The sequence below is a fragment of the Lithobates pipiens genome, unplaced genomic scaffold, assembly GCF_037356315.1.
Source record: "Lithobates pipiens isolate NorthernLeopardFrog02 unplaced genomic scaffold, aLitPip1_a1.2 Scaffold_25, whole genome shotgun sequence".
Taxonomy (NCBI): Eukaryota; Metazoa; Chordata; class Amphibia; order Anura; family Ranidae; genus Lithobates; species Lithobates pipiens.
This window is the reverse complement of record NW_027507787.1, coordinates 223,654,032-223,942,389: the sequence shown is the minus strand read 5'-3', so window position 1 is coordinate 223,942,389 and position 288,358 is coordinate 223,654,032. Positions and strand designations below refer to the sequence as shown.

Genomic DNA, 288,358 nt, shown 5'->3' with positions numbered 1-288,358 from the left:
TTGAAAGAAACCGCAGGAGATGGTTCCTTGTGATGTGACCAACGCGAAGGCAGAGGTAAAGTGAGCTGGAAGGCTTTAAGTATGCAGCTCAGGTGAGCATCATCGGGAAAAGCTGGTAACTGTGGAGAGAGAAGAGAGCTGGCAATTAGCCGACAGCTGAGCGGCCAGCCCAGAGAAGGAAGGGCTAAGCCAGCCCTGACACTGAGAGGGGATGGAGTCCATTTATCTACGGTGGAAATATATTTATGGTCCCAGGGGTTGCAGGACGGAATTCAAAGGGCATTGCAGGTGTGGAGGGGCATATAAGGGTAAGGTGTCACTCTTTTGAGTGGTGGCGGTGTTTGGTCTTTTCACGGTGTAAGAAAAGGCTTTATAGATGGAAGTGTGGGGGGCTCATCAGTGGTATTGGTGTTTTCCAGTTACATAGGTTAACTGTAATATGGTAATGGTTGCACTACGGGTAGTGATGGTTGTTTCCGAGCTAGTGTTAATGACTGGAAGCCTATTATGGTAAAAGGGCCCACCGTGCAGAAGTGTAATAGTATTGGATTTATGGGTGCCATCAAGAGACCAACAGGTGTGTCCATTTTCAGGTGTGGTCTCATTAATTGAAAATAATATTGAAGAGTAGGTTGAGTACTATGGTGGGGCAGACATAAGAAGGTTGGGAACATCTGATCTACACTGGTCATTTATTTTATTGGGATTTTAAGTAATAGACCAACACAAAGTGGCACATAATTGTGAAGTGGAAGGAAAATGATAAATGGTTTTCAAAATAAATATGTGAAAAGTGTTGCATGTATTTGTATTCAGCCCCCTTTTAGAACCATCTTTTGCTGCAATTACAGCTGTATGTCTTTTTGGGGGTGTCTCTACCAGCTTTGTACATCTAGAAAGTGACATTTTTACCAATTCTTCTTTGCAAAATATCTCAAGCTCCGTCAGATTTGATGGAGAACATCTGTGAACAGCAATTTTCAAGTGTCACTGTAGATTCTCAAGTTAGGTCTGGACTTTGACTGGGCCATTCTAACACATGAATATACTTTGATCTAAACCATTCCATTGTAGCTCTGGCTGTATGTTTAGGGTCGTTGTCCTGCTGGAAGGTGAACCTCCGCCCCAGTCTTTTGCAGACTCTAACAGGTTTTCTTATAAGATTGCCCTGTATTTGGCTCCATCCATCTTTCCATCAGCTCTGACCAGCTTCCCTATCCCTGCTGAAGAAAAGCATCCCCACAACATGATGGTGCCACCACCATGTTTCACGGTGGGGATGGTGTGTTCAGGGTGATCTGCAGTGTTCGTTTTCTGCCACAAGTAGAGTTTTACTTTTAGGCCACAAAGTTCAATTTTGGTCTCATCTGACCAGATCACCTTCTTCCACATGTTTGCTGTGTCCCCCACATGGCTTCTCGCAAACTGCAAATGGAACTTTTTATGGCTTTCTTTCAAAAGTGGCTTTCTACTTGCCACTCTTCCATAAATGCCAGATTTGTGGAGAGCACGACTAATAGTTGTCCTGAGGACAGATTCTCCCACCTGAGCTGTGGATCTCTGCAGCTCCTCCAGAGTTACCATGGGCCTCTTGGCTGCTTCTCTGATGAATGCTCTCCTTGCCCAGCCTGTCAGTTTAGGTGGACGGCCATGTCTTGATTGGTTTGCAGTTGTGCCATACTCTTTCCATTTCCGGATGATGGATTGAACAGTGCTCTGTGAGATGTTCAAAGCCTGGGATATTTTTATATAACGTAACCCTGCTTTAAACTTCTCCACAACTGTATCCCTGACCTGTCTGGTGTGTTCCTTGGCCTTCATGTTGCTGTGTGTTCACTATGGTTCTCTAACAAACCTCTGAAGGCTTCACAGAATAGCTGTATTTATGCTGAGATTAAATTACACACTAATAAGGGGACTTATGAAGGCAAATGATTCCACTAGATTTTATTTAGGGGTATCAGAGTAAAGGGGGCTGAATACAAATGCCCCCCACACTTTCCACATATTTATTTGTAAAAAATGCGAAAATCATTTATCATTTTCCTTCCACTTCTCAATTATGTGCAAATTTGTGTTGGTCTATTACATAAAATCCCAATAAAATACATTTACATCTTGCATACCGCCACTCTGTTCCCTTCTCTATGTGCCCTTCCAGCTTTACAAACCTACCCAAGAGGCAAAATCCCAGCCGGCATCCAGCATGAGAAGGAAAAGGAGGGCTGTAAACTCAGAGTGCCGCTCTGCATTACATTGCATTACACTGCTTTGCATGCCTCTTATGTCACTCATTCTGGTGACATGAGAGGCATGCAAAGTGGTGCTGTCTGTTTTGCCTGCATTCCAGTGCGGAGCTGTGAGGGAAACTGCAGACATGCTGCACAATCTCGCACAGCTCCACACCGGACATCGCAACTCCATTTTCTGGTGTGAAGAAGACACATAGGACACCATTGTGTGTCATTGTGGTGTCTGCAGATGGTGTGAAAGAGCCCTTTTTTGTAGCTCATTTGTGTAGCCACAGCCTGAGTAGGAAAGCCTGTCCCCTACTGTAGAACAGACCCCCTGTTCTCCGTGTGGAAGCAGTGGCTTCTCTGCAAAGATCTAGCATGCTCTCTGCTCAGTCAGACCTATAGTTCTGCAGTCAGCAAAGGCATTTCAAATCAGGCCGCGACTCGTTTCAAAAGAAATGACAAGAACAGTACAGTCCTGAGGAAATTTATACATGTTCCTCACTTTACCAGAAAAGACATTTCTATTGCCAGTTGTTTTTTTTTTTGGGGGGGGAACCCCATTCAATTTCTCTTTTGCCTGACACCTATTACTTGCTTATACTGGGCACTTGACTGACTGTACTCAAATTACATTTTTATCATTTTTTTCACACAAATAGAGCCTTCTTTTGGTGGTATTTAATCACAGCTGAGGTTTTTATTTTTTGCTAAACAAACAAAAAAGATGGAAAATTTACAAAAAAAACATTTTTGAAAACAAGTCATTTATCTCCTTCATTGATATGCGCTGATGAGGCGGCACTAGTGGGCACTGATAGGCTGCATTGGTGGGCACTGATAGGCTGCATTGGTGGGCACTGATAGGCACAGATAAGGTTGCACGGTTAGAGACAGATACGGCGGCACTGATGGTCACTAATAAGATGGTACTGATGGGCCTTGATAGGTGGCACTGATGGGTGTTACTGATAGGTACCATTGATAGATGGCACTGATAGGTGGCACTGATAGATGGCACTGGTAGGTGACACTGATGGGCAGCACTGATGAGGCACAGATTGGTGACACTGATAGGTGGCACTGTGGGCACTGGTAGGTCGCACTGGTGGGAACTGGTAGGTGGCACTTTTGTGCACTGGTAGGTTGCACTGGCAGGTGGCACATTTGGGCACAGATGACCTGGCAGGAGCTCTCCTTGATCAGGACCGATATCCCTCTGAGAGCTGCCGGTGGCCAGGAGAAAAAATAGCCGATTACCTCCTCTGTTTACATCACATGATCAGCTGTCAATACTGACAGCTGATCATAGACTTTCTGATCATAGAGTGTGCCAAGCACATAGGCCGTTTGAGCACGGGAGGACGTCTATTGATATACTCCCGGCAAAGGAGGTCCGCGCTGTAGCTGTCATTCGGCTATAGCGCGGATCTGAAGCAGTTAAATGAATAGGATGTGGACAAAGTTCCTACACATTCAGTATGGGATTATATTGAAGATGCAGCTAAGGAGCCTTAGAAAACATTATTTTTCAATTCATTGAAAAAGGACTCTGGCTACCATAAGTAACTATTTATTTATTCTCCAACTTTTGACTACTTTAGTAGTGTAACTTTATATTCTTGTTTGTTTTCTGTGTTGTTCAGAGACTCTGGCAGTGTTGACCTCCAGCGTAAGGCTCCAGACACCATCACAGACTGGAATGCCGGAGCCGTATGTTTGGGTCAGAGTGGCTTTGGCCTGTCTCCTCCTGTCTCTCTTCGGGTCTTCCAGCCATTCTTTGTGGATCTCACCCTCCCGTACTCCGTAGTGAGAGGAGAAACTTTTACTCTTAAAGCCACAGTGTTTAACTATCTCAAACAGTGCATCAAGGTTAGTCAGATTGAAATTATGTGAATGTTATAAATCTATTTATTCTCAGACTTGCATTCATTAGGTTGGGTTCACATATGAGCACGAAGCGGCTGACAGCAGGAATCCGGTGCATCCTGGTTCACCGTTTTAGGTCTGATCTCAGCCCAAATTTTTGGCTGAATTCGGACCTGAAATGGATCAAAAGATGCACAGGACACCAGAACCGCTGCATTGGTCGCAATTTAGCATACTAGCTCATTATGTATTACTTACTTTAGATCAAAGCCCCCATATCGGTCCTTGTTCATCAATCAGCAACATCGCTTCCTTAGTTACGTCCGGTATCGTGGGTTCCGGTGCTTTGATTGGCTGGAACCACGGTGATGTCACTTCCGTGCATGCGCGCGGAAGCCGCCGGTAACGGCACAGTCTAACTCATGGGTCTTCAAACTACGGCCCTCCAGTTGTTCAGGAACTACAATTCCCATCATGCCTAGTCATGCCTGTGAATGTCAGAGCTGCACAATGCCTCATGGGATGTGTAGTTTTGCAACAGCTGGAGGGCCGTAGTTTGAGGATCCCTGGTCTAACTGAAGCAATGGCAAATACGATGACATTGGCACATGCAAATAGAGGGCTATCTCCTAAGCCGTTCAGGTTTAGGAGATATCCAGGGTAGCTACAGGTAAGCCTCATTATAGGCTTACCTGTAGCAAAAAGTGTGTTGTAATGCCATGTACACACGGTCGGAATTCTCGTTGGAAAAGCCTTGGATGGTTTTTCCGAGGTAATTCCTATGGAATTCCGCTCAAGCTTGTGTTGCCTACACACGATCACACCAAATTCCGACCGTCAAGAACGCGGTGATGTACAACACTATGACAAGCCGTGAAAATGAAGTTCAATGCTTCCGGGCATGCGTCGAATTGTTTCCGAGCATGCGTAGGAATTTTGCGTGTCGGAATTGCTACAGACGTTTGGAATTTCCAATAGAAACGTTTTCCATTGTAAAAATTGAGAACATGCTCTCAAAATTTTGCTGGCGGAAATTCGGCCAGCAAAAGTCAGATGGAGCATACACATGGTCTAATTTTCAGATGAAAAGCTCTCATCAGTCTTTTGCTGGCCGAAATTTGGATCACGTGTACGCGGCATTAGGGTTTACTACCACTTTAACAGAGTCGCGCTACTGCGATTTGAATAAATACACCAAATGAAAAGTGATCCAATAAAGTCCTCAAAGTGGAGTTCCACACAAAAATTGAACTTCCGCTTTTAGGATTCCTCCTTTCGGGGGGGGGGGGGCAGATACCTGTCTAATCCAGGTATTTTCTCCCACTGCCGGCGAAAGATCGCTGCAGAATCTGCAGTAATCTACGCCATGTCCGGCCTCTCCTTATGCCGAGTATGCCTTATGCCCCTCCTTATGCCTAGTAAATTGATACCCAACATGTCACACTTCCAAATTGCGCCTGCTCGGGGAATGACGACAAACGTTTACCCTTAAAAATCTCCATAGGCGACGTTTTGAGTTACAGAGGAGGTCTAGGGCTAAAATTATTGCTCTCGCTCTACCGATTGCGGCCTTACCTCACATGTGTGGTTTGAACACCGTTTTCATATGTGGGCACTACTCACGTATGTGTTCACTTCTGTGCGTGAGCTCGGGGGGATGGGGCGCGTTTAAAAAAATATTATTATTATTATTATTTATTTTACCTTTTATTTTTACACTATTTAAAAAAAAAAATCACTTTTATTCCTATTACAAGGAATGTAAACATCCCTTGTAATAGAAAAAAAACATGGCAGCTCCTCTTAAATATGAGATCTAGGGTCAAAAAGTCCTCAGATCTCATATTTAGACTAAAATGCAATAAACAAAATTGTCATTTAGAAAAATTGTCCCTTTAAGAGCTGTGGGCGGAAGTGACGTTTTGACGTCGCTTCCGCCCTGCAATTGTATGGAGATGGGTGGGGGCCATCTTCCATACGTCTCCATACTGAGCCATCAAGAGGATGCGATCGCCTCCGCTGCTGCCGACAGCTCCGGTAAGCGGTGGAAGGCACTGGATCGTGGTAGGGCCCCCTCCCACCACCGATAAAAGTGATCTTGCAGGGACCACTTTTATCTTGCAGTGGACCGCCCGCTGAAGAAGGAGATACCGGGGTTATGTCTACTTACAGACTTTAATCACTTACGGACCACGGCGGGCGGTCCGTAAGTGGTTAAAGATCCATAGTCTGCTGGCAAATATGTACTTGCTTTGCTGTGGAATGTAAAGCACATTGCAACGCATGTCAAAATGCATGACAGGGCACAATCATCGCCATCATTTTATATTGTTATTTGAAGCATGTATAGATCTTTTGTTTGGTTTAATAAAGCCCCTGCATGTATTTTTTTTATTATAAACTGATTAAATCACCATAGTTTTATACGTTAAATGCCAGGTGTGCAATTCAACAAATGAAATACACATATGAAAGCCCATGATATTAATAAAGTGCCAGCTTCTTGGAAATAAATATCAAATGTGGAGCACTAGTGAAATCATCAATGTGTACACTTTAAAAAAATATAAGAATCTGCGCTGGAGCATGTATACTTAAATAAATGCTAAAGCAGCCACTTAAACAATCGTGACATCAACGGCAAAAAATAAAAATACAAAAAAGTAATGCTAAATCAAAAAGATTGTGATGCAGTGGTAAACCAATGCAAAAAATAAGTGAAAAACAGTGACAAAATTAAATTGATCCATAAAAACCCATCCAAAGAGGTTCTAACCACTTGAGCTATAGAAGGTTTACCCCCTTTATGACCAGGCATTTTTTATTTTTTAGCGATATGGCACTGCATTAATTTACTTGACAATTGCGCGGTCATGTGGCACTGTACCCAAATAAAAACAATGTCCTTTTTATTCCCTACAAATCGAGCTTTCGTTTGATGGTAATTGATCAGCCAAATTTGAAAGGAAATTCCAATACCTATCATTTTGTTAGTTATTAGTTAGTCTTTCAAATTTTCAGATTTTATTTTTTATTTTTGGACTTTCGAATTTTCAAACTTTCGAATTTACGAATTTACAAATTGTGAGTTGGCCTAAATGTTTTTACATTTCTTTATTGGATATGTTTTATAGTAGAAAGCAAAAAAATTTTGTTTTTTTTCTCCAGATTTTCAGTCTTTTTTTTTGTTTATAGCGCAAAAAATAAAAAATGCAAAAAATGTGTTAACTTTCGCTTTATTTGTTTTTGCACTATAAACAGGAAAAAGACTGAAAATTTTGAGAAAAAAAACAATATTTTTTTACTTTCTGCTACAAAACTTATCCAATAAAGAAATGTAAAAAATCAAATTTCTTTATCAGTTTAGGCCAATATGTATTCTGCTACATATTTTTGGTAAAAAAAATCTCAATAAGCGTATATTGATTGGTTTGCACAAAAGTTATAGAGATAAATTTATGGATTTTTTTTTCTTTTTTACTAGTAATGGCAGCAATCAGCAACTTATAGTGGGAGTGCAACATTGCAGCCTGCAAATAGGACACTAAGTGACACTTTTTTGGGGACCAGTGACACTCATACAGTGATCAGTGCTAAAAAATATGCACTGTCACGGTACTAATTATACAAATTTTTTATCTGAAAAAGTTTTGTTCAGAAGAGCAACAAAAGTTTGGATCCTTTTGCAAGCATTGTGCCGCTTGCTAGCACGTCTTTTCAATAAATCTTTTCTTTAATTACGCTATGGGCGCATATTTTTTTAGCTTCCACCATATCCTTTATACTGATGGAGTAATCCTGATTGGATATGTGCCTGGTGTCTGGAATCGTATTGATGAAAGGGATTTAACAACCATTTATTTAATGGTCCACTGGATCTGGTAAGAGGCTCATCTATATGGTGTCACTCGATGGTGCATGCACAGAAAATTGGGAGTGTGGGGACACCCATATGAGAAATGGAATGCGGATTTAAATTTTGAACCTTATTTTATACACACGTCTTTAGAACCTCTGCAGATTGGTTCTTCTGGACTAATTTAATATTGCCACTTTTTTTTTCACTTTATATTTATTGATTGTCACTTTGTTTTTCACTTATTTATTGCATTTGGTGTATCACTGCATCACTCTTTTTTTTTATTTAGCGTGTGTTCGCGATTGCAGGTGGCCGGCGGCCACCGCGACTGTCGACCACGTCAATCGTGTCCCCCTGCCGTGCATCGGGCGCGTGCCTCTGGCGGCACTCGCACGTCTGCTAAGGCTTTTAAAGGAGCCGACATACCTGTACGTTGGTTCGTGCAGGGCTGCCAACCTGCCGCAGTATATGTATGTGAACCGGGCAGGAAGTGGTTAATGTGTACACTTTATTTTATGATCTTTTTTTAACATCATTTTTTTGATGACAGATTAAAGTCACGCTGAGGCCCACTGAGGAGTTGGAGCAGACACCTTGTACAGACTGTACCTACAGCAGCTGCCTGTGTGCAGAGGAGAGCAAAACCTTCTACTGGAACCTGAGAGCCACCAAACTGGGTGAGAAGGGATTTTCCGACCCAAGATTAGACATTGTTTGTTTTACCAGTATTGCTAGGATAAGGAATGGGCAGCAAATTCTCTAGTGAACCATGAGCAAACATAAAGTTACTATTTTTCTTTCACAATAATCTACTGAGGCATTCTACCCATAAACAGGAAATGGTGGGACATATTTATGGGGAGGCAGTACATTTTTTTTAGAATAGGGTTTTGTGGAAATGTGAACAAGAACAAGCAGCATCAATCTAAGTGCAGCAATAAGTTAACATGTTTAATGTAAGGTAATGCACTTATTAAAAGCAGAATAAAAGCAGGCACATCTTAGTCCAAAAGTCAAATGGGAGACAGGATCCAAGATCAACCATCCAGACAGCATTGCAGGATCTATCTATATCTATGGTGCCGGTGGTTTCTGGGGTCCTGGGCTGGAGACTGCAGGGCGCAGGTATTCGGTTGGAAGGCTCCAGATGCCTGATGAAGGAGCATGCATGCTCCGAATGTGTGCACGTCACAGCATCACCACACCGTGACCTAGAACCTTCCAACTGAGGACTTCCTCCAGCACCCTGCAGTCTCCAGCCCAGGACACTGGAAACCACTGGCACCACCGAAATTGATCCTGCAATGCTGTCTGGATGGTTGATCTTGGATCCTGTTGCCCATTTGACTTTTGGACTAAGATGTACCTGCTTTTATTTTGCTTTTAGTAAGTGCATTACCTTACATTAAACATCTTAACTTATTGCTGCACTTAGACTGGCACTGCTTGTTCTTTTTATGTTTCTGCCAGAGGTCCTTCTACCCTTCAGCAAGCTGCCTTCCCAGTGCTAACTACACCCCCCTGTGGTAAACCACCCAGGCTACGGACCCCCATCAAAAACCTTTACACCTTTATCAGAAGTCTTTTTTATGCTTATTTTTATTGACTTTATGATATTTTATCTCTCTGGATTTTTGGACTATATGTTCAGATCTCAGACATTTTTACCCTTCCCCCAATCCCACAGATGACACAACCTATGGTAATACCACCTTAGCGCAACAATTTTTGTGTTTCTTTTTGTGGAAATGCTGGTTTCAGTGGGTTCCTGCAATTTAATAAAAGTGTTTCCAATACTAATTGCCATAAGATTAATGTTATTTTCAGAGACAGATTTATACTTTTTGCCCAACGATGCAAGTTTTGTGTCACCACACTACTATTATAGTTGACTGGCTAGTAGCTGTATCACATTAGCAAGATTAGATGTCATAGCCAGACAAGGTAAAAGATAGACATGTGCACTACCGAAAAATGTGTTTGTTTTCGTTAGATTTTTTATTTTTTTTTGGGTTCATTCGTTATGATCGCAATTCGTAAATTCAAATATATGTATATGTGAAAATTCGTAAATTCGTAAATTAAAAAATTTGAAAATAAGAAAGAAGATCCGAAAATTCAAAAGAACGAAAATCCAAAAATTCTAAATAATAACTGTAAAAGTATATATATATATGTTGTGCTTAAAATAAACCAATGGTGTCAGGATAATAATATAAAACCTGACTAGCGAACAAAATATACCCAAAATACATTGAGTAAGCAAGTACATTGATGGGGGGAGGGTGGAATCCAGATGAGAAGAAAGAGAACAAATCCTGTATTCATCCACCGTCACCAAAGAAGCGAGGAAGAGGAGGAAGAGGAGGTATATAGGAGTCCCCAATTGAATGGTGTTTCACTCTGTGAGTGGGTTCCCTTACCAGAACTGATGGACCCCCCTTAGTGGCAAGGTTATATGCGCATGCAGAGGCCAGTGGATCTCCTCAGTCACCAGGATCTTGATGCTAGATCCAGTCTCCACACCAGTCAGCAATAAGGTATAGGAGGAATTTCCCACTAAAAATATCACTTATAAGCCCTCAGGCCGTAAGTGTAAAAAAGGAGGGAAAGCTCAGATAGTGTAGTATATTCAATAATAAAAAGGCTTTTATTGTTAAAAAATAGAGCGCAACAAGCGGAGTCATCCACACAGTACATAAAACAGCCACCATGCTTAAAAAGTAACACAGAAAAAAAACGAGCGCTCGTGTACCGGAGTCACGTGGGGCGTGTTAGTGTAATGGCGTCAACGCGTCGTGGCACTGCCCTAACTTCAAATTAATTCGTATTCGTTATGTTCACTAACAGCCAAATTTGAAAGGAAATTCCAATACCTATAATGTAATAGTTAGTTATTATTTCAGATTTACAAATTTTAGAATTTACAAATTTTCGAATATTAAAATTTACGAATATTCAAAGAAATCCATTAAAACGGGTTTTGTTAACGCATTAAGGTGAAAAACCTGGAGACTTTATGAACCCTTTCAAGAGTTTCTACAGAACCAATTTTGTTATTTGAATTTTCGAAAATTCAAATTTACGAATATTCAAAAAAATCCATTAAACGGGTTTTGTTAACACATTAAGGTGAAAAACCTGGAGACTTTATGAACCATTTCAAGAGTTTCTACAGAACCAATTTTGTTATTTGTATCAAGGACAGAAGAATTATGGTTTACAATTGTGTTAAATTTGGCGAGGGCAACAAGATCAGAGTAGACACCACATCCCAATTTTTATGTTGAATGCATAGAAAGAGGAAAACTGCGTGACTTTAAAGGTGTCAAAAAAAGAAAATATAATTTTTTAATTATAAAAATATATTTTATTAAAAACAATAAAAATATTATCATAAAAGAATTCTGTGTTGCATTTCAAATTCAAATTCATTTCATATACAATCACTATCACTATACTATCACTCTATGGGTTTCGCTTCAAATAAGCTTCTTCAGAACAATATTTTTATTGTTATTGATAAAAAATATTTTTATAATTAAAAAATTATATTTTCTTTTTTTGACACCATTAAAGTCCCGCAGTTTTCCTCTTTCTATGCATTCTTTTTTTAATTTGTTGTTAATTTAAAATGAACCTTTACTAGCTATATGCTTATATGTGATGATGACTTCCTCTTCTCCCAGGAGAAGTAAACATTACAGTGAGAACTGAGGCTGTGAACTCTGAAGAGTTGTGTCAGAATGAGATACCGATTGTCCCCAAACAAGGGGCCATTGATACCATTGTGAAACCCTTACTTGTACAGGTAAGTGACTAGAAACTGAGCTACATTACAATTACTTAGCATTGTTTAGTTTAGGCTTATCTAAAATAATTGATTATTGATAGGGAGGAGGAGACTAGCCATAGATGGATGACTTTGATACACTGACCACTAGACATGTGCACTGCCGAAAAATTAGTTAATTTTCGTTTCATTCGTTTTTTTTTTTTTTTTTTTTTGTTTCTCGGGTCATTGGTTATGATCGAAACAAATTATTTCAAATAAATTCCTAACTTCAGAAACATTTTAATTTGTTATGTTCCATTCGTTTAGATGCGGTATTTGTAAATTAAAAAATTTGTAAATTTGTAAATTCCTAAATGCAAAAATTCACATATTCTGAAATTTGAAAATCTGAAAGTTCGAAAATCCAAAATAATAACTAACTATTAAATTAAAGTGAAGTAACCGATCAATTCAGTCTATTATTATTATTATCAGTTATGTATTCCTTTGTCTAGTCCCTATAGTTTAGCTATCAATCTATTATGCCAAGCACATGTTATTGTTAATATCACAATAATACCACCCTTGGCTATGAAATCAATACACGGTCTAAGATCAATCGAATCTCATTTATTTCCCAAGGAAATAATACAGCGTGCATAAGGTATCAATAGAAGTTACAATAATACATAGCATACAATCAAAGTACAATATAAGCCATACTTATCCGACCTTCGCAGCTACGCCTCATGATGGAAGTGAGAGGAGGCCGAACGCATGGTTGCAACCCTTTTTGTTAAACATACCTCAGCCATACCACACCCCATAGCCCATCCTACTTTTCCCGTAGACCAATCAGCGTCTCTGGGGCGTTTCCTCCCCCAGGCTAACAGTACTGCCATACTTGGCCTCTGGGGGGCAGTGTTTGCCCATGAATTGCAACTGCTCCGACTGGATTGCCATCTTGTGGCTCGATCTCGGACGCCCCACCAGCTGTCCTTTGTTCTTTCAGACAAGTCGGCACCATATTGTCTTTGAAGTTCAGTACATTCCAGGTGGGCTGAATAGAACTCATTCTGCTATTCAAATTGTGTCACATTCCTTGCTTTTAAACATGTGAGACTGCCTGGCATCAATATGGCTGAGTTCGGCTGTACAAACAGCTGTGTAGATGTATAATATTAATTCCTGTTTGATTCCAACATAAAGGTATTGTAATTTCCTTTCAGATTTGTCTGTTTATCAACGTAACGAATACAAATTTATCTGAAGTTACGATTTATCCGAAATAGTGAATGCCGCATCTAAATTAATGAAAAGTAATGAATTAATAATAATAAATAATAATATTAATACGTTTTTATTATTATTGTTATGTATTAACATTAATTCATTGCGTTCCATTTGTTTAGATGCAGCATTCGTTATTTTGGATAATTCGTAACTTCAGATGAGTTTGTATTCTTTACGTTCACTAACAGCAAAATTTGAAAAGAAATACCTATGATTTAATAGTTAGTAATAGTTTTTGGGATTTTTGTTCTTATCTTTGGATTTTCATTCTTTTGAATTTTTGGATTTTCATTGTTATTTTCGGATTTTCGTATTCGGAAATTCGCAAATACGAAAATCCGAAAATTCATAAATATGAAAATTCAGATGATGTGTACAAGGAATTTCGAAAAAACAGGATAGCCTGCTAGATTCATCTTCCAATTTAGAATGTGAAAACTGACATTTCTTGTACCTTTAGTATCCGAATAGCATCCTAACATTAATAGAAGTTACAGTGCAAAACCATCTGTATTTGTATTCTGTATCGGTTCAGTAGCAGCATGTCTTCTATTAGTCGTGTGTTCTAACATTGTGACATCTTTGTCTGACTTATTTCTTCTGACAGCCCGGAGGAGTCCTGGTGGAGAAATCACACAGCTCTCAGCTTTGCTTCAAGGAGGGAGAAGGTGAGGACACCATTATGGAGAATAAAGGTCAAGGGGTGAGGCTTAAGTTGCTCACAACAGTGTTTTTCAAAATCAGTCCTCAAGTACCCCCAACGGGCCATGGTTTCAAGTTTTCCTTTACTTTGCACAGCTGCTTCAAATCAATTTCAGTTTTATCTAAGGTACGTTCCCAAAACACGTCCTGTTGGGGGTACTTGAGGATTGAGGTTGAGAACCACTGGCTTACAAGATAGATTAAATGTCACCTGGACTTAGTCTAGGGATGAGACCGATGTTTTAATCAAACGTAAGTTCGACTCGAACATTGGTGTTTGCCTGTTTGGCGAAAAGCGAACAATTTGGAGTGTTTGCGGCAAAAATCAAAAGCTGCGGAACACCCTTTAAAAATCTATGGGAGAAATCAAAAGTGCTAATTTTAAAGGCTTATATGCATGGAATTGTCATAAAAAGTGTTTGGGGACCCGGATCCTGTCCCAGGGGACATGTATCAATGCAAAAAAAAAGTTTTAAAAAGGGCCATTTTTTCGGGAACAGTGAAAAAATAAAAGTGAAATATTCCTTTAAATTTCATACCTGGGGTGTGTCTATAGTATGCCTGTAAAGTGGCGCATGTTTCCCGTGTTTAGAATAGTCCAAGAGCAAAATTACATTTCTAAAGGGAAAAAAAAAAATTTAAAAGTACTTGCGGTTATAATGAATTGTTGGTCCCAGCAATACACATAAAAGCTCATTGATAAAAACGGCATGGGATTCCCCCACAGGGGAACCGCGAACCAAAATGAAAAAAAAAATGCATGCCCCCCCCCCCCCCAAAATCCATACCAGACCCTTATCCGAGCAAGCAACCTGACAGGCCGCAGGAAAAGAGGGAGGACAAGAGAGCACCCCCCCCCACTGAACCGTACCAGGCCACATACCCTCAACATGAGGAGGGTGCTTTGGGGTAGCTCTCCCACCCCCCCTCTTTTCCTGTGGCTTGCCTGTTTGCGTGCTCGGATAAGGGTCTGGTATGGAATTTTGGCGCAGGATTCCCCTTAATATCCATACCAGACCTGAAGGGCCTGGTATGGAATTTTAATTTTGGTTCGAGGTTCCCCTGTGTGGGAATCCCATGCTGTTTTTATCAATGTACTTGTATGTGTATTGTCAGACCAACAATTCATTATAGCCACGAGTACTTTTAAATTACTTTTTTCCTTTAGAAATGCAATTTTGCTCTCGGACTGTTCTAAACACGGGAAACATGCGCCACTTTACAGGCATACTATAGACTATACATTTTTTGCATTGATGCATGTCCCCTGGGGCAGGACCCAAGTCCCCAATCACTTTTTAACCACTTCCCAACCACTTCCCAACCGCCTCACTCCGATATACGTCGGCAGAAAGGCATGCACAAGCAGAATCCCGTACCTGTACATTGCCCCTTAAGAGGTGGTGGGGGCGCTCGCATGCTCGCGGGAAGCTCTGTGAGTCCGGTCGCGAGTCCCGTGGACTCGATCGCCCGGGGGGACACCCGCGATCACCTCACGGAGAGGAAGAATGGGGAGATGCTAAAGTAAACAAGCATCTCCCTGTTCTGCCTAGTGACACTGATCTCTGCTCCCTGTGATTGGAGTAGAGATCAGTGATCTGTAAAACACAGCCATGCCCCCCACAGTTAGCAACACGCCCCTAGGACACACTTAACCTCTACACTGCCACCTAGTGGTTAACCCCTTCACTGTCAGTGTCATTTACACAGGAATCAGTGCATTTGTATAACACTGATTGCTGTATAAATGACAATGGTCCCAAAAATATGTCAAAAATGTCCGATGTGTCTGCCATGTCGCAGTCACAATAAAAATTGCTGATCGCCGCCATTTAGAAAAAAAATAATTATAATAAAAATGCCATAAACGATTCCCAATTTTGCAAATGCTATAACTTTTGCGCAAATCAATCAGTAATCGCTTATTGCTGTTTTTTTACCAAAAATATGTAGAAGAATACGTATCGGCCTAAATTGAGGAAAAAATCGTTTTTTTATATATTTTTATATATTTTTGGGGGATATTTATTATAGCAAAAGGTAAAAAATAAAAATAATGCGTTTTTTCAAAATTGACACTCTTTTTTTGTTTATAGCGCAAAAAATAAAAACCGCAGGGGTGATCAAATATCACCAAAAGAAAGCTCTATTTGTGGTAAAAAAAAGGACATAAATTTTGTTTGGGAGCCACGTCGCACGACCGCGCAATTGTCAGTTAAAGCTTCCCGGGACTGAAGTGGTTAAGACAATACCATGCATATAAGCCTTTAAAATTAGCACTTTTGATTTTTCGTGTTCGTGTCCCATAGGCTTTAACGGTGTTCGTGTGTTCAAACAAATTTTTTTGCCTGTTCGCCTGTTCTGCTGCAAACCGAACCGGGGGGGGGGGGGGGGGGGTGTTTGGCTCATCCCTATTCTACTATCATGTAAAGTTACATGACACAGGTTCTATCCCATCACCACTGTAGACAAAGGTAGAAAAAAAAAGTACTGGCAGGAATTTCATTTATTTTTTTTGTTGTAATCATTTAAATGGTCTGATTTTTTTACATTTGCATTAAGTATGTGCATGTGATTTTTGTGGTCGATTTATCTCTTATGTCAATATTGCAGAAAACACTAAGACCGAGGAAATCTCTCTAAAGATTCCTAAGAACATTCTGAAGGACTCTGAAAGAGCTTATGTGACTGTGCTGGGTGAGATAAAGAGCTTTACTTATCACCAACAAATGTAGCAATTTAGAAGTATTGCACCTTAAGCCTAGTACACACAATCAGAATATGGTACAAAAAAATATCACTTTCGAAGTAATCGTACGATCGTTAGTACACAGCTTTCTTCTGAAATTTTCTAAAGGGACAAACACAAAAAATGTTTCTCATACGATACCGGATCCTACAATTTTCATTTAATCAGCACAGTTTTCGTCCGAAAATACAATACGAATAGACTACATCACTTCCGAATTTTTATTCTTTTGTATGACAATTTTTGTACTTTTGTAACCTCTTTGTTTTTGATATAGAGACTAGCATGCAAAAAAACAAAAAAAAAACGGATGATCATTCGTCCGATAATTTTATTGTGTGTGCTAGGCTTTAGGCTGAGACTTCTGACAGGCTAAATCTATTTCAATACTTTTTTTAACTGATCATCACAATTCCATTCCATAGATCAACTCTTTAGCCTAGTCATCAAGATGGTGCAGAACTTGTTTTTTGTTTTCCTAACGTTTATTGAACTTCTTGCCTATACTTTATCCTTACAGGAGATATAATGGGCACAGCATTGCAGAACCTGGACCGTCTTTTGGCCATGCCACATGGGTGTGGAGAGCAGAACATGGTCCTCTTTGCCCCCAACATCTTTATTCTGCAGTATTTGGAAAAGACTCATCAGCTGACTGATGAGATCAAGAGCAAAGCCATCAAGTTCCTGGAGAGCGGTGAGACTTTATTTGTAGTACGGTGACTTATTTATAAAAAATAGCAAAAATGTCCTATTTTTTCCAATATAAGTTTAAAATATGAGTGTGAACAGTGTGAACATTTGCAATGCTTGGCAGGTAATTAGACCATGAAGTAGATGTGGTTAAAGTGGTTTAATCTGTACTGAAGTGTAATTTTCAGATTTTTCATCTCCAAACCCCAACCCTCAATCACCATACAGAATGCATACCAATGGGAACATTTTAGCGACATATAAGTGCCTGGTCAAGAGGAATATTACAAATTAAAGTAGCATGTTTTTGTCTAGTAATACACTATAGTAGGGATCTCCAAACTTTCTAAACAAAGGGGCGGTTTATTGTCCTTTAGGCTTTAGGGGGGCTGCACTGGGGCCAACAGAAGTGGGAATTTTCCTGGCATCAGTGGAAGTAAATATCACCACATTTGGTATTAGTGGGAGGAATAGTGCCCCATTGTTGGCATCATTGCGAGGAATAGTGCTCCATCCTTGGCATCATTGGGAGGTATAGTGCCCCATTGTTGATGTCATTGGGAAAAGAGACCCCCATTGTTGATGTCACATGGCTGATGAAGGGGTCCCTCGTGACTCGGAAACATTGCACTATACTATTTTATAATGTGATCTTATTTGAATAAAAACAGTTCGGACGAAATTGATGCTCGTTGGTGCGCTGGTTATCTACTTTTCGCTAGACATGTGCAGAGTAAAATATTTCGTTTCGGAATTTCGTTTTCGTCCGAAAAATTTATTTATTTAGTTACTCCCAAAATTCGTTTTTATTTATTTAATTTTTCGTTCAAAAATTGCATTCGTCTGAAAATCCACATGAATTACGGTCGAATCTGTCTTTGAAGGCTTATGATGTCTGTCGAATGTATAAAGAAGATTCGACGGAGCTAGTATATAGCATACTTCGTGTGACTTTAGAACCCTATTAAAGTCTATGGGACTCCAACGTTCAAAATCTAAAGTGCTAATTTTAAAGGCTAATTTGCAAGTTACTGTCCTAAAAAGTGTTTGGGGACCCGGGTCCTGCCCCAGGAGACATGTATCAATGCAAAAAAAAGTTTTAAAAACTGCAGTTTTTTTCGGGAGCAGTGATTTTAATAATGATTAAAGTGAAACAATAAAAGTGTAATATTCCTTTAAATTTCGTAGGGGGGTGTCTATAGTATGCCTGTGAAGGGGCTCATGTTTCTGGTGCTTAGAACTGTCCCTGCACAAAGTGTCATTTATGCAGGAAAAAAAGTCCTTTAAAATCACAAATCTGATGTAACGGAAACCTGCCTGTGTTACATTAGAGGGGTGCTTGGTCACCCATATGTCACGGGGAACCCCCCGGTTTCCCCTTGCGTCAGAGGGGGGCGGGGTCAGGTGACTGGTGACCCCGCCCTCCGCATATAACAAACGTCAGGCCGCTGGAATCCCTGCAGTGTCTCCTCCATGGAGACAGAAGAAGGATGGATTCGCTGCGCTGATTCAGATGAGCCATCGCTGGACCCCGGAGAGATGATCGTCCGTCGCTGGATAGCAAGAGTGGATTACCACCGCTGGAATCTTTTTTTTTTTTTTTTTTTTTTTAATAAAGGAATTTTTCAAAAGTGTGTTTGTCCTATTAACAATTTTTTACACTTTCTTTGTGAAATGGTAGGGGTACTTTTGTACCCCCTTACCATTTCAAACAGGGGGTTCTGGGGGTCCCCTTGTTAAAGGGGGCTTCCAGATTCTGAAAAGCCCCCCGCCCGCAGACCCTCACAACCACCGGCCAGAACAAAACACAGACCCCCAAAGCATCCTCCCAATGTTGAGGGCATGTGGCCTGCTACGGTTCAGGAGGGAGGGGGGCCGCTCTCTCGTCCCCCCCTCTTTTCCTGTGGCCTCCCAGGTTGCGTGCTCGGATAAAGGGTCTGGTATGGATTTTTAGGGGGACACCCACTGCAATTTTTTTTTATTTGACGCGGGGTTCCCCTTAATATCCATACCAGACCTGAAGGTCTGAATGACTTTCAATGAGTGTTCTCTGTATTACGGAGCCGACAATTCATAATAGCTGCAAGTGATTTTATAGGACTTTTTTTCCTGCATAAATGACACTTTGTGCAGGGACAGTTCTAAGCACCACAAACATGCGCCCCTTCACAGGCATACTATAGACAACCCCCCTACGAAATTTAAAGGAATATTACACTTTTATTGTTTCACTTTAATCATTATTAAAATCACTGCTCCTGAAAAAAAGGGAAGTTTTTAATACTTTTTTTTGCATTGATACATGTCCCCTGGGGCAGGACCCGGGTCCCCAAACACTTTTTAGGACAGTAACTTGCAGAATCTTTTCTCTCTGTCAAATCTTTTCTCTCTGTCGAATATTTTCTCTATATAATCTTGGACTAATAGAGGTAAGGTTAGGCACATTCGACCACAGGTTCTATAGACACAGATTGTTGTCAGAGTCATGTTGAATCTCCTATTCTATATCGAACTGTTGTAACAATGAAAATGAAAATAAAGCATTTATTTATGTGGGATTTTTCGTTTTTCGGATTCTGTGCTTTCGTTATTGTTTGTCAAAACAAAAACGAAAATAGCTGAAATTCGGACGAAAATGCATTCGGACGAAAACGAATGCACATGTCTACTTATCGCACAGGTTCCAGTATCCAGGTGACAGTCGCTACAGCACCCAGTACCTTAAACCGGAGTTCCTGCCTGGGTGAAAAAAAATGAAAAGTCAGAAGCTACAAATACTGTAGCTGCTGACTTTTAATATAAGGACACTTACCTGTTCAGGCAGCCCATGATGTCAGCACCCTAAGGCAACCCGTCCATCGGCTCCGGGTGCAGGCATCGATATCCTTACTAAGGGAAACAGGAAGTGAAGCCTTGCGGCTTCACAGCCTACTTCCTACTGTGCATGTGCAAGTCGCGCTGCGCTTTATGAATGGTCCCGTCTTCTACTGGGACACAGACAGGTCCCAGAAGGTGACAGGGGAGGCGGGCCAAAAAAATGCAGAAGTGACGTTCGGTGCTGCGGCCCTGTGGGGCGGAAGTCCCAAAGAAAATACAAGAATTTTTTTTCCAAAAACAAGGGGAGTAGGGTGTGATTTTGGTTTCTAAAGGAGTTACATTTTTGTCTGGAACTCCACTTTAAAGAGCCCATTCCAGGAACGCGTGCAGTGGGAATATGCACTGTAGTTGGCAGAATAGTGTCTCATAATAGTGGGAAGAATAGTGACCCAAGGGGCGGATAAAGGCAAGTAAAGGGCATCCGGCTCTTGGGCTCTCGGGAGACTACTGCACTATGTTATAATACATTTATTCTTGATGCAGCCTTTAATGGAAGGAATAATACCATCTAAAACAATTTGGTAACACACCATTGTGTTGAGAACTTATTTTCTATGCAAAATGGTTATTTATAAACCTTGGCATGGTGGATAAAGTAATTTTTATAGTGTGCATTAAATAAAATATATCTTGCCTTATGTTTGTTTGCTATACAGACACTTCTACTTTACAGCATTCTTAACATAAACTAAAGTGTGTTATTAGCTGGCCTACAGTGTGGTAAATTATTTGGAATCTATAAGATGGTGGTATTTGGGAACGCTTGATGCTTACATACCTAATGCTTGTTTTATTACTAGTGTTACAGATTAAATACATTTATAATAAAACTTTATGAATAGACATTATACATTATGTGTGTATTTTGTTTAGGATATCAGCGACAGTTGATATACAAACGTGATGATGGATCATACAGTGCCTTTGGAAAAATTGACCCCCAGGGTAACACATGGTAAATGCCAAAACCTAGATCAATGATTTCCAGTTCAACAAAAACACACACATACACACACACAATGTTTTATATTATACAGTGTCTCACAAAAGTGAGTGCACCCCTCACATCTTTGTAAATATTTTATTCTATCTTTTCATGTGACAACACTGGAGAAATGACACTTTTCTACAATGTAAAGTAGTGAGTGTACAGCTTGTATAAATTTGCTGTCCCCTCAAAATAACTCAACTCTCCTGGTGCCTTACCACGTGATCATCTGTCATCCAATGACAGCTGATGACGTGATGTAAACAGAGGCTTGGTAATCGTTTTTTTTTCTTCTCACGTTGACAGCGTGAGAAGAAAAAAAGCAGATCGCCAGCTTCTGTTTGCAGGGACATCGCTCTCGAAGAGGAAGAACCTTTGTGCCCACCAGTACTGCCTGCCAATGCCAGCAATCAGTGCCACGAATCAGTGCCCACAGTACATCAGTGCCACCTATCAGTGCCCACAAGTGCCACCTATCAATGCCTACCAGTGGTGCCAATCAATGCCTCATCAGTGCCACCTAGCAGTGCTGCCTATCAGTGTCACCTTCCAGTGCCGATCAGTGCCCATCACTGTCACCCATCACTGTCCATCACTGCCATCCATCAATGAATAAGAAAAATTACCTGTTTGTAAAATTTATTAACAAAATGTATTAACAAATATTTTTTTTTAACAAAAATCGGTCTTTTTTTAATTTTTTTAACAAAGTTAAAAACGCAGAGGTGATCAAATACCATCAAAAGAAAGCTCTATTTGTGGGGAAAAAATGATAAAAATTTAATTTGGGTACAGTGTTGTATGACTGCGCAATTGTTGTTCAAAGTGTGACAAAAGAGTGCTAAAAGCTGAACATTGGTCTGGGCAGGAGGGGGGTTTAGGTGTCCAGTATGCAAGTGGTTAAGGTCTGGCAACAAAAGTACACCCCTAAGTGAAAATGTCCAAATTGGGCCCAAAAGTGTCAATATTTTGAGTGGCCACCATTATTTTCCAGCAATGCCTTAACCAGGGCTGGATTAACGTAGAGGCTATTGAAGCTGCAGCTCCAGGCCCCTACCTTAATATAGGCCCAGCCACCCAAAAAGAACACACTGCTCATGAAAAGCAATGGGCCAACAGAGTTCTCCCCTGACGGTCCCTGCATTCCGCATGCACCGCCTGGGCAGGGTGGTGGGACTGATAATGGGCGCCGCATGAGCAGTCCTAACGGAAGCCTGGTGCACGCCAATGCAGGGCTCTTGCAGAAATCTGGGGCTTCCATAGTGTTAGACCTGCTCGGCTGCACTCTTTCAGCTCAGAGAGCACGCCAATGCACGGCCCTTACGGCAACCTGGCAAATCAAATGCCAGGCCATGCAGTGTGCAGAGTATGGTCTGAGCACAGACAGGCTGACCCCTCCACCCCTTCAACTTCTGCAGCAATGCTGGCAGCACTCATGCGTCCATTTCCCTAAGACAAGCATTGAAGCACGTGCACTCAACCTCTTTGGTTGACCATGGCGAGGCCTGTTCTGAGTGGAACCTGTCCTGTTAAAACGATGTATGGTCTTGGCCATCGTGCTGCATCTCAGTTTCAGGGTCTTGGCAATCTTCTTGTAGCCTAGGCCTTCTTTATGTAGAGCAACAATTATTTTTTTCCAGATCCTCAGAGTTCTTTGGCATGAAGTGCCATGTTGAACTTCCAGTGACCAGTATGAGAAAAATTAGAAAAAGGAGCAGCGCCAAATAACAAAAAACAAATCAATAAACCAAAACTATAAGAAAAAAGTCCATGGAGAGTTTATGTTATTCAAGAAAGGAAAGCGATCGCACCACAGTGATTCCACACTTCCTTATCACTACTGCGTCCAGCCACCGACAAATAAGTGCGCTTACCAGACAGTAAAAGCACAAGGAGCGTTTATGATCCCAAGCCACTGGCAGTTCCTCGCCTTCACCAAACACTTTGTCATTCAGGAACGAACGATCCATATATTGAAGAATCACATGCCGCTCCGCATTTTCCTTAGTACCCAAAATGCACGTTCATAATATAGAAAGAAAAGAAGCCTCCCATAGTGTAAAAAACTTCAATGCTCTTTTAATTATAATAGAAATGCACTTACATAAAACCAGGAATATTCGCATATAAAAAACAAGCCGGCCGGCCAAAACGAGAGCCCGTCCTCCTCTCCTAACACGTGGTGACGTCACAGCATGCCCCTCCATACGCGTTTCGTCATACGTGACGTTTTCAATGGGGAACTTTGGACAGCAGCATTGTCAGTCTTGGGGGGGGGAGGCTTAGATGTACTATAAAATTTAAATATACAGTATGAGAGAGTGAGAGCAATAACACCAAATTTAACACACCTGCTCCTCATTCACACCTGAGTTATTTTAGGGGACAACAAATTTACACTGTTATACAAGCTGTACACTCACTACTTTACATTGTAGCAAAGTGTCATTTCTTCAGTGTTGTCACATGAAAAGATAGAATAAAATATTCACAGAAATGTGAGGGGTGTACTCACTTTTTTGAGATACTGTATATATATATATATATATATATATATATATATATACATATATACATACATACAGTATTTTTTTTGGTGTATTTAGCTGTTTGCCTGGAGTTCAGCTTTAAAATAATAATAGCATAATGATTCCCCTTAAAGCAGTATTAAACCCAAAAACTAAACATGTTGCAGCTTACAAATCCTAAGATGTGGTGGCTGCATTAGGATTCTTTAATTTAAATATACTAACAAATTGAAGCCCAACTCCAGCTAATACTTTAGAAGCAGTCACAGTACTGCCTCGTACACATGGTCGGAATTTCCAACAACAAATGGATGGTTGGATGTGAGCTTGTTGTCAGAAATTCCAACCGTGTGTAGGCTCCATCGGACTTTTGCTGTCGGAATTTCCGACAACAAAAATTTAAGAGTTGGATCTCAAATTTTCCGACAACAAAATTAGTTGTCATAAATTCCGATTGTGCGTACACAAATCCGACGCACAAAATTCCACACATGCTCGGAATCTAGCAGTAGAGCCGCACTGGCTAATGAACTTCATTTTTCTCGGCTCCGACATTTGTGTGACCGTGTGTATGCAAGACAAGTTTGAGCCAACATCTGTCGGAAATAAAACATGGATTTTGTTCTCAGAATGTGCATAAGTGGCATAACAGTTGTTTCCTTTTGTGATGAAGGTTTTTACAAAAATCTGTGGTAAGTGATTTGAGTCATCCTTGTAACCGCAGGACATCTTGGTCTGTTGAAAAACAACAGACCTACTGGCCAGATCACCAGGTGTAAATAAAATAAAGCCTAAAAATGAAAACAAATGTAGCTATCACATGTAAGGATTGGTAACCTGCAATTTAATACAGTAAAACCTTGGAATGCGAACATAATTTGTTCCAGAAACATGCTTGTAATCCAAAGCACTCGTATATCAAAGCAAGTTTCTCCTTTTCCTCGGTGCCTCTACACTGAGAACCGAGCGATCGAACATCACCTCGGTTCCCATAGCTCCCCGAGCAGAGAGCTGCTGACCATCAATCAGCATCTCTCCTGCTCTGCTCCTCCACGCTCATTGGAGTGCTGAGCTGTGGAGAGGCGGGAAGCTGCTGTCTCAGGTTCTCAGCGGCTAGCTGAGAGGCTGACACAGGCATCAGTCCAGGCACCTGGTGGATCCAGATTTCCGAAGTCGGGATGACGTGGTGCCTGGACTGATTTCTGTGACGTCAGTGGAGAGGGGACTTCAGACCGCTCTCTGCTGAAAACGGGTCACAGGAGTGCAAAACGAATTATACTCTTGTGACCAATAGGAGAAGCCCAGCCAAACGAGCTCAGGCTGGACTTCTCCTTTAACACCTCTTAATGATTTTTTTTTAAATTGAGGACACAAATTTAGGGCAGATTCACATTTTTTTTTCTACCAAAGCACACAATGCTATGATGAAAATGGGTAGATTTGGGGCTTTAAATGAAACACATAAGTGTATGTGCCTACACGCAGTCACACAAAAGTTCTTTGAACTTTCGACCGTCAAGAACGCGGTAACGTACAACACTACGACGAGCCGAGAAAAACAAAGTTCAATGCTTCCGAGCATGCGTCAAATTGTTTTTGAGCATGCATGATTTTTTGCGCGTCCGAATTACATACAGACGAACACATTTTCGGATAGGAACTTTTTCTGACCGAAAAATAGAGAACCTGCTCTCAATCTTTTGCTGGCTGGAGTTCTGCCAGCAAAAGTCAGATGGAGCATACACACGGTCGGAATTTCTGACCAAAAGCTCTCATCCGAGTTTTGCTGGCAGAATTTCTGATCGTGTGTACGGGGCATTAGTGTCTATTTGAAAGTAAACAATCTATGAAATATTTTATTTAATTAAATATTATTGTTAGCTTTGTTTTCTATTAATCACAGACTATTCTCCTGAATACACATATTGCATTTTTCAACAGGCTGTCGGCATTTGTAGTGAAGTCCTTTAGCAAAGCTCGGCCTTATATATTTATAGATGAGAATATCCTGAGACAATCCTTCACCTGGCTGAAAAATAATCGTAATAAGTCCGGCTGCTTCCGCAACGTGGGAATACTCTTCAATAACGCTATGAAGGTGACTTGGATAGCATTCCAGTTAATTCATATATGAACATCGTGATTGTATGTTTATCAAACAGACATGCACATACAGTGCTTGATTTTTGTGTTTGGACCATAAGTTTAAAGTGTTATTCACCACTTAAGGACCAAGCCTCTTTTTGAGATTTGGTGTTTACAATATATATATATATATATATATATATATATATATATATATATATATATATATATACAGTGCCTTGCCAAAGTATTCGGCCCCCTTGAACTTTTCAACCTTTTGCCACATTTCAGGCTTCAAACATAAAGATATAAAATTAGAATTTTTTGTGAAGAATCACCAACAAGTGGGACACAATTGTGAAGTGGAACAAAATCTATTGGATATTTTAAACTTTTTTAGCAAATAAAAAACTGAAAAGTGGTGCGTGCAAAATTATTCGGCCCCTTTACTTTCAGTGCAGCAAACTCACTCCAGAAGTTCAGCGAGGATCTCTGAATGATCCAATGTTGTCCTAAATGATTGATGGTGATAAATAGAATCCACCTGTGTGTAATCAAGTCTCTGTATAAATGCACCTGCTCTGTGATAGTCTCAGGGTTCTGTTAAAAGCGCAGAGAGCATCATGAAGATCAAGGAACACACCAGGCAGGTCCGTAATACTGTTGTGGAGAAGTTTAAAGCCGGATTTGGATACAAAAAGATTTCCCAAGCTTTAAACATCCCAAGGAGCACTGTGCAAGCGATCATTTTGAAATGGAAGGAGTATCAGACCACTGCAAATCTACCAAGACCTGGCCGTCCCTCTAAACTTTCAGCTCAGACAAGTAGAAGACTGATCAGAGATGCAGGCAAGAGGCCCATGATCACTCTGGATGAACTGCAGAGAACTACAGCTGAGGTGGAAGAGTCTGTCCATAGGACAACAATCAGTCGTACACTTCACAAATCTGGCCTTTATGGCAGAGTGGCAAGAAGAAAGCAATTTCTCAAAGATATCCATAAAAAGTCTCGTCTAAAGTTTGCCACAAGCCACCTGGGAGACACACCAAACATGTGGAAGAAGGTGCTCTGGTCAGATGAAACCAAAATCCAACTTTTTGCCCACAATGCAAAATGATATGTTTGGCGTAAAAGCAACACAGCTCATCACCCTCAACACACCATCCCCACTGTCAAACATGGTGGTGGCAGCATCATGGTTTGGGCCTGCTTTTCTTCAGCAGGGACAGGGAAGATGGTTAAAATTGAGGGGAAGATGGATGCAGCCAAATACAGGACCATTCTGGATGAAAACCTGTTGGAGTCTGCAAAAGACCTGAAACTGGGACGGAGATTTATCTTCCAACAAGACAATGATCCCAAACATACAGCAAAACTACAAAGGAATGGTTCACAAATAAACGTATCCAGGTGTTAGAATGGCCAAGTCAATGTCCAGACCTGAATCCAATCGAGAATCTGTGGAAAGAGCTGAAAACTGCTGTTCACAAACGCTCTCCATCCAACCTCACTGAGCTCGAGCTGTTTTGCAAGGAAGAATGGACAAGAATTTCAGTCTCTCGATGTGCAAAACTGATAGAGACATACCCCAAGCGACTTGCAGCTGTAATCGCAGCAAAAGGTGGCTCTACAAAGTATTAACGCAAGGGGGCCGGATAATTTTGCACGCCCCACTTTTCATTTTTTTATTAGTTAAAAAAGTTTCAAAAATCCAATAGATTTCGTTCCACTTCACAATTGTGTCCCACTTGTTGGTGATTCTTCACAAAAAATTAAAATTTTATATCTTTATGTTTGAAGCCTGAAATGTGGCAAAAGGTTGAAAAGTTCAAGGGGGCCGAATACTTTCGCAAGGCACTGTATATATATATATATATATATAATCATTTTTTTCCTCTTTAAGACCATTGGGCGGAAATTATATTTGACTTCGCTTCCACTATCCAATGATGTGGAGCCGATTGGGGGCCATCTTTCCCTCGCTCGGAATACAGCCTATGATGGAAGAGGCCCCCGATCGTCTCCGCTGATACCGACGGCTCCGGTAAGCAGCAGAGACGACTGTAGCGTGGGGAGCCCCTCTCTTGACCCCAATATAAGTGATCTTGTGGCGAATCTTCCTCTGAGACCACTTTTATGTGAAAGCCGACCGCCCGCTGTTGAATCTTTTGCTGGTGGTAATTCCGCCAGCAAAAGTCTGATGGAGCATACACACGGTCGCATTTTTGGACCAAAAGCTCTCATCTGACTTTTGCTGGCGGAATTTCCACTTGTGTATGGGGAATTAGACAGCCGTGTCTCTTGTGCAACATCGCTGGATCGAGATGGGGCTCAGTTTAGTGTTAGGGGGGCTGTTGCACACGGAAAGGTTTTTTAATCTTAATGTATAGAATTGCATTAAGATAAAAAAAACAAAAAACTTCCTGCCTTTAGAACCAGTTTAAGGCATATTCTTAAAAGACTCCCTAGAACTTTTTTATAACTCTATTTATGTATAGCTCTTGATACTGTTTCTCTTTATCACCAGTTTATTGAGATATCTCTCTTTATCACTAGTTTTTTAGAGTTGGGATCATCTCTGTAACTGATTGGGACCAACACTCTTTATCACCAGTTCCTTGAGGTCAACTCTACCACCAGTTTCTTGAAACTTCCTGTCTTTATCAAACAATTCTTATGAACTTTCCTCTGAGTCTGAGGAATCAAAAGCAATAAAGCAATAGACGGTTGTGACCAAATACTTAGTTGCAGGCACCTTGAAACACACCAAAACTGTACGTCTCCGCAAAGTGGGGTAATGATGGTATAAGGTACACATCAGGGTTTTAAAGCAGCTAGTGTGACATCCCCACCCCCCAAAAGTATAATTAAAGTAGGGTGACTACACTCAATAAAGTGACTTTGCAAACATGATTAAAGCTCTGTTGGGAAAAACCCATGATGGGAGGGTACCAACTATGAAACCAGAAACATGGTGTAAAAAGTTGTGTGCAAGAATGAGAACAGCAGAAAGACTAGGAACACGAAAGAAGGTGACGGTGTGAAGGGTTGGAGTTGCGCCAAGATGGGCTTCCATGTGCGGATTGAACCTCCAATTAGTTTGCTTCAGCAAGTTTAAATGACCATAATGATTCATTGAAGTTTCCCCCTAAAGCCTAGATAGTTATGCCGTGTACACACAACCCGACTTTTCGACGGACTAGGTCCTACAGTCTTCCCGACGGACTTTCGGTGACTTTCTGAATGAATGGACTTGGACACACACAATCACACCAGTCCGAAGGATTCAAACGTGATGACGTACGACCGAACTAGAATAAGCAAGTTCATAGCCAGTAGCCAATAGCTGTCCTAGCATCGTTTTTTGTCCGTCGGACTAGCATACACACAAACATATTTCTCAGTCCGGCGGAGTTCTGGCGGGAAAATTTAAAACATGTTCTATTTCTAAAGTCCACTGGATTTTTGGCAAGCAAAGGTCCAACGGAACAAGTCCGTCGGACCTTTACTATCAAAAAGTCCGGTCGTGTGTACGTGGCATTAGATATCCAAGGATTTTATTTTTTTTAATTTGTTTTATTTTATTATTTAGAATGTCAGCTAATGCTGCGTACACACGATCGGACTTTCAGACGGACTAGGTCCGATGGAATGAATCTGTCTGATATTACGATCGTGTATGGGCTCCAGCGGACTTTTTTTCCCCCAAAAGTCTGACGGACCTAGAAATAAAACATGTTTCAAATCTTTCCGACGGACTCGAGTCAGGTCAAAAAATCCATTCGTCTGTATGCTAGACGGATGAAAACCGACGCTAGGGCAGCTATTGACTACTGGCTATGAACTTCCTTATTCTAGTCCAGTCATACGTCATCACGTTCGAATCCACCGGACTTTGGTGTGCTTGTGTGTCGCCAAGTCCGTTCGTTCGAAAATTCCGTTGGAACTCCGCCGAAAGTCCGTCGGGAAGACCGTTGGACCTAGTCCATGGAAAAGTCTGGTCGTGTGTACACACAATAACTTCTCATTAAACAAGTTCCATCACAGTCGGAACACGGAGGGCCCTTTTCAGTCTGTGCTTGCATGTACTCCAGTGCTCAGCTTCTCTTACTACACTACCTCTTGTCTGCAGTTGCCCATTGGAAATTTGCGCCAGTGGTAATTATATGTGAAAGCATGGTCTTTTCAGATGTTTCCATGATAGTTACTATGATTTTCATTTGCCTAAAGTCAGCATTTTGTGTGACCTGATCAGATTTTGTAGTACAATTTCCCTAGTCTGTGCTGTCATGAATGTGAGTGCTTTGCTTCCAGCTGCCATTAGAGAAAGAAGCACCATATTGGGCTGGACCTTCCATGGGTCTCAGTGGGTCCATTGAACTCAGGCAGCACTTTGAGAGGGGCAGAAAAATGAACCACGGTCGCCTCTCCTCCCTCTTCTATTTACCCAGCAAATGCCACTCCGCCTGCCCCATACTGCTATAGCTTGCCCCTATACTAGCCCTTGTCCATATACTACCCAAGCCTGCCCCTATACTTCCCTAGCCTGTCCATATATTTTCATAGCTTGTCTATGAACTACCCTAGCCTGCCCCTATACTTCCATAGCCTGTTCATATACTACCCTAGCCTGTCCATATACTTCCCTAGTCTGTACATATACTACCCTAGCCTGTCCATATACTTCCCTAACCTGTCCATATACTTTCCTAGCCTGTCTATGAACTACCCTAGCCTGCCCCTATACTTCCCTAGCCTGTTCATATACTACCCTAGCCTGTACATATACTACCCTAGCCTGTCCATATACTTCCCTAGCCTGTCCATATACTACCCTAGCCTGCCCCTATACTTCCCTAGCCTGTTCATATACTACCCTAGCCTGTTCATATACTACCCTAGCCTGTACATATACTACCCTAGCCTGTCCATATACTACCCTAGCCTGCCCCTATACTTCCCTAGCCTGTTCGTATACTACCCTAGCCTGTACATATACTACCCTAGCCTAGCTATATACTGCCCTAGCCCACCCCTTGGAGTTGAACATAATGGTATGTCATATAATTTTACATATAGACAAGGTGCTGTTGCATGTAAATCTGACTTCCTGATAAATGTAATTTTAGTTTTAATTATCATGATATAAAATAATGGCTGTGGGGGCATTAGGTGGGCATGATTTTTTTGGGGGGGGGGGTAGCATTTAATTCTTGGACCCTGGCAGCGCAATGTTTTGGGTCAGCCCTGCGTCCAAAATTATCAGAGCCAATAATATCTATATCCTGAAGTTCACATGTGAATGCACAGCCCCTTTGGATGTCTTTGCCCAAACCAATATGAAAACAGTGGACATACATGTATTATCTGCTGTTTTTCTTGCATAACTGGCTCTGTGCATGATCGGTTTTGATATACCGCACAAGACAATCTAAGATAGTGAACTCTTGGGCCCCATTGCGCTGGGTGGGAAGCCCATTATTGTGGAACCTGGGAGGGGGGGCTGAGTCATAAGAGGGCCAATTAGAGCTGCAGATGTGCCTATGTGTGTCTGTGTAAATCCAGGAAGTGATCAGGCAGCAGCTTCAGCTGCCCACAGTTAAAATGTCTGCAGCCAGACTCAGTTGAGGGAGATTTCTGCAGCATATTTGGCAAGTACAGAATCACAGTATATATAAAATAATATGCAAAGTGGTTGGAGGGAAGCTTCAGAATGGCAAAGATGATTGTATTACAAATTATGTGAGCAGACTGCAGTTCCTCTTTAAACGGAAGCCATGGTCTCTTTTACAGGGAGGAGTGGAAGATGAAATTTCCCTTTCTGCTTATGTGACAATTGCTCTGATAGATGGCGGAGTAGCCCTGGAAGTAAGTGATCGTTATTATAGATAATTAATTTCTTCTAATATTGCAGTTTATTATAAAATTTCTAGCTAGAAAAAAAATATTTTGCTTTTTTTTAAAATCCTTTGGCAGATAAATAATTTCTGTTCCTGTTCAGTTGAGAGTTTTAGGTGCTCCCCCATCAGTTCCAGCCCCTCTTGTTACATTCTCCATTATATAAAATAAATAAGAAATTCAGCAAGAAGAGTGAGAGACCCTCATATTGGCCCAGAAAACTGATCACAGAGATTGTAGAGATCAACTTCAAAAGATTTAAGAAATCGTGAGTTTTGGGTGGACTGAAAATGTTTTGTAGATTTGCCAGATCACCCATTATATACTCATTAGGAATGTTCAGTATATGTTCATTTTTTTTTTTAACCACTTAAGGACCGGAAGGATTTGCCCCCTTAATGACCAGGCCATTTTTAGTGGGACTGTGGCGGACAGATGGGACACTTTTGACACTTTTTTTTTTTGGACCATTGACATACATACAGGGATCAGAGCTAAAAATAGGCACAGATTATTGTATAAATGTCACTGACAGGGAAGGGGTTAACACTAGGGGGCGATCAAGGGGTTAAGTGTTTCCCTTAGGAGGTGTTTATAACTGTGGGGGGGAGGGGACTTACAGGGAGTAGAGAGAGATCGCTGTTCCTGATCACTAGGAACAGCGATCTCTCTCTACTCCCCTGACAGAATGGCCATCTGTCTGTTTACATACACAGATCCCCATTCTGGCTCTCTGAGCAGCGTTCACAGGTCGCCGTCGGACATCACCAGCCACACGCATCGGCTCCGGCATCACGCCGTGGGCCCCCCTAGAGCTCCAAATGTGCCTGACTCACACCTACGGCGATTCGCACAGCCGTGCCAACCTGCGGCAGTATGACGTCAACGTTTTGTTGATAATAATCTGTGGGGAAGAACTCAAGAAACAGGCACTCAAGAAACAGGCGCATTTACAGTGAACAAAGTAAATATGGTGTTAATCACCATAAACACAACAATACATATAATGCATAAGGCTACATTTCGTTTTTCGTTTTTTTACCCTGGAAGGAAGGACATTTGTTTAAACATATATAACAGATGAAGTAATATTATTTCAATTGCCCTCTGGATTTGTATACATAAGAGTTGATTTACTAAAATTTTAACGTGTAAAATCTGGTACAGCTGTGCATAAAATCAGCTTTCAAGTTTTTTGTCAAAACCTAATTGAAAAAGCTGAAATTAGAAGCTGATTGGCAGCTGCATCTGATTTATCAATCTTCAATTTTAGTAAATCAACCCCTCAATGTTCCATGGGAATAAAAGAATAAACCAAATTGATTTAAGCCAGGGGATCTGGGTTAATCTGTCTTTTTAGAAGCTTCCATCCTGGTCACAAACAACAATTTTATGATGGTTTTAACTTCTAGAGGGGAAAGGGGAAGGTCATCTAGGTACCCTAAGTGATATGACAAAAGGTTTGGTTGGAGGGTAGTAAGAAATACCAAGGATAATTCCCCCATAACATCCTCCCAGTAGCGCTGAAGTGCTCAGCAGTGTTCAAACTCTAATCAAGAAGTGGAAAATTATGGGTTCTGTTGAAACGAAACCATGGTCAGATAGACCAACTAAAATTTCAGCCACAACTGCCAGGAAAATAGTTTGTGATGCAAAGAAAAACCCACAAATAACTTCAGGTGAAATACAGGACTCTCTTAAAACATGTGGTGCGGCTGTTTCAAGATGCCCAATAAGGAGGCAGAAAGATGGGCTGCATGGTCGAGTCAACCAGAAGAAAGCCATTACTATTCAAATGCCACAAACTATCCCACTTACAATCTATTATTATACACAATTTATATAGTCCCAACAGTTTATGCAGCGCTTTACAATGTATAGGGGGACAACACAATTACAGTACAGTTCAATACAAAAGGTACAGGAGGGCCCTGCTCGTAGAGCTTACATTCCAACAGGAGGGGGTGGTAAAAAAAGGTAATAGATGCAGAGAATGATTTGATGGGGTTGGCTCGGGACAGTTAGGTGGGTGTGGGATAGGCTTCCCTGAACAAATGAGTTGCAATACACCAAACAGCACAGAGACAAGCCCCAAACCTTCTGGCACAAAGTCATTTGGAGTGATGAGACCAAAATTGAGCTTTTTGGCCACAACCATAAATGCTACATTTGGAGAGGAGTCAACAAGGCCTATGATGAAAGGTACACCATTCCTACTGTGAAACACGGAGGTGGATCGCTGATGTTTTGGGGATGTGTGAGCTACAAAGTCACAGGAAATTTGGTCAAAATTGATGGCAAGATGAATGCAGTATGTTATCAAAAAATACTGGAGGAACATTTGCATTCATCAGCCAGGAAGCTGCTCATAGGACGTACTTGGACATTCCAACATGACAATGATGCAAAACACAAGGCCAAGTCGACCCGTCATTAGCTACAGCAGAATAGTGAAGCTTCTGAAGTGGCCATCTCAGTCTCCTGACCTCAATATCATTGAGCCACTCTGAGGAGATCTCAACTGTGCAGTTCATGCAAGACAGCCCAAGAATTTACAGGAACTGGAGGCTTTTTGCCAAGAGGAATGGGCAGCTTTACCATCTGAGAAGATAAAGAGCCTCATCCACAAATACCACAAAACACTTCAAGCTGTCATTGATGTCAACGGGGGCAATGCACGGTTTTACGAACTGGGGTATGTAAACTTTTGATCAGGGTCCTTTGAGTAGTTTCTGTTGCCATTATGATTTAAAAAAAGAATAAACACAATTGATTGATAATAAATGGCTTCAGCAAAGTTTTTGTGTTATCATTCATATGCTTGAAAAATGGCCAAGAAATCATAAATTATGCCAGGGTATGTAAACTTATGAGCACAACTGTATATGGATGTATTGGAATTCCCTTTCAAATTTGTCTGTTAGTGAACGTAACAAATATGAATTTATCCGAAGTTACGAATTATCTGAAATAATGAATGCCGCATCTAACCAAATGGAACGTAACAATCTAATAATAATAATAAAATCTTTTTATTATTATTATTTATTATTAATTATTTATTATTAATTTGTTCTGTTCCATTTGTTTACATGTGGCATTCGTTATTTCAGATAATTCGTAACTTCGGATAAATTCATACTCGTTAATTTAATAGTTAGTTATTAATTAAACTGATTTTCTTTCTTTTTTTTTCAGATTTTCTAATTTTTGGACTTTCAAATCTTTGAATTCCCGAATTTCCTACAATCTGAAAATTCGGAGTTACGAAAATCCGAAAATTTGGAATTCCAAAAATGCGACAATCCAAAATTCGGAAATTCGAAAATTCGTAAATCTGAAAATTCGGAAATTCTAAATTTCGGAATTTCGGAAATTCGGAAATCCAAAAATTGGAAATTCGGAAATTCGAAAATTTGGAAATTCGGAAATCCGAAAATTCGAAATTCGGAAATCCGAAAAATCGAAATGTGAAAATTCTCGAAAATTTCAGAGTTTCCAAATTTCGATTTTCCAAATTTCTGAAAAAAGCAAAAAAAACAAATGAAACGAAAATGAAATGAACTAATTTTGTGTCAGTGCACATGCCTATTTTCCAGAGTAAAAACAAGCTCTTCAAATTAGACAGTAACCATTAGACGTAATTCCTTGTTACGCTGATCCCCTGGTTAATGTCTAATTTGAAGCACTTGGTACGTTACTTTGCCCAGCCGTGCCATTCTGCCGACGTATATCTACAGGAGGTGGTCGGCAAACGGCTAAATTCAGTTTGAAATGGCTTTTAAGAGCTAAATTCTTTAAAGTTGGGATAATTTATTCCATTCGACTGCCAACTGGATTGCTCCTCTAAAGCAAAAGACTTTGCAAAAAAAAATTGGAAGTTTACTTGTATTCATTACATTAATGCAGATAATATCATATTTAGTAAATAGCTTTCTCATTTATCCTTTTTTTTCACCATCTAGGATCCTCTGGTCAGAGACGCAGTGTCCTGTCTGCAAAAGACAGCGGTGAATGTGACCAATGTATACACTCTGGCTCTGCTAGCTTACACTTATACACTCTCCGGAGAGATAGAGTTCAGAAAAACTGTATTGGAAAAACTGGAGGAAAAGGCTTTTCGAGGAGGTGAGAAGTTGATTAATACCTACATGATCCAAACCTAGTTAAATGTATACCTTGTTTTAAATAGCATGGAATTAATTACAAGAAGTCTTAATTAAAATGTCATTATTTTCTATACAACAGTTGAATTGCGAAAATAAAAGTATATCTACATCCAAACACCTGAAACAAAACTCCAGTTTTTACTTTCATAATGTAATTATCAAGGTTTCAGGATTACTGAAAATAAAAAAGAAACCTTTTGTTGCAATACTCACCTTCAATCCTAGTTCCTTTTCGCTGTTAGCCCTTGTACACGCGGTCGGAAATTCCGACGGAAAAGGTCCGATCGGATTATATTGTCGGAAAATCCCATCGCGTGTGGGTTCTATTGGACTTTTTCCGTCGGCAGTTCCGATGGAAAAAAATTGAGAGCAGGCTCTCAAATTTTCCAACAACAAAATCCGATCTGACTTTTTCCGATTGTTTGTAGAGAATTCGAATCGGGCAAAGTGCTGCGCATGTTCAGATCAAACTACGAGAGCAAAGCTATTGGCTACTGGGCTGAACGTAGTCCCGTCGGAACGAACGAACGTCATCACTTTCCGAACGATTGGATTTTCCGACAACTTTGTCCGACCGTGTGTATGCAACACCAATTTCGGACAAAATCCGTTGGGAAAAAATCCGACTGATTTTGTGGTCGGAATTTCCGACCGTGTGTACAAGGGCTAAGTCTTCCCTGTTATATGTAGGCAAGTCCCGAGCATCTCCAGGCCTAATGGTGACCTTGAGAGTTAGGGACATCTGACATCCTTCTGTGTAGAGTGGTTTACGAGACATGATGGGTGCAATGTAAGGTAGAATAATGGGCTCCAGACACTTCTTGAATGCAAAGAGATTTATTTTCTATTAAACAGAACTGTAGGAGAGAGGGTTAGGGCCAGTACACCCTTTAGTAGTTGCAATGTTAATTAGCAGACTACAAGACTTCTATAGGTAGACAGCCATGCAGGGAAAGGTACCCAACTGGACACCACGTCTGCATGTGTAGACACACTGTCTCCTATGTCAACCATCTTGAAGAAGGGGACATACCCCGAAAGCTTGTCCTGAAAAATTGTATGATAGTGCAAATAAAAAATGTATCACGGACAGTACTCAATTTTCTCTGTCAACAATCTTGAACAGTTTCTAACACAGGTTGTAATGAACTCTTTCACTTCCTCCACAATCTCCTTTTTAGATCTTCACTTAACTGAGCTCCCAGTCTATCACTTTAGACCTGCTGATCCACTGCCACTGGATCTCCTGAGCTCTTCCAACCTTCTACCGAGTATCTTCCTTAAGCGCCACCCCGCGTCCCTGCTGGGTCCCTAGCTTGGTACTCACAGATACTCCTCAAGCATCCCTCCACTGGCCTGCTCGGTCTCTGGCTTGGCACACAAGACTGCTCTGCAAGGGTTACCTCCGCTGGCTGGGTCCCTGGTTTGACACCTGCTGAAGCTTCCCAATTCTTCGTCCCTGGCTGGTGAGGATATTACTCTGGTATTTGCTTCAGCTACTCACCGTGGTCCCTGGTAACAAGGTGGATGGTCCCTCAGTGGCCACAGATTCCCCTCTACCTTCCGACCATGACAAGTTCTCCAGTCAGCAGAACCATCACTTTGGTTGGACTGTAAGCCACAGTCCCAATCATGTGCTGCTCTCTTGCTTCTGGATAGGCCCTCAGACAGCCTAGCAGCTAGATGGCTCTGGGATAGGCCTCAGGCTCTGGACTAGCAGCCTAGGCAGTATAACACATGTCCACCCAGACAGCCGTCCAGGTGGCACAGTTCACCAGACCTCACCCAAATAAATAGGCTCTCCCAGCAGGCCAAGGGACCCAAGAAGATCCCTGCCCATTGGCTGAGATACCCCATCTATTCCTAATCTGTCCTTATAATGCCCTTGTCTTGTCTAATGTCGCCAGATACCCAGCCATCTAGTGACAGAAGAGAGAAGTGCAGCAATTCTAGAATTAGGGTGGAATCAACTGATCTATCAATTAGCCAAGGCAACTATACCTGGCAGGTAAATTTACTAGCAACCATTCCTAAGCATCAGGGTTTTACATCTAAGATGGCCAGCATCATTGAACCCGCTTTCTATTAGAGTGCATTCACATGCTTCTTGCAACTAATCACAGGAATCCCTGCTGGGGTACATGGATGCAGTTGGACTGTAGTTGCATTTGCAAGTATGAATGCACCCTTAACCTAAGATACCATGGACTCATAGGGGCACATCATCAGCCTGGGAATACTACTACATTGAATGGCACATACTAATTGCTACGACCCTGGTATGTTTAATTATTTACTCTTGACCTAGTTGAACACATTCCAGCTACTGACAAACCAATAGTGAGGTCTTACGAACAATCTTTAGAGAAAGAAAAGACCTTAGTATAATTATGTGTGTGATTGTATCTACAGATGGACAGCTACACTGGAAACGTGATTTGGTGCCTCCCAAGCAAGATTCATACTGGTACCGAGCTCCATCTGCTGAGGTGGAGATGACTTCCTATGTCCTCCTGGCTCTACTCTCTGGTCCTGAACCTGACTTGGGCAAAGCTACTGAGATTGTGAACTGGCTAAGCAAACAGCAGAACCCCTATGGAGGCTTCTCATCTACACAGGTGAATGGTGGACTAAATACAGAGATGCAGAAAGCTGTATTCAGCAAGGTTCATCTGTTAAATGATAACCATGGGCGTCTGCAGCATAGGGCGGGGGGGGAGGTCAACTGATATATCGGAGAAGGGAGGAGGAACGTGGGTTTCCTCCTCCCTTCTCCACACGCTGTTGGCAGAGCAGCGCTGTGGTGTGTGAAACTGTATGGAGAGAGAGAAAGAGGAGCTGTCAAAATTGAGGTTGGATGACGGGCTGGGCAGGGCTCAGCTATCTGGGGTGGGTGCGACCTGGGGGTGGGCGGGACCCAACTATCCAACACCAGCCAATGGGATGGGATCTGGGCGGGCCGATATGTGTAATTGGCCCTGCCCCTTTCTTAAATAGCCCAATCATTGGCTGGATAGCTGCTCTGTCCTGCCCACCCTGGGCCCCACTCACCTCTGACATCATGCTGAATTTGTCAGCTCCCCTCTCTCTCCATACAGTTTCACACAGTTACACTATCGGCTGCGAAACCTGCCATTGCCATCCAGTGCCATCTGCCAGTGCCATCTGCCAATGCCAACCAGTGCCTGCCAGTGCCACCTACCAGTGCCAATCAGTGCCACCTGCCAGTGCCATCCAGTGCCACCTGCCAGTGCTAACCAGTGCCACCTGCCAGTGCCATCTGCCAGTGCCACCTGCCAACCAGTACCACCTGCCAGTGCCATCCAGTGCCACCTGCCAGTGCCAATCAGTGCCACCTGTCAGTGCCACCTTCCAGTGCCAATCGGTGCCATCCAGTGCCACCTGCTAGTGCTAATTAGTGACATCCAGTGCCATCCAGTGCCAATTAGTGCCACCTGCGAATCAGTGCCAACCAGTGCCACCTGTCCATGCCACCTGCCAGTGCCAATCAGTGCCACTTGCCAGTGTCACCTGTCAGTGCCACCTGCCAGTGCCATCTGATAGTGCCACCTGTCATTCCTCCCAACAACATATGGGGAAGATAAAAGTCTGCAGGCAGCAGAACTCGGGATGAGTGTTGGGGGCAAGAATGTCCATGCGTTTTGTCCATTTTTGGTTTACTTTGTACATGTGCACTACTCCCTTGGGAGCTGCTGGGTGTGTTCATACCTTTCTGTTAACAGCTTCCATTCTTCCACCCATGCACAAATTTTCGCAAAGAGCAGACAGTTCATTAAACTTTGAAAACTTTTATTGCTTGCTTGGTGAATGTTGCATTGCTGGTAGAGGATATGAGTTGCCTCTAAACTCTGGTTCCCATTTCTGTTGCCATGTCCTTTCCTGTAGTGAACTGACCAATGGCCCTCTGAAAGACATTGTGGTAAATGGATGCTGGAAGCCCCAGGCCTCACCTGCCTATCTTGACTCCTGCAATCCTCCCGGCGTCAGTTCAGGAAAAGGCTCTGACGGTTAAGCACTGCTGGGTTGCACTTCCTTTGACAGTCCATGATTGCCACTGAAAATCGATCCCAGTTTACTCCGTCTTCTTTGTAGCTACTTCCCGCTCCGCATGGTTGGATACATTCTAAGCTGGGATGCCCGGTCCACTCCTGCAGATTACATTGTGGATGTGGTTGTAATGACTATCCAGCGCTGAGGTCTCTGACCCCTCAGGCCTTCAAGCCTCTTCCTGCTATCCAGCACTGGAGTCTCTAAACCCCCAGGCCTTCAAGCATGTTCCTTGATGGTTATATTTCTGCTCCTTCTCTGCTCCAGACTCTTCCCATCCATCCCCCGGAGCATGTGACCTCCAGCTTATATGCGAGTCCTGCCCCTGCCAATACAATTTAATGATTGATCCAGGGCTCTCCATACAAACTGCCTGCACCCCAGTACCCAAGCTGCCTTCCTTTCAGAAATTTTCCAATAGAAGGTATGGGAGATCTTTCGGGGTCAGAATGCAGGTGGCCACACCCTCCCCTCTCTACTCTGTCACTCCCCTCTCCCAAAAAAATGACAACCAGGCCTTAAAGTGCAAGGCCCTGGTTAAATTTACCTAACACTTACCCAACCTAAACCTATTTAGCACCCACCTAAAGGTGGTGGGCGCTACATACATTATGTGCTCTATATAATAGCTTTTGTTTAGCAACATATGCAAAGGCCAGCACAACCTGAAATCCGAATTTACTCCAAGACTTTGGTTTAGTCACACCAATGAAATGTGAATTCTTTTTGTTGCATACTACATGTTGGAATTCCTCATAGCCACGTTAGATGAAAGTATTTATCTTTGTCCCTAGTGCACAACTTTGTATCTTTACTAACAATCCTCTTATTCCATGTAGGACACAGTTGTGGCTCTCCAAGCTCTGGCCAAGTATTCCGAGATCACATTTAGTGATAAGAGTGATGTGACTGTGACTGTTAGTTCTAGCTCAGGATTTCTGGAGAAGTTCCATGTAGACACAAACAATCGTCTCCTTCTACAGAAAGCATCACTACCGACTGTTACTAGAGATTACACTGTGACCGCCACAGGGAATGGCTGTGCATTTGTACAGGTAAGAGGATAGGCAACCCGGGGCCCTCCAGCTGTTGCAAAACTACAAGTCCCATCATGCCACTGGGAGTAATTGTAACTGCCAGCCTTGCAGTGCCTCATGGGCAGGGTCGGACTTACCATTGGGCTTGCCTCGGCTCAAGCCCATGGGCCCTGCCCAATAGGGGGCCCTGCGGGCCCCGCCTGTTTACGTTTTAATCACAAGGTGACCACGTTATAGCCAAAAGACAGCTGCAGCACAGACTCCAATGCTTGAGGACATCCCAGGACTGTTTATTTCCGGAATGCGCGCGGGCAAGCATCAGGGAATTTCTGTGTTGGCCATGTCCCTTGGACACAACCAATCACAGATCGTGCTAAATGCCCAATCAGAGCGCCATTTAGCACTCGATCACAGTGTCCAATGGGAGATGATCTCATATGTAAACATATGAGATCATCTCTCATCGCCGGCTCTCCCTCCTCACACAGAGACAGCGTGTGAGCAGGGAGAGCGAACAGCTGCAGCATCAAGGTAAAAAAAAGGTGGGGGAATAAAGTGCTCACAGTGCCATCTGTCAGTGCCACCTGTCCTCAGTGCCACCTGTCCCCAGTGCCACCTGCTAGTGTCATCTCTCCCCAGTGCCACCTGTCAGTGCCATGTATAATGCCATCTGTCATCAGTGCCACGTCTTAGTATCATCTGTCATCAGTGCCACGTATTAGTGCCACGTGTCATCAGTGCCACATATTAGTGCCATCTGTCATCAGTGCCACGTATCAGTGCCACATCAGTGTCACATGTCATTGTCCTGGTGCTCCAGGGCCTTCAAATGTGTAATAGTTAGTCAACAAGTTAGATGTGTAATTTATGCTCCAAGAACACCTGATAGCGTTCGCTGCATGTTGGGCCTCTCTAAGTGGCCAGGCTGTGAAAAAAGTCCCACACATGTGCTATCATAATACTCAGGAGGAGTAGCAGAATGTATTTTGGGGTGTTATTTGTGGTATACACATGCCATGTGAGAGAAATAACCTATTACAATGACAATTTTGTGGAAAAAAAAAATCTTAATTTTCAGATTAATTTAACATTTTTAATAGACTTCAGCAATTAACATAAATTATGTCATTTTGTATAGTTGTTTGTTCAGAATCATGATCTCTATTTTTATTTTCAGTTTATCCTGAATTGTTTATCTCTAATACATAGCTTGTGTATGTATCATTTTGTTCTATTTAAAGTAATGTATAGAAGGTAGGGCCCGAAAGTGACTCAAGCCCAGGGGCCCCCACCACCCTAAGTCCTGCCCTGCTCATGGGAAATGTAGTTCCACAACAGCTGGAGAGCTCCAGGTTGCCTACTCCTAAGTAAGAGGAAACAAACTCTCTGCCTTTTCTTATATCTGTCATAATCTTCTTCTAACTCACTTTTTTGTCTTCATTCTACAGACAGTCCTGAGATACAATGTTCCACCACCCAGAAGTGACACCAGCTTTTCATTAACGGTGACACCACGTTCAGACAGAGAGTGTCTGGGGGATCCAGTGACAAGTTTTGAGATTCTTATCAGTGCTACGTGAGTTTTATTACTGTTTTCAATTTTATAATTCATATTTTCAGGTTTTAAGCTCAGCCTGTACTTTGTAGAACATTAAAATGCTAAGTTTTCCCTGTATGCTATATCATTCTCCTAATAGTGACCTCTTATATCGGAAATGTCCGTTTTGAGTGGGCTAACTTCCTATTTTCCTGTTTCTTTGCTTAGAATAGCCGTGTTCTTTTGGAAATGATTAAAACCAAAGTCACATTAAAAATGCATATTATATGTCCCTATATGTTTCTTACCCTACTCTCGAGGATGCAAGCATCTTCATGCACAGTTAGAAAAACCCTATCCTAATGACATAATGGTAATTGTACTTGTTCATCTGATGGGTGGCTAAAGGAGTAATATGGGTTCTGCATTCTTATGCCGCGTACACACGAGTGGACTTTCCAGCAGACTTGGTCACCGGAATCTGTCGGAAAATTTGAACATGTGTGGGCTCCAGCAGACTTTTTCTTCCCAAAATTCAGACAGACCTAGAAATAAAACATGTTTCAAATCTGTCCGATGAACTCTGCTTTCTAACATGCAAACTGTTCATCTGTGTGCTAGTCTTAGGCCGCGTACACACGCGCGGACTGTTCGCCCAACTTTGTCCGTCCAACAGTTTCGGCAAACAGTCCGCTCAAACTTAGCATGGACGGACATGGCCACACACGACGGACGAACAGTTTGCTGAAACCGTGCGCGATGACGTGAACGGCACGTACGACGGGACGAAAAATACGACGTCCTATACACTGCATTATAGCTTTCGGCGTGAAAATCCTTTCTGAGCATGCGCGCAACTTTGTTTGACGAACAAGCCTACACACGAGCGGGCTGTTCGCTGAAACAAGGTTTCAGCGGACAGTTTTTCGGAAATTCCGAAAAACCTTGTCCGTCCAACTGTCCCCTGAAACTGTCCGCTGAAAGCCCACACACGAGCGGACTGTCCGCCCAAACACTGTTCAGCGGACAAAGTTGGGCGAACAGTCCGCCCGTGTGTACGCGGCCTTACAGACCAAAAACTACACATGCTCTGAAGCAAGTACAAGACGGAAGCACTCGGTCTGCTAAAACTAGCGTTCATATTGAAGCTAGCACATTCCTCATGCTGCTAATTCTGTGATCTTTTAATATAGTGCATTCTTTTCTTCTTTATAATGCTAGAAGAATTATGTTTTTTGCTGCTTATATTCACACACAGTCCTTCTAAACTTATTTCTTCATTATTTACCCTCATCTCATGTCTAATATTGTAGTTTTTAAAAGCCTTTTAAAAGATCTCATAAATAATGTTTACAATTCTTTTTTAGACTCATCTTTTATAATTTTAGATTTCAACAATATATACCGTATATACTCGAGTATAAGCCGAGATTTTCAGCCTCTTTTTTGAGGCTGAAAGTGCCCCCCTCGGCTTATACTCGAGTCATCGCTGTCTGCCCGCTCGATCAGCGTGTCGAGCAGACAGACAGCGGCCATTCTATAATTCAAAAGCCGCGCCTCCGGCTCCGCCTTCGCCTGTGATAGGCGGAACACTGAATTTCCCAGCAGCCTGTGTTCCGCCTATCATGGACATCGTCTCATCCTCGTACTACGGACGAGGATGATACGATGTCCGTGATAGGCGGAACACAGGCTGCTGGGAAATTCAGTGTTCCGCCTATCACAGGCGAAGGCGGAGGCGCGGCTTTTGAATTTTACAATGGCCGCCGAGGCGCCGACGAAGAGGGCACGGGACGGAGGCAAGGCAAGGCACGGCACGGGACGGGACGGGACGGAGGCAAGGCAAGGCACGACACGGGACGGAGGCAAGGCAAGGCACGACACGGGACGGAGGCAAGGCACGGCACGGGACGGAGGCAAGGAGGCAAGGCACGGGACGGAGGCTCGGGACAAAGGCTCGGGACACAGGTAGGCTGGACACACACACACACACACACACACACACACACACACACGGATGGATGGATGGAGACACACACACACACAGGGATGGATGGATACACACACACACAGGGATGGATGGATGGATGGAGACACACACACACACAGGGATGGATGGATGGAGACACACACACACAGGGATGGATGGATGGATGGATGGAGACACACACACACAGGGATGGATGGATGGATGGACACACACACACAGGGATGGATGGACGGACACACAGGGATGGACGGACACACAGGGATGGACGGACACACAGGGATGGACGGACACACACACAGGGATGGACAGGCATGTCTCACCCTCGGCTTATACACGAGTCAATAAGTTTGCCAGTTTTTTTGGGGGTAAATTGGGGGCCTCGGCTTATATTCGGGTCGGCCTATACTCGAGTATATACGGTATTTTACAATTTTTATAAAAAATATAAAAAATTCTAGTGATTTCCATTTAAAACATTTTTTAGGAGTTTCAAGTTAACACAATTTTAGCTTGCACATGATTGGATGATAAAATCAGCAGAGCTTCCCATCATTTCAGTTCTTCCCCTCAGATTTACAGTGACTGCACTTCCAAGTGCACTTGCAGCGCAATTTCAAGTGCACTTTGCACTTGCAGTTCAAAATGTATTTGCCTTTTGTAAATAATCCCCATAGTCTTTTTGATATGTACCTGCCTACTCACAAACAAACTGTCCTTTATGACTAAAAACACATAGTGCATTATTTTTTGAAAAAAAAAAAAAATAACCATTTATTCTGGTTAACAAAATAAAGAGGAAGGCAACACTGGAGACACTTTTGGAATTTGTGAAGCCTTTTGTCCCCCAGGCCACACATCAAGTCTGTGGAAAACAAAATTGAGATCTTGCGGAGTACATATAATAGGGAGCACAATCTGGTCCAGGACTCCCAGAGATCAGGAACAGCAGCAGATGACATCTATGTCCCCAGCCTGTGGTACTACAGCAACCTGCGTCTTCTGTCAGACCAGACTGAAGCCAGTCAATCACTTTTGACTCTTCCGTGCAGCCTTCCCTCCACGCTGCACTGCAGCCTTCCCTCCACGCTTCTCTGCAGCCTTCCTTGGAGGCTGTGCTTCTGGTGGCGGACTTGTGGCAGGAAGAGGAGAAAGATGAGGAGTAGGGTCTTCATTAGAAAAATTACTGGTTTCCGTAAGCTCCCCCTCACAGAGGAGGTGTTGGCCCTTCTCCAGTTCCACCAACCTGGTGGCCAAATACATACCATAGGCCTCTTCAGCATTGGGGGGGGGGGGGGTACTGAAGAACTGGCTGGCTTCCCGAATGAGAGCAAGTGATTCCTCCTCAGTTCTGGTCATCTTCCTGGGCCTTTTGGTGGGAAGGCAGAGGGGAAACACCTGGCATTCTGTGAGGCTCCTACTGGGCCCAGCCACCTCCTGCCTGCCACTGGTCATGGCCTCCTCCTCTCTACCACTGGGCAGGGCCTCCTCCTGGCTGAGCTCATCCTGTGTATAAAAAAGGGACATAGTTGTATTTTCTGCTTCATCAATCACACACAATTTCGAGCTTATGACTTGCAAATTGAATTTTAATCAAATATAAAAGGCTATCATTTTGACCCCAGCATTTTTCTAACTGTTCACCAATATTTTAACAACATTTTTGGTCACTACTGTCTAGTGATATGTATACACAATCATTTTTGTGAATAAATCATTGGTTTGTATGCAATTCAAACATTTTAGTTTACATCATTAATATTAGGACAATTAATATTTTCCAAAAAAAATTATACTTGGCTCCAGCTGGGCACATCCACTTCTTCAAGAATGGAAGAGCCTGGTTCTTCCTGGGAAGCTTCAGCTGGGGTGGAAGGAAGGATGGAGGTAAGGGTCGAAAGCGATTGCCTCGCTTCAGTCTGGTCATCGAGAAAATTGAGTTTGTTGAAGTACCACAGCTTGAGGCTTGGAGATCCTGGTGTGCTGGTGACATTACTTTCTTTTTTTTCCAATTTCTTTATTTATTTATTTTTTCCCTTTCCATAGGTAAGCAAAAACAGAGTTTTACATAAACAATCTAAGAGTCATATATCGAGTTTCCATATTCATACATAATAAACAGAAATAGCAAAGCAGTTCATTTCATTCCATTCGCTTCTTACTCCCCTTATAATGTAATATATAAAACCACAAAGAGAACACGCAAGGTTGGTGGCAATATATATAACATATCGGGACAGTAACATAGAAACTTCTCTCTCAGTCCCACATACCCCATGTCTGATCCTAGGTTGGTACTGTTCCCAATCAGATTAGAGTTGTATTGTTATCTCCCTTTTACTCATCTACCCCTCTTACTATTTTCCCCCCTATTCTTCAACCCCGTCTCCTTCCATCCCCCGAGGAGATATAGAGGTTCCATGGTGTCCATATTTCCAAATAAGTTTTCCTTCTTTTCCTAGCTGTCCATATTAGGTCTTCCATCCTGTTCACCTCCTCGACTTTCTTCAACCACATGCTCACACTGGGAGGTTGTATTTGTTTCCACCTAAGTGTTATACATGACTTGGCTGTATTTACCAAGTGACACATGATGGAGTTCCCACCTATATTCCCTGAGGTCTCTGACAAATTCAAGAGGAATACTGCTGGATCCTCCCGTATCTCTACTTCACTGAATTTTTGAACGATCTCTCGTACATCTTTCCAGTATTTCTTAATTTTTGGACATGACCAAAATATGTGTAAGAAATTTCCCACTTCTTTCTGGCACCTCCAACACTTAGTTGATATATGAGGGAAATATTTTTAAAGTTTTTCTGGTGTTCTGTACCACTGTGCAATAATTTTATAATTAGTTTCCTGTAATTTTGTGCAAGTTGCTGTTTTAAAAATTGATTGTATCATCTTTTTCTTCTGCTCCTCAGAGAAAATCCTTCCTAGATCTATTTCCCACTTCCGAAAGAAGGGTAACTGAAAATTTTCTACGGGTTTAATCAGTAACGCATACATTTTCGAGATTACATGCGTAATTGGTTCCTTTTCCGTACAGAGTTTCTCAAATGGCATATAGTCTCGGTCTAGTAACTCTGGCTCTATCTCTGTTCTTAAAAAGTGTCCTAATTGTGCCGCTTGCCAGAAATCTAATTGAAAGGGACCTTTCTTATCTGTCATCTCCTGCATTGTTGGCCATTTACCTTTTTTCACGAAATGCGAGGCTTGATATATTCTTTTTTAATCAGCTTATCAAAAGGTCCTTTCTGTATGCCTGGTATAAATCGGGGATTGCCCAATATAGGAACTAGAGGGGAGTTCTGTGTCGATATCTTATTCTTAGCTAGGAGATGGTAGCATATCTGTAATGTGGGTCCTATTGTAGGGTGAAGCTTCGTATCTAAGGTCAAATTTCTGTAGCACCAAGGTGCTCTATGTAGTAGCTCCCTACATTGTGATTGCTCTAATTTTACCCATATTTTCTGATCTCCATGTCGACACCAGTCTAGTAATCTACCTAGATGTATTGCCTGGTAATATTTATATATGTCTGGTGTTGCTAATCCCCCGTATTGCTTTGGTAATGTTAATAATGTCCTCCGTATCCTTGGTTGTTTGTCTGCCCAGATAAATTTCATAAATAATGTTTGTATAGTTCTGAAGAATTTTCTTGGTATTAACATTGGAATTGCCTGTAGGAGGTACAGGAGTTTTGGCAAAATATTCATCTTAATTATATTATTTCTTCCAAACCAGGAATATATTCCCCTGTGCCATCTCTCCAGGCATCCTCGTACCATCTTCAATGCTGGTGCAAAATTTAATTCATATATCTTATTGAGGTCTGTTGCGATCGTTATTCCCAAGTATTTCAAACCATAGTCCGTCCAATTCAATTTATAATCTAATTTTATTAATCTCATCATTTTCTCTGGGACTGCTATCATTAAGGCTTCTGACTTGGAGCAGTTTATTTTAAAGTAGGATAGTGTACTGTATGTCTCGATTTCCTTACATAGATTTAGGAGCGAGATTATCGGGTTCGTCACTGTAAAAAGCATATCATCTGCATATGCGGCAACTTTATTATGGGTATCTCCTATAATTATTCCTTGGATATCCCTGTTGAGCCTTACTCTGCATAAAAGTGGTTCGAGGGTCAACGCAAATAACAAAGGGGACAATGGACATCCCTGTCTGGTCCCATTTGTTATTGGGAAAGGTGTAGATACCACTCCATTTACTCTTACTTGAGCTGTAGGTTTTCCATACAAGCTTGTTATCCAGCCCATCATTTTCCCTCCTAGCTTTATATGTCGGAGTACCGAGAACATAAACCCCCACCCCACCCGATCAAAAGCTTTTTCTGCATCTGTTCCCAGAAATATACAGGGAGTCTCGGTAGAGTTAACTGTATGTATTAGGTTTAAGGCCTTAATAGTATTGTCCCTTGATTCTCTTGTTGGGACAAATCCCACTTGATCTTGATGAATCAAAGAGGGCAAATACTGTTGTATCCTCAAGGCTAGTAGTTTGCTAAATATTTTCAAATCTGCGTTCAGTAAGGATATTGGCCTATAGCTTCCACATTATTTCGGGTCTTTACCTTCCTTCTGTATCACTGTGATTGTAGCTTTAAGTGTATCTGAGTGGAAAGTCGATATGTCTCCTATTTCATTAAACAATTTAACCATATGTGGACCTAATTCCGGCATAAACGTCTTATAATATTGGGCTGTTAGTCCATCTGGACCAGGTGCTTTCCCACTTTTTATCTGTTTTATCGTGTTTTGTACTTCTTCTAGTGTGATTGGGGATTCCATCTCCTCCCGTGCAGTACCTGTCAGAGTCGGCATTTCACTTGAACTTATGTATTCATTTATCTTAGCTTGATCTGATGCCCTCAAGTTCAGGTTATACAATGAAGAGTAGAAATCGCCAAACACACCAGCGATCTGTTCTGGCATCCGTTCTTCCTCCCCATCTTTTTTTCTAATTATAGGTATATGTGTCTTGGTTTGTATTTCCCGTAATGCTCTCGCTAGTTGTTTTCCACATTTATTGCCGGATTCATAGCTACACTTACGTCCTATCTGAATTGCCATTTTAGCTCTGTACTGTAGTAAATCTGTAACTTGCCTACGTATACTTATTAATTCTTGTTCAACTTCTACGTTCTGGGCGTGTTTATGTTGTGCTTCTAGATGTTGCATTTTTACTAATAATTCTGTTAACTTAGTTTCTCTTTCCTTCTTAATCCTTGCTCCATGCTTAATTAATACTCCTCTGATTACTGCCTTGTGCGTTTCCCAGATTGTACCCGAGGAACTTTCTGGGCCTTCGTTCTCCTGAAAGAAGAATTTTATCTCCTTTCTAATATCCTCCAGGACTAAAGCCCCGTACACACGAGCGGACTTTTCAACATCCAAAGTCCGTCAGACCGAGTCCGTCAGACTATCCGATCGTGTGTGGGCTGCAACGGACTTTAGCTTCGCAAAAGTCTGACGGACTTTAGAAATGAAGCATGCTTCAAATTTTCCCGACGGAACTCCGCCGGACCCGGTCCCCTTCGAAAAATTCGCTCGTGTGTGTGCTACTCCGACGGACTAAAACCGACGCTAGGGCAGCTATTGGCTACTGGCTATGAACTTCCTACGTCGAATCCAGTCGTACGTCATCACGTTCGACTCCGTCGGAGTTTGGTGTGATGGTGTGTGGTCAAGTCCGTTTGGTCGAAAAGTCCGCCAGAACTCCGTCGGAACTCCGGCGGAACTCCTTTGGAGGTCTGTCAGACTTAATCCCTCTCGTGTGTACGGGGCATTAGGGATCCTGAAGGAGGCTCTCATTAAGTTTCCACATCCTAGAGGTTAAATGTTTTTTCCCCGTTAGGTTATATTTTAAAAAAATTGGAGCATGATCTGACCAAGTAATTAGGCCAATAGTGGCTTCCTTAACTGAGGGTAATTGTTTATGCGGAATAAAAAACATATCTATTCGTGAGTACACTCTATGCGGATTGGAGAAAAAAGAGTAATCTCTTTCCTTGGGGTGTAATAATCGCCATATATCTGCCAGTTTTGTTTCTGTTAATGCCTGAGCTATCCTCTTTCTTGTTTTAGGTGTCACTGACGATGTCCCTGATGAGGTGTCTTCACTGGGGATTAATGGGATATTAAGGTCTCCCCCCATAATCAACTGTCCTTCTTCAAATTCCATAAGTTTATCAAGTATCTCTTTAACAAAGAGGTCTTGTTGTATATTGGGGGCATAATATGTTGCTAATGTAACTCCTACCCCTCCCATCGTCCCCTTTACAAAGAGATACCTTCCCTTTGCATCTATCATGGAATCCTTATGATTCCATGCTACTGTTTTTGATATCATGATGGTGACTCCCTTAGTTTTGGAAATCGGGTTAAGTGCATGGTAAACCGTTGGATATCCCGTAGACCTCAGCAGAGAAAGATTGTTTTCTCTGAAATGTGTTTCTTGGATAAACGCTACATCTATTTTCAGTCTCTTTAAATCATGGAATAACATTCGTCTTTTTTCCGGGACGTTCAGTCCCTTTACATTCAGGGACATTATTTTTTAAGTCTCCATATCTCCTCGGGGAAATAGGCAGAGACAAACAAAGGTGCAAAAAAAATAAAAAAATAAAAAAGGGGGGGGGGGAGAGCCCCCTCTAGCCCCACCACCTCCCTCCCTCCCGTCTAGTCTACTACTCCCTCCCTCCCTCCCCCACTACCAATCCCTGGGTCGACCGTTTACCAACGGTCTCCCCACGAATTCTAAAGCTCTACTGCTTTTAACCACTCAATTTCCGGACCCTCCGGATTATGAGTGTTTACCTAATGGGGTTTTGTGGTTGTGCCTGGCTGCTCCTGGGAGAGCTTCCCCCGTGCCCTCCCCTACCAGTCTTTTATAATATCATGTTTTCTACTATCACCTGTTACTTCTCTACACAGATTGTGTCTACTCCAACATGGCTCTTTGAGAGAGGGGGGGTAAAAATAATAAAAAAAAAAAAAAAAAAAAAAGGGAAAGGGAAGGAGACAAAAGCCATAATATAGGCAAAGTTAATTATGTCTGTCCATTCCCATCTACGTATATACTTTTACATGTATATTCCTATACCCTTGCACATACATATATGGGCGCACACATCCACAGCTGCGCCTGTGTTTGCAGATTCAAACATGTTCCCCCCTCTATATTTATCCAAAGTTTAAGCCTCCCCTGCATATATAATTTATATCGATCTCTTCCCTTCCCATTTTCCACGTCTCCTCTCCGTTTCTTTCCTCTTTCCTCCAAGAGCCATATTGTGTATTGACATTGTTCCAAAAAGATACAATAATACAATAAAGCAACAATACAATATAATACCTTACATTCCTCATCCCAAAAAAAAAAAAAAAAAAAAAAAAAAAAAAGGGGGGGGGGGATGGAGCCGGGGGTCAAATCTTATAAAGTTATTTTATTCATCCTTAGGTTCAGGTAGGGGGGTCTGGACCCAATCCATAAGCCCTCTGTTTCCCCCAGGTCCCTAGCTCTGTGCTTTATTTTATTAGTGATAATATTAAAGGTTACTGATATTAGTGTTTAGTGATTCACCGTATTAATTAATTAATTAATTAACATGTATTAAACAAACATTTATGTATTATATTAAATCCCCCCCTCCTCCCTGCACATCTAGTGAAAAAAAAAGGAAAGACCACTGCAACCTCTATCATCCCATTCCCCCCTTCTTTATCTCTCTTTATCCCTAGTGAATTATAATACTCTCTTAAGTGACCACCTCTTCTAGGAACCTAGGTCCTAGGAACCTAGGTCATGTAAATCCCCCCCAGGGACCCGAACCCTCCCCCCTTTATAATAATTATCTAATCTTATTTGTATATTTTATCTTAGACTCTCCCCCCCCCACCCGCCACCCCCACCTCACCCCCCATTATCTCCATTCATCCCAATCCAAAAAAAAAGAAAAAAAAGGATTTTTTAAGAGCATATCTCTCTCCCCCCATTCTTCTCAGGAGTGTTTAACCACTTGCTTACTGGGCACTTAAACCCCCCTCAGTCCCAGACCAATTTTCAGCTTTCAGCGCTGATGCACTTTGAGTGACAATTACGCGGTCATACAACACTGTACCCAAATGAATTTTTTATCATTTTTTTCCCACAAATAGAGCTTTCTTTTGGTGGTATTTAGTTACAGCTCGGAGTTTTATTTTTTGCTAAACAAACAAAAAAAGATGCAAAAAAAAAAAAAAAAAAAATCATGTTTTAATAGTTTGTTATAAAATTTTGCAAACGGGTCATTTTTCTCCTTCATTGAAGTGCGCTGATTAGGCGGCACTGATAGGCTGCATTGGTGGGCACTGATGGGCTGCATTGGTGGGCACTGATGGGCTGCATTGGTGGGCACTGATAGGCTGCACTGGTGGGCACTGATAGGCATAGTTAAGGCGGCACTAATAGGCACAGATAAGGCGGCACCGATGGGCACAGATAAGGCGGCACTGATGGGCAAAGATGGGCACAGATAAGATGGCACGGATGGGTGGCACGGATAAGTGGCACGGATGGGTGGCACGGATGGGCACTGATAGGTACCACAGATAGATGGGACTGATGGGCACTGATAGGTGGCACTGATAGGTGGCTCTGATAGGTGGCACTGCTGGGCACTGATGGGCGGCACTGCTGGGCACTGATGGGCGGCACTGCTGGGCACTGATGGGCGGCACTGGGGTGCAGCACCTGAGGCAGATTTTGGGTGGCACTGTGGGTGGCACTGCTGGGTGGCACTGTGGGTGGCACTGTGGGCACTGCTGGGTGGCACTGTGGGCACTGCTGGGTGGCACTGTGGGCACTATGGGCACTGCTGGGTGGCACTGACAGGGGGGCACTTACTTTATTTCAGGATGGCACTGCGGGTGGCAGGTGGGCACTGGCAGGGGGCAGGTGTCCGTTTAAATTGCTGGCCGTGATCGGGACTGATGTCCCGAACACGGCCGCCGGCGATCGGCTTTTTTTTTTTCTCCTCGCGCTGTCAGCGCGAGGAGGAATACTAGCCGATTACCGGCTCCGTTTTATCACATGATCAGCTGTCATTGGCTGACAGCTGATCACGTGATAAGGGGTCGGGATCGACCCCTTACACGGATCGGTGATCAGGCGAGTCTCACGGACTCGCCGATCACAGAGCGCGCCGCGCGCGCCCCTCAGGGGGCGCGCAGGCCGCTCGTAACCGGGACTACGTCAATAGACGTAGTCCCGAAAATGTGGGTCCACGCTATTGCCGTCATTTTGCAATAGCGCGGATCCCAAGTGGTTAAACAAGTTGAAAACCCATGGGGTGAGGCTACGAGAAATAAAAAAAAAAAAAAAAAATTCAGATTCAGGGATATGAATTAATTTAGCACAAATTCTAACACAAGTCTCATTATACTGTAATATGTCTTTCTCATCTTTCTCACTCCCTCTCTTTCCCTCCTGTACTTTCTGGGTTTTTTCTCTGCAGCTGAGAGAGTGGGAGTCTCCAGTTCGGCACCATAAACGGCTCCACACCTATAAAGGCGAATAGCTTTGGAAGATCGCTGTATAGTCTCAGTGTGCATGTAGATGTTCCTTTTCTTATTACCACAGCAAGAGGGTATTTCCATCTGTATGTATGTCCCTCCCGCCGTACACAGTCCAAGACAGTGCGCAACTGTGCTCTGCGCTGTAATGTGGCCCGGGATAAGTCAGGTAGGAGCTTCACTACTGAACCCTCTATCTCAATATTACCAGCCATCCATGCCTTCCTCAGCAGAGTCTCCTTATGCACATATCTATGGAGGCGGCAAATTATATGCCTGGGCCTTTGCGGGTCTGCTGGTTTAGGCCCTAGCGCCCTGTGTACTCTGTCCAAGTCCATGTTGGGCGGGACATTCCCCTCTAAAATCATGTGAAAAATGCTCATTACCTTCTCCTGTAAGTCCTCCTGCTCAGCGACTTCTGAGACGCCTCGGAGCCTCAAGTTGCAGCGGCGACTACGGTCTTCAAGTTCCTCGATCTGGAGCTGCATCTCCACCAACATCTCACCTTGCTCTTTGCTCTCCCTTTCCACTCTCTCCATTTTCCCTTCAAATGAGGATACTCTTACCTCCCCCGCTATCAAGCGGTCGGAAATGACCTGGATCTCAGTGTGTACTTGCTGAATCTCAGCACGGTGTGTCTCCTCCACTCTCTTAATGAGAGCCTCTATATCGGCTTTCGTTGGTAGAGCCTGAATTAAGCTCTTCAGATCCTCCGCTTCCGATCGTATACTACGAGGGGTGACTCCTCCGCTTTCCTCTTTGCCGTTCCCGGCCTTGGTTAAGCTTTCCATCTCTCCCCTATTCATCCACGCACTCGCCTCCGCTTCCGATCGCTTAACACGAAGGGTAGCTCCTTCGTTTTCCTCTCGGCCGTTCACTACCTCGGTTGAGCTTTTCGTCTCCCCCTTATTCGCTCGCACGCTCACCTCCACTTCCGATCGTTTAGTGCGAGGGGTAGCTCCTTCGTTTTCCTCTCTGCCGCTCCCAGCCTCGGTTGAGCTTTTCGTCTCCCCCCTGTTTGTCCGAGCGCTCGCCACCTCGCGGGGTTTAGCTACGTCCGTAGTCTCCGCGATGTGCCCGGCAGCTGACATCCGCCTCAGGGAGAAATACTGCTGTATAGCGGGTTGTGGGGCACTGCACCCTGCAGCTCTGCGCGAGGTTTTCGTTTCTCTCTGTCTAGGAGTGCTCATTCCGGGATCCTCAGGTGCAAATCACCTATGACTGGCGGTTCAGGTAGGAGCACAGACTCTGCACGCCCTCACTCAGCCATGCTCAGACCACTCCCCCGCCAAAAGACATTACTTTCTTTGCTACACACGGTTTAAGCCATTGGTCAGTGTAGAATATTATTTATGTCTAATATTCTTGTATCTCAGAGGCGTTCGATAGTCAAACTGACTTAAAAGAAAGTGTGAGTTTATTTGTCACACAGTTGGCATAAATACAATGTAAAAAGTATAATAGTTCAGTTCAGTGTAGGTAAAAATATATGAAATAGAATAATTATAAAGCTGTAATAAGCTTATGAAAGCATGTGTGTTTCAAAGGTTGCTGCCTCGCTGTCTTGTGTGTCCTTCAAAAAGATACAGGAAATAACGTTCTTAGACTTCTGGCAGAATTCAGCTGTCCCAAGTCATCAGTCTCCGCGTGAATATGTCAGGGTGTGTGTGTGTCTGTGAGACTACGAGTGTACATGTGTGTGTCAATGAGTGTCCCCTTCAATCTTGAAACTTTGGTTTAAATATTACATGTGAACGTCATAACCTCACAAACTTAGAACCTTGTATGGCACACATTCATGTCTGCTAACTTCCGCAATGTGCGATCCAAAAGTAGATACTAACTCAGAGAGTCATATGGAGCTTGATTGACAAGCTCACACGTAACACTCCATATGTGACATAATGTGCTGTTCATATAATGTCATAACCATACATTTACATAATATGAACACATATTAGCAACTTTACATTAAGTAACTACCGTATATACTCGAGTATAAGCCGAGATTTTCAGCCTCTTTTTTGAGGCTGAAAGTGCCCCCCTCGGCTTATACTCGAGTCATCGCTGTCTGTCTGCCCGATCAGCGTGTCGAGCAGACAGACAGCGGCCATTCTAGGATTCAAAGGCCGCGCCTCCGTCTCCGCCTTCGCCTGTGATAGGCGGAACACTGAATTTCCCAGCAGTCTGTGTTCCGCCTATCACGGACGTCCTCTCATCCTCGTCCGTAGTATGAGGATGAGCGGACGTCCATGATAGGCGGACCACTGACTGCTGGGAAATTGAGTGTTCCGCCTATCACGGACATCCGATAGGCGGAACACTCAATTTCCCAGCAGTCAGTGGGAAATTGAGTGTTCCGCCTATCACCGACGGAGGCGCGGCTTTTGAATCCTAGAATGGCCACCGACGAAGAGCTGCGGGACGGGCCGGGACGCAGGCCGGGACGGGACGCAGGCCGGGACGCAGGCCGGGACGGGACGCAGGCCGGGACGGGACGCAGGCCGGGACGGGACGCAGGCCGGGACGGACACAGGCTGGACGGACACAGGCTGGACGGACACAGGCAGGCTGGACACAGGTAGGCTGCACGGACACACACACACACACACACACACACACACACACACACACACACACACACACACACGGATGCATGCACACACAGGGATGGATGGACACACACGGATGCATGGACACACACACACACACGGATGCATGCACACACACAGGGATGGATGGACACACACACACACGGATGCATGGACACACACACACACGGATGCATGGACACACACACACACACGGATGCATGGACACACACACACACGGATGCATGGACACACACAGGGATGGACGACACACAGGGATGGACAGGCATGTCTCACCCTCGGCTTATACACGAGTCAATAATTTTTTCCAGTTTTTTGGGGGTAAATTGGGGACCTCGGCTTATATTCGGGTCGGCCTATACTCGAGTATATACGGTATGTACTAATATGTATTAACATGACTGAGACTTCTCTAAACTTATTTTAACAAGATATAATCCACAATGTATCATTGCTTTAGCTACGTAGACACATGTCTATTTTTTGTCTTCTCATGACATTCTGTACCAAGATACCATATATGTCATACTCAAATTGGTTACATCAGAAACTTATTACTAACTCAGCTTTAGATGAGGATATGTTTCACTGAACACTTTATCAAGGTCATTCACACATACTTTTTATTATGATTAATCATAAAACCAAATATGTTTTGCAAGCTTGCCATAGATATATTATAACACCTATAAGTGCCGAATTATGAATTTTGAATAATATTCTAACAGTCAGCATCCACTTATAGATGTAGCCATCTCTACAGGAATGCATGCATTGGGAATATTGCATTGGGCTTTTTACCACTCATTCTCCTTCAAACTGGCTGTTCAAAACAACAAATGTAAGAATCTAGAGGATATATGAAAGCTTTAGCATTGTAGAATAATTTTGGTAGTTAAAGTGTTTGTAAACCCCACTCATATACCCAGTGAAGTGAAGAGCCTCAGATGATGCACAGAGATTAAACAAATCCCCCCTACACTCTATAAGTGTTACTTGTTTATCTGCAGTCTTCTCTCCTCTACATTAATTCAAAAGTGCAGACTTGTGATAAAATCATTCTGCATCTGTGAGGATCACAGAATGGAGGTGGGTGAAGAGCTGAAGTTACAGTGTGTGAGAGCTGACTGGAGGAAAGGGACACCCCCCCCCCCCCCCCAAACACAGCACAGGAACCAAGGAAGGATACAGAGCTGTGTCCATAATAGACAAGCTGTGTGTTAAGCTCCCTCCCCATCGCAAATTTATCTCATGTGTAGGGAAAACTCCTCAGAAGTGACACATGCTGATAACAGAGGAACGAAGCACCAGAGAGAAATTATACTTTGAGGATAGGCAAGTGAACACCCCCCCCCCCCCCCAAACACAGCACAGGAACCAAGGAAGGATACAGAGCTGTGTCCATAATAGACAAGCTGTGTGTTAAGCTCCCTCCCCATCGCAAATTTATCTCATGTGTAGGGAAAACTCCTCAGAAGTGACACATGCTGATAACAGAGGAACGAAGCACCAGAGAGAAATTATACTTTGAGGATAGGCAAGTGAACAGTACAGATATATGGGCTTAACTCAGATTGCATGACTGAGGTTTACAACCACTTTAAATAATAATAATAGCAAGGTATATCTCTAGAACAGTGGTATTCAAACTGCGGCCTATGGGCCGGATTTGGTTACCTGACCCTTGGGGCACTATTCCTCCTACTGACACAAACAATGAGGCACCATTCCTTCCACTGACACCAATGACGGGGGGCTATTTCTTCTACTGACAACAATAAGGCACTATTCCTGCCACTAATATCAATGGTGATGCACTATTCTCCTCCTTCTAACCACAGGCGCTATGTCATTTTTTTTTACTTACCATTGACATTGGGGTCTTTTTTCTTCTCCCATCAGCCACATTTTGGCCCCTCTAAGGTCTTAAAGAAAGTAAACTAGCCCTTTGTTAGAAATTTGGCAACCCCAGTACTAGAGCAAAAAAAAAAGAAAAAAAAAAGAGGCATAATTTAGGTGGAAAGAGGGACAAAGGGATTTTGTTTGAAATGAGGGATACCTGAGAGCTATGGATTAAATAGAAATACTAACACTGAATTATGTCTTAATGGATACTGTACATAGTAGCTTGAATGATGTTTTCTTACATATTCATCTTGGCTCTTATTTTAGGCTGCAAATCAAAGAATTTTTAATCAAGATCTATGTTTTTGTTTCCTACAGATACGTTGGAACCCGGGAGAGATCCAACATGGCTGTTATCGAGGTGAAGATGCTGTCTGGATACATCCCTGTTAAGAGTACAATAAAGAAGGTAAAGATCTGTATAACTAATCTGTAGACCAGTTAATGTCTAAAGCAGCCTTTCTCAACCAGGGTTCCTCCAGAGGTTTCTATGGGTTCTTTGAGAAATTAGAAATTTCTGCCACCCAGATAAGTTCCTATTGACACCAAAATCATTTTAGCCGTATGTAAGAAGGGGATTTATCCCAGTGACCACAAATGTAAGGAACATTGTTCCCACTGACCATTATTGCTTTTACAAAAGCCACTTAATGATTTATTTTGTGAATACAGAGATGCACTAGTTTTTTTTATAACTGTTGGATTTGAGATTTTTTTTTAAAGAAAGATCTATTTGCAAGGAGTTTTTATTTTCTCTGCATTTTTTAGGCTTCCTCTAAGGGGATTAGAAAATCTGTCAGATTTCGCTAGTAATCTGTGGGGAGATTTTAATCTTGAAAACAAAGTTTTTACCAGGATAGAAAATTATATGCAGTCTTCAATAGTGTAGCACCCTCTACTTAGGTAGGTGCTAGTAGTAGGATTTTTGTCGGTACAGGTAAATTTAATTAGACCTAGCCAGAAGCTAGACCTGTTGGTTTTTATCTGTGTTGGCTGGGAGTGGCACAGTGTAGGCTGGTAACTCACAGATAGCATCCTCTTTTGGTTACCTCCCTTCTGCTTCTAGAGGCTTCTAGAAGGAAGGAGGGGAAGAGAGGTGGGGCTGTCTGGGGTCTCAAGGGGCCCTAGCCAATCTACAACTAGGATTGGCAGGGGGCAGGCTCCAGTGGCAGCTGGTGAAGTTTTAGGATGGGGGGCAGACCCCGCCCTTCCTTTTTGACCCCTCCCACTTGGTGAAAACGGGTGTGGTTTCAGTGAAATAGCGGGCGTGGCTCTAAGGTGGTATGGTTAGTGTCTGAGATGAGCGAGGGACGAGGGATGGAAGGACAGCAGTCCCAGATCCTACACAACATTGGAAATATGTGTATTATAGAAAGTTTAACAATCAGCAGATAAAGATATTCCAAACACCTGGTTTCAGCACTTCAATCATCCCGGCACCATGGTTGTTATGGTGTCAGGATGATTGAAGCTCATTATTTCTATTATAACATTTTAATATAAAATGAAATCATTCAACTCACCATAATGCAGAGTCAGTGGGAGCCCTGAGTGTGTCACTAGCCATATCGCCTGCCACCAGATGCCATCAGGTGTCCCTAGTGGAGTCCGTCCTTACATCAGGTCCCTCTTTACATGCAGCCTGTGTCCCACCAAATGCAGCCTGTGTCCCACCAAATTGCAGCAGCCTGTGTCCCACCAAATTGCAGCAGCCTGTGTCCCACCAAATTGCAGCAGCCTGTGTTCCACCAAATTGCAGCAGCCTGTGTCACCATCAATTGCAGCAGCATGTGTCACCAACAAATTGCAGCAGCATGTGTCACCATCAATTGTAGCAGCATGTGTCACCACCAAATTGCAGCAGCATGTGTCACCATCAATTTGCAGCAGCATGTGTCACCATAAAATTGCAGCAGCATGTGTCACCATCAATTGTAGCAGCATGTGTCACCACCAAATTGCAGCAGCATGTGTCACCACCAAATTGCAGCAGCATGTGTCACCATCAATTGCAGCAGCATGTGTCACCACCAAATTGCAGCAGCATGTGTCACCATTAATTGCAGCAGCATGTGTCACCATCAATTGCAGCAGCATATGTCACCATCGATTGCAGCAGCATGTGTCCCACCAAATTGCAGCAGCCTCACATCAAATGCCCCTCCCCCTTACTTACCTGTGGAGAGGTCTGTCCTCTCATACTTCCTGTTTCCTCTCTCCTGGGCACAATTGGAGAGAGAAAACAGGAAGTGATATCAAACTCAGATGTCAATCAAACCGCCCGGCCGTATTAATATATACTACGAACGGGCAGAAGCTTCTCGGCGCTTCAGAAAGTGCCAGAAGGTTTGCTAAACGCCTGCAAATGAAGCACCACATCTGCAAAATTGGCCTTGGGCCTGGAGCTTAGGAGTGGAAGGAACCCTTGTACAACCCCCAGGAGTGGGTACTGCCGGGCAAGTCTCCAGGAGTGATCCACCTGTTCTCGGTGAGTGACACACAGCCAGGAAAGCTGTGAAAAGGCATGCTAGAGCAGATTGGGAGGATGCAATCTGAGATGGATGTACAGCCAGTGAGGACTGTGGTGTCATGGGCAGTGGAGACAGGCAGCTGCACCCAGGATGGTTGGCAGGGCTTGAAGAGGGCTGACAGGGACCAGTAGTCCACCTAGAACAGCTAGCACCAGAACCATTCTTTTTGCTACACCAAAGGGACCTACGGCCCTTTCCTGCAAAGGGCTGTTGCTAAGGCCTGGCTGAAGCCAGTGTCAGGCCTAACTACATGCTAGCTGTGCATGAAGAGTTGTGCTGGAGGAAGAGGAAGGAATAGTCTGCAGCAAGAGTTGTGCTGGAGGAAGAGGACAGTTTATAATTTGTCCCAAGCTATGCAAACATCTTTCTGGGCATCCCATGAATTCCTTAACCCCATCCAAGTTATAATCCCTCAATAAAAACACAAAACCAAGCTAATGGACTGTTCATTGTCTTGGAGGGCCTGGGAAGTGAATGCCAGGCTGGGCAGGGTGACAGGTGGACCAAAATTTTGTGGCTACAATAGGGATTGTTCTGCTTGCACAATCTAAGCACTGAAAGTGGGATCTCTTTAAATGATCCAGTTGTGGTGAGATAGCTTACAGTCTCAGACAGTGACTCAATCCAAATTACATCTTGTAGATCGTACAAATCTTTAATTCAAAAACTTGTGCAGATACTAACAGATGGACATCAGTTAGGTCAAAAAATCTTAGTTTGTCTAGCTCCAGCAGAATGCAGCACAGGTGAGGGATGGAGACTAAAGCAAGAAGAAGGATGGGACTATATAGTGTATCCCCTAGCTACAGAGTGAGGAAAGAACAAGATTATTAAAGGCAAACAAACATCAATGCATGTGTAACATGATAGACGCAGGAAGAAAGAAAAAGCTGATGGGGGTTCTAGGCTCCCTCTCCCATCTAAACAAAAATAATTGGCTTGATTCTTACTTTTCTTCAATTTTTTTTTTATTATTGAATATAAACAGACAAGAGAGGTGAAAAACGAATATCACAGGTTACATTGCAAGATAGTTAAATCTCAGAGATCTTCAATCGTGAAAGGATTAATAGTAGTAGTATAAAGTCCAGTGAACGTTAGAGAAATAAAAGTAAGTAATTTATCCATTTATGCATTTAACAAGAGAAGACACATGGGGAGTCACTGGCGTGACTATGTCAACTTCTATTAACATTGAGAAGGAACTCCTGGGGATTAAGGTAGTACCCCCACAATGTCTCCACCCATCATCCTATCTATCAATGAATCCATCTTTTAAAGATGAAGGAGTTGAATCCTAGTGATAGGTAACTGTCAAAAGGGAACATATGTAGGAAATACCACCAGGAGAAGTTAAGTCTGATCCTCATAAGGTAAATAAAAGTTACAATGCACATGAAGAAAATAAAAAGAATGTTTGTCATTACACTGAACCTACTCGTGGTAGACAGCTGCCTCTATTCGTTGGATGAGGTAATTGAAAATGATGCATATGGTCCTGGATTTCTCCCCAGCAATAGACCTGTGTAAATCTGGTAGAAGGAGGCTTACAGATGTGTCCCTCCAAGAACCTACTTACTCCCCAATTCCAGAGATCCTTAAGGTACCTGAATGATAAAAGGCTACAGCAAGTCAAGAAAGGTTAGAGAAACCCGAAAGAGAAGGAAAAAAAGTCCCAGAAGCCTAGAGGAAATCGCCCGATACCTATCTAACTCTTCATTACTACAGAGAAACATGTACATATTTGGCTCATGGTTCCCATAAAGCTTCACATTTCTGAACCATTCCAGGAAGAGTACTGACCAACTTTTCTTGAGCCATGATCCAGGAAATTTTTGGTTTAGCTTTCCCAAAGGGGACAGTTAATGTCTTCCAAGCCCCAGCTATAGTTATTTTTGCTCCTAGCAGTTAGATTTCCATTTTTAATGGCCTCTTTTCATACTGTTGCTCAACCACCTGAGGTTGAGTATTTGTATGACTTGTAAAGGCATATTGCAGCTAAGAACTAATGTCAGTGCTTCTATATACTTTGTAAAGTACTGCAAGATATGAAAATGCAATCAATAAGATCCAACCAGCAGCCTTAACAGAGTAATCTGATATCACTTGAGAGTCAGGTCTGTCAATTGTTTTTCGTGGCCTATTATGAGCTCCTGTAAGTTCAACCTTCATCAACCCTACTTGGCTACAACAGCAAAGTTTATTGCAGCACACCTACCTAATACACATGCATCGTTTTGCAGGAATTGACCATTTAATTTGAAACCCCAGACCCATTCAGGAAAAAAAAAATCCCTTACATTGACAATATACAGTATGTTATACAGCAAACTTTATTGAAGATGGCTACTTCTTGTACACTCCCCATGTCTTTTCTGAGGCTGACTGCTATGTGGGAGGTTCTGTCTTCATTAGTTATAATGAAATGAATGGTGCACTTATTTCCTAGTTTCTTTATATTGAGCAAAAAAAAAGTGGTGTTTAACCATAAATCTACTGCAGACAAAATAAAGCTATAATAATGACACAACAAAATTAAAGTCCATATGAATTTGCATAGGGATCCTGTGTTTGGAGCAGGTAAATAATCCACCCAAAAACACTGCTGCTCCAGTGTGTGCTATTAGTGACAAAATATACGTGAAGTGTGCACCTTCACCATCCACCTTAAGTGCAATGGCCGCTCACCTTCAGGGTATGACCAATAATGGTCAGACAGAGCCTTTATACAATGCCAATATCTTAGTGCCTCCAGGAATCCACCCGAAATGATCCTGATCTCCCGTGGTCCTCGTTCTGATCAGCAAACAATCCTTCACTTCTCCCAGTTTGCTCAAAGTATATAAGACTATATCATTGTGCGATATAGCTTAAAAATGCATTTCTGCTTTTTTTACAAATATTGCACACTCACATTTAAATTTCTTTATACGTTGCATATATTTAAAACCTTTAGACGGCTGCTCTCCTCCTCACCGTCCTTCCTGGTGTACAAGACCCTGGAAATTATGTCACCGGCCTACCCGACGTGTTGCGTCCCCTGTCTCATGACTTCTTCAAAGGGAAAAGCTTTTCACCACTTACACCACTTTTTTTTATTGGTCATTAGATAGAAACTAGGGAATAAGCGCACCAATAATTTGATTATATATCATTCGATATAGTGTGAGATCACTAAGGGAATGGTTGTTGTATTCATTTATTCATTACACTTTTCTCACTTATTGGTTACATAGTAGCACACAAGTATTTTTCATACACATCTGTCTTCATTATTACCACCTGATCAGTCTCAGTTTAGTAATAAGTAAGGAACAGCTGTGTATCGCTCAAGTTGAGTTGAACTTGGGACAAGTATTTTACTTCTGGACAATAACAAAAATAGTAAGTCAGAGTTCAGGGAATGGTATATATACACAACTTATAGGATCACTCTAAGTTGTCAAATTTTAAGAAGGTGATATTCATTTTTTGCAGTTTAAAAGAATCTATCCAGCTGCATACTGATATTAGATGGTATAAAAAATGAATTACATTTCAGTTATTTTAATTGCATGATATTTGTATTGAAAATGGGATTACTGCAATGCAAGGTAGTAATGCACCATGCAAATTAGAGCAGTGCAGTGTCATTCATTTTAAATGTCACCTCAATGCTGTTAGCCTAGAATATCTCCAGTGCAAATACCATGCGTTGTGGTGCACTGCATTGGAGAGTATGGCTCATGTCCAGTTTAGGGTGCATTGGCACCTCATCCATATGAATGGGCTGCATTAATTCAATGCTTTAATGCATATTTATGCACCCCAAAAAACCGGATAGCTCTGAATGGGCCCTTAATGCTTGAATTTTGCTGACTAAGCTTCATAGGTTTGGCAGTTTATGTGCAATTATTATTTTGTTTTACAGCTGACAAAGGACCGACTTATACAGAGAAGTGAAATCCAGATGGACGTGGTCACTTTATATCTGAATCAGGTTTGAATAACTTTCCTTAGAATACTGGAAAGCTGTAGATATTTTGTAGTGAATTGGTTGGTCTCCTTCTTGCTGATTTATCTTTTGCTACCTATTGACATCCCATATCAATCAGAAGATCCAGCCGCCACATGATTACCTTTTCCACTGATTGTAACCACTTGCTGACCGCCTAGCTGGGAAAATCCATCATTACTTTGACGTTTAATACTGGCGTTATGTCTGCAGCTAGATGCCATAACCCTTGGGTGTAGGTCTTTCTGATAAAAGTGGTCTGAGTGGCACATTCGCTGCTGGATCACTTTTAAAAGCAGCTGGAGGGGCCCCCCCCTCATCACCACCACCACTTTCCGGTGCTTCCCGGGGTTACCTGGGCGATCGGTAGCTTCAGGAACCGATATGGCACTGGCAGCAGCTGAGCAAAGAGGGAAGTGAAGGAAAGATGGCCTCTGCTCATCTCTATGGCCTTCGATGACTACAGCGATATCATGGCGTCACTTCCAGTTCTGACCCCATGTAAAACAAGCCTCCTTTTTTCTTTTTTCTTATTTTTAAAGGAAAGGGTCTTTTTTTTTTTGTATGATATATTTTGCTTTTAAGGGTAGAGGAGAGAAGTTAAACGGTAACCCCAGATCTCTCCATACAGAGGACCTGCCATGCTGTAATGTTATTGCAAGAGATGTTTACATGTGCTAGAAGGAGGAATTTTGAGGGAGAAGAGTTACAACCTTAGATCACTGAATTCTGCCTTACAGACTACATTTTAGGGCCTGTTCACACCAGGTGCAGTGAGGTAACGCATGTAATATCACACAAATTCCTGTACTGCACACACGGGTGCTACCTTTTTCGTCACACATGGGTCCCATTATTTTTTTAATGATACCCCACGCATCTAGAAAATGCGCATATATATATATATATATATATATATATGTATATATATATATATATATATATATATATATATATATGTGTGTGAACATGCATAAAAGTGCGTGCTTGGACGCACCTCCTGGTGTGAATGACCCCTTAGACTGATGTGCTCCAGGGTTGTGCACAGTTCTAAAGGGAAAAAAAAAATTCTATATTGTACAGAGGAGGAAAGAGGGACAAAGGGATTTTCCAAATCAGGGACTGTCCTTTGAAATCAGGGACAGTTGGGGCTATGGTCTCCTAGTAAGAAATGTGCTTTACTGTGGATTGCAAAAGGCAAATATCAGGTCGAATTCAGGTACCGTATATACTCGAGTATAAGCCGAGATTTTCAGCCTCTTTTTTGAGGCTGAAAGTGCCCCCCTCGGCTTATACTCGAGTCATCGCTGTCTGCCCGCTCGATCAGCGTGTCGAGCAGACAGACAGCGGCCATTCTATAATTCAAAAGCCGCGCCTCCGGCTCCGCCTTCGCCTGTGATAGGCGGAACACTGAATTTCCCAGCAGCCTGTGTTCCGCCTATCACGGACATCGTCTCATCCTCGTACTACGGACGAGGATGATACGATGTCCGTGATAGGCGGAACACAGGCTGCTGGGAAATTCAGTGTTCCGCCTATCACAGGCGAAGGCGGAGGCGCGGCTTTTGAATTTTACAATGGCCGCCGAGGCGCCGACGAAGAGGGCACGGGACGGAGGCAAGGCAAGGCACGGCACGGGACGGGACGGGACGGAGGCAAGGCAAGGCACGACACGGGACGGAGGCAAGGCAAGGCACGACACGGGACGGAGGCAAGGCACGGCACGGGACGGAGGCAAGGAGGCAAGGCACGGGACGGAGGCTCGGGACAAAGGCTCGGGACACAGGTAGGCTGGACACACACACACACACACACACACACACACACACACACACACACACACACACACACACACACACGGATGGATGGATGGAGACACACACACACACAGGGATGGATGGATACACACACACACAGGGATGGATGGATGGATGGAGACACACACACACACAGGGATGGATGGATGGAGACACACACACACAGGGATGGATGGATGGATGGATGGAGACACACACACACAGGGATGGATGGATGGATGGACACACACACACACAGGGATGGATGGACGGACACACAGGGATGGACGGACACACAGGGATGGACGGACACACAGGGATGGACGGACACACAGGGATGGACGGACACACACACAGGGATGGACAGGCATGTCTCACCCTCGGCTTTTGGGGGGTAAATTGGGGGCCTCGGCTTATATTCGGGTCGGCCTATACTCGAGTATATACGGTACTTACACTGCATAAAAATGCCTTTCAGTATGTATTTATGAATACAGAGCTTCATTAATTTGTGTATTTTATAACTACAGTTTATGGACCAAATGTTCCATAAACAGCCCACAGACAGGAACTAAATCTCCCTATAATGTGTCAAATTATCTTTGGTCAATTAATGTGGTTCTAAAGGTTTAAATATAAAAAAAAAAAACAGACATGTTATACTTACCCGCTCTATGCAATGGCTTCACACAGAGCTGCCGGTCCTCTTTTTTTGGGGATTCTCCGCCGGCAGTCCTGGCTTTCCTGGCTTTCCCCCCTGCCGAGCACTCCCAATAGCAAGCTGCTTGCCATGAGGGCTCTCAAGCAGGTTTGCTGCCAAGCCAGACACTTGTGAATGAACATTTTTCATTCACACACAAATCATAGCTTGGCCCGCCCCCTGCTCTCTCCTCGTTAGCTCATTGGCTGTGATTGGCAACAGTAGGAGCCAAATACTCCCACTGCTGTGTGAGCCAATGAGGATAGCGAGGCTCAGGAGAGCCGCTGCTCTCATTTAAAATTTACTAGATTGGGATCGGGCTCAGGCAGGTATAAGGGGGTGCTGCTGCACCCAGAAGGTTTTTTACTTTAACCTCCCTGGCGGTATGATTCATTCTGGTTTTAGGTGCTGAAAGTGGTACAATTATTTTGCATGGAAATTTTCCGTTTTATATTGTAGTCCTGTAATTCTTAGGAATAACTCTCTTAAATCTGTTCGAACCAGAGTCTAGAAGACATCTCGGGTATGATAAAGTTTATAATATAATAAAGAATAATAAAAATTATTCAATAATGTAATCAAATCCTAAAACACTGAAAAAGGGACACTTTTTGGTTGCTATGGACAATCTCCAAATTCCAGGTAGAAAAAACAGACCACTAGGGACAAAGGGGGTGTGTAACTTTTTAATACAGTACTGTAATCTTACAGATTACAGTACTGTGTGTGTTTGTGTCTTTTTACTTTTTGGAATTTGGCGCCGATCTCCGCTCCCCTGCTCCGTAACGTCACAGGGAACGGAGCTCGGCGGCATTTGGCACTGTGTGATCGAGCGGAGGACAGCTCGCTCACACAGCGCGGAGGACATCGCTGGATCCAGGGGACAAGGTAAGTAAATTCTTCCTGTGTTCTCCCTGCATCCAGCGATGCGATCCCGAGTCTGGCTCGGGGTTACCGCTCGTGGAACTAAAATCCCAACCCGAGCCAGACTCGGGATTACCGCTAGGGAGGTTAAAGGAGTTTTGAAGGCAGGAGTTTTTTTTATCTTAATGCATTTTTATGCATTAAAGCGGAGGTCAGCCCACCACTGCAAACATTAAAAGCCAACAGCTGCACATACTGCAGCTGCTGACTTTTAATAATCAGACACTTACCTGTCCTGGAGTCCAGCGATGTCGGCACCACAGCTGATGTTTCCATCAGCTGACGGGTGCATGCCACCTCCATTGTGAGTAAAGCCCCATACACACTATCAGATTATCTGCTGAGTTTTTCCTTCAGATTTACCAAAACCATGTAGTAGAAGGGCCTGCCTGATTGCATACACATTGAAACTCCTAAGGTTTGTCCTCATATTATATGGTTTTGGTAAATCTGAAGGAAAAACCTGGCAGTGAAGCTTCACAGCTTCACCCTGGGAACCCTACTGCGCATGCGCTCTGCTCCGCTCCTCTCTCCTAATGCTTGACAAAGGGGAGGGAGGAGGAGGGAGCCCAGGCAGTGATGTCAATACCCGCGGCTGAGGCTCCTGAAAGTGGAACAGGATACCGGTATTAGACAGGTATCTTGTCCCCCCCCCCCCAAAGGTACCAAATGTGGCACCGTAAGGGGGAAGGAGTACAACGAGTGGAAGTTCCACTTTTGAGTGGAACTCCGCTTTAAGATAAAAAACCTTTTATGTGTAACAGCCTCCCCAGCACCCCCTAATTACTTACCTCTCCAGCGATGTCCATGAATGTCGAGGCTCCATATCCGAATGGATACAAGGAGCTCTAACTCGGCTCGGGTGCCCCCATAGAAAGCTGCTGGCTGAGGGGGCACTCGGTAGAAGTGGGCCAGAAGTACCAAAGTGGGACCCGAGAAGAGGAGGATCCGGGCTGCTCTGCGTAAAACAAATTGCACAGAGGAGGGAAGTATGACGTTTTTTTATTTTTAACATTAAAGTAAAAAACCTTCTGCCTTTAGAAACACTTTAAAGCAGACCTTTTGTCCTTTTTTTTCAACTTTCCATCTATTAAATCTTCTGCCCTTGTTGTTTTAACTTTGGATAGTAAAACTTTTTTTTTTTCTGCCAGCAAATCCCTTATACAGCCCACTTCCTGTTTCTTGTCTGGTTATTAGCCTAGGCTTATGACATCATGCACAGCTCTCTCTCGCACTCTTGTGAGAATTTGCCAGGAAGGGAGGGGGGTAAGTTATAAGAGGGACAATGAGAGCTGCAGAGCTGAAGGTGTGCCTCCTGTGTAAATCCAGGAAGTGAACAGGCAGCGGCTTCAGCTGCCCACAGTTAAAATGGTTGCAGCCAGACTCAGTGGGGGGGGGGGGGGAGATTTCTGCAGCATATTTGGCAAGTACAGAATCCCATTATATATAAAATAATATGCAAAGTGGTTGGAGAGAAACTTCAGAATGGCAAAGATGTTTTTATTACAAATTATGTAAGCAGACTGCATTCCTCTTTAAGAGTAAACATAAGGTGCTCCAGTGTGTTCTCCCCAAAATGAATTTTAATCATAGACAGAAATTCTGAAAGGAGACAGCTTCTTCTATATTCTCTCTCCCGAAAATCCACAATGCTTAAGGACTTGTGTGACATAGATATATTAAATATATATTAAAAGTTTAATAAAAGTAATTCATTTGAACTAAAACCTCAATCATAGTTTATCTTTAGTGTTTTTACTCTGCATTTCATTTTGCCCGGTATCTTTTTATTTAATATTTCTTCTTTTAGTACTTTTGTTCATAGTTTATTTAGTCCTCCACTACCACTGTTGGAAGCCGACCTTTTAGCATAGTTTGCTTTATATTCTTTTTTACCTGTCACTTCAGCCTGCTTTTTTTGGTTCCGAAGCTCCTAGTTGCATTTGTTTCAATCACTGTAATCTTATTTTTCTCTTAGGTGGGACATTATTCTGTAAATCTGTCTTTTATGGTGGAGCAGGATGTTGATGTCAAGGACCTGAAATCAGCCACAGCAAAAATCTACGATTACTATGAGACAGGTAATAGTCTTCTCTTCTACTAGTCGGTACAATAATCACACCTATAGAGGGTCTAGACCAGGGGTCTCCAAACTGTGACCCTTTCCTTGCCTCAATCCGGCCCCTGGGGCACTATTCTATCCACTGACACCAGTAATGGGGCATCATTCTTGTTGCTGACACCAACGACGGGGCACTATTCCTCCAACTGACACCATCAAAAGGGCACAGTTCCTTCCATTGACACCAATGATGGAGCACAATATTACCATTGACACCAATGACGGGCACTAGTCCTCCTACTAATACCAAAGATATGGTATTTATTGTGTAAAGGGCAAGAGAAGGAGGAGGAAAGGGATTATAGCGGTGCCAAAAACTACGGGGACACTATATATGTATAAAAAATATTTAACAATATAATTTTATTTTAATGACAAAAATATAAAAACGCTGAACAAGTACAAAAAATATGACATAAACAAAAGTTGAGACAATGGGTACTAAGCAATTGATTATTTAGCTATTAAGCAACCAAAAAGAATCCCACAGGCACAGATCTTGTGTTAGCCTGTGATTTGAGATATCAGCTCCTACATGTTTCGCCAAACCATTGGCTTCCTCAGGGAATCCCAAAAAAAGTGTCAAACATGCTCGATCTGTCCGCCGCAATGTCGCAATCCTGATAAAAATCGCAGAATGCCGCCATTACTAGTAAAAAAAAAAATTATAAAAATTGCCATAAATCTATCCCCTATTTTGTAGACGCTATAACTTTTCTCAAACCAATCAATACATGCCTATTGTGATTTATATAGCTTCAGTCCGGTTTCCGATAATAGTGGTCTCTGTGGCGGATTCACCGCAAGATCATCTTTATCGGTGGTGTGAGAGGGGGTCCCTCCCGTCGCCCTCTGGTGCCCTCCACCGCTTACCAGAGCCATCGTTAGCAGCAGAGACGATCGGATGCTTATCCTTGTCCTGGGTATGGAGAGGAGTGAGGGGAAGATGGCATCTCCATACCATTACATAGCGGAAGCGACTTAAAAACATGACTTCCGCCCATAGCTCTTAAAGGGCCTTTTTTAATTAATTCATTATTTTTTTATGCATTTTAGTGTAAATATGAGATCTGAGGTCTTTTTGACCCCAGATCTCATATTGAAGAGGTCCTGTCATGCTTTTTTTCTATTACAAGGAATGTTTACATTCCTTGTAATAGGAATAAAAGTGAAAACGGTGTTCAAACCATATGAAAACGGTGTTCAAACCACACATGTGAGGTATCGCTACGATCGGTAGAGCGAGAGCAATAATTCTAAGCACTAGACCTCCTCTGTAACTCAAAACATGCAACCTGTAGAATTTTTTAAACGTCTACTATGGAGATTTTTAAGGGTAAAAGTTTGTCGCCATTCCACCAGCGGATGCAATTTTGAAGCATGACATGTTGGGTATCAATTTACTTGGTGTAACATTATTTTTCACAATAGCTGACTTTACTGATGCTTTATTTTTTAATTCTCAAAAAGTGTATTTTTTCCCAAAAAAGTGCGCTTGTAAGACCGCTGCACAAATACGGTGTGACAGAAAGTATTGCAACGACTACCATTTCATTCTCTAGGGCGTTAGAAAAAAATGTATAATGTTTGGGGGTTCTAAGTAATTTTCTAGCAAACAAAAACTGTTTTTTAACTTGTAAACAACACATCTCAGAAAGAGGCTTGGTCCTTAAGTGGTTAAACAAACCAGACCTTCACTCACATCCTCTGGAGCTCTTCTTCGGTGGGACAAGTTGACAAATGTTACAATTATACAATGGTTAACATTTTTCTTTGGCAACATCTGTATAAACTGCAACTAAATTTGAGCTATTCAGCTTTAGAGCCCATTCATACCATTGGGGTGCGGTATTGTGTGCTGTTCTGAATGGCACCACAATGCACCTTCTTGGGGTACTTGTGTTGCAGCACAGCACTAACCTTTGCACTGCTGAAATTGCCGTGTGCACAATTTTTTTGGTACATTGTGGTCAAAGGTGTGCGCAGCCTGTTGCAATAGGGTGTGCACCCCGAATCTCAAGCACACATGCGTGTGTCTACATATGTATGGCCACCGGCACATTGATCTCCCTGTCGACACAGCAAAAGAGAAGTGCGCAAGCACTTCTCTTTTGGCAGAGCTGGTAAGAGGGAAATCTTTCACATCTGCCACACAGAATGCTAATGCACACAGGGTGATTAGGGTGTGCCCAGCGCAGCCCTGTGTGCACGCCTATGAGTGTGGTGTGTTGAGCAACACAGTTAAATGCATTTAGTGCACCACAGAGAAAAGGCCTTAGGAATGAATAAAATTGAGTTTTTCATTGCCTTCGTATTTCTGTGAAAATCAGGAGTTTTCTACCATATTTCACTGCCTTGGATAATAGATTTGGGCTGATGGCCTCCCATGGCTTCTGCTACCATTTATATGCGGATGACACCAAAATCTATCTTTCTGGCGCTCAGCTCACCCCATCAGTCTCCTCACACATCACTGGTTTACTAACAGACGTATCAGCCTGGATGTCACACCACTTCCTCAAACAGAATCTAAATCCGAGATCTTAATATTTCCTCCACCACGTGCCTCTTCCCCTGTTCGGCCAACTTTGTCCGTCAAACAGTTTCGGCAAACAGTCCGCTCAAAATTAGCATGGACGGACATGGCCACACACGACGTACGAACAGTTTGCTGAAACCGTGCGCGATTACGTGAACGGCACGTACGACGGGACAAAAAATACGACGTCCTATACACTGCATTATATCTTTCGGCGTGTAAATCCTTTCTGAGCATGCGCGGAACTTAGTTTGTCGAACAAGCCTACACACGAGGGAACTGTTCGCTGAAACAAGGTTTCAGCGGACAGTTTTTCGGAAATTCCGAAAAACCTTGTTCAGCGGACTGTTCGCTGAAACTGTCCGCTGAACGCCCACACACGGGCGGACTGTCCGCCGAAACACTGTTCAGCGGACAAAGTTGGCCGAACAGTCCCCGCGTGTGTACGCGGCCTAACTTCTCTGTCAAGAGCAATGGCACATATATCAATCTGTCCCCACATGCCAAGGTGCTAGGGGGGTAATCCTAGACTCTGAACTGTCCTCTCAGGCCCACATCCAATCCCTGTTCTAATCATGCCGCCTTAACATCCACAACATCTCTCGCCTCGACTACTGCAACTCCCTCCTCATTGGATTACCTTTACATAGACTATCCCCCCTTCAGTCCATCATCAATGTCGCTGCCAGACTCATCAACCTTACCAACCATTCAATGTCCTCCACCCCTCTCTGTCAATCCCTCCACTGTTCCACTCACCCAATGAATACAATTCAAAGTATTAACAATAATTTACAAAGCCGTCCACAACTCTGCCCCCAGCTGCATCACTAACCTGGGCTCAAAATACCAACCAAGCCTCTCTCTTCAGTCCTCTCAAGACCTCCTGCTCTCTAACTCACCTTGTCCCCTCCTCCCATACCCGCCTCCAGAGCTTCCCCCACCCTTTGGAACTCCCTACCTCAATCTGTCTGACTGTCCCCTAATCTATTCATCTTTAGACGATCCCTGAAAACCCTTCTCTTTGAAGAAGCCTATCCTGCTTCTGACTAATACACTGTTTTACTTCCACCATCAGCTCATCCCCCACAGATATTACCTTTTGTATCAATTGACCCTCTCTATTAGATTGAAAGCCCTAATGAGCAGGACCCTCTGATTCCTCTTGTACCAAATTGTAAAAGAAATGTGTGTGAAAATCTCACGCTAATTATAAGTGTAGACTGCTGCATTTTCATCACTCCTTGGATACAAGGAGATAATGGAAATATTTGAAAATGTAAAAGGTTGCGCTGTCTCAAAAACAAATAAAAAACTCTTATCAAAAAATATAACAAACACAGTGTATAAACTAGTCGTGAATAAATACCACCAAAAGAAAGCTCTATTTGTGCGAACAAAATGATAAAAATTCCATTTGGGTACAGCATTGCATGACCGCGTAATTCTTATTGAAAGTGCAAGACCCCTGAAAGCTGAAAATTGGTCTGGGAAGGAAGGGGACAAAAGTGCCCTTTATTGAAGTGGTTAAGGTAAAATATGGATTTACAACACAGATAATATTAGGCAGTAGAGAGAGGATGATCCAGCATGGAGATCAGCAGCAAATCCGGAGGCTCATCATGTCACAGCTCCCGTCTCCTTCCAACATGTTTCCCCTTGACAGGCTACATCCAAGGATGGAGGATGGAGGAATGGATCCTCCATTCTCAGACGTAGCCTGTCAAGGAGAAACATGTCGGAAGGAGACGGGAGCTGTGACATGATGAGATCATTGGAAGTTGGGTAAGAGGCCAATTTAATTTTCCTTTGGATTGTTATACTTTATTATCACAGGGAACGGTGGATTAGCACATCCAGTTGGTGAAATACAAACCAACCTGTAAAGTAACTGTAATGTCTGCCTTCCTTTTGTTAATTGCGCAAACAGTTGGAGCTATATAAATCCTGTATAATAATAATAATAATAATAATACTAGAAGGAGGAGAAACTAAGTTGGGTTTAGGGTTTATGAAGATGCAGTGGGCTTTATTTGGCTCTTTAGGGATTGCTGAAGCTCCTTTCAACTATCCCGGATCTATTCTTGTGCCAAAACACAGTACTCTGATTAGCCTCATTAGTTTATGGGGTTTTTTTCACAGAATTAATATAGAAAATACAAAAATACAGATTTTAAACTGGTGGGACACACAAAAAATGCTCAAATACACTATATTATAGAATGTAAAGTGTTTATGTTTTACCTTTCAGATGAACAAGCAGTGGCAGAATACAACCATCCCTGCAACACTGGTAAATATTAAAACAAATTCAGTGAATGAAATGTGTCACTTTTCTATAAAAACTTGGTTGGATCTATGTCTGAAACTGACATTTGTTTGGCTGTTCTGTGATCCTTCAGCTTTTGCACTTTCTAGTTTCTGACCTGAAATAAGTGTGCACATCTACTAATCTGCATATTTGTTGTGGATTGATGACACAAAGTATTGAAATGTGGTATCATAGGATTGCCAGGTAACTAGCATTTTCAGAATAAATGGACAATACTCAATGTTTGTCCCCTATCAGATCTCTTTCATAGTTCATCTGTACTTCATTCTAAAAAAAAAAAAGTACAGTAAGTGGTTCTAAAGGCAGAAGTTTTTTTTTTTGCATTCTCTGCTTTAAGGTAGAAAACCTTCTGTGTAGACATGTGTACTACCGTTTGTTTCACAGTTTATTTTTTTCTGGGTAATTCGTTATGATTGCAATTCAAAAATTTGTTAAATAATAAATTCGTAAACTTGAAAAATTAGAAAATCTGAAAAGTAGAAAGAAAATCTGAAAATTTTAAAGAATAACTAACTAATAATAACTAACTATTAAATTATAAGTATTGTCATTTCCTTTCAAATTTGGCGGTTAGTGAACGTAACCAACACGAATTTATTCAAAGTTACGCATTATTTGATATATTCGATTCCATATCTAAACAAATGGAACAGAACTAATTCATAATAAATAATAACAATTTTATATTATTATTATTTATTACTATTAATTTGTTACGTTCCATTTGTTTAGATGCAGCATTCATTATTTCGGATAATTCGTAACTTTGGATAAATTTGTATTCGTTACGTTAACTAACAGCCAAATTTGAAAGGAAATTCCAATACCTATAATTCAATAGTTAGTTATTATTAGTTAGTTAGTGAGTTATTCTTTAAAATTTTTGGATTTTCTTTCTTATTTTCGGATTTATGGATTTTCAAATTTTCGAACTTTCAAATTTATGAATTTTTGAATTTACAAATGTTCTAATTGACAAATTTATGAATTGCGATCATAAAAAAATGATCCAAAAAACAAACAAAAAAAAAAAACGAATGAAAGAGAAAAACAACGAATTTTTCGGCAGTACACATGTCTACTATATACCAGAGTTTGTAGATGTTATAACTTTTGCGCAAACCATACGCTTATTGGGATATTTTATATATTTATTTATTTTTGTTACGAAAAATATGTAGCAGAATACATATTGACCTAAATTTATGAAGAAATTTGATTTTTTTAAAATGTTTATTGGATATGTTTTAAAGCAGAAAGTAAAAAAATATATTTAATTTTCCTAAATTGTCGACCTTTATTAGCTTATAGCGCAAAAAATAAAACACGCAGTGGTGATTAAAATACCACCAAAAGAAAGCTCTATTTGTGGTAAAAAAAAAAAAATATGATATAAATTTCATTTATATACAGCGTTGCATGACCGTGCAAATCGTTAGTTAAAGTACGCAGTGCTGTATCGCAAAAAATGGCCTTGTTATGAAAGGGGGTAAATCTTCTGGAGGTCAAGTGGTTAAATGTAACTTTTCCTTTTTTTTTTTTTTTCTTCTCTTGCTTTGTAGATGAGAACTCCAGCAATTCAAGTTAAGAACAAAATAACATTTTGCACCTATACCGAAAACTCGGAAATTAAACAATTTAATTAAACATTCTGTAAATGTATCAATAGATTGCATGGGGGAGAACACAGCTACTTTGCAGTCTGGTACTGAAATCTCCTATCTCACCTATTGTGTTCTTAAATTAAAAGGGAAATAAAGTCTGTTTTCCATGAGCATATAATCTGTGTGACTATTGTTGAGTGTGTCTGAAAGTTTTTTTTTTTTATATATTATATTTTTTATATGACATAATACTTGCTTGTACCAATTTTTACCATTTCTTTTTAACACGCATATAGGTGGATCCTTTTTCTATTAGTTATTCGTTTATCAGTCAGTGGAAATCACAACCCTGAGATGATACACTCAAAGACAGATGACACTGGAGTTTACTAAAGGCAAATTTACTGTTTGCTTTGCAAAGAAAACTGCACTTTGCAACAGGGATGTGCAGTCAGGGGAGCCTCACCTGCCATTAAAAATTGTATTTAAAAAAAAAATACAAAACAAAAAAACCCACGATCGAGCTTCGAGGGCCATAGCTTGCCAAATTAGGTAGCCAAAGTCCTGCCCCACCACTGGTCAAAATTTGAGGCTCCTGCCACCTTTAATTCTGGAGATACGGGGCTCCTTGCGTAGCCCATCAGAAGATACATACAGAACTGCCAGTTTAAATACAAGCTGGCACACTCTGTTTGTAGCAGACTGAGAGGATGAGATCACAGTGCCTCTCCTCACTTCTTGTCAGAGGCACTGAGCTCAATGGACAGCTTAGAGCCTTGGACCAATGGTAAAGCACCATTGGAACAAGCTTTCCAATAAAAATGCTGCAGTGGAGGCACGCCTCTCACTGCAGTGTCATAGAAGGGGGGGTGAGTCTAAAGGACACATGTTCCCTTCCAGCCTAGCCCTCTTAACTAGAAGGAAAAAACATGGGTTTATGGGTATAAGATTTACCCATAATCTTCTGCTGCTGAAGCTAAAGCTAAATCATATATTATGCTATATGTTATAACATAATCATTTATTATTTATCTACTTAGGCCACGTACACACGGGCGGACTGTTCGCTCAACTTTGTCCGCTGAACAGTGTTTCAGCGGACAGTCCGCTCGTGTGTGGGGCTTCAGCGGACAGTTTCAGCGGACAGTTTGACGAACAAAGTTTTTCGGAAATTCCGAAAAACTGTCCGCTGAAACTTGGTTTGAGCGGACAGTCCGCCCGTGTGTAGGCCACTTTCGAAATGAGCAAACTGTTCCCGCTCGGAGGAAAGTCTGCTCATTTCGAGCGCGTGTGCAGGTAGGCGGGGCCCGCGAAGGAGACGTCGCGGGCCCCGCCGCCTGGTATGGACTTAAAGGGGAACCCCAACGCCGAAAAAAATCGGCGTGGGGGTCCCCCCAAAGTCCACAACAGACCCTTGTCCGAGCACGCTACCCGGCCGGCCAGGAAAGGGGGGCGAGCGAGCGCGCCCCCCCTCCCGAGCCGTACCAGGCCGCGTGCCCTCAACATGGGGGGTGCCTTGGGGAAGGGGGGGCCGTGCGGCCCCCCCACCCCAAAGCACCTTGTCCCCATGTTGATGAGGACAAGGGCCTCTTCCCGACAACCCTGGCCGTTGGTTGTCGGGGTCTGCGGGCGGGGGGCTTATCGGAATCCGGGAGCCCCCTTTAATAAGGGGGCCCCCGGATACCGGCCCCCCACCCTATGTGAATGAGTATGGGGTACAATGTACCCCTACCCATTCACCTGTAAAATAAAAGTACCCAAAAAAAAAAACACAACACACGAGATAAAATATTTTATTGCACAGCTCCGGGGGTCTTCCGTCTTCGGGGGTCTTCTCGCCGGACTCCTCCGCTATCTTCTTGTAGCTCTTTTGCTAGCGGAGGAGTCCGGCTTTCTTCCTCCCCGCCGCCGGCCTCTTCTCCCGACTTCGGGGGTCTTGTCCCCCTCTTCGGTTCTTCTGCCGGGCCACCGCGCCTTCTTATAGCTCTTTTGCAGGCGGTGGCCCGGTCTTCTGTCGCCGCCGCCTTCCGTTCTTCTGCCGGGCCACCGCGCCTTCTTATAGCTCTTTTAGAGGCGGTGGCCCGGTCTTCTGTCGCCGCTGTCGCCTTCCGGTCGCCTTACGTTCTTCTTGTTCTTCTTCTTCTCCAGGAGATGTTGACACGTCGCTCTCTCCGGCCGGAATGCCAGAGCCGCGCTGTGCGGCCACTTATATAGTGACAATGGGGCGGTGTCACATGGGTTGGTCACATGGTGACCCCGCCCCCTTACGATGTCATAGCCCCCATGTGACATCAACCCATGTGACCAACCCATGTGACATATACCATGTGACACCGCCCCATTGTCACTATATAAGTGGCCGCACAGCGCGGCTCTGGCATTCCGGCCGGAGAGAGCGACGTGTCAACATCTCCTGGAGAAGAAGAAGAACAAGAAGAACGGAAGGCGACCGGAAGGCGACAGAAGACCGGGCCACCGCCTCTAAAAGAGCTATAAGAAGGCGCGGTGGCCCGGCAGAAGAACGGAAGGCGGCGGCGACAGAAGACCGGGCCACAGGTGGAAGTTCAAGCAAAAACCGCCAAAAAAACACTACAGACCTACCAAACTACCTTTTTCGCACCTGAAACGAAAGCTTTTGGTCAGATACATTATGGAGTTGCTCCAAAAGCAAGCAATCATAGAAGTTCCACAGGAGCAGAGAGGAGAGGGTTTTTACTCTCCCCTTTTCTTGGTGTTAAAGAAAACAGGAGACCTGAGGCCTGTGTTGGACTTAAAAAAGTTAAACCAAATGATTCTAGTCGAATCGTTCAGGGCATGCGTGGCATCAAAAAGATTTTTGTTGGTCTCCCGGAATGGTTGTCTTTGATTTTTGGACTCTCACAAAAGAGGGTTGTGTGCTTCGCCAATTCCGTTTGAATTCTTTCCTGGGTCTATAAGATCTTACGTCCCGGTACCTTTCTGGCAAGTGTCGTCTGAAGGGCGGATTTTTCTGTTGTTTGGATCTTCTGTCCGACGGTATTAGACCCGATTTTCCCCCCGTGACCTTTGATATTGCGGAATCTAATTTTGAACCAAAAAGGTTAGTGCCATCATAAGGGATCTTACACCAGCTGGATTTGGAAGTTGCGTCAGCAACCCAAGGTTTTAGCCAGAGAGCTCTTCTGGAAGTTACTGAGGCTAGCATCGCTCTTGCTGAGGACCTTATAACGTCCACCGCTGCCTCTGCTACAAAATCACCCGCAAGGCTGAGTTCCTGCAGTGCTGAAATAATCTTGTCTTGGTCTGCTGCTTCTACAATAAATTTTTCAACGCCAGACGTCCAGGAGGTGATGGCTCTACCGACTGCTGCTAGAGCAATTGCTGGCCTACAGGCCCCCCCCCCCCCCCGCTGCTGAATAGGCTTTCTTAAGGTCGAGGTCGATCTTGCGATCCATCACATCCTTAAAGGTTACGGCGTCTTCTATTGGTAGGGTTACATGGCGCGCTAAACGCATCAGTGAGGAGTCTACCACGGGAGCGGAGATAAGAGGGTTCACTGCTGGCTCTTTTAGGGATAGAGCTTTGCTAATCTGTTATTCAAGCCGGACTTCTTTTCTGGTTTTTGCCATTCATATTTTATGAGCTCCTCTAGCTCTTCAATAAAGGGGAAGACCTCAGGGTCTTTTTTTAGGTTAGGGAAATATTTCCGTAACTTAGGTGGGACGTCTCTCTCTTCTTCCCAACCGATCGCCTCCTTAACTGATTTCGCAAATGGGTTTATTAATGCAAAGTCGAAAACTGTAGGGGCCAGGGGTTCCTCATCCTCTGGGGAGTCATCTGGATCCTGAGGGGTGTGAGAAGTTGAGGCTGAGTTAGATGACCTGATTGGATTATATGCTGTCACCTGCAAGATTGTTTCTTTAACCGAGTCTCTTATAATATTGGAAGCTTCTCTAGCGTCAGCTTCTTTGTCTCGAGTTGCTTCTTCCAGACAGATTTGGCAAACAAGCTTACTAGGTAATGCTTGCGCTCCACAGACCCAGCAGGTATTAACCGCAGGACGTGTATGGTGCTCCTCTCGGTGTGAGGATGACACTTCTCTGCAATGACGGGAAGACCTTGACCGACTACGCCGAGAGTGAGAGTGTCTTGAGGGGGAACGTTCCTTTCTTTTAGAATGGGATGACCCCGATGACCTGCCAGAGCTACCAAAATGAAAGGTATTAATGGCAGTGCTCTCTTTTTCTCCTCTTCACTACTTACCAATCCATACGTCCCCTTACCTTGTAGTTCTGGGATGGTCTACTAAGGCAGCGGTCTCCATAGGGAAGAATAGAGTACACCAGAGATCAGGAGGACTTGTCTTGCAAGGCAGCAGGCTGTGTGCAGAGATCAGGATGGTAGATGGTGTAGAAAGCACAAGCAGCACTTCAAAACGAAAAAGTCAGTTTTTAAATAGCCCGCCGTTGCCGGAGGAGTGACGTCACCACCGCGCATGCGCACTGGCCGGCTGCGCCGCCCTGCGCCATCTTGGATGCTGGCAAATGCAGAGGGCAAGGGGAAAACGTCACTTCCTGAGCGCCGAGCATCCGAACGCAGCCGCCATGATGGAGAGGTCACAGCGCTGTGGAACTACAGGGCTCAGCATGCCCAGAGCGAAAGGAAAGGGAAAAAAAAGGAAGAAAAGAGAAAAACGAAAAACAAGCAGAAAGAGAGGCATGCCTGGGAAGTAAGTAGGAACCAAAACAGATAGGGGGGAGACCGCTGCAAACTATTAAAACCTTTTTAAGGTTTTGTCTTTTAAAGATTTGTTATGTTGATTTTGTTGTCTTGCCCCTGAGACCACCAGAGTGGGGCCCCCTGCGTTATAGCTCATTTAGAGACCGTACGGACAGGGGCTTCCAGGTAGGAGAGGCTGAACCTAGCTGGGGTAGTGCGGTAAGGGGCTCCATTGCTAACCGATCGCAAACGTGATGTCCCATTCTTGTGAGGAAAAAAAGGAGAATGCAACGGTGGACTCCTCTTCAAATCTTATAGCTAACCAGTCCTATCAGGTTGTGGAGGCGGAGTCACAACCCAGTGTGTGTGCTGCCATGATGCGTCAGGAAATGTTCTTTAACTCAGCGCTCATTTTCGTATTTACTATAGCGTCTTGTAAAAAAGACACTGGAGCTAAAATGAGAGCTATTTGCAGGTCTGAGCATGCTCAGTTGTGTTGGCACCTAGTTGTACAAAAATGGGGAATTTATCTCTTCTCAGACTTTTAAAGATATTTCAGTGTAGAAATCACTTGTTTACACACTTTCAAAGCAGATTATCTTTAAATAATATACTGCTCAGTGCTATTTAGGCAATTATATCTTGCTCTAAACAATATTTCCATGTGCAATTCTCCAGGTTTTAGCATAGTAAGGGTTTGGGCACTATTTGGTTTCAGGGAACTATAGTAAAGGGAGTATTTTCTCACCAGCGCTGTAGTAAATACCGTTTTAGCGCTAATTAGCATTAATTTGCGGCAATTGCCGATAATTAGCGCTGCGGGGCTATAGTAAATGACCCCCCAAATCTCAAAACGAGGCATGGGGCTGAAGTGGTTAATAAAACCACTGCCACCATTTTTAAGGTCTCTGCTTTATAAAGTTTTGGGGGTTTTAAGTAATCTTCCAGCCTAAAATATGTAAAAATTTGAGGAATATGAAAAAAAATTGCTCTGGCATCCAAAGAGGTTAAAGGGGAAGTATAAATGTTTCAAAGATTTTTGCATGTACTGTACATGTAAAGGAAATCAACTTGATATAAATATTCTCATCATTATTTTTTTTTTTTTTTTTAAAACAACAGTGTCTCGATCAGGGGTAGGCAACCTCAGCCCTCCAGCTGTGGTGAAACTACAAATCCTATCTTGCCTTTGCCTCTAGGAGTCATGCCTGTGATGGTCAGGGTCTTGAAATGTCGCATGGGACTTGTAGTTTCAAAACAGCTGGTGGTCTATATGATCCATTGCCAGTCCGTATCCCAGGGAGTGCAGAAGTGCCTGCCCTCTAGGGGTCATCTGTAAGGTGCCAGCCATTCAAAGAACTTTGATGTGGAGAACTGTGCTGAGGCAGGGGCGGACTGACCAGTCGGTCACTCGGGCGCCGCCCGAGGGCCCGAGGACATTAGGGGCCCGGACTTGGCCACATGAGAGGCCACTTGCAGCGGCTGAATTACATGCCGCGATGCCGAAAATAACACAGCTAACTGTGCGCTGCTCCCCGCCGGCCCCTCCTTCCCTCCCGTCCGTCCCAGGTGCTTGTACTATATGCGTCGTGACATCACCTGGGACGGACGAGAAGAGTGGAGCGGCTGGCGAGGAGCAGCACGCTGTTAGAAGTACTATTATCGGCATCCGGTGACTCGGTAAGTGAAGCAGATGACACCAGGGCCGCTACACGTGATGGGGGGGGACCCGGGGAGTGTACAGATGTAAGGGCCCCGGGTCCCCCCACCCCACAGTGTCCTCCTGGCTGTGTGTGTGTCCCCCTATTTGCATGTCCTCCTGTGCTGTGTGCGTGTCCCCCTGTGTGCGTGTCCCCCTGTGTGTGCGTTCTCCCTCCAGTGTCCCCCTGTGTGTGTGTTTTCCCTCCAGTGTCCCCCTGTGTGTATGCGTTTTCCCTCCAGTGTCCCCCTGTGTGTATGCGTTTTCCCTCCAGTGTCCCCCTGTGTGTATGCGTTTTCCCTCCAGTGTCCCCCTGTGTGTGCGTTTTCCATCCAGTGTCCCCCTGTGTGTGCGTTATTCCTCCAGTGTCCCCCTGTGTGTGTGTGTGTGTGCGTGTGTGTGTGTGTGCGCTCTCCCTCCAGTGTCCCCCTATGTGCGTTCTCCCTCCAGTGTCCCCCTGTGTGTGCGTTCTCCCTCCAGTGTCCCCCTGTGTGTGCGTTCTCCCTCCAGTGTCCCCCTGTGTGTGCGTTCTCCCTCCAGTGTCCCCCTGTGTGTGCGTTCTCTCTCCAGTGTCCCCCTGTGTGCGTTCTCCCTCCAGTGTCCCCCTGTGTGTGCGTTCTCCCTCCAGTGTCCCCCTGTGTGTGCGTTCTCCCTCCAGTGTCCCCCTGCGTGTGTGCGTTCTCCCTCCAGTGTACCCCTGCGTGTGTGCGTTCTCCCTCCAGTGTCCCCCTGTGTGTTGCGCGTTCTCCCTCCAGTGTCCCCATGTGTGTGCGTTTTCTCCCCCCAGTGTCCCCCTGTGTGTGCGTGCTCCCTCCAGGGTCCCCCTGTGTGTGTGTGTGCATTCTCCTTCCAGTGTTCCTGTGTGTGTGCATTCTCCCTCCAGTGTTCCTGTGTGTGTGCGTTCTCCCTCCAGTGTCCCCGTGTGTGTGCGTTCTCCCTCCAGTGTCCCCCTGTGTGTGCGTTCTCCCTCCAGTGTCCCCCTTGTGTGCGCGTTCTCCTTCCAGTGTCCCCCTGTGTGTCCGTTCTCCCCCCAGTGTCCCCCTGTGTGTGCGTTCTCCCCCCCAGTGTCCCCCTGTGTGTGCGTTCTCCCCCCCAGTGTCCCCCTGTGTGTGCGTTCTCCCCCCCAGTGTCCCCCTGTGTGTGCGTTCTCCCCCCCAGTGTCCCCCTGTGTGTGTGCGTTCTCCCTCCAGTGTACCCCTGTGCAGGTGTAGCTTCAATGTTGGGATCAAGGGGGCCCCATGATCTTCTATTGCCCGGGGGCCCCATGAGTTGTCAGTCCGCCCCTGTGCTGAGGTCACCATGTCAATGACACATTCTGCATTAACTGCTTGCCGACCATCTCATGCCAATATACATTGACAGAAGGGCAAGTACAGGCATATTAATGTACTTGTACGTTGCCCTTTAAGAAGCAGCTTGCGGGCGCATGCCCACCGCGGGCTCCTTGAGTGTGATCGCTTGTCCCGCAGACTCGGTGTCAGTGGGGATACCCACGATCATCTCACGGAGAGGAAGAACAGGGGAAATGCTGATGTAAACAAGCATTTCCCCATTCTGCCTAGTGACAGGACACTGATAACTGCTCCCTGTAATCGGGAGCTTTGATCAGTGTCATGTCACATAGCCCATCCTCACAGTTAGAATCACTCCCTAGGACACACTTAACCCCTGCAGCACCACCTAGTGGTTAACCTCTTCACTGACATTCACATTAACACAGTAATCAATGCATTTTTAATCGCACTGATCGCTGTATAAATGTGATTGGTCCCAAAAAAGGGCCAAAAGTGTCTGATCTGTCCACCATAATGTCGCAGTCACGATAAAAATGACCGCAGCCATTACTAGTAAAAAAAAAAGATGTTAATAAAAATGCCATAAAACAATGCCCTATTTTGTAGACACTATAACTTTTGTGCAAACCAATCAATAAGCGCTTATTGCGATTTTTTTTTTTTTTTTTTACAAAAAATATGTAGAAGAATACGTATCAGCCTGAACTGTGGGGAAAAAATGTTTTTTTATATATATTTTGGGGATATTTATTATAGCAAAAGTAAAAATAATGCATTTTTTTTTTCAAAATTGATGCTTTTTTTATTTATAGCGCAAACAATAAAAACCTCAGAGGTGACCAAATACCACCAAAGGAAAGCTCTGTTTGTGGGGGAAAAAAGGACGTCAATTTGGTTTGGGAGCCACATCGCACAATTGCGCAATTTTCAGTTAAAGCAACGCAGTGCCGAATGGTCTTTTGCCAGCCAAATGGTCTGGGGCTGAAGTGGTTAACAGACAGTAGACCATGTCTGAGAAAACACTGGGCAGTATGGTAGAAAATTAACTATTGACTTGGCTGTAATAATTATGAAGTAATGAAACAGAAATAATGCGACACTTGGTATCATAAGTTTATTTTTGCAGAACACAATCTCAACATAATGTATACTGCATTACTTCAGGCTTGTCGCCTTCTGGAGCAATTTCGGTTCAATTTGGTTTTCCTGCTTTATCTTACATTTCCTTTAGTATCTGGAAAGAAAAATAATGTAGGTGAGGAAGGTGGTTATGCCTTAAAACATTGACAAACGTGCACTTATTAATAGTTATTATAAGTCAGCCATACACTATATGGTTATAACGCCTCAAAAAGGCCCTGTCCCCATCCACATCACAGCATCACCAGCACATAGAGGCCAGAAAAGGAAACGGGACGTCTATAACATTGTATATAATTGTGCCAAAAACCATGAAAACACCAAAACGTATTAATCGATCATAGTGTGTATTAGTGACTGATGATTTCCTTACTTTGTAAAACTCTTCCGCCAAAATAAAATCCTTTACCCATCTGCTAAAATGATTATTATTATTTTTTTGTGCACAGTTGCTTGTGTCACATGCGCAGTGCACTGTACAGTCTCGGGCCACTCCTACTATCTGTAAGATGGGGAGAATGGATCTGGGGGCTGGGATGAGGTAACGCTAGTATGCTAACCCAGAGGTTACATCATCAGTAACCAGCCAATGGCAGAGAAAAGAGGACCCTGAGCTGGAAGAAATAAAAGAGGAGAGGGCAAAGATGGAGGATGAAGTGATGAAGAGAAGCATGGACCTTGAATTGCTTGCGGGAGGCTGAACTGTATGGCAATGTGCAAAAAAAAAAACGCAATAAAATTGCAATAATAAAGCATCTACAAAATGGGAGATAGATTTATGGCATTTTTATTATAACTTTTTTTTACTAGTAATGGCGGTGATCAATGATTTTTAGTGGGACTGTGACATTGTGGCGGACAGATCAGACACCTTTGACACTTTTTTGGCACCATTGAAAGCGATCAGAGCTATAAATAGCCACTGATTACTGTATAAATGTCACTGGCAGGGAAGGGGTTAACACTAGGGGGTGATCGAGGGGTTAATTGTTCCCTAGAGAGGTGTTTCTAACTGTGGGGGCAGTGTAGTGACTAGAGGAGGAGAGAGATCACTGTTCCTAATCACTAGGAACAGATGATCTGTCTATCCTCCCCTGACAGAACAGGGATTTGTCTGTTTACATAGACGGATCCTTATTCTATTTCTCTCAGGAGTGATCACAGGTGGCCAGCAGGCATTGTGGTCACCGGGCACGCCCATCGGCTCCAGCATCATGCTGCGGGAGTGCATGCATGCCCCCCTGTGGTCTTAAAGTGACTGACGTATCATGACGGCGATTCCCCCATGAGAGCCGACCTGCCGCAGTACAACTGCTGTGGCTGGTCTTTAAGTGGTTATAGTCTCCTGACACAAGGAGGAGAAACAGACATATTTTAGTTGTACAGATCAGTATCTTCATAAGAATGATCAATACCAAAGCCTCTATGTGGTGGCACACTACAGTGGGGAGATAAAAAGTGTTAAAGGGGTTGTGAATGTACCACATTTTTGTTACAGTAGTTGAAAACTAATTGGTAGTATGTCCCAGCAGTCCTGGAGAAATTTCTCTGGCTAGGTCAGTGGGGACTAATCTGAAATGCTTTAAAGGCATTGTACGCAAACGTTTTTGTTGCTTTAATTATGCATTAGTGTAGTTAAATCCCCTGTTTTGTTACTTTGTAACGATGGGCTCACATGTCGTGGTTGTAGTTTGTGATGTCATGGCTGATCGATTCCCCTTTGTCCATATATTTCTACAGCTAGCCTGTCCCTATTCCCAAAGGGACAAGACAACTTCCTGTTCCAGGTCACACAATATCCAATGCATGCCTTACCATTTGCTCTGTTGCATCACAAATATGGGAGTGCCAATGTAATAAAAAGAAATCTTCCAGTTGCATTGTGAGCTCTTGGTGTTTGTGAATGCTCTGACAAGATTCAGATGAACAGGAAATGCACTGTCTTTAGACCATTCAGGCTATGAATGTTATGGTGATAGAGTGAAGACAGTCATTGGTTACCTGTTTATATTCAGTTATTTTCTTTAACAGTCCTTTTCATCCTTGAGCACAGGCAAGGTAGTGCTTTAGGGACACTGAGCACAACCTTTGGACACTAGTATTGCACGGGATCACTGTAAATACTCCGAAGGAGATAATGCGGAGAAACCCCCTTTTTCAGACATCATGTACAAGCAAACAATTAGCTATGCAAGTTAGTAAATATTCTGATAGCCTTCTGAGCCTTAACTGTTCATCCTATCTATCTTCTTAAAGGGGATTTCCATATTCTGATAAGCCTCTTGCCGCAGACCCCCACAACCACCACCCAGGGTTGGGAGAAGGAGGCCCTTTTCCTCATCAATATATATGGGGACAAGGTTCTTTGGGGTGGGGGGCACAGAGCCTCACCTGCCCCAAAGCACCCACACACCCCCCCCCCCACGTTGAGGGCATGTGGCCTTGTATGGTCCAGCAGGGAGGGGCACTTGCTTACCTCCTCTTCCCTGACCTGATGGGCTGCATACTAGGATAAGGGTCTGGTATGCATTTTGGGGGGGGGGGGACCCACACCATTTTTTTTTTAGGCAAAATTCATACCAGACCGAAAGGTCTGGTATGGTCTGGGGGGGGGGGCATGCCACATTTTTTTTTCAATTTGGCATGAGGTTCCCTTTCAAGATCCATAGCAGACTTGAAGGGCCTGGAATGGATCTTGGGGAGACCATGCCATTTTTTTTTTCATTTTTGCTGTGGGATTCCCCCTCAAGATACTCAGAGCACAAGTCGCACCACAAGTCGGATCATCATTATCCAACTTGGATGCGTCTTTTATTTAAATCAAGGGGCTGAAATTCGGACCAGTTAAGACGGCTCTCATAAGGAACCATTGATTTTGAATAGAGGTGGAGAAACGCTGATCAAAGCAACTTTTTCCTGGCGTTGGTAGTGGCCGCGCAGCTTGTTTTTGCATGAGGCCTTACTCTTGGAAGCTGAATGACTGAGCGCTCTTCTGTAGTAATCCAAGTACATGAGGCTCTGTGCTGGTCGGAATATGAAAAACTGGATACAGAATAAATGCACTTACCAGAGCTACAAGGGAGAGTTGTATTCTGCAAAGGCTTCATGAACTAAAAAACAGAGACAGGTAGGACACTGTAAGTGTTTTCATTCAAATGTATAATAACTGAAACGGTAAATGTAGCAGCTGAGTGTTGTACTGTGTAAGTCATCAAATGAAACAGAATGTTTGGTCTTTACATCATCTCTTTTATTAGCTAATGTAAAGTTTATCTAACAATAAACTTCTCTCAATTGTTTCCTCTTGGTTTGTGAAATATACCATTTAAAGCCTTTTTTATGTGTCGTTAACAGCAAAACCACCAATTGATCCTGCCAGAAAACCAGCAAGCTTCTAACTGCAGTGAACTAACAATGCTACACTAAAATCTACAAAACACCTTCCCCTATTTTTCAAAGATGGGCAGGAATGTTCTGTAATCCTGTCTTAGGGCGACAACCAGGGGTCAAGTCCTAGGAAAAAAAGTCTAGGAACTCCCACCCAAGATACACTCCCCACCAAAAAAAATAAATGATACGCTCATATGCACAAACGCTTCAAAAGTGGTATTTTTCATCCAATTTTCGTATTGTGTGTATAAAGCTTAACTGTTAGTACATAAAACAAAAACGATCCTCAATAAACATAAATACGTTAATTCTCTGAATAATCATTATTCATCCAATTGTGCTTCCATGCAAATGTGAACATCATGTTCTGATCTTTATTGGGGAATGTTATTTTGTATATAGAGTGTTTATGTGGTGAGTTTACACTTTTCATTGAACAGAGTTTGGATAACACAGGGTTAAAAGGAAAGGTCATAAATGAACTGCACATTATCTGGACAGAATGCTTGGGGAGATAGTGATGTGTTCCTGCTTAGGGGCTCCAACACACACTCGCTGCTATTCCAACCCTTCACATATTTCCACATCAACTTCCATCCTGTCATTAAACTTTGCCAGGTATTGTGCTCAGCTTACCACCCCAAACTGATGTTCCTCCCTCAGCTCACCTCTCTCCCTGCATGTCCTGTGAGCAGAATAGCTGATCTACCCGTCAGCTAGACCTAGACCTGATCTACCTGCCAGCTAGCTGTGATTGACAGGTAGATCGAAGCGTAAGCTGTCATGGGGCCCCCTACTGGTAATGCCTGAATGGTCAGGTGTGCAGCACTTACTATTGTGAGCTGTGTCGGCGGCTGCTGGCGTAGTACCTGCCACACAGCTCACGTACTTCAAAGTCTTGCAGGACACGGCTGCTAATGGGAACTGAGTTTCTGTTGTGGAAAAAGTACAGGAACTCCGTTCCCATGCGTTCCCGCAGGATTTGAGCCCTGGCGACAACGTTGCTTCTCCATAGATATAGTACTATGAAGGCTGAAAAAAATAAAACAAATGCAGCCACCTCATCCAAGAACCGGTAAACTAAAATATAGATAGATACTTTTATAATGCAAACTTACATACGGTTACATAGTTAGTCAGGTTGAAAGAAACGACACAAGTCCATCTAGTTCAACCTACAGAAAGAAAGAATAGCAAACCTCCACATACATAAATCTATACCCACAGTTGATCCTGAGGAAGACAAATAAAAATTCCAATAAAGCATGATCCAATTCACTTCAGCAGGGGAAAAAAAAATTACTTTCCGATTCCCCAGAAGACATAGGGATATTCCCTGGATTAACAACCCCTGGTTTTATTACCTGAAAATGTTAGTATTCAGTTATATTTTGTGCATTTAGGAATGCATCCAGCTCTATTTTTATAACTATCTGCTAGTTTTTGAGGGAGCCTATTCCACATTTTCACAGCTCTTACTGTGAAAAATCCTTTCCACATGTAAAGGCTAAATCTCTTTTTTCCTCCAGATGTAAAGAGTGCCCCCGTGTCCTGTGTAATGACCTCAAAGTGTATAACTCAACATCAAGTTAACAATATTGGACAACTTATATATTTATACATGGTGAGTAGGGAGGAGCTCGATGTTGGAGTTGAACGTAACTTTAACTTGAACATCTGGTGTTCGCCGAACAGCGAATAATATTATGGGACGTTCTTGGCAAATTCAAGCGTGTGCATTGATGTGTGATGATTGGCCGAAGCATGCACCTAACCTGCATGCTTTGGCCAATCACGGCGCGCTCTGCTGCGAGAGCCATAATTGGCCAAAGGCAGGGTGCCTGACTAACTATGTAACTGTATGTAACTTTGCATTATAAAAGTATCTATCTATATTTCAGTTTACCAGTCCTTGGATGAGGTGGCTGCATTTGTTTTATTTTTTCAGCCTTCATTGTACTATATCTATGGAGAAGCAAAATTGTATGTTGTAAATAAGTATGTAAAAAAAAAAAATATCTTATAACAGGAAATGAAAAAATAAATATATATATATATTTATTTATTTATTATATATATATATTATATAATTTAAATAAATATATATATATTTATTTTTTCATTTCCTGTTACAAGATTTTTTTTTTTTTTTACCGACTTACTTACAACATGTTTCATTTCCTGTTCTAAGATATCTTTTTTTTTTTACATACTTATTTATACATAATGTTACTGTATGTGTATTATTATATGATCATAGACATCTTTTGTTTCAAACAATATTTTATTTTATTTTTTTAAATTATCATTGCAGTGGTCTAACCTGTACCTATCTGTAAACAGAAAACATCCACTTTGACTATTTTAACTATATTCTTTTGTAACCTATTTATTTTAATTTGTTCGATTGCGGAACTGAATTATATTATTTTATTCTACACTGTTTGCTTTACATCTTTTCCTGATAAAGAGCCAATCAACACCTTGATGGAGTGTTTTACTTGTTTTATGACCAATAAATACCTACCCGGTGTGAGGAACACACTTGGCAGTTTCTTTCTAACCTATGGGCACCTCTGCTTTTTGAATTTTGGGGTCTCACCCCTATATTATTACCTCACAATAACATCAAGCCATTTACAAAAGCTTTGTTTTTAGAACATTGGTTGAGTTTTCTAATCATTAATGAGGTGAAAACAATGTTTATTTTTGGTCCTAGTGACAAGAAAAATTTGAAGTAGCAAGATGGGAATTTTGCCTTAAATTAACTAATTTCTAACAACGTACAGTATGATTGATGGTGACGCCTTGTACCCGTGCCCGCAGGGATGTGTGTAAGCAGTATCGCTCTTCCCCTTTCTATATATAATATTTCACTTAATTGACATGTTGCATTAAACTTTGCTATTGTTTATGTTCTTGGTAGAGTTATAGGCCTCTTTCACACTGATGTCCCGTTCAGGCCCGCCTGTCAGTTTTTCAGGCGGACCTGAACGGGTGCTCCATAGAGGTCTATGGAGCGTCGGATGTCAGCGGTGACATGTCCGCTGACATCCGACCCGCTCCGATCCGAAAAAGTGTAACGGAGGAAAAAGCTATTTTTCCATCCGTCTGCGGATCGGATCGGATGACGACGGGCACTGCGGTCCGTCGTCATCCGATCTCCCATAGGGGAGAGCGGCGCTGTGACAGGTCCGTCCCTGCGCAGTGTGCAGAGACGGAGCTGTCATCTCCCTGCTCAGCGGGGATCGGCGGAGTGATCCCCGCTGAGCAAACGGATATCCACGGGGCGGATCAGAACTGATCCGCCCCGTGTGAAAGGACCCTTACTGTTCTTGATCTTCTGTTAATCAAATTACAGATACCCTCCTGATGAAGTGGCAATAGTCCACGAAACTAGTTGAGATGTTATCCGTGATCAACTATCCCATTGCGGTCTCCTCTGTTTGGGGATCATTGTCTTGGTGATATATATGGACTGTTATCATGTTTTTAACCTATAAATGATGATTATTTTTGTATTAATAAACTTTTGTAGTACTTTCATTTATCTGCCTACACCATTGAATGTATTTGCCTTACCTTGCCGAGACTGTCCAATTGCCCCTTTTCTCTTGGGAAGCTTGGTTGGGGACCAAGCTAACGATCTCTTTATTTTCAAATTCTGGATGATGGTACATATTATGACTTTTTACCTTCATTATTGACCACAGAGACTTCTACCCTTTTTTCAATGTACCGTATGTGGTTTTGAATGGGAAATTATGTTCGTTCCAAAGCTGAATGTCAAAATCACATACAATTTTGAAGTCTTTGTAGGCATTATTGAGTGTGATGACCAGACTTTTTTGTACAACTGTTTGTATGAAAATCTAAAACTGGAAATATTTAATGACGGAGTCTAATGCTAATATCACATCTCACCTGTCTCATAATAATCATACACTCTCACAATACCAGGCTTCTGGTCTGTAACCTCGATGTCCTGTTCTATCTGGATGTCGATATGTACAGGATCATGTCCTATCTAAGGAGACAAGAAGACCCAAATCAGGGCTGAATATATCCAAACAATAGAGGACAAAATAACGTCTAATAACATTTGCTGAAAATGAAGTCACTGTTTCTGTCCCTTTCACAACAAATAAGTGTGTTGGAGGACTTCAAATAAACAAAAAATGTATTTCTGCGCTGGTCTGATAATGAACTGCTGCAACCCAAATCCTGGGCAGGAATATAAACACTAAACAAAAAGCGAATGGTGCGCTGTTCCTTTAAATAATCTCAGCATGTGTGACCATGTATTGAGAAAAATAAGTGATACAATCTAATTGAATGATACTCCTAACTTGAATGTATTATATATAAACTGTGATGTAAACTAAAAATCCACCAAAAAAAAACAAATGTCCAAAAAGTTCTAAAATCATGAGGGTGTAACCAGGTGGCAACAAAAGTGAGTACACCCCTAAGTGAAAATGCCCAAATTGGCCCCAATTAGCCATTTTCCCTTCCCGGTGTCATGTGACTCATTAATGTTACAAGGTCTCAGATGTGAATGTTAAATTTGGTATTATCACTCTCAGTCTCTCATACTGGTCACTGGAAGTTCAACATGGCATTGGCAAGAATTGCTGCTCTACATAAAGATGGCCTAGGCTATAAGAAGATTCCCAAGACCCTGAAACTGAGCTGCAGCACGGTGGCCATACAGTGTTTTAACAGGGCAGGGTCCACTCAGAACAGGCCTCTCCATGGTCGACCAAAGAAGTTGAGTGCACGTGCTCAGTGTCATATCCTGAGGTTGTCTTCTTATATAAAGTCATATTTCCCAGAGGTTGGGAAATAGATGAATGCTGCCAGCATTGCTGTAGAGGTTGAAGGGATGGGGGTGGGGGGTCAGCCTGTCGGTTTTCGGACCATACGCCACACACTGCATCAAATTGTTCTGCATGGCTGTCGTCCCAAAAGATGATGCACAAGAAAGCCTGCAAACAGTTTACTGAAGACAAGCAGACTAAAGCCTTGTACACATGGTCGGACATTCCAATGGATTTTGTCCTAAACGTGTGTTGCATACACACGGTCGGACAAAGTTGTCGGAAAATCCGAACGTTCGGAACGTGATGGCGTTCGTGCGTTATGAAGGGACTACGTTGAGGCTATTAGCCAATAGCTTTGGTCTCGTAATTTGATCTGAGCATGCGTGGCACTTTGTCCGATTGGAATTCTCTACAAACAAGCGGAAAATTTGAGATCCTGCTCTCAATTTTTTTCTGTTGGAATTTCCGACGGAAAAAGTCCGATAGAGCCCACACATGATTGGATTTTCCGACAATATAATCCAATCGGACCTTTTCCGTCGGAATTTCCGACTGTGTACAAGACATAAGGACATGGATTACAGGAACCATGTCCTGTGGTCTGATGAGATCAAGATAAACTTATTTGGTTCAGATGTGTCAAGCATGTGTCGGGGCCGCAACCAGGTGAGGAGGACAAAGACAAGTGTGTCTTGCCTACAGTCAAGTATGGTGGTGGGAGTGTCATGGTCTGGGGCTGCATGAGTGCTGCCGGCACTGGGGATCTACAGTTCATTGAGGGAACCATGAATGCCAACATGTACTGTGACATACTGAAGCAGAGCGTAATCCCCTCCCTTCAGAGCCTGGGCCACAGGGCAGTATTTCAACATGATAACGACCCCAAACACACCTCGAAGATGACCACTGTCTTGCTAAAGAAGCTGAGGGTAAAGGTGATGGACTGGCTGAGCATGTCTCCAGACCTAAACCCTATTGAGCATCTGTGGGACATCCTCAAATAGAAGGTGGAGGAGCACAAGGTCTCTAACATCCACCAGTTCCGTGATGTCGTCATGGAGGAGTGTAAGCGGACTCCAGTGGCAACCTGTGAAGCTGTGGTGAACTCCATGCCCCAAAGGGTTAAGGCAGTGCTGGAAAATAATTGTAGCCAAACAAAATATTGACACTTTGGGCCCAATTTGGACATTTTCACTTAGGGGTGTACTCACTTTTGTTGCCAGTGGTTTAGACATTAATGGCTGTGTGTTGAGATATGTTGAGGGGACAGCAAATTTACACTGATATACACGCCGTATACTTACTACTTTACATTGCAGTAAAGTGTTATTTCTTCAGTGTTGTCACATAAAAAGTTAGAATAAAAGATTTACAAAAATGTGAGGGAGACAGAACAGCAGTCTGTCTATGTAAGCAAGGCAGATCGCCATTCTGTGTGTGTGTATATATATATATATATATATATATATATATATATATATATATATATATATATATATATATATATATATATATATATATATATATATATATATATATATATATATATATATATATATATATATATATATATATATATATATGTGTATATATATATATATATATATATATATATATATATGTGTATATATATATATATATATATATATATATATATATATATATATATATATACACACATAGAGAAGAGTTGGCCATCACAGAGGTGTGAGCATGCACATTTTTATATCTGTTTACATGTTAAAAGGTGTAGCAATTTTATGGTATGTGTTTTAATAGATTTTGTGCATTACATTTGAAATATCGTTAGCATATTATTTAGTGCTGCTATTTGTGGGTAGTACCTCTGAATGCCCTTCTGTATCTCATAGTGTTTGTTTCTACACCTGTTTTGCCTTTAGTTATACTTAAACATGTTAATGCATATAGACACAAAAAATCTAAATACAGTAAATCCAAACCTCATTCAGATAAAATGTCACCAAGTCATTGTTGACCTCACATCGTTGGATCCCATGTTTTTTCTCCATCTGTGAACAGAAAATACTGTATGTGTTAGAAAGTATTAGGACTCCACAGTACAATACACAGTACAATACACATGTGATTGTATTAAAGCGGTTGTATATCGCTGGACGTTTTTTTTTTTCCTGCAAGGTAAAGTCATAACGTGCTAGTATGTAACTTTCTTTGAAACCCTGCAGCCACTTCCATCTTCACCCTTCTTGCTTCCGGGTTCGCGGGCTCCAGCTCTATGACTGGGCTGAGCCGATATGACGTCACTTACGGGTGACCGCTTACTTATAGGTAAGAGTCAGTAGAGAAAGTTTACTTTTTAAGGTACCCAAAGACATTGCATAATTATCAGCTGATCCTTCTAAAATCAGAAAAGTCTGATGATTATGAAATGTCTATGGTAACCATTGCCACTACTAGGCTGGGCCATCCTAAAATACATTTATGAAACAAAGATCTGACTTTTAATCTCAAAATTCTAACTTTAAAACTGAGAAATGTGACTTTTAGTGTCAGAATTCTGATGTTGAAACTCAGAATTTTAATATTAATCATTACATATATTATTATACATAATTTGTGACTTTTTGTGACTTCTCAGAATTCTGACTTTAAAAGCCAGAATTGTGTTTCCTAAATGTCTTTTAGGATGGCCCTAGGGTTATTTTGTATATTTTATTTTATATTGTGTATATTCAGTATATTATATTATTATATTACCCCACACACAGAAGAACCAGTCTGGGTAGAAGCCAGTTATAGAGATTCTGTCACCAGACCATTCATTTCACCAACAATCTTCCAGTAAATTTATATGGTCATTTAATGTTTTTTATGCATGTTTCTTACCTGAAAATCTTCTTTTTGGTTGCCATCCAAAAGCTCAGCAGACTCAGAACTGACACTTAGCTAAGGTTCTATGGAACTTTATGGTTCCTCCAGAGGTTACTAGTTAGTCTGGTTGAAGAAAGACACAAGTCCGTCTAGTTCAACCAATAATTTGAGCTGTTACTGAGAGTAGTGTTGGATTTAAATGGGGGCAAAAAGGGGTCACTGCCCTGGCATCCACTGACAGAAGAGGCCTCCCTTTATACAAAAATTATATAAAACAATATAAAAATTATATAAAATATTACAAAATAAATATTAATAAAATAATATAACATGTATAATTACTTTGGCAGCTCAAGTGACATCGTGTTGTGCATTTTAAAAATGTGTGACTGTCATCGCAAATGTAAACCAACTCTATGTATAAGGGGCCCCGCAAACCTCAAGTGCCCTGCCCCCCCCCAGATCTAAATCTGGCCTAGCGGAGAAACCTCCCTGCATAGTTGTTGAGAAAGGAAATCACTTGGTAGAGCCAGCTGCATGACCTCAATGATATTTTGGTTGACTGTAAGTGTGGTATACTAATTACCCCTGTAAGGGGGCATTCTTCCCATTGGCCAATGACTGTCAATTAATTGGTTTTAGCAGGTTTTCCCCAAGACCTGAAAATAGTTTCAAAAGTTCTTCTGAGGAAAAAAAGCTTAAAGCCCCGTACACACGAGCGGACTTTTCAACATCCAAAGTCCGACGGACTGAGTCCGTCAGACTATTCGATCGTGTGTGGGCTGCAACGGACTTTTGACTCGCCAAAGTCCGAAGGACTTTAGAATATGGAACATGCTTCAAATTTTTCCGAAGGAACTCCGCCGGACCCGGTCCCTTCGAAAAATTTGCTCGTGTGTATGCTATTCCGACGGACTAAAACCGACGCTAGGGTAGCTATTGGCTACTGGCTATCAACTTCCTTATTCGAATCCAGTCGTACGTCATCACGTTCGAATCCGTCGGAGTTTAGTGTGATTGTGTGTGGCCAAGTCCACTCAGCCGAAAAGTCTGTCAGAACTCCGTCGGAATTTCCAGCAGAACTCCGACGGAACTCCTTCGGAAGTCTGTCGGACATAAGTCCTCTCGTGTGTACGGGGCTTAAGAAAGACTTCACTATAGAGTTCCCCTTTACTTCTTCCCCAGCAGACACATAAAAGGTCATGCGAGGAGTTGAAAGGAGTAGTTAGGCCAGCATAGCAAATAATGATATACCCCTAGAAGAGGGAACTGACGTCTCCAGAGGAAGTAATATTTTCGCACAAGCTTAAAGGCAACTGAATAACAAAAAAAATCACTCATGCTAGGAAAATGCTGCAAAATGCATTTAAAATACTTGAGTTCTCTGTGGTTTTGCATTTTTTTTTTTTAAGTTGGTGCCAAGGTCTCTTAGAACTAATAGTAGGCTGAATTATAGGGAATTAGCAAAAGGATTTCAGATTACTGCAAGACCTCTTTCAGCAAAGCTACCTGTTTTCACTGTCTAGACCAATGATTCTCAACCAGGGTTCCGTGGAACCCTAAGGTTCCTCCAAAGGTTGCTAGGGGTTCCTTCAGCATTGGGCAATTTCTGCCTCTCAGATAAGTTCCCACCGACACCATTGATCGTTTTAGCTATCTGTAAGGAGGTAATTCTTCCCAATGACCACAAGTGCAAGGACCATTCTTTCCACTGACCATCACACTAATGTATCATGAGTTGTAGATTTCTAATTTTAAGCAGGGGTTCCCCGAGTCCGGAGAACTATTTCAAGGGTTCCTCTGTGTTGAAAAAGTTGAGAAAGGCTGTTCTATATCCTGTAAAACAATCAACACCTAGATGTTGAAATCAGACCGAAATTGCCTAATGTTATATGACAATCTTTTCAGTATTTATTGTATTGAATTCTCTTGCCCCTAAATATAATAAAACCCCATAAAATCCAAACACAAAGGGAAATGGGAATGACTTACCTCTGTTAGTGAGCTCTGTACAGGAATATAGCCAGACAACATCTTCACCTCTATAATAGCCATGTTGGATGTCTTTCGAGCCCCTGTGTATCTGCAAATATTTTAAAAAAGTTGTAGCGTGATTTTATTGTTCAGCATGAGACCCCCAAAACATCCCAGAAATTACAGTTATGAAGTCATCATCATTTCTATTTTTCTTTTGTTTATTATCCTGCAGAGCTTTATAGCTGTATGTTCTGTCATCTTTCTCTTTTTTTGTAATCTTAGTGCAGCTACAGGATTTGGTTACTTTTATTGTCATCATGAGTGCCTCCTACCACTAGGAGAACTAGGCAGCTGCCTAGGGCGCATTGCCACCTAGAGCAAAGCCACGGCTGCTGGTTTCCCTACTGTCTGCAGCCTGCCTAACACTCCGCTGGCTTCCCCACACAGTCCACCGTAAGGCTGCATCCCGCTGCTCGCTGCTGTTGTGCACACCTCTGCGACTTGTGCTTGATTATTGTGTATGTGATTTGTTCCTATTAAGGCTGTACCTCAATAGGAGCAAATGACATACACAATACACAGTAATGAAAGTGCTGATTAGGGATGAGCTTTATGTTCGGGCCGAACATGAGTTCGACTTGAACATTGGCTGCTCGCCGAATAGCGGACAATTTGGGGTGTTTGCGGCAAATTCAAAAGCCGCGAAACACCCTTTAAAAGTCTATGGGAAAAATCAAAAGTGCTAATTTTAAAGGTTAACCTCCCTGGTGGTATGATTCAGTCTGGAATAAGGTGCTGAAAGCAGTACAATTATGTTGTATGGAAATCTGGCTTTTATTTTGTAGTCCTGTACTTCTTAGGAATAACGCTCTTAAATCTGTTCAAACCAGAGTCTAGCAGACATCCCGGGTATGATAAAGTTTATAATATAATAAAGAATAATAAAAATTATTCAATAATGTAATCAAATCCTAAAACACTGAAAAAGGGACACGTTTTGGTTGCTATGGACAATCTCCAAATTTCAGGCAGAAAAAAAACTGTATTTATAATATAAAAGTGCATGCAGGGCACTGCACAGACCACTAGGGACAAAGGGGGTGTGTATTTTTTAACCACTTGCCGTCCGCCCTATAGCAAATGGACGGCGGCAAAGTGGTTTCATAATCCTGACCGGACGTCATATGACGTGATCAGGATTATGAGCCGCTGCGCGCCCCCGGGGGCGCGCATCGCGGCGATTGTTGTTGCCGGGTGTCAGTCTAACACCCGGCAACTACGATCTCGGTAAAGAGTCTCCGACGGAGACTCTTTACCACGTGATCAGCCGTGTCCAATCACGGCTGATTACAGTGTAAATAGGAAAAGCCGGTGATCGGCTTTTCCTCACTCGCGTCTGTCAGACGCGAGTAGAGGAGAGCCGATCGGCTGCTCCTCTGACAGGGGGGGTCTGTGCTGATCGATTATCAGCACAGCCCCCCCGAGGATGCCCACACTGGACCACCAGGGACGCCACCAGACTACCAGGGATGCCAAGGTATGCCACCCTAGACCACCAGGGGTTCTAGTCAGTGCCACAATGGATGCCAATCAGTGCCCATAATGGATGCCAATCAGTTCCCACAATGGGCATCACTGATTGGCATGCATTATTGATTGGCACTGATTGGCATCCATTAGTGCAATATATTATAATACTATGCTGCCTATCAGTTCCCATCTGTGCCGCCTATCAGTGCCTACCCATGCCCACCTGTGCCGCCTACCCATGCCCACCTGTGCCGCCTACCCATGCCCACCTGTGCCGCCTAACCCATGCCCACCTGTGCCACTTATCCATGCCCATCCATGCCAATCCGTGCCAATTTGTGCCACCTATCAGTGCCCATCCGTGTCGCCCAACAGTGCCACCCATCAGTGCCGCCTATCAGTGCCACATATCGGTGTCCATCAATGCCACCTCATCAGTGCCACTTCATCGGTGCCCATCAGTGCCGCCTTATCATTGCCCATCAGTGTAACCCCATCAGTGCCCATCAGTGAAGGAGAAAACTTACTTATTTGCAAAGTTTTGAAACTGAAACAAAAAAAAACATTTTTTTTTCAAAATTTTCGGTATTTTTTTATTTGTTTAGCAAAAAATAAAAACCGTAGAGGTGATCAAATACCACCAAAAGAAAGCTCTATTTGTGGGAAAAAAATGATACAAATTTCATTTGGGTACAGTGTAGCATGACCGCGCAATTGTCATTCAAAGTGCGACAGCGCTGAAAGCTCAAAATTGGTCTGGGCAGGAAAGTGTTTAAGTGCCCAGTATTGAAGTGGTTAATACAGCACTGTAACCTGTAGGATTACAGTGCTGTGTGTGTTTTGTGTGTTTTTACCTTTTTGAATTTGCCGCCGTTCTGCGATCCCGTGCACCGTAACGTCTCAGGGAATAGAGCTCAGCGGCATTTGGCACGGTGAATCGAGCGGAGGACAGCTCGATCACACAGCGCGGAGGACATCGCTGGATCCAGGGGACAAGGTAAGTAAGTCTTACTGTGTCCTCCCCTGCATCCAGCGAAGCGATCCCGAGTCTGGCTCGGGGCTACCGCTTCTATCAGTAAATTCCCAACCCGAGCCAGACTCGGGATTACCGCTAGGGGGGTTAATATAGATGATATTGTGATAAAAAGTATTTGGGGACCTGGGTCCTGCCCCAGGGGACGTCAATGCAAAAAAAAGTTTTTCCATTTTTTCCGGGGTAGTGATTTTAATAATGCTTAAAAGTGAAACAATGCCCATGTTTAGAACAGTCTGCGATCAAAATGACATTTCTAAAGGAAAAAAAGTCATTTAAAAGTACTTGCAGCTATAATTAATTGTCAGGTCTTGGCAATACACATAAAAGTTCAATGATAAAAATGGCATGGGATTCCCCCACAGTCCAATACCAGGCACTTTGGGTCTGGTATGAATATTAAAGGGAACCCCGAACCAAAATGTAAGGAAAAAAAAAGGTGTGGGGTCCCACCAAAAACCCATACCAGACCCTTAACCGAGCACACAACCTGGCACGCTGCAGGAAAAGAGGGGGGACATGAGAGTGCCCTAACTCCTGAACCGTACCAGGCCACATGCTCCCCAGTCTGCCCCCTTTGATGCACGGGGACATTCCTATGGCCCTGCCCCCTCTGATGCTATGGGAAGGCATAGGGATGCCCCTGTGCACCAGAGGGGGTGGGGTCACCCGGCAACGTGATTGTGTGGCCCCATCCACAGTTATAAAAGAGCTGTCATCTGAGAGGTCGGTCATTACTGCGGGTGCCTCCCATGGAGGCAGATCGGTGGCAGCGTGCGGCTTCTTTTTTTTTTCGGTCAGTTGGAGCGAGAGAAGAAGATGAATGGACTTCGTGGGACAGTTGTATTTTAAAATTTTTTAATAAAGGACTTGTTTTGTCATTTTTAAAATTTTCATACTTTTTTTGTGAAATGGTATGGGTACCCTTTACCATTTCACACAGGGGGAGGCCAGGATCTGGAGGTCCCCTTGTTAAAGGGTTAAAGGGGGCTTCCAAATTCCGATAATCCCCCTGCCCGCAGACCCCTGGGCAAGGGTTGTGAGGATGAGGCCCTTGTCCCCATCAACATGGGGACAAGGTGCTTTGGGGGTGCTTTTCACACCATTTTTGGCATGGGGTTCCCCTTAATTCAGGTCTGGTATGGATTTTGAGGGGCCCTATGCCATTTTCTTTTACATTTTGTCTCAGGGTTCCATACCAGACCTGAAGGGCCATCATCCCATGCCAGGAATCCCATGCTGTTTTTTTTCAATGACTTTTATCTGTATTGCTAAGACCCGACAAACGAGTAGTTTTAAATGACTTTTTTTCATTTAGAAATGTCATTTTGCTCTAGGACTGTTCTAAAACATGGGAAACATGTGCCACCTTACAGGCATACTATAGACAGCCCCCCCTCCCCAAGAACAAAATTTAAAGGAATAATTCACTTTTATTGTTTCACTTTAAGCATTATTAAAATCACTGCTCCCGAAAAAAAACGACATTTTTTAAACTTTTTTTTGCATTGATACATGTCCCCTGGGGCAGGACCCGGGTCCCCAAACACTTTTTATAGCAATAACTTGCATATAAGCCTTCAAAATTAGCACTTTTGATTATTCATGTTTGTGTCCCATAGACTTTAGCGGTGTTCGCGTCAGCGTTCGCGTGTTCAAACACATTTTTTGCCTGTTCGCATGTTCTGCTGCGAACCGAACAGGAGGGTGTTTGGCTCATCCCTAATGTTGATAAAACATACAACAGAATCAAATAATTTTGAAGGGCAAACTAGATGCAGTATTTGGGGGTCCAGGTACTCTCTCCACTCCTCTGTACCCCGGACCTGTAATAATGTATGACTCCTCCCACCCACTCCACAATATGCTGGTCAGTCTGCGGAGTACCATCAGTGACTGATTTTTACATCCACAAGGCACCACAGGAAATCATTTTTGCCTGTGGCGATCAAGATATATAATTCTTTTCTGTGAGGGCTGAAGGTGAAGGTTTAATTCTGGTTGTTTTTGATCAGAATTTTTTTTTAAAGTATGTTGGTATTGTGTTGGTTATTATCTGGGGTGGTGATAGAGAAAGTGGTGTCTTATTTGTATTTGGTAGTTTGCCTGTTATTTTATTCTGTGTTATTTATTCTATGTTGTATTTTAATTGTATGGATGTTTTATTTGTAGGGTAGTTTTAATTTTGTTATTTGGTGTTAATTTGGTTGTTTTTGCATCTTGTTCAGTCTATTGTTGTGATCTTGTGTTGTCTTTGTTAAGCGTGTCTGTGTCGTAACAATTTCCCTTTGGGATTCATAAAGTATTCTGTGTTCTGTATTTTGGATGATGAAGATTATAGTTATAATCACCCATACAGGACTGTTGTAAGACTACTGAATTATTAGAAATAAATTATTAAAGTAGCAAATACCCGAGACAGCTGTAAATTTAATAAAAATAAAAATAAAATAAAATGAAAAAAAAAACTGTATCATTTCAATATTGTTCATAAAACAATAATTTACTAAATTGTAAGACACAGCAAAATGTCTCTAGGTATTGCTTTTCCCAGTAATCTACATTGTATTGTATGTATGGTATACTCTTACGCCCTGTACACACGATATGATTTTCTAACAACAAATGTTGGATGTGAGCTTGTTGTCGGAAAGTCCGACCGTGTGTATGCTCCATAGAACATTTGTTGTTGGAATTTCCACCAACAAATCTTTGAGATCTGGTTCTCAAATTTTTCGACAACAAAACTTGTTGTCGGAAATTCCGAGCGTGTGTACACAATTCCGATGCACAAAAGTCCACACATGCTCGGAATTAAGCAGAGGAGCTGCACTGGCTATTGAATTACATTTTTCTCGGCTCGTCGTACGTGTTGTACGTCACCGCGTTCTTGATGTTCGGAATTTCCGACAACATTTGTGTGACCGCGTGTATGCAAGGCAAGTTTTTGTTGTTGGAAAATCCTGTCTTGTGTACAGGGCATTAGGCTGGGTTCACATATGTGCGAATTGGATGCAGGTTTTCCCACATCCAATTCACATGACATGCAAGTGTGCTCAGCTCGCAATAAAGCCGGTTCACAAAGGTCGGGGGCAGCCACGTCTCTCATTCCAAAAGGGTCCTGTGCGTCTTTGGGTCTGGTTCAGCTGTGAATTCAGGCAAAAATTGGGACCTCATTCTCACTTGAACTGGTGAACAGGGACGCACCAGACCCCATGCTGGGAACCATAGCCGCATATATGTGAACCCGTCCCAAAAGAACCTGTGCTCAGAGGATACTTTTTGTAAAAATTTAGGTAATTAAGTTAATTATGAACTCTTATATGATGCTAACTATAAACACAGGTTGACTTACTGAGCAGTTATATGAAGTCCAAGGTCTTTCACTGGGTGTTTCACACTTTCTTTTGGTGTTACCTCAACACCGACTGCAAAGGTGGCCTCATTTCTTACCACTGGGGTGTTGAATCTAAGAACTGTCTACAAGGAAAGGATAGCAAAATTAGATGATTGCAGAATGGATGGAACAGAAGAAATATATGGGATTTCCCAGGTACCTGTACAGAGACACAACCTTCTCCTGTAGCAGTCACTGTGTACTCTCCGGGAATGGTTGGTAGTGTCCTTCTCTGGAGGAGAAGTCGGTTATTCTTGTCTACATGGAACTTCTCCAAAAATCCTGTCTTGGAAGTAACAGTCACTGTTATAGCTCCCTTGTCACTGTATGTAGCCTCTGCATACTTGGCCATAGCCTGGAGAGCCACGACTGTGTCCTATAAAGAGAAAATGCATAGACGTTATATACAAAGGATATCACAATAGAATTCAGTAGACTAAACAGTTCACCAATATAACTTAAAGGGGTTGTAAACCCTCGCCGTTTTTCACCTTAAACCTTATCTTTACTGCAGCAGTGCCCCCGAGCCCCCTTTATACTTACCTGAGCCACAACGGGAACGAGTGCACCAGCTTCGACCGGTGTCTTGTGTCCTGATTTGATAGATTGATTGCAGTGCAGCCATTGGCTCCCACTGCTGTCAATCAAATCCAATGATGCGGGCACCGGAGGGGGGGGCGAGTCCTGTGGTTTGTGTCAGCAGATGCAGCAGCAGGATATGGGAGCGCGCCTGCATGGGTGTCCTGTCGGAGATCTCTTCTCCTGCTGCTGCCTCCATGTCCTGCGAGGAGAGAGTGAAAGAAGAGCCCCGCTGCTCTTGGGCACAGTGCTGGATCAATAAATCGGGCTCAGGTAAGTATTTATCACATGGTGCATCAAGGTAAAAACCATTAGGCCTTTACAACCACTTTAAGCAAGAATAGATGTAGTTTTCATGCTACAAAAGGTTACATGCAACAAATGTTTTTGTACATCTCAGCACTATTAAAGAAGGGTACCGTAAATGTGTGTTATGGCTGTCAATATATTATGTTTCCATCAGTTTTTATTTGTTAAAGGGGTATCCCCTTTTGCGTACAAATTAAATTGAGTCATTGAGCCTGTAAGCTGGGTGAAAATAGTCAGTTTGGTGCTGTACCAGTTGGGAGGGTAGGAGTTAATGCTTTCCCAGTTCATTGGTCTTTTTGGCGGGTATTTCTGTGGGTTCAACCCAATGATCTTGTGTTATAAAATAGGGACAGAGGTCCAAAGCAGAGAGGTTGAGGTCTAGGCTGAAGTCCAGGGAGCCTGGGACCAAGAACCCCAGAGAGAAAGTTCCCCTTGCAGAAGAAAGATCTGGTGCCTGTAAAGGAGTGAGACAAAGATCAACATCTGCAAGGAGCAGAAGGATGTTGCTTGTTACTACTGGGATTTAAAGTCATCAGAACTTGTGGTTCGCTCTGTAGGCACCATCTGCTGGAGAATGCCTTTTTGGACTCTGTAATTACACTAATTTTGCAGGTATGCTGGGGCACTACACAAGTCTGAACTTGGGTTTGGGATGTAGGAAGAAATTATATCTCTCAATGTTGGACTTTGTAATGCCTTTTGCACTTTTTCAAGTAATGTTTTCTAACCTTGTTCCCATCTGGCCGGAAGTTACTAAAGGGATGTGATGTAAATAACTGGCACCATCCCATGGTTCAGATCACTAAGGTACTTGGGATATGAAGACATCAGTATGGAAGTAATATAGTGAGAAGACACCAGTGGGTACTTAGGGTAAAATATGTCTAACAAGCAGCCTGTTGGAAGCTTATGCCTTTTGCAGGTGAAATGGCCTCTAGCAGTGGGGCAGATGTTTTCGGTTCTCCAGCGCTCTGTCTCCCATAGCAACAGAAGTGGAAGTGCACTGTGGGGCTCACTCTGCAACTGGGGAACTGTAGTGGAAATGCTGGACAGGTGAAAATGAACTAGGCTCAACGTGTCCCTCCTAAATGCAAGTTACAGAGAGGGTGTACCCGTCACAGGAACCCCAGAGAACAGGACTGGAGAACAGCTATGGTGCAAGTTTACACGGTGTACGTTCATCTCTAAAAGTAGAGGCCCACCTTAAGGTCGAGTATCCCCCCCCACGGTAGCCTCAGCCTTATCCCAGGGCATTGATGAAAATGGCACAAGAGCAAAGGTACCTTATGTGCAGAGCAAAGTGAACTCATCACAGGTGCCTATTGTTGCCCAGAAGAACTCCTCTCGGGGTAGGCTTATCATGTGACTCTTGCTTGGTGCCCAATGAGGGGGGAAACATGGAGGATGTGACAATCACCCTACCCTGCCTAAAAGCCAAAACAATTGTGTGTTTTAGGCGGGAGGTTTTGATTAGTCCTGAGACTGTCTGGGGATTTTGGAGCCACTTGTCTCTTCTACATGAGGTAGCGCTACCCTCAGATGGCCATTGGTGTACCACATCGTGGGCACACTTTTTATCTGTTACCTGTGTAGATGAGAAGCCTCCATTGGGGTTCTGTTGTTTGCCCAGCCATTTGACAATCTTTGTAGCTTTGTCCAGATCAGGCTCAGGTTGAGACAGCACAGCCAGTAAGACATAGGCAGCCATCTCCACCTCTGCAGTTGCAGCTCTGTGCAAGTGTGGGGTATCAGAGGATGGAGTAGACTCACGTTCCCAGTGTATCTGTCCTTCTATAAAAGAGTAAAAAAAAAAAAGAAGCTTACACTAATATAAAAAATAATATATGCACATGAACAGTCTCCCAAATCAAATTATATTTGGCAAAATTGGACAACCATATAATTTCTATGTAGCAGTGTTGGACTCTCACACACAACTGTTCTGGAGAGAGAAAGTGATCAGGTGGGTTCCAAAACCTTCTGCTATTGTTTCCCTTTAAATAACTGTAAATGATGAGGATACCCCCAAAGAAGATTCACCTCTAGACTTGTAATCCACATTTATATATAATTAGCACAAATTTCTTAGCAAAAAAAAAACAACTTAATTAATGAAAATGTATGCTCTATTAATACTATTAAAATAAATATACTTAAGCACTGATGAATAAATATGGTGATAATAAAAGATAAATAAATGATTCCAGCTGCAACCATTAAAATAGTGTTCTGACACCACACACAAAGTGATAATTCAATAAAACAACAGTGCGCTAAAATCAGCCTCCTATTACTGTGGCACAATACTGATATTGCACATCCTAAAATTACAAATTCTATGCAGAAAAAAGTGTCTGATAAATTACTCCTGTGTAAACAATATTCAAATGCCACCTGAGTATGGATAGCCTGTTCACCTTCTAAGGCAATAGGTGTATTCCGTTTTTCATTAAAATCAGTCCATAAATCAATGTCCAGCTGATTTCTTTCTATTTCCTCTAAGGTTCTCAGTGTAGGATGGTTCTCAAATAAAAGTAGAAAAAACAAATCATTGTGCATTGCTTAAGATAGTGTGAATCTGACGCAACGCTTCTCCCGACGCGTTGCGTCACATGTCAGGTGACTTTTTTCAAGTGACATGTGACAACATGTCGGGACGAACCTAGTGACCACATCTACAGGGTTTCAACATACTAGATGTGGAGTCACTTGCTATGTGCAACTGATCGCTTTATATGCGCTGATTGGTTCAAACAAATGTGAGTGAAATAACCTCGTATTTCAGATTAACATTATCATAAGCGCTGCACAATGATTGTTTTTTTCTATTTTTATTTGAGAACCATCTTACACTGAGAACCTTAGAGGAAATAAAAAGAAATCAGCTGGACACTGATTTATGGACTGATTTTAATGAAAAACGGAATACACCTATTGCCCTAGGAGATGAACAGGCTATCCATACTCAGGTGGCGTTTGAATATTGTTTACACAGGAGTAATTTATCAGACACTTTTTTCTGCATAGAATTTGTAATTTTGGGATGTGCAATATCACTATTGTGCCACAGTAATAGGAGGTTGATTTTAGCGCACTGTTGTTTTATTGAATTATGCTTTATTAACCACATCAATACAGGGCACTTTTGCCACCCTTCCTCCCCAGACCAATTTTCAGCTTTCAGCGCTCTCGCACTTTCATTGACAATTGTTACCCTGTACTCAAATTAAATTTTTATCATTTTGTTCGCACAAATAGAGCTTTCTTTTGGTGGTATTTATTTGCAACTCCGTTTTTAATTTTTTGCAATATAAGCGAAAAAAGCGCAGAAAATTTTGAAAAAAAAAACAATATTTTCTTCTTTCTATTTTAAAACAAATCCAATAAAATCGAATTGTGTCATAAATTTAAGCCAAACTGTATTCTGCTACATGTCTTTAAAAAAAAAATTACATTCAGTGGATAATAATTAGTTTGTGTGATCGCGGACATATGTACGCATATGATCATGTACAGATCTGCGCAGATGATTACGGACATACGTGTGCAGGTAATCATTGGGACATGTGATTTTAGTGGGACATATGATTTTATAATTTGGGGACATGTGCTTTGGGGACATTGTGTGGGGACATGTGTGTTTTACATTGTGTGGGGACACTAGGTTGATGATCAGTGTGTAAAAATCTGTAAAATACTCACTGATCACCAGCCGGCTGCGGTGATCCGCTCTCCTCTCCTCACGGACAATTTCTGTGTGAGGAGAGGAGAGTGGATTGCCTAGCAACCGGCTCTGTGTTTACATCACATGACAACTGTGATTGGACACGGCCGTTATGTGATCAGGAGGGCCAATCATAGAGCCCTCTAGCCGATTGGAGATGCGCCGTGTCCGGGTGACACAAGAGCATTGGGACCGTGCCCGCATGTGCGTGATCCCCCTCCATCTGAGGGGTGTTCCTGAACGTCCACTCAGAAGGAGAGAGCACCCACCCAGCCGTTTATATACATTGGCCAGGTGGGAAGTGGTTAATGCCTCATCAAATCATTCTCCTACACAAATCATGACCTCCTACTCTCAAGCTCTCTCATCTCCTCCTCCCACACTCGTCTCCAGGATTTCTCCAGAGCCTCTCCAATCCTCTGGAACTCTCTACCTCCACTGGTCCGGCTATCCCCTACTCTTGCTACCTTCAGGCGATCCCTGAAAACTCATCTATTCAGGGAAGCTTATCACGTCTCAAACTAATCTCCTACCACTTCCATCAGGTCATTCACAACAGTTATAACCTTTTGTACCACCTGCCCCACCCTATTAGATTGTAAGCTCTTCTGAGCAGGGCCCTCTTAATCCTCTTGTATTTTATTGTATTTTAACTGTATTGTCTCCTTTTTATATTGTAAAGCGGTGCGTAAATTGCTGGCGCTATATAAATAATGAATAATAATAATAATAATTCTCTGCAGCTATTTCCTTTTGTACCACCACCCCCTCCCTTTAGAATGTAAGCTCTACGAGCCGGGCCCTCCTGTACCTTTTTTATTGTACTGTAATTGTGTTGTCCCCCCTATACATTGTAAAGCGCTGCGTAAACTGTTGGCGCTATATAAATCGATAATTGTAATAATAATAATAATAATACCAAACACTTAAGCAAAACCCAGAAAAGCCAGCAAGACATCTGGCTTGCCTCGAAATTCCAGCTTTATAGCGCTACAGCACACCTGAAGGGTTCTTAGTGCTGCTCTTCCTTCTCCTAGTGAAAGCTCTGCTGTACAGGGAATTATGGCAGGCTGATACTGAGTCAAATGCAAATACTTACACTAGTTGAACTTAAAAATATATTTATTGACATTATTGTAAACCTTCATTTATTGCAGTTTTTAATATGTTCCAGGAGATCACATTTATCAATTACTGGTTACTATGAACATTCCTTTTCTTATGCGCTTCTCCAAATGTATTTATTTTTTACATCAAATACAGGAGAAAGCAGCAGACAGAAGTTCCATGGTAGACATACTCCATCAGTACTTACCTCCTTTCAGAGCCTTTTCATCCAGTTTGTCGAATACTATTTTCCTGATCTCCGTTTCTTTGCACAAAGTAAAGGTGTAGGCAAGAAGAGCCAAGGTGTATACATTGGTCACATTCACAGCTTCCTTCTGCAGACAGGACGCTGCGTCCCTGATCAGAGGGTCCTGGATCAGAATACAATTTTAGTATGTTATTTTTTTATTTGAATAACCAGCTTGGTTTAGTTCATTTCCTGACATATTTTCTTAAGAATATTCGAATCATCCAAATTTTGGCTGCTGAAATTCCAATATATCTCTAATACATGGTCATGTGAGTCTTGCATTCTCCATCTCTTCCAAAATTGTAAACATTGTTGCTTGGTAGTGTGTTCTCTTATTTTGCTTCTATAACTCTAATGCACACGGTCGGCTTTTTTCGAAAATGTTCGATGGGAGCCTTTTGTCGGAAATTCCGACCGTGTGTAGCTCCACCGTCACATTAAAATTTGAGATCTGGTTCTCAAATTTTTCCGACAACAAAATCCGTTTGTGCAAATTCAGATCATGTGAATCAAGCAGAAGGGCAGCACTGGCGATTGAACTTCATTTTTCTTGGCTCGTTGTACGTTTTGTACGTCACCCCGTTCTTGACGTTCGGAATTTCCAACCAACTTTGTGTGACCGTGTGTGTGCAAGACAAGTTTGAGCCAACATCCGTTGGAAAAAAAACACGGTATGTTGTTGTAGGAATGTCTGATTGTGTGTCCGCGGCATAAGGGTGCTTTCACACTGCCCCAATGTGGTTTGGCTGCAGCATGGGTGCAGAGCAGTGTAACCATGGTTTTCAAGCAGGTTACCTCCAGCTTCCCATAGACTTCTATTATATCTTGCATTTTGGAGTATTTTTTTCAAAGCGAACCAAAAGATCTGCATGCTGCATCTTTGGTATGCTTTCAGAAAATGTCGCAAAAAGGCAGGATATAATAGAAGTCTATGGGAAAGCATAGGTACACTGCGCCACACCTGTGCTGTAGCCAAACTGCAGTGGGGCAGTGTGGATGCTCCTTAGGGCCTCAAGCATGTTATGGTAGATATGACTATAAGATGAGCCCCTATGTCCTCTCTATGTTTTAATATGAGATCAACCATAATATTTCCATGATGCAATCTCTTACCTCTACAGATACACCAGATTCCAGCAATGCGATTGTTACATAGGCTGATAGGGAAATGTCATCTTCCACTCCTCCCTGGAACATAGAGATTACAACATTGATATTTACAATATAAACAAATCTGAAAATTCATTAAGGGATCATGTACACTACAGCTTCTAAACTTAAATTTAGAAGCTTTTGGCATTTTGTGTCAAAGATCCTAAACTCAGCTCCATAAAAGCCTATGTGTCTATGCACACATACTATAGGCCTTTACAAGAGTTTAGAAGATGCTGCGGTTATCAAAGGTTCAACCTCTCTCTCCTGAACATGGAAGATTTGTGTTCAGTATAGGCCGCAAAACGCGTCAAAGTCGCAGTAAAATTGTGGCGCAATTTTCCTGGGTTTTGTGTTTTTCCGCATTTGGCGGTCAGTATAGTCTATGTGTACATGAGCCCTAAGGAAAGCAGGCTGGAGATGTAAATCACTGGTCAGTGGAGGGATTGATTAGAAAGTTTTTAAACCCTCCAGCATTTTACAAAAATTGCATATTTCAGTTTTTGGTTCATGCTGGGAAGCTAAACCACATTACAGTTTCTTATATCTCTGGGTAAACTGCTTGATGTGAACGCAGGCTTTAGTTCCAATACCTGTACACCAGTTATGGCTTTTACAAGGGAGTCTAATACTCTCTGTTGTATTATTTTGAAGATGCTTACAACAAGGGTTGTGGGAGCATCCTAAAATTTAAGACACCCAAGACAGTAAGACCCCTTTCACACCGGGACGGTTTTCAGGCGCTTTAGCGCCTAAAAACTGCCTCCCATTCATACCAGTGTGTCTTTTCACGGTGGAGTGCTTGCGGAACTTTCCTAAAAAGTCCTGCAAGCAGCATATTTGGGCAAGTTGGCAGTGCTGTATTTGGGGTAACACTTTTTTTGGGGTTAAAACCACCCCGCTAGTGGCTGAAACAGCACTAAAACAGCTCTAAAGCACTGCTTAAATCAGTGTGTGAAACTTTCGGGGTGAAACCAGCCAAAAGAAGCCCACCAGACTGCTTAAATAAGCTTCCCTTAGCCTTTTGCAGGTAACTACAGCTTCCTAAGGTGCAGTGGAGGTAGGTGCTCAATATTTTGATGGCAGGAGATAGACGGGAATGTGGCAATTTCCCCCCACGGAATGCATTGGACAACCCCCCATGAGGAAGATGGACAGGAATGCGGTGACCCCCCCTCCACATGGGAGATGGATGGGAATGCGGGCCCCCCCTGCATGGGAGATGGACGGGAATGCGGGCCCCCCCTGCATGGGAGATGGATGGGAATGTGGGCCCCCCTGCATGGGAGATGGACGGGAATGCAGCAGCAATCAGAGGCCACCTTACCTTAGGAAGGAGGCAGAGGAGGCAGACATGGGTAAGGGCTGCAGCTAATCACACCAGGGCCATTGCTAATCCTCCAGGCTGAACAAGAAGTGTGTCCAGACTTCTGACTGAGACCCCGATTGGCCAGGAGTTCTAAGACTCCCGGCCAATCGGTGTCTCAGTCAGGGGTTTGGGGTGTGGCTGTATTGCACTGTTCTATTGTGTCTGTCTGCCTTGGATATTATGGGATGTGTAAGTGTGCTTGCTGTGAGGAGGGAGGGGGATTTCTCCAACAGCTCTCCCTGCTGATTGGACAGCCTACCCTGCCCGGAATGCAAAGGGGGGGGGGGATTGTCCAGAGTATTATCTGTGTTTTCAATAAACAGTTCTTGGTGAGCAACCAAACGAGTATTGTCTTGTTTATGGTTGTCAGCGATTAGAATATCTGATACCTATATTCAGACTGGAAGGAAGCGGTGTATGATGAAAGCACTCAAGCAGAGTGTGGGACGTTTCGTTACAAAGACAATAGCGAATATTAATTTGCTATTGTCACACAAGTGGGTGGGCTCGGGGCACAGTGCTCTGCTCCCTGAGCTCACCCTTTTTTGAAGCCAATTAGAGCCTCGTGCTCTAATCATGTGCTTCAAAAAAAAAAAAAAAAACATTGGAATCCCATGTGCTTGGCTCCCCACATGTAGATTAGGGGGCCAGGCGCATGGATAGGAGGGGGCGGCGCCCGTGCACCCCCTGTGGACGGGCCGCTACTGCCTAGCAGGCGGATCTGGTTTGACAGTCTGTAAAAATCCCGGTACTTCCAGGTATGAGAAAGCAAGTGAGATGCCACCTGTCTCCTCTCAATATAGCCCATTGGGCCTGAGTGGGCAATCAGCGAGGAAAGTAAACAACTGATGGGATTCTATCACATACGACATGTAGTTATTTACTTCCATGTATTTCTAACAAACTTTACTGTACCTTCAATTCACTATGAAAGAGTTTTCCCACATTTCTGAAGCACCCACTTTCCTTACGGTGCCCTTGTAGCCAGTCGAACGATTCTTTCAAGTGTCTTTCATCTATGAAGATGTATGGGCGAGCATTGTTGAAAGATTTCACTACAAAAGCTGTCAGCCTGCAAAAAAGTTGAATAATAAATAATGAAATAGAGATAATGTTCTGAATTTTGTCCGTTGTTATAAAATGTGGCTATATAGGGATTTTGGATAAAGCATGTCTTATGATACAATACAATTTTAATGCATAAAGTATTTGGTAATCAGTTCTGCTGATAAAACTGATGAATAATTACAATCCAGCAAGGCTTTACATTGGGGTTGATTTATTGAAGTGGGAGAGTACAAATTCTAGTTCAGCAGTGCATTGTAGCCAATCAGCTTCCAAATTCAGCTTGTTCAATTAGGCTTTGACAAAAAAAAAACTGGAAGCTGATTGGTTTCTGTGACAGACCTAGCCGGGACAGAGGCTATTGGAGGGGACAGAATACGAGCCTCTTGCCTTTTGATTATGGGCCCTCGCATTTGGGGGAACGGTGCTCTTTGTGAGCTGTATGCCTGGGGACCCCTGAGGTGGTGTTACTTGGATTCAGATCCATGCCCCCCTGAAGACACGAAGACACACAGACTCTGGATATGTAAATGCCATGTTAGCAATAGACTGAATCACACTATTGGTACACAAACTCTTAGATGCTAATATCATCACCTCCAGCCACCTGTCTGTGTCTTGTATAATGTAAATGAGTCTAGTCTGGCTAGACACAGATTATAAAGAGTATTTCACCTATTGTTGTTTTGTTGTTTGTGCTAATTAACCTGCAATTGAATTGTTAGTGAGTTAGGAGCCGAAAAGTATTATCCCTCAGTCAACTAGTCTGAGTGTTGATTTAGTGGTTGGAGGGAAGCTTCAGTATCGCAAAGATGTTTTTATTACAAATTATGTGAGCCGACTGCAGTTCCTCTTTAAGTAGGGTATACATGTTCAGTTTTTTTTTTCTTCCAACCGAATAAAACATTTTTCAGATCCCCGCATCAACACAAACGATGTGTGATGTAGGGTTCTCCTTTGCTGCTCTATGTGTATTCTGACAAGGGAGATCCTCCCACCTGAATGCACAGATCATCACTCGCAGCCATTGGCTGCAAGAGCTGATCGAATGATGTTTTCCAGCATGACCATTTGACAGAAGCTGATCGTTAGACTGACTTCTGTTGAACAGACAGCAATACACAAGTACCGAAAGTAATTTTCAGTCCATGTGTACCCTGCGTTAATGCCAAAAAAAGGCCTTCATGGCTTTGAAGTTCATATATTTCCATACTTGTAGCTATTGCAAACAGTTTTCTTCCACCACTGACACTTACACTGCACGTTTGTTCGAGTAAAGCTTTTTTCGACTTTGTCATATTTTTGACATTGTTTGTTTGGAGTTTGCATTCAGAAATCCTTCATTGTTTGATGTAGACATGTGCACACTGAAATATTTTGTTTCGGAATTTCGTTTTCGTCCGAAAAATTTAGTTACTCCCGAAATTCGTGTTTATTTATTTTGTTTTGTTAAAAAATGCATTCATCTAAAAATCCGAAATAATTAAGGTCGCATCTGAAGGCTTATGGTGTCTGTCGCATGTTCTAAGAAGATTTGACGGAGCAGCGAAACTGTACGACGCTGTAGTCATACATTTCCGGTTGAATATTCCGCCTACAAGCTATAGTAGAATTCTAATGTATGACACTAGTAATAATTATATTTATTAATTATTATTACTAGTCAACCAACATTAGAATTCTTCTACAGCCTATGGGCGGAGCATTTGACCATAAATGTCCGCTCGCGGCGACTGCTTCGTCGAATCTTCATGTTGAATCTTTTCTCTCTATGTCGAATCATCTTGGACTAATAGAGTTAGGTTAGGCGCATTCAATCTTTTTTGCTATTGTCTCTATAATGTTGAATCTTTTCTCTCTATGTTGAATCTTTTCTCTCTATGTAGAATAATCTTGGACTAATAGAGCTATGGTTCGGCACATTTGTCCACAGGTTCGATAGACACAGATCGCTATTGTCAGCATCATGTCAAATCTCCTATCTATATCAAACTGTTGCAATGAAAATGAAAATAAAGCATTTGTTTATGTTGGATCTTTCGGTTTTCAGATTCTGTGTGTACATTATAGTTTGTTAAAACGATAACGAAAATACCCGAAATTCAGACAAAAATGAATGCACATGTCTAGTTTGATCCATAATACCACATATTATAAATAATGCATAATAAAGATAATAACTCACCATGTGTTACCCTCTTTATCACTCAATCCAAATGCACTATATGACCCGTCAAAATGTTTGAATATCAGCTCTCTCTGATATCCTATATAAAATAAAGTAATGACATTCAGTAAAGCTATTCACTATTTTAGTTTTCATTAGCTATTATGATAAAAGACAAAAAAATCAAAGCAAACAACACACAAACTTAACCATTCTCTGCTATATTTTTTTTATTGTTTGCGAGCCTCAATAGTCCATTTTATAGCCAACTGACTTGTTGGCTAGCTTTAAAGAGTGCTGGGGACCTTTTGTAATAACCAACTTTTATCAATACTCTGACACAAACAATGGTCCTCATTCCCCATTCATAAAGGGGGCTTGAATAAGAATGTCTGTAAAGCCCAAATCCATTGGTCAGGTTCTTCCTGCCGGTTGAAACAACTAATGTGTAGGTGGTGGCCTAGTATGAGTGAGGTATTGATATTCCTGGATCTGTCACAGAATTAAATCCTCCTTTTCTGGAGCCGATGTGAAGTGAATGTGCCGTACAGATAGACTTTGTTCTGGTCTTGGCTGCTACTTCTCTGGTGGTTCCACACAGAACACTCAATGGGTGGCAAAACACTAGCGTGGGTATTGAGGAGCACCCAGTACAAACATTCATGAAACAAAAATGGCAAACCAAAGTTTTTATTAAAGCAGAGGTTCACATAAAAATTGAAGCTCTGCTTTTCGGACCCCCCCCCCCCCCCCCCGCTCCAGTGTCACATTTGGCCCCTTTCAGGGGGGAGAGGTTGCAGATTCCTGTCTAAGACAGGTATTTGCACCCACTTCCGGACATAGACTCCCACGGGAGTCTATGTCTCTTCCCGTCCCACCACGCTGTCTGCTGGGACACACATGCGTAATAGGGAAGTGAAGCCGCAAGGCCTTATTTCTTGATTCCAATACAGAAGATGGCGGCGGCAGCATCCGGGGACAGAGGGACGGTTCAGTCTCGGGTGCCGACATCGATGGACCCGGTGTCCTTATTTTAAAAGTCAGCAGCTGCAATATTTGTAGCTGCTGACTTTTAAAAAAAACTATTTGTGAGTCTCCCGCTTTAAACAAAGGTATCAAATGAAGCCAATGTGTTTAGAGGTAAATGCCTACCCCTTCCTCAGGGCTGAAACTGTAGGTAAGAATGGACTCGAGTTTAGAGGGCTTAAAGCGGGAGTCCACCAGGACTCCGCGTTTTTTTTTTTTTTTAAAAGCCAGCAGCTACAAATACTGCAGCTGCTGACTTTTAAAATAGTGACACTTACCTGTCCAGCGCGCCCGCGATGTCGGCACCCGAAGCCGATCGCTAGGTCGTCTGTCGGGTCCTGCCGCCACCATCTTGGGTATGGGAATCAGGAAATGGAGCCTTTCGGCTTCATTTCCCGGTTCCCTACTGCGCATGCGCGAGGCGCACGGCGCAATCCGGACGTCCCCGCTGCCTCTGGGAACTGTGTGTTTCCCAGCAGGCAGCGGGGCACTTGCGCAAAGGGGCGGGCAGTTGCGGAAAGGGGCGTAATCTACGCCCCTTTCCGCAGACAGCTATCCCGGAAGTGGGTGCAGTTACCTGGATTATCCAGGTAACTGCACCCCCCTCCCCCCTGAAAGGTGCCAATTGTGGCGCCGGAGGGGGGGGGGATTCCGATGAGCGGAGGTCCATTTTAGGGTGGACCTCCGCTTTAATCCAAACTGTCAAACCTGGAAATGTTACAGACACCAATGAACACTTTGATTCAACCTTTTTGTTACCTTTCTTCATAACTAATATCCTCCAGATCCTTTATTAGCTTTGTTGTCCTTCTTCGTACACGCTCCATTTCCAGTACATCATTCTTGAGGACTGGTGCCCAGAACTGGACAGCATACTCCAGGTGTGACCAGACCAGAGTCTTGTAGGGTGGGAGAATTATTGTTTTATTGTTTGATCAGTCTCAGTTTAGTAATAAGTAAGGAACAGCTGTGTATCGCTCAAGTTGAGTTGAACTTGGGACAAGTATTTTACTTCTGGACAATAACAAAAATAGTAAGTCAGAGTTCAGGGAATGGTATATATACACAACTTATAGGATCACTCTAAGTTGTCAAATTTTAAGAAGGTGATATTCATTTTTTGCAGTTTAAAAGAATCTATCCAGCTGCATACTGATATTAGATGGTATAAAAAATGAATTACATTTCAGTTATTTTAATTGCATGATATTTGTATTGAAAATGGGATTACTGCAATGCAAGGTAGTAATGCACCATGCAAATTAGAGCAGTGCAGTGTCATTCATTTTAAATGTCACCTCAATGCTGTTAGCCTAGAATATCTCCAGTGCAAATACCATGCGTTGTGGTGCACTGCATTGGAGAGTATGGCTCATGTCCAGTTTAGGGTGCATTGGCACCTCATCCATATGAATGGGCTGCATTAATTCAATGCTTTAATGCATATTTATGCACCCCAAAAAACCGGATAGCTCTGAATGGGCCCTTAATGCTTGAATTTTGCTGACTAAGCTTCATAGGTTTGGCAGTTTATGTGCAATTATTATTTTGTTTTACAGCTGACAAAGGACCGACTTATACAGAGAAGTGAAATCCAGATGGACGTGGTCACTTTATATCTGAATCAGGTTTGAATAACTTTCCTTAGAATACTGGAAAGCTGTAGATATTTTGTAGTGAATTGGTTGGTCTCCTTCTTGCTGATTTATCTTTTGCTACCTATTGACATCCCATATCAATCAGAAGATCCAGCCGCCACATGATTACCTTTTCCACTGATTGTAACCACTTGCTGACCGCCTAGCTGGGAAAATCCATCATTACTTTGACGTTTAATACTGGCGTTATGTCTGCAGCTAGATGCCATAACCCTCGGGTGTAGGTCTTTCTGATAAAAGTGGTCTGAGTGGCACATTCGCTGCTGGATCACTTTTAAAAGCAGCTGGAGGGGCCCCCCCCTCATCACCACCACCACTTTCTGGTGCTTCCCGGGGTTACCTGGGCGATCGGTAGCTTCAGGAACCGATATGGCACTGGCAGCAGCTGAGCAAAGAGGGAAGTGAAGGAAAGATGGCCTCTGCTCATCTCTATGGCCTTCGATGACTACAGCGATATCATGGCGTCACTTCCAGTTCTGACCCCATGTAAAACAAGCCTCCTTTTTTCTTTTTTCTTATTTTTAAAGGAAAGGGTCTTTTTTTTTTGTATGATATATTTTGCTTTTAAGGGTAGAGGAGAGAAGTTAAACGGTAACCCCAGATCTCTCCATACAGAGGACCTGCCATGCTGTAATGTTATTGCAAGAGATGTTTACATGTGCTAGAAGGAGGAATTTTGAGGGAGAAGAGTTACAACCTTAGATCACTGAATTCTGCCTTACAGACTACATTTTAGGGCCTGTTCACACCAGGTGCAGTGAGGTAACGCATGTAATATCACACAAATTCCTGTACTGCACACACGGGTGCTACCTTTTTCGTCACACATGGGTCCCATTATTTTTTTAATGATACCCCACGCATCTAGAAAATGCGCATATATATATATATATATATATATATATATGTATATATATATATATATATATATATATATATATGTGTGTGAACATGCATAAAAGTGCGTGCTTGGACGCACCTCCTGGTGTGAATGACCCCTTAGACTGATGTGCTCCAGGGTTGTGCACAGTTCTAAAGGGAAAAAAAAAATTCTATATTGTACAGAGGAGGAAAGAGGGACAAAGGGATTTTCCAAATCAGGGACTGTCCTTTGAAATCAGGGACAGTTGGGGCTATGGTCTCCTAGTAAGAAATGTGCTTTACTGTGGATTGCAAAAGGCAAATATCAGGTCGAATTCAGGTACCGTATATACTCGAGTATAAGCCGAGATTTTCAGCCTCTTTTTTGAGGCTGAAAGTGCCCCCCTCGGCTTATACTCGAGTCATCGCTGTCTGCCCGCTCGATCAGCGTGTCGAGCAGACAGACAGCGGCCATTCTATAATTCAAAAGCCGCGCCTCCGGCTCCGCCTTCGCCTGTGATAGGCGGAACACTGAATTTCCCAGCAGCCTGTGTTCCGCCTATCACGGACATCGTCTCATCCTCGTACTACGGACGAGGATGATACGATGTCCGTGATAGGCGGAACACAGGCTGCTGGGAAATTCAGTGTTCCGCCTATCACAGGCGAAGGCGGAGGCGCGGCTTTTGAATTTTACAATGGCCGCCGAGGCGCCGACGAAGAGGGCACGGGACGGAGGCAAGGCAAGGCACGGCACGGGACGGGACGGGACGGAGGCAAGGCAAGGCACGACACGGGACGGAGGCAAGGCAAGGCACGACACGGGACGGAGGCAAGGCACGGGACGGAGGCAAGGAGGCAAGGCACGGGACGGAGGCTCGGGACAAAGGCTCGGGACACAGGTAGGCTGGACACACACACACACACACACACACACACACACACACACACACACACACACACACACACACACACACACACACACGGATGGATGGATGGAGACACACACACACACAGGGATGGATGGATACACACACACACAGGGATGGATGGATGGATGGAGACACACACACACACAGGGATGGATGGATGGAGACACACACACACAGGGATGGATGGATGGATGGATGGAGACACACACACACAGGGATGGATGGATGGATGGACACACACACACACAGGGATGGATGGACGGACACACAGGGATGGACGGACACACAGGGATGGACGGACACACAGGGATGGACGGACACACACACAGGGATGGACAGGCATGTCTCACCCTCGGCTTATAAGTTTGCCAGTTTTTTTGGGGGTAAATTGGGGGCCTCGGCTTATATTCGGGTCGGCCTATACTCGAGTATATACGGTACTTACACTGCATAAAAATGCCTTTCAGTATGTATTTATGAATACAGAGCTTCATTAATTTGTGTATTTTATAACTACAGTTTATGGACCAAATGTTCCATAAACAGCCCACAGACAGGAACTAAATCTCCCTATAATGTGTCAAATTATCTTTGGTCAATTAATGTGGTTCTAAAGGTTTAAATATAAAAAAAAAAAAACAGACATGTTATACTTACCCGCTCTATGCAATGGCTTCACACAGAGCTGCCGGTCCTCTTTTTTTGGGGATTCTCCGCCGGCAGTCCTGGCTTTCCTGGCTTTCCCCCCTGCCGAGCACTCCCAATAGCAAGCTGCTTGCCATGAGGGCTCTCAAGCAGGTTTGCTGCCAAGCCAGACACTTGTGAATGAACATTTTTCATTCACACACAAATCATAGCTTGGCCCGCCCCCTGCTCTCTCCTCGTTAGCTCATTGGCTGTGATTGGCAACAGTAGGAGCCAAATACTCCCACTGCTGTGTGAGCCAATGAGGATAGCGAGGCTCAGGAGAGCCGCTGCTCTCATTTAAAATTTACTAGATTGGGATCGGGCTCAGGCAGGTATAAGGGGGTGCTGCTGCACCCAGAAGGTTTTTTACTTTAACCTCCCTGGCGGTATGATTCATTCTGGTTTTAGGTGCTGAAAGTGGTACAATTATTTTGCATGGAAATTTTCCGTTTTATATTGTAGTCCTGTAATTCTTAGGAATAACTCTCTTAAATCTGTTCGAACCAGAGTCTAGAAGACATCTCGGGTATGATAAAGTTTATAATATAATAAAGAATAATAAAAATTATTCAATAATGTAATCAAATCCTAAAACACTGAAAAAGGGACACTTTTTGGTTGCTATGGACAATCTCCAAATTCCAGGTAGAAAAAACAGACCACTAGGGACAAAGGGGGTGTGTAACTTTTTAATACAGTACTGTAATCTTACAGATTACAGTACTGTGTGTGTTTGTGTCTTTTTACTTTTTGGAATTTGGCGCCGATCTCCGCTCCCCTGCTCCGTAACGTCACAGGGAACGGAGCTCGGCGGCATTTGGCACTGTGTGATCGAGCGGAGGACAGCTCGCTCACACAGCGCGGAGGACATCGCTGGATCCAGGGGACAAGGTAAGTAAATTCTTCCTGTGTTCTCCCTGCATCCAGCGATGCGATCCCGAGTCTGGCTCGGGGTTACCGCTCGTGGAACTAAAATCCCAACCCGAGCCAGACTCGGGATTACCGCTAGGGAGGTTAAAGGAGTTTTGAAGGCAGGAGTTTTTTTTTATCTTAATGCATTTTTATGCATTAAAGCGGAGGTCAGCCCACCACTGCAAACATTAAAAGCCAACAGCTGCACATACTGCAGCTGCTGACTTTTAATAATCAGACACTTACCTGTCCTGGAGTCCAGCGATGTCGGCACCACAGCTGATGTTTCCATCAGCTGACGGGTGCATGCCACCTCCATTGTGAGTAAAGCCCCATACACACTATCAGATTATCTGCTGAGTTTTTCCTTCAGATTTACCAAAACCATGTAGTAGAAGGGCCTGCCTGATTGCATACACATTGAAACTCCTAAGGTTTGTCCTCATATTATATGGTTTTGGTAAATCTGAAGGAAAAACCTGGCAGTGAAGCTTCACAGCTTCACCCTGGGAACCCTACTGCGCATGCGCTCTGCTCCGCTCCTCTCTCCTAATGCTTGACAAAGGGGAGGGAGGAGGAGGGAGCCCAGGCAGTGATGTCAATACCCGCGGCTGAGGCTCCTGAAAGTGGAACAGGATACCGGTATTAGACAGGTATCTTGTCCCCCCCCCCCCCAAAGGTACCAAATGTGGCACCGTAAGGGGGAAGGAGTACAACGAGTGGAAGTTCCACTTTTGAGTGGAACTCCGCTTTAAGATAAAAAACCTTTTATGTGTAACAGCCTCCCCAGCACCCCCTAATTACTTACCTCTCCAGCGATGTCCATGAATGTCGAGGCTCCATATCCGAATGGATACAAGGAGCTCTAACTCGGCTCGGGTGCCCCCATAGAAAGCTGCTGGCTGAGGGGGCACTCGGTAGAAGTGGGCCAGAAGTACCAAAGTGGGACCCGAGAAGAGGAGGATCCGGGCTGCTCTGCGTAAAACAAATTGCACAGAGGAGGGAAGTATGACGTTTTTTATTTTTAACATTAAAGTAAAAAACCTTCTGCCTTTAGAAACACTTTAAAGCAGACCTTTTGTCATTTTTTTTCAACTTTCCATCTATTAAATCTTCTGCCCTTGTTGTTTTAACTTTGGATAGTAAAACTTTTTTTTTTTCTGCCAGCAAATCCCTTATACAGCCCACTTCCTGTTTCTTGTCTGGTTATTAGCCTAGGCTTATGACATCATGCACAGCTCTCTCTCGCACTCTTGTGAGAATTTGCCAGGAAGGGAGGGGGGTAAGTTATAAGAGGGACAATGAGAGCTGCAGAGCTGAAGGTGTGCCTCCTGTGTAAATCCAGGAAGTGAACAGGCAGCGGCTTCAGCTGCCCACAGTTAAAATGGTTGCAGCCAGACTCAGTGGGGGGGGGGGGGGAGATTTCTGCAGCATATTTGGCAAGTACAGAATCCCATTATATATAAAATAATATGCAAAGTGGTTGGAGAGAAACTTCAGAATGGCAAAGATGTTTTTATTACAAATTATGTAAGCAGACTGCATTCCTCTTTAAGAGTAAACATAAGGTGCTCCAGTGTGTTCTCCCCAAAATGAATTTTAATCATAGACAGAAATTCTGAAAGGAGACAGCTTCTTCTATATTCTCTCTCCCGAAAATCCACAATGCTTAAGGACTTGTGTGACATAGATATATTAAATATATATTAAAAGTTTAATAAAAGTAATTCATTTGAACTAAAACCTCAATCATAGTTTATCTTTAGTGTTTTTACTCTGCATTTCATTTTGCCCGGTATCTTTTTATTTAATATTTCTTCTTTTAGTACTTTTGTTCATAGTTTATTTAGTCCTCCACTACCACTGTTGGAAGCCGACCTTTTAGCATAGTTTGCTTTATATTCTTTTTTACCTGTCACTTCAGCCTGCTTTTTTTGGTTCCGAAGCTCCTAGTTGCATTTGTTTCAATCACTGTAATCTTATTTTTCTCTTAGGTGGGACATTATTCTGTAAATCTGTCTTTTATGGTGGAGCAGGATGTTGATGTCAAGGACCTGAAATCAGCCACAGCAAAAATCTACGATTACTATGAGACAGGTAATAGTCTTCTCTTCTACTAGTCGGTACAATAATCACACCTATAGAGGGTCTAGACCAGGGGTCTCCAAACTGTGACCCTTTCCTTGCCTCAATCCGGCCCCTGGGGCACTATTCTATCCACTGACACCAGTAATGGGGCATCATTCTTGTTGCTGACACCAACGACGGGGCACTATTCCTCCAACTGACACCATCAAAAGGGCACAGTTCCTTCCATTGACACCAATGATGGAGCACAATATTACCATTGACACCAATGACGGGCACTAGTCCTCCTACTAATACCAAAGATATGGTATTTATTGTGTAAAGGGCAAGAGAAGGAGGAGGAAAGGGATTATAGCGGTGCCAAAAACTACGGGGACACTATATATGTATAAAAAATATTTAACAATATAATTTTATTTTAATGACAAAAATATAAAAACGCTGAACAAGTACAAAAAATATGACATAAACAAAAGTTGAGACAATGGGTACTAAGCAATTGATTATTTAGCTATTAAGCAACCAAAAAGAATCCCACAGGCATAGATCTTGTGTTAGCCTGTGATTTGAGATATCAGCTCCTACATGTTTCGCCAAACCATTGGCTTCCTCAGGGAATCCCAAAAAAAGTGTCAAACATGCTCGATCTGTCCGCCGCAATGTCGCAATCCTGATAAAAATCGCAGAATGCCGCCATTACTAGTAAAAAAAAAAATTATAAAAATTGCCATAAATCTATCCCCTATTTTGTAGACGCTATAACTTTTCTCAAACCAATCAATACATGCCTATTGTGATTTATATAGCTTCAGTCCGGTTTCCGATAATAGTGGTCTCTGTGGCGGATTCACCGCAAGATCATCTTTATCGGTGGTGTGAGAGGGGGTCCCTCCCGTCGCCCTCTGGTGCCCTCCACCGCTTACCAGAGCCATCGTTAGCAGCAGAGACGATCGGATGCTTATCCTTGTCCTGGGTATGGAGAGGAGTGAGGGGAAGATGGCATCTCCATACCATTACATAGCGGAAGCGACTTAAAAACATGACTTCCGCCCATAGCTCTTAAAGGGCCTTTTTTAATTAATTCATTATTTTTTTATGCATTTTAGTGTAAATATGAGATCTGAGGTCTTTTTGACCCCAGATCTCATATTGAAGAGGTCCTGTCATGCTTTTTTTCTATTACAAGGAATGTTTACATTCCTTGTAATAGGAATAAAAGTGAAAACGGTGTTCAAACCATATGAAAACGGTGTTCAAACCACACATGTGAGGTATCGCTACGATCGGTAGAGCGAGAGCAATAATTCTAAGCACTAGACCTCCTCTGTAACTCAAAACATGCAACCTGTAGAATTTTTTAAACGTCTACTATGGAGATTTTTAAGGGTAAAAGTTTGTCGCCATTCCACCAGCGGATGCAATTTTGAAGCATGACATGTTGGGTATCAATTTACTTGGTGTAACATTATTTTTCACAATAGCTGACTTTACTGATGCTTTATTTTTTAATTCTCAAAAAGTGTATTTTTTCCCAAAAAAGTGCGCTTGTAAGACCGCTGCACAAATACGGTGTGACAGAAAGTATTGCAACGACTACCATTTCATTCTCTAGGGCGTTAGAAAAAAATGTATAATGTTTGGGGGTTCTAAGCAATTTTCTAGCAAACAAAAACTGTTTTTTAACTTGTAAACAACACATCTCAGAAAGAGGCTTGGTCCTTAAGTGGTTAAACAAACCAGACCTTCACTCACATCCTCTGGAGCTCTTCTTCGGTGGGACAAGTTGACAAATGTTACAATTATACAATGGTTAACATTTTTCTTTGGCAACATCTGTATAAACTGCAACTAAATTTGAGCTATTCAGCTTTAGAGCCCATTCATACCATTGGGGTGCGGTATTGTGTGCTGTTCTGAATGGCACCACAATGCACCTTCTTGGGGTACTTGTGTTGCAGCACAGCACTAACCTTTGCACTGCTGAAATTGCCGTGTGCACAATTTTTTTGGTACATTGTGGTCAAAGGTGTGCGCAGCCTGTTGCAATAGGGTGTGCACCCCGAATCTCAAGCACACATGCGTGTGTCTACATATGTATGGCCACCGGCACATTGATCTCCCTGTCGACACAGCAAAAGAGAAGTGCGCAAGCACTTCTCTTTTGGCAGAGCTGGTAAGAGGGAAATCTTTCACATCTGCCACACAGAATGCTAATGCACACAGGGTGATTAGGGTGTGCCCAGCGCAGCCCTGTGTGCACGCCTATGAGTGTGGTGTGTTGAGCAACACAGTTAAATGCATTTAGTGCACCACAGAGAAAAGGCCTTAGGAATGAATAAAATTGAGTTTTTCATTGCCTTCGTATTTCTGTGAAAATCAGGAGTTTTCTACCATATTTCACTGCCTTGGATAATAGATTTGGGCTGATGGCCTCCCATGGCTTCTGCTACCATTTATATGCGGATGACACCAAAATCTATCTTTCTGGCGCTCAGCTCACCCCATCAGTCTCCTCACACATCACTGGTTTACTAACAGACGTATCAGCCTGGATGTCACACCACTTCCTCAAACAGAATCTAAATCCGAGATCTTAATATTTCCTCCACCACGTGCCTCTTCCCCTGTTCGGCCAACTTTGTCCGTCAAACAGTTTCGGCAAACAGTCCGCTCAAAATTAGCATGGACGGACATGGCCACACACGACGTACGAACAGTTTGCTGAAACCGTGCGCGATTACGTGAACGGCACGTACGACGGGACAAAAAATACGACGTCCTATACACTGCATTATATCTTTCGGCGTGTAAATCCTTTCTGAGCATGCGCGGAACTTAGTTTGTCGAACAAGCCTACACACGAGGGAACTGTTCGCTGAAACAAGGTTTCAGCGGACAGTTTTTCGGAAATTCCGAAAAACCTTGTTCAGCGGACTGTTCGCTGAAACTGTCCGCTGAACGCCCACACACGGGCGGACTGTCCGCCGAAACACTGTTCAGCGGACAAAGTTGGCCGAACAGTCCCCGCGTGTGTACGCGGCCTAACTTCCTGTCAAGAGCAATGGCACATATATCAATCTGTCCCCACATGCCAAGGTGCTAGGGGGGTAATCCTAGACTCTGAACTGTCCTCTCAGGCCCACATCCAATCCCTGTTCTAATCATGCCGCCTTAACATCCACAACATCTCTCGCCTCGACTACTGCAACTCCCTCCTCATTGGATTACCTTTACATAGACTATCCCCCCTTCAGTCCATCATCAATGTCGCTGCCAGACTCATCAACCTTACCAACCATTCAATGTCCTCCACCCCTCTCTGTCAATCCCTCCACTGTTCCACTCACCCAATGAATACAATTCAAAGTATTAACAATAATTTACAAAGCCGTCCACAACTCTGCCCCCAGCTGCATCACTAACCTGGGCTCAAAATACCAACCAAGCCTCTCTCTTCAGTCCTCTCAAGACCTCCTGCTCTCTAACTCACCTTGTCCCCTCCTCCCATACCCGCCTCCAGAGCTTCCCCCACCCTTTGGAACTCCCTACCTCAATCTGTCTGACTGTCCCCTAATCTATTCATCTTTAGACGATCCCTGAAAACCCTTCTCTTTGAAGAAGCCTATCCTGCTTCTGACTAATACACTGTTTTACTTCCACCATCAGCTCATCCCCCACAGATATTACCTTTTGTATCAATTGACCCTCTCTATTAGATTGAAAGCCCTAATGAGCAGGACCCTCTGATTCCTCTTGTACCAAATTGTAAAAGAAATGTGTGTGAAAATCTCACGCTAATTATAAGTGTAGACTGCTGCATTTTCATCACTCCTTGGATACAAGGAGATAATGGAAATATTTGAAAATGTAAAAGGTTGCGCTGTCTCAAAAACAAATAAAAAACTCTTATCAAAAAATATAACAAACACAGTGTATAAACTAGTCGTGAATAAATACCACCAAAAGAAAGCTCTATTTGTGCGAACAAAATGATAAAAATTCCATTTGGGTACAGCATTGCATGACCGTGTAATTCTTATTGAAAGTGCAAGACCCCTGAAAGCTGAAAATTGGTCTGGGAAGGAAGGGGACAAAAGTGCCCTTTATTGAAGTGGTTAAGGTAAAATATGGATTTACAACACAGATAATATTAGGCAGTAGAGAGAGGATGATCCAGCATGGAGATCAGCAGCAAATCCGGAGGCTCATCATGTCACAGCTCCCGTCTCCTTCCAACATGTTTCCCCTTGACAGGCTACATCCAAGGATGGAGGATGGAGGAATGGATCCTCCATTCTCAGACGTAGCCTGTCAAGGAGAAACATGTCGGAAGGAGACGGGAGCTGTGACATGATGAGATCATTGGAAGTTGGGTAAGAGGCCAATTTAATTTTCCTTTGGATTGTTATACTTTATTATCACAGGGAACGGTGGATTAGCACATCCAGTTGGTGAAATACAAACCAACCTGTAAAGTAACTGTAATGTCTGCCTTCCTTTTGTTAATTGCGCAAACAGTTGGAGCTATATAAATCCTGTATAATAATAATAATAATAATAATAATACTAGAAGGAGGAGAAACTAAGTTGGGTTTAGGGTTTATGAAGATGCAGTGGGCTTTATTTGGCTCTTTAGGGATTGCTGAAGCTCCTTTCAACTATCCCGGATCTATTCTTGTGCCAAAACACAGTACTCTGATTAGCCTCATTAGTTTATGGGGTTTTTTTCACAGAATTAATATAGAAAATACAAAAATACAGATTTTAAACTGGTGGGACACACAAAAAATGCTCAAATACACTATATTATAGAATGTAAAGTGTTTATGTTTTACCTTTCAGATGAACAAGCAGTGGCAGAATACAACCATCCCTGCAACACTGGTAAATATTAAAACAAATTCAGTGAATGAAATGTGTCACTTTTCTATAAAAACTTGGTTGGATCTATGTCTGAAACTGACATTTGTTTGGCTGTTCTGTGATCCTTCAGCTTTTGCACTTTCTAGTTTCTGACCTGAAATAAGTGTGCACATCTACTAATCTGCATATTTGTTGTGGATTGATGACACAAAGTATTGAAATGTGGTATCATAGGATTGCCAGGTAACTAGCATTTTCAGAATAAATGGACAATACTCAATGTTTGTCCCCTATCAGATCTCTTTCATAGTTCATCTGTACTTCATTCTAAAAAAAAAAAAGTACAGTAAGTGGTTCTAAAGGCAGAAGTTTTTTTTTTTGCATTCTCTGCTTTAAGGTAGAAAACCTTCTGTGTAGACATGTGTACTACCGTTTGTTTCACAGTTTATTTTTTTCTGGGTAATTCGTTATGATTGCAATTCAAAAATTTGTTAAATAATAAATTCGTAAACTTGAAAAATTAGAAAATCTGAAAAGTAGAAAGAAAATCTGAAAATTTTAAAGAATAACTAACTAATAATAACTAACTATTAAATTATAAGTATTGTCATTTCCTTTCAAATTTGGCGGTTAGTGAACGTAACCAACACGAATTTATTCAAAGTTACGCATTATTTGATATATTCGATTCCATATCTAAACAAATGGAACAGAACTAATTCATAATAAATAATAACAATTTTATATTATTATTATTTATTACTATTAATTTGTTACGTTCCATTTGTTTAGATGCAGCATTCATTATTTCGGATAATTCGTAACTTTGGATAAATTTGTATTCGTTACGTTCACTAACAGCCAAATTTGAAAGGAAATTCCAATACCTATAATTCAATAGTTAGTTATTATTAGTTAGTTAGTGAGTTATTCTTTAAAATTTTTGGATTTTCTTTCTTATTTTCGGATTTATGGATTTTCAAATTTTCGAACTTTCAAATTTATGAATTTTTGAATTTACAAATGTTCTAATTGACAAATTTATGAATTGCGATCATAAAAAAATGATCCAAAAAACAAACAAAAAAAAAAAACGAATGAAAGAGAAAAACAACGAATTTTTCGGCAGTACACATGTCTACTATATACCAGAGTTTGTAGATGTTATAACTTTTGCGCAAACCATACGCTTATTGGGATATTTTATATATTTATTTATTTTTGTTACGAAAAATATGTAGCAGAATACATATTGACCTAAATTTATGAAGAAATTTGATTTTTTTAAAATGTTTATTGGATATGTTTTAAAGCAGAAAGTAAAAAAATATATTTAATTTTCCTAAATTGTCGACCTTTATTAGCTTATAGCGCAAAAAATAAAACACGCAGTGGTGATTAAAATACCACCAAAAGAAAGCTCTATTTGTGGTAAAAAAAAAAAAATATGATATAAATTTCATTTATATACAGCGTTGCATGACCGTGCAAATCGTTAGTTAAAGTACGCAGTGCTGTATCGCAAAAAATGGCCTTGTTATGAAAGGGGGTAAATCTTCTGGAGGTCAAGTGGTTAAATGTAACTTTTCCTTTTTTTTTTTTTTTCTTCTCTTGCTTTGTAGATGAGAACTCCAGCAATTCAAGTTAAGAACAAAATAACATTTTGCACCTATACCGAAAACTCGGAAATTAAACAATTTAATTAAACATTCTGTAAATGTATCAATAGATTGCATGGGGGAGAACACAGCTACTTTGCAGTCTGGTACTGAAATCTCCTATCTCACCTATTGTGTTCTTAAATTAAAAGGGAAATAAAGTCTGTTTTCCATGAGCATATAATCTGTGTGACTATTGTTGAGTGTGTCTGAAAGTTTTTTTTTTTTATATATTATATTTTTTATATGACATAATACTTGCTTGTACCAATTTTTACCATTTCTTTTTAACACGCATATAGGTGGATCCTTTTTCTATTAGTTATTCGTTTATCAGTCAGTGGAAATCACAACCCTGAGACGATACACTCAAAGACAGATGACACTGGAGTTTACTAAAGGCAAATTTACTGTTTGCTTTGCAAAGAAAACTGCACTTTGCAACAGGGATGTGCAGTCAGGGGAGCCTCACCTGCCATTAAAAATTGTATTTAAAAAAAAAATACAAAACAAAAAAACCCACGATCGAGCTTCGAGGGCCATAGCTTGCCAAATTAGGTAGCCAAAGTCCTGCCCCACCACTGGTCAAAATTTGAGGCTCCTGCCACCTTTAATTCTGGAGATACGGGGCTCCTTGCGTAGCCCATCAGAAGATACATACAGAACTGCCAGTTTAAATACAAGCTGGCACACTCTGTTTGTAGCAGACTGAGAGGATGAGATCACAGTGCCTCTCCTCACTTCTTGTCAGAGGCACTGAGCTCAATGGACAGCTTAGAGCCTTGGACCAATGGTAAAGCACCATTGGAACAAGCTTTCCAATAAAAATGCTGCAGTGGAGGCACGCCTCTCACTGCAGTGTCATAGAAGGGGGGGTGAGTCTAAAGGACACATGTTCCCTTCCAGCCTAGCCCTCTTAACTAGAAGGAAAAAACATGGGTTTATGGGTATAAGATTTACCCATAATCTTCTGCTGCTGAAGCTAAAGCTAAATCATATATTATGCTATATGTTATAACATAATCATTTATTATTTATCTACTTAGGCCACGTACACACGGGCGGACTGTTCGCTCAACTTTGTCCGCTGAACAGTGTTTCAGCGGACAGTCCGTTCGTGTGTGGGGCTTCAGCGGACAGTTTCAGCGGACAGTTTGACGAACAAAGTTTTTCGGAAATTCCGAAAAACTGTCCGCTGAAACTTGGTTTGAGCGGACAGTCCGCCCGTGTGTAGGCCACTTTCGAAATGAGCAAACTGTTCCCGCTCGGAGGAAAGTCTGCTCATTTCGAGCGCGTGTGCAGGTAGGCGGGGCCCGCGAAGGAGACGTCGCGGGCCCCGCCGCCTGGTATGGACTTAAAGGGGAACCCCAACGCCGAAAAAAATCGGCGTGGGGGTCCCCCCAAAGTCCACAACAGACCCTTGTCCGAGCACGCTACCCGGCCGGCCAGGAAAGGGGGGCGAGCGAGCGCGCCCCCCCTCCCGAGCCGTACCAGGCCGCGTGCCCTCAACATGGGGGGTGCCTTGGGGAAGGGGGGGCCGTGCGGCCCCCCCACCCCAAAGCACCTTGTCCCCATGTTGATGAGGACAAGGGCCTCTTCCTGACAACCCTGGCCGTTGGTTGTCGGGGTCTGCGGGCGGGGGGCTTATCGGAATCCGGGAGCCCCCTTTAATAAGGGGGCCCCCGGATACCGGCCCCCCACCCTATGTGAATGAGTATGGGGTACAATGTACCCCTACCAATTCACCTGTAAAATAAAAGTACCCAAAAAAAAAACACAACACACGAGATAAAATATTTTATTGCACAGCTCCGGGGGTCTTCCGTCTTCGGGGGTCTTCTCGCCGGACTCCTCCGCTATCTTCTTGTAGCTCTTTTGCTAGCGGAGGAGTCCGGCTTTCTTCCTCCCCGCCGCCGGCCTCTTCTCCCGACTTCGGGGGTCTTGTCCCCCTCTTCGGTTCTTCTGCCGGGCCACCGCGCCTTCTTATAGCTCTTTTGCAGGCGGTGGCCCGGTCTTCTGTCGCCGCCGCCTTCCGTTCTTCTGCCGGGCCACCGCGCCTTCTTATAGCTCTTTTAGAGGCGGTGGCCCGGTCTTCTGTCGCCGCTGTCGCCTTCCGGTCGCCTTCCGTTCTTCTTGTTCTTCTTCTTCTCCAGGAGATGTTGACACGTCGCTCTCTCCGGCCGGAATGCCAGAGCCGCGCTGTGCGGCCACTTATATAGTGACAATGGGGCGGTGTCACATGGGTTGGTCACATGGTGACCCCGCCCCCTTACGATGTCATAGCCCCCATGTGACATCAACCCATGTGACCAACCCATGTGACATATACCATGTGACACCGCCCCATTGTCACTATATAAGTGGCCGCACAGCGCGGCTCTGGCATTCCGGCCGGAGAGAGCGACGTGTCAACATCTCCTGGAGAAGAAGAAGAACAAGAAGAACGGAAGGCGACCGGAAGGCGACAGAAGACCGGGCCACCGCCTCTAAAAGAGCTATAAGAAGGCGCGGTGGCCCGGCAGAAGAACGGAAGGCGGCGGCGACAGAAGACCGGGCCACAGGTGGAAGTTCAAGCAAAAACCGCCAAAAAAACACTACAGACCTACCAAACTACCTTTTTCGCGCCTGAAACGAAAGCTTTTGGTCAGATACATTATGGAGTTGCTCCAAAAGCAAGCAATCATAGAAGTTCCACAGGAGCAGAGAGGAGAGGGTTTTTACTCTCCCCTTTTCTTGGTGTTAAAGAAAACAGGAGACCTGAGGCCTGTGTTGGACTTAAAAAAGTTAAACCAAATGATTCTAGTCGAATCGTTCAGGGCATGCGTGGCATCAAAAAGATTTTTGTTGGTCTCCCGGAATGGTTGTCTTTGATTTTTGGACTCTCACAAAAGAGGGTTGTGTGCTTCGCCAATTCCGTTTGAATTCTTTCCTGGGTCTATAAGATCTTACGTCCCGGTACCTTTCTGGCAAGTGTCGTCTGAAGGGCGGATTTTTCTGTTGTTTGGATCTTCTGTCCGACGGTATTAGACCCGATTTTCCCCCCGTGACCTTTGATATTGCGGAATCTAATTTTGAACCAAAAAGGTTAGTGCCATCATAAGGGATCTTACACCAGCTGGATTTGGAAGTTGCGTCAGCAACCCAAGGTTTTAGCCAGAGAGCTCTTCTGGAAGTTACTGAGGCTAGCATCGCTCTTGCTGAGGACCTTATAACGTCCACCGCTGCCTCTGCTACAAAATCACCCGCAAGGCTGAGTTCCTGCAGTGCTGAAATAATCTTGTCTTGGTCTGCTGCTTCTACAATTAATTTTTCAACGCCAGACGTCCAGGAGGTGATGGCTCTACCGACTGCTGCTAGAGCAATTGCTGGCCTACAGGCCCCCCCCCCCCCCCCCGCTGCTGAATAGGCTTTCTTAAGGTCGAGGTCGATCTTGCGATCCATCACATCCTTAAAGGTTACGGCGTCTTCTATTGGTAGGGTTACATGGCGCGCTAAACGCATCAGTGAGGAGTCTACCACGGGAGCGGAGATAAGAGGGTTCACTGCTGGCTCTTTTAGGGATAGAGCTTTGCTAATCTGTTATTCAAGCCGGACTTCTTTTCTGGTTTTTGCCATTCATATTTTATGAGCTCCTCTAGCTCTTCAATAAAGGGGAAGACCTCAGGGTCTTTTTTTAGGTTAGGGAAATATTTCCGTAACTTAGGTGGGACGTCTCTCTCTTCTTCCCAACCGATCGCCTCCTTAACTGATTTCGCAAATGGGTTTATTAATGCAAAGTCGAAAACTGTAGGGGCCAGGGGTTCCTCATCCTCTGGGGAGTCATCTGGATCCTGAGGGGTGTGAGAAGTTGAGGCTGAGTTAGATGACCTGATTGGATTATATGCTGTCACCTGCAAGATTGTTTCTTTAACCGAGTCTCTTATAATATTGGAAGCTTCTCTAGCGTCAGCTTCTTTGTCTCGAGTTGCTTCTTCCAGACAGATTTGGCAAACAAGCTTACTAGGTAATGCTTGCGCTCCACAGACCCAGCAGGTATTAACCGCAGGACGTGTATGGTGCTCCTCTCGGTGTGAGGATGACACTTCTCTGCAATGACGGGAAGACCTTGACCGACTACGCCGAGAGTGAGAGTGTCTTGAGGGGGAACGTTCCTTTCTTTTAGAATGGGATGACCCCGATGACCTGCCAGAGCTACCAAAATGAAAGGTATTAATGGCAGTGCTCTCTTTTTCTCCTCTTCACTACTTACCAATCCATACGTCCCCTTACCTTGTAGTTCTGGGATGGTCTACTAAGGCAGCGGTCTCCATAGGGAAGAATAGAGTACACCAGAGATCAGGAGGACTTGTCTTGCAAGGCAGCAGGCTGTGTGCAGAGATCAGGATGGTAGATGGTGTAGAAAGCACAAGCAGCACTTCAAAACGAAAAAGTCAGTTTTTAAATAGCCCGCCGTTGCCGGAGGAGTGACGTCACCACCGCGCATGCGCACTGGCCGGCTGCGCCGCCCTGCGCCATCTTGGATGCTGGCAAATGCAGAGGGCAAGGGGAAAACGTCACTTCCTGAGCGCCGAGCATCCGAACGCAGCCGCCATGATGGAGAGGTCACAGCGCTGTGGAACTACAGGGCTCAGCATGCCCAGAGCGAAAGGAAAGGGAAAAAAAAGGAAGAAAAGAGAAAAACGAAAAACAAGCAGAAAGAGAGGCATGCCTGGGAAGTAAGTAGGAACCAAAACAGATAGGGGGGAGACCGCTGCAAACTATTAAAACCTTTTTAAGGTTTTGTCTTTTAAAGATTTGTTATGTTGATTTTGTTGTCTTGCCCCTGAGACCACCAGAGTGGGGCCCCCTGCGTTATAGCTCATTTAGAGACCGTACGGACAGGGGCTTCCAGGTAGGAGAGGCTGAACCTAGCTGGGGTAGTGCGGTAAGGGGCTCCATTGCTAACCGATCGCAAACGTGATGTCCCATTCTTGTGAGGAAAAAAAGGAGAATGCAACGGTGGACTCCTCTTCAAATCTTATAGCTAACCAGTCCTATCAGGTTGTGGAGGCGGAGTCACAACCCAGTGTGTGTGCTGCCATGATGCGTCAGGAAATGTTCTTTAACTCAGCGCTCATTTTCGTATTTACTATAGCGTCTTGTAAAAAAGACACTGGAGCTAAAATGAGAGCTATTTGCAGGTCTGAGCATGCTCAGTTGTGTTGGCACCTAGTTGTACAAAAATGGGGAATTTATCTCTTCTCAGACTTTTAAAGATATTTCAGTGTAGAAATCACTTGTTTACACACTTTCAAAGCAGATTATCTTTAAATAATATACTGCTCAGTGCTATTTAGGCAATTATATCTTGCTCTAAACAATATTTCCATGTGCAATTCTCCAGGTTTTAGCATAGTAAGGGTTTGGGCACTATTTGGTTTCAGGGAACTATAGTAAAGGGAGTATTTTCTCACCAGCGCTGTAGTAAATACCGTTTTAGCGCTAATTAGCATTAATTTGCGGCAATTGCCGATAATTAGCGCTGCGGGGCTATAGTAAATGACCCCCCAAATCTCAAAACGAGGCATGGGGCTGAAGTGGTTAATAAAACCACTGCCACCATTTTTAAGGTCTCTGCTTTATAAAGTTTTGGGGGTTTTAAGTAATCTTCCAGCCTAAAATATGTAAAAATTTGAGGAATATGAAAAAAAATTGCTCTGGCATCCAAAGAGGTTAAAGGGGAAGTATAAATGTTTCAAAGATTTTTGCATGTACTGTACATGTAAAGGAAATCAACTTGATATAAATATTCTCATCATTATTTTTTTTTTTTTTTTTAAAACAACAGTGTCTCGATCAGGGGTAGGCAACCTCAGCCCTCCAGCTGTGGTGAAACTACAAATCCTATCTTGCCTTTGCCTCTAGGAGTCATGCCTGTGATGGTCAGGGTCTTGAAATGTCGCATGGGACTTGTAGTTTCAAAACAGCTGGTGGTCTATATGATCCATTGCCAGTCCGTATCCCAGGGAGTGCAAAAGTGCCTGCCCTCTAGGGGTCATCTGTAAGGTGCCAGCCATTCAAAGAACTTTGATGTGGAGAACTGTGCTGAGGCAGGGGCGGACTGACCAGTCGGTCACTCGGGCGCCGCCCGAGGGCCCGAGGACATTAGGGGCCCGGACTTGGCCACATGAGAGGCCACTTGCAGCGGCTGAATTACATGCCGCGATGCCGAAAATAACACAGCTAACTGTGCGCTGCTCCCCGCCGGCCCCTCCTTCCCTCCCGTCCGTCCCAGGTGCTTGTACTATATGCGTCGTGACATCACCTGGGACGGACGAGAAGAGTGGAGCGGCTGGCGAGGAGCAGCACGCTGTTAGAAGTACTATTATCGGCATCCGGTGACTCGGTAAGTGAAGCAGATGACACCAGGGCCGCTACACGTGATGGGGGGGGACCCGGGGAGTGTACAGATGTAAGGGCCCCGGGTCCCCCCACCCCACAGTGTCCTCCAGGCTGTGTGTGTGTCCCCCTATTTGCATGTCCTCCTGTGCTGTGTGCGTGTCCCCCTGTGTGCGTGTCCCCCTGTGTGTGCGTTCTCCCTCCAGTGTCCCCCTGTGTGTGTGTTTTCCCTCCAGTGTCCCCCTGTGTGTATGCGTTTTCCCTCCAGTGTCCCCCTGTGTGTATGCGTTTTCCCTCCAGTGTCCCCCTGTGTGTATGCGTTTTCCCTCCAGTGTCCCCCTGTGTGTGCGTTTTCCATCCAGTGTCCCCCTGTGTGTGCGTTATTCCTCCAGTGTCCCCCTGTGTGTGTGTGTGTGTGCGTGTGTGTGTGTGTGCGCTCTCCCTCCAGTGTCCCCCTATGTGCGTTCTCCCTGCAGTGTCCCCCTGTGTGTGCGTTCTCCCTCCAGTGTCCCCCTGTGTGTGCGTTCTCCCTCCAGTGTCCCCCTGTGTGTGCGTTCTCCCTCCAGTGTCCCCCTGTGTGTGCGTTCTCTCTCCAGTGTCCCCCTGTGTGCGTTCTCCCTCCAGTGTCCCCCTGTGTGTGCGTTCTCCCTCCAGTGTCCCCCTGTGTGTGCGTTCTCCCTCCAGTGTCCCCCTGCGTGTGTGCGTTCTCCCTCCAGTGTACCCCTGCGTGTGTGCGTTCTCCCTCCAGTGTCCCCCTGTGTGTTGCGCGTTCTCCCTCCAGTGTCCCCATGTGTGTGCGTTTTCTCCCCCCAGTGTCCCCCTGTGTGTGCGTGCTCCCTCCAGGGTCCCCCTGTGTGTGTGTGTGCATTCTCCTTCCAGTGTTCCTGTGTGTGTGCATTCTCCCTCCAGTGTTCCTGTGTGTGTGCGTTCTCCCTCCAGTGTCCCCGTGTGTGTGCGTTCTCCCTCCAGTGTCCCCCTGTGTGTGCGTTCTCCCTCCAGTGTCCCCCTTGTGTGCGCGTTCTCCTTCCAGTGTCCCCCTGTGTGTCCGTTCTCCCCCCAGTGTCCCCCTGTGTGTGCGTTCTCCCCCCCAGTGTCCCCCTGTGTGTGCGTTCTCCCCCCCAGTGTCCCCCTGTGTGTGCGTTCTCCCCCCCAGTGTCCCCCTGTGTGTGCGTTCTCCCCCCCAGTGTCCCCCTGTGTGTGTGCGTTCTCCCTCCAGTGTACCCCTGTGCAGGTGTAGCTTCAATGTTGGGATCAAGGGGGCCCCATGATCTTCTATTGCCCGGGGGCCCCATGAGTTGTCAGTCCGCCCCTGTGCTGAGGTCACCATGTCAATGACACATTCTGCATTAACTGCTTGCCGACCATCTCATGCCAATATACATTGACAGAAGGGCAAGTACAGGCATATTAATGTACTTGTACGTTGCCCTTTAAGAAGCAGCTTGCGGGCGCATGCCCACCGCGGGCTCCTTGAGTGTGATCGCTTGTCCCGCAGACTTGGTGTCAGTGGGGATACCCACGATCATCTCACGGAGAGGAAGAACAGGGGAAATGCTGATGTAAACAAGCATTTCCCCATTCTGCCTAGTGACAGGACACTGATAACTGCTCCCTGTAATCGGGAGCTTTGATCAGTGTCATGTCACATAGCCCATCCTCACAGTTAGAATCACTCCCTAGGACACACTTAACCCCTGCAGCACCACCTAGTGGTTAACCTCTTCACTGACATTCACATTAACACAGTAATCAATGCATTTTTAATCGCACTGATCGCTGTATAAATGTGATTGGTCCCAAAAAAGGGCCAAAAGTGTCTGATCTGTCCACCATAATGTCGCAGTCACGATAAAAATGACCGCAGCCATTACTAGTAAAAAAAAAAGATGTTAATAAAAATGCCATAAAACAATGCCCTATTTTGTAGACACTATAACTTTTGTGCAAACCAATCAATAAGCGCTTATTGCGATTTTTTTTTTTTTTTTTACAAAAAATATGTAGAAGAATACGTATCAGCCTGAACTGTGGGGAAAAAATGTTTTTTTATATATATTTTGGGGATATTTATTATAGCAAAAGTAAAAATAATGCATTTTTTTTTTCAAAATTGATGCTTTTTTTGTTTATAGCGCAAACAATAAAAACCTCAGAGGTGACCAAATACCACCAAAGGAAAGCTCTGTTTGTGGGGGAAAAAAGGACGTCAATTTGGTTTGGGAGCCACATCGCACAATTGCGCAATTTTCAGTTAAAGCAACGCAGTGCCGAATGGTCTTTTGCCAGCCAAATGGTCTGGGGCTGAAGTGGTTAACAGACAGTAGACCATGTCTGAGAAAACACTGGGCAGTATGGTAGAAAATTAACTATTGACTTGGCTGTAATAATTATGAAGTAATGAAACAGAAATAATGCGACACTTGGTATCATAAGTTTATTTTTGCAGAACACAATCTCAACATAATGTATACTGCATTACTTCAGGCTTGTCGCCTTCTGGAGCATTTTCGGTTCAATTTGGTTTTCCTGCTTTATCTTACATTTCCTTTAGTATCTGGAAAGAAAAATAATGTAGGTGAGGAAGGTGGTTATGCCTTAAAACATTGACAAACGTGCACTTATTAATAGTTATTATAAGTCAGCCATACACTATATGGTTATAACGCCTCAAAAAGGCCCTGTCCCCATCCACATCACAGCATCACCAGCACATAGAGGCCAGAAAAGGAAACGGGACGTCTATAACATTGTATATAATTGTGCCAAAAACCATGAAAACACCAAAACGTATTAATCGATCATAGTGTGTATTAGTGACTGATGATTTCCTTACTTTGTAAAACTCTTCCGCCAAAATAAAATCCTTTACCCATCTGCTAAAATGATTATTATTATTTTTTTGTGCACAGTTGCTTGTGTCACATGCGCAGTGCACTGTACAGTCTCGGGCCACTCCTACTATCTGTAAGATGGGGAGAATGGATCTGGGGGCTGGGATGAGGTAACGCTAGTATGCTAACCCAGAGGTTACATCATCAGTAACCAGCCAATGGCAGAGAAAAGAGGACCCTGAGCTGGAAGAAATAAAAGAGGAGAGGGCAAAGATGGAGGATGAAGTGATGAAGAGAAGCATGGACCTTGAATTGCTTGCGGGAGGCTGAACTGTATGGCAATGTGCAAAAAAAAAAACGCAATAAAATTGCAATAATAAAGCATCTACAAAATGGGAGATAGATTTATGGCATTTTTATTATAACTTTTTTTTACTAGTAATGGCGGTGATCAATGATTTTTAGTGGGACTGTGACATTGTGGCGGACAGATCAGACACCTTTGACACTTTTTTGGCACCATTGAAAGCGATCAGAGCTATAAATAGCCACTGATTACTGTATAAATGTCACTGGCAGGGAAGGGGTTAACACTAGGGGGTGATCGAGGGGTTAATTGTTCCCTAGAGAGGTGTTTCTAACTGTGGGGGCAGTGTAGTGACTAGAGGAGGAGAGAGATCACTGTTCCTAATCACTAGGAACAGATGATCTGTCTATCCTCCCCTGACAGAACAGGGATTTGTCTGTTTACATAGACGGATCCTTATTCTATTTCTCTCAGGAGTGATCACAGGTGGCCAGCAGGCATTGTGGTCACCGGGCACGCCCATCGGCTCCAGCATCATGCTGCGGGAGTGCATGCATGCCCCCCTGTGGTCTTAAAGTGACTGACGTATCATGACGGCGATTCCCCCATGAGAGCCGACCTGCCGCAGTACAACTGCTGTGGCTGGTCTTTAAGTGGTTATAGTCTCCTGACACAAGGAGGAGAAACAGACATATTTTAGTTGTACAGATCAGTATCTTCATAAGAATGATCAATACCAAAGCCTCTATGTGGTGGCACACTACAGTGGGGAGATAAAAAGTGTTAAAGGGGTTGTGAATGTACCACATTTTTGTTACAGTAGTTGAAAACTAATTGGTAGTATGTCCCAGCAGTCCTGGAGAAATTTCTCTGGCTAGGTCAGTGGGGACTAATCTGAAATGCTTTAAAGGCATTGTACGCAAACGTTTTTGTTGCTTTAATTATGCATTAGTGTAGTTAAATCCCCTGTTTTGTTACTTTGTAACGATGGGCTCACATGTCGTGGTTGTAGTTTGTGATGTCATGGCTGATCGATTCCCCTTTGTCCATATATTTCTACAGCTAGCCTGTCCCTATTCCCAAAGGGACAAGACAACTTCCTGTTCCAGGTCACACAATATCCAATGCATGCCTTACCATTTGCTCTGTTGCATCACAAATATGGGAGTGCCAATGTAATAAAAAGAAATCTTCCAGTTGCATTGTGAGCTCTTGGTGTTTGTGAATGCTCTGACAAGATTCAGATGAACAGGAAATGCACTGTCTTTAGACCATTCAGGCTATGAATGTTATGGTGATAGAGTGAAGACAGTCATTGGTTACCTGTTTATATTCAGTTATTTTCTTTAACAGTCCTTTTCATCCTTGAGCACAGGCAAGGTAGTGCTTTAGGGACACTGAGCACAACCTTTGGACACTAGTATTGCACGGGATCACTGTAAATACTCCGAAGGAGATAATGCGGAGAAACCCCCTTTTTCAGACATCATGTACAAGCAAACAATTAGCTATGCAAGTTAGTAAATATTCTGATAGCCTTCTGAGCCTTAACTGTTCATCCTATCTATCTTCTTAAAGGGGATTTCCATATTCTGATAAGCCTCTTGCCGCAGACCCCCACAACCACCACCCAGGGTTGTGAGAAGGAGGCCCTTTTCCTCATCAATATATATGGGGACAAGGTTCTTTGGGGTGGGGGGCACAGAGCCTCACCTGCCCCAAAGCACCCACACACCCCCCCCCCCCCACGTTGAGGGCATGTGGCCTTGTATGGTCCAGCAGGGAGGGGCACTTGCTTACCTCCTCTTCCCTGACCTGATGGGCTGCATACTAGGATAAGGGTCTGGTATGCATTTTGGGGGGGGGGGGACCCACACCATTTTTTTTTTAGGCAAAATTCATACCAGACCGAAAGGTCTGGTATGGTCTGGGGGGGGGGCATGCCACATTTTTTTTTCAATTTGGCATGAGGTTCCCTTTCAAGATCCATAGCAGACTTGAAGGGCCTGGAATGGATCTTGGGGAGACCATGCCATTTTTTTTTTCATTTTTGCTGTGGGATTCCCCCTCAAGATACTCAGAGCACAAGTCGCACCACAAGTCGGATCATCATTATCCAACTTGGATGCGTCTTTTATTTAAATCAAGGGGCTGAAATTCGGACCAGTTAAGACGGCTCTCATAAGGAACCATTGATTTTGAATAGAGGTGGAGAAACGCTGATCAAAGCAACTTTTTCCTGGCGTTGGTAGTGGCCGCGCAGCTTGTTTTTGCATGAGGCCTTACTCTTGGAAGCTGAATGACTGAGCGCTCTTCTGTAGTAATCCAAGTACATGAGGCTCTGTGCTGGTCGGAATATGAAAAACTGGATACAGAATAAATGCACTTACCAGAGCTACAAGGGAGAGTTGTATTCTGCAAAGGCTTCATGAACTAAAAAACAGAGACAGGTAGGACACTGTAAGTGTTTTCATTCAAATGTATAATAACTGAAACGGTAAATGTAGCAGCTGAGTGTTGTACTGTGTAAGTCATCAAATGAAACAGAATGTTTGGTCTTTACATCATCTCTTTTATTAGCTAATGTAAAGTTTATCTAACAATAAACTTCTCTCAATTGTTTCCTCTTGGTTTGTGAAATATACCATTTAAAGCCTTTTTTATGTGTCGTTAACAGCAAAACCACCAATTGATCCTGCCAGAAAACCAGCAAGCTTCTAACTGCAGTGAACTAACAATGCTACACTAAAATCTACAAAACACCTTCCCCTATTTTTCAAAGATGGGCAGGAATGTTCTGTAATCCTGTCTTAGGGCGACAACCAGGGGTCAAGTCCTAGGAAAAAAAGTCTAGGAACTCCCACCCAAGATACACTCCCCACCAAAAAAAATAAATGATACGCTCATATGCACAAACGCTTCAAAAGTGGTATTTTTCATCCAATTTTCGTATTGCGTGTATAAAGCTTAACTGTTAGTACATAAAACAAAAACGATCCTCAATAAACATAAATACGTTAATTCTCTGAATAATCATTATTCATCCAATTGTGCTTCCATGCAAATGTGAACATCATGTTCTGATCTTTATTGGGGAATGTTATTTTGTATATAGAGTGTTTATGTGGTGAGTTTACACTTTTCATTGAACAGAGTTTGGATAACACAGGGTTAAAAGGAAAGGTCATAAATGAACTGCACATTATCTGGACAGAATGCTTGGGGAGATAGTGATGTGTTCCTGCTTAGGGGCTCCAACACACACTCGCTGCTATTCCAACCCTTCACATATTTCCACATCAACTTCCATCCTGTCATTAAACTTTGCCAGGTATTGTGCTCAGCTTACCACCCCAAACTGATGTTCCTCCCTCAGCTCACCTCTCTCCCTGCATGTCCTGTGAGCAGAATAGCTGATCTACCCGTCAGCTAGACCTAGACCTGATCTACCTGCCAGCTAGCTGTGATTGACAGGTAGATCGAAGCGTAAGCTGTCATGGGGCCCCCTACTGGTAATGCCTGAATGGTCAGGTGTGCAGCACTTACTATTGTGAGCTGTGTCGGCGGCTGCTGGCGTAGTACCTGCCACACAGCTCACGTACTTCAAAGTCTTGCAGGACACGGCTGCTAATGGGAACTGAGTTTCTGTTGTGGAAAAAGTACAGGAACTCCGTTCCCATGCGTTCCCGCAGGATTTGAGCCCTGGCGACAACGTTGCTTCTCCATAGATATAGTACTATGAAGGCTGAAAAAAATAAAACAAATGCAGCCACCTCATCCAAGAACCGGTAAACTAAAATATAGATAGATACTTTTATAATGCAAACTTACATACGGTTACATAGTTAGTCAGGTTGAAAGAAACGACACAAGTCCATCTAGTTCAACCTACAGAAAGAAAGAATAGCAAACCTCCACATACATAAATCTATACCCACAGTTGATCCTGAGGAAGACAAATAAAAATTCCAATAAAGCATGATCCAATTCACTTCAGCAGGGGAAAAAAAAATTACTTTCCGATTCCCCAGAAGACATAGGGATATTCCCTGGATTAACAACCCCTGGTTTTATTACCTGAAAATGTTAGTATTCAGTTATATTTTGTGCATTTAGGAATGCATCCAGCTCTATTTTTATAACTATCTGCTAGTTTTTGAGGGAGCCTATTCCACATTTTCACAGCTCTTACTGTGAAAAATCCTTTCCACATGTAAAGGCTAAATCTCTTTTTTCCTCCAGATGTAAAGAGTGCCCCCGTGTCCTGTGTAATGACCTCAAAGTGTATAACTCAACATCAAGTTAACAATATTGGACAACTTATATATTTATACATGGTGAGTAGGGAGGAGCTCGATGTTGGAGTTGAACGTAACTTTAACTTGAACATCTGGTGTTCGCCGAACAGCGAATAATATTATGGGACGTTCTTGGCAAATTCAAGCGTGTGCATTGATGTGTGATGATTGGCCGAAGCATGCACCTAACCTGCATGCTTTGGCCAATCACGGCGCGCTCTGCTGCGAGAGCCATAATTGGCCAAAGGCAGGGTGCCTGACTAACTATGTAACTGTATGTAACTTTGCATTATAAAAGTATCTATCTATATTTCAGTTTACCAGTCCTTGGATGAGGTGGCTGCATTTGTTTTATTTTTTCAGCCTTCATTGTACTATATCTATGGAGAAGCAAAATTGTATGTTGTAAATAAGTATGTAAAAAAAAAAAAATATCTTATAACAGGAAATGAAAAAATAAATATATATATATATTTATTTATTTATTATATATATATATTATATAATTTAAATAAATATATATATATTTATTTTTTCATTTCCTGTTACAAGATTTTTTTTTTTTTTACCGACTTACTTACAACATGTTTCATTTCCTGTTCTAAGATATCTTTTTTTTTTTACATACTTATTTATACATAATGTTACTGTATGTGTATTATTATATGATCATAGACATCTTTTGTTTCAAACAATATTTTATTTTATTTTTTTAAATTATCATTGCAGTGGTCTAACCTGTACCTATCTGTAAACAGAAAACATCCACTTTGACTATTTTAACTATATTCTTTTGTAACCTATTTATTTTAATTTGTTCGATTGCGGAACTGAATTATATTATTTTATTCTACACTGTTTGCTTTACATCTTTTCCTGATAAAGAGCCAATCAACACCTTGATGGAGTGTTTTACTTGTTTTATGACCAATAAATACCTACCCGGTGTGAGGAACACACTTGGCAGTTTCTTTCTAACCTATGGGCACCTCTGCTTTTTGAATTTTGGGGTCTCACCCCTATATTATTACCTCACAATAACATCAAGCCATTTACAAAAGCTTTGTTTTTAGAACATTGGTTGAGTTTTCTAATCATTAATGAGGTGAAAACAATGTTTATTTTTGGTCCTAGTGACAAGAAAAATTTGAAGTAGCAAGATGGGAATTTTGCCTTAAATTAACTAATTTCTAACAACGTACAGTATGATTGATGGTGACGCCTTGTACCCGTGCCCGCAGGGATGTGTGTAAGCAGTATCGCTCTTCCCCTTTCTATATATAATATTTCACTTAATTGACATGTTGCATTAAACTTTGCTATTGTTTATGTTCTTGGTAGAGTTATAGGCCTCTTTCACACTGATGTCCCGTTCAGGCCCGCCTGTCAGTTTTTCAGGCGGACCTGAACGGGTGCTCCATAGAGGTCTATGGAGCGTCGGATGTCAGCGGTGACATGTCCGCTGACATCCGACCCGCTCCGATCCGAAAAAGTGTAACGGAGGAAAAAGCTATTTTTCCATCCGTCTGCGGATCGGATCGGATGACGACGGGCACTGCGGTCCGTCGTCATCCGATCTCCCATAGGGGAGAGCGGCGCTGTGACAGGTCCGTCCCTGCGCAGTGTGCAGAGACGGAGCTGTCATCTCCCTGCTCAGCGGGGATCGGCGGAGTGATCCCCGCTGAGCAAACGGATATCCACGGGGCGGATCAGAACTGATCCGCCCCGTGTGAAAGGACCCTTACTGTTCTTGATCTTCTGTTAATCAAATTACAGATACCCTCCTGATGAAGTGGCAATAGTCCACGAAACTAGTTGAGATGTTATCCGTGATCAACTATCCCATTGCGGTCTCCTCTGTTTGGGGATCATTGTCTTGGTGATATATATGGACTGTTATCATGTTTTTAACCTATAAATGATGATTATTTTTGTATTAATAAACTTTTGTAGTACTTTCATTTATCTGCCTACACCATTGAATGTATTTGCCTTACCTTGCCGAGACTGTCCAATTGCCCCTTTTCTCTTGGGAAGCTTGGTTGGGGACCAAGCTAACGATCTCTTTATTTTCAAATTCTGGATGATGGTACATATTATGACTTTTTACCTTCATTATTGACCACAGAGACTTCTACCCTTTTTTCAATGTACCGTATGTGGTTTTGAATGGGAAATTATGTTCGTTCCAAAGCTGAATGTCAAAATCACATACAATTTTGAAGTCTTTGTAGGCATTATTGAGTGTGATGACCAGACTTTTTTGTACAACTGTTTGTATGAAAATCTAAAACTGGAAATATTTAATGACGGAGTCTAATGCTAATATCACATCTCACCTGTCTCATAATAATCATACACTCTCACAATACCAGGCTTCTGGTCTGTAACCTCGATGTCCTGTTCTATCTGGATGTCGATATGTACAGGATCATGTCCTATCTAAGGAGACAAGAAGACCCAAATCAGGGCTGAATATATCCAAACAATAGAGGACAAAATAACGTCTAATAACATTTGCTGAAAATGAAGTCACTGTTTCTGTCCCTTTCACAACAAATAAGTGTGTTGGAGGACTTCAAATAAACAAAAAATGTATTTCTGCGCTGGTCTGATAATGAACTGCTGCAACCCAAATCCTGGGCAGGAATATAAACACTAAACAAAAAGCGAATGGTGCGCTGTTCCTTTAAATAATCTCAGCATGTGTGACCATGTATTGAGAAAAATAAGTGATACAATCTAATTGAATGATACTCCTAACTTGAATGTATTATATATAAACTGTGATGTAAACTAAAAATCCACCAAAAAAAAACAAATGTCCAAAAAGTTCTAAAATCATGAGGGTGTAACCAGGTGGCAACAAAAGTGAGTACACCCCTAAGTGAAAATGCCCAAATTGGCCCCAATTAGCCATTTTCCCTTCCCGGTGTCATGTGACTCATTAATGTTACAAGGTCTCAGATGTGAATGTTAAATTTGGTATTATCACTCTCAGTCTCTCATACTGGTCACTGGAAGTTCAACATGGCATTGGCAAGAATTGCTGCTCTACATAAAGATGGCCTAGGCTATAAGAAGATTCCCAAGACCCTGAAACTGAGCTGCAGCACGGTGGCCATACAGTGTTTTAACAGGGCAGGGTCCACTCAGAACAGGCCTCTCCATGGTCGACCAAAGAAGTTGAGTGCACGTGCTCAGTGTCATATCCTGAGGTTGTCTTCTTATATAAAGTCATATTTCCCAGAGGTTGGGAAATAGATGAATGCTGCCAGCATTGCTGTAGAGGTTGAAGGGATGGGGGTGGGGGGTCAGCCTGTCGGTTTTCGGACCATACGCCACACACTGCATCAAATTGTTCTGCATGGCTGTCGTCCCAAAAGATGATGCACAAGAAAGCCTGCAAACAGTTTACTGAAGACAAGCAGACTAAAGCCTTGTACACATGGTCGGACATTCCAATGGATTTTGTCCTAAACGTGTGTTGCATACACACGGTCGGACAAAGTTGTCGGAAAATCCGAACGTTCGGAACGTGATGGCGTTCGTGCGTTATGAAGGGACTACGTTGAGGCTATTAGCCAATAGCTTTGGTCTCGTAATTTGATCTGAGCATGCGTGGCACTTTGTCCGATTGGAATTCTCTACAAACAAGCGGAAAATTTGAGATCCTGCTCTCAATTTTTTTCTGTTGGAATTTCCGACGGAAAAAGTCCGATAGAGCCCACACATGATTGGATTTTCCGACAATATAATCCAATCGGACCTTTTCCGTCGGAATTTCCGACTGTGTACAAGACATAAGGACATGGATTACAGGAACCATGTCCTGTGGTCTGATGAGATCAAGATAAACTTATTTGGTTCAGATGTGTCAAGCATGTGTCGGGGCCGCAACCAGGTGAGGAGGACAAAGACAAGTGTGTCTTGCCTACAGTCAAGTATGGTGGTGGGAGTGTCATGGTCTGGGGCTGCATGAGTGCTGCCGGCACTGGGGATCTACAGTTCATTGAGGGAACCATGAATGCCAACATGTACTGTGACATACTGAAGCAGAGCGTAATCCCCTCCCTTCAGAGCCTGGGCCACAGGGCAGTATTTCAACATGATAACGACCCCAAACACACCTCGAAGATGACCACTGTCTTGCTAAAGAAGCTGAGGGTAAAGGTGATGGACTGGCTGAGCATGTCTCCAGACCTAAACCCTATTGAGCATCTGTGGGACATCCTCAAATAGAAGGTGGAGGAGCACAAGGTCTCTAACATCCACCAGTTCCGTGATGTCGTCATGGAGGAGTGTAAGCGGACTCCAGTGGCAACCTGTGAAGCTGTGGTGAACTCCATGCCCCAAAGGGTTAAGGCAGTGCTGGAAAATAATTGTAGCCAAACAAAATATTGACACTTTGGGCCCAATTTGGACATTTTCACTTAGGGGTGTACTCACTTTTGTTGCCAGTGGTTTAGACATTAATGGCTGTGTGTTGAGATATGTTGAGGGGACAGCAAATTTACACTGATATACACGCCGTATACTTACTACTTTACATTGCAGTAAAGTGTTATTTCTTCAGTGTTGTCACATAAAAAGTTAGAATAAAAGATTTACAAAAATGTGAGGGAGACAGAACAGCAGTCTGTCTATGTAAGCAAGGCAGATCGCCATTCTGTGTGTGTGTATATATATATATATATATATATATATATATATATATATATATATATATATATATATATATGTATATATATATATATATATATATATATATATATATATATATATATATATATATATATATATATATATATATATATATATGTGTATATATATATATATATATATATATATGTGTATATATATATATATATATATATATATATATATATATATATATATATATATACACACATAGAGAAGAGTTGGCCATCACAGAGGTGTGAGCATGCACATTTTTATATCTGTTTACATGTTAAAAGGTGTAGCAATTTTATGGTATGTGTTTTAATAGATTTTGTGCATTACATTTGAAATATCGTTAGCATATTATTTAGTGCTGCTATTTGTGGGTAGTACCTCTGAATGCCCTTCTGTATCTCATAGTGTTTGTTTCTACACCTGTTTTGCCTTTAGTTATACTTAAACATGTTAATGCATATAGACACAAAAAATCTAAATACAGTAAATCCAAACCTCATTCAGATAAAATGTCACCAAGTCATTGTTGACCTCACATCGTTGGATCCCATGTTTTTTCTCCATCTGTGAACAGAAAATACTGTATGTGTTAGAAAGTATTAGGACTCCACAGTACAATACACAGTACAATACACATGTGATTGTATTAAAGCGGTTGTATATCGCTGGACGTTTTTTTTTTTCCTGCAAGGTAAAGTCATAACGTGCTAGTATGTAACTTTCTTTGAAACCCTGCAGCCACTTCCATCTTCACCCTTCTTGCTTCCGGGTTCGCGGGCTCCAGCTCTATGACTGGGCTGAGCCGATATGACGTCACTTACGGGTGACCGCTTACTTATAGGTAAGAGTCAGTAGAGAAAGTTTACTTTTTAAGGTACCCAAAGACATTGCATAATTATCAGCTGATCCTTCTAAAATCAGAAAAGTCTGATGATTATGAAATGTCTATGGTAACCATTGCCACTACTAGGCTGGGCCATCCTAAAATACATTTATGAAACAAAGATCTGACTTTTAATCTCAAAATTCTAACTTTAAAACTGAGAAATGTGACTTTTAGTGTCAGAATTCTGATGTTGAAACTCAGAATTTTAATATTAATCATTACATATATTATTATACATAATTTGTGACTTTTTGTGACTTCTCAGAATTCTGACTTTAAAAGCCAGAATTGTGTTTCCTAAATGTCTTTTAGGATGGCCCTAGGGTTATTTTGTATATTTTATTTTATATTGTGTATATTCAGTATATTATATTATTATATTACCCCACACACAGAAGAACCAGTCTGGGTAGAAGCCAGTTATAGAGATTCTGTCACCAGACCATTCATTTCACCAACAATCTTCCAGTAAATTTATATGGTCATTTAATGTTTTTTATGCATGTTTCTTACCTGAAAATCTTCTTTTTGGTTGCCATCCAAAAGCTCAGCAGACTCAGAACTGACACTTAGCTAAGGTTCTATGGAACTTTATGGTTCCTCCAGAGGTTACTAGTTAGTCTGGTTGAAGAAAGACACAAGTCCGTCTAGTTCAACCAATAATTTGAGCTGTTACTGAGAGTAGTGTTGGATTTAAATGGGGGCAAAAAGGGGTCACTGCCCTGGCATCCACTGACAGAAGAGGCCTCCCTTTATACAAAAATTATATAAAACAATATAAAAATTATATAAAATATTACAAAATAAATATTAATAAAATAATATAACATGTATAATTACTTTGGCAGCTCAAGTGACATCGTGTTGTGCATTTTAAAAATGTGTGACTGTCATCGCAAATGTAAACCAACTCTATGTATAAGGGGCCCCGCAAACCTCAAGTGCCCTGCCCCCCCCCAGATCTAAATCTGGCCTAGCGGAGAAACCTCCCTGCATAGTTGTTGAGAAAGGAAATCACTTGGTAGAGCCAGCTGCATGACCTCAATGATATTTTGGTTGACTGTAAGTGTGGTATACTAATTACCCCTGTAAGGGGGCATTCTTCCCATTGGCCAATGACTGTCAATTAATTGGTTTTAGCAGGTTTTCCCCAAGACCTGAAAATAGTTTCAAAAGTTCTTCTGAGGAAAAAAAGCTTAAAGCCCCGTACACACGAGCGGACTTTTCAACATCCAAAGTCCGACGGACTGAGTCCGTCAGACTATTCGATCGTGTGTGGGCTGCAACGGACTTTTGACTCGCCAAAGTCCGAAGGACTTTAGAATATGGAACATGCTTCAAATTTTTCCGAAGGAACTCCGCCGGACCCGGTCCCTTCGAAAAATTTGCTCGTGTGTATGCTATTCCGACGGACTAAAACCGACGCTAGGGTAGCTATTGGCTACTGGCTATCAACTTCCTTATTCGAATCCAGTCGTACGTCATCACGTTCGAATCCGTCGGAGTTTAGTGTGATTGTGTGTGGCCAAGTCCACTCAGCCGAAAAGTCTGTCAGAACTCCGTCGGAATTTCCAGCAGAACTCCGACGGAACTCCTTCGGAAGTCTGTCGGACATAAGTCCTCTCGTGTGTACGGGGCTTAAGAAAGACTTCACTATAGAGTTCCCCTTTACTTCTTCCCCAGCAGACACATAAAAGGTCATGCGAGGAGTTGAAAGGAGTAGTTAGGCCAGCATAGCAAATAATGATATACCCCTAGAAGAGGGAACTGACGTCTCCAGAGGAAGTAATATTTTCGCACAAGCTTAAAGGCAACTGAATAACAAAAAAAATCACTCATGCTAGGAAAATGCTGCAAAATGCATTTAAAATACTTGAGTTCTCTGTGGTTTTGCATTTTTTTTTTTTAAGTTGGTGCCAAGGTCTCTTAGAACTAATAGTAGGCTGAATTATAGGGAATTAGCAAAAGGATTTCAGATTACTGCAAGACCTCTTTCAGCAAAGCTACCTGTTTTCACTGTCTAGACCAATGATTCTCAACCAGGGTTCCGTGGAACCCTAAGGTTCCTCCAAAGGTTGCTAGGGGTTCCTTCAGCATTGGGCAATTTCTGCCTCTCAGATAAGTTCCCACCGACACCATTGATCGTTTTAGCTATCTGTAAGGAGGTAATTCTTCCCAATGACCACAAGTGCAAGGACCATTCTTTCCACTGACCATCACACTAATGTATCATGAGTTGTAGATTTCTAATTTTAAGCAGGGGTTCCCCGAGTCCGGAGAACTATTTCAAGGGTTCCTCTGTGTTGAAAAAGTTGAGAAAGGCTGTTCTATATCCTGTAAAACAATCAACACCTAGATGTTGAAATCAGACCGAAATTGCCTAATGTTATATGACAATCTTTTCAGTATTTATTGTATTGAATTCTCTTGCCCCTAAATATAATAAAACCCCATAAAATCCAAACACAAAGGGAAATGGGAATGACTTACCTCTGTTAGTGAGCTCTGTACAGGAATATAGCCAGACAACATCTTCACCTCTATAATAGCCATGTTGGATGTCTTTCGAGCCCCTGTGTATCTGCAAATATTTTAAAAAAGTTGTAGCGTGATTTTATTGTTCAGCATGAGACCCCCAAAACATCCCAGAAATTACAGTTATGAAGTCATCATCATTTCTATTTTTCTTTTGTTTATTATCCTGCAGAGCTTTATAGCTGTATGTTCTGTCATCTTTCTCTTTTTTTGTAATCTTAGTGCAGCTACAGGATTTGGTTACTTTTATTGTCATCATGAGTGCCTCCTACCACTAGGAGAACTAGGCAGCTGCCTAGGGCGCATTGCCACCTAGAGCAAAGCCACGGCTGCTGGTTTCCCTACTGTCTGCAGCCTGCCTAACACTCCGCTGGCTTCCCCACACAGTCCACCGTAAGGCTGCATCCCGCTGCTCGCTGCTGTTGTGCACACCTCTGCGACTTGTGCTTGATTATTGTGTATGTGATTTGTTCCTATTAAGGCTGTACCTCAATAGGAGCAAATGACATACACAATACACAGTAATGAAAGTGCTGATTAGGGATGAGCTTTATGTTCGGGCCGAACATGAGTTCGACTTGAACATTGGCTGCTCGCCGAATAGCGGACAATTTGGGGTGTTTGCGGCAAATTCAAAAGCCGCGAAACACCCTTTAAAAGTCTATGGGAAAAATCAAAAGTGCTAATTTTAAAGGTTAACCTCCCTGGTGGTATGATTCAGTCTGGAATAAGGTGCTGAAAGCAGTACAATTATGTTGTATGGAAATCTGGCTTTTATTTTGTAGTCCTGTACTTCTTAGGAATAACGCTCTTAAATCTGTTCAAACCAGAGTCTAGCAGACATCCCGGGTATGATAAAGTTTATAATATAATAAAGAATAATAAAAATTATTCAATAATGTAATCAAATCCTAAAACACTGAAAAAGGGACACGTTTTGGTTGCTATGGACAATCTCCAAATTTCAGGCAGAAAAAAAACTGTATTTATAATATAAAAGTGCATGCAGGGCACTGCACAGACCACTAGGGACAAAGGGGGTGTGTATTTTTTAACCACTTGCCGTCCGCCCTATAGCAAATGGACGGCGGCAAAGTGGTTTCATAATCCTGACCGGACGTCATATGACGTGATCAGGATTATGAGCCGCTGCGCGCCCCCGGGGGCGCGCATCGCGGCGATTGTTGTTGCCGGGTGTCAGTCTAACACCCGGCAACTACGATCTCGGTAAAGAGTCTCCGACGGAGACTCTTTACCACGTGATCAGCCGTGTCCAATCACGGCTGATTACAGTGTAAATAGGAAAAGCCGGTGATCGGCTTTTCCTCACTCGCGTCTGTCAGACGCGAGTAGAGGAGAGCCGATCGGCTGCTCCTCTGACAGGGGGGGTCTGTGCTGATCGATTATCAGCACAGCCCCCCCGAGGATGCCCACACTGGACCACCAGGGACGCCACCAGACCACCAGGGATGCCAAGGTATGCCACCCTAGACCACCAGGGGTTCTAGTCAGTGCCACAATGGATGCCAATCAGTGCCCATAATGGATGCCAATCAGTTCCCACAATGGGCATCACTGATTGGCATGCATTATTGATTGGCACTGATTGGCATCCATTAGTGCAATATATTATAATACTATGCTGCCTATCAGTTCCCATCTGTGCCGCCTATCAGTGCCTACCCATGCCCACCTGTGCCGCCTACCCATGCCCACCTGTGCCGCCTACCCATGCCCACCTGTGCCGCCTAACCCATGCCCACCTGTGCCACTTATCCATGCCCATCCATGCCAATCCGTGCCAATTTGTGCCACCTATCAGTGCCCATCCGTGTCGCCCAACAGTGCCACCCATCAGTGCCGCCTATCAGTGCCACATATCGGTGTCCATCAATGCCACCTCATCAGTGCCACTTCATCGGTGCCCATCAGTGCCGCCTTATCATTGCCCATCAGTGTAACCCCATCAGTGCCCATCAGTGAAGGAGAAAACTTACTTATTTGCAAAGTTTTGAAACTGAAACAAAAAAAAACATTTTTTTTTCAAAATTTTCGGTATTTTTTTATTTGTTTAGCAAAAAATAAAAACCGTAGAGGTGATCAAATACCACCAAAAGAAAGCTCTATTTGTGGGAAAAAAATGATACAAATTTCATTTGGGTACAGTGTAGCATGACCGCGCAATTGTCATTCAAAGTGCGACAGCGCTGAAAGCTCAAAATTGGTCTGGGCAGGAAAGTGTTTAAGTGCCCAGTATTGAAGTGGTTAATACAGCACTGTAACCTGTAGGATTACAGTGCTGTGTGTGTTTTGTGTGTTTTTACCTTTTTGAATTTGCCGCCGTTCTGCGATCCCGTGCACCGTAACGTCTCAGGGAATAGAGCTCAGCGGCATTTGGCACGGTGAATCGAGCGGAGGACAGCTCGATCACACAGCGCGGAGGACATCGCTGGATCCAGGGGACAAGGTAAGTAAGTCTTACTGTGTCCTCCCCTGCATCCAGCGAAGCGATCCCGAGTCTGGCTCGGGGCTACCGCTTCTATCAGTAAATTCCCAACCCGAGCCAGACTCGGGATTACCGCTAGGGGGGTTAATATAGATGATATTGTGATAAAAAGTATTTGGGGACCTGGGTCCTGCCCCAGGGGACGTCAATGCAAAAAAAAGTTTTTCCATTTTTTCCGGGGTAGTGATTTTAATAATGCTTAAAAGTGAAACAATGCCCATGTTTAGAACAGTCTGCGATCAAAATGACATTTCTAAAGGAAAAAAAGTCATTTAAAAGTACTTGCAGCTATAATTAATTGTCAGGTCTTGGCAATACACATAAAAGTTCAATGATAAAAATGGCATGGGATTCCCCCACAGTCCAATACCAGGCACTTTGGGTCTGGTATGAATATTAAAGGGAACCCCGAACCAAAATGTAAGGAAAAAAAAGGTGTGGGGTCCCACCAAAAACCCATACCAGACCCTTAACCGAGCACACAACCTGGCACGCTGCAGGAAAAGAGGGGGGACATGAGAGTGCCCTAACTCCTGAACCGTACCAGGCCACATGCTCCCCAGTCTGCCCCCTTTGATGCACGGGGACATTCCTATGGCCCTGCCCCCTCTGATGCTATGGGAAGGCATAGGGATGCCCCTGTGCACCAGAGGGGGTGGGGTCACCCGGCAACGTGATTGTGTGGCCCCATCCACAGTTATAAAAGAGCTGTCATCTGAGAGGTCGGTCATTACTGCGGGTGCCTCCCATGGAGGCAGATCGGTGGCAGCGTGCGGCTTCTTTTTTTTTTCGGTCAGTTGGAGCGAGAGAAGAAGATGAATGGACTTCGTGGGACAGTTGTATTTTAAAATTTTTTAATAAAGGACTTGTTTTGTCATTTTTAAAATTTTCATACTTTTTTTGTGAAATGGTATGGGTACCCTTTACCATTTCACACAGGGGGAGGCCAGGATCTGGAGGTCCCCTTGTTAAAGGGTTAAAGGGGGCTTCCAAATTCCGATAATCCCCCTGCCCGCAGACCCCTGGGCAAGGGTTGTGAGGATGAGGCCCTTGTCCCCATCAACATGGGGACAAGGTGCTTTGGGGGTGCTTTTCACACCATTTTTGGCATGGGGTTCCCCTTAATTCAGGTCTGGTATGGATTTTGAGGGGCCCTATGCCATTTTCTTTTACATTTTGTCTCAGGGTTCCATACCAGACCTGAAGGGCCATCATCCCATGCCAGGAATCCCATGCTGTTTTTTTTCAATGACTTTTATCTGTATTGCTAAGACCCGACAAACGAGTAGTTTTAAATGACTTTTTTTCATTTAGAAATGTCATTTTGCTCTAGGACTGTTCTAAAACATGGGAAACATGTGCCACCTTACAGGCATACTATAGACAGCCCCCCCTCCCCAAGAACAAAATTTAAAGGAATAATTCACTTTTATTGTTTCACTTTAAGCATTATTAAAATCACTGCTCCCGAAAAAAAACGACATTTTTTAAACTTTTTTTTGCATTGATACATGTCCCCTGGGGCAGGACCCGGGTCCCCAAACACTTTTTATAGCAATAACTTGCATATAAGCCTTCAAAATTAGCACTTTTGATTATTCATGTTTGTGTCCCATAGACTTTAGCGGTGTTCGCGTCAGCGTTCGCGTGTTCAAACACATTTTTTGCCTGTTCGCATGTTCTGCTGCGAACCGAACAGGAGGGTGTTTGGCTCATCCCTAATGTTGATAAAACATACAACAGAATCAAATAATTTTGAAGGGCAAACTAGATGCAGTATTTGGGGGTCCAGGTACTCTCTCCACTCCTCTGTACCCCGGACCTGTAATAATGTATGACTCCTCCCACCCACTCCACAATATGCTGGTCAGTCTGCGGAGTACCATCAGTGACTGATTTTTACATCCACAAGGCACCACAGGAAATCATTTTTGCCTGTGGCGATCAAGATATATAATTCTTTTCTGTGAGGGCTGAAGGTGAAGGTTTAATTCTGGTTGTTTTTGATCAGAATTTTTTTTTAAAGTATGTTGGTATTGTGTTGGTTATTATCTGGGGTGGTGATAGAGAAAGTGGTGTCTTATTTGTATTTGGTAGTTTGCCTGTTATTTTATTCTGTGTTATTTATTCTATGTTGTATTTTAATTGTATGGATGTTTTATTTGTAGGGTAGTTTTAATTTTGTTATTTGGTGTTAATTTGGTTGTTTTTGCATCTTGTTCAGTCTATTGTTGTGATCTTGTGTTGTCTTTGTTAAGCGTGTCTGTGTCGTAACAATTTCCCTTTGGGATTCATAAAGTATTCTGTGTTCTGTATTTTGGATGATGAAGATTATAGTTATAATCACCCATACAGGACTGTTGTAAGACTACTGAATTATTAGAAATAAATTATTAAAGTAGCAAATACCCGAGACAGCTGTAAATTTAATAAAAATAAAAATAAAATAAAATGAAAAAAAAAACTGTATCATTTCAATATTGTTCATAAAACAATAATTTACTAAATTGTAAGACACAGCAAAATGTCTCTAGGTATTGCTTTTCCCAGTAATCTACATTGTATTGTATGTATGGTATACTCTTACGCCCTGTACACACGATATGATTTTCTAACAACAAATGTTGGATGTGAGCTTGTTGTCGGAAAGTCCGACCGTGTGTATGCTCCATAGAACATTTGTTGTTGGAATTTCCACCAACAAATCTTTGAGATCTGGTTCTCAAATTTTTCGACAACAAAACTTGTTGTCGGAAATTCCGAGCGTGTGTACACAATTCCGATGCACAAAAGTCCACACATGCTCGGAATTAAGCAGAGGAGCTGCACTGGCTATTGAATTACATTTTTCTCGGCTCGTCGTACGTGTTGTACGTCACCGCGTTCTTGATGTTCGGAATTTCCGACAACATTTGTGTGACCGCGTGTATGCAAGGCAAGTTTTTGTTGTTGGAAAATCCTGTCTTGTGTACAGGGCATTAGGCTGGGTTCACATATGTGCGAATTGGATGCAGGTTTTCCCACATCCAATTCACATGACATGCAAGTGTGCTCAGCTCGCAATAAAGCCGGTTCACAAAGGTCGGGGGCAGCCACGTCTCTCATTCCAAAAGGGTCCTGTGCGTCTTTGGGTCTGGTTCAGCTGTGAATTCAGGCAAAAATTGGGACCTCATTCTCACTTGAACTGGTGAACAGGGACGCACCAGACCCCATGCTGGGAACCATAGCCGCATATATGTGAACCCGTCCCAAAAGAACCTGTGCTCAGAGGATACTTTTTGTAAAAATTTAGGTAATTAAGTTAATTATGAACTCTTATATGATGCTAACTATAAACACAGGTTGACTTACTGAGCAGTTATATGAAGTCCAAGGTCTTTCACTGGGTGTTTCACACTTTCTTTTGGTGTTACCTCAACACCGACTGCAAAGGTGGCCTCATTTCTTACCACTGGGGTGTTGAATCTAAGAACTGTCTACAAGGAAAGGATAGCAAAATTAGATGATTGCAGAATGGATGGAACAGAAGAAATATATGGGATTTCCCAGGTACCTGTACAGAGACACAACCTTCTCCTGTAGCAGTCACTGTGTACTCTCCGGGAATGGTTGGTAGTGTCCTTCTCTGGAGGAGAAGTCGGTTATTCTTGTCTACATGGAACTTCTCCAAAAATCCTGTCTTGGAAGTAACAGTCACTGTTATAGCTCCCTTGTCACTGTATGTAGCCTCTGCATACTTGGCCATAGCCTGGAGAGCCACGACTGTGTCCTATAAAGAGAAAATGCATAGACGTTATATACAAAGGATATCACAATAGAATTCAGTAGACTAAACAGTTCACCAATATAACTTAAAGGGGTTGTAAACCCTCGCCGTTTTTCACCTTAAACCTTATCTTTACTGCAGCAGTGCCCCCGAGCCCCCTTTATACTTACCTGAGCCACAACGGGAACGAGTGCACCAGCTTCGACCGGTGTCTTGTGTCCTGATTTGATAGATTGATTGCAGTGCAGCCATTGGCTCCCACTGCTGTCAATCAAATCCAATGATGCGGGCACCGGAGGGGGGGGCGAGTCCTGTGGTTTGTGTCAGCAGATGCAGCAGCAGGATATGGGAGCGCGCCTGCATGGGTGTCCTGTCGGAGATCTCTTCTCCTGCTGCTGCCTCCATGTCCTGCGAGGAGAGAGTGAAAGAAGAGCCCCGCTGCTCTTGGGCACAGTGCTGGATCAATAAATCGGGCTCAGGTAAGTATTTATCACATGGTGCATCAAGGTAAAAACCATTAGGCCTTTACAACCACTTTAAGCAAGAATAGATGTAGTTTTCATGCTACAAAAGGTTACATGCAACAAATGTTTTTGTACATCTCAGCACTATTAAAGAAGGGTACCGTAAATGTGTGTTATGGCTGTCAATATATTATGTTTCCATCAGTTTTTATTTGTTAAAGGGGTATCCCCTTTTGCGTACAAATTAAATTGAGTCATTGAGCCTGTAAGCTGGGTGAAAATAGTCAGTTTGGTGCTGTACCAGTTGGGAGGGTAGGAGTTAATGCTTTCCCAGTTCATTGGTCTTTTTGGCGGGTATTTCTGTGGGTTCAACCCAATGATCTTGTGTTATAAAATAGGGACAGAGGTCCAAAGCAGAGAGGTTGAGGTCTAGGCTGAAGTCCAGGGAGCCTGGGACCAAGAACCCCAGAGAGAAAGTTCCCCTTGCAGAAGAAAGATCTGGTGCCTGTAAAGGAGTGAGACAAAGATCAACATCTGCAAGGAGCAGAAGGATGTTGCTTGTTACTACTGGGATTTAAAGTCATCAGAACTTGTGGTTCGCTCTGTAGGCACCATCTGCTGGAGAATGCCTTTTTGGACTCTGTAATTACACTAATTTTGCAGGTATGCTGGGGCACTACACAAGTCTGAACTTGGGTTTGGGATGTAGGAAGAAATTATATCTCTCAATGTTGGACTTTGTAATGCCTTTTGCACTTTTTCAAGTAATGTTTTCTAACCTTGTTCCCATCTGGCCGGAAGTTACTAAAGGGATGTGATGTAAATAACTGGCACCATCCCATGGTTCAGATCACTAAGGTACTTGGGATATGAAGACATCAGTATGGAAGTAATATAGTGAGAAGACACCAGTGGGTACTTAGGGTAAAATATGTCTAACAAGCAGCCTGTTGGAAGCTTATGCCTTTTGCAGGTGAAATGGCCTCTAGCAGTGGGGCAGATGTTTTCGGTTCTCCAGCGCTCTGTCTCCCATAGCAACAGAAGTGGAAGTGCACTGTGGGGCTCACTCTGCAACTGGGGAACTGTAGTGGAAATGCTGGACAGGTGAAAATGAACTAGGCTCAACGTGTCCCTCCTAAATGCAAGTTACAGAGAGGGTGTACCCGTCACAGGAACCCCAGAGAACAGGACTGGAGAACAGCTATGGTGCAAGTTTACACGGTGTACGTTCATCTCTAAAAGTAGAGGCCCACCTTAAGGTCGAGTATCCCCCCCCACGGTAGCCTCAGCCTTATCCCAGGGCATTGATGAAAATGGCACAAGAGCAAAGGTACCTTATGTGCAGAGCAAAGTGAACTCATCACAGGTGCCTATTGTTGCCCAGAAGAACTCCTCTCGGGGTAGGCTTATCATGTGACTCTTGCTTGGTGCCCAATGAGGGGGGAAACATGGAGGATGTGACAATCACCCTACCCTGCCTAAAAGCCAAAACAATTGTGTGTTTTAGGCGGGAGGTTTTGATTAGTCCTGAGACTGTCTGGGGATTTTGGAGCCACTTGTCTCTTCTACATGAGGTAGCGCTACCCTCAGATGGCCATTGGTGTACCACATCGTGGGCACACTTTTTATCTGTTACCTGTGTAGATGAGAAGCCTCCATTGGGGTTCTGTTGTTTGCCCAGCCATTTGACAATCTTTGTAGCTTTGTCCAGATCAGGCTCAGGTTGAGACAGCACAGCCAGTAAGACATAGGCAGCCATCTCCACCTCTGCAGTTGCAGCTCTGTGCAAGTGTGGGGTATCAGAGGATGGAGTAGACTCACGTTCCCAGTGTATCTGTCCTTCTATAAAAGAGTAAAAAAAAAAAAGAAGCTTACACTAATATAAAAAATAATATATGCACATGAACAGTCTCCCAAATCAAATTATATTTGGCAAAATTGGACAACCATATAATTTCTATGTAGCAGTGTTGGACTCTCACACACAACTGTTCTGGAGAGAGAAAGTGATCAGGTGGGTTCCAAAACCTTCTGCTATTGTTTCCCTTTAAATAACTGTAAATGATGAGGATACCCCCAAAGAAGATTCACCTCTAGACTTGTAATCCACATTTATATATAATTAGCACAAATTTCTTAGCAAAAAAAAAACAACTTAATTAATGAAAATGTATGCTCTATTAATACTATTAAAATAAATATACTTAAGCACTGATGAATAAATATGGTGATAATAAAAGATAAATAAATGATTACAGCTGCAACCATTAAAATAGTGTTCTGACACCACACACAAAGTGATAATTCAATAAAACAACAGTGCGCTAAAATCAGCCTCCTATTACTGTGGCACAATACTGATATTGCACATCCTAAAATTACAAATTCTATGCAGAAAAAAGTGTCTGATAAATTACTCCTGTGTAAACAATATTCAAATGCCACCTGAGTATGGATAGCCTGTTCACCTTCTAAGGCAATAGGTGTATTCCATTTTTCATTAAAATCAGTCCATAAATCAATGTCCAGCTGATTTCTTTCTATTTCCTCTAAGGTTCTCAGTGTAGGATGGTTCTCAAATAAAAGTAGAAAAAACAAATCATTGTGCATTGCTTAAGATAGTGTGAATCTGACGCAACGCTTCTCCCGACGCGTTGCGTCACATGTCAGGTGACTTTTTTCAAGTGACATGTGACAACATGTCGGGACGAACCTAGTGACCACATCTACAGGGTTTCAACATACTAGATGTGGAGTCACTTGCTATGTGCAACTGATCGCTTTATATGCGCTGATTGGTTCAAACAAATGTGAGTGAAATAACCTCGTATTTCAGATTAACATTATCATAAGCGCTGCACAATGATTGTTTTTTTCTATTTTTATTTGAGAACCATCTTACACTGAGAACCTTAGAGGAAATAAAAAGAAATCAGCTGGACACTGATTTATGGACTGATTTTAATGAAAAACGGAATACACCTATTGCCCTAGGAGATGAACAGGCTATCCATACTCAGGTGGCGTTTGAATATTGTTTACACAGGAGTAATTTATCAGACACTTTTTTCTGCATAGAATTTGTAATTTTGGGATGTGCAATATCACTATTGTGCCACAGTAATAGGAGGTTGATTTTAGCGCACTGTTGTTTTATTGAATTATGCTTTATTAACCACATCAATACAGGGCACTTTTGCCACCCTTCCTCCCCAGACCAATTTTCAGCTTTCAGCGCTCTCGCACTTTCATTGACAATTGTTACCCTGTACTCAAATTAAATTTTTATCATTTTGTTCGCACAAATAGAGCTTTCTTTTGGTGGTATTTATTTGCAACTCCGTTTTTAATTTTTTGCAATATAAGCGAAAAAAGCGCAGAAAATTTTGAAAAAAAAAACAATATTTTCTTCTTTCTATTTTAAAACAAATCCAATAAAATCGAATTGTGTCATAAATTTAAGCCAAACTGTATTCTGCTACATGTCTTTAAAAAAAAAATTACATTCAGTGGATAATAATTAGTTTGTGTGATCGCGGACATATGTACGCATATGATCATGTACAGATCTGCGCAGATGATTACGGACATACGTGTGCAGGTAATCATTGGGACATGTGATTTTAGTGGGACATATGATTTTATAATTTGGGGACATGTGCTTTGGGGACATTGTGTGGGGACATGTGTGTTTTACATTGTGTGGGGACACTAGGTTGATGATCAGTGTGTAAAAATCTGTAAAATACTCACTGATCACCAGCCGGCTGCGGTGATCCGCTCTCCTCTCCTCACGGACAATTTCTGTGTGAGGAGAGGAGAGTGGATTGCCTAGCAACCGGCTCTGTGTTTACATCACATGACAACTGTGATTGGACACGGCCGTTATGTGATCAGGAGGGCCAATCATAGAGCCCTCTAGCCGATTGGAGATGCGCCGTGTCCGGGTGACACAAGAGCATTGGGACCGTGCCCGCATGTGCGTGATCCCCCTCCATCTGAGGGGTGTTCCTGAACGTCCACTCAGAAGGAGAGAGCACCCACCCAGCCGTTTATATACATTGGCCAGGTGGGAAGTGGTTAATGCCTCATCAAATCATTCTCCTACACAAATCATGACCTCCTACTCTCAAGCTCTCTCATCTCCTCCTCCCACACTCGTCTCCAGGATTTCTCCAGAGCCTCTCCAATCCTCTGGAACTCTCTACCTCCACTGGTCCGGCTATCCCCTACTCTTGCTACCTTCAGGCGATCCCTGAAAACTCATCTATTCAGGGAAGCTTATCACGTCTCAAACTAATCTCCTACCACTTCCATCAGGTCATTCACAACAGTTATAACCTTTTGTACCACCTGCCCCACCCTATTAGATTGTAAGCTCTTCTGAGCAGGGCCCTCTTAATCCTCTTGTATTTTATTGTATTTTAACTGTATTGTCTCCTTTTTATATTGTAAAGCGGTGCGTAAATTGCTGGCGCTATATAAATAATGAATAATAATAATAATAATTCTCTGCAGCTATTTCCTTTTGTACCACCACCCCCTCCCTTTAGAATGTAAGCTCTACGAGCCGGGCCCTCCTGTACCTTTTTTATTGTACTGTAATTGTGTTGTCCCCCCTATACATTGTAAAGCGCTGCGTAAACTGTTGGCGCTATATAAATCGATAATTGTAATAATAATAATAATAATACCAAACACTTAAGCAAAACCCAGAAAAGCCAGCAAGACATCTGGCTTGCCTCGAAATTCCAGCTTTATAGCGCTACAGCACACCTGAAGGGTTCTTAGTGCTGCTCTTCCTTCTCCTAGTGAAAGCTCTGCTGTACAGGGAATTATGGCAGGCTGATACTGAGTCAAATGCAAATACTTACACTAGTTGAACTTAAAAATATATTTATTGACATTATTGTAAACCTTCATTTATTGCAGTTTTTAATATGTTCCAGGAGATCACATTTATCAATTACTGGTTACTATGAACATTCCTTTTCTTATGCGCTTCTCCAAATGTATTTATTTTTTACATCAAATACAGGAGAAAGCAGCAGACAGAAGTTCCATGGTAGACATACTCCATCAGTACTTACCTCCTTTCAGAGCCTTTTCATCCAGTTTGTCGAATACTATTTTCCTGATCTCCGTTTCTTTGCACAAAGTAAAGGTGTAGGCAAGAAGAGCCAAGGTGTATACATTGGTCACATTCACAGCTTCCTTCTGCAGACAGGACGCTGCGTCCCTGATCAGAGGGTCCTGGATCAGAATACAATTTTAGTATGTTATTTTTTTATTTGAATAACCAGCTTGGTTTAGTTCATTTCCTGACATATTTTCTTAAGAATATTCGAATCATCCAAATTTTGGCTGCTGAAATTCCAATATATCTCTAATACATGGTCATGTGAGTCTTGCATTCTCCATCTCTTCCAAAATTGTAAACATTGTTGCTTGGTAGTGTGTTCTCTTATTTTGCTTCTATAACTCTAATGCACACGGTCGGCTTTTTTCGAAAATGTTCGATGGGAGCCTTTTGTCGGAAATTCCGACCGTGTGTAGCTCCACCGTCACATTAAAATTTGAGATCTGGTTCTCAAATTTTTCCGACAACAAAATCCGTTTGTGCAAATTCAGATCATGTGAATCAAGCAGAAGGGCAGCACTGGCGATTGAACTTCATTTTTCTTGGCTCGTTGTACGTTTTGTACGTCACCCCGTTCTTGACGTTCGGAATTTCCAACCAACTTTGTGTGACCGTGTGTGTGCAAGACAAGTTTGAGCCAACATCCGTTGGAAAAAAAACACGGTATGTTGTTGTAGGAATGTCTGATTGTGTGTCCGCGGCATAAGGGTGCTTTCACACTGCCCCAATGTGGTTTGGCTGCAGCATGGGTGCAGAGCAGTGTAACCATGGTTTTCAAGCAGGTTACCTCCAGCTTCCCATAGACTTCTATTATATCTTGCATTTTGGAGTATTTTTTTCAAAGCGAACCAAAAGATCTGCATGCTGCATCTTTGGTATGCTTTCAGAAAATGTCGCAAAAAGGCAGGATATAATAGAAGTCTATGGGAAAGCATAGGTACACTGCGCCACACCTGTGCTGTAGCCAAACTGCAGTGGGGCAGTGTGGATGCTCCTTAGGGCCTCAAGCATGTTATGGTAGATATGACTATAAGATGAGCCCCTATGTCCTCTCTATGTTTTAATATGAGATCAACCATAATATTTCCATGATGCAATCTCTTACCTCTACAGATACACCAGATTCCAGCAATGCGATTGTTACATAGGCTGATAGGGAAATGTCATCTTCCACTCCTCCCTGGAACATAGAGATTACAACATTGATATTTACAATATAAACAAATCTGAAAATTCATTAAGGGATCATGTACACTACAGCTTCTAAACTTAAATTTAGAAGCTTTTGGCATTTTGTGTCAAAGATCCTAAACTCAGCTCCATAAAAGCCTATGTGTCTATGCACACATACTATAGGCCTTTACAAGAGTTTAGAAGATGCTGCGGTTATCAAAGGTTCAACCTCTCTCTCCTGAACATGGAAGATTTGTGTTCAGTATAGGCCGCAAAACGCGTCAAAGTCGCAGTAAAATTGTGGCGCAATTTTCCTGGGTTTTGTGTTTTTCCGCATTTGGCGGTCAGTATAGTCTATGTGTACATGAGCCCTAAGGAAAGCAGGCTGGAGATGTAAATCACTGGTCAGTGGAGGGATTGATTAGAAAGTTTTTAAACCCTCCAGCATTTTACAAAAATTGCATATTTCAGTTTTTGGTTCATGCTGGGAAGCTAAACCACATTACAGTTTCTTATATCTCTGGGTAAACTGCTTGATGTGAACGCAGGCTTTAGTTCCAATACCTGTACACCAGTTATGGCTTTTACAAGGGAGTCTAATACTCTCTGTTGTATTATTTTGAAGATGCTTACAACAAGGGTTGTGGGAGCATCCTAAAATTTAAGACACCCAAGACAGTAAGACCCCTTTCACACCGGGACGGTTTTCAGGCGCTTTAGCGCCTAAAAACTGCCTCCCATTCATACCAGTGTGTCTTTTCACGGTGGAGTGCTTGCGGAACTTTCCTAAAAAGTCCTGCAAGCAGCATATTTGGGCAAGTTGGCAGTGCTGTATTTGGGGTAACACTTTTTTTGGGGTTAAAACCACCCCGCTAGTGGCTGAAACAGCACTAAAACAGCTCTAAAGCACTGCTTAAATCAGTGTGTGAAACTTTCGGGGTGAAACCAGCCAAAAGAAGCCCACCAGACTGCTTAAATAAGCTTCCCTTAGCCTTTTGCAGGTAACTACAGCTTCCTAAGGTGCAGTGGAGGTAGGTGCTCAATATTTTGATGGCAGGAGATAGACGGGAATGTGGCAATTTCCCCCCACGGAATGCATTGGACAACCCCCCATGAGGAAGATGGACAGGAATGCGGTGACCCCCCCTCCACATGGGAGATGGATGGGAATGCGGGCCCCCCCTGCATGGGAGATGGACGGGAATGCGGGCCCCCCCTGCATGGGAGATGGATGGGAATGTGGGCCCCCCTGCATGGGAGATGGACGGGAATGCAGCAGCAATCAGAGGCCACCTTACCTTAGGAAGGAGGCAGAGGAGGCAGACATGGGTAAGGGCTGCAGCTAATCACACCAGGGCCATTGCTAATCCTCCAGGCTGAACAAGAAGTGTGTCCAGACTTCTGACTGAGACCCCGATTGGCCAGGAGTTCTAAGACTCCCGGCCAATCGGTGTCTCAGTCAGGGGTTTGGGGTGTGGCTGTATTGCACTGTTCTATTGTGTCTGTCTGCCTTGGATATTATGGGATGTGTAAGTGTGCTTGCTGTGAGGAGGGAGGGGGATTTCTCCAACAGCTCTCCCTGCTGATTGGACAGCCTACCCTGCCCGGAATGCAAAGGGGGGGGGGATTGTCCAGAGTATTATCTGTGTTTTCAATAAACAGTTCTTGGTGAGCAACCAAACGAGTATTGTCTTGTTTATGGTTGTCAGCGATTAGAATATCTGATACCTATATTCAGACTGGAAGGAAGCGGTGTATGATGAAAGCACTCAAGCAGAGTGTGGGACGTTTCGTTACAAAGACAATAGCGAATATTAATTTGCTATTGTCACACAAGTGGGTGGGCTCGGGGCACAGTGCTCTGCTCCCTGAGCTCACCCTTTTTTGAAGCCAATTAGAGCCTCGTGCTCTAATCATGTGCTTCAAAAAAAAAAAAAAAAACATTGGAATCCCATGTGCTTGGCTCCCCACATGTAGATTAGGGGGCCAGGCGCATGGATAGGAGGGGGCGGCGCCCGTGCACCCCCTGTGGATGGGCCGCTACTGCCTAGCAGGCGGATCTGGTTTGACAGTCTGTAAAAATCCCGGTACTTCCAGGTATGAGAAAGCAAGTGAGATGCCACCTGTCTCCTCTCAATATAGCCCATTGGGCCTGAGTGGGCAATCAGCGAGGAAAGTAAACAACTGATGGGATTCTATCACATACGACATGTAGTTATTTACTTCCATGTATTTCTAACAAACTTTACTGTACCTTCAATTCACTATGAAAGAGTTTTCCCACATTTCTGAAGCACCCACTTTCCTTACGGTGCCCTTGTAGCCAGTCGAACGATTCTTTCAAGTGTCTTTCATCTATGAAGATGTATGGGCGAGCATTGTTGAAAGATTTCACTACAAAAGCTGTCAGCCTGCAAAAAAGTTGAATAATAAATAATGAAATAGAGATAATGTTCTGAATTTTGTCCGTTGTTATAAAATGTGGCTATATAGGGATTTTGGATAAAGCATGTCTTATGATACAATACAATTTTAATGCATAAAGTATTTGGTAATCAGTTCTGCTGATAAAACTGATGAATAATTACAATCCAGCAAGGCTTTACATTGGGGTTGATTTATTGAAGTGGGAGAGTACAAATTCTAGTTCAGCAGTGCATTGTAGCCAATCAGCTTCCAAATTCAGCTTGTTCAATTAGGCTTTGACAAAAAAAAAACTGGAAGCTGATTGGTTTCTGTGACAGACCTAGCCGGGACAGAGGCTATTGGAGGGGACAGAATACGAGCCTCTTGCCTTTTGATTATGGGCCCTCGCATTTGGGGGAACGGTGCTCTTTGTGAGCTGTATGCCTGGGGACCCCTGAGGTGGTGTTACTTGGATTCAGATCCATGCCCCCCTGAAGACACGAAGACACACAGACTCTGGATATGTAAATGCCATGTTAGCAATAGACTGAATCACACTATTGGTACACAAACTCTTAGATGCTAATATCATCACCTCCAGCCACCTGTCTGTGTCTTGTATAATGTAAATGAGTCTAGTCTGGCTAGACACAGATTATAAAGAGTATTTCACCTATTGTTGTTTTGTTGTTTGTGCTAATTAACCTGCAATTGAATTGTTAGTGAGTTAGGAGCCGAAAAGTATTATCCCTGAGTCAACTAGTCTGAGTGTTGATTTAGTGGTTGGAGGGAAGCTTCAGTATCGCAAAGATGTTTTTATTACAAATTATGTGAGCCGACTGCAGTTCCTCTTTAAGTAGGGTATACATGTTCAGTTTTTTTTTTCTTCCAACCGAATAAAACATTTTTCAGATCCCCGCATCAACACAAACGATGTGTGATGTAGGGTTCTCCTTTGCTGCTCTATGTGTATTCTGACAAGGGAGATCCTCCCACCTGAATGCACAGATCATCACTCGCAGCCATTGGCTGCAAGAGCTGATCGAATGATGTTTTCCAGCATGACCATTTGACAGAAGCTGATCGTTAGACTGACTTCTGTTGAACAGACAGCAATACACAAGTACCGAAAGTAATTTTCAGTCCATGTGTACCCTGCGTTAATGCCAAAAAAAGGCCTTCATGGCTTTGAAGTTCATATATTTCCATACTTGTAGCTATTGCAAACAGTTTTCTTCCACCACTGACACTTACACTGCACGTTTGTTCGAGTAAAGCTTTTTTCGACTTTGTCATATTTTTGACATTGTTTGTTTGGAGTTTGCATTCAGAAATCCTTCATTGTTTGATGTAGACATGTGCACACTGAAATATTTTGTTTCGGAATTTCGTTTTCGTCCGAAAAATTTAGTTACTCCCGAAATTCGTGTTTATTTATTTTGTTTTGTTAAAAAATGCATTCATCTAAAAATCCGAAATAATTAAGGTCGCATCTGAAGGCTTATGGTGTCTGTCGCATGTTCTAAGAAGATTTGACGGAGCAGCGAAACTGTACGACGCTGCAGTCATACATTTCCGGTTGAATATTCCGCCTACAAGCTATAGTAGAATTCTAATGTATGACACTAGTAATAATTATATTTATTAATTATTATTACTAGTCAACCAACATTAGAATTCTTCTACAGCCTATGGGCGGAGCATTTGACCATAAATGTCCGCTCGCGGCGACTGCTTCGTCGAATCTTCATGTTGAATCTTTTCTCTCTATGTCGAATCATCTTGGACTAATAGAGTTAGGTTAGGCGCATTCAATCTTTTTTGCTATTGTCTCTATAATGTTGAATCTTTTCTCTCTATGTTGAATCTTTTCTCTCTATGTAGAATAATCTTGGACTAATAGAGCTATGGTTCGGCACATTTGTCCACAGGTTCGATAGACACAGATCGCTATTGTCAGCATCATGTCAAATCTCCTATCTATATCAAACTGTTGCAATGAAAATGAAAATAAAGCATTTGTTTATGTTGGATCTTTCGGTTTTCAGATTCTGTGTGTACATTATAGTTTGTTAAAACGATAACGAAAATACCCGAAATTCAGACAAAAATGAATGCACATGTCTAGTTTGATCCATAATACCACATATTATAAATAATGCATAATAAAGATAATAACTCACCATGTGTTACCCTCTTTATCACTCAATCCAAATGCACTATATGACCCGTCAAAATGTTTGAATATCAGCTCTCTCTGATATCCTATATAAAATAAAGTAATGACATTCAGTAAAGCTATTCACTATTTTAGTTTTCATTAGCTATTATGATAAAAGACAAAACAATCAAAGCAAACAACACACAAACTTAACCATTCTCTGCTATATTTTTTTTATTGTTTGCGAGCCTCAATAGTCCATTTTATAGCCAACTGACTTGTTGGCTAGCTTTAAAGAGTGCTGGGGACCTTTTGTAATAACCAACTTTTATCAATACTCTGACACAAACAATGGTCCTCATTCCCCATTCATAAAGGGGGCTTGAATAAGAATGTCTGTAAAGCCCAAATCCATTGGTCAGGTTCTTCCTGCCGGTTGAAACAACTAATGTGTAGGTGGTGGCCTAGTATGAGTGAGGTATTGATATTCCTGGATCTGTCACAGAATTAAATCCTCCTTTTCTGGAGCCGATGTGAAGTGAATGTGCCGTACAGATAGACTTTGTTCTGGTCTTGGCTGCTACTTCTCTGGTGGTTCCACACAGAACACTCAATGGGTGGCAAAACACTAGCGTGGGTATTGAGGAGCACCCAGTACAAACATTCATGAAACAAAAATGGCAAACCAAAGTTTTTATTAAAGCAGAGGTTCACATAAAAATTGAAGCTCTGCTTTTCGGACCCCCCCCCCCCCCCCGCTCCAGTGTCACATTTGGCCCCTTTCAGGGGGGAGAGGTTGCAGATTCCTGTCTAAGACAGGTATTTGCACCCACTTCCGGACATAGACTCCCACGGGAGTCTATGTCTCTTCCCGTCCCACCACGCTGTCTGCTGGGACACACATGCGTAATAGGGAAGTGAAGCCGCAAGGCCTTATTTCTTGATTCCAATACAGAAGATGGCGGCGGCAGCATCCGGGGACAGAGGGACGGTTCAGTCTCGGGTGCCGACATCGATGGACCCGGTGTCCTTATTTTAAAAGTCAGCAGCTGCAATATTTGTAGCTGCTGACTTTTAAAAAAAACTATTTGTGAGTCTCCCGCTTTAAACAAAGGTATCAAATGAAGCCAATGTGTTTAGAGGTAAATGCCTACCCCTTCCTCAGGGCTGAAACTGTAGGTAAGAATGGACTCGAGTTTAGAGGGCTTAAAGCGGGAGTCCACCAGGACTCCGCGTTTTTTTTTTTTTTTTAAAAGCCAGCAGCTACAAATACTGCAGCTGCTGACTTTTAAAATAGTGACACTTACCTGTCCAGCGCGCCCGCGATGTCGGCACCCGAAGCCGATCGCTAGGTCGTCTGTCGGGTCCTGCCGCCACCATCTTGGGTATGGGAATCAGGAAATGGAGCCTTTCGGCTTCATTTCCCGGTTCCCTACTGCGCATGCGCGAGGCGCACGGCGCAATCCGGACGTCCCCGCTGCCTCTGGGAACTGTGTGTTTCCCAGCAGGCAGCGGGGCACTTGCGCAAAGGGGCGGGCAGTTGCGGAAAGGGGCGTAATCTACGCCCCTTTCCGCAGACAGCTATCCCGGAAGTGGGTGCAGTTACCTGGATTATCCAGGTAACTGCACCCCCCTCCCCCCTGAAAGGTGCCAATTGTGGCGCCGGAGGGGGGGGGGATTCCGATGAGCGGAGGTCCATTTTAGGGTGGACCTCCGCTTTAATCCAAACTGTCAAACCTGGAAATGTTACAGACACCAATGAACACTTTGATTCAACCTTTTTGTTACCTTTCTTCATAACTAATATCCTCCAGATCCTTTATTAGCTTTGTTGTCCTTCTTCGTACACGCTCCATTTCCAGTACATCATTCTTGAGGACTGGTGCCCAGAACTGGACAGCATACTCCAGGTGTGACCAGACCAGAGTCTTGTAGGGTGGGAGAATTATTGTTTTATCTCTGGAGGTAATCCCTTTTTTTTAATGCCAATATTCTGTTTGCTTTGTTAGCAGCAGCTTGGCATTGCATGCCATTGCTGAGCCTATCATCTACTAGGACCCCCAGGTCCCTTTTCCATCCTAGATTCCCTCAAATGTTCTCCCCCCAGTGTATAGATTGCATTCATATTTTTGCCACCCAAATGTATTATTTTACATTTTTGAACATTAAACCTCATTTGCCATGTAGTTGCCCACCCCATTAATTTGTTTAGATATTTTTGCAAGGTTTCCCTATCCTGCGGAGAAGTTATTGCACTGCTTAGCTTAGTATCGTCCTCAAATACAGAGATTGAACTGTTTACCCCATCGTCCAGGTCATTTATGAACTAATTAAATAGAATTGGTCCCAGCACAGAACCCTGTGGGACCCCAAAACCCACCCCTGACCATTCCGAGTATTCCCCATTTATCACCACCCTCTGAACTCGCCCTTGTAGCCAGTTTTCAATCCATGTACTCACCCTATGGTTCATGCCAACAGACCTTATTTTGTACAGTAAACATTTATGGGGAACTGTGTCAAACACTTTTGCAAAATCCAGATAGACCACGTCTACAGGCCTTCCTTTATCTAGATGGCAACTCCATGCTGATTACTGCTCATGATAACATTTTTATTACTAAATCGTGTATTTAGTCCCTTATCATCCCCTCCAAGAGCTTGCATACTATTAGGCTAACTGGTCTGTAATTCCCAGGGATGTATTTTGGCCCTTTTAAATATTGGTGCTATATTGGCTTTTCTCCAATCCGCTGTTACCATTCCAGTTAGTACAATGTCAATAAAAATGAGGAACAATGGTCTGGAAATTACTTGACTGAGTTCTCTAAGTACCCTCAGGTGCAAGCCACCTGGCCCCGGTGATTAATTCATGTTAAGTTTCCCAAGTCTAATTTTATTTCTGTCCTCTGTTAGCCATGAGGGTGGTTCCTGTAAAGTGTCATGAGGACAATATTGCAGTTTGGGTTACTGAAGCCCCCCCGATTCACTCATGAAGACTGATAAAAATAAAAGTAATTACGCCTATTTAATATGCCCTTAAAGCGAACCCATCTCTCCTCCGTGTTCTTTGTTCCTAAGATTTTATCCCAATTTATGTCTTCTAGTTTAGGGCAGTTGGCTCTTTTGAAATGCAGTGTCTTTGTGTTCCCCTTATGTTTCCTATGTGCAATTTATACTGAAGTCAATTGACCTGTGATCGCTGTTCCCTAAATTGCCCCTTATTTCCACATCCGTGATCAGGTCTGTATTGTTGGTAATCAGTAGATCTAGTAACGCTTTATTTCTAGTTGGTGTGTCTACCATCTGACCCATGAAATTGTCCTGCAAGACATTTATCTAGCCTTAGACTAGTTTGTGGTTCCCTCCGCCCAATGTATGTCTGGATAATTAAAATCCCCTATTATGATAACACTTCCAATCCTTGCTGCTAATCCAAATTGTGATAAGAGGTCCGTCTCCCCCTCCTCCCTCAGGTTAGGAGGCTATAGCATACTTCCAGTAATATTTTTCCCTTAGCTTCATCCCTTTGGAACTCTACCCATAAGGATTCCACTTCCTCCCTAGCTCCCTTAGTGATGTCATCTCTCACATTCACTTGCACATTATTCATGATATATAGGCATACCACTCTCCCTTTTTTACCCTCTCTATCCCTGCGATAAAGGGTATACCCATGAATGGTTGCCAGCCAATCATGACAGCGTTTGAACCAGGTCTCTGAAATCCCCGCACAATCCAGATCCTCCTCATACAACAGTATCTCTAGTTCACTCATCTTGTCCGCCAGGCACCTGACATTGTTGAACATGCCACGTAGTTTAGACTGGTGACATACCATCCTCTTATTGGGTGTTCTGAGATTGCAACTAGGACTTGTTACTATACTTACCTTGGGTTTATGTGCTTTAGTTAACCTACCACTAATGCCCCCAATACTACCCTCTGGAAAGTGTTCCGTACTGACTATCTCTACCTCTGGACCCTCCTTCCTGTCACCTAGGTTTAATTAAGCTGAGGGGTTATACATCTCTTCGATAAAAAAGTTGGTTGTCATAATCAAACCTTGGTTATGATTTACCAAGATGACAATTATCAAACCATTGTGGTTTAATCTCATATGTTCACTAGCAATAGATTACACCTATTTTCTTGTCAAAATGGTTTATTGATTTTAATATAAGACATATGTAGAAACAGGCATCAAGTACATGTGTATACAAGAGGGTAATTGGGCAATCAGTCTTAACAATATAAGAGTTACAAGCAACAAACAAAGACGTTTGCTGGTAAGTAAAGTCAGCTGGCTTGTACTATAAAGTTGGCACCTTTAACATACACTGGAGAAGATTACGTAGGTGATTGCACCCAAATATAGTAAAATTCTGTGTAAATGATCACACCTATTTTCATCATAGTGGGTGATGAAGCCATCTGTTCAGTTTTTGCACAGCTAAACTTTAGCAAACCTTCAAAGCAAGTTTCTCTGTGAGCTCCAGTTTGCTGCCAGCAAGTTCAGCATGGAGAATGGAAGATTGCAGTTCTCCTATCCCCTCACTTTACACTGAACCTGGAAGTGCTCAGCTCTCAGTCCAAGCTGTCAGACTCCTGGCTTGGTTTCCTGGTAAGTTTTAGTTTGGGGTTCTATGTCAGTTGTTTAAAGTGTAAAAGAGGATAAAGAAGGAGAAAGAGTTTATAATCTATTTGGATATATAAGGGAGGATATTGGAGGCATAACTTACAGGTCATCAGGGAATCAAGTAGTAATATTGAAGATGATCTGTGTATATGCCACAATTCCAAGACACCCCATGAAAAGCTCCTAAGGCATGTATGTCCGTTAAAAAAGCATATATGCCTATGTAGAGATGTAAAGGTTTAACAGCTCCCCTCTCTGATTGCCTCAATCTCTATGATTAAGCCCAGGATTGAATTAAACACACTAGAGAAGTGGTCTCGGGTGTGAGGTTTTGCATTAAGTGTTATGTATTCTTTCTGCATCCTCATTAAACCTACTGGACCTTTTAAATGTTAAATTGTGGGATCTGATACTTTCAGTAATATTTGAAGTGGTTCTAAAGGCTCAATGTTTTTTACTCTCATGAATTCTATGCATGAAGGTACTGTAAAAACCTTCTCTGTGCATAAGCCCCCCTAATACTTACCTGAGCCCCATCGCAATGCAGGGATGTGCACGAGAGCCTCGACTCTCCAGGGGCTATCCCACCTCATTGGTTGAGACAGCAACGGAAGTCATTCCTACGAATCACAGCCAGTGGACCATTGAGGAGAGAGGGGGGGTGGACATGCAGAGCAGTGGCTCGAGAGCGAGCCTGCTTGGGTGCCCCCTCAGCAAGCTGTTTGCTCTGGGGGCACTCGGCACGAGGAAGGGCCCAGGAGCACCAGCAGCGGATCTGAGAAGAGGAGGATCAGGGCTGCTCTGACTGCACAGAACAGATGAGTGTGACGTGTTTGTTATTTAAAAAAAAAATTGCCTTTAATATCACTTGAGGTGAAAAGATTTGATATACTTTTCTTATATTGTAATATGTGAACAAGGTAAATATATGGATGGTGCCTATTACTGGGACCCTGTTTGGTCTTAATCCAGTGCATTGGTTTATACATTAAAGGTATCAGCTTACTGTAGATCCTAATTCATGAGGATATAATTCTGGAACAAAGGGCAGTCATCAGGACTAGCGGACGTCAGCAGATAGTCTAAACATTATTGTTAATCTCAATGCAAAGGTTAAAATAACAATTTTGGATATATAGGTAATCATTTGTAATGAGTAGCTCACCACTTTGGAGAAATTTGATAGCTTTGCTCTTGATGTCATCGGTCAGCTGATGAGTCTTCTGCAGATACTGCAGAATGAAGATGTTGGGGGCAAAGCGGACCATGTTCTGCTCTCCACACCCAGTTGGCAAGGCCAGGAGATGGTCCAGGTTTTCCAGAGCTGTGCCCATCAGATCTCCTATTAAAGAGACAAATCATAGAATTATAGAAAAGTGATGGCAGAAAAAGACAGAGTAGTCCATCAAGTCTTTCCATTATTTGTTTGTTTGTTTGTTTTATTTCTTTATTTATCTTTGTTTTTTCGTTAACTTTTTTCTAAGCTTATTTCAAGGATCAACTACTCTTTCAGTAAAATAATACTTTCTAAGATTAGTTTTGAACTTTCCTCTAGTTAGTTCAAGATCATGTCTCCACATTCTGTTTTGGTTTCATATCGAAAAAAACTGCCCTTCTGAACCCTATTCACCACCTTGATGTACTAGGTTTAAATCGTGTTTCCCCTTTCCCTTTTTTCCTCCAGACTGTGCATATTAAGTTCCTGAGGTCATTTCCCCAAACCTTTCACCATTTTTGTTACCCGTCTCTGGACTCGTTCTATTTTATCAATCAAGGAGGATCTTTGAAATATCAAGAAATGTCAGAGCCTTGTGTATTTAATGGTTTCCAGGAAGCATATTATTATTGCTTTACACATAGCAGGACCCAGAGAGGACGAGCTAAGCTGCCTAAGTTACCACCAAATAAATTTCATATTTTACTGTTCTAGGAGATTATGGAGATACTCCTCTTCCAAGACTCTTCTGGATGTGACTGATTACTTTGTTGAAAAGCTGCAATACAATCTACTGAACCGTTTTAATGATAGTAGTTAAAATGTTCTGTATGGAATACTGGTGTGCCAAGTACAAGAAGAACTGAAGGACAAATCTTATTTTCAAAAATGTCTAAGTATAGGAAGATCTAAAAGCCTCACTACTGTTGACAACATCATTAGTGTACTATCAATGTATAAAAAGATCTAAAGCCCACAACGTATTATCTATTATTAGGATGAACTAAAGGCAACATCTTAATGCTAATGTAGTATCTATGTAAAGAAAGATCTGATGGCCACTTGCAATTACTAGTGTACTATCAATGAATAGAACAATCTGAAACCGTCAGAAACTTTGGAAAAAAGCCAAAGTCTTCTTTTGTATTTAGTGGTGGAAGAACTATGTACCTATGAATAGGAAAAACTAAAGGCCACATTCTAATACTAGAGTATTAGTGTGCTAACATTTTATCACTGAAATCACAAGGTTTAGGGTTTACATTTACTTTAAGTGATTACATACAACTTACCCAGAACAGTTACATAGGCTCTTTCGGAATCTTTTAGAATATTCTCTGGAATTTGCAATAAGACGTTCTCTGTCTTTGATTCTCCTGATGTAAACACACTGGTGTTAGATTCACATAAAGGCAAAACAAGCAAAATACAACAATGATATAGATCAGTGATTCTCAACCTTATTGAGTCCAGGTCTCGGTAAATTATTTTATAACCATTCATGCTCCAACAGTAAAAAAAAAAAAAAGTTTATACTTACACAATACAAGTATGGAAAAGCCAAATATTTATTAATATACCAAGAGGCTCTGAATGGGGTTGGGTGTCAGGGTGGGGATGAGGGTTCTGGTGGGGGGGGGGGATAAAAGTACTCTGCATCAGACTTGATGGCCTTGTAGAGGATGAGGTTCTGGAGGGGGCTGATGTCTGTCAGGGTCACTGGGGGCTTTGCAGGAAACCGTAGAAGGTTAGAAGACCCTGTGGAATGCTAAGGGCTTTGTGAGGGCTGACAGCTCTCAGGGGGCCAATGGCACAGTGGGGGAGGTTTAGGGGCACTACTGGCAAATAGGGAGCTATATGGGAATAGGGCGGTATTGTGTAAAGTATTGTGTAAGGTTAGGCAGTCTGTAGATGGCTGAAAATCCTGGAGGAGGGAGGCTGTGGCCTGTAAGTTGGCCATTATCTAGTGGTTGAGAACCACTGATATAGGCCATATATGTTATTCGAGCTCTGATTAAAACATAATTTGGGTGCATGTGTGTATGTGTATATACCATAACACATGTAACATATATCAAAGTTTACAAATCCAGACTGATTAAATTAGATAGCTCTCAACGTCACTTTAAGGGGAGTTTGCAGAAATATGAGCTATCTATTGTATGATTAGATGTTATACATGCACAGAGCTTCATCAAGGCAAATTATATCTGTAGCCAAAAACTTTTTTTACTTTTTGGTAGAGAATAGATTAGACAGGATTGTATTGCTGTCTGTGTCCCCACTTGGAAGATTCACACTCTCTACTTGTAGTGGTGACCACTGTTACCTAGAAAGAAGGTGAGGGAAAATCCAAACTGGTTGTCCCCAGAAAAAGAGGTAAGGGTACACGGGGACACCTTTTCCAATTGTACAATTCTCAAAGCACATGGCTGTACAGCATGCAGAGCCCACATAATGACGTTCCTATTACCCTCGGCTGCCATTTTTTTTTGGGGGGGGTATCTATTTTGGATAGTTTTAGTTCATTTAATTCAGAATTCTATATTTTTTAAATGTATGTATTTGTGTACTGTCACGTTAACTTTTTAATTTTACTTCTTTCCATCAGTTTTTTTTTATCTCTGTAAAAATATCAAGGCTTTGGAGGAGCCATTTCTGACACAAGAACACGTCTATGGTAAAAGAGTAAAGAGCTTTTTTAACCTAGAGAGCCTTTTAAAGCCTATTACAATGAAAAAGCTACCAAAAGCCTTTGTAATTTCCTATTCTCCTAAACACTTTGCCAAAATGAAATTTCACACTTTTTTTCAGGGAAATGACAATGCTCAATTTTCTGTATCCATTGAGAGGCCATGCTATGCAAGTTTAAAATGTTCCCTTCAATAGGTCTAAGTTATGCATCTGTCTATCACCCTGCATTTTATGTCCCATTGCATGATGTGGCTTATTGTGGCAGTAGAGATCTGTGTGATTGAAGGGTAGCCAGTTTTATGACTTTGATGGGTCACATAACTGGGCTGTTCTTTTATTTTATTTTCTTACAGGATTGTCACTTATTCTTATTGTGCTTCTTGAAGTTGGCAAAGCACATTTGTAAAATGTATCACTGGATTTATATGAAGGAAAATCACAAATGTGATTTTGAGAAATATGGAATCAGAGATTACAACGTCAAGCAAAATATTGCAATTCCTCTTTAGCTTAGAGATTTTAAGTTTGTTTTGGATAGAGTGGAAATGGGTTAGACCAGCTTTGATGCCCTCTGTGTCCCAGTTCAAGAGGTTCACTTTTTTTATTAGTCCTGTGACCATGATAACCAAAAGGGAAAGAAAAGCCCAATATATGAGCATTCCTCAGAACAGGAATAGAGGGGGTATCTTCTGGGTAGATAAACTAGGTTTGGTGACTACCAGGATTTCCCTCACTTTGTAGGGATTTCCTCTCACTTCCTGATATGGATTTGGAGCAGGGCTAAAATCTTCCCAATGGGAATGGGATGACAAACAAAACAACCTTACAGGGGTTATAACTTGCCCTTACCTTATCCAAAATGAAAAAGAAACAATCTTTTGCCTTCACTAGTTTTCTTGCTGGTCTATTGTTTTAAAAATACTTTTTTGGTATTCTGGCACCTGGCCTTTATTTAGCTTTCAAGATTTTGGTACATGTTCTGGGCATTTGTAGGCAGAAGTATTTTGTTCCCCCTGCATAGGTGGTGCTGCTCTGCAGCCACCATGCATAGAGAGTGGAGGGTAGAATGAACCTATGAGGCCTCCATAGGTGTCAGCAGGAGAACAATTGGGTACTGCTACCCCAGATGACCACTGCAGTCATCTTTGATGGGGGAATGCTTATTAAAAAGTACTGACTTACTGCAGTTGGCATGCATTCTGCATGTGGTTATGTTAGGGACAGGAAGCCACTGGCTAAGCAGAGTGTACATAGCGTCGGAAGAGGTTCCAGTGGAGGAGGGACAGAGTAGAGATTGTCGCCTATTCTACAGATAGGAGCCTCCCCTCTTCAGTTGCACGCCCGCCTTCCAGCTGCCCCCTCTGCCAGGTGCTTTCAGCAGTAGTGTATCACTCCAGGCTATTGTTACACAGTTCTCTGTAGATGTTGCTGACTGGAGTGTTGCCATCACATAGGCTTTGTTACTCTTTTGTTGTGACTTCCACCTTAACACACTTCCTTGAAAATTCGGGTCTCTGTGTGTGTCTTTGCTCCCCTCTGGGTATCCAGTTCTTGGACCCTGCTTACACACTCGTAGTCAGTTTACCTAAATTGGCACTGGAAAGGCACTTACATGGGAAATTTTCTATGGTGGGCTATGGTTATTAGGTCCAGAAACAGACAAATGCATTACATATTTGTTTTTCTATATTCGCCAGTTATAGAATTCACAATAATTCCTTACCATCTTGGTTACAAAGCCGTGAACTGTATGATTTTTCTTGTAGGACTCCTCCAGGCTGCAAGTCCAAAAAACAAAGTTTAGCTAAAAGAACAAAGGGGACCAAGAGCAAAGACAAAGATGAGATTGATGATTGGGATTGATTTACTAAAGGCAAATAGGCTGTGCACTTTGTAAAATGCAGTTGCATTCTGCAAGTGCAGTTGCTCCAGAGCTTAGTAGATGAGATAAAGCTTCACTTTGCAAAGAATACCCAATCACGTGCTAGGAAAATTCATGCATTGGAAGTCCCCTCCTTCTTCACCTCCTGCTCTCTGCACTACATTCGGTGCCTCCCTCCAAGTTCACAGGAGTCGGAACTAGACATGTGCATTGCCGAAAAAAATTGTTCGTTTTCATTTCATTAGTTTTTTGTTTTTGTTTTTTTCTTTTTCGGGTCATTCGTTATGATCAAAATTTGTAAATTCATAAATTTGAAAATTCGTAAATTTGAAAATTCACAAATTGTAAATTCATAAAATTAGTAAATTCATAAATTTAAAAATTTGGAAATTCGGAAATAAGAAAGAAAATCTGAAAATACTAAAGAACAAAAATACAAAAATTCTAAATAATAACTAATTAATAATAACTAACTATTAAATTATAGGTTTTGGAATTTCTTTTCAAATTTGGCTGTTAAATGAATACGAATTTATCCAAAGTTACAAATTATCCAAAATAACGAATGCCGCACCTAAACAAATAGAACAGATCAAATTAATAATAAATAATGATGATAAAAAGTTTTATTATTATTGTTATTTATTATTAATAATTTTTCACGTTCCATTCATTTAGATATGGCATTCGCCATTTCAGATCATTTGTAACTTCGGATAAATTTGTATGCGTTACATTCACTATCAGCCAAATTTGAAAGGAAATTCCAATACCTAGAACTTTATAGTTAGTTATTTAAGACTTTCAGGTTTTCGGATTTTCGAATTTCTGAATTTTTATACATTTTCTAATTTTTGGTTTTCCAAATTTTCAAAAAAAAATGTTAAACGGGTTTTCGTTAATTTGTGCGTTTCCAAATTAATTAATTTGTTGAAATTTGTTTAACCCCCCTGACGGTATTCCCGAGTCTGACTCGGGGTGGATTTTTCATACCAAAAGCGGTATCCCCGAGTCAGACTCGGGACAGCGTCGCTGGATCCAGGAGGAGGTTTACTTACCTTCTCCTTCGGATCCAGCGTTGTCTCCCCGCTGTACGAGCGAGCCGTATCTCGCTCGATGCATCACACCGCCGATCTCCGTGCCCTGCGAGCGTTGCGACGCACGGGCACGGAGATCGGCGCCAAATTCAAAAAGTGAAACAAACAGTTTACATACAGTATAATGTAATCTTACAGATTACATTGCTGTATGTAAATATTTCACATCCCTGTTGTCCCTAGTGGTCTGCCCCGTGTCCTGCATGCAGTTTTATATAATAAAAACTGTTCTTTATGCCTGGAAACTGGAGATTGCCCATAGCAACCAAAACTGTCACTGTACATCAAAAATGATTTTAGACCAGCTAGAAAACAGCGATAATAAATTAGAATCACTCGCAGAATTGAGTGATAGCGATTTGTGGGGAGATCCGTCATCAAATACTGAAAAGTAATGACAGTGACAATTCTGCAACTGAGCAAATTTCAGTGTTTTTGATTTGATTACATTATTGAATAATTTTTATTATTGTTATATTATTATTTGGTACAATTATTTATAATTATTTATTATATTATAATTTATGATTTAATTTTTCAAACTTTATCATACCCGGGATGTCTGCTAGACTCTGGTTTGGACAGATTTAAGAGAGTTATTCCTAAGAATTGCAGGACTACAATATAAAACGCCAAATTTTCATGCAAAATAATGGTACCGCTTTTAGCACCTAAAATCCGAAATAATCGTACCGCCAGGGAGGTTAAAAAACATATTTAGAACTAAACTAATTGCACATGTCTAACCGGAACTACAGAGGCAGCAACAGGTATCAATGCGTGCTAACAGTATTGAGAACAACAAAGGAAACATTGGGCGGTATACATCCAGCACATTGTTAATTTGCGACAGAACCCCTGGAGACCACCAAAATGTTCTCATGGACCATCAGTGGTTCATGTACCACTAGTTGGCTACCATTGGTCTACAGCATTTTGCACAACTGCATTTTACTATAGGACTGCTAGAGTGCCTTCCTAATTCCGTATAAGCAAATAATATGGAATCAAGGGTCTTGTTTTCAGCCAGTTTCTTGCATATATTTTAAGTCTAATAAAGATCCAGATTTTACTGCAACCAATAAAGTGAGTACATAGCATAAGGTAACAACTGTAAAACCAGAATTGCAAATGTATTCTACCCTTTATATCACCTGAATAAAAGAAAAATAACTATGAGAATGAATTATCGTGATACTAACCTGTACAAGAAGTGGCTTAATAATTGTATCAGAGCTGCCTTGTGTAGGGACAATAGGTATTTCATTCTGACACAGTTCCAATGAGTTAACAGCTTCTGCCCTCACTGCGACATTTACTTTTCCTGGAAAGAAAGAAATATGCTTAAGTAATGAAATGGTAGCTATTAAGATCGCTTAGCTAGATGTACCTAAATCCTAAGTTTAGGTTAAATAAAAAGTAAAATAAAAAATTTGCACAAGGAATGGTAATTATGTTTTTCTTGTGCTGGTGCCAGCTATCATAGTTGAAATCCAAAGTCCTATGCACCCCCCCCCAATACCCCACAGTCATAATATTCCAGTGTTACAGGGGTTAATACAAGCTGGGGGACCTGTCATAGGTGCTCGCCTAGAGTCCTTACTATGTCTGTCCTTTCTTCCCTCCTTCCTCCATTTATATAAGCTGTACTGATGCTTTCATAAATGAAATGCAATCTATGAATGGAGAATAGGCAGATAAGCAATCCATAGAAGGTTTTTCATTCATGGAAGAAAAAGTACAGATTCTATGGATGGAAGAGGGAGGCAGAGAGATTGTGCATAGTCAGCATTCTTGATGAGTGCCTGTGACAGGTCCAGCCCTCATTTTAACTCCCCGCAGCACCAGAAGAGTACAGCTGCAGGGTATGGTGGGAGCCGAGGACTTCAGATTTCAACTATGACAGCCAGAACCAGCACAAGCGACGTTTTGCATTAAATGTAAGCATGGTACCTTGTGCTGACCCAAACTTAGACTTTAACTGGGGCCTCAAGCAACAGAACCTGTAGAGTTCAGACCACTCTAACCAAAAGACAGGGCTATAGCCAAATATAGAGAATAAAGAGTAGTTGAAGTTTGACATTTGGAAGATGTCATTGCTGAATTGTTTAAGTACAGGCTCCCAGGTTGTTTATTTATTATGTTCTAGGTCACTGACCTGGAACAAGCTTGTGGGACGAGGAGTTAAGACTATTGAGACTTCATTCCATACTTCTTTCAAGTCAGTAACTCACCAGGAAGTGAAACCAAGGGCAGCATGTCAACCTTGGAGTCTGATCCTATTAATTCTTCTTTCCCCTCTCTTGATATTGTGCAAATGGAAAATGGTATAGGCAGTTCCAGGACCTACTGCAATCGGTTTGCCCCTTGGATGGTACACTACATAATATCCAAACTAACCACAATCTGAGACTGATATCCTAAATCGATAGACCCTGTGTACCCTGAATTGACCTTCTGGTTGTTTGGTTCCATACAACTGTATTTGATATGTTATTTGTTATACATTGTTGATGTAATAACCTGGACATACCTTTTATGGTTTAAAGAAAATAACAAAAAACAAAAAAAAATCAGCAGTATCATTTATTTTAAATCCTTCTGAAAGCAGTTGGGTAATGCATTGAGTATTTCTCACTGGACACACGACTCACCCAGCTTAGATGCTTTCAGTTTCCAGTGGAACGTTTTGCTTTCATCGGCACTTATACAGCTGCTGTACTGACAGTCAGCACATGGTTCCCCTTCCAATTCTAAGGAAGGTAACAGGTTGGTTTGTACCTGTCCACAGGGAAATAAATCTTTATACTTAGTTGTGAAGTTAGGAGAGCATTAAAATTGCACTATACAAATACAGAGCATATAACAAAGCATAAATTGGGCTTTGTGGTGCGGTAATTGTGATTTATGAATACATTTAAACAATTTAGTTCAGTGATTAATTGTAATTGGTTTCAATCATATATTACACTTTATTCATTGCCCCTTTTCTTACTGAATAATCTCACCAATGCAAACAGGGTTAGTAGCCCCAACAGTGCTCTGGACAGGACCTAAAACCAGCAAATCACCGAAACTGGAGTCATTGGCATCATCACGTGTGTTTTTACATCCACTAACCAAACACCATTACTGACCATCAATGCGTCCAGAAGAAAATGTTATAAATGTTCTTACCTTCATACTTTGCTTCTGGTAGTTAAACACTGTGGCTTTGAGAGTGAAAGATTCTCCTCTCACTACTGAGTATGGGAGGGAGACATCCACAAAGAACGGCTGGAAGACCCGAAGAGAGGCAGGAGAAGACAGGCCAAATCCACTCTGACCCAAACATACGGCCCCGGCATTCCAGTCTGTGATGGTGTCTGGAGCCTTGTGGTGGAATTCAGCTCTGCCAGAATCCCTGAATAGAAAATGAATAAAAAAAAATGAAATGATGCGGTTTAAATTGAAGAACCAGCACAAAAAACAACTTTTAAATGCTGGTGGGCATCCTTCTGTGCAGACATCTGTGATAAACTTCTTTCCTATTCTACCAAACATTGGGGGTTATTTATTAAAACTGAATGGTGCAAAACCTGGTGCAGCTCTGCATAGAAACCAATCAGCTTCCAGGTTTTAGAAAGCAAAGGGGTTTTGGGACTTTAAATGAGGTGCATGATAACATGCACCTCCATCCCTAAATCAGAAATACAAAAGGGGTTTTTGGGACTTCGAGTAGGCCACAAGACACATGGTAGGAGAAATTGTAAAATTGTTTAATTGGCATATAAACAAAGCAAACCTCATAAACACATGATACATGGTTAAACATGAGTATTTTTGTCTATATACAAGACGATGGCATGCAAGAAAGAGGAATTCATATATATACATGCACACATCTTAAATCGCATACTATCCCATGGAAGTAACTAGTATAAAAAGCCAAACGCTTATTGAGTTGAGTAATTGATACAAATGGGTTATAGGATACAAATGAACCACAGATGAGGTCAAGCTATGTGTTGGGAACATGATGACATTGATAGGCTCGACGCGTTTCGTGGCCAGTTGCCACTCATCAGGAGAAAACGCATAGCATATGGATAAATTGTTCTAAATAAGTAGTGTTGCAAGTCAGGATCTGCAAGACAAGTCTATCCCGGGAGCTGAGGGAATGAACCCAAGGAAGAAGTGAGCTCACTATATACCCAAGGAACACCCTCCAAACGTAATAGGCAAGGGTGAAAAAATGTAAATATGTCTGGTGATATTACACAGAGTCATGTTCGGAGACATGATGTGAATGTGTGAGGAGAAAAGTCTGATTGTGATTCATTTGTATCCTATAACCCATTTGTATTCATTACTCAATAAGCATTTGGCTTTTTATGCTAGTTACTTCCGTGGGATACTATGTGATTTCAGAAGTGTGCATGTGTATATATGATCTCCTCTTTTTTGTATGCCATTGCCTTGTATATAGACAAAGGTACTCATGTATATGTATCACATGTTTATAAGGTATGCATTGTTTATATGCCAATTCAAATATTTTACAATTTCTCCTACCACGTGTCTTGTATCTCACTCAAAGTTCCAAAAACCCCTTTCTTATTTTAGCTTCCTGGTTTTATTGTCAGAACTTAATTGAACAAGCTGAAGTTAGAAGCTGATTGGCTACCATGTACAGCTGGACCAGATTCTGTGTGCACCAGTTTTAGTAAATCCCCCCATTCATCCTCTTATTCTACTGAACATCCCACCAAAATGCAATCCCTGAAACACCCTATGTCATTGGTGCTCAACCTGTGGCCCTTCAGCTGTTGCGGAACTACATGTCCCATGAGGCACTGCAAGCCATTGACAATTATTAGCATGACTCCTAAAGGCAGAGTCATGATGGGACTTGTAGTTCCATAAAAGCTGGAGGGCCACAGGTTGAGCACCCATGCTCTATGTAATATTAAGAAGAATTATATCTGATTGTGAGAGAGGGACTTCATAATAACCATAGAAACTCTAATTTTGAGCTATAAGACAAATAGGCTGCTGTTGTACCTACAACTTTCCTGCGGGTTTGCTGCATTTAGCCATAGACTTCTATTATATCCTGCTGTTTTACCACCCCCAACTTTACTTGTGAACGAGCCCTAAGGTGCCACTGCTGAATGCAACTAAGGGCTCATTCAAGTGCCACTCCTCTGAAAAGTGATCCGAGTGTGTGTTGATAGGTAGTAAGGAGGCAATATGTTGCCTTTTCACCACCTGATTTAAACTCACGCTTGCCATGCAATGCACACATTTGCGACATGGTAGCACGGCAATTAGAGGTTTAAATCAGGTGTGACGAGGCGACACTGTGCCAAGTAATCTTTGACTTCTCCCATGTTGTTCAGGTAGATCTCCACCACTTTAACCACTTGCAGACCACCGCACGCACAATGACAGTGGTGGGCAAATGGGCGTACCTGTACATCCCTTTTAATTGGCGGGGCTAGCAGGCACTCACGTGCCTGCCGCATACAGCATGACCTGGCCTGCGGGACCCACAGACTCGATGTCCACCAGTGTCCCGTCGATCATGTCATGGAGCCGCAGAACGGGGAGATGCCTATGTAAACAAGGCATTTCCTTGTTCTGCCTTGTGACATGTCAGAGATCACTGCTCCCTGTCATTGGGAGCAGTGATCACTGTTATGACCTAGGTAGCCCATCCCTATCCACAGTTAGAATAACTCCCTAGGACACACTTAACCCCTTGATCGCCCCCTGGTGTTTAACCCCTTCCCTGCCAGTGTCATTTATACAGTAAGCAGTGCATTTTTATAGCACCGATCGCTGTCTAAATGACAAAAGTGTCCAATGTGTCCGCCATAATGTTGCAGTCATGATAAAAATCATAGTTCCCCGCTATTACTAATAAAAAAAATGAATAATAAAAATTCCATAAAACTATCTCCTTTTTTGTAAACGCTATAACTTTCACGCAAACCAATCAATATACGCTTATTGCGATTTTTTTTTTACCAAAAATATGTAGAAGAATACACATGGGCCTAAACTGAGGAAAAAATTGTCTTTTTATATATTTTTGTGGGATATTTATTAAAGCAAAAAGTGAAAAATAATGCATTTTTTTTCAAAATTGTAGCTCTTTTATTGTTTATAGTGCAAAAAATAAAAAACACAGGGTTGATCAAATGCTACCAAAAGAAAGCTCTATTTGTGGTAAAAAAAAAAGGACATCAATTTTGTTTGGGTGCAACGTCACACAACCGCACAATTGTCAGTTAAAGCCACGCAGTGGTGAATTGCAAAACGTGCTCTGGTCAGGAAGGGGGTAAAATCTTCCTGGGGTGAAGTGGTTAAGATTGCCTACCCCTGCTCTATAATATCTAAAAGATTTCCTCAAAGAAAATGAATCAATCTTTTTTTGCAGAAATCATGTGCAACCTCTTTTTCATTTTCTCTCTAGTAAGGTGAACAACATTTTATAGCAATGGCAAACAATATCCGAGGCATTTTTATAGAGGTGTGTAGAGTGTATCTTACCGCTTTCTTGGCCCTTTTATTAGGCCTGTCACTAACAAATTGTGCCTATAAAGAATGTCATTGCTCCTCATGAAATTATTTGCCATGGTATATAAAATATGGGATATTTTAGCATTTAGTACACACTAACTTAGGTGGCAGTTAACACATATTTCATGCCAGATAGGCCAAAATGGAGGACAGCCAACTCTTGTAACCTCTGTTGGTACACCACCTCCAATACATACAGTACCATAAATGGTCCCGGTACAAAAGTAGCTTTTCTTGCAGCAAATTGGACATCAGCTCTTGCATAAGCAAAGTAAATACAAAAGTGAATAGGGTCACAACCATCCACCAGTCCACTCAAGTCCATTCAGGTGGAATAATCCCTTAAATATGTAATAGACCTGGCAGCATATTTATATTCTGAATTAACACTCTGTATAGCATGATATTTGCAAAGTTTGACTCACCCAGTAGTTACCAACTGCCATATCCATGTCTCTGGAAAGTAGATCCGTGGCTTCTTCTTCTTTTCTACTGGTCTACTGGGACTCTCAATTTCATTGGAAATCCTTTGCACTCTTTTAAAATCTAAAAGTTAAAACATACGATAGGGATATAAGATTAGTAACATGTGAATCTATCACAATTTGATTCACTGTTGAAGTTGCACAAACTGCATTGAAGTCTATGAGGAATGGAGAGGGAGGGGTGCTGGGGGCAAATCTGTCCTATTTGTAAGGTTAATAGGTAAGTTATTGTCAAAAAAAGAAGCCAGGCACTACCATGGTTGCTAAGGTTAAACATTTTACACTATGAGACTTCTCCCTTTTCATATATGATTAGGGTTGAGCGGACACCTGGATGTTCGGGTTCGATGGGTTCGGCCAAACTTGGCAAAAACGTTCGAGTTCGGGACCCGAACTTGACCCCGAACCCCATTGAAGTCAATGGGGACCTGGTCTTTTGAGGACTAAAATGGCTCTAAAAAAGTAATGGAAAGGGCTAGAGGGCTGCAAATGGCAGCAAAATGTTTTTAAGAGCATGGCAAGTGCTCTGCAAACAAATGTGGATAGAGAAATAACTTAAAATAACATAAACAATAAAAAATAATATGCTGGAGGCCCCTTTCTCAAAAGAAGAGGTACAGGAAGTCATTAAGAACCTCAAATCAGGTTCTGCTCCAGGCTCCGATGGTCTCCCTTACCCCTATTACAAGACATTTACCACCACCCTGACTCCACATCTGACACAATTTTTTAACGCAAAGACACCGGGAACCCCACTTGATCCTCACCTAATCACAGCCTACATTGCATTAATACCGAAACCGGATAAAAACCTGGAAGAAGTCAGTAATTATAGACCCATCTCCCTCATCAATAGCGACTTAAAAATCCTTACCAAACTCCTTGCAAATCGTCTAGCTTCCTTCATTAACCAATATGTTCATAAGGATCAAGTGGGGTTCATCCCAGGCAGACAGGGCCCTGATCAGCTCAGAAGAGCCATAGACATAGTCTCCATCCTCCAGACAAACTGGCCAGGAGGTCCAAAACAATCAGGCATGCTTTTATCACTGGACCTTCAAAAGGCCTTCGATTCAGTCTCCTGGCCATACATCTTTACAATCCTTGAACATTGGGGCTTTGGCGACAAGTTTATGGGCCTGATCCGAGCTCTTTATTCAAATCCTAAAGCCTATATTAGGCTTCAAGGCCACTACTTCAAACCAATACATATAGCCAAAGGCACCAGACAAGGCTGTCCTTTAGCTCCGCTAATCTTTGCAATAGCAATTGAGACACTCGTCATCTCCATTCGCCAGGACCCCAACATACAAAGAGTTCAATGTGGTTCTCAGGTTCACAAATGTGGCCTGTTTGCAGACGACAAACACTGATGCCTAGTTACGGATTCCTATCTTAGGGAAAAAGACATTTCCGTCCCTCTCTTTACATTCACACCTAGGGGTCGGTGGTTAAGTTCCTCCTCTCGGGCACAGCTAGCACCCATTGGTGGTGTCCAGGGAGGAGGTACATAGAATGCATTAAGGTGAAAAAACTTTTACCTTTACAACCCCTTTAAGCATACGACGAATGCACAGTAGACCCAGAGACATTATAGACAACATGAACGTAAGCACATAGCAGCAGTGCAACAGAAGGTCCAGATAGACATAACGATTGATAAACTTTTTTATTTTTTATCGATATAATTATTGATATACTTTTTGTTATTGTGCCTATTTAAATTGTCATTGTGTCTACTTAATTGAATTTTGTTATGTTGGGGCAGACTCTGTTCTTACAAAAGTTAAGACCCGCTGTCCTTAGGGATGTTGTTTACTGCACTGCCTCACTGCACCTACTTTAGATGTTAAGGCCTCATGCAGAAAGATGAATAAGCCTATATAGTGTGAGGGGTTAGCTCGGCAGCGGGTGTATGGGACCCCCTGGATGGGTTCACAACACAAAATCAGGCACAGCAGACAGCGTTGTAGGTGGAAAAAACAAAAGGTGCAGTTTATTTATGCTACATGCAGTGAAAAATATAACAGCCAAACAAAAATAAAACATGAAAATAAACCCTGGTCAGCTTGAGCTCTAATTACACACCTAGATTCCCTGTCTAACAACTGAGTGCATCCTTGTGCTACACCAGTCCCTGTCTCTGTCTCTGTTGTAGAGGTTTGCCACACAGGTGTCACACTCCCTAGTCTATACAAACACAAAACTGGTTCCAGGATGGAGCATCTCCCTAAGCTGGGTTTTTTTGTAGAGGTCTTAATGAGCCCACTTACTTCAGCTGGGCTCATTAACTCTTCCCCTATAGGACTCCCAGCACTCCCCTCTAGTTGTACAAGTCCGCATAAAGCCTGAATCTAGGGCATACATATTTTCCATCCTGGATACAACCAGGTGATTTTACCTGCCTGCTGCCACAATAGCATAAAATCGCAATGTTTTTTGGTGCTCGGGAGGTGCAGGTGCCCCAGAATTCCCATGTTTGGGGCATACTATAGCATTAAATGTGACACTCAGAACAGCGTACAGCCTAAGGCCTAAGGTTTAGTAGAAAAAAAATCTTCCTACCGTCTACCACAATGTCCAAAAACTCTGGAACACACTCCTCAGGGGTCTTAATTTCTGCACTTGTAAATATTTTTAACTTCATTTGCTGAAAGAAAAGAGGAAATTATTATTTTTTTAAATGTAAAAAAAACTGCACTAAAGGGAACATTTCTTGTTGCCTGGAGCAACCAGTAATCAGAATGAATCAGAATGAATCAGAATGAAACTTTGGACACTTTTCATAATTACGCCCAAACACTTTTTATTGTTATATTAAAAAGGCAGGTTGACTCATTATTGGTGATAATTGTGAATTGAATGGCACACCTCCTGCCCTGTATGATGGCATAAGGGCCTGGTGATTGGCTGATCGGGCACCATGCACTGTACCGTGGAGAGGCAGGTGACATGCCATGTGTTATTTCATGCCAGGAGGGTGGGAGCCTCGGACAAAGCTGGTGGTTGGATTTTTTTTTTGTGACAAGTTTGTTTTAAAGCGGAGTTCCACCCAAAAATGGAACTTCCGCTTTAAGTGAAGGTGACCTCCTGATATGCCACATTTGGAATGTCATTTTTTTGGGAGGGTAGCAGATACCCTATTTTTTAGAGGGATCCAGCTCCCACTTCCTCCCGGGGCACTGCGGGGCCAGAAGCCCTTTTCACCTTTCCCCCCTCCCTCCGTGCAATCATCTGGGACACATCACAGGTCCCAGATGATTGCCCGGCCAGTCACAGTGCACAGCCTGTCTCGCACATGCGCAGTGCATACCTGGCTGTGAAGCCACAGCGGGGCACTCACATTGACAATGCCGAAACCGCAGAGAGGAGGGGAAGAGGAGCGAGGCTTCGTACGCCCGCATCGCTGGACCATGGGACAGGTGAGTGTCCAATTAATAAAAGTCAGCAGCTAGACTTCTTGTAGCTGGTGATTTTTATATGGGTGGAACTCCGTTTTAAGTATAGTAGTTATTATGATGTACTGAGAGGATAAGATTAGACAGGAGCTTTAAGTCGACCATCTGATTAATCTGAAAAAAAGCATTGAGAAGTTAATTTCTCAGTTAGCAGAAATTAGACTTGCAATGCCGAAAATTTTTATTTATTTTTTCATTTTTCGGGTCATACGTTATGATCAAAATTAGTTATTTCAAATAAATTTGTTCCATTTGTTTAGATGCGTTATTCAAATGTGCAGTGCCGAAAATTCGAAAATAAGAACGAAAATCTGAAAATAAGAAATAATGACTAACTACTGTAACTAGTAATAACCAACTATTAAATTATAGATATTGGAATTTCCTTTCAAATTTGGCTGTTAATGAACTTAATAAATATGATTTTATCTGAAGTTACAAATTATCCAAAATAATGAATGCTGCATCTAAGCGAATGGAAGATAACAAATTAGTAACATTAAATAATAATAATAAAAAGGTTTTATTATTATTATTATTATTATTATTATTATTGTTATTTTTCATTATTAATTCATTACATTCCATTCGTTTAGATACGGCATTTGTTATTTTGGATAATTCGTAACTTCAGATAAATTCGTATTTGCTACGTTCACTAACAGCCAAATTTGAAAGGACATTCAAATACCTATAATGTAATAGCTAGTAATAGTTAAGTTATTATCAGTTAGCTATAATTTCAGATTTTCGAGTTTTCGAATTTACAAATTTTCGAATATGCAAATTTACGAATATTTGAAAAAAATCATTAAACAGGTTTTCTTTCATTTGGATATTTCCGAATTAACAAATTTGTCGAAATTCATTCAAAAACAAATTTGGAACAAAACGAATTGCACATGTCTACTTCTGTATGGGACTTTAAAAAGGTTATAAATCTCCATGTGTAAGTTGTACCTAATAGCTAAGCCTAGAATAAGGCTTACCTATAGGTACTATAAATATCTCCTAAATGTGGGCAGTTTAAGATTATATATATATATATATATATATATATATATATATATATATATATATATATATATATATATATATATATATATATATATATATATTGTATACTGCGCCGGTGATTTTATCAGTGCAATCGCTCTGAAGGAATGGCCACCCGTGCAGTTTCTTCTGGAGCATGTGCCATGATCAGCAGCTCTTGCACGTATGTGCGGGAGTGACGTCACGCGGCTCCAGGCCAGTCACAGAGCCGGAGTCCACGGCCCCAGAAGGAAGAGGGGTGAACATGGATGCGGTCTCCAGTGGGGACAATGAGGGCTTAGTTTGCAGGTAAGTGTCACATAATGTGCTAGTTTGCGATGCATATTAGCACATTATGCTTTTACTTTGCAGGGAAGAAGAAAGGAAGAAAAACCCACCAGGGTTTACTTCCTCTTTTACGTAGTTACATATTAGGTGAGGTTGAAAAAAGACACAAGTCCATCAAGTCCAATCTATCTGTGATTATAGGCCAGTATTACATTGTATATCCCTGTATGTTGTGGTCATTCAGGTGCTTATCTAATAGTTTTTTGAAACTATCAATGCCCCCCCGCTGAGATAATTTCACATCCTTACCGCTCTTACAGTAAAGATCCCTCTGCGTAGTTTAAGGTTAAACCTCTTTTCTATTCATTTTAATGAGTGGCCACAAGTCTTGTTAAACTCCCTTTTGTGAAAAAGTTTTATCCCTATTGTGGGGTCACCAGTACGGTATTTATAAATTTAAATCATATCCCCTCTGAAGCATCTCTTCTCCAGAGAGAATAGGTTCAGCTCTCGCAACCTTTCCTCATAACTAGTGATGAGCGAGCGGAACACCCCCGGTTCGGTTTGCCGCAGAACATGCGAACAGGCAAAACATTTGTGCGAACACCGTTAAAGTCTATGGGACACGAACGTGAAAAATCAAAAGTGCTAATTTTAAGGGGTAATATGCAAGTTATTTTCATAAAAAGTGTTTGGGGACCTGGGTCCTGCCCCAGGGGACCTGTATCAATGCCAAAAAAGTAATTTAAAAGTAATAGCGGCTATAGTGAATCGGGTCTCGGCAATACAGATAAAAGTCATTGATATTAAGGGGAACCCTGTGCCAAAATTTTAAAAAAAATGGCGTGGGGGTCCCCCCAAAAATCCACACCAGACCCTTATCTGAGCACGCAACCAGCTGCAATCATGTACTTTGCACATTATTATTATATTGTACCAAGATTGATTAGAGTATCACAATAAAGAAAAAAACACATTTACAGCCCTGCTACACATTTAAGTGTTTTCTTTTTTACAACAAATTAAATAATATGATAGAAGTAGAAGGATAGAAAGAGAAGAAACGGTAACAGTGACAGATTTTATCTTCCTAGGCTCCAAGATCCCAGCAGACGGTGACTGTAGCCATGAAATTAAGAGACGCTTGCTTCTTCAGAGGAAAGGTATGGCAAACCTAAACAACATTATAAAAAGCAGAGACATCACCCTACCAACAAAGTGTCATATAGTCAAAGCTATGGTATTCCCAGTAGTAACCTATGGCTGTGAAAGTTGGACCATAAGGAAGGCTCAACGCTGAAGAATTGATGCTTTTGAACTATGGTGTTGGAGAAGACTCTTCAAAGTCCATTGGATGGCAAGAAGATGAAACCAGTCAATCCTGAAGGAAATTAACCCTGAATAATCACTGGAGCAACAGATCCTGAAGCTGAAACTCGATACATTGGCAACTTAATGCAAAGAGAGGACTCTTTGGAAAAGACCCTGATAATGGGAAACATGGAAGGAAAAAGGAGAAGAGGACGACAGAGTTAAGCAAGCTCCGGGAGGTAGTAGAGGAGAGAAAAGCCTGGCGCACTATGGTCCATGAGGCCACAAAGAGTCGGACATAACTAAACGACTGCGCAGCAAATACTATGATATCGTACCTTTAATTGGCCGTATGCATCAATGGAGCGTTTGAGCCTCTCAGCAGAATGCACTGAAAAATAACAGCTTTCCGACTCCTGGATTCGATAGTCATAGTCACCAGATTCCTCATAAGGAAACAGATTGTAAATCTGGAAAAAATGGGAATTAGCAGAGGTTATTAGAAATAAATAATGTACATACAAAACTGTGGCATATGTGAGCAGTGTATACAATAAATCATCCTCCTTTAAGCTACTCCCACTGTTAGGCACAATATGGCCACACTCATGACACATGCTTTGCAGGGCACCTTTCCTCATTGTGCCCCAGGTCTTTCACAACTCTAGCCACACAATTACATTTGTAGACATTTGCTCTCACTTCCAGTTCTGTCTCCCTGAGAGGAAGTGAAGAAAAATACCCCCCCTCCAGCCCACGGCACCACCCCCCAGCTCGCACTATCTATCTGGCCTTGTACTGTGTGGGGCACCGGACTAATAGGTTTCTACCAGGTCTGTAACCCTCTCATAGACCACATGCCGAGGCCCTAATTGGCCAATTTTACATTGTCCTCAGGGCACAGTCCTCTGCACTCCAAGCCTTCCCACCCTGCAATGCCAGTAAATCAGCATCGGCCATTCAGAGAGACGCCAATCTATTCATAACTGACAGGTCAGCCAAGCAAGTGATGAGGTGGGGAACAGTGACGGAGTGTCGGGGGAGAAGAGCGCCTCTGGCCGGACACGTGACATAACCCATCATGTGCCCACTCAGTGAGACATACAGGGAGAGAGGGAGGCAGGAGGGCCATGTGACCAGTGCCAGGCATGAGGAGAGTGTGCAACATGTGACTCCCTTTGGTGCAGGGGACAGGTAGACTAATGGCAGAACTATGTACACAGAGAATGGATTAGAGATGACAGCAGCCCAGAGAGTGAGGGAGGAGATACTGTAGGAGTAGCCTGCTTCACAGCCAGTCCAGGGGAGCTCCGTCATAGGGTGATTGCGGACCTGGTACCGGGTGAGGGCGTCCCCTAAAATCTTCCAGCACCAGTCGCCACTGCTTATTACAGTCCTAACAAGAAAATTTCAAGAAACCGATGCTTGAACAGATTATAGGCTTAGGGATCAAAGGGAATCAATAACCACATTTATTTCTTATAATCTAAACATTTTCTCTGGCACCCAACATTAGTCCACTTCTCTTCTTGTCAATCCTTGTAGGACAAAAAAGACCAAAGCCCCATAAACATGATCAGACATTCCGACCACAAAATCCGTATGATTTTTTCCGAGGGATTTTGGCCGAAACTTGTGTTGCATACACATGGTCGCACAAAGTTGTCGGAGAAAATCAAATCGTTCGGAACGAGGTGACATACAAAACATACAACGGGACTACATAGAGGCCAGTAGCCAATAACTTTCGTCTCCAATTTTTTTCTGAGCATGTGTGGCACTTTGTGCGTCAGAATTCTCTACACACGATTAGAAAAAGTCCAAAGTTTTGTTGTCCGAAAATTTTAGATCTAGCTTTCAAACTTTTTCCGTCGGAAATTCCAATGGAAAAATCCGATAGAGCCCACATGATCGAATTTTCCAACAACATAATCCGATCAGACTTTTTCCGTCGGAATTTCCAACCATGTGTATGGTGCATAATGGTAAGGACACCTAGTCAGGACCTCAACTGTCTGTGTACAAGGAGGTTATTAAAATGAACACTTTCCTCTCTTCAGCTGAATATATAAGAAGCGAATACTGGATTTCAGAACTGGATATGCATAACTACAGCCCTATTTCACTATGGAGCATGTGTCTCATGGAGTTCCTTAGACCTGCTATAACACCAGTGGCAACAGTCAACAGCAGGTAGGAATGCTGCTAGAACGGTATAAAGCTGGCCTTACACTGAGCAAATTATGGTCGATGATCAGATTAGGCACAGACAAACAGATCTTAAGCCTTTTTCTATTAGGGCACGTCTTTAAACTCAGAATCAGTGGTCCTATATTTACCTGGTATGTTTATAAATGGCACTGGATAAACTGTCTTTGGGCAACCATCTGCCTGGTAATCCTTGTGTACTGACTGAGCCATCATTAGACTAAGGGGCTTGGTATCGTGGTGGCTGTAATTGGTCACCACAGTGATCACATGTTATTGTTTACTGTGTTGATCCCTCCCCTTTCCATTTATACAGTGGAAGCAGAGACATTGAGTGAATAGGGAAGGAATGAATGGATCAACAGCTGCAGTTACTTTTCTTCTGTTTTGGTGGCATAGGGATGGCTCTGGAGGTTTTTTTTTTTTTGTCATTTCATCCCCTCCCCCCCCCCATCTCTGACTAATTAAAGTGGTTGTAAACCTCAGACATGAAATATGACCAAATCATATCCCTCTAAAGTGTGTACTTGTCTCAATCAGGAGCACAATGTGTCATTTCTGTCTGCTGCTTTGTTCCTCTGCTATCAGCATGAATCACTTATGATAATGATAAAGAATGGTGTTGCGCTCCACATAAAAACTAAATTAAATCCAATAATAGTGGATAAATAATCACATACAAAATCTACAAAGCACACCTATGCGATTATCACAAAACAATTGATTTAAACTGTATCAATACCCTATATACATAAAATCATTATAAAGTGACCAGTAAAATATTCAGGTAGTACACATATTCCTAGTATCATTTATAAGGTGACCAGTATAGAAATTCAAGTAGTACACATATTCCTAGTAAAGTGCAAGTGAAACAATAGGTAACGGAATCGCAGATAATAATAATAATAATCCAAAAGAGTGTGCAATCCAAAAAGTGTCTCAATCCATAAAAGTGCATCCAAGTGAAAAAAATATATACGTTTAAAAAATTGTATAAAAGTAAGATCCAATAAATAAATAAACAAAAAAATAAATAAAACTAGATATAAAACACAATCCAAAAAAAATTCTTAAAGTGTCTCTATTTGTAGAAAAAATAGCAATCCGTATCAGGTCATGCAAATAAGTGAGTCCACACTGTGCTGTGTAATAGACTAATTCTGTGAACAAACACGGGATAGTTCCACCGGTGATCTCACAACTCCTCAAGACAGGTGCTCGCTCACTGAGTGCAGTGGGTACCTTACCTCACTGCTGTCAGTTAAACAGCAATACGCTCCAATGGTTAAGGTGTATGTCCTCAGCTGATATAGACACCCCAGGCAATTCACTCCAGCAGGGCCGGATTAAGAGTATCATGGGCCTGGTGCTGAGGATTTTGATGGGCCTTTTTATGGAAATAAATAAAATGAAAACATTTTTTTTTTGTTAAAGTAAATTAAAGTGGTTGTATACTCAATTTTTTAACTTTTACCTACAGGAAAGCCTATAATAAGGCTTACCTGTAGGTAAAAAAAATATCTCCTAAACCTGTACGGTTTAGGAGATATTCCCCTCGGTATGCGCCGCTGACTGCAGCGGTGCATGCGCAGAAGGGGATTCTCGGCCTGAAAATCCGGCAGTGGCCGACCGGCCGGAATGAAATCTCCCGCGCGCACGCGCGGGAGTGACGATATCGCGGCTCCGGCCACTCACAGCGCCGGAGCCGCGATACCCGGAAGAAACGCAGAGGGAGCATGTCAGCTCCCTCGGCGTGGATCAGGCCAGATGTCGGGGCCTTGTTCTAAGGTAAGTATTTCATAATGAGCTAGTATGCGGGTTTACTACCGCTTTAAATATTTTAAACAAACCACTCATTTACATTGTATGCGCAAGAGACAGGGGGAGGCACAATTACAAGCACTGATCTCCCTGGAGTGGCTTTCAGCTGCTTCATGGAGAGCCATAGAGGGAGGCTGTCATGGTGATTGTGCTTGTGATTGCCCGCCGCACCGATCACCCCCGACTTTCAGATTCTCCCTGCTGTAGGAGGTACAAGGAGCGTCTCATGCAGTGCAGTATTCAAATGGTCAGTCCGTCCCTGCTGGGCCTATATAAAGGTAGGGGCCTGGAGCTGCAGCTCCAATAGCCCCTACGTTAATCTGGCCCTGCACTCCAGGTACTCAGCCATGGACCACAGATCAAACCCGGGAAAAAGGAAGAGGGGCTCCAATAGTGAAGTAATGTCAAATAGGTTTTATTGTAAAAAGGACATAGTCCTGGGTACTCACATTTAGTAGCACAATTAAGAGCGAAAATTACAGCTAAAAAACGAACGGACTCCTCGTTCGTACCCCAGACGTCGCTTCCGGTATCCTCCTAGGCCAATCCTACGCGTATCGTCATTGATCACGTGACTTCATCAGTCCCTTGCACACTCTTTTGGATTATTATTATTATTATCTGCGATTCCGTTACCTATTGTTTCACTTGCACTTTACTAGGAATATGTGTACTACTTGAATTTCTATACTGGTCACCTTATAAATGATACTAGGAATATGTGTACTACCTGAATATTTTACTGGTCACTTTATAATGATTTTATGTATATAGGGTATTGATACAGTTTAAATCAATTGTTTTGTGATAATCGCATAGGTGTGCTTTTTAGATTTTGTATGCGATTATTTATTCACTATTATTGGATTTAATTTAGTTTTTATGTGGAGCGCAACACCATTCTTTATCATTATTATAATTTGAGGGGAGGGTTTGCACCTCTGTCGGTGTTTTGCTGCAACCATATTAGCTCTTTTGTTTAACCATTGTAGCGCGAGGATAACCAACAATTAACAATCACTTATGATAAGTTTAAGGTGGGCAGTAGGTTCAGGTGAGGTGGGGAGGAGGTCCAGGTGAGGTGGGGAGGAGGTTCAGGTGAGGTGGAGTCGGCTGCCTCTCCCCAGTAATGGCTGCCATGCAGCCTCAGGTGCCTGACCTGAGGACCTAAAGTCTTCAACAATGCAAGCTGACTGAGGGAGGAAGTCTATGGATCTGGTCTGATATCACTGGTATAGGGTGTCGCTTGGAAGTTGGAAGGAGGCTACCAGCTGTCCCTGGACATTTTGTGAGTAGAGGCCCCTGTAGGGCTCCCGGAGACTGTGTGTGTTGCTGAAAACCCCCTCTGGTCCTAGAAGTCAGCATATTGGTTGTGTGAGCTAAAGGGGACACTGGCTAGAAGAGTCTTGAAGACTTAAGTCCACTGACAAAGTCCACTGAGTCTCTTCTGTTACAGAGAGACTTGTTCTTTCATACAGACGCTGTATGGTTCAGCAGATAATCTACTCCACAGTTCTACACAAAGAGAGTCATCCTCTTTTGTGCATAGTTAATTTGGAATATCACACTAATCCCCCCTCCTATCCAAGTTCTCCAAATAAAACATAAAAACAAATACCCCTACACTGGTCATTGGAGACAACGAGTGAAAGAGTGAGTACACCTGGCTATGTGAAAATACCATGTAACTGGCTGCAGGATAATCAGTGGGAGGCCCAGGGAAGTTTAAATTCAGCAACCCCTATGGGGGCAGTGCTACAAATGTATTTGGGTTTAAGTGATGCATAAGTAACTGTCAGTCAAATTATCAGAGCACTTAAAAACAGTCTGGAAATGACAGGTTATTTTAGACTGGTACTCAAGTGGTAAAACAGAGTCCAAGTTCTAGTCTGGTAAATGAAGCAATGATCGTTACAGTGGTCACTTCACCTCAGATCTGCAGTCACACACCATGCACTATGAAGCTGCTCTTCTGCTCTGTCAACACTCATTTCCAGGTTTCCCTTACACAGCAGTATACCTGTGCCTATCCACACTGATGAAACAATGTCCTTCAAATTAAGCCTTTCATGCTGTTGCCCTACTGACATACTTCCTTTGCTGCTCACGTCAGAGTCTGGAAACTCTTCCAGCAGTGGCGATTGGTATATAAAAAATTTGGGGGAGGGGCGCCAAACTAACATCACCCCCCCAGGGAAGAGGCACAAGAAGGCGGCTACTGCCACAAGCACCTCAACCCCCACATGGTAGATGGGCGGCGGAATGTGGCGGACCACCGGAAGCATCGGCGTTAGATGTACGAGAACGTGGCGGTGATCCACAGCCACCCCCTGTGGGAGACTGACCTTAACTTAGAACGCAGGGGGGAGGAAGAGCCGGAAGAGTTGCTTCTCATCCTGGCTGAATAGGATGTGTGTCCTGAGACACGATTGGGTCTCAGGACCCGCTTCCTTATTGGCTGGGAGGAGAATCATGACAAAAACGTTAACTCGCTATTGTCACACAACTGGGTGGGCTTAGGGCGCAGTACTCTGTGCCCCAAGCCCACCCTTTTTTTTAAAGCCAATTAGAGCTTCAGATTTTAATCATGTGCTTAAAAAAGTGCCAGGCAAATGGATGGGGAGGGGGGCCCTGCGCCCCATATGGACATGCTGCCACTGTCTTACAGTATGACCATACATAACTGGAGGACATGTTGAATCCACTACTATAGCCCCTCTAGGTTTTTATAGTGCCTTTAAACAGTCTACTGGATAAGTCCTCATCCTCCTGCAGGACAAGAGGCCCTAAGGACCTCCTTGTTTCTGTATATAAATAACATCTCCATCAGTGACAAGGAAGGAACCGGTCATCATTTTAGGGCCCTGAATACTCTTGTCAAATGTTTCTGGAGTAATACACAAAGAACACACTGACAACCAACTGGTTTACTTTTTCATTAGTCAGCTCAGCTTCGGGTTTCATTAGCACCACACTCTTGTCCACCACCCTAAGACCACAGAGAGAGCCAGGAGCAGCCTGAACCTGAAGAGACACATCTGATCCTGGGAGGACCTCTTCAGGGGAGAACCCAACAGATACCTGGGGATTAAAATGTAGGACAAAGATAAAGATGGAAATGTCAAAGCTGGAGACAATAATAAAAAGAACACCACATACATTGACCCTCATAGAGGAATTTTGAAAAGTATGAGCAGCTCTTCTGTTAGTTCTTAAATCAATAAAAGTGGTATCACTCTAAATGCAGCGCTGCAGTAATAAATCATACAATAAATTTAAAAAAATCTCTTACAATAAAATTATAAGGCAGAAAATACTGCACTTACACAATAGTGTTAAATTAGAGCAATAATAATAATAAAAAAACCATTATTTTTTAAAACATTATCCAGTTAATCTCATTAAAGGAGATCAACTGGATTGAACAATCCCACCCCCCAAAGGCTATATTATGTAGGCATGTTGATTTTAAAGATGGGAAAGAGAGATGCCCATAACGTAATCCTGTATTTAAAAAAAATGTATTGAGATAGTAGCAATAAAACAAACTCACATTTAGAGTAACAAAACGTGCAGCCAACCAAAAGTGCCAAGCTTTTTTCCTTCTGTCAAATGTGAATGGTATCTAGTGTTCCAATCCCAATGTGTGTTGTCATGTCACGTGACTTCATCAGGGAATTCCCCTGCACGTGTTGTTACGCTAAATGTGAGTTTGCTTTATAGTGGCTATCCCAATAAATTGTTCTATAGTTGCTATCCCAATAAATTGTTCTATAGTTGCTATCCCAATAAATTGTTCTATAGTTGCTATCCCAATAAATTGTTTTAAAATATGGGATTACGCTATGGGCATCTCTCTTTCCCATCTTTAAAATCAACATACCAAGCTTGCGCCAGAAGGGTTTTGGCTTAAGGGCAGCACCAGGATTATATGCAGAGGCTCACAAACTCGGTGTTCGTGGATTGATGTTCATGCTTCTTATTTAAAAAGTGAGTGTATCACTTTTGGGCCTGCTTTCATCCATTTCCCTTTTATTTTATGGAATTATGCTATGAGTTTTATTTATTGTTTTCCTATATGTCATAATTTTCCACTGAGACCAATCAAGAAAGATCAAAACTATCAAAACAAGGAGGGAATCAATGAATGCTGTACCTGTGACCTATCCATGCTGTATACGTTACGGCAGCAAGGTGAGCGGCTTGCAGATACACAGCTGTCACCACTGAAGATTTGTGTCTTTGTTCCAGCATTCATTCGCCGATTTTGGTGGTGGGATTTATTTAGTATACCTGACATGGACTCTTGTTGGATTTGTCACTTATCACTTATTTTTACACAGACTTTTTTATTGGATCATTTTGTTCGCTCTGTCACTTTTTTTTCATGTTTTTTCACCAGGAATTTATCACGTTATTTATGCAGTTATATGTTTGATATATTTGTTGGATATATATACTTTTTATACACATGTATTATTATTAATTTTGCTCCCACAGTACACCCTCTCTAAATTTGCACAGTGCAAATACCACCATTTATTCATTTATTTACCCTTTTTTCTGTTTAGAATCAGATTTACAGGTGTTTGCAACAGTGCCCCCTAGTGTTTATATATTTTTTAGACAGCGCAGGAGTTATTCATTTACACTATTATTATTTATTATTAATTTGTTCGGTTCCATTTGTTTTGATGCAGCGTTCATTATTCCGGATAATTCGTAACTTCAGATAAATTTGTATTCGTCAAGTCCACTAACAGCCAAATTTTAAAGGAAATTCCAATACCTATAATTTCACAGTTAGTTATTATTAGTTCGTTATTTATCATTTCAAATGTTCGTTCTTTGGAATTTTCAGATTTTCTTTCTTATTTTCGGATTTTTGAATTTTCGGATTTTCAAATTTCTGAATTTACGCATTTCCAGGTAAGTAAGACAAAAAAAGTGATCCTTTATTATCACTCTAACTGAGAGAAAGAGAGAGAAAGACCCGTTGACTCACTTTATTTTTGAAACACCTCTGTATTTTGAAAACTGTTGAATCCCAAGCAAGTTCTCCATTTGGTAGTAAGATGTAAACAAATACATGTAGCAATGATGATGTTCCGGGTGTAAGAGAAAGCTTGAAAGCAGTTTCACCTTGTAAGTCTATGAGAGAAATAGTTATAAAGTTAAAGTTTGGTAAGTGTTTTGTCATTCTCAAAAAAAAGCTACTAAAATAAGGGAGGTATTTTATGAAGTCATGCGGTATTTTAGTAGTGAAAGCCTGTGGTTATTTACCATCGACAGTAGCCAGGCTGTAAATAGCTGGTTGTTAGGATGTAGGCAGCTTAACAACCAGTCATTGTCATGGTTGTTAAGGAGCAGGCGGCCATCGCATCCTTAACAACCAATGAGTCATTAGCTGACAGCTGGATGCAAAAAAAAAAAAAATGCAGGCAATGAAAAATTAAGAAACAAAAAACTGTGTGAGGTTTCCCCCAATGGTATGGATTTTAAGGGGTATCCCCACACCAATTTTTAAAAAATGACATGGGGTCCCCCCCAAAAATCCATACCAGACCCATATCCGAGCATGTAGCCCACAGGTCAGGAGAGAGGGGGATGAGTGAGCCCCCCACTCCTGAACCATACCAGGCCACAAAACCTCAACACTGGGGGGTGCTTTGGGACAAGGCCCCCTTTCCCACAACCCTACACCACGGATAAACAAGTGTCCTGGTGTAGATCCATCAACAATCACGATGTCCCCCGCCTTGTGACCTCACCGACCGAGGGCATGCTGGGTCAGTGACTGATAGACTCACCCAGGACAGACTCTCTTGGAGGGGACTGAATGCTAGCCTCTTGCCTAACGACTATGGGCCCTGGCATTTGAGGGAGCTACAAGCATTTAGATGTTCTGTTATGTAATGCAAAAGGACCTTATTAAGGAGGCCTTGATGGTCTGTGCCAGCTTGGGACTCAGTAGACAGATGTATGTGAAAGGAACGCTGGTTGATGAGATCTGGAAAGCTCTGTGTCTCAGGTTGTCTACTAGTCTGGAGGGTCTTTCACCCATTGTTAATTGTGCTAATTAACACACCTATTGTCTGCTAGCAAACTACTTTGGGTTTGTGCTGCAGATGCCCCCCAGAGCCCCCCTTTTTCTTACCTGAACCCGATCGTTCCAGCGATGAGCACAAGCCCAGCAGCTCCAGCCGCTGTCTTGGGTCCTTATTGGATAGATTGATAGCCATTGGCTCCTGCTGCTATCAATCAAATCCTGTGACATGGGAGCCGGGGGGCGGGGCTGAGCCCTGCTGTCTGTCAATGAACGCAGAAGCAGGACTCAGGAAAGTGCCCGCAGAAGTGCCAAAGGGGCCCTGCAAAAAATGAGGATTGGGCCCTTGCACAGAGCAGGTAAGTATAACATGTTTGTTATTTAAAAAAAAAGGAACATTTAAAATCACTTTACGTTTTTTTTAGTGTATTTAAATATGCAAGTCTCCCACCCACTGACTGACAATAGACATGCACAATTTGTTCCCTTCAGAATTAATTTTTTAATGAATTTCGACAAATTTGTTAATTTGAAAATATCCAAATTAAGGAAAACCCGTTTAACAAATTTTTCATAATATTCGTAAATTCTAATATTTTAAAGTTTGTAAATTTGTAAATTCGTAGATACAAAAATTCCAAAATCTGAAAACCCTAAAATTTGAATATCTGAAATAATAACTAAAATAACTTAACTATAATTAGCTATTAAATTATAAGTATTGGAATTTCCTTTCAAATTTGGCTGTTAGTGAACATAACAGATATGCATTTTTCCGAAGTTACGAATTATCGTAAATAACGAATGCCGTATCTAAACGAATGGAGCGTAACGAATAAATAATAATAAATAACAATAATAATAAAAATGTTTTAATATTATTATTATTATCATTTATTATTCATTTATTCCATTTGTTTAGATGCAGCATTTGTTATTTTGGATCATTCGTAATGTTGGATAAATTAGTATTTGTTACGTTCACTAACAGCCAAATTTGAAAGGAAATTCAAATACCATTAATTTAATAGATCGTTTTTGGATTTTCTTTCTTATTTTTGGATTTTCGAATTCTAATTTCTAATTTATGTATTTACAAATTGCGATCATAAAGAATGACCACAAAAAAAAAAAAAAAGAATGAAACGGAAAAGAACACATTTTTCAAAAATGCACGTCTGACCATACTGTCCAAAGGTGTTGGGGGCACTCTACTACTGGAAGTTTGTTACTGAACTGATAACCAGAGGAAAACAGCCTTAAAAAAAAGAACACTAATGCATCTAAAGAAAAACGAATACACCACTAATACAGCTAATAATTGGTAAGCTGAAATCTATCACATTTTTCACAGTGGGTTTAATGCTGCTTTACAACTTGGGAGGAGTCACTCCTGGGTAGTTTTGAGGGTGTCGGCAGTGTAAGGAGGTGACATGTTTTTGCTCACTGCAGGATTGTACCTTGGGGAAAGCCATGTGGGATCAGCGGAGTAGCACCACAGCACATTACCTGTGAAACATGGCAAGTGTGAATCGATCACTCAGTGTTCCAAGACATGGAAGAGATATCTTTGTCTTTCTAATACCAAATGTTTTGGACTGTTACATGTGGTATTGCACTGATCTAATTTCAAGTTGTGGATAGTCTTAACCAGGGCTATCTTTTGGCATGGGCACCCCTAGGCACTGCCCAGAGGCCCCAGGTACATGGGAGACCCCGCTCCCCCTTTCCCCCCTGCATGTGGACAGGAGGTGGTGATCATTAGTGGGCTGTGACATTTCAGGCTGCTGTGGGGATCTTCAGGATGGAAGAGGCCAGTAAATATGTCATTTTCTGGCCCCTTCCTTTTCTAATTTCTTACAATCAGTGATCGATACCACTCAATAACTGCGTTCTATTATAACTGAAGCATAGCAAACTGTGTATACTATGCTTTGATGTAGGAATAAACAGGAGCACATATCTCCTGTTCATTCATTTTTAGTACAGTTGAGGCTGCAGAGAAAGGGAATGTGTTTCCTCAGTCCTTTTTTCGTTTCAAAAAGGAGACTTCAATGGTCTGTTTATACCTCTGATATCGGACCAAAGATCCCCCCCCCCAAAAAAAGCATTGTACCACACCCAATATGTAGCACAATTTATCAAGTTTCTCTGAGGGAATGGGGAACCTGGGGACTTGCTGGACTTTTGGGTACCTATGATGGACTAATCGCTTTTTACGGATTATTGTCAACTATGGACCCCCTTCTGTGGGTGATATGTCATTATGGACTCTGCCTTTAATGGACTGCTTTAAGGACTCCGAGATCCCCCTAACAACACTGTTCCACACCCAATATGTAGCATAATTTAGAACCCCCAACAGCACTGTGCCACGCCCAATATTTAGCATAATTTAGATCCCCCAACAGCACTGTACCACGCCCAATATGTAGCATCATTTAGATCCCCCAAAAGAACGGTGCCACGCCCAATATGTAGCATAATTTAGATTCCCCAACAGCACTGTGCCACACCCAATATGTAGCATAATTTAGATCCCCCAACAGCACTGTGCCACGCCCAATATGTAGCATAATTTAGATCCCCCAACAGCACTGTGCCACACCCAATATGTAGCATCATTTAGATCCCCCAATAGCACTGTGCCACGCCCAATATGTAGCATCATTTAGATCCCCCAACAGCACTGTGCCATGCCCAATATGTAGCATAATTTAGATCCCCCAACAGCATTGTGCCACACCCAATATGTAGCATAATTTAGCCTCTGCCATTTGCCACGGCAAGCTGTATACGCTTCATTTCACAATTTCCCTTGTAGGGGCCCAAGTGAATTACTTTGTCCAGGGGCCCATCATGCTATTAAAATGGCACTGGTTGTAACCTGTTTATTACTGAACACGTTAAAGAAAGTTTAAGCAAAGAAATTCCTGGCCTCATTACAGTGGCAAAAGAGACTGCATTACAGAAAGTGGATATTTGAATTCAATTAAGAGTGAAGGAGAGTTAAAATCTGAAGATTCTGTGTAAACCTGGTTGACTCAGGGACTGTTGATGGTTAAGGGACCGGAATCACCCTCCTGGCAGTGGTAGATACCTCAGGTATCATGGACCTCATGTTTTAGGTTGGATTCTTAGAGCTTGGAACATGGAAGACATAGGTCTATGTGAGAAGGTGGGCATTAGGGTGTAAGTGGGTGCTTCCAATTTGCTAAAAAAAATTTTGATGCTGACGTAAGTTTCTCTGGGTTAAGTCTGCTTTTTTTCTGTTACAACTGTTACAATGTTGTTGTGTGTGCGCTCTGGCTTGCACACAACAATAATAGCAGTGGTGGCCCGTTCTTAAGCGGTGCGGAGGCACCGCCCCCCATAATCCATGTGCCCGGCCCCTAATCTACATGCAGGGCGCCAGACACATTGCTTCCAAGGGTTTTTTGTTATTTTGGAAACACATGATTAGAAACTGAGGCTCTAATTGGCTTCAAAAAAGGGTGCCCACCCAGTTGTGTGACAATAGCAAATTAATATTCTCTATTGTCTTCCTGAATCTCCTCCCGGCCAATCAGGAAGCGGTTCTTAAGACCCAATTGGTTGAGAGGAGAAATTTGCATATTGGCCACCTAGGAGGAAGCCACAGAGGAGGATGAGATGCAGGGTAAGCCGCTGTGGAGGAGGAGATGCAGGAAAGACCCAAAGCTGCCTGCAACCTTGATGGGGTAAGTGAGGGGCTGGTGTGCGAACTAGCAAGTGATGGGAGCACCAGCCGCCATCGTCCAATACAAAGGTATTAACCTTGCTGAGCAAGTTTTCCCAGTAAAACCCTGGGACCCAACGCCCTCTACATGTCATTCCCTATACATAGGGGCTCCATTGCTGGAACACTGCCAAAATGTAGGCTACTGGACTGAGTCCAGCCTAAACTGCTTTAAGGACTTTGCTGCTATTCAGGTATAATTACCCAATGGGCACTAGAGCACCTTTGTACAGGATTATGTGAGAAGTTGCTTTACAAGAACTGTTCCTGTATGTTTGCATTTCCTTAGTAAAAACTGTTCATATTTATATACTCTAAATGCCTGTCCTAAAGTCTCTCTAAGTGGTGAATTACATGCCATAACCAAAAAACAAGGCCTGTATCAAGAAGACTGTTAGTGAAAAGATATACAGTAGATTATATGGCTGTTCCTAGGGACAACCATACTTGTAACATTGTTTAAATCAACCAACCAGCCAGGAAATGGGTGATGATGTGAGAGCAGGTGGGGGTGTGACCGGATGTCAGGGTGAGAGGTTGCGGTGGGCTCAGACCTACCGCTCGCTCCAGAGACTAATGCTGCCGAGGTAGTGTGGAGGAGGAGGAGGGAAGGAGAAGCCGAGCGTTGAGGTGCCGAAACGAGGGGACGCTGCGAAGCTGTGACGCCACCAAAGCGAGAGCAACGGTACAATCGGTTGACCGAACGGCGCAACAGTGGAGGTATGTGGAGGTCGCCACAGGAAGCTCTCCCATAGAGGAACATCGATCCCCACGTAAGAAATCCTGTGAGAGAGGGAACCAAAGCGAAGGGAGGGATTGAGCGTTACCCCCCCCCCCCCCCCGGTGGAAGAGACGTAAGATCCGAAGGTATGACGAGGAAAAGGGGGGTGGAGGAGGCGACCACACATAATGGTTCACAAACATTACGCAGCTCTAAAGATAAGGCTGGTCACTCGTCCGGGCTGACAGACTTTGCTGTTGCTGCCGCCGCTTCTAAACTTGAGCGATATGCCCATACGACTAATCAGACTCCAAACCAAACACCCAAAAAGAACGTGCAAGTCGGAGAGGGGCGGCCGCAGAGTACTGCAGCCGTGCAAACGGTCGGAAGGAAGAGCCAGGGCTTGACGACCGAAATAGAGCCGACAAGTTCAAATAAAGCAATATGTGTGTCAGTCCAGTCGGACACTACGGGTGTAATGGGTGGAATATCGGAAGCACAAGCGTCCGTGAGTAATCTCTCCATAGAGAGGGGGACTGGACGGGACACTGAGACAGGTACAGAAGGAGAAATTTGGGCAAAAGGTAAAGAACCATCACTAAAAGAAATTCTATCTGCGGTGAATACATGTAAATTATCATTGGATGATGTATCAGATCAATTAAAGCAGATAAGAGAAGATGGGTTAAATCTTAAAAATGAAGTACAGAAAACTGCGGCTCGTATATCAGATATGGAGGAGAGAGTCAGCCAGGTGGAGGATGATGTGCTCCCGCTGAAACAGGAGATGCAAATGATGAAGGGCCAGTTAAATTTGTGTATGGCAAAAATGGACAATATGGAAAATATTATACTCAGGAAAAATATCAGAGTTTTAGGTTTACCGGAGAAAAGGCAATGATCTTGTTGAATTTATGGAAATATGGATAAAGGATAAAGTAGGGAGTGAGAAGCTATCAAGATTTTTTGCAATTGAAAGGGCGTATAGAATTCCGTTCAGGATGGTGGAAGGAAGAAGTCATCCTAGACCCATAATCATCCAATTGCTGTCCTATAGAGATAAAGTTGTTATCCTTCAAAGAGCAAGAGAACTGCGTAATCTTGAATATAATGGGATAAAGATTTCATTGTATCCGGATTTTTCCCCAGAGCTGCAAGGACAGAGAGCTAAGTTTATAGAGTGCAAAAAGAAATTGCAGAGTCTTGAAGTGAACTATGCATTGCTTTATCCGGCAAAAGTTGAGGGTATCAGCATTTGGGGAAAACATATTTTTTAATAGTCCAGAAGAAGTTAAATTGTGGTTGGAGGAAAATAAATGTCTGCTGCAACAGAGGGGAATGTTGTAATATGAAAACAGAAAGAAAATGGACATTTTTTTTTCTTTTTTTTTTTTTCCTTCTTTTTTTGGACTAGGAGGGAATGCCCCCATATTGCTCTGTTTGTCTCCTTCCCTTTCTCCTTCCCCCCTTCCCTTTTTTTTTTTTTTCCCTCGGCAGTAATGTGGACTATTTTTTGTTATAGAAATAAGAGTAATGGGAGTGGGTGGGGAGGGCGAGTAGGTGGGGAGGATATATCACCCTGGGAGGTAAAAACGGTCATGTTGGAAGCCCCTTAGAAGGGCCCCAAGTGGGGCATGGGAGGGTTGGGGAGGGGAAAGAAAAAAGGGATGGGGAGTGTGAATGGATGAATGTTAGTGAGAGAAAGGAGGTTGAAAGGATAGGGAAGGATATAGGTAGGCATGGTAAAGGATTGTTAATTGCACAAAAAATATTTAAGTATAAAGTTGATGTGTGAAACTGCATTAAATATGGTGGTCAGTGAAAAAGGGCACAAGAAAATGAAATTAAGTGAGGCACAAGGAAATAAATTGTCCAATTTATATAAAATGTGTGAAAAATGTGTATAAGAAATATGGTAAATTTGAGATACAAAATATGTGTGGGACTAAAATTTTGGAGCACAGGGAAAAAAGTGAGGGGGAGATCACGTGTGAAAACACAGAGAAAGCACGTAGAATGGAGAATAAAAGTATGATATTGTGATTTAGGTTTTAAATATGGGAGTAAGTAGTAAGGTAGGGAATTTCACTAAAAAGGTTAAAATCTGTTCTTGGAATGTACGGGGGTGAAGGAACAGTTGAAGAGACGTGCGTTATTTTCCATGGGGAATATGGGTAATTATGGGATGCTCTGTTTGCAGGAGACCCACCTGGACCGAGATACAATCAGTGTGCTAAGACACAGGAAATATAGGATACAATATCATTCTACATACACCTCTTATTCAAGGGGAGTGAGTGTCTTAATAGATCCTGGGTCGGGTCTAACCTGCAGGCAGAGCATCATAGATGTTAAAGGGAGATATGTGTTCCTTTTTTGTGGTATAGAAGATAGAGTATGTGTGATCGCAACTGTGTATATCCCACCGCCATTTAATGCAGAAATATTATATGAACTGCTGAAGTTTATAAAGGATAAGCCTGGAATCCCAGTCATAATAGCAGGGGACTTTAATATGATAATGGATCAAAAAATAGATAGGTTCCCACAGAAGGTTGGTAGTAGGGAGGGACCTAATGGGTTGTTATTTCAATTCTGTGAAGAAACAGGTTTTGTGGATATATGGAGAAGGTGGAACCCTTTAAGAAAACAGTATTCTTGTCACTCTAAGACGTACTCCACCTTGTCCAGGATTGATATGGTGCTGTGTAATGAAGAGGCGCTGGGGATGGTGGAGAAGGTGGAGTACGAGCCAAGGGGAATTTCGGACCATTCACCGGTAATGTTTTTAATGACAATAGGGAGAGGATGTAGCAGAAGGGAATGGAAGATAAATCCATTTTGGTTAGAATTAATGGATAACATGGAGGGGGGTTAAAGAAAATCTAAAATAATTTTTGAGCATAAATGTGGGATCTACGTCCCTGGGAATAATGTGGGATACCTTGAAAGCCTTCTTAAGGGGGGAACTAATAAAAAAGATATTGCAGATTAAGAAGAAGGGGTTAGCAAAGGAAATAGAAGCAAAACAAAGGGTAAGGAGGTCAGAAGAGAGGTATATAAGGGCCCCTTCAGAAGAAAGCTCCAAGGAATGGGAGAAAAATCAGGTAGAATATAAAAGACTTATATGGGAGAAAGAGGAGAAGAAAAGGCAGTTCCAGAGGCAGTCCTTCTTTGGCGAAGGGGAACAAGTGGGGAGGGTATTGTCATTGATTGCTAAATCAAATAGTTTGTTCCCAATAATACCGGCGATATTGGACAGGGAGGGAGGTATGAGGAAGTCAACACCTGAAATAGTGGAAGAGTTTAGAAAATATTATGAGGAACTATATAAAGTTTCAAACTCTGAAGTAGAGGGGGAGATGCAGGAATTTTTTGGGAAAATAACATTACCCAGGCTGTCGGAGGAGGATAGGGAGGGCTTGGAAGCACCATTGACCCTGGAGGAGCTGCAAAAAGTAACAGCAGAAATGATAAATCAGAAAGCCCCAGGTCCGGATGGACTGCCGATAGAGATTTATAAAAAATTTGGGGAGATACTTTTACCGGCTCTCCTACAGGTGTTCAATGGGGCTTTTGAAGTGGGGCAGTTGCCGCAATCAATGATGGAGGCCACAGTGGTGGTCCTGGCAAAAGAAGGGAAAAACCAATTGGAGACCGCATCATATAGACCTATATCGTTACTGTGTTCAGATGTTAAAATCTTGGCAAAAGTACTTGCAACAAGGGTAAAAAATATAATATCAAAATTAATACATCAGGACCAAACTGGGTTTATACCAGGGCGGTCCACAAATATGAATGTGAGACGCGCCTATTTAAACATGCAGATTCCTTCAAAAAACAAAGGGAATAGAGCAGTTATGTCCTTAGATGCGAAAAAAGCCTTCGATAGTGTGGAGTGGCATTATTTGAGGAGGGTGTTAGCGGCATTTCAATTTGGTCCGAGATTTATGCAATGGATAAGAGTACTGTATACATGTCCAAGGGCGAAAGTGAGAATAAACGGGGAATGTTCAGAGGGGTTCCATTTGGAGAGGGGGACAAGACAGGGGTGCCCTTTGTCGCCCCTGCTTTTCGCCCTCTCGATGGAGCCTCTGGCTATAGCCTTGAGAGAGGCGCAGGATATCCGGGGGTTTAAAAGAGGGAATGAAGAGGAAAAGGTTGCTTTGTATGCAGACGATGTACTGTTGTTTTTAGGGGACACGGGGCCCTCATTGGTGGCGGCAATGACTCTGATAAAAGAATTCGGGTATTTCTCTGGACTCGAAATTAACTGGGAAAAATCTGCTCTCCTACCAGTGGATCCCCTCGATACCCCATTGCCAGTACAGGTATCCCAAATAGAAATAGTTAAACAAATGAAGTACTTGGGAGTGAATATGACGGCAGACCCAAGGCAGTATATAGCAGGGAATTTAGTTCCACTTATGTCAAAATTAAAGCGTAAAATCAGAATATGGAAGAACCTCCCCTTGTCAGTAGCCGGTAGGTGCAATTTAATTAAGATGGTGTGGATGCCTCAAATATTATATGTTATACAAAATTCACCGGTTTGGATTCCAAAATATTGGTTTAAAAAAATGGAAAGTTTGTTTAGAGAGGTGATATGGAAGAACGGTGTGGCAAGAATTAGTTTACAAGTACTACAGAGACCAAGGGAAATGGGTGGGATGGCACTACCTAATATGAGATACTACTTTCTGGCTGCCCAAATACAGTATATGAGGGGAGGTAATCTAGCAGTAGTGACAGGAAAGGGGGGTGGTCCCCTGGGGAGGGATACCCCACATAATACGGTCGCGGAAGCAGTGGAAGCCGACTCATTTAGGACCAGTTGCCCCACAGTCCAACTGATGGTAAAGTGTTGGGAGGAGGTAAAAGTAATATTGGGGTATAGAGGATATACAGAATTCTCACCAATATGGGAAAATAAAAATTTAGAGGAAATTAAGAAAATGGGGAGATTAGTAGAATGGGATCGGAGGGGTGTACACTTCTTAGCGCAACTATACAGGGACGGGAGACTGAAAACATTTCAGGAACTAAGGGACGAATATGGGTTACCGGCTTATTACCTCCTTAATTATATACAAATTAAACATGCGTTAGAGGCACAATTTAGAGACAGGAAGTTGGAATGGAGTAAGATGCCTGTACTCAGGAGAATTATAAGTTGTAATATATCGAAAGGAGTTATCTCTGAGATCTATAGGTATCTGAAGGGAACAGAACAAGAAGGGATAATAGAGGAGAAAAAAAAAGGTAAAATGGGAAAGAGAGGTGGGCCCAATATCGGTAGAACAGTGGGAAAAGGTTCTGGCATTGGGGGCGAAAGTTTCCTTATCTCCATCACATATTATATCTCAAATGTATTTAATCCATAGGGTATATTACACTCCTCTTAAATTGTTTAGATTTGGGAGTAGACAGGATGCAGAATGCCAAAGGTGTGGAGACCGAAGAGGAGATTTAATACATATGATTTGGCGATGCCCAAGATTATATAGATATTGGGTATTAATAATAGGGGAAATTAATAAAGTGTTTGGGTTATCACTGGAAGTAGAAGCTAAAATCTGTATAATGGGATTGATAGAAGAAGAGGAGGCACGAGGGGATACCCACACAGCTGTTATTAGATGCCTTTTTCAGGGGAGGAAATTAATTGCGTTTAAATGGCAGAGGAGGGAAGCGCCTACAGTAAAGGAATGGATGGAAAGGGTGAAAGATAACATAAAAAAGGAGGAATACATATATAGGAAAAGAGGTAATTATGGGAAGTTTGTTAAAATATGGGGAAAGTGGGGTGAGCAATGAGAAAGGGTGAGTAAGATGTAAGAGTGATGGATGAAGGAGGGAATGAATGAGAGGTGGGGAGGGAGATGGGAGAAGGGAATAAGTAATTTGTTTAAGTTTCATGTTATTTAAAATTTTTGTATAATTGTGAATCGAATATTATTGGCGGAGGGAATGGAAGGGGGAGAGGGCTGATAGGGGGAGGGGGGATGGGAGGGGGTGATAAGGGAAATTTGTTTGTAAGGGGAATTATTGTATGTGATTATTTTGTGGCAATATTTGTGAATTTGAATATAAAGCAAATAAAATAAAAAATTTTAAAGAGTAAAAATAAAAAATGATCCCGTTAAAAAAGGAAATGGGTGATGTAGCATACAGTGATGGTTACTCTGGTAGTGAAAGGGTTTTGTGCTTATCCCCTTTACTAGTAGCTGGTTCCCCACATAATGGGACCAGACCTATGGCACAGCATACTTAAGACCTAGCCTGGGAATCATGGAAGAGATGTAGAAGGGCCCCTGAGAGTGAGAGAGAAAGCAAGCACATATTTACAGAATGAAGTTAATTTCCTGTCTCCATTGATAACTGGACATGTCACTGCTGATTTTGCATGACCGCAAACCCCCACCTAGAACCTAGACAATTAGTGAGTGAAGTTCTTAGTGTCTCCCACTAGGGTGTCTAAGCCCTGCCCACAAAGGGGTTAAAGGACTGGTGGCCACTAAGATGAGAGAGAGTGTGAGAGCTTGCTAGTCACATGTATAGTATTAAGTAACCTTCTTGTATACTTCGGTGTTCCAACACACCAGGTACAGGTCTCTTACACAGCAGTCATAGTGTTGTTTGTGTAGCACCCTCCTAGGTAGCTGCTTAGAAGAGAGTGTCGTTTTTGGTCTTTCTGCTTACCAGGAAGATTGTCAGGTAAACCTAGAGTGCTCTCTGTCTACCAGGGAGCAAGATCTATTGGTTAGGTCTGCTTATTGTGCTCCGGTGCAGCTCAGCTTATCTTAATGTCCCACACTGGTCCAATAAGGAGGCATATTGGACAGTGGGAGGGGACCTGACAAGTGAGGGCCCAGGCATTGTTACAACCCTGGCTATTGGCAGAGGAGAATGCTGCACTGCATGCTGGGATACTGTATAAATACTAAGGGCACATGTGTTCGGGGTCTTTCAGATGGGGAGCGGGGTCCCGGAGTGAGGGGACGGCTGCCCCTCCTCTGTAGAGGTTGCCATGCGGCCTTGAGTAGTAGACCTAAGGGCTTGAAGTCAGAGAGGAGCTGAACCGAGAGGTCCTGCAGAGCTAACTGGAAGGGGGACATCAGAAAGGATCTGATTCTGCCGACTGTGAGTACAGATCTGTGTCTTTGGGCCTAGCCTGTGAGGGCCACCCCTTCAGCTAGAAGAGTCAGTGGATGAGTGTCAGTCAAGGGGATGCTAGAGAGTGTCCTGAAGATAAAGTAGTTGCATCAAGTCTGCTGCTAGTGAGAGCAAGGAGACTTAACCCTTCCATGCATGTGGATGTATGGTAAAAGCAGTGTGTCTACCAGTAGCAGCTGGTACTCAAAAAAAAATAGAAAATTGCAGAAATTTTCAAGCAAACTGAAAAATTCAGAAAAAAACATCAATTGCAGCCTCACTGTGCCCATCATATGCAGTGACTGTGCCCCATAAAATGCAGCCACTGTGCCATCAATTGCAGCTTCTGTGCCCATCATATGCAGCCTGTGCCCATCATACAGCCTCTGTGCCTGTGATATGCAGCCTGTGCCCATCATATGCATCCTGTGCCCATCTTAGGCAGCCTGTGCCCAACATATGCAGCCTATGTGCCCAACATATGCAGCCTGTACCCATCATATGCAGCTTCTGTGCTCATCATATGCAGCTTCTGCCCATCATATGCAGCCTCTGTGCCCATCATATGCAGCCTGTGCCCATCATATGCAGCCTGTGCGCATCATAGGCAGCCTCTGTGCCCATCATATGCAGCCTCTGTGCCCATCATATGCAGCCTCTGTGCCCACAATATGAGGCCTGTGCCATCACATGAAGCATGCTCTCATCATATGTAGCCTGTGCCCGTCATATGCAGCTTCTGTGACCATTATATGCAGCATGTGCCCATCATATGCCCATCATGTGCAGCTTCTGTGCCCATCATATACAGCCTCTGTGCTCATCATATGCAGCCTGTGCCCATCATACAGCCTGTGCCAAATATTTGCAGCTCCTGTGCCAATCATATGCAGCATGTGCCCATCATATGCAGCTTCTGTGCCCATTATATGCAGCCTGTGCCTGACTCTTTGGCCAATCAGGAAAAAGGTCTCACTGACCTGCCTCCTGATTGGCAGGGAGGCACTGTGGTGTAAAAATAGCAAAAAAAAAAATCTCTATGGCCTCACAACAGGGTGGGATCAGGGTGCACTCTCTGCACCCCGAGCCCACCCTTTTTTGAACCCTATTAGAGCCTCAGGCTCTAATCAGGTGCTTAAAAATAAATAAATAAAAAAAACCCCTCCCAGGCTGCAATAGGAGTCCATGTGCCCGGTGTCCTGAAAGGGGCTGGATGCATGGATCGGTAGGTGGTGGCAGGGACTAGGGGGGTGGCGCCCGTGTGCCCACAATACACGGGCCTCCCCTGGTGTCTACTCATCCACAAGTAATCCGGTGAGGCCAAGAGAGAGTTGTCCTTATCTACTGTGACTAGTTAAAGTTGGAGTATCCCACTAATCCCTTCTCCCACCCAAGTTCCACAATAAATATCAAAACCACAAATACCCTGGACTGTTTATTGAGTAACGAGCAAATAGGTGTAAGGGGGGAATAAGTGAAAAACCTCTAACAACTAGCTGCAGGTAATCAGAGGGAGGCCTAAGAAGTCAACACACAGCGAGCCCTATGGGGACAGTGCTACATTTGCAACAGCACTGTCCGTCCCTCCTCTTTCCTTGACCAATCACAGAGTGCTTAGAATTCTGTGAACCCATCCATTCAATAAATGCAAAGCTTTCAGTAAATAGGCAGGGAAGAGAAGAGCAGGCAAAGTGGCTGCTGTGCAAAAGAACTGTATCTCTCTTTTTGGAGTGCTGAAGTATATAGTGAAAGCACTATCTGTGCTTAGTGAACCAGTAGATTGTAAACAAAAGAGAAGGAGATCCAGAAGTTGGCATACACCACCTTGCACGCAACTCCTTGTCTACCCACAGATTTTAAATGACTTATTTTTCGGAGTTCTTCTTTAACCACTTGCTTACTGGGCACTTAAACCCCCCTCCTGCCCGGACCAATTTTCAGCTTTCAGCGCTGATGCACTTTGAATGACAATTGCGCGGCCATACAACACTGTACCCACAAATAGAGCTTTCTTTTGGTGGTATTTAATTACAGCTGGGAGTTTTATTTTTTGCTAAACAAAAAAAAATTAAAAATCATGTTTAATAGTTTGTTATAAAATTTAGCAAAAAGGTTATTTTTCTCCTTCATTGAAGTGCGCTGATGTGGCGGCACTGATAGGCGGCACTGGTGGGCACTGATAGGCATAGTTAAGGTGGCACTAATAGGCACAGATAAGGTGGCACCGATAGGCACAGATAAGGCAGTACTGATGGGCACAGATAAGGCGGCACTGATGGGCAAAGATGGGCACATATAGGATGGCACGGATGGGTGGCACGGATGGGTGGCACGGATGGGTGGCACTAAGGGGCACTGATAGGTACCACTGATAGATGGGACTGATAGGTGGCACTGATAGGTGGCTCTGATAGGTGGCACTGCTGGGCACTGAAGGGCGGCACTGATGGGCACTGGTAGATGACACTGATGGGCACGGATATGTGGCACTGGGGTGTAGCACCGTTGTTGAGGCAGATTGTGGGCACTGATGTGTGGCACTGTGGGCACTGATGGGTGGCACTATGGGCACTGCTGGGTGGCACTGACGGGGGGCACTTATTTATTAATAAGGTGGCACTGGCAGGGGGCAGGTGGGCACTGGCAGGGCTGGCCGTGATCGGGACTGATGTCCCGATCACGGCCGCCGGTGATCGGCTCTTTTTTTTTCTCCTCGCGCTGTCAGCGCGAGGAGGAATAATAGCCGATTACCGGCTCCGTTGTATCGCATGATCAGCTGTCATTGGCTGACAGCTGATCACGTGGTAAGGGGTCGGGATTGACCCCTTGCTCGGATCCGTGATCAGGCGAGTCTCATAGACTCGCCGATCACACAGCGCGCCGCGCACCCCTCAGGGGGCGCGCAGGCCGCTCGTGCACGGGACGACGAAAATAGACGTAGTCCTGGCAAAAGAGGTCCACGCTGTAGCCATCATTTGGCTATAGCGCGGATCTCTAGTGGTTAAACATTTAATTTTTTTCTAACAAAATGCTTTACCTTCATTTCCCTTGGAAATTGGTATTGACACTAATCCAGACTGCTGAGTTGATCCTTTAGAAGTAACCTGAAAATGAATGAAAGGAGCTGAAGTTAAATTCTGCAGCTATCAGTGAGAACTGAAGCTCTAGTTGGCTTAAAAAAAGGGTGGGCCGGGGGCGCAATACTGAATTAAAGCGGGATTCCACCGTTTCTAACGTTTTTTTTTTAAGGCATAGTGAAAATCAATATTATGAAGAAGGCTAACACTTACTACTGTTGTTTCTGGCATCAGCAGCATGCCTTTGTCTCCTCCTAAATGACTTTATAAAACCGTCTCCTGACGGTTTCCATTTTGCCTGTGGGCATGTGAAGCCCACAGGCATCCTCTTCCGGGAGTGTGTGATGCTCAAATACCAGCATGCACCGCCCGATCTATAAAAGATCTCGCGCATGCGCAGTAAGCGCAATATCGAGCGGCGTCAACAGCCATGAAAAAAAAAAAAGGTCCCAGGAGCCCATGCGGCAGACCGGAACGAGTGACCTGCCGATTAAGCCCCGCCCCCGTTCCGCATCGGCTCCTCCCCGTTCCGGAATTCACTGTGGAAGGAAATTTGAAATAGAGAAAAAACTAAAGAAGACAGCTGGAAGGTAAGGGGGTTACCAAGAGTTTAGGGAAGGGGGGATCACATAGCCCTGGGAGTGTATTTTAGGGTGGACCTCCGCTTTAATATTTGTTCACTATTGTTTTTCTGATTCTGCTCCCGGGCCAATCAGGAAGCAGGTCCTGAGACCCGATCGGCCGAGCACAGAAGCGATCCTATTGGGCACCAAGGAGGAGGAGGAGACACCGGGTGAAGCCGCCACCCGCTGCCTCGAGGAAGAGCTGCCCATGACCTAGATGGGGGTAAGTACGGGGCGGATGACCGACCGATCTAACCGATCCCCCCCCCCAAAAAAAATATAGCACCGGCCGCCACTGAGTGAAAAGAGCTGATTGGAAGGAAGGGAAACACCTCCTTTAACACAGCACACAGGAACAAAACAGAACTGAGGTTGTAAATCACTGGAGCTCCCTCCCCCTTGTCACCTCTTTTCTCTAAAGGCCTGTACACACGGTAGCGGAGGAGTCCGGCGAGAAGACCAGCCAAGATGGAAGAAGACCCCCGGAGCTGTGCAATAAATTATTTTTAACCCTTGTGTGTTGTGTTTTATTTACATTCACAGGTGAATGGGTAGGGGTACATTGTACCCCATACTCATTCATATAGGGTGGGGGGCCAGTATCTGGGGAACCCCTTGTTAAAGGGGGCTCCTGGATTCCGATAAGCCCCTCGCCCGCAGACCCCGACAACCAACGGCCAGGGTTTTCGGAAAGAGACCCTTCTCCTCATCAACATGGGGACAAGGTGCTTTGGGGTGGGGGGGTCGCAGGGATGAGGGCTTGGATAAGGGTCTTATATGGACCTTGGGGGGACCCCCACGCCTTTTTTTTGGCGTAAGGCTTCCCCTTTAAGTCCATACCAGGCGATGAGGCCAGCGACATGGCAATCTCGCCGTCGAAGGTGGCGACATTGACTTCCTTCGCTAGTCCTGGCTACCTGGAGACGCGTTCAAAATGAATGGACTTTCCTCCGTGTGCGGGAAAGTGCGTTCATTTCAAAAGTCCAGCGGACTAGCACACACACGCGCCGGACTTGCAGTCCAGCGGACAATTTTTGAGTCAAAACTACTTTCTAAGTCCACTGGACATTTGGGGCAAAAAAAGTCAGCCGGAGCCCACACACAGGCGGATTGTCCGGCAGACTCTGGTCCGCCGGATAGTTTAATCGTGTGTACAAGGCATTAGTGCTCTGGAGTGGACTGAGACAAGTACACGCTATAGAGGGTTGTGCTTTATTCATATTTCATGTCTGAGATTTACAACCACATTAATGGTATTTGTTCAAGTTTATGAAGTACAAAAAAAAAAAATCATACTTGACAATAAGCAATTTAGATGGGAAAAATCAAGGCTTACCAGATACTGCAAATCCAAGTGCTCGGCTTTATTCTCCAGCTCTGTGCGCTTAATGATATAGTCCACCTTGGCCTCATGCTCCCCCTCACATGGAAGAGCCATATGAAAGGAGTGGATTTTCAGAAAACTCTTGCTACGAGAGTAGACAGGATTAAGGTTGAGTTCATCATGACCATATTTTGGTGGAAAAAAATTGTCCACTTGTCGTTGCTCTAATAGGTTTGTTTTAGCCTATAAAAGAAGCAGCAAAAACATATAGATAAAATATTATAACACCATCACCTACTGCCTTACAATGGAATACCCACTAAGTGCAGTACAGCACCTCACATGCTTGTCATAGATCAAGCAGAGGAGAGCTTTGTGGTAGACTCGTCTACCAGTGTTCTCCAGAGCCTGTTCACATGTACCTAAAAGGGTAAAATTATTTTCCAAACCCAGAAGTACTTATTCAAATAGTTACCTCCACTATTACTAGTCCTGTCCAGCTGCTCGTGTTCTCGATTGTGAAGGACACTTGTCCCTTCTCATTGGTCATAAGAGTCTGCTCCTTTTTTCTTGAAACCATGAGGTGCACTGTATGGCCAGCAAGAGGATCACCCAAGGAATCTGTTACAGCAATCTATAGAGGGACATAAATATAGTAATAATACCATTTACCAACATTTTTATGCATCGCTTTATTTATTGTACATTCAATATAATCCGCTCCACTTTGCTCAGTGGGGGAATCGATCCACTGATCCCCGCTGAGCAGGCGGATGACAGGTCCGCCTCTGCCCACTGTGTAGAGATGGACCTGTGTGAGCCCCGCTCTCCTCTCTTGGCGTATCCACTTGGGGTTGGGACCTGTGCCCCTTGTGGGGGGCTTGGGTTGGGCCCGGTGCTCCCCATCCTCTTGGACTTCTGGTGTCTCATGGCGGAAACTTTTCTTGCTATTTAGGATATGAATATACAGTATATCCATATGGTTAGTAAATACCTACATAATGAAATTACGTTATATCAAACATGTTTGTGAAGCTTCTAATTGTATTCCCCTTCCCCCTAATTTTTCCACTGTAGATACTATTGTGTAATTATAACCACATACCCTGAAGAAGAGGAACTACGTAATCTCTAGAAACGGGTTGAAGACTACTCTGATCTCTGATCATTGACAGAGAACTGTGGTTATTCATTTTGCATTGATTATGTTTTTACTGTAACGTCATCAATTGCATTGGTTTAATTTTGCACTACAATTTTTTGGCTTTTAACATTTACAAATAAAACATATTTAGACCTTTTTATTATAAATTCTACTTCTTTGAAGTTTATGCCCTTAAAGTCCCACTAGAGGGTTCTTCTCTAGATTAGTTAACTGGGGATGTGGGCATCTTCTACTAGTCCCTTTCACAGCAATTAGCACATCAAATTCTCACTCTCCTCTATGGGGAGATCAGATGAAAATGGATCGCCTGTTAATTTTCATCCAAACCCATCCGATCAGATCCTCCAGAAGGATGGAAAATAGGGTCACATCCATCTGGATTTTACAGATAGGGGTGAATTGAGGGTCCGATCGGGTCCGCCTGAAAAACTGACAGGTGGACCTGAATGGAAAGCCCATGTGAAAGAGGTCTTACTGAACAAGCTGAGGCTAGAGCCCTATTGGTTACCTTGCACAGCTGTTCCAGATTCTGTCTGTTCTAGTCTTAGTAATTTGCCCCCAGCATACATCATAAAGTTAGAAGGAGGTTGGATTGGTGAAAGTAGTTCTACTGGCTTTGAGAAAGTTGTCTATCTATGAATGTAACTCCATTACATGGGTGGCTAGGTGCTGGTAGCCGAGACATAGTTTTACTGCCCCAACCATTTAACTACTTGCCGACCTCCCGATGCAGTTAGACTGCAGGAAGGTGGCGCGGCTGCGTGAATCGACATACCTGTACATCATTTCGTAAACTAGCCATATAGGCGCACACCGCCGCAGGTCAGAGGGGGATCCAATCGGTGGGCCATTCCCCACAGAGGCAGAATGGGGATCTGCCTATGTAAACAATGAAGATTGCTGTTCTGACAGAGGAAAACATTGAGATCATATCTTCCTGCTAGGCAGAAACACGGATCTCTGTGTGGTTCCAGTCAGTCCATCTCCCACACAGTTAGCCCTTGTACACACGGTCGGAGATTCCGACAACCAAATCCGTAGGATTTTGTCCAGCGGATTTTGTCCAAAACTGTTGCATACACACGGTCGGACAAAGTTGTCAGAAAATCCGACGTGATGACGTTATTTCGTTACGCCGGGACTACGTTCACACTAGTAGCCAATAGCTTTGGTGTAGGAATTTGATCTGAACATGCGTGGCACTTTTTTTCGATCGGAATTCTCTACACATGATCGGAGTATGTCCAATCGGAGCATTTTGTTGGAAAATTTTACCAACAAGTTGGAAAATTGGTCCGTCAGATACTCCGACTGAAACAGTCCGATGTAGATCACACACAGTCGGAATATCCGACAAAACGGTCCGATCGGACACATTCCATCGGAATCTCCGACCGTGTGTACAAGGGCTTAGAAAACACTACCAGGGAAGACACTTGATCGCCCCCAGTGTTAACCCCTTCCCTCGCACTGTCATTAGTACAGTTATGCCCTGTACACACAATCGGACATTCTGACAACAAAATCCATCTGATTTTTTCCGACGGATTTTGACCCAAATTGTCTTGCATACACACGGTCGTACAAAGTTGTCAGAAAATCTGATCGTTAAGAACGAGGTGACGTACAATACGTACGACGGGACTATAAAGAGGCCAGTAGCCAATAGCTTTCGTCTGGTAATTTATTCTGAGCATGCGTGGCACTTTGTGCGTCGGAATCAGAAACAATCGGATTTTGTTGTTGGAAAATTTTATATCCAGATCTCAATCTTCGTGTGTTGGAAATTCCGATGGAAAGTCCGATGGAGCCTACGCACGATCGGAATTTCCAACAACACAATGTGATGATACATTTTCCGTCGGTGTGTACAGGGAAAAACAGTGCATATTTTTAGCACTGATCACTGTAAAAATGTCACTGGTTGGTGCCTAATATTGCAAGCAAACGATTTGGTTTAATGTCTAACTCCAGCCAAAATGATTTTTTTAACTTTTTATTCTCTTTTTTGTTTTTTCTTGTTTTGGATAACGTGGAGAAAGGTTAGAATGTCTGCCAAGTTTTAAGTGCCGTCTGTGTCATATTAAGGAGTTTTAACTTATTCCCACTCTGATAAAAAAAGGTTTCAGATGTAGCTGGCCTTAAAGTGATTATCTCAATTAACCACTTCAGCCCCAGAAGATTTCACTGCCTTAATGACCAGGCCATTATTTGCGATACAGCACTGCGTTAATTTAACTGACAATTATGTGTCATTGCGTCGCTGTACTCAAATAAAATCGATGTCCTTTTTTCCCACAAATTCAAATTTTCCCACAAAGAGTTTTCTTTTGGTGATATTTAATCATTCCTGCGATTTAGATTTTTTTGCGCTATCAACAAAAAAAGACCAACAATCCAATAAAAAAAAATGGCAAAAATCGAATTTCTTAATCAATTTAGGCCAGTATGTATTCTGCTACACATTTTTGTTAAAAGAAATCCCAATAAATCTCTATATTGATTGGTTTGCGCAAAAGTTATTGTGTCTATAAACTAGGGGATATTTTTATGGCATTTTAAACATTTTTTTTTTTTACTAGTAATGGGGGCGATTAGCGATTTTTAGCAGGACTGCGACATTGCAGCGGACAAGTTGGACACTAAGTGACACTTTTTGAGGACCAGTGACAGTAATGTAGTGATCAGTGCTAAAAAATGCACTGTCACTATACTAAGAACATTGGTAGGGAAGTGGTTAATATCAGGGGTGATAAAAGGGTTAAAGAGGGATTCCACCAAAAAAAAAATATTAAAAGCCAGCAGCTATAAATACTACAGCTGCTGACTTTTAATAAATGGACACTCACCTGTCCCGGGTTCCAGCGATGTCGGCAGCCGAGGCCGATCGATCGCTCGGCCCTCGGCTGCTGCCGCCACCATTCTAGGTGAGGGAATCAGGAAGTGAAGCGAATCGGCTTCACTTCCCAGTTCCCTACTGCGCATGCGCGACTCACGCAGCGCAATAGGAAATCTCCACGCTGTCACTGGGACCCGTGTGTGTCCCAGCAGACAGCGCGGCAGGGCAGGAAATGGCATAGACTCCCACGGGAGTCTATGCCCGGAAGTGGGTGTAAATACCTGTCTTTGACAGGTATCTCCACCCCCTCCCCCCTGAAAGGTGTCAATTGTGACACCGGAGGGGGGGAGGGATCCGATCAGCGGAGGTTCCACTTTAGGGTGGAATCCCGCTTTAAGTGTTCTCCTAGGGAGTGATTTCAAACTGTGAGGGGGATGGTTTAACTGGAAGAAGAGAGAGATTTGTGTTCCTGATTAGCAGGAACACAGGATTTCTCTCTTCCTCTCTGACAGACCGCCGTTTTGCCTCTCCAGCGAATGATCGGCAGCTCCTGGTGGCCATCACGGCTGCCGGACCCACTGATTGGCTCCCGCTGTGTCCAATCACAGCGGGAGCGGGTCGCTGGTACCCGAAGAGGAAACAATGTACGGGTATATTGTTTCTCGCACTTGGGCCACTCTGCTGCAGTAAATGTGCGGTGGGCGGTCCAGAAGCGGTTAAAGGAAATGGAGACTGTCTTTGCTGACCACTACTACTAAAAATGATAGTTGCCTATCATGGGCTACTGATCCAAACCAAGTATGCAGATCTGGAGTTCTGACATCAGTCTGATTTAATAATCTGTATTCTTGTTTTGGGTTAATGATCTAGAGCAGGGGTCTCCAAACTTTTCAAAGGGCCAGTTTATTGTCGTTCAGACAATAGGAGGGCGGGAGTGTGGCCAGCAGGGGCAGAAATGTCATGGGCCTGGCATCAGTGAGAATAAATATGGCCTCAGGGTTGGTGGTCAAAGAGGAGGAGTATTGCCCCTTTTAGGAGGAGGAATAGTATCCAATTATTGGTATCGGTGGAAGAAATAGTGCCCCGTTGTTGGTGTCAGTGGGAGGAATAGTGCCCGAGGGCCAGATAAAGGCTAGCAAAGGGCCACATCTGGACTTTGGGACACAGTTTGGAGACCCCTGATCTAGAAAATGCTGAAACAACAAGAATTATCGGAGGTAGGTCAGCAATGACAGCTTTTCAGTACAGGTTTGCTTTAAATAATAATAAGAATTCAAGGTAGCAAATGGAGAACAAAGTAGTATAACTCACCAATCCTCTGTATGGCATTCCAGGTTTGTAGCTGCTTTCATAGTCAACAAACTGCACTTTGCTTATGACATTTGAGATTTGTATCTGACTTTTGGCTGATAACTCAATTCCTGCACAAAGTTAGAAAAAGGAACAAATTTATAGAGTTAGGAGTGCAGTACACTGGGGTGCCATAACGCAGCCTCTACAGCTTACGCATATATTTGCAAATGTGTGCAAACCAAACCCCTTGTTTTAACATGAACTGTAAGAAAGGCTAACTCAGTATATTGCAGGCTGGCTGAGCTGGGAATTTTTGTTTGCTGATATTTTGACACGAGTCGCCTTTCCAAAAGGAGCACAAAGCCCAACTTATTACAATTACTAATAATACAGCAAGTAATTGCTGAACACAAGTGTAGTAAACCACAGTATTCAATGAGCAGCTGAATGTCAAATTTTAGAAGCTTCTCCTTCCAGTTTTATTAACCACTTCACCCTGGGAAGGATTTACCCCCTTAATGACACGGCCATTTTTTTTGCGGTCGTGCGGTGCTGTACCCAAACCAAATTCATGTCCTTTTTTTCCCACAAATAGAGCTTTCTATTGGTGGTATTTGATCACCTCTGCAGTTTTTATTTTTTGCGCTATAAACAAAAAAAGTGTGACAATTTCGGGGGAAAAAAACAATATTTGACTATTTTATACTTTTTTGCTATAATAAATATCAAACAAATAAAAAATAAAATAAAAAAAATCTTCATTAGTTTAGACCAATATGTAGTCTTCTACATATTTTTGGTAAAAAAAAACAAAAAAAAAAAAAACACAATAAGCGTATATTGATTGATTTGCGCAAAAGTTATAGTGTCTAAAAAATAGGGGATATATTTATGGCATAATTTTTTTACTAGTAATGGCGGTGATCAGCGATTTTTAACGGGACTGCAACATTTCGGTAGACAGATCGGACACTTTTGACACTTTTTTGGGACCATTGACATTTATACTTCTGTCTTTTTTCAAACTCACCTACTATGTAATTATACAGCGATCAGAGCTAAAAATATCCACTGATTACTAATTAAATGACACTGGCAGGAAAGGGGTTAACACTGGGGGGGATCAAGGGGATAATTGTGTCCTAGGGAGGTGTTTCTAACTGTGGTGGGAGGGCACTAACTGGGAGTACAGAGAGATCGTTGTTGCTGATCACTAGAAACAGCAGATCCCTCTCTATTTCCCTGACAGAATGGGGATCTGCTTGTTTACATTGACATCGCAACTTCCGGCCACACGCATTGGCTCTGGCGGTGTCCGCGTGCCCCCCTATAGCCCTTTAAGCAGCCGCTGTACAGCTACGGCGATTTGTTTAGGGGAGCCAAGCTGCCGCCCCTATAACAACAGCGGCTGGTCAGCAAGCAGTTAAAGGAGTGGAGTATGCTCACTCTGCAAACTCTATTTTCATGTATCTGAATATAGTGAATGAGGTGAAATAAAATTAAAATCCACTTTGCAAAGAATACTCAGTAATAGGGATAAGCCAAGTGTTCGACTCAAACCTCTTTGCCCGATCAGCGAATATTATGCGGTGTTCACGGCAAATTTGAAAAGCCGCGGAACACCATTAAAGTCTATGGACACTAACATGAAAAAACAAAAATGCTAAATTGAAAGGTTTATATGCATGGTATTGTCATAAAAAAATGTTTGGGGGGCCTATGTCCTGCCCCAGGGGACATGTATCAATGCAAAAAAAAAAAAGTTTTAAAAACTGCCTTTTTTTGGGAGCAGTGATTTTTATAATGCTTAAAGTGAAACAATAAAAATGAAATATTCCTTTAAATATCGTGCATGGGGGGTGCCTATAGTATGCCTGTAAAGTGGCACAGTTTTCCCGTGTTTAGAACAATACTACAGCAAAATTACATTTCTAAAGGAAGAAAAGTCATTTAAAACTGATTGCTGCTGTAATGAATTGTCCTGTCTCAGCAATATAGATAAAACTCATTGAAAAAAACAGCATGAGTTCCCCCCAGTCCATTACTAGGCCCTTTGGGTCTGGTATGGATGTTAAGGGGAACCCAAAACCATTTTTTTTTAATTGCGTGGGGGTCCCCCCAAAATCCATACCAGCCCCTTCAGGTCAGGTATGGATATTAAGGGAACCCTGTGCCAAATAACAAAAAAAAGGGTGTAGGGGTCCCCCAAAAATCCATACCAGACCCTTATCCAGGTACACAACCTGGCTGCATGTAAATAAGGGGGGACAAGAGAGCCCTCCCTCCTGAACCGTACCAGGCCACATGCCCTCAACATGGGGAGGGTGCTTTGATGAGGACAAGGGCCTCATCCCCACAACCCTTACCCAGTGGTTGTGGGGGTCTGTGGGCGGAGGGCTTATCGGTATCTTGAAGCCCCCTTGAACAAGGGGTCCCCCAGATCCTAGCCCCCCATGTGAATTGGTAACGGGTACATTGTCCATTCACCAAATTAAAATGTCGAAAATAGTAATAAAGACAGGAGACACTTTAGGACAAGTCCTTTATTAAAAAATAAAAAAATAAAAATGTCCTGTGATGTAATTTCATCTCACGCCCCCCGACAAACCGAAAAAAAGAAGAAAAAACGCAACAGCTCCACCCCATGGGAGGCTCCCGTCGAGTGACGCTTCTTATCAATGACAGCTGTTATATAGCTGAGGGTGGGGCCACTCGGTAACGTAAATGGATGACCCCACCTTCCTCTTATGTCACATGGCGTCAGACCTGAAGGGCCTGGTTTGGATTTTGGGGGGGGACTCCCATGCAATTTTAAAAAAAAATGGTTTGGGTTCCCCTTACCTACCTTACCCAGACTTACCTGTACCCTGTTCAGTGATGTAGGCAGATCCCTCCAAATTCCTGTCAATGTCACTTCTTGGTAAATTATAAATGTCAGACTTTACATGGTGTGTGGTACATCCTGAATGATCCAGCTGAAAAGAAGATGCAGTGAGTCATGTAGACTGCTAATGGTACAGTTTTATTAGTAATTAGTGGCATCCAGTGCCCAAATTTTTTTGGGGGGGAGGGGCAGCAAAAAAAAAACTGCCCCCCCCCCACTCAGTGATCCATGGCCTTACCTTATGCAGGGAGGTGCGGGAGGAGGGAAGAGCCAAGCCAGGGCCGTTGCTTCTCTTCCCAGCCGAACAGGAAGTGGGTCCTGAGACCTGATTGACTGGGACTCCTAAGACTCCAGGGCAATAAGGTCTCGGGACCCGCTTCCTAATTGGCTGGGAGGTGAAGCAGGAAGGCATTAGCTAATATTAATTTGCTAATGTCACACAAGTGGGTGGGCTCTGCACACCGAGTCCACCATTTTTGAAGCCAATTAGAGCCTCTGGCTGTAATCATGTGCTTCTAAAAAAGAAAAAAAAATCCATGTGTCTGACACCCTGCATGGAGATTAGGGGCTGGGTCCATGGATTACGGGGGCGGCTTCCCTAATGAGCGGGTCGTCTCTGATAGTAATACAACCATATTCAGCATTGCTAAGATATTTGTTTCATGTAAGAAGCTAACAAAATCAAGGAATTGTGAGTACTCCTTTTGCATCCAAAGGAATTTAAATGCAAAAAAAAAAAAAAAAGTAGAAAGTATATAAATTGATGAGCTCATTTTTGTCTCTTCTAATAATTTACCTTTCCAGTGTAGTTTGCACAGATATTGAGGGGCTCAATATATACAATGGCATGCAACAAGACCGTATGATATCCAATTCTTCTTCGACGGCATATCTCAATCCTATAATCTCCCAATACTGGCTTTCCATAGGTGTACCTGAGGAAACATTCCATAGACTTTAAGTATCTGTTGTTTACCATTAGTCAAGGACAGGTAAAATAGTATATTGTATTCATTTAAAAAAGGGGAGAGTAAAGCCTGGTACATACAGGCAGTTTTTTCTTCTGTCATCCCAGTGGGCTGAATGGAAATAGGAGATTGCTGTACTAACTAAGCAATGTTAGTACAGCAATATCCCTGCTGTGCTATTGTGTTCTGACAGTGGGACTGCCCCCCCCCACCAGAACACCGGCCGGCAATCACAGCCAGTAATCGAATGCTGATCATCTGTTGGTTTTTCAGAATGCTCGATCATCAGAAGCCGGTCGTTGGAATGCGCCTGGCTAAAAGTCAGCCGGTAACTTCTGAACCAACCGTTTTCGGATGATTTTCAGCACATGTGTAAGCTCTCATGAGTATGGTCTTGGTAACGCTCTTTTTTTTTTACTGTATTGTAACTGTAATATCTTCCTTTATATTTTAAATTGCTGCACAAACTGTTGGAGCTAAATAAATCATGTACAATAATAATAGGTAGACATGTGCACTTTTCAAAAAATGTGTTAGTTTTTGTATCATTCATGTTTTTTTGTTTTTTTTTGGGTCATTCGCTATGATTGCAATTTGTAAATTCAAAAACTCGTAAATTCTAAAAATGTGTAAATTTGTAAATTAGAAAATTAGAAAATCCGAAAATAAAGAAAATCCCCAAATTTGAAAGAATAACTAACTAATAATAACTAGCTATTAAATTATAGGTATTGGAATTTCCTTTCAAATTTGGCTGTAAGGGCCGATTCACACAGCGATGCGCGGCGAGGCGTCTCCGACTTGCCTCACCGCGACCTGCACGGACCTCAGCGGCGACTTGCAGAGGACTTCTGTATAGAAGTCAATGCAAGTCGCCCCAAAGTAGTACAGGAACCTTTTTTCTGAGTCGGAGCGACTCGAGTCGCTCCTCTCAGAACGGTTCCATTGTACAGAATGGGGGCGACTTGCGGGAGCGAGGCGAGGCGAGCCGTGTCGCCTCGCCTCGCGTCGCAGTGTGAACCGGCCCTTAGTGAACATAACAAATACAAATGTATCCGAAGTTACAAATTATCCAAAATAACGAATGTGCATCTAAACAAATGGAACAGAACAAATGAATAAGAAATGATAATAATAAAAAAGTTTTATTAATATTATTGTTGTTATTTATGATTACTAATTCATTACGTTCCATTCGTTATTTCAGATAATTTGTAACTTCAGATAAGTTTGTATTTGTTACGTTCACTAACAGTCAAATTTGAAATTAAATTTCAATACCTATAATTTAATTGTTAGTAATAGTTAAGTTGTTATTAGTTAATTATTATTTCAGATTTTTGAACTTTTGAGTTTTCGGATTTTCGTTATTTTGAATTTTCATTCTTTTTTGGATAGTCGAATTTCTTAATTTCTAAAAATTCGAATTTTCCAAATTTTCGAATTTTCAAATTTTCCAAATTACCAAAAAGTCGAATTTCTGAATTTGCAAAAATTTGAAAATTCTGATATTTCTAAGTTAACAAATTTGTCAAAATTCGTAAAAAAAAATAAGAATTCGGAACTAAACAAATTGCTAATTTCTTACAAATAGCACTCCCCGTTCCATGTGTATTGGGCAAGTTTCATTGCACAAAATATTAATTTCACTAAGCTTAAGATCAGTTTACAGTAAAATAATATGTCATAATCCAGCTAACATTTTGTATGCATCACCTGGCACATAGTTTAACTGGTATAGTTTCACTGTTGAAGAGAAGAACCTTGGGAAACTGGAACGTTACTTCATATTTTGGTAGGACTATGGTGATAAAAAAACAAATAATTTCAGTACAGACCTAGGAATATATATATATAAATATACAGTAAACAAAGGGATATATTTGCTAAAATTGGATAGAGCAAAATCTGGTGCAGTTGCGCATGGTAGACAATCCGTTTCTAACCGTTTGCTTGTTTAAAGCGAAGGTCCACCCTAAAGGGAGCTTCCGCTCATTGGAACCCAATTGGCACCTTTCAGGGGGGAGGGGGGTGCAGGTACCTGTACAGTACAGGTATCTGCACCCACTTCCGGCATAGATATCTGCAGAATATAAGCCCCTTTCCGCAGATATCTACACCCCTTTCCGAAGGTCTCCCGCTGTCTGCTGGGAAACACATGGATCCCAGAGACAGCGGGACCATCCTTATTGCGCAGCGCGACTCGCGCATGCGCAGTAGGGAACCGGGAAATGAAGCCGCAAGGCTCCACTTCCTGATTCCCATAGTCAAGATGGCAGCGGCAGCACCCGAGAGACGATCGAGAGATCGGCTTCGGGTGCCGACATCACGGACGCGCTGGGCGGGTAAGTGTCATTATTTTAAAAGTCAGCAGCTGGAGTATTTGTAGCTGCTGGCTTTTAAAAAAAAAAAAAAACGGCGGACTCCCGCTTTAAGTAATGTGTAACTGAAGGCAAAACCTTTTTTTTTTTGTTTTGGATAGAGTGGAGAGGGATTAGAATGCTTGCCAGGTTGTATTACTGTCTGTGCCCATGTCTATTTGTCCTGTTTACCATTTATAATTGAAAGGAAAAGGATAAGAAAATCCCCAATGTGGGACAGGAAGTGAAGGGAAATCTCCGCAATGGGACATAGATGGAAGAAAAATCTGACAGGGTTATAATCCTCCCTTGCTCTATCCAAAATGAAAAAAAAATAAGTTTTGCCTTTAGTTATACTTTAAGCTATGATTAAAAAAACACAAAAAAAAAATGGAAGCTGATTGGTTTCTATGCAGAGCTGCACCAGAATTTGTATTCTATAATTTAGTAAATCAACAACAAAGAGTATTTCTTCACCATATTCCTCCACATTAAAATGATGGACTGCCTCGTTCGCCCGGATGGTGTATTCCCCCAGCAAAGGCTCAGAGGCAAGTTCAAGGGAAATATCAGCCAATCCTTGATTGACCGTCACATTTAACCACTGGCCAATCCGATTCTTTCCTGGATCCTGAAAGAAAAATAATAAAATACTGTTATTAACACAACTGCATGCATCAAATTATTCTAAATAAGAGCTATAGTATCTCAAAAGACCATCTTTAGATAGCTCGACAACTCTGAAATTTACCAACTACCTATGTCGTTTAGTTAAAATAAAACATGTAGAAAAATTCATTTAAACACATACTCTAAATATGCACAGCAAAATATGTATAATTAGTATTACCTGCAACTGTACAGATTCAATCTGAAAAACAAAAAAGCAGTAAATAGTAAGGAAACTCAGTTACTACATGTCTGGCAACATTTCTTCATCAGATTAATATCAAACTGACTTTTTGTTAATATGCTCAAAATCCACCCAAAATCTTTTATTGTAATTACTAATATCCACCACCATTCCCAAAAATATTTTTATCTCTTTATGCAATGGTAATATACATAATTCAAAGGTAGACTAAATTTAAGGTAACGGTTACCTGTTCTTCACCTTCAAGAAGATGGTTCAGAAAAAAAAAACTTACTAGTATGACTGTAACATTAAACTGTCTACTTAGCCAAAAAACAGTTGTGAGAGGGGGCACATGCACCACTCTTCAAGATGGTGGATGTGTTATTCGTGAGCTCCGGACCTGCTCTACTCTCCGTGACCCCTGCACAGCCCCATTGTCATACATTCTCCATGGGGGTAAGACCTATAGACCCATCAGAGCCTCCTAGCACCCCATGGTAAAGATGAGGGACCAACAACCTTACTATCGAACACCGCAAGCGCCACAGCCTGTAGTCACAATGGACCGCTTCTTGACTAGTCCTCAATCCCCCGGTCTTGATTACACAAGGAGACCCGGAGGAGTACGTTAGCACCCAGATGGTGGACGACAACTCCCAGCAAGCCCTTCCCCCACATCACCCTTCATCCTCTCAGTCCATTTTAACCCCTGTACTGCTTGCACAGCAGCAAGCAAGGGGAATAGCCCAAGAGGTGAGGAAGTTTACAGGGAGCTCAGAGGGGAGATTGACCAGCTTGATGAGCTCACAACAACTTTGGAAACCAAGTTTAATGAGACATTACAGTATGTTCAGGCCCTGGAAGAATAAAATGCCTCTCTTAAAAACTCTGTGTCCCTGCTACAACTTCAGCAAGAAGACCTGGAAAACAGAGAAAGGCGCCAAAACCTCAGTATCTGCGGTCTCAGAAAATGTGGCTGACAATATCATCAGAAAGTACTTATTAGGTCTGTTTAAACACCTTGCTCCTGACATAGTGGACATAGACTGGAGCCTTGATCGGGCCCACAGGTCTCTGACATAGTGGTGCGGTTCCACTTTTATTAGAGTCGCTGACCCTGCTTACCCACAACCAATCCCCTATTGATTATAAAGGCGACAGAATTCAAATATTTAGTGACCTCTCTCCAATCACCCTGGCTAAAAGGCGCTCCCTACGTCCCATCACCTCTCACCTACACAAGATCTTACGCCTCAGTGCAACAAAAGATGGCGCCCCAACATACCCTCCAGGATCTACAAGAAGGAGATTTTTTCCTCAAAAACCTGGGCCTACCACCATTACCAGAGGATGAAGGGCAACCAATTTCTACTACCCCCGACTTCCTTCAGCCCCATCATTGATCGACCTCAGTGCGAGGAAAATGATCGAAGGCTTACTGTGAGTGACCCTGTGAGTCATCCTTCAGGAGGTTTTTCTTTCCTTGGGATCACGGACCCCCTAACCCCTTCTCACAGGTTGGATTTGTTCCAATTCACCTTTTGCTGATGGAAGATTAACTACTCTGTTTCTTTTTTTTTGGCTGCGGCCGAGGACTCCTGAGTCACTGTTGGGACTCAGGCTTACACATGTTATTAGGTCTACTTTTTTTAGGCCAACCCAGCCTTTTTGTTATTTTGCAGCTACACATCTTCAGGACTCTTTTTTTTTACTTTTTTTTCTGTTATTGTGCTCCTTTTTTACTTTTTTTACCTTTGCCATTTTTCTAATGTTTTCCACAGTACAGTATGGTATGTTGATTAATATAAATCTATTAACCTATAATCCCACTGTTGGGAAGCTACCTGTTCTACAATATCTACACTGGCTAAATTCTACTTATACCTTGGTATAGCTCTGAAGCTGTTGTAATATAATGTGAAAGGCCTGAACTCCATCAAAAAATGATGGCTGGCTTTGAAGGAGTTCAGGGCCTCCGGTGCGGATGTGATCCTGAATCAGGAAACCCACTTCCGATCTGGAGGTTCCTTTAAATTTGCATCCAAATGTTTTCCGATCTCTAACATGGCGTCTGACTCATCTGGTAAGGCTGGCATCGCAATACTGATTAGACACTGTTGCCCTCTCCAGATCCAGTCCATACATCTAGACCCACAGGTCACTACATAATAATGCAATGTGTTTATATGTCTTGTTCCATTACAATTATGAATGTATATGCAGCTAACTCAGGTCAGATCAAATTCTTAACTGAGGCATTTGAACAGTGCCAACGCTTCTCACAGCCCTTTACGGTGATAGGTGGAGACTTCAATACCATTCTCTCCACGAGATAAGAGATCCCCATTCCACACTAAACTAGCCCTCCCAGCACAATCTTTATCCACATTCTTTTGCAAACTGACACATGCCCACCACCTGTTTGACACCTGGCGGATTAAACACCTAACACGCAAACAGTTTTCATTCTATTCTCCTCCCCACAAAATGTTCTCTAGACTTGACCACTTTTTCATGATGGCCCCCCTCCTACCCAACACAGAGTCAGCTGATTTAGACCCCATTACCTGGTCAGACCATGCCCCCTGACCTTAGACCTTTCCCTCGCCACTGCATACCCTAAGAAATGTCATTGGAGGCTTAATGGATCACTGCTAAATGACCCTAAAACTAAAGAAAGATGTACTTTCCCTCGCTCTGACAGAATACTTCCAGCTCAATGTAGGCACTGTCTCCAGTCCATCCACTCTATGGGAAGCTCACAGGGTGTATTTCAGGGGGCAATGTTTTTTAGTAAGCTCCCGTGGAAATAAGGATGTGGCCCTCCTTAAATCATCCTTACTGGCCGAACTGCAAACAGTTGAGCACTCCCTAGTTCACTCTCCCATCGTGGCTCAACTACAGACAGTAACTTCAGTATGAAATAGGCTAAAGTGCCTGGAGATGTCAGCTATAGACAAATTCCTCCTATGGGCTAAGAAAAATTTCTACGACAGGGGTCTCAAACTGGTGGCCCTCCAGCTGTTGCAAAACTACAATTCCCATCATACCTCTGCCTGTGGCAGTCATGCTTGTAAATTTCAGCTTTGCAATGCATCATGGGACTTGCAGTTTTGCAACAGCTGGAGGGCCACCAGTTTGAGACCCCTGTTCTACGAGTTCTCCAATAAACCACATAGAATGTTAGTCTCTAGGCTCAACCCTAGGCCCTTACATTCCTTTTCGGATCACCTTAAACAATCCAAAGGGACCCCCACCCACTGCCCACAAACCATGACTTGGGTCTTTGGTGAGTTTTACGCTAAACTTTACAATTGCTTGACCCCACAACTTCATCCCCCATTTGATCAGGAGACTTTTCTATCAGACATAAAACTATCAAAACTGACCAAACCGGACCTACACATATTAAAGTGGAAGTAAACCCATCGATTTAATAGTTTAAAAAAACAGTTACATTCCCGGCATGCCGGAAATGCTAACTGTCACATTGGTTGTGCTCTCAACCAAACTGTCAAACCATCCAATGGCTGGTGTCATAACTGATCACATGTGCAGCTTCATGGCAGTTGAAGATTAAACAAAGACCAAGATGGCAGCTTCCTTGGCTGAAAGAGATAGGAGGGTTTACTTCCACTTTAAGCACCCCCATTTCTGGAGAAGAATTAGCTAATACTATTAATCACGTACCTCTACACAAATCGCGGAGCCCAGTCTCACCTATTCCTACAACAGGACATTTTAACTGATCTTGTGACCCCATCTATTATCTTTGTACAACTCCCTTCTACAGGGCTTCGTATTACAAACTCTTCACTAAAATTCTGGTCATTCGCCTATCCCAATTCCTAACCAAATTGATTGATAGAGACCAAGTAGGCTTTGTCCCCACTAGACGCGCTGGGGACAACACTAGGCGCACCATCGACATCATCGATATGCTGAACAAAGTACGCAGACCAGCATTGATCCTTAGCCTAGATGCCCAAAAGGCGTTTCATAGATTAAGCTGGCCCTACGTGTTTGCTACCCTTTCCAAATTTTGGTTTCAGGGTCCATTTATATCTGCTTTATTGGATCTTTATTCCAACCCCTTATCTCAGGTCCAATTGGCCTCATTTACATCCCAGACCTTCCCTATTTCAAACGGTACTAGACAGGGCTGCCCTCTATCCCTGCTCCTATTCATTCTATGTCTGGAACCCTTAGAGGAAGCTATACGGTTCCATCCTGATATCTGAGGGGTTCCAATGCGCAATAGAGAATATAAATTATCCCTATTCGCGGATGATATTCTGCTGACCTTCACATTTCCCTCCCATCCCTGCATGCTCTCCTTTCCCGGTTTAGCTACCTATCTGGTTACAAAATCAACACCTCTAAAACAGAATCATTGCCTCTACATATCCCCCTGGAAGATCTAACATCCCCAAAAAGCTCATACCCATACAAGTGGTGTACCTCCGCTCTGAAATATCTAGGCGTACAAATTACCCCTACCTACTCCTCCCTGTACTCAACCAACTACACACCACTGTTTAAGGACATCAATGCCCTGTTAACCCACTGGAATTTATTCCCTGTATTGTAGGTTTGGCATAATCAATGTGGTGAAAATGTCAGTCATGCCTCAACTACTATACTTTTTGACACCCTTCCAGTCCCCATATCCATGTCTCAACTGAAACTGATCAAACAATGGTTCCTCAGATTCATATGAGGAAATAAGACACACAGAGTAGCAAGCTCAGTGATCTTCTCTCCCAGAAACTGAAGGGGTCTGGGGGCCCCAGACATTCACAAATACTACCTGGCCATCTACGTGCTGTGGTATACTGGTCTAGCCTCTCACCGACAATTAGGTGGTCAGAGATTAAGATGGGTTCTCTGTTCCTTACCCATCCCTGCTCCCTAGTCTGGTCAGCCCCACTGCACCAAGATCCCAAACCTCAAAGTACATGTGCTACAAGGTTCTCTCTCTCTCTCTCTCTCTCTCTCTCTCTCTCTCTCTTCACCATACCCCCCCACAATGTACTTTACAACCCCCTTAATCCCAGATAGCCTATCCCACACTCAAATGCTTCCATGGGCACAGGCAGGTCTGTTTTAGCTCTGCCAATTTGCTCATCCAATTACCCAAAAGCTCCGGACCTTTGTGGACCTCCAGTCTAAGCACCAGATACCCAAAAATTTGTTCTACTCATATCTCAAGTGAGTCATTATCTATCAACTCTCTCTGCTCCATACTCTACCTAAACCAACAACCTTTGAGCTCCTTTGTTCCCAAAGCCCCCATCAAATGCAGCTAATATCTAACATATATCAATTACTGCAGGAGTCCCTTCCACTCTCTGAAGACTTACACACTTATATGCACAAATGGGCCCAATCTCCCTCCCTCAATAGGATATGATCTGGACCTCAACGTCTAAAGTATCCAGGTGCATGACACAGAGAGAGACAGCACTTAAAATGCTTCTCTTCTGGTACAGGCCTCCAGAAATACTGCATCATTATAACCCCTCCCTCTCTCCTCTTTGTTGGAGATGTGGTAAATCTAGAGGCACCCACTGCCACATCTTCTGGCAATGTGAACTAATTGTGCCCTTTTGGTCCATGATGATGTCTCTGCTTCAGCGTATATTTGAGCATTCTCTTCCGTTGGATCTGTTATATCTCCTTCTGGGTCTCCCCTTCTCTGGGCTGGGGAAAGCTTTGAACAAATTAGCCTCCTATATCTTGCTGTCCAGCAAGTGAGTTATCCCTATCTGTTGGTTGTCCCACACCCCCCCATCTCAGGATCAATTTTTACAGGTTATTGCCGAAATTCGTAGAATGGAACACATGACAGCCCAGGTAGATGATGCAGTGGACAGATTTGATAGAGTTTGGGATTTGTGGGACAAATCTGAGTACGGCATCACACCCTAATTACCTCCTGATACCCACATATCAACCTAACATCTCAGTCGCTTATCTTCAGTTTCCAACTACTTTTCAGTTATAGCCCTCTTGATCTACAATTGATTCTTTTGAATTTCAATATACCAGATGTGCTCTTCTTTTTTTTTTTTTTAGTTTCTGCACTGCACTATGTTCTATATTCAGTAAAAACACAATTTATATAAAAATAAAAGAAAAGTTGTGAAATACTGCAGTATTTGGAGGCCCACAGACTGAACATCATGAATGAAACCAGCACTGCATGGCTGCATACTGTTTTGTGGCAAAAATGTAATACAGTTAAATAATTTTTGGTGAATGCAGGAGTTTGGAAGACCACCAGAACGTTTGTCAATTATTTTGGTAGCAAGGAGTATGCTATGCCGCCACAATGATTTCAAATTTGGCACTCGTGCTCCTGAATTTTACTCTTATTTTACAGTACATAAAAATCAGCTAAGGGATCATGACAACTTCCTTCATCGTTTTAATGGCCATAGTACAGAAACCTTGCAAAGCTCTCCTTACATTAATATACAAAACTCAACCCAATATCCTAATAAAAACAAAGGGATAGGATGCGCTATGGAATTTGTTATACAGAGAATGTAGGTAAGAGCAGCCTCTATTATGTTTCCATCCAGATGGATGGAACAGTGAAATAGGTGAAAGAAAGAGAATAGATATGGCGCTATACCTTGTTAAACTCACTGTTTAACAAGGTGTTTATCATTTAGAGCGTCATTGGGTGAGACGTCCCATCTTAGTCTTCTAGGTGTTATTTTTTCTGAGATGTACATCTCCAAAATGGCTACGTCCCACCATACTCTTAATTGTTTCTCTAAATTATGTTTCAACTGTTTAAACAGGCTATCCAAATCTTGCTTATTTACTACTTGTTCTTGGTTGAACACTTCAACCAGGTTAATGGCTCTACTGTTAACATATTTAAAAAGGTCCATTGCTGCACCCTAAAGATTTTAAAGTCGTAGGACTTTAAATAAATGGTAATAAAAACAAAGGGATAGGATGCGCTATGGAATTTGTTATACAGAGAGTATGTAGTGTAATGTAGGTAAGAGCAGCCTCTATTATGTTTCCATCCAGATGGTTGGAACAGTGAAATAGGTGAAAGAAAGAGAATAGATATGGCGCTATACCTTGTTAAACTCACTAAAAAAGTATATCATAAAATAAAACTGTACAAATTTTCCAGCTTGCTGGCTAATATTTTTAAAACCAGGGATAGGCCTAGATGGACTAAATAATAAAATCAATAAATAATAAAGTGCTGGGGATCAATCCATATTAAATAGTGAATGCAAAGTGAATATAAATTTTCCAGCGTGCTGGTTAGTAAAATGAAATAAAACTGTACAATCCACAAAAAATTTGATAAAATGAATAAATAAATAATTAATAAAAATACCATGAATCAATCAATATTCAATAGTGAAAACTACTCAAAGTGCTTGTGACTGTGATTATGGCACAACCAATTGAATGGTCGTAAAGGGGAACAACAAACCAAATTGTTCAAAATTATACAGACGTGAATACTAGTGGAATAGTGGGTGCAAACACACTGTGTCAAATCTCAGAACATGCCAAAGTTTGCACAATATAAAACAAAGATAAGAATAAAAATTGAGTCCAGAAAGTGAAAAAATCTTGCGGTGACAAGTCAAATGTGAAAGTCCAATTGAATAAGGTTTAAAAATTAAAATTTAAACATAAAACGAAAACGAATTAAAATGTAAACATAAAACGAATATTTGATAGTAAAAAAGGTCTTCTATATATAAGAGATAAGTGGAGGGAGTGACTTCAATATTTGTTCGCAGTGAACGTTTGCAGTGAACGTTTATGAATTTTGCTCTCACCAGAGATATGACCCCGTCCGGGGTGGATCAGCCTCCACAGTATAAGCCACTGTGTCGCTTCTTGGGCTGTCTCTGCTGTGATGCTGGGGAGATCCCTCGTTCTTCCGTGGGGGTGTTGTACCTCGTTTACATGTGATAGAAAAGAGGACTGTCCATGGTGTAGTATGTTTGAAACTCAGTTTATTTGAAACAACCTTAAAAATACTCACATTTAGTACGGAAAAAACACGTATTGTATTAAAAGCGTTCGGTACGTCCACTCGGCTGGCACGCCGTTTGTGCTGAAGGTGTACGTATCTGGCCACGCCCTACGCGTTTCGTCATTCAGACGTCATCTGGAGCGGCCATCTTCATACACCTTTCCACTTTTATAGGGTATAGTTACCAATCGCGCATGCGCGGGACCCAGCCGCCATGTTTGCTAAGGGGATTGCCAATGCTAAGCCTATTACTATGCCGGCCCAGCAGGAAATATATCATTGTGCCTGCTGCTAGTCTAATGTTATTAAACGCAGATTGGGCACTATTCCTATGTAAGTGGAATATATATCATTATAACACCTTTATGCACACACATAAATCGATGTAACCATGAAATTAATATAAATAAAATTATATAGCAATTACAGTGGTTTAACAGTATCTATAAAATTACAGTGGTTTGACAATATCTATAAAAAATTAAATTAAATTGGTTTGACAGTATCTATGAAAAATTAAAAAATTACCATTATCCATAAAGATAAAAATCTATAAAGAAAGAAAAACTGAAAAATGAAGGAGAAATTTGAAGGAAGGAGAAATACTAAAAGGGGAACCAATTTATGTGTATGTGCCTTATAATGGAACATGAAGGTAGATTAAATCGGTAATAAATAAATTAAAATTAAAATTAAATTTATGCTAGACTTCGTCTCAAATGTGAAGGAGGCTAATTGGGTTCCAGAAATGTTTGGATAAAAAGATTAATATTTGACAAACATTGACTCTATTCTGGTATATTACTTTTAAAATATTAAACTATATGCTGTGTTACCCAAAGACTAGAGTAATTGATTCATTTAGGGAAAGAAAATGAATAACATTCGACCTCAGTTGTGATGGCAAAGGTACAATAAAGAAATATGTACAAAATTTATATACCAAGTATAAAAATGTACATGAATAGGAATATATGAAATATACGTATGTAAAAATGTGTGTAAAAAATATATATAAAAAAATATAATAAAAAACATATCCATATATAAAGCGTATATATAAAAAAAAAAAAAAAAAAAAAAATTGTTAAAAAAGGGGGGAGACACTGAAATGGTAGAATAGAATATGGTTATCAATAAAAATAGGAATGTTACTATTTTTGCGTTGGGTAGGGGAATTTAAGATGTTGGGACATTAAAATAATGGAACATAAGTTTTTTGTTTCTAAATGCAACCTTATTTCATATTCCGCTGCAATGTATTTCTGTTAAAGGCCTTGTTGATTGTATTACATTCGATCTCCATAAAATGTATTAGGACAAAAATCTGTTAAAAATTGGTTAAAAATTGGTTAAAAAGCAATTGAGATCCAAGTCTATGTTCATTCCATCAGGTTGCAATGTTTCCATATTAAAAATCCATCTGGTTTCATTTTGGGAAATTTTCTTGGTCATATCTTCTCCCCTCCAATGTCCTTTGATTTTATCAATTGCATAAAAAATCATCTGTTTAGGATCTTGATTGTGAAAGTCTCTAAAGTGACGTGAGACACTGTGTTTGTCATATCCTTTTCTGATGTTCTTAATATGTTCTTTAATTCTTACATGCAATTCTCTTGTGGTTCTACCCACGTATTGTTTATGACAAGGACATTCTATAATGTACGTGACATGCGTACTTTTGCATGAAATAAGTTCCTTGATGTTAAATTCTCTCCCATTAGTAGTTGAAGTAAATTTAGTAATTTTTCTACTGGTCTTTTTACTTTTACGGCAGGGAAGACATTGGCCACATTTAAAAAAGCCTTTGAGGTGTTCGGCAATTTTAATTTGTCGTGGGGGGTCAATCGTGTTTTTCACTAAATTATTTCTTAAGTTGGGAGCTTTTTTGTATATGAACGAGGGATTATTGGGCAAGATTTGTTTTAGTACGTCATCTGTTTTCAGAATAGGCCACCGTTTTTTGATAATCCTTTCTATTTCTTTGTGTTGCCTATTAAAACCTGTCAGGAAGGCGGTTTCCATATTCCTGGTCTTCTTGGTATTTGTTTTGCTCTCTAGCAATTGCTTCCTGTCCATTTTTATTACATTTTCTTTGAGAGCCCTCAGGTGGGTTTCTTTGTATCCTTTACTTATGAACCTATTAATGATGACCTCGGCCTGTTTGTTAAAATCTTCTTTTTTTGTGCAATTCCTATACAGTCTTACAAGTTGTCCTCTTGGAATGTTACTAATCCATCTTGGGTGGTGGCAGCTTGAGGTAGGAATGTAGCCATTTCTGTCCGTGGCCTTAAAAAAGGTTCTGGTGCCCAAGGATCCATCCATTTTAAAAATCGGTAAGTCCAGATAGTCTACGCTCTGGTTGTCCCAACTTCCTGTGAACGTAATGTCATAAATATTCTGATTTATCTCATCTAAAAATTGCTGTAATTCCAAGTTGGTGCCTCCCCAGATAATTAAAATATCATCTATGTACCTTTTGTACATCTTGATATTTTTTCTAGTGACTCCATATATTTGTTCTTCCTCCCAATGGTCCAGGAAGAGATTTGCCACGCTGGGTGCGTATTTAGCCCCCATTGCTACTCCTTTAGTTTGGACATAGTGTTTGCCTTTGTACCAAAAATGGTTGTGGGACATAGCCAGCTCTAATCCTTCAAGTATATAGTCAATTTGTTCTTGTTTTAATTTGGATCTATTATGGAGGGCCCACTTTACTCCATTTAGTCCATCTTTCTGTTTAATGTTTGTGTAGAGAGAATTTACGTCGATTGTTACTAGTATGTCATTTTCTTCTATGTTGATATCCTGGAGTTCCTTTAGGAGCTGTCTACTGTCCTTCAAATATGACTTGCCTTCCACTACCAGTGGTTGTAGGAATCCATCTACATAGGCCCCCAGTCTTGAAAATAAGGAGTCTATCCCACTCACTATGGGTCTTCCTGGGGGCTGTGTTTGATTTTTATGTATCTTCGGTACATAATATATCACTGGAATTTTCAGTGCCTTGGGTATGAGATATCTCGATTCCTTCTTATTGAGTATCCCTTTGTTTAAACCCTTATTGACGTAATCTGTTAATTTTTTGTTATGTTCTTCTTTTGGGTTTTTCTTCAATTGTTTGTAAGTGTCTGGAATACTAAGGAGCTTAGTCATTTCTTCCTCATAGGCGATTTTGTCCAATATTACCAACCCTCCTCCCTTGTCTGCTGGTCTAATGACTATATCTTTTTTCTTTTCTAATTGTTTAATGGTCTTCCATATGCCCTTTCTTTTTGAAGGTTTGATTGTTAACTCTCTGATATCCTTTTCTACCATTTTTTTGAAACCCAATTAGCCTCCTTCACATTTGAGACGAAGTCTAGCATAAATTTAATTTTAATTTTAATTTATTTATTACCGATTTAATCTACCTTCATGTTCCATTATAAGGCACATACACATAAATTGGTTCCCCTTTTAGTATTTCTCCTTTCCTTCAAATTTCTCCTTCATTTTTCAGTTTTTCTTTCTTTATAGATTTTTATCTTTATGGATAATGGTAATTTTTTAATTTTTCATAGATACTGTCAAACCAATTGAATTTAATTTTTTATAGATATTGTCAAACCACTGTAATTTTATAGATACTGTTAAACCACTGCAATTGCTATATAATTTTATTTATATTAATTTCATGGTTACATCGATTTATGTGTGTGCATAAAGGTGTTATAATGATATATATTCCACTTACATAGGAATAGTGCCCAATCTGCATTTAATAACATTAGACTAGCAGCAGGCACAATGATATATTTCCTGCTGGGCCGGCATAGTAATAGGCTTAGCATTGGCAATCCCCTTAGCAAACATGGCGGCTGGGTCCCGCGCATGCGCGATTGGTAACTATACCCTATAAAAGTGGAAAGGTGTATGAAGATGGCCGCTCCAGATGACGTCTGAATGACGAAACGCGTAGGGCGTGGCCAGATACGTACACCTTCAGCACAAACGGCGTGCCAGCCGAGTGGACGTTCCGAACGCTTTTAATACAATACGTGTTTTTTTCGTACTAAATGTGAGTATTTTTAAGGTTGTTTCAAATAAACTGAGTTTCAAACATACTACACCATGGACAGTCCTCTTTTCTATCACATGTAAACGAGGTACAACACCCCCACGAGGGATCTCCCCAGCATCACAGCAGAGACAGCCCAAGAAGCGACACAGTGGCTTATACTGTGGAGGCTGATCCACCCCGGACGGGGTCATATCTCTGGTGAGAGCAAAATTCATAAACGTTCACTGCAAACGTTCACTGCGAACGAATATCGAAGTCACTCCCTCCACTTATCTCTTATATATAGAAGACCTTTTTCACTATCAAATATTCGTTTTATGTTTAAATTTTAATTCGTTTTCGTTTTATGTTTAAATTTTAATTTTTAAACCTTATTCAATTGGACTTTCACATTTGACTTGTCACCGCAAGATTTTTTCACTTTCTGGACTCAATTTTTATTCTTATCTTTGTTTTATATTGTGCAAACTTTGGCATGTTCTGAGATTTGACACAGTGTGTTTGCACCCACTATTCCACTAGTATTCACGTCTGTATAATTTTGAACAATTTGGTTTGTTGTTCCCCTTTACGACCATTCATTTGGTTGTGCCATAATCACAGTCACAAGCACTTTGAGTAGTTTTCACTATTGAATATTGATTGATTCATGGTATTTTTATTAATTATTTATTTATTCATTTTATCAAATTTTTTGTGGATTGTACAGTATTATTTCATTTTACTAACCAGCACGCTGGAAAATTTATATTCACTTTGCATTCACTATTTAATATGGATTGATCCCCAGCACTTTATTATTTATTGATTTTATTATTTAGTCCATCTAGGCCTATCCCTGGTTTTAAAAATATTAGCCAGCAAGCTGGAAAATTTGTACAGTTTTATTTTATGATATACTTTTTTAGTGAGTTTAACAAGGTATAGCGCCATATCTATTCTCTTTCTTTCACCTATTTCACTGTTCCAACCATCTGGATGGAAACATAATAGAGGCTGCTCTTACCTACATTACACTACATACTCTCTGTATAACAAATTCCATAGCGCATCCTATCCCTTTGTTTTTATTACCATTTATTTAAAGTCCTACGACTTTAAAATCTTTAGGGTGCAGCAATGGACCTTTTTAAATATGTTAACAGTAGAGCCATTAACCTGGTTGAAGTGTTCAACCAAGAACAAGCAGTAAATAAGCAAGATTTGGATAGCCTGTTTAAACAGTTGAAACATAATTTAGAGAAACAATTAAGAGTATGGTGGGACGTAGCCATTTTGGAGATGTACATCTCAGAAAAAATAACACCTAGAAGACTAAGATGGGACGTCTCACCCAATGACGCTCTAAATGATAAACACCTAATGGAAGAGTGGTACAAATTTTTCAATGAAAGCGAAACGTTTCTACTACAAAAAATAGTAGTAAGAAGACAAGTCAAACTTAAAAATATTGAAATAGAGATTTCACAAATCAGAGACCATATGTTGGCATATAGCGACACAAATGAATATAAAGAGAAAGAAAAATGTCTACAGGAAACTATTAAGAAATATGATAAGGATATCCAACAGAAAAAACTGAAAAAGTTTCGTAGAGACGTGTTAGACTATAAAAATCAACAAGTATATAAGTGGCAGACGGATACTACCTACACGGAAGAAGAAAATGACATATCCATGGGAGAAGACTCAGTAGAAGAACAAGAAAATAGGATAGTAGAAACATGGCAACAACCTACACCGACCCCTAATAGGATGGGAAGAACCATAGCACCCCGCACACCGAATTACCGGAGGACTGAAACAAGTAATTATGACAATCCCAATAGAAGAGAATGGGATACCCCTAGAAATAACCAATACCAAGACCCAGGGACTTATAACATTCCGACACATCAAAACAGATACTCTCCCCTTAGGGATTACCCTCGAGCAACAACTTTCCATAACAGATACCAAAGGGATTTTCACAGGGATCAAGGCCACAGACCACCAGGAAATCCCCCATATGGACAAAAAGGGGGATGGAGACCATTCCGGTATCCAACAAGAAACCAATACCAGGGACCACCCAGAAGAAATGGAGGCTGGAACCCCAGATGGAATGGCCCAGGGCACACAAGAAGAGAATACATGGAATTCCCAGAGAACCAGAGGAGAGAATACAGACCACCAAGATGGGTGGAAGAAAACGAAAGAGGGGAAAGAGAGGAGGCCACAAGAAAAAGAAGGAGAGAACACTAGGGAAAGGCATCCATAATCTTAGCCAGGCCACGTTCAATGAGGAGGAACTAAAAATATTAGACCTAGGCCTAAAATTTGCACCAGATAAGAACTTGGACAAGTTCGAGACCTTCATAGACCTACAAAAGTTCATAAGAAAATTAAATATCAAGAAATTTTATGCTAATAAGAATTTTAAAAATATAGATAGGGAAGAGACACAATATAAACATTCCCAACTAAGAAACAGTTCTGTCTTCAACCCTAACCAACAACAGAATGAAGGCATCAAAGATTTCAAAAAAATGGTAGAAAAGGATATCAGAGAGTTAACAATCAAACCTTCAAAAAGAAAGGGCATATGGAAGACCATTAAACAATTAGAAAAGAAAAAAGATATAGTCATTAGACCAGCAGACAAGGGAGGAGGATTGGTAATATTGGACAAAATCGCCTATGAGGAAGAAATGACTAAGCTCCTTAGTATTCCAGACACTTACAAACAATTGAAGAAAAACCCAAAAGAAGAACATAACAAAAAATTAACAGATTACGTCAATAAGGGTTTAAACAAAGGGATACTCAATAAGAAGGAATCGAGATATCTCATACCCAAGGCACCGAAAATTCCAGTGATATATTATGTACCGAAGATACATAAAAATCAAACACAGCCCCCAGGAAGACCCATAGTGAGTGGGATAGACTCCTTATTTTCAAGACTGGGGGCCTATGTAGATGGATTCCTACAACCACTGGTAGTGGAAGGCAAGTCATATTTGAAGGACAGTAGACAGCTCCTAAAGGAACTCCAGGATATCAACATAGAAGAAAATGACATACTAGTAACAATCGACGTAAATTCTCTCTACACAAACATTAAACAGAAAGATGGACTAAATGGAGTAAAGTGGTCCCTCCATAATAGATCCAAATTAAAATAAGAACAAATTGACTATATACTTGAAGGATTAGAGCTGGCTATGTCCCACAACCATTTTTGGTACAAAGGCAAACACTATGTCCAAACTAAAGGAGTAGCAATGGGGGCTAAATACGCACCCAGCGTGGCAAATCTCTTCCTGGACCATTGGGAGGAAGAACAAATATATGGAGTCACTAGAAAAAATATCAAGATGTACAAAAGGTACATAGATGATATTTTAATTATCTGGGGAGGCACCAACTTGGAATTACAGCAATTTTTAGATGAGATAAATCAGAATATTTATGACATTACGTTCACAGGAAGTTGGGACAACCAGAGCGTAGACTATCTGGACTTACCGATTTTTAAAATGGATGGATCCTTGGGCACCAGAACCTTTTTTAAGGCCACGGACAGAAATGGCTACATTCCTACCTCAAGCTGCCACCACCCAAGATGGATTAGTAACATTCCAAGAGGACAACTTGTAAGACTGTATAGGAATTGCACAAAAAAAGAAGATTTTAACAAACAGGCCGAGGTCATCATTAATAGGTTCATAAGTAAAGGATACAAAGAAACCCACCTGAGGGCTCTCAAAGAAAATGTAATAAAAATGGACAGGAAGCAATTGCTAGAGAGCAAAACAAATACCAAGAAGACCAGGAATATGGAAACCGCCTTCCTGACAGGTTTTAATAGGCAACACAAAGAAATAGAAAGGATTATCAAAAAACGGTGGCCTATTCTGAAAACAGATGACGTACTAAAACAAATCTTGCCCAATAATCCCTCGTTCATATACAAAAAAGCTCCCAACTTAAGAAATAATTTAGTGAAAAACACGATTGACCCCCCACGACAAATTAAAATTGCCGAACACCTCAAAGGCTTTTTCAAATGTGGCCAATGTCTTCCCTGCCGTAAAAGTAAAAAGACCAGTAGAAAAATTACTAAATTTACTTCAACTACTAATGGGAGAGAATTTAACATCAAGGAACTTATTTCATGCAAAAGTACGCATGTCACGTACATTATAGAATGTCCTTGTCATAAACAATACGTGGGTAGAACCACAAGAGAATTGCATGTAAGAATTAAAGAACATATTAACCACCTTCAGACCGGACCATTTTGCTGGTAAATGACCAGAGGTCTTTTTACAATTTGGCACTGCGCTGCTTTAACTGGTAATTGCGCGGTCATGCAATGTTGTACCCAAACAAAATTTGCGTCCTTTTCTTCCCACAAATAGAGCTTTCTTTTGATGGTATTTGATTGCCTCTGCGATTTTTATTTTTTGCGATATAAACGTAAAAAGACCGCAAATTTTGAAAAAAAATGATATTTTCTACTTTTTGTTATTAGAAAAATCCAATAAACTCAATTTTAGTCATACATTTAGGCCAAAATGTATTCAGCCACATGTCTTTGGTAAAAAAAAGTCAATAATTGTATATTTATTGGTTTGCGCAAAAGTTGTCACATCTACAAACTAAGGTACGTTTTCTGGAATTTACGCAGCTTTTAGTTTACGACTGCCTATCTCATTTCTTGAGGTGCTAAAATGGCAGGGCAGTACAAAACCCCCCCAAATGACCCCATTTTGGAAAGTAGACACCCTAAGGAAATTGATAAGTGGCATGTTGAGCCCATTGAATATTTTATTTTTTTGCCTCAAGCGATTGAATAATGACAAAAAAAAATATTTTTTTTTTTTTACACAAAGTTGTCACTAAATGATATATTGCTCACACATGCTATGGGCATATGTGAAATGACACCCCAAAATAAATTCTGCTGCTTCTCCTGAGTACGGGGATACCACATATGTGGGACTTTTTGGGAGCCTAGACGCGTACGGGGCCCCGAAAACCAAGCACCGCCTTCAGGCTTTCTAAGGGCGTAAATTTTTGATTTCACTTCTCACTACCTATTACAGTTTTGAAGGCCATAAAATGCCAAGATGGCACAAACCCCCCCCCCCCCAAATGACCCTATTTTGGAAAGTAGACACCCCTAAATTTAGGGGTACACTAGTGAGACTAGGTAATAAATTGCGAGTGCCCTGAAACTATAAAAAAAATAACTAACCAACCAGCGTCACCTGTAACAGTTATATGGTGATCACTGGTGAAAGGGTTAACTAGGGGGCAATCAGGGGGCTTTATGCGGTAGTATATGGGGGTCCCTGTCGCTATAAAAAGCTGCGGCGAACCTAAATACCTACCTGCCTAACTAGCGTCACCTGTGACACTAATACAGCGATCAGAAAAACTATCGCTTATTAGGCTGGGTTCACACTGGAGCGATGCGGGAACGCCATGAATCCGCGGCGGGTTCCCGCATCGCATGCCTCCCGGCGGCAGTTCACACTGCCCTATGCGAACTGCTGGGAGTGTCAGTGAAATGTTAATGACACCCCCAGATCAGTTCGCATATCGCAGTGCGATCTGCAAACTCGGATCGCATGGTGTGAACACCCATGCGATCCGATTCTGCTGCGGGCCAAAAAAAGGGTCCCGTGCGAATTTGCGGCGGGTGCGACACGAATTCAGCCATACTATCTGTATGGCTGAACTCGAATCGCACAGAGATCGGATGTGATTTGCACTGCAGTGCGGTGCGAATCACATTCGTTCTCATAAACCGCTGCAATGTGAACCCAGCCTTAGTGACACTGGCGACGGGGGGTGATCACGGGGTTAAACCTTTATTGGGGGGGTTAGGGGGGCACATTAGAACTAAAGGGGGCTAACCCTAACTGCCCTAACAGTTATTACAGTCACAAATGACACCAATGCAAAAAAAAAAAAAAAAAAAAGCTATTGGTGTCACTGTGACTGGGGGGGCAGGGGTAATTGGGGGGTGATCGGGGGGTAAAGGGGGGGTGTGAGTGTGCCTGGCATGTTCTACTGTATGTGTGGTGTGTTGGTGCAACTCACCGAACCTCTCTCCTCTGTGCCGGAACGAAAAATACCGACACGGAGGAGAGAATACATCACTTCCTCTCCTGTGTTTACATTACATGAGAGGAAATGATGTCACGGGACATTTTCATTCGTCGGGAGCGATCGCGAGGGGGTGGCCATGAATGAATGGCCGTCCCCTCGTCCGGGATCGCTCCCGAACGAATACCGACCGCCGCAGGCACCGGGCGGGGGCCCGATCGGACCCCCGACCGGCGGGCAGGCAAGGACGCACATGTAAGCCCTTATGCCTGCCCGTGCCATGCTGTCGACGTACATCGTCGTGCGGCGGTCGGCAAGTGGTTAAGAACATCAGAAAAGGATATGACAAACACAGTGTCTCACGTCACTTTAGAGACTTTCACAATCAAGATCCTAAACAGATGATTTTTTATGCAATTGATAAAATCAAAGAACATTGGAGGGGAGAAGATATGACCAAGAAAATTTCCCAAAATGAAACCAGATGGATTTTTAATATGGAAACATTGCAACCTGATGGAATGAACATAGACTTGGATCTCAATTGCTTTTTAACCAATTTTTAACCAATTTTTAACTGATTTTTGTCCTAATACATTTTATGGAGATCGAATGTAATACAATCAACAAGGCCTTTAACAGAAATACATTGCAGCGGAATATGAAATAAGGTTGCATTTAGAAACAAAAAACTTATGTTCCATTATTTTAATGTCCCAACATCTTAAATTCCCCTACCCAACGCAAAAATAGTAACATTCCTATTTTTATTGATAACCATATTCTATTCTACCATTTCAGTGTCTCTCCCCTTTTTTAACAAATTTTTTTTTTTTTTTTTTTTAATATATACGCTTTATATATGGATATGTCTTTTATTATATTTTTTTATATATATTTTTTACACACATTTTTACATACGTATATTTCATATATTCCTATTCATGTACATTTTTATACTTGGTATATAAATTTTGTACATATTTCTTTATTGTACCTTTGCCATCACAACTGAGGTCGAATGTTATTCATTTTCTTTCCCTAAATGAATCAATTACTCTAGTCTTTGGGTAACACAGCATATAGTTTAATATTTTAAAAGTAATATACCAGAATAGAGTCAATGTTTGTCAAATATTAATCTTTTTATCCAAACATTTCTGGAACCCAATTAGCCTCCATCACATTTGAGACGAAGTCTAGCATAAATTTAATTTTAATTTTAATTTATTTATTACCGATTTAATCTACCTTCATGTTCCATTAGAAGGCACATACACATAAATTGGTTCCCCTTTTAGTATTTCTCCTTCCTTCAAATTTCTCCTTCATTTTTCAGTTTTTCTTTCTTTATAGATTTTTATCTTTATGGATAATGGTAATTTTTTAATTTTTCATAGATACTGTCAAACCAATTTAATTTAATTTTTTATAGATATTGTCAAACCACTGTAATTTTATAGATACTGTTAAACCACTGTAATTGCTATATAATTTTATTTATATTAATTTCATGGTTACATCGATTTATGTGTGTGCATAAAGGTGTTATAATGATATATATTCCACTTACATAGGAATAGTGCCCAATCTGCGTTTAATAACATTAGACTAGCAGCAGGCACAATGATATATTTCCTGCTGGGCCGGCATAGCAATAGGCTTAGCATTGGCAATCCCCTTAGCAAACATGGCGGCTGGGTCCCGCGCATGTGCGATTGGTAACTATACCCTATAAAAGTGGAAAGGTGTATGAAGATGGCCGCTCCAGATGACGTCTGAATGACGAAACGCGTAGGGCGTGGCCAGATACGTACACCTTCAGCACAAACGGCGTGCCAGCCGAGTGGACGTTCCGAACGCTTTTAATACAATACGTGTTTTTTTCGTACTAAATGTGAGTATTTTTAAGGTTGTTTCAAATAAACTGAGTTTCAAACATACTACACCATGGACAGTCCTCTTTTCTATCACATGTAAACGAGGTACAACACCCCCACGAGGGATCTCCCCAGCATCACAGCAGAGACAGCCCAAGAAGCGACACAGTGGCTTATACTGTGGAGGCTGATCCACCCCGGACGGGGTCATATCTCTGGTGAGAGCAAAATTCATAAACGTTCACTGCAAACGTTCACTGCGAACGAATATCGAAGTCACTCCCTCCACTTATCTCTTATATATAGAAGACCTTTTTCACTATCAAATATTCGTTTTATGTTTAAATTTTAATTCGTTTTCGTTTTATGTTTAAATTTTAATTTTTAAACCTTATTCAATTGGACTTTCACATTTGACTTGTCACCGCAAGATTTTTTCACTTTCTGGACTCAATTTTTATTCTTATCTTTGTTTTATATTGTGCAAACTTTGGCATGTTCTGAGATTTGACACAGTGTGTTTGCACCCACTATTCCACTAGTATTCACGTCTGTATAATTTTGAACAATTTGGTTTGTTGTTCCCCTTTACGACCATTCATTTGGTTGTGCCATAATCACAGTCACAAGCACTTTGAGTAGTTTTCACTATTGAATATTGATTGATTCATGGTATTTTTATTAATTATTTATTTATTCATTTTATCAAATTTTTTGTGGATTGTACAGTATTATTTCATTTTACTAACCAGCACGCTGGAAAATTTATATTCACTTTGCATTCACTATTTAATATGGATTGATCCCCAGCACTTTATTATTTATTGATTTTATTATTTAGTCCATCTAGGCCTATCCCTGGTTTTAAAAATATTAGCCAGCAAGCTGGAAAATTTGTACAGTTTTATTTTATGATATACTTTTTTAGTGAGTTTAACAAGGTATAGCGCCATATCTATTCTCTTTCTTTCACCTATTTCACTGTTCCAACCATCTGGATGGAAACATAATAGAGGCTGCTCTTACCTACATTACACTACATACTCTCTGTATAACAAATTCCATAGCGCATCCTATCCCTTTGTTTTTATTACCATTTATTTAAAGTCCTACGACTTTAAAATCTTTAGGGTGCAGCAATGGACCTTTTTAAATATGTTAACAGTAGAGCCATTAACCTGGTTGAAGTGTTCAACCAAGAACAAGCAGTAAATAAGCAAGATTTGGATAGCCTGTTTAAACAGTTGAAACATAATTTAGAGAAACAATTAAGAGTATGGTGGGACGTAGCCATTTTGGAGATGTACATCTCAGAAAAAATAACACCTAGAAGACTAAGATGGGACGTCTCACCCAATGACGCTCTAAATGATAAACACCTAATGGAAGAGTGGTACAAATTTTTCAATGAAAACGAAACGTTTCTACTACAAAAAATAGTAGTAAGAAGACAAGTCAAACTTAAAAATATTGAAATAGAGATTTCACAAATCAGAGACCATATGTTGGCATATAGCGACACAAATGAATATAAAGAGAAAGAAAAATGTCTACAGGAAACTATTAAGAAATATGATAAGGATATCCAACAGAAAAAACTGAAAAAGTTTCGTAGAGACGTGTTAGACTATAAAAATCAACAAGTATATAAGTGGCAGACGGATACTACCTACACGGAAGAAGAAAATGACATATCCATGGGAGAAGACTCAGTAGAAGAACAAGAAAATAGGATAGTAGAAACATGGCAACAACCTACACCGACCCCTAATAGGATGGGAAGAACCATAGCACCCCGCACACCGAATTACCGGAGGACTGAAACAAGTAATTATGACAATCCCAATAGAAGAGAATGGGATACCCCTAGAAATAACCAATACCAAGACCCAGGGACTTATAACATTCCGACACATCAAAACAGATACTCTCCCCTTAGGGATTACCCTCGAGCAACAACTTTCCATAACAGATACCAAAGGGATTTTCACAGGGATCAAGGCCACAGACCACCAGGAAATCCCCCATATGGACAAAAAGGGGGATGGAGACCATTCCGGTATCCAACAAGAAACCAATACCAGGGACCACCCAGAAGAAATGGAGGCTGGAACCCCAGATGGAATGGCCCAGGGCACACAAGAAGAGAATACATGGAATTCCCAGAGAACCAGAGGAGAGAATACAGACCACCAAGATGGGTGGAAGAAAACGAAAGAGGGGAAAGAGAGGAGGCCACAAGAAAAAGAAGGAGAGAACACTAGGGAAAGGCATCCATAATCTTAGCCAGGCCACGTTCAATGAGGAGGAACTAAAAATATTAGACCTAGGCCTAAAATTTGCACCAGATAAGAACTTGGACAAGTTCGAGACCTTCATAGACCTACAAAAGTTCATAAGAAAATTAAATATCAAGAAATTTTATGCTAATAAGAATTTTAAAAATATAGATAGGGAAGAGACACAATATAAACATTCCCAACTAAGAAACAGTTCTGTCTTCAACCCTAACCAACAACAGAATGAAGGCATCAAAGATTTCAAAAAAATGGTAGAAAAGGATATCAGAGAGTTAACAATCAAACCTTCAAAAAGAAAGGGCATATGGAAGACCATTAAACAATTAGAAAAGAAAAAAGATATAGTCATTAGACCAGCAGACAAGGGAGGAGGATTGGTAATATTGGACAAAATCGCCTATGAGGAAGAAATGACTAAGCTCCTTAGTATTCCAGACACTTACAAACAATTGAAGAAAAACCCAAAAGAAGAACATAACAAAAAATTAACAGATTACGTCAATAAGGGTTTAAACAAAGGGATACTCAATAAGAAGGAATCGAGATATCTCATACCCAAGGCACCGAAAATTCCAGTGATATATTATGTACCGAAGATACATAAAAATCAAACACAGCCCCCAGGAAGACCCATAGTGAGTGGGATAGACTCCTTATTTTCAAGACTGGGGGCCTATGTAGATGGATTCCTACAACCACTGGTAGTGGAAGGCAAGTCATATTTGAAGGACAGTAGACAGCTCCTAAAGGAACTCCAGGATATCAACATAGAAGAAAATGACATACTAGTAACAATCGACGTAAATTCTCTCTACACAAACATTAAACAGAAAGATGGACTAAATGGAGTAAAGTGGTCCCTCCATAATAGATCCAAATTAAAATAAGAACAAATTGACTATATACTTGAAGGATTAGAGCTGGCTATGTCCCACAACCATTTTTGGTACAAAGGCAAACACTATGTCCAAACTAAAGGAGTAGCAATGGGGGCTAAATACGCACCCAGCGTGGCAAATCTCTTCCTGGACCATTGGGAGGAAGAACAAATATATGGAGTCACTAGAAAAAATATCAAGATGTACAAAAGGTACATAGATGATATTTTAATTATCTGGGGAGGCACCAACTTGGAATTACAGCAATTTTTAGATGAGATAAATCAGAATATTTATGACATTACGTTCACAGGAAGTTGGGACAACCAGAGCGTAGACTATCTGGACTTACCGATTTTTAAAATGGATGGATCCTTGGGCACCAGAACCTTTTTTAAGGCCACGGACAGAAATGGCTACATTCCTACCTCAAGCTGCCACCACCCAAGATGGATTAGTAACATTCCAAGAGGACAACTTGTAAGACTGTATAGGAATTGCACAAAAAAAGAAGATTTTAACAAACAGGCCGAGGTCATCATTAATAGGTTCATAAGTAAAGGATACAAAGAAACCCACCTGAGGGCTCTCAAAGAAAATGTAATAAAAATGGACAGGAAGCAATTGCTAGAGAGCAAAACAAATACCAAGAAGACCAGGAATATGGAAACCGCCTTCCTGACAGGTTTTAATAGGCAACACAAAGAAATAGAAAGGATTATCAAAAAACGGTGGCCTATTCTGAAAACAGATGACGTACTAAAACAAATCTTGCCCAATAATCCCTCGTTCATATACAAAAAAGCTCCCAACTTAAGAAATAATTTAGTGAAAAACACGATTGACCCCCCACGACAAATTAAAATTGCCGAACACCTCAAAGGCTTTTTCAAATGTGGCCAATGTCTTCCCTGCCGTAAAAGTAAAAAGACCAGTAGAAAAATTACTAAATTTACTTCAACTACTAATGGGAGAGAATTTAACATCAAGGAACTTATTTCATGCAAAAGTACGCATGTCACGTACATTATAGAATGTCCTTGTCATAAACAATACGTGGGTAGAACCACAAGAGAATTGCATGTAAGAATTAAAGAACATATTAACCACCTTCAGACCGGACCATTTTGCTGGTAAATGACCAGAGGTCTTTTTACAATTTGGCACTGCGCTGCTTTAACTGGTAATTGCGCGGTCATGCAATGTTGTACCCAAACAAAATTTGCGTCCTTTTCTTCCCACAAATAGAGCTTTCTTTTGATGGTATTTGATTGCCTCTGCGATTTTTATTTTTTGCGATATAAACGTAAAAAGACCGCAAATTTTGAAAAAAAATGATATTTTCTACTTTTTGTTATTAGAAAAATCCAATAAACTCAATTTTAGTCATACATTTAGGCCAAAATGTATTCAGCCACATGTCTTTGGTAAAAAAAAGTCAATAATTGTATATTTATTGGTTTGCGCAAAAGTTGTCACATCTACAAACTAAGGTACGTTTTCTGGAATTTACGCAGCTTTTAGTTTACGACTGCCTATCTCATTTCTTGAGGTGCTAAAATGGCAGGGCAGTACAAAACCCCCCCAAATGACCCCATTTTGGAAAGTAGACACCCTAAGGAAATTGATAAGTGGCATGTTGAGCCCATTGAATATTTTATTTTTTTGCCTCAAGCGATTGAATAATGACAAAAAAAAATATTTTTTTTTTTTTACACAAAGTTGTCACTAAATGATATATTGCTCACACATGCTATGGGCATATGTGAAATGACACCCCAAAATAAATTCTGCTGCTTCTCCTGAGTACGGGGATACCACATATGTGGGACTTTTTGGGAGCCTAGACGCGTACGGGGCCCCGAAAACCAAGCACCGCCTTCAGGCTTTCTAAGGGCGTAAATTTTTGATTTCACTTCTCACTACCTATTACAGTTTTGAAGGCCATAAAATGCCAAGATGGCACAAACCCCCCCCCCCCCCAAATGACCCTATTTTGGAAAGTAGACACCCCTAAATTTAGGGGTACACTAGTGAGACTAGGTAATAAATTGCGAGTGCCCTGAAACTATAAAAAAAATAACTAACCAACCAGCGTCACCTGTAACAGTTATATGGTGATCACTGGTGAAAGGGTTAACTAGGGGGCAATCAGGGGGCTTTATGCGGTAGTATATGGGGGTCCCTGTCGCTATAAAAAGCTGCGGCGAACCTAAATACCTACCTGCCTAACTAGCGTCACCTGTGACACTAATACAGCGATCAGAAAAACTATCGCTTATTAGGCTGGGTTCACACTGGAGCGATGCGGGAACGCCATGAATCCGCGGCGGGTTCCCGCATCGCATGCCTCCCGGCGGCAGTTCACACTGCCCTATGCGAACTGCTGGGAGTGTCAGTGAAATGTTAATGACACCCCCAGATCAGTTCGCATATCGCAGTGCGATCTGCAAACTCGGATCGCATGGTGTGAACACCCATGCGATCCGATTCTGCTGCGGGCCAAAAAAAGGGTCCCGTGCGAATTTGCGGCGGGTGCGACACGAATTCAGCCATACTATCTGTATGGCTGAACTCGAATCGCACAGAGATCGGATGTGATTTGCACTGCAGTGCGGTGCGAATCACATTCGTTCTCATAAACCGCTGCAATGTGAACCCAGCCTTAGTGACACTGGCGACGGGGGGTGATCACGGGGTTAAACCTTTATTGGGGGGGTTAGGGGGGCACATTAGAACTAAAGGGGGCTAACCCTAACTGCCCTAACAGTTATTACAGTCACAAATGACACCAATGCAAAAAAAAAAAAAAAAAAAAAGCTATTGGTGTCACTGTGACTGGGGGGGCAGGGGTAATTGGGGGGTGATCGGGGGGTAAAGGGGGGGTGTGAGTGTGCCTGGCATGTTCTACTGTATGTGTGGTGTGTTGGTGCAACTCACCGAACCTCTCTCCTCTGTGCCGGAACGAAAAATACCGACACGGAGGAGAGAATACATCACTTCCTCTCCTGTGTTTACATTACATGAGAGGAAATGATGTCACGGGACATTTTCATTCGTCGGGAGCGATCGCGAGGGGGTGGCCATGAATGAATGGCCGTCCCCTCGTCCGGGATCGCTCCCGAACGAATACCGACCGCCGCAGGCACCGGGCGGGGGCCCGATCGGACCCCCGACCGGCGGGCAGGCAAGGACGCACATGTAAGCCCTTATGCCTGCCCGTGCCATGCTGTCGACGTACATCGTCGTGCGGCGGTCGGCAAGTGGTTAAGAACATCAGAAAAGGATATGACAAACACAGTGTCTCACGTCACTTTAGAGACTTTCACAATCAAGATCCTAAACAGATGATTTTTTATGCAATTGATAAAATCAAAGAACATTGGAGGGGAGAAGATATGACCAAGAAAATTTCCCAAAATGAAACCAGATGGATTTTTAATATGGAAACATTGCAACCTGATGGAATGAACATAGACTTGGATCTCAATTGCTTTTTAACCAATTTTTAACCAATTTTTAACTGATTTTTGTCCTAATACATTTTATGGAGATCGAATGTAATACAATCAACAAGGCCTTTAACAGAAATACATTGCAGCGGAATATGAAATAAGGTTGCATTTAGAAACAAAAAACTTATGTTCCATTATTTTAATGTCCCAACATCTTAAATTCCCCTACCCAACGCAAAAATAGTAACATTCCTATTTTTATTGATAACCATATTCTATTCTACCATTTCAGTGTCTCTCCCCTTTTTTAACAAATTTTTTTTTTTTTTTTTTTTAATATATACGCTTTATATATGGATATGTCTTTTATTATATTTTTTTATATATATTTTTTACACACATTTTTACATACGTATATTTCATATATTCCTATTCATGTACATTTTTATACTTGGTATATAAATTTTGTACATATTTCTTTATTGTACCTTTGCCATCACAACTGAGGTCGAATGTTATTCATTTTCTTTCCCTAAATGAATCAATTACTCTAGTCTTTGGGTAACACAGCATATAGTTTAATATTTTAAAAGTAATATACCAGAATAGAGTCAATGTTTGTCAAATATTAATCTTTTTATCCAAACATTTCTGGAACCCAATTAGCCTCCATCACATTTGAGACGAAGTCTAGCATAAATTTAATTTTAATTTTAATTTATTTATTACCGATTTAATCTACCTTCATGTTCCATTAGAAGGCACATGCACATAAATTGGTTCCCCTTTTAGTATTTCTCCTTCCTTCAAATTTCTCCTTCATTTTTCAGTTTTTCTTTCTTTATAGATTTTTATCTTTATGGATAATGGTAATTTTTTAATTTTTCATAGATACTGTCAAACCAATTTAATTTAATTTTTTATAGATATTGTCAAACCACTGTAATTTTATAGATACTGTTAAACCACTGTAATTGCTATATAATTTTATTTATATTAATTTCATGGTTACATCGATTTATGTGTGTGCATAAAGGTGTTATAATGATATATATTCCACTTACATAGGAATAGTGCCCAATCTGCGTTTAATAACATTAGACTAGCAGCAGGCACAATGATATATTTCCTGCTGGGCCGGCATAGCAATAGGCTTAGCATTGGCAATCCCCTTAGCAAACATGGCGGCTGGGTCCCGCGCATGTGCGATTGGTAACTATACCCTATAAAAGTGGAAAGGTGTATGAAGATGGCCGCTCCAGATGACGTCTGAATGACGAAACGCGTAGGGCGTGGCCAGATACGTACACCTTCAGCACAAACGGCGTGCCAGCCGAGTGGACGTTCCGAACGCTTTTAATACAATACGTGTTTTTTTCGTACTAAATGTGAGTATTTTTAAGGTTGTTTCAAATAAACTGAGTTTCAAACATACTACACCATGGACAGTCCTCTTTTCTATCACATGTAAACGAGGTACAACACCCCCACGGAAGAACGAGGGATCTCCCCAGCATCACAGCAGAGACAGCCCAAGAAGCGACACAGTGGCTTATACTGTGGAGGCTGATCCACCCCGGACGGGGTCATATCTCTGGTGAGAGCAAAATTCATAAACGTTCACTGCAAACGTTCACTGCGAACGAATATCGAAGTCACTCCCTCCACTTATCTCTTATATATAGAAGACCTTTTTCACTATCAAATATTCGTTTTATGTTTAAATTTTAATTCGTTTTCGTTTTATGTTTAAATTTTAATTTTTAAACCTTATTCAATTGGACTTTCACATTTGACTTGTCACCGCAAGATTTTTTCACTTTCTGGACTCAATTTTTATTCTTATCTTTGTTTTATATTGTGCAAACTTTGGCATGTTCTGAGATTTGACACAGTGTGTTTGCACCCACTATTCCACTAGTATTCACGTCTGTATAATTTTGAACAATTTGGTTTGTTGTTCCCCTTTACGACCATTCATTTGGTTGTGCCATAATCACAGTCACAAGCACTTTGAGTAGTTTTCACTATTGAATATTGATTGATTCATGGTATTTTTATTAATTATTTATTTATTCATTTTATCAAATTTTTTGTGGATTGTACAGTTTTATTTCATTTTACTAACCAGCACGCTGGAAAATTTATATTCACTTTGCATTCACTATTTAATATGGATTGATCCACAGCACTTTATTATTTATTGATTTTATTATTTAGTCCATCTAGGCCTATCCCTGGTTTTAAAAATATTAGCCAGCAAGCTGGAAAATTTGTACAGTTTTATTTTATGATATACTTTTTTAGTGAGTTTAACAAGGTATAGCGCCATATCTATTCTCTTTCTTTCACCTATTTCAACCCAATATCCACCCTCAAATACAAAGTACTCTATGATACTCTAAGTATACAGTGCATCCGGAAAGGATTCACTGCGCTTCGCTTTTTCCACATTTTTTCATGTTACAGCCTTATTCCAAAATGGATTCAATTCATTATTTTCTTCAAAATGCTACAAACAATACCCCATAATGACAACATGAAGACGTGAAAGAAGTTTGTTTGAAACCTTTGCAAATTTAATAAAATAAAAAAGTGAAAAAAGTCACATGTACATAAGTATTGACGGCCTTTGCTCAATACTTTGTTGAAGAACCTTTGGCACCAATTACAGACTCAAGGCTTTTTGAGTATGATGCTACAAGCTTGGCACACCTATTTTTGGGCAGTTTCTCCCATTCTCCTTTGCAGCTCCAGAAGGTTTTACCTCCTTACTGACCAGGCCATTTTTTGCGATCCGGCACTGCACTGCTTTAACTGACAATTGCATAGTCTCGCAATGATGTACTCAAATAAAATTGATGTCCTTTTTTCCTACAAATAGTTTTCTTTTGGTGGTATTTGATCACCTGCGGTTTTTATTTTTTGCATTATAAAAAAGTAAAGAGTGACAATTTTGAAAAAAAACTATATTTTTTTTACATTCTGCCATAAAACATACCCAGTAAAAAAAAAATTAAAAAATCTAATTTCTTCATCAATTTAGGCCAATTTGTATTCTGCTACATATTTTTGGTAAAAAATCCCAATAAGCGTATATTGATTGGTTTGCACAAAAGATAAAATGACTACAGACTATGGGATATTTTTATGGACTTTTTTAAAATTGTTTTTACTGGTAATGGTAATGGTTGTGATCACTGGGACTGCAACATTGTGGCAGATACATCTAACACTAAGTGACACATTTTGGGGACCAGTGACACCAGTATAGTGATCAGTGCTAAAAAGAAATGACACTGGCAGGGAAGGGGTTAACATCTGGGGCAATCAAAGGGTTAAGTGTGCTCCTAGGGAATGCTTTCTAACTGTTGGGGAGTGGATGTACTGGACAAAAAGAGAGATCCATGTTTCTGCTTAGTAGAAACACAAGATCTCTCTTTACTTCCCTGACAGAACAACGGTCTGCTTTGTTTACATAGGCAGACCACTGTTCTGCCTTTACTCCAAACAATCGGCAGGTCCCGGGGGCCAACGTGGCTGCCTGACTCGCTGATTAGCTCCCGCTGTGTCCAATCACAATGGGAGTGACACTTTTAGGGCGGCACAGGGGTGTAGTGGGTAGCACTCTCACCTAGCAGTAAAACGGGTCACTGGTTCAAATCCCAACCATGACACAACCTGCCTAGAGTTTGCATGTTCTCCCTGTGCCTGCGTGGGTTTCCTACGGGTACTCTTGTTTCCTCCCACACTCCAAAGACATGCTGGTAGGTTAATTAGCTTCCATCCAAAAAAAAAATTGGCCCTAGTATATGAATGTGAGTTGGGGATCTTGGATTGTGGGCTCCTTGAGGGTAGGGACTGATGATACTCAGGTTGAACTGGATGGACTGGTGTCTATATTCAACCTTACTAACTATGTAACTTTGGCTCACATGCACAATATCACATACAGGTACATGATTTTACACAGCCAGGCTGCCTTGCCTCAAAATATAAATGCGCTGGGCAGTCCGGAAATGGTTAGGGTCGTTGTCCTGTTGGAAAATGAACCTTTGCCTCAGTCTGAGGTCCAGGGTGCTCTGGAGCAGGTTTTCATCAAGGATGTTTCTGTACATTGCTGCATTCATTTTTCCCTCAAACCTGACTAGTATCCCAGTTCCTGCTACTGTTATTGGCCAGGTGATGAGTGGTGCCTGGTTTCCTCCAGACATGACGCTTGCCATTTGTTTCTTTGTTTCATCAGACCAGAGAATTTTGTTTCTCATGGTCTGAGAGTCCTTCAGGTGCCTTTTGGCAAACTACAGGCAGGCTGTCATGTGCCTTTTACTGAAGAGTGGCTTCAGTCTGGCCACTCTACCATATAGGCCTGATTGGTGGAGTGCTGGAACCGGTGCGACCAGAAATGTGTGGACCGCGATAGAGAAAACCAAACGCGTGTAAAATAATAATTTGATTTGTTAAAAGGATAAGTAGTAAGCAAAAGTAAACACACCTCTAATATAACAAACAATAAAATAAACCAGCAACCAACCACAGTGACACACCACAAATAACTACCCAAACCAAATGTATATACAGTCAACCAGTCAACTAAATTTGCCACATGTGGACTCCAATCAAGTTGTAGAAACATTGCAAGGATGATCAGTGGAAACAGGAGGCACCTGATCTAAATTTTGAGTGTCATGGCAAAGGCTGTGAACACTTAAGTACACGTGATTTTTTATTTTTTTTATAAATTTGCAAAGATTTCAAACAAACTCCTTTCAAGTTGTTATTATGGGGTATTGTTTGTAGAATTTGAGGAAAATAATGAATTGAATCCATTTTGGAATAAGGCTGTAACATAACAAAATGTAAAAAAAAGTGAAGCGCTGTGAATACACAATTTAAATAATTTACAGGTATCTGTCATGGCAAGAAGGAATAGTTAGACACTCTGCTAGTGTCTCCAAAATACAAAGGATTCAACCCCTTCATAGCTACCATTTTAGTTTTACATGGACTTACCATATTTATCGGCGTATAACATGCACCTTTTTCCCCTTAAAATCAGGGGCAAATCGCGGGTGCGTGTTATACGCCGATCCTCCGTGATTTTTGGAGGATCAAAAATCAGCCGCCTTCCGTCCCTCTCGCGGCTTTCGCCTGCCTTCGGCCCTTCTTGGGGGCTGAAAACCGCAGAGATAGGCCGAGAGCGGCCAAAAGCTGACAAGAACGGCCGAAGGCAGCCAAAAGCCGCCAAGAGCGGCCGAAAACCGTAAGAAGGTCTGAAGGCGGCCGAGAACTACCGGGCGCCACCAAGATACACAGGACATCTCGGCGGCGCCATTTTTAAAAATAAAATCTGAAATGAACACTGACAAGGGGACAACGATGCACAAGGCTGCATGACAAGGCTGCAATGATGGACAGGCTGCATGACAAGGCTGCAATGATGGACAGGCTGCAATGATGGACAGGCTGCATGACAAGGCTGCAAATGACACTGATAAGGCTGCATTTATGGGCATTTAAATATAACTTTTTTTTCCTTAAAATTCCCTCCTAAACTTGGGGCGCGTGTTATACGCTGGCGTATGTTATACACCGATAAATACGGGTAACTTTCTAGAAATTTTTAGAACACCAATAGGAACTCATATTGTACAGGTGAAAGACTGTGCGAGTCAATATAAAAGTATAAACATCTGGTAGTATTTATATATTAAGCTAATTAATTATGTGAAACAACGGTTAATCGGTTGTGTCACATGTGTGACTGTTCTTTTATATTACCGTATTTTGTCTGGGTTGAAGGTCTTCAGTAAGTGAAAGAATTCGGAAATTCACTGTCGGTACAAAAAAAAAATAAAATTTTGAAAGTTTGAGTTAGCATAGCACAATGTATCAGATATCTTCCTAACTACACATAAGAATAAAACTATGGAAATCTTTACCTATAGCTAAGTTTGACTCCCTCCTGTGACAATCACCTTGCTTGATTCTGGCCACATTATCATTACAGCCTCTGTCTTAGTAGCCAATCAGTGGCTCTCCTTTTTTAGCTGTAATAAAATGGCCAATCAGAAGGGGGAGCGCTTGTCACTGCAGAGAACCAGACTGATACATAACATACAAAATTGTAGAAAAAAACAAAAATCTAAAAAATGTGTTCAGGAACAAGTGCATGGTTTCACTCTCTCTATTTGTCACCGAATGGTGAAATTGAAGTAAAAATTTGAAAAAAATTTTTTGCTTTTTTTGACAATTTTGCCAATGTTGGAGTTGTTCACCATAGCATGTACGACATTCAGACCACTATGCACATTCCAGATTTTTTTGATTACAGCATATGAATTTGATCTCTTCCTCTAACTTTTTGGCATTGACATTGGCTGAATGACTGGAATTGCTATATAAACTCTCATCAATAATGTCCCACTGCCACTGATCAGAAAACTACGAGAGCTGGACCATTTGCACTAAGAATGTCATTTTGAAATTTGAAGTAAATAAAATTGAATTCAGTTTCTCTAGTGTGGTCCTCTGCTAACTTTGGCATATGTTTTCCTGTTGTAGTAGTAGTCGTTTTTTATATAGTATTAGAAACACTACATTGTGTCAGACTTGAGGAGCAGTAACTTCTGTTTCAGGCCAGGTGAAATTCTTAAAGAAACTTTGTGTTAACTTCATACAATTGTTTTCATAGGTATCTTGGATCTTGTAAACTTGATGAATGTTTTCACTCAAAATTCATCCACCTTGTATATAACAGTGCTGGATAGAACAGCAGTTCCTGTGATTTTGTCCCAGTACCCTCCCCGATTCTTCTCCAGATGGGATAGACACAAACCCAACTTCTGGGAGATATCTCGCCATTTTGTGTCTCTCATTCTGGCCTGAGGCCCACCTCCCCATATATTCCCACCCTGAGGCCTTTTACCAGGAATACAGATTGCCCATTCCAAATGCTTTTTAATGCTTTATCGCATCAACTGAGCAATACATCCTCTTCATAGTACACATACCTCCCAACATTTTGAGATGGGAATGAGGGACACCTACTTGCAAATGTATGTAGGCATAGGACACACCCCCTGACACACACCCTTTAAGGAGAATTAACCCAAAAAAAGGTTAATTTAATCCACAAGGACTTTTTTTTGCCACTCCTATTCCTTTATATTGGCTTTTAACGTTTACAAATGCAGCAATTTTGAATTTAGATGAAAGGTTTAGCGCTGGGAAATACTTTTTGAAAGAGTAAGTGCATTTTATATACAACTATATGGATCAGACCAAAATGAGGGACAAATGAGGAGGAAAGAGGGGTAGAGGGACATTGCTCCAAATCGGGGGACGGTCACACAAAATCAGGGACAGTTGGGAGCTATGATGGTACACAGCTTCAACATAGAGCACTCTGTATTAATATATAGTACCATTGTAATCATCTATCTTTTCAGTTGTTTCAATCTGTCCCCCAAAGGTGGTTCCACACCTCAGTCTTAGGCCCTGAGGCCACTTTGAACCAAACCGCAGACCTGTTAAATGAAGGTCAGGGGTAGCAAGGTTCTTCCACCTTCTCCCTTGTGTTTCCAAACCTAGTCCTTCTGGCAGTTCAGCACTGCAATGGGTTCTCTCTCACTCATGCACAGACCAGAGACTACAGTGGTTAACCACTTAAGCCCCCGACCAATTTGCAGCCAAAGGACCAAGCCCCTTTCTGCGATTCGGCACTGCGTCGCTTTAACTGACAATTGCGCGGGCGTGCAACATGGCTCCCAAACAAAATTGGCGTCCTTTTTTTCCCACAAATAGAGCTTTTGGGGGTATTTGATCACCTCTGCGGTTTTTATTTTTTGCGCTATAAACAAAAATAGAGCGACAATTTTGAAAAAAATTCAATATTTTTTACTTTTTGCTATAATAAATATCCCCCAAAAATATATATATATAAAAAAAAACATTTTTTTCCTCAGTTTAGGCAGATACGTATTCTTCTACATATTTTTGGTAAAAAAAATTGCAATTAGAGATTGATTGGTTTGCGCAAAAGTTATAGCGTTTACAAATAGGGGATAGTTTTATAGCATTTTTATTAATTTTTTTTTTACTATTAATGGCGGCAATCAGCGATTTTTATTGTGACTGCGACAATATGGAGGACACATTGGACATTTTTGACACATTTTTGGGACCATTGTCATTTATGCAGCAATCAGTGCTATTTAAATGAACTGATTCCTGTGTAAATGACACTGGCAGTGAAGGAGTTAACCACTAGGGAGCAGTGTAGGTGTTATGTATGACGTTGTGTGTTTTTTTTATTTTTGGGGGCGTGGCCTGGCATGTGATGTCACTGATCGTCTTTCCCTATGAAACTGTATATTTAAAAGGCCCAAAGCAGGGACGGGCAATTGCATTTCTCATGAGGGGCACATGAAAAACTGGCACTGTTGTGAAGGGCTGAACTTAAAGAAGAAGTAAACCCTGATGAGTTTACTTCCTCTTTGATTCCCTGCAAAGGTAAAGCATAATGGACTACTATGCATCGCATAGTAGTCCATTATGTCACTTACCTGACACAGGAGCCAGCGAAGTCACCGCTGTCCCCTTGTGTCTCGGTGGGTCTCGCTGCTCCAGCGCTGTCATTCGTCAGAGACGCGATGACATCACTCCCGCGCATGTGCACGGGAGTCGGCACTCGCGGTATATCGCCGTTAACTGGGGCGCGCTCAGTGCGCCTGCGCGCCCCTGCCTATGGCACATGCGTCGTAGACAGCAGTGCCTGTCTTTCGCCAAATATCACCTAAACCGTGTAGGTTTAGGAGATATTTCTTGGACCTACAGGTAAGCCTTAATCTAGGCTTACCTGTAGGTCAAAGTGGTTTGTAAGGGTTTACAACCACTTTAATTCTGATCAATATTAATTTTTGGACCTGAGAAGGTCCCTAAATATGTAAACATATAGAAAACAAAAGGACAACACAGCTTGTCAAACTTGCCCATTGAGTTCAGTGGGGCTACCCGCTGCATTACACGTGATTACGGTGTGGTAGTGCGCCATTATAGGGTAAAATTGGGTGGTGAGGGGGCAATATAACATCTCCTTACTACCTGTTGAATGCTCTCTGAAAAGCACTGTGACTGAGAAAAGAGAGCCTGAGATGGGTAGAGCGGGGATTCGGTACATTCGGAGATCGATACAGCGAAGACGTTTATTGTTATGAGTAGCATACATTACATTTAAACCTTGTATATGGACAAGAGCCATTACCTGTCTGTCCTGGCTTGTATATAGCCTTGTCTGTTTGAATGAGGGTTTTATATCTCTCCTTTTTCACAATAACTTTAGTACTTTTACTCACTACCTGGTTTAATACTGGTAGTTCTATAGAGGACTTCATATAAACATAGATGAAAACTTGTAGTTCAGCAATCTCTTCGTTCCCGTGAGAGGGATTCGGAATCTACAGTTTGGAAGAAAAACTGATAATTACCGAGAATATTCAGTACAGTTCACCCTAGAGGGTCACTAAAATCTACTACAATAAACAACCCCCCCCCCCCCCCACACACACACACACACACACACACACACACACACACACACACACACACACACACACACACACACACACACACACACACACACACACACACACACACACACATCACATCCAAGGTGGCAGTGCTCAGTAGCATTCTCAGGTCTTTTGGATGTCCACACAATGAAGGCTTGTACAAGTAAATAACTTTTATACATTAAATGCACATACTGGGTAATCTTACGGGAAGTGATCTGGTAACAAGGTCACTTTAACCCCTTCCCGCCGGCTGGGCGTACACGGGTGTCCTCCGGTTTCAGTGGTTATAACAGGATGATGCATGCATCAAAAGACAGTCTGCTAGTTCCAGGAAGCAACAGGTTTTCGCACAACCTTATCTGCTTTTCAATATAGGACGTGGTGTCACTGAGGTGCTGTAGTCTGCGCACTGATGCATTTCGCCCCTCCCACAGGGCTTTATCAAAGACTTTGATACCAGACTAAGCCTGTTTGACCCACAATGCAGTATTGCTTGAGAGGTCCATTGGATCTGGTGAGTCTAAACTAATTTTTTGCACATTTATTTGAACTTACACCAGCTACATGGTGGTTTATGAATTTTCACTTGTTTTTTTTTTTTTTTTTTACACATTTTGTTAACCACTTAAGCCCCGGACCAATTTGCAGCCAAAGGACCAAGCCCCTTTTTGCGATTCGGCACTGTGTCACTTTAACTGACAACATGGGCTCCCAAACAAAACTGGCGTCCTTTTTTTTTCCACAAATAGAGCTTTCTTTTAGTCGTATTTGATCACCTCTGCGGTTTTTATTTTTTGCGCTATAAATAAAAATAGAGCGACAATTTTGAAAAAAATGCAATATTTTTTACTTTTTGCTATAATAAATATCCCTAAAAAAATATATAAAACTAATTTTTTTTTCCTAAGTTTAGGCCGATATGTATTCTACATATTTTTGGTAAAAAAAAAAATTAGCGACTATTGATTGGTTTGCGCAAAAGTTCTAGCGTTTACAAAATTGGGGGTTTATAGCATTTTTATTAATATTTTTATTTTACTAGTAATGGCGGTGATCATCGATTTTTATTGTGACTGCGACATTATGGCGGACACATTGGACATTTTTGACACATTTTTTGAACCATTGTCATTTATACAGCAATCAGTGCTATTTAAATGCACTGATTTCTGTGTAAATGACACTGGCAGTGAAGCAGTCAACCATTAGGGGGCAGTGTAGGTGTTATGTATGACGTTATGTGTTTTTTTTTATTGTAGGGGGGCGTGGCCTGGCATGCGACGTCACTGATCGCCTTTCCCTATAAAAGGGAAGAGACGATCGGTGACAGCCACACAGGGAAGCAAGGTGAGAGGTTTGTTTACACAGACCTCTCCTCGTTCTTCAGCTCTGTGACCCGATCGCGGGACACCAGTGGCGATCGAGTCCGCTGGTCCCGTGGCCACAGTCACGGAGCACAGGACCTGGTCAGGAGTGTGCCGCCAATGGCACGTTCCCGACGGATGGCTGGGCACTTAAAAAGCAACGTACAGGTATGTGCTTGTGCCCAGCCGTGCCATTCTGCTAACGTACATCAGCGTTAGTCGGTCCTTAAGTGATTAAACTAAATGTGTAAAAAAAAGCAAATGAAAATTCCTTAACCACCATGTAGCCAGTGAAAGTTCAAATTTGCAAAAAATCTGGTTAGACTCACCAGAGCCAATGGACCCCCTCAAACAATGCATTTTGCAATTGGAATTGTATATATGTTTTTTTGTACATTTATTTGAACTTTCTCTGGCTACATGGTGGTTTATGAATTTTCACTTGTTTTTTTTTTTTTTTTTTACACATTTTGCTAAACTAAATGTAAAAAAACAAAACAAATAAAATTCATAAACCACCATGCAGCCAGTGAAAGTTCAAATAAATGTGCAAAAAATCTGGTTAGACTCAAAAGAGCTACTGGACCCCTCAAACAACACTTTCAAAATACATTTTGCGATTGTAATTGTATTTATGTTTTTTTGTACATTTATTTGAACTTTCACTGGCTACATGGTGGTTTATGAATTTTCTTTTCAAAAATGTTATTGGTAATGACCAAATAACAATTGTTAACATAGTCAGAATGGCATAAAAGATGAAAATAATACAGAGTATATTCGAGTCGGTTGATATAGCATTATCGTATTAATGTAGGTGTTAAAAAACATCAGGCAGCAGACAGATTTTACAATCTCAAATTACTATCATTATTTACCGCTTTGACAAGGGCAGAGGCCCATTAACACAAAAACATTCAGCTAGGTTAGTACTCTGTAGGGGGAAAGAGGGGTAAGAAGCCAAGAGAAAGCCATTCGTTGTGTACGGTAATTTTTGCTACCAGTAGTATATATTGGGCTTAGAGAAGGGTTGAGGAAGGAGAGAAGAGATAAAAAGGGGAAGAAATGAGGAGAGAAGAGAAAAAATTCAGATAGGGTAAGTACCAGGAGAAAAAGAGTAGTGGAAGTGGAGGTGGCTGGGCGACCCGCCTGGGTTTATGAATTTTCACTTGTTTTTTTTACACATTTTGTTGAACTAAATGTGTAAAAAAAACAAGTGAAAATTCATAAAACACCATGTAGCCAGTGAAATTTCAAATAAATGTGCAAAAAAAAATCTGGATAGACTCACCAGATCCAATGGACCCCTCAAACAACACTTGCAAAATACATTTTGCAATTTGAATTGTATATATATTTTTTGTTCATTTATTTGAACTTTCACTGGCTACATGGTGGTTTATGAATTTTCACTTGTTTTTTTACACATTTTGTTAAACTAAACGTGTAAAAAAAAAAAAACAAGTGAAAATTCATAAAACACCATGTAGCCAGTTAAAGTTCAAATAAATGTGCAAAAAATATAGTTAGACTGAGAAAAAAGTCAGATAGGGTAAGTACCAGGAGAAAAAGAGTAGTGGAAGTGGAGGTGGCTGGGTGACCCTCTGGGTTTATGAATTTTCACTTGTTTTTTTTACACATTTTGTTAAACTAAATGTGTAAAAAAAACAAGTGAAAATTCATAAAACACCATGTAGCCAGTGAAAGTTCAAATAAATGTGCAAAAAAATCTGGATAGACTCACCAGATCCAATGGACCCCACAAACAACACAAAACTAAATGTATATAAAAAAAAAAAAAAAACACTTGTTTTTATTTTTACACATTTAGCAAAATACATTTCGTAAATGGAGTTGTACATATGCATTTTTTCAAATTTTGAATTTTCACTGGCTACATGTTTGTTTATGAAATGTAACAAATTTATTGTTTTTTTTTGCACATTTAGTCTATATTAGCACTAGCACTTTACTATTATCACATCAGACCGATCAACTGTCTGATCAACTACATGGGAGACCAGAAGAGAGAATTGGGGTCTAATAGACCCCAAATCTCTCCATAAAGAGGCCCATGCTATCACAAGGAATGTTGTTCATCCCTTGTGATAGCAATAAAATTAGTACAAAAAAAATAAATATAAAAAAAAATAATAGTTTTGTATAAAATAAATACTACCATGTACCCAGTGGTGGTATAAATATATATATAAAAAAATTGAAGCGCCCCAGTCTCCCCGTGCAAATACGAACGCATATATTATTCCCGCACGCATATGTAAATGGAAATCGAACCACGCATTGCAGTATTGTCGTGAATTTCAGAGCAAGAGCAATAATTCTATCACCAGACCTTTGCAACTCTAAACTGGTAGCGTGTAAAGGCGTTTAAAGTGTCGCCTATGGAGAATTTTAAGCATCATCATTTGCTGCCATTCCATGGGCAGATGCAATTTTAAAAGGTGACATGTTAGGTATCTATTTACTCAGCGTAACATCATCTTTCACATTATACAAAAAAATTGGGCTAACTTTACTGTTTTTGTTTTTTAATTCATGAAAGGGTTTTTTTTCTCCCTAAAAAATTGCGCTTGGAAAAACCCTGCGCAAATACTGTGTGAAATTATATATATATATATATATATATATATATATATATATATATATAGTAATTTTCTATCAAAAAAAGTAGAATTTTACATGTAGGAGCGAAGTGTCAGATATGGTGCAAAGTGGTTAATCCTCTGCAAAGATCTTAAAGATCTTTCACTAATTAGCCATGCCACTAATAGTCCTGTGTTTCACTGCTATACTATTTAATCCTTTAATAGTGTTCTCTTCAACTATTTCCCACACTTGACTTCAGCAAACTGTGCTTGGATCCTATAGGTATACTGTACCAGAGCAGGAATACAGGTGGATATGGAGTCTTGCAGGAAGCTCTTGTTTATGAGTAGGGTGGAAGTTGCTTCTTGTCTTAGGTAAATCCGTACTTCGCTCCCTCTCTCAGCACCCGTCAGGTATACACAGATACTTTCATGGTGCTGAGAGCGCAGCTCTGAGGGAACGATGACGACATGGTGCCTGAAGAAATAAAAAGGAACAGAAAAAATGTTTGCATTTCACTGATCACCAGCAGAATTGTGCACATTCACTGAGCAATGGTAATATAGTGGAGACAGAATAAATGTCAGTGGATCATGCTGGGTGTTGTAATTGTACATGGATTGCAGAGATTCACAGGGATGCTATGAATAATAATTCCTTTGGATGGGGTGGGCAATGTGGAGTAAGCAGTTCAAGCAAGGCCCGGAGTGAGGAAAAGAAACCTAGACAGAGGGCAGACATGAAGGGGTTAAAGGGGGGTTTGTACTGCTAGGAGTTGTAGGTAGGTTAAAAGTAAATAGAAAGGGGAGGCTTGGTGGAGTGTAAGGAATGAGTGTAAAGAATGGGTGAGACTTTGGGTGTCAACCAGTAGAAGGATCTTGGTGAGGTCTTCACTCAGGATAGAGACTACATCTGAAAAACTTCCCACCCTCCCTCCCCTTTTTGTGGTTAAGTTCTTGGGAATGTTGTGCTTATTGGGCCACTTGGTGGCCTGTCATGGCAGTTGGTGGGGGACAAGGTCTTTGTATGGGCTTTATTTGCTAAATGTACATTGGTAGGGACCTGTTTTGGGTATGACTCCCTGTAGTTTGTTTGGGTTGTATCTGGTGATAGTGGTCTTGTCTGTGTTTTGTGGCTGGAGGCCTAAGACTGGTTAAGCAGGTAGTTGAAGTAGTGGTGTCCAGTGGTGGCCCATCCATGAGGGCGCCCCCCTATATGTATAATGGATGGATTCAAGCATAGAATGAATCAACCCATGGTCTCTGTGGCCACCCCCTATTCAAGCATCCGGCCCCTTTTAGGATGCCGGACCCTGAATTACAGATTCAGGGGTGTTTTTTAAGCACCTAATTAGAGCCATAGGCTCTAAAAGGCTTAAAAATAGGGTGGACTTGTGGCGCAGAGAATTGCGCTATGAGCCCACCCAGGTGTGTTAGAAAAGCAAATAAATATTCGCTTTTCCAACACTGAACCGCCTCTCTGCCAATCAGGAAGTGTCGATCTAATACCTGTCACTTGATTGGTTGAAAGGACAGGTGCTCCTAGTGGATGCCTAGCAGGAAGAAAGAAGAGGCACATGGAGGACACAGCTCGCCACTGCCTGACCCGCTGCCCATCCCACACCTCGCTGCGGTCACCCGCTGCCTGGCCCACCATCCAAATGGGGTAAGTACTGGTCAGACAGCGAGCAGGCGGGCAGGGGATCACAGTGGCTGCATTTGATGGGCACAGTGGCTTCATTTTATGGGCACAGTGGCTGCATTTGACGGGCACAGTGGCTGCATTTGATGACACAGTGGCTGCATTTTTCAGAATTTTTCAGTTTGTTTTTGTTTGCTCCCCCCATAAATTTTGAGCACCAGCCACCACTGGTGGTGCCTACAAGGACCTTGGGGCTCCAAAGTTTCAGACTGTACTGACTGTTATTTGTATGTTTTTGTATATGATATTTTTAGAATTTGGTTTAATAAAAGGTGGCCTTGGCCATTAAACTCCAGTTTTTGTTGTCTTGTGTTTTACTGGGGTAAGGCAAAAGGGGGAGTTTTGGTCTAGCATTCTAGCATTACTCTATTTGTGTGGGTTGTAAAAAACAGTAACAGATGCAGCAGTAGGACCAGCAGAAATCACAATTCTGAACCTGAAGAATGTGGAAATGTTCCTCAAGCATTTTGAAGGCCCGGTCTGAGCAGTAACACTGTAAAATGGGTACTGAGGTTTTTGGTGTCTATTGCACATACTTTTTGCACAAATATGGCCATTAATATGCCCATGTCTAATGATTTATTGCATTATGGATATACTTGCACAGGCGCACCACAATGCCAATGCAAGATAGAGATGTACGAGCCTACCCGGCTCGACCTCTAAACCATGCTGTGCCTATGGCTAGGTTGATGTGCCTGACATGCAATATCCGTGAATTGGGTGATAAACTGAAATGCACTGCAGTGTTCCCGCAGCGGAACTCCTGGCTCCTCCTCTTGTCGAGTGCCCCATTGGAGAGCCGCTCTCCCTGGGGGCACTCGTGTGGGTGCATTTCTGTGTTCTGCTGCTGCGTCCATTGACACAGACAGCTGGACCTGGCCCTGCCCCCCAGCTCCCGCGTTATTGAATTGATTGATAGCAGTGGGAGCCTATGGCTGCGCTGCTATCAATCTATCCAATCAGGGCCAGAGACACCGTCTGGAGTTGGTGTGCTCATCCCTGTTGCTGGAAAGACCAGGTTCAGGTAAGTAAAAGGGGGGCTCTGGGAGGACAGCTGCACAGGAGGTTTTTCACCTTAATACATAGAATGCATTAAAGTCAAAAACCTCAAGGGTTTACAACCCCTTTAAACATTAGATTAAACACTGCTAAACACCAGCAAAAACAATAATATATTTGCTTTTTTTTGTCCAGTGTTTCTTATGTCGTGTACACATGGCCAGACTTTGACAGCAAAGGTCCGACGGAACTAATCCGTCAGACAATTCGACCATGTGTGGTCTTCATCGGACCTTTGCTGTTGGAAAATCAGAGGGACTTTAGATTTAGAACATGTTTCAAATCTTTCCGACGGACTCGAGTCTGGTGGAAAAATCAGTTCGTCTGTATGCTAGTCCAACGGATGAAAACCTAGGGCAGCTATTGGCTACTGGCTATGAACTACGTTATTTTAGGCCGGTCGTACGTCATCACAGTCTAATCCGTTGGACTTTGGTGTGATTGTGTGTGGCCAAGTCCGTTCGTTCGGAAAGTCTGTCGAAGCCTTGCTGAAAATTCATTTGGGAAGACCGTCTGACCTAGACTGCCGGAAAGTTCAGTCGTGTGTACACGGCATAAAGCAGTCTTTAGCTTTCTAGTGTGCATGAAGCCTTATAAACAAAATGCCATAAAACTATAAAATACATGGAATACCCAGAAGGTCCATGATACCAAACCTTTAGTTAAAAATAAACAAAAATATAAATAAATAAAAGTGATCGATAGATTAGCAAGTAATGCTCGGAAATGAAAATTCCATATTCAAAAGTCTTTCTGAGAATAAACACTGAAACCTGCTATTTTAATATTATCTGCTGTGCCAATTTAACAGCTAAGGGTTGGTGGCAGGGCTGTTTTTAAGGCAGGGCACTGTCATTGTCGTGGGGCCCAAAACAGCTGCCTCATACTTGCCAACTATCCTGGTTTAAATTCCCTCACCCCTTGAGGTTTTAGTCCTGTGCTGTGTCCAAATATCTCAGTGTGAAGTGCTGCTACTAATGCTGCCCAGCTTTTCCCTATTGTTGTGTACAGGTGACTCACCTGCACACCCTGTGTTTACATGTAAATTACCAGCATTCATATGTAAATAGAGGCGGCTGACGGCATTGATATGTATATCATGCCCCCCTGAGGTTATATCCACAGTAATCTCTAGCAACCAACAAGCAGAAATCATGTGCTGTAACCTCTAGCAACTAACCAGTGAGCTGTAATGTGTTCTGTAACCTCTAGCAACCAGTCAGTGAGCAGTAATGATACACTGCAACCTCTGGCAACCAATCGCAATAGCTCCCTGATCTGATTCAGTAATCTGATTTTGAGTCTAGCTGCTATTTATTGTATGTCTCAGAGCAGGTGGAGAGCGAAACTGCATGGGGAGGGGGCCCCCAAGAAAAGTTTTGCCCAGGGTCCAATCAATATTAAAGACGGCCCTGGTTGGTGGTCATGGAAAGCGTATTGGTTATATCCCTCTTTACTGATAAATAATATACATAAGAAATACTCACAGTTTTGCTTGCACAGAGTAGATCTGCAGAAGGATCAGCCCAACACATAAAGTCCAGAGAGACATTATGTGACACAGACCAGACAATACTTGTGTGCTAGGAATTGCTATTTGGCTGGTCTTATACTGCTCGTATGATGGCATGGTTGCAAGGCTGGGCATTGACCAACACATCAAATATTTGTTTGGGAAGTCACATCCAGGCCAGTGTTTGTGTTGAGGGGGGATTGGCAAGATATAAAGGTCATTTGATATGAGTTAGAATAAAAACATAGATGAGATTAAATTAAAGAGGAATTCAAATTTATACAATGTCATTTTCATACAAATCGCACGTGCTGGACCCTCCATCTTTCAATAAACATTTTGTAAACCTATGAGCCTGCAAGATATCCAACGCTTCACTACCTACTTTGTTTATCAGCAGCCTTAAAGCCCAGTCTATTATGTCTCACTCGACCTCCTCAGTTATAACAGGATTACACATTCAAAAGTCTTTGGTAACTTGTTACCCAGCCGGTATCTAGAAGTATCCGAGGTTAACTTGATGATGACCAAACAAAGAAAACAAAGAGTTAAGTTCATTGTTAGGCCAATTCCAGCTTTTAGTGTAAAAAAAACTACTCAAACCTTTTTCAAATAACTGGCTGCATAATCTTTTTTTTTTTTTATCCATTATTTATTTATTTAAAGATTATACGTTTTTTACATTGTAGAGAATACATACAGAAAAACTGTGTCCAATAAAAAAAATAGAAACAAAGTAAAAAATCACATAAGTTATTACAATAGACTTTTTTCCCTTATTTATAAACGTAACATAAAAATAAATCATAGTGTGGACAATGAAATAACATGGGATTTGGAAGGGAAGTGAAAAAAAAAACAACTGTTCCAAATGGGAAGACATCCAGATCTATAGTATATATATATATATATATATATATATATATATATATATATATATATATATATATATATATATATATATATATATATATATAGGTGCCCCATGGGGTCGCTGCGTGTTTCAACATCCACACATCACCCTGCTTGGTCAGACATCCATTTTAGGCACAATTCTCCAGTCAATGAACAGCTTCTTGCTTGTTTTTGTTATTTTTTATTAGTGGATTAAACTTGGATGGGGAAAAAGGACATGGGATGCCCAAAGGATAAATACTTCTTAGTTGAAATAAAGGTAATTAAATACAAACGGACAGTCTAACATTTTCCTAGTAGCCATTTTCAGGCAGGGGGGGCTTTTGTCCCCTCTGTGATAGCAACCATTTTAGAGAAGAATAATTGTGCTAATCCAATACTTGGTCGACTACTGATCCCAGCAACTCCGGTGTAAATCCTGCCAACCCGCCTGGCTGCAGCACCTTGAGTTGAACAACACCACAGTCTCTCCCTCTGGCTCTACATCCAATTCTGGCATGTCTCTCCTAGAGCTTCTCACTCACCGACCCCGGCATGGATCCCTCGTGAATGACTTGTCCAGCAGTGCTCCCAATTGTCCTCCTCCTGCTCTTGTTCCAGGACACCACTCAATGACAGTTTAAAGAGAGACTCCCTCCCAGCTCCTGAGCACCATGCCTGAGGGGGTTCCCTCACATCCTGACAGTCTAAGACTTCATCATTTAGTTCTTCCACCCGAAAACTCCTCCCACAACAGGCTGACCATGGAGATATATATATATATAAACCCTGCCAATCCTAGTTGGGGATTGGTCAGGGCTCCCAAATACACCCCATGTCACTCCAGCACTCTGCCCTGCCTCTTTTCCAAAACATTCTCACTGGAAACAGAGGAAGCGCCCAAGAGCTGAGGCACATGTCAGTCACCTGCTGCTACACTAAACCACTTCCCTGCCCCCAAATCAAAAACAAACAGACCTAGCTCACAGCTAGGCCTGAATAAATTTACCTGCACTGGCAGTATACACAAAACCCACTACTCTAGCACCTACCTAAAGGTAGAGGTTGCTACATATACAATAGGTGACCGTGATATTGTGTCAATCTCGCCGCTTCTATTGGCGAGACTGACACCCTACGAGCTCCGTCGCGGGAGCCAGCGCCGAGCTGGCTCTCATCAGGAAAGGAAAAATGTTTCTTTTCCTTTCCCAATAAGCATCGCTGGCCAGGTTCACACTGGTGCCAATACCAGGCACTGTGTTTGGTATGAATCCTAAGGGAGAACTCCACGCCACATAAAAAAACAAAACGGCATGGGTTCCCCCTTGGGAGGCATACCCTCCTGAGCCGTCTTCTGTTGCCGTCGCCGCCGCCACCGCCTTCCGTTCTTCTTCTTCTGGAGATGTTGACTCGACGCTCTCTCCAGCCGCAATGCCAGGGACATGGTGACTTTTATAGGGACAGGGGCGGGGTCACAGGTTGATGTCACATGGTGACCCCGCCCCTTACAATGTCACAGTCCCGGAGGATGCTGGGACTGTGACATCATAAGGGGGCGGGATCACCATGGAAGAAGAAGAACGGAAGGCGGTGCCGGCAACAGAAGACCGGGCCACCGCTAGTAAAAGAGCTGGAAGAAGAAGCGGTGGCCCGGCAAGAAGAACCGAAGATGGGGACAAGACCCCCTGAAGTCGGAAGAAGAGGGCGTTGATGAAGAAGAAAGCCGGGCTCCTCCGTTAGTAAAAGAGCTAGCAGAAGATAGCAGAGGAGGATAGCGGAGGAGAAGACCCCCGAAGACGGAAGACCCCGGAGCTGTGCAATAAACTATTTTAACCCTTGTGTGTTGTGTTTTTTTTTTAAATTTTTTCACAGGTGAATGGGTAGGGGTACATTGTACCCCATACTCATTCACATAGGGTGGGGGGCCGCTATCCGGGGGCCCCCTTATTAAAGGGGGCTCCCAGATTCCGATAAGCCGCCCGCCCGCAGACCCCGACAACCCTGGCCGTTGGTCATCAACATGGGGACAAGGTGCTTTGGGGAGGCACCCCCCCATGTTGAGGGCACGCGGCCTGGTACGGCTCAGGAGGGCTCGCTCGTCCCCACCCCCTTTCCTGACCGGCCGGGCTGCGTGCTCGGATACAGGTCTGGTATGGATTTTGGGGGGACCCCACGTCGTTTTTTTCGGCGTAGGGGATTCCCCTTAAAATCCCTACCGGACCTAAGGGCCTGATATATCCCCTATAAGGCATGCAGGCTTCATGAGTGAGGCGACATTGTCGCCGCTCTCTCACTCCTATAGGAAAAATACATTTTCCTATTGCAGCCAGCGCGAGAACCAGCGCAACAGTATCGCGCTGGTTAGAGAAGCCTGTCTTCGGGAACCAGCGCAACAGTATCGCGTTGGAAACACAATATCGACGGCACCTACTGTATATATAATGGTGGTAATATGAAGTTAGTAGTCGCTAAGGGCTTCCTGAATGAGTAAAGTCAGTAAATAGGACTTCCAGGGAGCTCCGATGCAAAATCATGCAGCATTTACTAAATGAATAAGGACTGAATTTTAGTACACATCCCCTACAATAAAAAAAACACATAAAGTCATACATAACACCTACACTGCCCCCTAGTGGTTAACTCCTTCACTGCCAGTGTCATTTACACAAGAATCAGTGCATTTAAATAGCACTGATTGCTGTATAAATGACAATGGTCCCAAAAATGTGTCAAAAATATCCAATGTGTCCTCCATAATGTGGCAGTCACAATAAAAATCGCTGATCGCCGCCATTACTAGTAAAAAAAAAATATTAATAAAAATGCTATAAAACTATCCCCTATTTTGTAAACGCTATAGCTTTTGCGCAAACCAATCAATAATCGCTAATTTCGTTTTTTTACCAAAAATATGTGGAAGACTACATATCGGCCTAAACTGAGGAAAAAAAATGTTTTATATATTTTTTGGGGATATTTATTATAGCAAAAAGTAAAAAATATAGCATTTTTTTCAAAATTGTCGCTGTATTTTTGTTTATAGCGCAAAAAATAAAAACTGCAGAGGTGATCAAATACCACCAAAAGAAAGCTCTATTTGTGAAAAAAAAAGGAGGCCAATTTTGTTTGGGAGCCATGTTGTATGACCGCGCAATTGTCAGTTAAAACGACACAGTGCCGAATTGCAAAAAGGGCTTGGTCCTTTGGCTGCTTGGTCTGGGGCCTAAGTGGTTAAATAGAGCGCAGGCGCACAGCCGAGCACAATCATTGCGATCAGCTGTATGCAACAGAACTCCATGCAGGGGCCTCCTGGTGCGCCTGTGCGCCGCACCCGCCCCAGACGCACACATGTTCGCCGCCATGTGCCCGCGCAGACCGACCTGCACAGAAAAAAACGGTGAGACGTTCGGCGCATAAACAATGACAGCGTGCGCATGCGCACGGCGCACACGCGCCCCACTAGTGCAGTCGGTAATCCTCATTCACAAAAATGTAAACAAGATACCAGAGGCAGAAGGGCAATATACATAGACAGAGCCCCAATACCTCATACACGGCCCCAAACTCAAAAAGAAAAGGGGCCATGTGGCCGCACTGGGTGCACACACTGAAAAAAATAGAAAGATAAAGAATAATAATGCGCAGTACACTTGAACAGTGAAAAATTCAACAGAGAACCCACTAAACCAGGTATTTAAGCCGCAGTGGCAAATTGGTAATATACCCCAAAATAGGAAAAAGGAGGTCCTCTTTTGTATATATTAAAGGGCCAGAAAACAAAAGAACATGTGGAGAATCCCAAGCTGCAGACCACACAAAAACAAAAAAGAGATAAAAATGGGTGAAGGGAAGAATGGCTACATTTGGGGTACAACATGGGGAGAAACAAGGAGAAAAATATCTATACACATCATGTACATGCAAGTTAATATGCATATAAACCCATATGGATAGACCATTCAACCCAGGGGGATGGGTGACCCTTAAAGTATAAATCCACCGCAGCTCAGGCTGGAGGAGGGACTTATTCCAGCCCCCCCCCCCCTTTGCTGGGGTGGACACGGTCCAAAATCAAAAATTTAATCTTAGGAAATACCCCCTCATGCACTAGAGTAGTATGCCTACTTAGGGGTAAATCAGGGTCACAAACCTGCATACTGAGTATGTGACAATAACCCCTCTTCCAAAATGGGAGTTTTGTCTTACTGACATAGAAGCAGCTGCAGCTGCACTTCAGAAGCTAGACAACCCCAAAAGGTTTGCAATTTGCAAAATGACATGCTTTAAAGAGATGATCATTGGATACAATTGGATGTTTATTGGTATCCATGAGTTTGCAGTATCCACAGGTACCACACATATACCTGCTCTACACTATTTTCCCCCCTGTACTCACTTTTCACTAGTCTAGAGGCGATGGAGGTGGCCCTCCTAAAGGTGAACAAGGGAGTCTCCGGTAACAAATGGGCAAGCTTTGGGTCCATTGTAAGAGTATGCCCGTATTTGGCCATAATCTTACAAATTTCTACATGTCGGTTACAATACTTAGTAATCATTCTGAGAGGATTGTCAGAACTAGGTTGTTTTTGAGAAAAAGATAAGATTCTGTCCATTCTAAGCTGTTGCTCTGCGGAACGCTTTTTTGAATGAAATCCTTGAATATCCTCTTAGGAGAAGTCTGTCGCGTAGGTTATTTGCCTCCAGCTTGAATATGTCATCACTTTTACGTCTCACCCTTAAGTACTGACTATAGGGTATAGATTTAATGAGAGGCTTGGGATGAAAGCTGGAAGCATGCAGTATATTATTGCCCGCCATAGATTTGCAATACAGACCACTGCTAAGTGTGCCATTGTCATTCCTGCAGACCAGAACATCCAGGAACAAGATGGTATTGGTATCGGAAGACATGGTAAATGTAAGATTGAACTCATTTTGATTCATTCGTATTAAACATTGATCAAGCAGTTCCAAAGGCCCATCCCAGATGGTGAAGATATCGTCAATATACCTAAACCATATGAGAAGATGGTCTGTATATATTGACAAGTCTTCATCACCCAGGAACATGGTCTCCACACCCCCAGGTACAGGTTGGCATGCGATGGGGCACAACATGTCCCCATCACTACCTCCTGCACCTGGAGGTTGTGGGAACCATTAAAAGTAAAAACATTATGAGTCAAAATATAATCAAGAAGAGACAGAATAAACTCATTATATCCCCAGTCCACATCGCTGTTTTGGTATATGGTATGTTTTACAGCCGCCAACCCCCTGTCATGGGGCATGGAGCTGTAAATTGCCTCTACGTCAATAGTGACAAGGTAAGCATTTTGGGGGGTAGTGAGATTCTCAATGATCTTCAAAAAATGGATAGTGTCTTTTACATAAGATTGCAGGTCAACGACAAAAGGGTTCAAGTCTTTGTCAACCAGCCGGCTGGCATTCTCACTAATGGATCCTTTGCCAGAGATGATAGGTCTGCCCATGGGATTCCGAATGTCTTTATGTACTTTTGGTAAGGAATATAACATGGGTATTCTAGGGAAGCTTATTCTGATGTAGTCCCATGTTGTCTTATTGATTATGTTACCAGCATAAGCCTGATCAACTAGCTGGTAATATTCCAAATTGAATTTCTGTACTATGGCGCTCGTAATCCTTCTGTACCAATTTTTTTTTTCATAATCTTTGTACACGTGGATACATATTGAGTGTTTTCCATGAGTACACTATTTCCCTCCTGATCTGCTGGTTTGATAGTAAAAGAGGTATTTGCACTAAACAATTTTAGTGCCTGCTTCTCAGGAGTGCTGATGTTGGTCACCTTTGGGGAGGAAACAAAACGTTTCTCAATTTGCCCATTTACCAACCGTAAAAATGTGGCAACATTGGGATTAGAGCTAGGAGGGGACAGAATGAACTTTAATAATTCTTTACAAATTCTTTAACTTCGATCTAAGAGGGATATCCTGAATGTTACCAGCTACAGCTTCATGGGACAAGGACAATACTTGTGGAAGATCAATATTATCGATCAAATAGGTAGTATTGCTTTCTTCAAACAAGGAAATTAATTTATAAATCGCCCTGTTTTCCTTGGGTGTAAGATCAGATTGGGCCCCAGGTATGGCATATATATTTTTCAGAATAAGTTTCCACGCAAACAACTGCACATCCTTTATGAATTCAAATTTATCAATGTTTTGAAGAGAGTGCCTGGGTTTCCTCTATTGAAAGCATATAAGATGACAAATTAATGATATTGAGTGTTGTATGAGGTTCAGATATGGATTCTTGGTTGCATGAAATCGCATGTCCCTCATCTATGATAGATGAGTTGCTCTGGAGCTGACTAAAAGCACCTCGACAAAAGGGGGAGGGTCTAGTTTTTCTGTTTCCTGAATAGTCTTTAACCAATGACCGGGCAAGATATAGGCCCAGCTCCCTGTGAATGTGGAGATGAGGGTATGTAATGGGAGTGCCCATTGTCCGCGCATTTACTTTACCTGCCACTGTTGGTAACCCAGAGGGGCCTAAACTTGAATTATCATGGTTAGTTTTGTTTCCCTACGCAGGATCCTGACTCCGGTTATTACGAGAGGCCTTTTTGCTCTTAGAGGAAACCTGCGATGAAACAGAGGACAAACTTGAAGAAGAATAAGACAGTGTTGCATAGTGTTCTTTACTATTTTTAAATTTGCTGTTCCTCTGTTGTTGACTATTATTCCATCTATGCGCCCTATTGTTCTGAAAGGCTGACTTATCCCTGATGTATTTGACATCTTTTTCATCAGAATATTTTTGTTGAAACTTTCAAGATGTTTTTGTAGTTTAGTTTCCTTTTCTACAAATGTCTTATGCGTGCTGAAGGTTTGAAGCTGTGTACAGATGCTCTCAATATCTTTATCAAGAGCACCAGATCTTTTAGTATATTCGCTGATGAGTAACTGCATAAGATCGCTGGAACAGACACACAATATTGATTCCTAGGCAACTATGAAATCAGAGTCCAGTCCCTCTAAACTGGGAAATATGTGGACTCTGATTCCCAGAGGGTTCATTCCTTCAAGTAGTCCTCAAAGGATTTAATGTGCCAAAACATGGACAAATTATTTTCCAACACCTTAGTAAGTTTGAAGAGCAGATTGTTCAATTCAGAATCAATATGTTCATTCTTCCCAAAATCTTTTAGCTACCCAGACATTAAAGTATCCCAGTCATTCCCCAGATAATTAGCCATATCGAAAAATAAAAAATGAAATGTGGGGAAGGGAGAAAGGGGGAAGGGAAGAAAAGAGGGATAGAAAAGGAGAAGAGAGGAAGAAATAATAAATTCTCTTGGATCCTTATGATAGGTAAAAATCTTTCATCTATTGGATGTATTTTTCTGTTTACTTCTACATTTGCTCTTTTCCCTTTTGTGCAGTTCTCTTATGTCCGTCCTTGGGGGCTTTTCTATACTGTTTTACAGGCTCTTATTTTGCTGGAGTTCTTTGAGATTCTTAATCCATGGATCCCAGCTGCTCCTATTTCCTCCTCTCAGTGCTGATCACCTGTATGCTAATAGACTTTGGGATTTAGGTGGGTGTTTATTGAATATCCAGGACCTGGGTCTCTTTTCTACATTATTTCACACATACGCCCTTTATTGCTTACTCTGTCCTTTTTTGTTTTCTATCTACAGATTCTAGGTTGTTTTTGGGACCTCAATGCACACACTGCTTTCTGGTCCATGATTCGGGCCCTAGGTCAATTGGGGGCTAGATTTTGAGGGGATTCAGGTATCCCTTTTTGTGGTTCCTGCCCCCCCCCCCTTGTCGGTTTTCTTTAATCATTTGTGATTTACACAACTGGCCGATGTGACCTGGGGACAATCCCATGCATGAATCCCATTTTTTCATGTTTTTAATATTTTCAGATGCTTAGATACACTCTGTTAAGTGACTGGGATGTAAGTACAATCATGATGTATTACCTTAATGACTACAAAATTATGGTATGGTATGGTATGGTATATATATATATATATATATATATATATATATATACATATATATTATAACAGTTTTTCTTGACTAATTACTGTATATTTGAATTTTCTAGATAGTTCTTCCCTGCAATTAACCCCTGATGAAGGAGAATATGTTGTATCTCTAAAACGTTGTTGGGTTCAGGCATATGTACTCTGTCTAGGTTCACTTCCTTTGTTTATATTATCATGCATCCGTGTTTTTATATTTAATGTATTTTCATGTATTTTTCTATTATGTATAATAAAACAATTTTTATATGATACATATTTTTTGCCTGGTAGTGCCATTAAAATCCCACTCCTAGGGGGTCTCTATTATTAACCCAGGAATTTAACCTTTTCACTATG

The 288,358-nt window shown here is 42.1% G+C and overlaps 3 protein-coding genes and 1 long non-coding RNA gene across 5 annotated transcripts in view; 2 read left to right on the top strand and 2 right to left on the bottom strand.

Annotated features, from left to right (window-relative positions):
• Window positions 1-77,167, top strand: part of LOC143930916 (alpha-2-macroglobulin-like) — a 299,885-nt gene extending 222,718 nt beyond the window's left edge. For both annotated transcript variants that reach the window (XM_077455603.1, XM_077455602.1), the window contains exons 19-36: window positions 3,881-4,106; window positions 8,513-8,639; window positions 11,652-11,773; window positions 13,638-13,698; window positions 16,346-16,429; window positions 17,002-17,178; window positions 20,925-21,006; window positions 25,509-25,665; window positions 31,447-31,521; window positions 35,517-35,679; window positions 38,133-38,338; window positions 40,628-40,843; window positions 42,274-42,401; window positions 58,766-58,856; window positions 64,889-64,957; window positions 70,371-70,473; window positions 75,305-75,346; window positions 76,948-77,167. In XM_077455603.1, the coding sequence (XP_077311729.1) occupies window positions 3,881-4,106; window positions 8,513-8,639; window positions 11,652-11,773; window positions 13,638-13,698; window positions 16,346-16,429; window positions 17,002-17,178; window positions 20,925-21,006; window positions 25,509-25,665; window positions 31,447-31,521; window positions 35,517-35,679; window positions 38,133-38,338; window positions 40,628-40,843; window positions 42,274-42,401; window positions 58,766-58,856; window positions 64,889-64,957; window positions 70,371-70,473; window positions 75,305-75,346; window positions 76,948-76,973 (2,155 nt within the window). In that variant the 3' untranslated portion in view covers window positions 76,974-77,167. The remainder of the gene's footprint in view (window positions 1-3,880; window positions 4,107-8,512; window positions 8,640-11,651; window positions 11,774-13,637; window positions 13,699-16,345; window positions 16,430-17,001; window positions 17,179-20,924; window positions 21,007-25,508; window positions 25,666-31,446; window positions 31,522-35,516; window positions 35,680-38,132; window positions 38,339-40,627; window positions 40,844-42,273; window positions 42,402-58,765; window positions 58,857-64,888; window positions 64,958-70,370; window positions 70,474-75,304; window positions 75,347-76,947) is intronic.
• Window positions 77,168-85,780: 8,613 nt separating this feature from the next.
• Window positions 85,781-118,338, bottom strand: LOC143929827 (alpha-2-macroglobulin-like). Its single transcript, XM_077453803.1, has 13 exons — window positions 118,329-118,338; window positions 116,562-116,643; window positions 114,227-114,383; window positions 111,904-111,978; window positions 110,749-110,911; window positions 107,295-107,500; window positions 104,982-105,197; window positions 104,780-104,904; window positions 98,877-98,967; window positions 95,996-96,064; window positions 93,136-93,238; window positions 88,889-88,931; window positions 85,781-85,915 (listed from the first exon to the last, which is right to left on the bottom strand). The coding sequence occupies exons 1-12, from the start codon at window positions 118,336-118,338 to the stop codon at window positions 88,894-88,896; spliced, it is 1,335 nt and encodes a 444-aa protein (XP_077309929.1). The 3' UTR covers window positions 85,781-85,915; window positions 88,889-88,893.
• Window positions 118,339-119,125: 787 nt separating this feature from the next.
• LOC143929993 (uncharacterized) lies at window positions 119,126-131,412 on the top strand. The gene is made up of 4 exons (XR_013262685.1): window positions 119,126-119,197; window positions 124,614-124,716; window positions 129,550-129,591; window positions 131,193-131,412. It is a non-coding gene; the product is annotated as an uncharacterized LOC143929993 (long non-coding RNA).
• An 8,613-nt stretch (window positions 131,413-140,025) lies between these two features.
• LOC143930915 (alpha-2-macroglobulin-like protein 1) lies at window positions 140,026-279,158 on the bottom strand. The gene is made up of 36 exons (XM_077455601.1): window positions 279,053-279,158; window positions 275,096-275,279; window positions 270,522-270,714; window positions 267,038-267,090; window positions 234,547-234,567; window positions 234,174-234,327; window positions 233,053-233,137; window positions 231,165-231,303; window positions 230,345-230,459; window positions 227,503-227,612; window positions 222,663-222,821; window positions 222,200-222,430; window positions 220,201-220,267; window positions 204,487-204,632; window positions 202,413-202,562; window positions 195,788-195,919; window positions 191,923-192,007; window positions 189,298-189,418; window positions 185,483-185,708; window positions 184,960-185,086; window positions 183,508-183,629; window positions 181,050-181,104; window positions 177,925-178,008; window positions 176,582-176,758; window positions 170,800-170,881; window positions 168,465-168,621; window positions 166,143-166,217; window positions 164,988-165,150; window positions 161,534-161,739; window positions 159,221-159,436; window positions 159,019-159,143; window positions 153,117-153,207; window positions 150,236-150,304; window positions 147,382-147,484; window positions 143,135-143,177; window positions 140,026-140,160 (listed from the first exon to the last, which is right to left on the bottom strand). Exons 1-35 carry the CDS (start codon window positions 279,115-279,117, stop codon window positions 143,140-143,142), a joined length of 4,326 nt encoding a protein of 1,441 aa, XP_077311727.1. The 5' UTR covers window positions 279,118-279,158; the 3' UTR covers window positions 140,026-140,160; window positions 143,135-143,139.
• Window positions 279,159-288,358: the final 9,200 nt, after the last annotated feature.

Bases quoted from the DNA above. Each gene is read 5' to 3' on its own strand.
- LOC143929827 (XM_077453803.1), bottom strand. The intron at 114,384-116,561 runs GTGAGTTATTAT...ACTTTTTTGCAG, and splicing joins GATAAAGAGGGTAACACATG to GCTGACAGCTTTTGTAGTGA. The intron at 105,198-107,294 runs GTAACAGATAAA...TTCTCTTTATAG, and splicing joins GAGGCTTCTCATCTACACAG to GACACAGTCGTGGCTCTCCA.
- LOC143930915 (XM_077455601.1), bottom strand. From the start codon at position 279,117: ATGTCTCTCTGGACTTTATGTGTTGGGCTGATCCTTCTGCAGATCTAC. The intron at 192,008-195,787 runs GTACGATATCAT...CTTTTCTTTCAG, and splicing joins ATGCATACGGCCAATTAAAG to CAAATGAAGTTAAAAATATT. The intron at 159,144-159,220 runs GTACCTGGGAAA...CTTTCCTTGTAG, and splicing joins AAGGTTGTGTCTCTGTACAG to ACAGTTCTTAGATTCAACAC.